General features: G+C 53.3%; 1 protein-coding gene across 9 annotated transcripts; it reads left to right on the forward strand.

Annotated features, from left to right (window-relative positions):
* Positions 1-15,010: 15,010 nt before the first annotated feature.
* ARAP1 (ArfGAP with RhoGAP domain, ankyrin repeat and PH domain 1) lies at positions 15,011-233,695 on the forward strand. 9 transcript variants are annotated; one of them, XM_039515323.1, is made up of 36 exons: positions 15,011-15,025; positions 53,238-53,377; positions 103,096-103,902; positions 139,748-139,896; positions 144,971-145,041; positions 147,105-147,208; positions 160,360-160,524; positions 167,266-167,335; positions 168,290-168,410; positions 169,232-169,437; positions 174,563-174,669; positions 174,788-174,987; positions 176,158-176,243; positions 180,575-180,757; positions 184,917-185,091; positions 190,417-190,551; positions 191,192-191,327; positions 194,628-194,730; positions 195,939-196,134; positions 196,909-196,948; positions 197,590-197,753; positions 198,942-199,154; positions 202,629-202,734; positions 204,621-204,768; positions 205,870-205,956; positions 206,905-206,973; positions 207,666-207,783; positions 212,762-212,875; positions 215,156-215,298; positions 216,960-216,992; positions 220,396-220,478; positions 224,547-224,597; positions 226,145-226,208; positions 227,053-227,208; positions 231,594-231,632; positions 232,539-233,695. In XM_039515323.1, exons 3-35 carry the CDS (start codon positions 103,163-103,165, stop codon positions 231,609-231,611), a joined length of 4,554 nt encoding a protein of 1,517 aa, XP_039371257.1. In that variant the 5' UTR covers positions 15,011-15,025; positions 53,238-53,377; positions 103,096-103,162; the 3' UTR covers positions 231,612-231,632; positions 232,539-233,695. The 9 variants fall into 9 exon arrangements, with proteins under 9 accessions (XP_039371257.1, XP_039371347.1, XP_039371600.1 ...); XM_039515413.1 differs by lacking the exon at positions 15,011-15,025 and adding an exon at positions 52,980-52,994; XM_039515666.1 differs by lacking the exon at positions 15,011-15,025 and having other exon boundaries at positions 53,037-53,377; positions 227,053-227,120.
* Positions 233,696-283,890: the final 50,195 nt, after the last annotated feature.

The following is a 283,890-nucleotide window of genomic DNA, read 5'->3' on the forward strand; positions in this document are numbered from 1 at the left end:
TAACTCTGCTATGTTGTTTGAAGCAAAGATTTTTTTTCCCAGTGCACTGAAGTATTCCTGTCCATTGACCTGATCAACCGCTGTACCTGTCCAGCTCCGAAAGCGCAGGCCCCTAGCAGCAGGAGGCCAATGGAGAGGAGGAGTAAGCTGTAAGAAGTAGTAGGAGTAAGGCGTAAAGGAAGCTGTCACGGGATAAGAGAGAAGGTCCTCTCGTGGATCAGTAACTGGTTAAAAGGCGGGAAACAAAGGGTAGGAATAAATGGTCAACTTTCAGACTGGAGAGAGGTAACTAGCGGTGTCCCTCAGGGGTCTGTTCTGGGACGAGTGCTGTTCAACATAGTCATAAATGATCTGGAAAAAGGGGTACACAGCGAGGTGGTAAAACTTGAAGATGATACAAAATTGCTCAGGATAGTTAAGTCCCAGGCAGACTGTGAAGAGCTACAAAAGGATCTCTCAAAACTGGGTGACTAGGCAACAAAATGGCAGATGAAATTGAATGTTGATAAATGCAAAGTAATGCACATTGGAAAACATAATCCCAACTATACATACAAAATGCTGGGGTCTAAACTAGCTGTTACCACTCAAGAAAGAGATCGTGGAGTCATTGTGGATAGTTCTCTGAAATCATCCATTCAACGTGCAGTGACAGTCAAAAAAGCGAACAGCGTGTTGGGAATCATTAAGAAAGGGATAGATAGAAAGACAGAAAATATCATGTTGCTTCTATATAAATCCATGGTACACTCACTTCTTGAATACTGCGTGCAGATGTGGTCGCCCCATCTCAAAAAAGATATGTAAGCAGAGTCAGGATGGGCTCTGCCCTGACATCTGGTGGTGAATTGTGGGGAGTGTGGAAGGGAATTTCAGGTATTTGCATTGGCACACCCACCCCGTCTGGCTTGGCCCATGGCGGCCTGGGATGTTGTTTTGACAGCTCTGGGATCCCTAGTTTCTTTGATGTTGGGGCGGGAGGAGTGGAGTGTTGTCACCCTGGTTGTGTGGATGAGGAATTGCGGGACTGCTTTGTGACAGAGATGTCTCACCATCAGGTGGGTGGTGCTTGCTAGACAAGGGACATGGGTGCCAAAACCCAGTGAATTGAGAGAGGTTCGGGACTAGTGTACCTGATGGTATGGGCCCCCTTTGAGGGCCTGGAACACCAATTGCACATCCTCCTCTCTCCACTGTTGAAGAGCAGAGCTATTTTTTGAATCCATTAGGAGTTCATCTAGAGGCCGCTGAGCTGAATTCACGTTGCGCCAATGGTGCACCAACACCTGGGGCTCCCCTACTACAAGCTGAAATCACTAAAAGAGCTAAGCTTACTGAGCTGAGATCCTGAGTGCTGTGTTAACTAGTGGGGGAGCCTGAAGATCTATCGCTAAGCGGCTGGCAGAGCGGAGCAGTTTGCGGCACGTTGGAGCAGCCCACGGAACAGTGAGCGGAGCGGTTTGCAGGAGCGGCTCACGGGTCGGCTGGAGGAGCGGCACAGCTGGTGGAGTGGAGCTGGTCGTGGTGAAGGCTGCAGCAGAACTCCACGGAGAGGTGAAGCAGTTGCCCCTGGCCCACGTAAGGTGCCCCTTAACACCCTGTGTACACCCCCCCCACCATTTCCACCCAGGCTGGGGGGCAGGGGGAGAAACTCTGCAGATAAACTTTTGAACTCTGGGGTGGCACTGACCGGAAACAGAGACTTTTGGGTTGTTGGACTTACTTAAGACCCTAAGGGGGAAAGGACAGTGCCAAATGTACTTGGAGGTGGGTTTTTTGCTTATGGTTTGTGTTATAATTCTGTTTGTGGTGTTTCTCCAATGTGATGCCGCATTGTTTCCCTCCTTTATTAAAAGGATTTTGCTACACTCGGACTCCGTGCTTGCGAGTGGGGAAGTATTGCCTCCTAGAGGTGCCCGGGGGGGTGGGGTGGTATGTAATTGTCCCAGGTCACTGGGTGGGGGCTCGAGCCGGTTTTGCATTGTGTTATTGAAATGGAACCCCTGGATACTGAACCCGGCCCTTGTTGCTGCCAACTCAGAGGGGCAGAAGAGTTACAGATATATTGGAATTGGAAAAGGTTCAGAAAAGGGCAACAAAAATGATGAGGGGTCTGGAACGGCTTCCGTATGAAGACAGGTTAATAAGACTGGGACTTTCCAGCTTGGAAAGGAGATAACTAAGGGGGAATATGATTGAGGTTGTCATAAACAGATAGTTAAGGGTTAATGCCTCTTTTACCTGTAAAGGATTAAGTTCACCCAGCCTAGCTGACACCTGACCAGAGGAACCAATGCGGGGACAGGATGTTTCAAAAGGAAGGAGGGAAGTTCCCTTTGTCTTGGTCAGTTTTAGTTTCAGCCGGAGTGGAAAAGATCAAGGAACCAGCCTCTTATCAGAGTAGTAAGTTTTAGAAAAGAATAAATAGGTTTATGTTTATTTTCCTTTGTGACTTTGTCTTTGTGCAATTAGAGGAAGAATCAAACTGGGAATTCTTTTGTATACTAAGTTTTGGCCAGGGGAACATCCTCTATGTTTTAAATCTGTTGTCTGTGAGAGTAGCTGGTATGCTAATCTCTCCCAGAGGTTTTTTTTTCTTTTACCTTTCTTTTCTTTTAATAAAAAGTCTGATTTTTTCCTTGTGTTAGAATCCAAGGGGATTGGATCTGGACTCACCAGGAATTGGTGGGGGAAAGGAGGGCGGATGGTTAAATTCTCCTTGTGTTAAGATCCAAGGAGTTGGATCAGTGTTCACCAGGAAATTGGTGAAAAAGTCTCTCAAGACTACCCAGGGAAGGGAGTTAATACTTGGGAGTGGTGGCAGCAAAACCAGATCTAAGCTGGTAATTCAGTTTAGGGGTTCACATGCAGGTCCTCATATCTGTACTCTAAAGTCCAGAGTGGGACTGAAACCTATGACAGAGGTCTATAAAATCATGACTGGTGCATAGAAAGTGAATAAGGAAGTGTTATTTACTCCTCATAACACAAGAACTAGGGGTCACCAAATGAAATTAATCGGCAGTAGCTTTAAAACAAATACTTTTTATTTCTTCACATAACGCAGAGTTAACCTGTGAAACTCCTTGCCAGAGGAGGTTGTGACGGCCAAGACTAGAACGGGGTTCAAAAAACAACTTGATAAGTTCATGGAGGACCGGTCTATCAATGGCTATTTGCAGGGATGGTGTCCCTGGCCTCTGTTTGCCAGAAGCTGGGAATGGGTAATGGGATGAATCACTTGATGATTCCTTGTTCTGTTCATTCCCTCTGGGGCACCTGGCATTGGACACTGTTGGTAGACAGGATACTGGGCTGGATGGACCTTTGGTCTGACCCAGTATGGCCGTTGTTATGCTCATAGGAGAGGCCCTCTGACCCACAACTGAGCAGTTGTGGTTACGGATTGCTACTTCTAGAGCATTCAGCGGCAAGCTCTGAAACTAATGGGCTAATGCTGGAACTCCTCCATCTCCGCTGCTGTCAAGCCATCACATCTGTTCACTTCAGCACACAGGACACTTGCAAGTCAGAAGAGCCAGTTTTGAATCTTTGGAAGGCTCTCCCGAAAGGCTGGAAGCAGCTCGGTCTGCTCCCACCTCTCCAGGCTGCTCGCAGGTTCACAGTCGATGCTAGGAGGAGAAGGGAGACACTGCTGCTTTCTACGGGCCGGCGCTTGGGGAGGTGTGATGTCTGCTGTTTCAGGCTGGCATCGGCACACTGATACTGCTGGGTGGCGGGGGCTAAGAACCCGTCTTTCCTCAGCCCGGCCAGCATTGCTGCCTTGGGTGAGCTCCAGGACACAGCCGGTGAGCTCCAGTTACCGGATAAACCTCCTTCCTCTCTCCGTGGGGCAGGAAAGAGCAGTCCTACGAGCCAGCAGGGTGCAGTGCATGAGAGCCGAGAGAGGCTGAGGTTCTCAGCCTGGGGGGGAGGGATAGCTCAGTGGCTTGAGGTCCCTTCTAACCCTGATACTCTATGTCTGTTAGAGCGGAAGCTGGACGGGGAAGCAAAGGAGGTGCAGATAGAGTTCAGTTCTGGGCACCAGGTTGGCAGAGAAGAGCCCTGAGGATGATCACGGGCATGCAGGCCTGGCTTGGGAGAGGAGCCTGGCTGAGCCTGGCCCTACAAAGGCTGAGAGGGGATCTGATGGCTCCACCCAGGAGGGAGAACGGTTGAAGCCAAAGGACAGTGCTGGCACAAGAACAACCGGGGATGAACAGGGTGTTAGGGAATGGAGGTTGGAAGGCAGGAGGTTTCTAGCTAGCCGGGGAGGGAGGTTTGGGACCAGCCACCCAACAGAAGCAGGGTGTGTGTGGGGGAGGGGATGATTAATTTTGACTGGATTATAGGACAGAGGCACCTGTGAGAGCAGGGCCTGGACTCTGAGCCAGAAGATCCCTTCCAGGCCTGCCAGCTTGTGGTGAGAGTTATTTATAAGCCTTAGCCCTGTTGGGGGGTGAATTCACAGCACAGTTTGCGGGGGCTCTGAGCTGGGTTTTAGCCTTCCCCTGCCATGCACACGTGCGCACCTCTGAGCTGAGCGCGGAGGTGTGTGAAGCCCTGACCCAAGTGGGAGTGGGGAGTCTGGACGCTGCTTTCATTCAGGCTGGAACTCGCCTGCTTTGCAGGAAGGACGCGGGCAAAATCATTTGAGTGCTGACTGCCCTCCGATGCCGCCCAACAATTCCCTCCCCAAGGAGAGACCGGTTCCACACTGGCCTGGGAAAGCATCTCAGCGCCAGGGACCATGGACCATGTAGGGAAGACAGTCAGGTGGGGGGCAGGGCTTTGCGAGGGCGATGCTCGCACCTGGGCTAGGCTATGCTGGGAACTTAGCCCAAGGGTGTCTCTCCTGCCCATAGATCGGAGTTCCCTGGCCCAACAGAGGGTAGTGACACGAACCCCTCCGCCCCCCGTGTGTTACAGCATTTTGGAATGGGGCAGCCCTTTCCCAGAATCCCTTAATGCTCTAGTGCAGACCCTACTTCTCACCACCGACCCGAACAGCTGCAAGTCTGGGCACCCACCCTGGAACAACACCCCACCAGCTGTGCATGTGCGTATGTGCATGAGGTATAGGCGTGAATATGGACTTCCCTGATGACTCTTAATTACTGAATCTCTTCATTTTACTGGGGGATTGTTTCCCCTCTGTCCCGGAAGAATTGCTTCCCTAGGTACCAGAGTAGCAGCCGTGTTAGTCTGTGTCCGCAAAAAGAACAGGAGCACTTGTGGCACCTTAGGGCTAGTCTACACTTACCGTCCGGGTCGATGCGGTGAGTTCGACTTCTCATAGTTCGAACTATCGCGTCTGATCTAGACGCGATAGTTTGAACTCCGGAAGCGCCGCAGTTGACTCTGGTACTCCACCACTTCAAACGGCGGTGGTGGAGTCGACGGGGGAGCTGCAGAGTTCGACCCCGCCGCGTCTGGACGGGTGAGTAGTTCGAATGAGGGTACTTCGAATTCAGCTACGCTATTCACGTAGCTGAATTTGCATACCCTAATTCGAACCCCCTTTGTAGTGTAGACCAGGCCTTAGAGACTAACAAATGTATTTCAGCATAAGCTTTCGTGGGCTACAGCCCACTTCATCAGCTGCATAGACTGGAACACACAGACAGGAGATATTTATACATACGGAGAACATGAAAAGGTGGGAGTAGCCATGCCAACTGTAAGAGGCCAATCAGTTGAGATGAGCTATCATCAGCAGGAGAAAAAAAACTTTTGAAGTGAAAATACTCGAGATGACCCATAGAAGGTGTGAGGATACTTAACATGGGGAAATAGATTCAATTAGTGTAATGACCCAACCATTCCCAGTCTCTGTTCAAATGTAAGTTAATTGTATCTAATTTGCATATTAATTCAAGTTCAGCAGTCTCTCTTTGGAGTCTGTTTTTGAAGTTTTTTTTGTTGTAAAATTGCCACCTTCAAGTCTGTCACTGAGTGGTTAGAGAGGCTGAAGTGTTCTCCCACTGGGTTTTGAATGTTACGATTCCTGATGTCAGATTTGTGTCCATTTATTCTTTTGTGTAGAGACTGTCCGGTTTGGCCAATGTACATGGCAGAGGGGCATTGCTGGCACATGATGGCATATATCACGTTGGTAGATGTGCAGGTGAACGAGCCCCTGATGGCGTGTCTGATGTGATTAGGTCCTATGATGTGTGTAGGTTGGTTTCAAATGTCCCAAATAATGAGGCTTCTATTCTTTCCCTTGAGATACTATTCCCCACCCAGTTAGAGCTCACTGACAGCCATTGCCTTCTGCTCATTGTGTCATGCTTCATGCACCCTCCTAGGAGCAGATTTGTCTCTTTCCCCTTTACTAGTACATAGCCCCTCTGTAACTATATCGTTCTTGTTTTCAGACCTTTCCCTATCAACAAGGAAGTGGCTCAGACACCAGCAAAGAATGAGACATTACCCAGCAGCCCCTAGGGAGGTTCGGAATGAGGGTAGGAAGCAAGAGCCTGAGAGGTAGCGGAGAGGCAACGGGATGACTGGAGTAAAGTGTTTTGATACAGTGACTCTCAGAGCGCAGCCCGGCTTGGCCGTGAGCCCTGGTGATAGACAAGTCATTGAAGCAGCCCCAAGGGTGTTGAGAAATCTCGGGGCACTGAGTTACAGGGAAGGTTTCTGGTGCCCTTAGAGAAATTGGCAGGTCAAAGCTCTGTCCTGTCCAGATTTCAATGTCCAGGCGCTGGTACTGTTGTTTCTCTTTGGAAGTTTATTCCACACACTGAAATAGCTTAATTTCATCCTAACAGTGAGATATCTGTTCCACCTACTTATAACCAACTGGGTCTCCCTGTCCCCTGTCATGCTATTATCCACCACCCCCAAAACGTTGCCTCTTGGAGCCCCATTCTTCCAGTGATCTCCCATGAGCCCTGTTCCTCTTGGGTCACTCATCCAAATGAAAACTGGCCTCACTTTTCCCATCTGGTTTAGGGCCATGCACCAAGACAAGCTCATCCACCATGCTCAACCATGTCCAGGTCCTGGCCATTCTCACTGTAAGTACCCGTATTCCATTAGTAGCTAACGTATGGATATCACCTGTAACACACAGGAAGGTGGGGTCTGAGCTCCTCTGCTTTGATCCAAGTGGGGCCTTATGACAAAGAGGTTTGAGAGCCACTGGTCTCGCCCCATCTCCTCAACCAGGTCTGTACATTGTCCTCAGGGGCAGCTGGACCCGTGGCTCTGGAATCTTGTAGGGCTGACGAGGGTTCCCTGGTCCCAGAGCAGTTGTAGGGAAATACTCTCTGGTCCCTACGATTTTTGGACATTGACACCATGTCATGGACTCCATAAAGGGGGGAGAATTTCACCCTAAAGACAAGGCGCGATGGCTGTTGAAAACACAACCTGAACCCATGGCATCTCTGGGGCAGCAGTGAGGGCTGGGGGCTAAGTGGTATTTGTTCCTAGTAAGATAAAATCATGGATGAATTGCTAAGGAGGAGTACAGAATAGAACAAGCATGTAAAGGAAAAAATGAGTGATACTTAGCAAGGGACATAAAAGGCACTAAGAGCTTTTTAAAAATACATTAGGAGCACGAGGAAGATGAAGGAAAGTGCAGGTCCTCTACTTAGCAGGGAAGGAGAGCTAATAATTGATGACCACAAGATGGCTCAGGTGTTCAATGCATATTTTGCTTCAGTCTTCACTAATTAAGTTAATGGTGACCAGATGCTCAGCACAGTTAATATTAACAACAAGGGCGAAGGAACCAAGCCAAAATAGGGAAGGACCAGATTAAAGAATATTTAGATACACTAGATGTATTCATGGCGGCAAGGCCTGATGAAATTCACCCTAGTGTAGTTATGGAACTAGCGGAAGCAATCTCAAAACTGTTAGCAATTATCCTTGAGAACTCCTGGAGGATGGATGAGGTCCCAAAGGACTGGAGAAAGGTACTAGGTTTGCCCATGTTTAAAAAGGACTCTGGGAATTATAGACAGTCAGCCTAACTTTGATACCTGGAAAGATACTGGAACCAATTATTAAACAAGCAATTTGTAAGCATCTAAAAGATAATAGAATATCAGGATTGGAAGAGACCTCAGGAGGTAGCTAGACCAATCCCCTGCTCAAAGCAGGAACAATTCCCAACTAAATCATCCAAGCCAGGGCTTTGCCAAGCCGGGCCTTAAACACCTCTAAGGAAGGAGATTCCACCACCTCCCTAGGTGCTTCACCACCCTCCTAGTGAAATAGTGTTTCCTAATATCCAACCTAAACTTCCCCCACTGCAACTTGAGACCATTGCTTCTTGTTCTGTCAGTTATAAGGAATAGCCAGCATGGATTTGAAAAGAACAAATCATGCCAAACCCATCTAATTTCTTTCTTTGACAGGGTTACTGGCCTGGTGGATAGAGAAAAGCAGATGTGTGATATATTTTGATTTAAAAAAGCAACAAAGAGTCTGGGGGCACCTTACAGACTAACAGATGTATTCAGGCATAAGCTTTCGGGGGTGAATATGGCTGATGCATGCGTCTGACGAAATGGGTATTCACCCACGAAAGCTTATGCTCCAATACATCTGTTAGTCTCTAAGGTGCAACCGGACTCTTTGTTGCTTTTTACAGATCCAGACTAACACAGCTACCCCTCTGAATGTTGATTTTAGTGAGGCTTTCGACACAGTGACACATGACAGTCCTGTAAGCAACCTAGAGAACTGTGGGAGAATGAAATTACTGTAAGGTGGGTGCACACCTGATTGAAAGACCATAGTCGAAGAATAGTTATCGACGGTTCACTGTCAAACTGAGAGGGTGTATCTAGTGACAGACCCACGGGGCTCAGGCCTCAGTCTGGTACTATTCAAGATCTTCATCAATGACTTAGATAATGGAATGGAGAGGATGCTTATAAAATTTGCACATGATACCAAGCTGGGCGGGGTTGCCAGCACTTTGGAGGACAGGATTAGAGTTCAAAATGACCTTGGAGAATTGGTCAGTCAAACAGATGAAATTGAATAATGACAAGTGCAAAGTGCTACACTTAGGAAGGAAAACTTAAATGCACAACTGCAGCCTGGGGAATAACTGGCTAGGTGGTGGTACTGCTGAAAAGGAGCTGGGGCGTTACAGTAGATCCTGTCAGGGACAGGGCTAGATGGAGGTTGGGTCTAATCTAGTCTGGCTGTTCCTATGCTCCAGCCCAGGGGTGGGCAAACTACGGGCTGCTTCGGGACGGTCAGATGTTTTTATGCAGCTCTTGAGCTCCTGCCGGGGAGCGGGGTTGGGGGCTTGCCCTACTCCGCCCACCCGGTGCTCCCCAGCCCCTGACTCCCTTGACGAGCACCATCCTCTGGTCCCACAAAGCCACATTGTGCAGCCTGAGTTCACCGCGCTGTTCCCGGGATTGGAACCCCGCCCCCAGGCACCAATGCGCCCAATCCCCGCCTGGTCTCCTACGGCCCCACCCCCAAGAGCCTCGAAACCACCCAGGGGCCGCACCCATCCCAGCTAGGGTGCCTCTGCCAGGGGCGGTGCCTGGTCCAGCCGCCTTGGGGTCACTGCTGGCAGGACCCCTAGGAGTCCCCAGCATCACCCTGTACAGCCCCGCCTGCATCACACCTCATGCGTCCTCCCTCCCCCCACCTCAGTAACGTCCCTTATAGAGCCGCCCCATAGAATCCCCCTCCCCCACCCGGCATTCATGGCCTGCCACACAGTTTCCATAGCCCGATGCAGCCCTCAGGCCAAAAAGTTTGCCCCTTCCCCCCAGCTCTAGCCCCAAACCTTCCTGCTGCGTCCCCTGTTCCCCACCAGCCTACCAGGTGCCTTGGTCCTGTTCCATGGCCGGCACTGCCTGCCAAACCAACCCTCCCCGCCCGCCCGTGGTCCCGTCACCCAAACCTCACCCATCTCCCCATAGCGACACCCAGTAAATCCGGCTGGACCCGCTTGGCGGCTTTCTGGAGAGGATTGCGGCAGCACTGGGCAAGGGGAACGCAGCAGGCATCTTACATGGGTGTGCAAAGGTGAGCCCAGTCGTGGCCTTCTCCAGCAAGCGGGTCCCTCTATCCACCCACTGGTGCAGGGCAAAGCGGATGCCAGCGATGGTCAGAGGCTGCATTAGCCACCAGAGGGCGCCCAGGAGTCTCAAACTTAAGCAGCTGTTAATCTAGAAATATTAATGAGTTCTATTGTTTTTCATTAAGGGGTGCTGGTCTCTATCTAGTTCCCAGCAGGCCCTAGCATAGAGCCCCAGACCCCCTTGCTAGTAACTGGCCCCCATGCTGGTGGTCCCAGGCAGGAGGCTGAAGGCAGGATAAATACAAGTGAGCCTGGGAGGAGGTCGCTCTGGATCAGGTCCGTGGCAGGCTGGCACGAGGAAACTGGCTCCCGTAGGAGCAATGATAGCAGCTGGGGCTGTCGATCCAGTACCTGCAGCACCCCCAGTACGTGTGCAGCTGGATCACCGGCCAGATGCGACGGTCGTTCCGCTACCCCACAGGGCTGCGCTCGTGAGCTTGGGTCCAGGCTGCTCCGTGGCAGGGGTTTCTCTCTCGTTGTGGTCAGGGTGTTGCTGCCTCAGTTTCCCTCTCGCTGGTTGGGTAGCATAGCTGTCCACCTCAGCCAAAAGTTCCTCCCCTCCGGGGGTAACACAAATCCAAACTGTGGCCTAGTCTTTTCCCCGGGTCAGTCTTCTCCCCTAGTGGGGGTATAACAGCCTCCGCCCAGCCTCTGCCCCCGGGTGACAGGAGGTGCGTGTGCCCATTAATCTCCCCCCTCTGGAGTAGAGCAGCACCGCCCCCTGCTCGCCCTTCAGAGTCAAGTGGGAGCTCACGCCCTCCCTCCGCTCCAGCCTCGGAGACCTATGTCATGAAGCAGGCCTCAGGCCCCCCGCCCCACCACACTCACTCCCTGCTTCTCTTCCCTCACCTCCTCCGCTCTGCCCACTCCGTGGTTCCCCCTCTCAGGGCTTGGCTCTGTCTGGCTCCCTTGCCAAGCCCTGCCCTGGCCTTAGCTCCAGCCACTTTCCTCTTCTGACTCTGTAGAGGGACCCACAACAGGCCTTCCCTGGCCTCTCCCTGTTCTGAAAGAAGGAGGTGCCTTTTTTTCCCCCCCCATGCACACCCCGCCAAGGCCTGCCCCCCCCCCCCCCCCCCGCCCCATGCACAGCTCTGCCCTCTCAGTGTCCCTCTTCTCCTCACATGTCTCGTTTCTCCTCCCAGCTCCTCTAGGTCTCTGAGGGAATGTCTACAATGCAGTGTGTCCTCAGCGTTCAAACTCAGGCTCAAGCTTAACCCCCCGTCTACACACAAATCACGCTAACCCAGGGTCCCAGCACCCCATGGGGATGGAAAGTCCGAGCTTAAGTCCAGCCGGGATCTGGGCTTCAAGCCCTATTGCTTTGCTGTGTAGACGTAGCCCCCTTGGACTTGTGCTCTGGGAATCCCGCCAAAAGTATCCCATGGGCCGACTTTCTTTGTCTCCTGGACAGTCACGTTTTCCCATACAGCCCCATGAACAAAGGGCGAGAGCGGCCACACTGGGGGTGGGCGCAAGGAAGTCTGGGGTATGGGTGGTTGGACTTGGGCCTGCATAATGCAATGTAGACGCTGGAGCCCCAGGTTAGGTGCAACAAGTCCTAAGCGGGGGTTCCGTGCGAGTGTAGACGGTCAAGGCTTAGGTTAACAAACCTGGGGTCTGCTACCTCTACTTTTCCTAACCCTGGGCTTATGCTGCAGTGTAGATGGACCCTTAGCCAATAACCCCACCCAGCAGGCGTCTCTGAATCTCTGTGGGAGCTACTGTCCAAGGCATTGTTGAGGGGCCAGGACCATGGACCTCTCAACCCTGGGTCAGGCCCTGCAGACTGCAGCCTTCTGGGAGAGGGCCGCTGCCCTTTCCCCACTTGGCCAGTGCCCTAAGGTAGCTTGGCCCCAGCTCTGCCCTTCCTCGGCAAGGCCCAGGGAAGCCATGCTGCCCAGTGGTGGGAACTTCTGGCTGTAGGGATGGGGGAAGGGCCTGAGGGGAGGCAGAGATGTGGAGCCGTTGTGGGGGCTGGGGATGTGAGGGAGGAGAGGCCTGAGGGGATGGGAGTGGCGGGGACTGGAGCTGTGTGAGAGAGGCCTGGGAATTGTGAAGGCTGGAGCTGGGGGGTGGGTGGGAGGACTGGAAACTATGTAAGGGAACCAGGAGGGGAGGGGGATGTGGGTATGTACGTGTGGGAGGCTGGAGGGAGTGTGGGGGGCAGAGCTATGGGTCTGAGGGAGGTGGGACACTGGAGCTGGGCAGGAGGGGCTGGGATATGTCCCCCCGTAAAGCACCTTGAAAAGCCTGAATCACCCTCTGTACGCCCCGCCCCAAGACCAGCCAGGGAGCCCGGGGCGAAAACTCCCTGCTTCCGCCTCCCGCCACCCCTCAGGAGGAGCTGCCAGGGCAGCGTAGCCTCACCAGCCTGCATTTGAACAATAAAAGGGAATTTCCACACACAAGCTTTGTTAAGGGCCAGTTGAAGCTGCTGGTTTCCAACAGAGCTGTTTGCGTCCTGCACCCTTCCCAAGCTGCAGCCTCAAACCCTGGAGCTCCAGGAAAGGCTCAGGTCACGTCTCCACTGCAGAACCCTTCAAAGACTCCTAGGGACTTGTTTTGAGCGTCTGTAATTTGTTGCATAGGAGGCACCTGTTTGCTGAGATGCAATGCGTGCAATTTTAAGAGCTTATGTAATGCCATACCCAGCGCCACGGAATGGGTGCCAAATACCTGTTAGTGTGTACATTCAAAATGCTAATTTGTCCAGTTTGCACTGGAAACAAATCAGTACACCTTCACTCTGAGTGTGAATGCTGCTCCAGCAAACCCCTGCGCAGAGAAGAGGTGGGCTGGAGCACTGGAGTGGGACTCTGGAGATCAGTGCTTTGTTTCTGGCTCTGCCACTGGCCTGTTGAGTCACCTTGGGCAAGTCACTTCACCTTTCTGTGCCTCAGTTTCCCTAGCTGTACAATTGGAACAATGATACTTTTTTTCCTTGTCCAGCAGTTTGAGCTCTATGGATGGTCAAGCTATGTAAGAGCTAGGTGTTATTGTCATTACCCATAATGCATTGGTTGGAAGGCGGCTGTGTGTGGACATGTGGCACATCTCTACACTGGTCTGGATGGACACACGGTTTCAAGTAACTGAATCATTATAACACTGTCTCCACCACGAACTGGGGGCGTGATTCCCCTGCCTGCATGCACAGATCTGTAGTAGCGTGACTATAAATAGACGTGTAGTCACGGTATCCTTGTTGGAGGCCTGGCTGAGCTGTGCCAGGTTCAAACCCACCTGAAACCAGTGGGTACGTACCTGGCACTGCTCAGCCGTGCTGTGGCTACGCTGCTATTTATACATGTGCTAGCTCGAGGAAAGGTAGCACAAGTCCGTGCGCATGAGCGGGGGAAACGCATGCCTCACTCGTAGATGTACGCCATGGTGCGTTTCTCTGTACGTGAGCCGGATAGATTTCAACCTCTGTCCAGACCCAGCCTTGCCCTGTACCACCCACCCCCATCAGGCAAAAATCTGGAGTCAGGCCTAAAAGAAATCATGAGATTTTTAAAAAGTAATAAAGTTGGGATTATTTTATTTACCCACTGGCTTCTGAGCCTTTAGGTCGGGCTGGGGGTCATATTTTCATGCTTTTCTCCACAACCAGGAGGGCCAGGCACTTATTTTTTTGAAAAAGAAAGCTAAGATTCCAGTATAATCACATGAATCCAGGACTCAGGGTTTTAAGAAGGGTTGTAAGAGTTGCCAACCATGCAGTGCCTTACAGTGCCCCCTGGGGCTAGTGAATTCCAGGCTGCAGCTCCCACCATGCCACGTTCACAGGGGAAAGAAATAACATGGCATGTAAATTCAACCAGATAAAAAGCAAATAAAAGGGACGAATTCCACCCCACCCCCCCAATTCTGCAGGAAAAAAAGGCAGCAAAGATAGGTGGAGTGCCTGGACAGGAGAGAGAAATAACACCACTGACAATCATGCTGACCAGCGTTGTCGCATTGTTTCCTTGTACTTCCCCGGCATCACTCTGACTGTATCCGTCCGTTGTCTCTTGTCTGGTACTTAGATTGTAAGCTCCTTGGGGGCAGCACCTCGCACAATGGCCCAGGATGGAGACTCCTAAACACTACGGCAGGGTGGGCATGGGCGCATCCCCAGAACACAGGACATCCTCTGCCTGCACGACCCCGTCCCTGTGGGTGTGATGCACGGAAGGACCCCCGTTTAGAGAGTACCCTTCCATCCCCGCCGGCGTGGCCTTGCAATGCGTGCGAGGTCATGCTGGCGGGGGCGGGGACGCTTGCTCCTCAAAACAAGGGCCTCTGGATGTGATGAATCCAGACAGAACCAGGCCCAGTTTTATATCAGGCCGGACCCAGGGGGAGACAAACCTTACAGGCCCAGGCCCATCTGGCTTAGAACCGGACAGATGGCCTCATGGCACGACATCATACTGTACAGACAGCGCAAGGAGAGCGGAGAGAGACCGGGGTGAGAGATGGGGTGAAGGTAGGGTGACCAGATGTCCCGATTTGATAGGGACAGTCCCGATATTTGGGGACTTATATAGGCTCTTTTCTTATATAGGCTCCTATTACCACCCACCCCCATCCTGATTTTTCACACTTGCTGTCTGGTCCCCCAGGTGCAGGAGAGGGACGCGCAGGATGGCAAGCAAGCGCTAGAGAAAAGGGGGAAGGAGGCGTGGGAGCCAGGAGCAGTGCCATGGCGTGAGGGAGCGGAGGGGAGAGCGGGCACCGGGACAGCAATACAGCCAAGCCGTGGGGCAGATGGGGGAACTGCAGAGCAAAGGTCCCTTTGCTGCAGCAGCTCCCAAGGGGAGGGGAAGGGCTGCTGGTGCGCGCATGCAAATCTGGTTATTTATTTAATTCTGGGAAGGGCTTTCCCCTCCTTCCCCTCCTCCTCCGGGGTGCCCTGCACTGAGCCTCCCTCAGTGAGGAGAAGGAGGCAGCAGCCTGCAGGTCAGTCTCTCTCCATTCTCTGCCTTACGCTCTGCTTTTCTCTACCCTCCTCTCCCCCCAAAAAACTTTCCCCAACACCTCCTCTGTGGCCCTGGAGGATGTGCATTGTCTGGGGGCGGGGGGCCGAGCCGCCTTTGGTTTGCATGAGAGAGAGAGAGAGAGAGGCAGGGAGATGAATCTGCAAAGGCAGCACTTGTTTGCAGAGCACAAACCGTGGCTTTGCAATGGGTTAACCCCCTCCTGCAGCCGGTCCCAGGACTCCTTCCGCCCCCTCCCCACGTGCCACGGGGGGTATGGCTCAGTCACGCTCTTCAGCTCGGCTAAAACTTTGTTTCAGAAACGTACAAGCCTCCCAGGCAGGCTAGAAATGAGGACAGAGTAAACAGCAGCCATGGAGGGCTGCCTGGGCAGAAGCAGCAGCAGCCTTTGGGTGTGAGAGACCCAAGGACAAAGCATGCATTATTCCTTTTTTCCTGACCCCCCCCCTCCTGTCAATTTATTTCTTTCCAGCCATGTTTCGTAATAGGGCTTTAAAAATATGGTTGGGCAGGAGGAGTTTGTTTGCTCAGCGGTTTGGAAGTGGAAAGGGGCTCGCTGCAGAAAGGGTTCGTGCCCAGCTTCTGATCTCACTTCCACGGCTGTGATTCTGGACTGAACCCAGGGAGACGGATGGAGGCCCTCCAGGTTACCCTGTGTCACGCCGAATGGAATTTGGCCCCAGTCTATGGTTATTAATTCCATTTCTAGTCTAACAAATACAAGTTCTGCCCCGGCAGACTGGGCAGCGGTATTGCCTTCCAAGGGTTAAGAAAGGACATACGCTGACCTGTCTGTCGGCTTGTAGAGTTCCCCAGCCATCACCACCCCAGCGTCTGAGTGCCCCCCCAAGTATTTCAGAATAGAAATAAACACAGGTGCAATTGCTCTTCCTTCCCAGCCTGCGGGGGGTAAAGCAGCCCCAGCTCACGGGTCTAGTTTGTGAATTTGTGTCAGGGTGGGGATGCCAAGGCAAAGGGATGAGCTTTCGAGTCAGTTATAAAAAAGGGGAGGCTGTTTATAGAGGGGTCATTCTTGGCTCCTGTGGCTGTGAGTTCCGCAGTCTGGGTCCGGCTCCTGTGAAGGTTCCATGCCCCGCTCTCATGCGCCTGCCCTTCCTGGTTTCTACCGTCTGGGGACTGTCACCGTTGCAGAGGGAGAGCTGATCTCAGCTGGTCAGGGCTTTGAATAGGACGGGGTCATGTAGTGAATGGGGAGCCCAGGTGAAGAGATGAGGTTTGTTTGCTCAGGGGTGATATGATCAGAACGACCTGCATTCTTTAGCAAATGGGTTGCCGTGCTCTGTATCATCTGGGGCTTTCTTAGGGCATTAATTCAGCCTAGATAAAGAGGTCTAGGTATGGACTATCCTAAACTGGATTCACCTGAGCACAGAGCCCTACTGAAATGGGTGCAAGGTGGCTCTGCCACCATGAATCCGACGGCAGGATCGGTTGGGTCTGGGTTCTCTTCTGGTCTGTGTAGGATAGACGCATAGATTTTAAGGTCAGAAGGGACCATCATGGTCGTCTAGTCTGACCTCCTGCACATTGCAGGTCACAGAACCTCGCCCATCCACTCCTGTTCTTTTCCTGCGCTGAGCACCTTGGGTTTGGAGGGGGTTTGGGCAAATGCTTTGGATCTGTCTCTAGAAATAGAGGCACTGACCCTGCAATGAGCAGCATGCACATGGAACCCCTTAACTTATCCAGAACCCCACTGAAGCCACTGCACCGCTGGGGGATCTCCTGTATCTTTCACAAACTGTGTCCAGTGAATTAATATATAATCTCATGGAATAGAATTCACTCATAAAAGAATGTCCCTTCGCCAGCAGAATGCTCCCTGTTCCAGGGACAGTGGTGATAGACACAGTTTTCAATTTAAAAAACCCCTAAAATTACTTTAAACAGTTTAATTCCTGAAGGTGGATCTCATTATCCCCAGTTTACAGATGGGGAAACTGAGGTACAGGGCAATAAGGTGACTTGCCCATGGCCATCCAGCAGGCTAGTGGCAGAGTTAGGAATAGAACCCAAGTTTTTAGTTCCAGTCCTGTGCTTGATTCATGAGGCCACACTACTCTGAAGCAAAGCTAAACTGCAGCCCCTGTAATGAGCAACACATGGACCGATCCCCCGGCATGGAGCACCATAGGGGTCTGCCCACACAGAATTGAGGCCTAGCTCTGGCTATTAATTGGTACTAAATTAAATAATTTGGATGTATACTATACTGAAATAGGCCCCCTCTCCACTGTTCTAGGTGCTTTTACCACAATTAAAAATAGAACCAAATTCAACTGAAAACTGGCAGCTACTCCACAACCACAGCCAAGTAAAAATCAAGCCTAGCGAACACTCCTCTTTCCTGCTCAAGCATCCGCTCCTCTCTCCCCAAGGGCCTGGGTAAATAGATAGGACTTGCACTCTGCTATTTCAGAGCAAGTAGGGGGAGTAGGTTCCAAAGCTGCCAGCATCTCATGGAAAACACCCTGCTGGGGTTCGCAAAGTCCTTTGTCTTGTTGCAAACACTGGGAGATTTTTATGTATGGTTTGTGTGGAGGTGATGATTAGGGGGGTGTTTATAATCAGAAACGCCGCACTAGGCGAGCAGAGAGGATGATGGAGCAGCTTGACTGTCAGTTGTGAGCTGGACGCAGCAGAAAGGCTGATCGAGGCGTGCTGCATGCAATGGAAAGACATCAGCTGGCTGTAGCTGATGTCCACAGATGGGCAGCTCCCATGAACTGGTTTTCACCACTGCAGAAGTGAAATTTGCCTTCACGAGGCCCTGTGGAGCGAGATCTCAGCTGGGTTGTGGGTGCTTTACTTCTCCTTGGGAGGGGTTGCAATGTATTTGTTACACGTCTGCCTGGTCATCTGGTGTGTATCCACCACTGAGCGTTACAACGGTTTAATCTTTTGTTTGTTGCTGGTAGGAAGGAGTGACAGGAAGTATCACTTACTGCCCGTCTAGGAGCTTGGTGTGTCTTGGGAGATTTGGTGCTTTCTTGCTTGTATTTTTTTTGTTCATTTTCCACAGTAGGGCTAGGGAGGGTGTGGCTGTTGTTTCTTAAAGCATCTGTCACTTATTCTAGGGTTTTGTACCACACCTGACACAGTGGGGCTCTGGTCTCAGGCACTAATCTAATAATAAGTATTGCTAAGAATCCAGAATGGCATGGTCTCCTGTAAATAGAAGGAGTAACTGGTGGGTTTCCTTAGGGGAAGTTATGGTAGAAATGGAAGCCCTGTCTGTTGATGGTCCCAAACTGGCTCTGCAGGGCAGTAAGGATCAGTGGAGCATTGTCCGGTGCATAGCCACTACCATCACCTTTGGAAAGTCCCTCGTTTGCACCTTTCAAACCTAGTAGCCATTGGTGTTTGGGAGAAGGAGGGGCGAGTCCTCTCGCAAGGTGGAAGGCGTGGGATCTAATGGCAAGGCACACTCCGGGGTCCTTCGCGTGATCCCCCTGCGTGCTTTATGGCAGAGTCATTGCCAGGCTGTTTGCAGGGGGCACCGCGGTGCACAGTATAGAGTCTGCAATTTCAAGTATTGCATATTAATGCTGGGTTGTCTCTGGGGAGCTGAGCTTCCTCCTGGAAACAGTAAGACTAGGCTGAAGTATCCCTGGAATGTTATTTTGCAGGCAGAGAGGTCACATGAGGGCAGTGGGTCTGGAGACGTCTTTGAGAGCAACAGCTTATGGTGGGTTTGTTTTGGGGGGAGGCTTGTTTCTGTTTAGGGCCTCCAGATCCTGTGCACTGGAGAGCGGGTTGGGCCAGCACCTCCTTTGCTGGGATTGCAGAGCCCTTCAAATGGTCCTGCTGCATTTACCCCATCCTGTGGGCTGCCTGCCTTTGTCTCCATCAGCTGTTTGGACCTTCCTTTTCTGGCTGGCCTGTTGGATTCTCCTCCTTGTTTCCTGGAGACACTATAGGACTTCTGGCTCCGTGGAAGTCGATGGCAAAATGCCCATTGACTGCAGTGGGACCAGGATTTCACCTTATGTATTTTGTGTAGTTTTTATAATGAGTAGATGGGACCTGATAAGGTTTTCCCCTCCGTGAGCCTCTGATCCCATGGTTCCTTCATTTATCAATTGCATAGTTGGTTAGTGTGGGTGGTTGCTAGGGTGACCACCCATCCTGAATTGGGTGGGACAGTCCCGAAATACAGAGTTCAAGTCCCAGTACCGCCTGAATGATTCCCGGACAACATTTGCACTGGATTCCCTGTGACACCGCTCTGTGTCTGCTCGGGGCGGCGCCAGCCTCTTCCCAGTGCGGGGGGGCTGAGCAGGTGGCCTTAGCCCCCTCTCGCCACAAGGTCCTGCCTCTGCTCCCCCCATATAAAATGACGGGGTCTAATTTAGCTGTTACCACTCGAGAGAGAGATCTTGGAGTCCTTGTGGATAGTTCTCTGAAAACATCCACTCCGTGTGCGGCGGCAGTCAAAAAAGCAAACAGAATGTTGGGAATCATTAAGAAAGGGATAGATAGTAAAACAGAAAATATCATGTTGTCTCTATATAAATCCATGGTACGCCCACACCTTGAATACTGCGTGCAGATGTGGTCACCCCATCTCAAAAAAGGACTTGGAAAAGGTTCAGAAAAGGGCAACAAAAATGATGAGGGGTCTGGAACAGCTGCTATATGAGGAGAGATTAATGAGACTGGGACTTTTCAGCTTGGAAAAGAGACGACTAAGGGGGGATATGATAGAGGTTGATAAAATCACGACTGGTGTGGAGAAAGTAAATAAGGAAGTGTTATTTACTCCTCATAACACAAGAACTAGGAGTCACCAACTGAAATTAATAGGCAGCAGGTTTAACACAAACCAAAGGAAGTGTTTCTTCACACAACGCACAGTCGACCACCAGAACTCTTTGCCAGAGGATGTTGTGAAGGCCAAGACTGTAACAGCGTTCAAAAAAGAACTAGATAAATTCATGGAGGCTAGGTCCATCAATGGCTATTAGCCAGGATGGGCAGGGATGGTGTCCCTAGCCTCTGTTTGCCAGAAGCTGGGAATGGGCGACAGGGGATGGATCACTTGATGATTCCCTGTTCTGTTCATTCCCTCTGGGGCACCTGGCACTGGCCACTGTCAGATGACAGGATACTGGGCTAGATGGACCTTTGTTCTGACTCAGCCTGGCCATTCTTATGTTATGTTCCCCTCTTTCCCCCGATTCACGCCCTGGCCAGGCTGGAAGCCAGAGCTGGGTTGTGGTAAGAGCTGCCAGGGAGTCTGGCCCACTGTGGGGAGCTCCAGACCCTCCACCTTCCCTGGGAGGGGTACCAGGGTGCCCAAGGGCAGCCCCTGGCCTGTCCCTGTCCTCTGGGGCATGCTACCCATGGCAGGTGGAGGGTCCGGGGCGCCCCACAGCGGCCTGGACTCCCTGGGCGGCTCTCAACACGGCCTGGCTCCGGCTTGGTCAGGGGGCGGGGCCTCAGGGGAAGAGGAGGGGTAGGGGGCGTGGCTACCGTGGAGGCAGGGCTCCTGCATGTGTCCTGCTTTTGCCTTTGAAAAGATGATCACCCTAGTGGTTGCATGGATTTTGATGCCCTCCTTTCTTGCTGCAGATGTACCTAGAGGTGCACCTTTGGCTAGCAGCTCTGCAGGGGCACTAACCATTGCAGGAGAACCCGTATCGCTAAGGTAGACTAGGGAGGTGAATGCTGCAGAGAGCCTGGAGAAAGAGCAGTGAACTAGACAGAGCCTTGCAGGCCGGGTGTGGAAATGGCTGCATGATGTCATTCCCCCAGGTGAACAAAGCTTGCATTCAACTCCTCCCACTGACATTTCTGCTTGCTCCGCTCACTAGTTAACACCACCTCAGCTGCTCCTAGCACTGCACGGGCAGCACAGACTCCCACATGCATCTCTTTAAAAAGCTGATGTGGGGAAACTACGAGGGAACCAGTTTGTCCAGGAAAGTGTTCCCTGTAAACATGGTGGTGTCTGTATTTCTCCTTCCCTCTTCCATATTATTTAATGGATCTAATGATACTCCTTTACCTATCTCGTTAGACTGCCCTAACACTTGGTAAAGCACCTCCATCCTTTCATGTAGTTATACCTGCTCCTGTGTTTTTTACTTCATACATCTGATGAAGTGGGTTCTAGCCCATGAAAGCTTATGCCCAAATAAATTTGTTAGTCTCTAAGGTGTCACGAGGGCTCCTCGTTTGTTTTGCTGATACAAACTAACACGGCTACCACTGAAACCGAAGGTACTGGTGTCACTCATCCTTGGAGTAGCCTGGTGCTTTGGTATCTGTGTTGTCCATCATGGGTAGAGAAGAGAAAACTCATTTTTAGTGAGGCTTCTGGACGCAGACACAGTTCTCCCTGGCTCCCAGACCGTGTGAACACAACTTGTGGGGACTTGCCTCCTGAAGACCTGGCCTGGGCTATGCAGCTCTCTATAGTGAAGGGCGCTTGCCTGAAACGGGATCCTTGGATTTTGAAGAGTTCTCAGCTCCTTTTGGCTCATCAGTGTCTGTTCTTACTAGAGGAGAACCCGCTGGCTGGGGTGGGGTTCAGTCCAGAGAAGACCGAGGTGTTGCTTTTTGTCTGGGGGAAGCTAGCCCCTGTTCCTAGGAGGCAGCGGTGCCGTTCGCACCTGGTGCAGAGATTGTCCGTTTCTCTTAGCTGTGGCACCCTGCCACTGTGGTTACTGTCTCTGCCACCACCCACTGGGTCACTGCAAACTGACCTACATGGCGTTGCCCTGGAACAGCTCTTGGGAGATAAATGCAGCCTGCCATGCACTTCGCAGGGCTGGCGGCCACGACTGTTACCTCCATGCTCCAGAATGCAATGGTTGACTTCCAGCTCACCTGTGAGTGCTGTGGTTTTTGAGTACTAGACTTCTGAGAGAGGTGTGGCCTGTCACATCAGCTGGTGCACTCCATCTACCAGTCCCTTAATCCTAAACATCTGGGAACCCAAACATCCTCAGCAAGGGAGTCTCTGGAATTTTTTCCCCTATTTGATCTGACATGAACTGTCCTTTAGCACTTGGTGTGAAGTCCACCTGGTGCCCCAGGGTTTCTTCTGATAAGGTCTAGGGATATTGGGTTCCATTTAGCCTAATGATATCCTGCAGCAGCGAGTTCCACAGGTGAATTATGTTTTGTGTAAATTGCAAGGGAAATGGATTACATCAGTAATGTCTGATCTGCAGGGTGAAGTCTATTGAGCTGGTTTAACAGGCTCGGTTTATTTATGAAATCACTTGTCCCTGTGTCCAAAGAGGGTTGAGGTGGAAACATTTTTGTAAAGAATCCTCTCTATAGAGATATTGTAAGTAGAGAATTGACTCCAGAGGCAACCTATCCTAGGTACGTACATGGTCCCCAGCATTGTAGTATCTGAGCACCTTACAGTCTCTAATGTATGTATAGTATCCTCACATGCCCCTTAGAGACAGAGCAGTGCAGTTATCCCCATTGTACAGATGGGGACCTGAGGCACGGAGAGGCTAAGGGACTTGCCCAGGGTCACACACAGGAAACCAGTAGCAGAGCAGGGAATTTAACCCAGAACTTTCAAGTCCTAGGCTAGAGCCCTAACTGCCGGCTCATCTTGCCTCCAAGGATCATGTCTCGTTGAGGGGGATTAGCCCTGTGTGCTTTCTGGCTGACAGGCCTTAAGTGATATGGAAGTAGATTTGTTTTCTCGCTGCAAGTCACTCAGCGCTTTCTGATGCGCTTGAGAAAACAAAAGCAGGCTGCTGCGGCTCCGCATGGGCTGTAAAAGCTGTTGCTGCTGGTACTCGGGTCGCACTGGTTGCTCTTGATAACACACAAATGCCCGGGCTAGGACTGAGAGCTGCTTGAATCTGAAGGAAAGAGGCTGACGACAAGCTGGGACTGGCCCTTCCTCCCCCACCAGCTGATCTTGCTCTTCCTCTCTGCTCCTTGTAATGTGATGGTCTGTTGTCTTATGAATCATGATGAATCAGAGTCTGGTCCCCTGGCCAGAACGGGAGGAGGTCGGAATAGAGCATGTTTGCCATCCCCCTTTTGTGCCAGAGGTTCCTAACAGCCTTTTGCTATAATACCTGCGCTTCTGTTGCTTAATCATCTGGCTCGGACACGTTGGTCCTGTGGAATGAATGTGCAGTGATCCGACTGTCTTGCTGACATTCGTTTTTCTATTCTGCCCCTGGTTACAACTGTACGATTCCGATGGATTTCAGTGGGGACCGAGGGAAGGATTTTGACCCATCTGACACAGGAAACAGGTAGCCGCTGCTTTCCTTGGAGTACACAGGAATTTTGGCACCGGCTGCCATGGGAGTATTTCACCCTAAGGAAATCAGCGATGAAAACCGCCTCCCTAGTCCTGATGCCTGTCTACTGCAGTGTTTTTTTTTTGCACCTTCTTCTGAAGCACCTGGTGCCAACCAGAGTCCAGAGACAGGAGACTGGGTTAGACGGGCCGATTGTTCTGATTCAGTCTGGTACTGCCAAGATTACAGTTCAGATTAAACCAAGAAAAATCTCTGGGCTAACACAAACACAGCTTTGCTCCCCGGGGTCACCAGAAATATCGATGACGTGCCCCCAGGGGACTGCGCAGGGCTCCAGAGTAACCAAGCCTTCCGCAGCGCATTTGCTGTTCCCCTTTTTAATCACTTGTCACTCCGGGAAGTCGTTTGACCTTTTCATTGGCATTTAAAACTGCTGCACGCACCAGAAAAACGCCCGGCGTGTAGCTAATGAAGGGCGCTGCGTGCCCAAGTAGCAGCTCCTGCCTTTCCCGAGCGCTGCGGGATCATGCACTTGACAGGGTATCCTTTGTCGTCCAGCATTGCTGCTCAGCCGAGATTGTTAAATGCCATTCAGGTTGCTTAGTGTGACCTACGGAGGTTGCTGACTCATTGTATCCTGCTGTTGCATTGCTCCAGGGCTGACCCCTTGATGATGGAAGATTTCTCTAGATACTCTGATGTTGAATGCAAAAATAAGCTCCTGCCAAAGCCCTGGGAGGGCATTGCCCGGGCATAGATGCTGGAAGCAGTTTCCATCTTCAAGGAAGGTGCCAAGAAAGCCATTGACCCAACTTAGTGAAGCTTCGAATGGTCTGAAGTGCACAAACTGTTCCTGCCACTCCAGCACTCAGGTGAGCCACGCCGTGCCGCGGCACCGGTGCCCGGTCTGTTGCACACAGAATTGGACTGTTTGCGTGATGAAGCAATTGGCACTGGGAGGCTTGCTTTGAGATGATGGAAGCCGTGACGCTGGCAGGCCAGATGCCCGCGCTTGCCCAGGCTGCAGGCATTCGCTAAGGACTGACAGACTCCTAGCTGGAGACCAGACCGGTTCGCCTGCAAGGCAGTTTTGCTGAGGAAAGGCACTAGTTTTATTAGAATGTATTTAGTACGTTGGAGCCGCATGCATTAATTAATCTCACTTGCAATCCCTGCATTCCAGGCTATACGAAATATGTAAGTTTTGCTTTATGACTTTGAAAATGTTTGCTTTGAACTTGTGAACTCAGGCAGGGGGATCCTTTGTCTCCCCACCCGCACCGACTATCAAAATCAGATGGGCCATCAAGGAACATCGCCATACAAAGGGTTGGTTAATGGCTCTCTGGCACCTGGGAAATGCTGTGTGCCAGGAAGCTTGTCCTGTGGGCTTGGAAGTGAATGCAGGAAATAAAACAAAGCCTCATGGAAACGTTCCATCTTTTTTGGCTGTTTGAACTCTGACAGGGCTGAAACTGAAGCCAGAGATCCCCAGGGGGGCTGCCTCCCGGGTCTGCCCTGAGGGAGGCTTTGAATTGAGAATCACTGCAACTCGTAGGAGTTAGGTGGAAACTCATTAGTGTGGATATGTGTGCTTGCTTTAACCTGTCAACAACACTCTGATTCCTTTTTCCTAGTTAATAAACCCTTAGCTAGTTTATTACAGGATTGGCTACAGGCATTGTAGGGCTCCAGTTGATCGGGGGTAAGCGAAGCAACGTGAAGGTGGTGTGATTTTTGGGGTATGCGACCATTTATCACTAAGGGTATGTCTTCACTAGCAATGGTAAAGCGCTTTCCCAGTGCTGTAAAAAAAGGGAGTAGGTGCACTTCCTACACGGCCACTTTACAGCGCTGAAACTTGCGGTGCTCAGGGGGGTGTTTTTTCACACCCCTGAGCGAGAAGGTTGCAGCGCTGTAAAGTGGCCGTGTAGACAAGGCCTAAGTCCAATTTGTCTGGGTGGCAAGAGAGACTGGAGAGTCTAAGACAGGGGTAGGCAAACTTTTTGGCCTGAGGGCCACATCGGGGTTCTAAAACTGTATGGAGGGCTGGGTAGGGAAGGCTGTGCCTCCTCAAACAGCCTGGCCCCCGCCCCCTCCCACTTCCCATCCCCTGACCGCCCCCTCCCGGGACCCCCCGTCCCAACCTTCCCCCCGGGACTCCCACGCCTATCCAACTCCCCCTGTTCGCTGTTCCTTGACTGCCCTCCCTCCCCAGAACCTCCGCCCCCTCCAACCGCTCCCTTTCTCCTCACTGCCCCCCAGGACCTCCTGCCCCTTATCCAACTGCCCCCCCCCCCGCTCCCTGCCCTCTTACCATGCCGCTCAGAGCAGCAGGACTGGCAGCCGCGCCACCCAGCCAGAGCCAGCCATGCCACCACGCTACATGGCAGGAGCTCTCAGCCCCGCTGCCCAGAGCGCTGGCGGCATGGTGAGCTGAGGCTGCCGGGGAAGAGGGGTAGCAGGGGAGGGGGCCGGGCCCTGTCCGGGAGCTCAAGGGCCGGGCAGGAAGGTCCCGCGGCCCGGATGTGGCCCACGGGCCATAGTTTGCCCACTTTGGGTCTAAGAGGACTGTCTGTGACTCCATGGTAAGCCTGGTAGAGTGACCCAGGAGTTCACATTTGTTACTGGCTTGGTGAAATCTAATTACAGAGCACACCGCCAGTTAGGGGTGCCCGCCCTGGGTTCTGCCAGTCTGCCCTGAGGTCGGCACTCCCGGTCGCGAGCCGCTGCAGACAGCGTGAGAGAAGGGAACAGAGAAGGAGTAAGTATTGGTATTGGAGCAAGTGATGCTGTTTTGTTCCAGTGGCTGCTAATCTCCTCCTGGAGGAAGGGAACATTTCTGGGTCTAGGGAAAGGCCTCTGAAACAAGCCCATCATTATCTGGCTCTGGTCTATGCACTCCGCAGCAGGAAGCTGGAGAGTCGGTGATCTTTAAATAGAACTGGCTGTGAGTCAAGCAGTTATGAAAAGCTGCTAGAACGTCAGAGCTCGGCTTATTTATAGCAAATGAGGAGTTTCCTCCCCCCTGTAAGCAGCTTGTTTGCAGTAACAGTATAAGAAACCCACAGATTGGTATCAGGCAGGGGCAGGGGGCTTGTCTGTAGACAGGGCCGGTGCAAGGATGTTTCGTGCCCTAGGCAAAACTTCCACCTTGCGCCCTCCCCTGTCTCCGATCCCTGCCCTGAGGCGCCTCCCCCCGCGGCAGCTCTCCCCTCTGCCCTGAGGTGCCCCCCTCCCGCCCTGAGCTTAGGCGCTGCAAGCCTGGGAGGCGGGAGAAGTGAAGCAGCCACGGCGCGCTCGGGGAGGAGGCGGGGCAGGGGTGAGCTGGGGCGGGGAGTTCCCCTGCGTGCCGCCCCCCCCTTACTTGCTGCAGGCAGCCCTCCCCACACTCCCCTGCCCCAGCTCCCTCTGCCTAAATGCCGGCGGCGACCGGGGCGGCCGAAGATCTGGCCGCCACGGTCGCTGCCGAAGAAAATGCCACCCCCCAAATCCTAGCACCCGCGGTCGCCTAAATGGTTGCACCGGCCCTGTCCGTAGAAGGTTTCTTCAGGAGAGGACACAAGACTGGGGAACTGTTGTACCCTGCCTGGAGTCCAAGCCTGCACATAGTGTGCAGAGCTCTGAATAATCCCTATTATTTATGGAGATTGCCAGTGAGCTTGGTCGGTCAATCTCTGACATTGGCTGTAATTGTGAGTTAATTTATGTTAACATCTGTCGGGGGGTGGGGGGGGAGAACAGCCCACATCAATGCGACACGTGGAGTAAAGGAAGCCGCCGCATTAGACAGCTGCTAGGTAGAGTTGTATGCAAACGTGATCTAATTGCACCCTGGGCTAGGATCATCATGTGTCTCGCTACCCCTAGGTCAAATTCTGCTCTCGGGCACATCGGTGTAAATCAGGAGTAACTCCGGGGATGTCACGGAAATGACTCCTGTTTACATTAGTGGAAAAGCACAATTTGGCCTACTGGGCCTGATTCTGATCTCACTTGCATTGCATTTACACTGGTGTAACCCTATGGACTAGTATCCTGATTGATACTGGGGGGCATGAGATTAAAATCAGGCCCTGAGACTGCAATAATCTATTGACGTCTTGTGAAAAATGTGAACAACAGAGTGATGTCTGACTTGCCACAGGTGAGAGTGGCAGAATCTGTTTGGTCTATTCGGGTCTGTTGTTATTCTTTACAAACCATGTAAAAGGCGTGTCCCCATTGTCTAAGCCTCTGGGCAAATAAAGACTCACTTCAATACATTCAGCGTTATACTTGCTGTAAAAAGGACATCCCAGATTACAAGTTCTGTGCTCCAATAATATCAGGCAGCAGGGAATTCCACCGGTGACTCACATTTTGTGTAAATTACAAGGGAGATCCTTTTACGTTAGTCATTTGAATCTAATGTTCTAGGTCTCTCATATACAAACATGCATATCTCCCTCTTATTATTCAACATGATTTATAGTAGCATACGTACTTAGCCCGAAAACACTGTTGGGAGCAACCCTGCTGCTCATATTCTTTAATGTACCAGATGAGCATGGACTCTGGGAACAAAAAGTGTTAAGTAGCTTTCCTGGGGCATATCTAGGGGGAGGGGAATGCAAATTTCCCACCTCTGGTTATGCGAGAACCCAGCTTTTTGAAGCTACGCCCTCCAGAGGGAGTCATTGGCTGCTGATCACTTCTGACTTGAGGCCAAGATCAAAGGCCCAAGCTGTATAAAAGAAAGACTGAGCTATTCTCGAGTGTTCTGAATCTGAGACCGTTATGAACATGTAACCCTGGGAAAAGCCCAGTTTGGGGTTTTGAAGGACTGACCCCTCCCAAAGCTCGAGGTTGGAGTTGGGGTGACCTTGGTAAGGTTGTTAGCAGGCGTGTTGGTTATTTTATTGTTTTTAATATGTTTTCTCTATAATGCTTTTACCTCAAGAATAAAGGTGCTTGCTTAGAAGGAGCTGCGTGGGAACTTGTATTTGCTGCTGGCAATTACACAGTTCCTAGCCTCTGGAAAGAAAGCAAAGTGCATATGCTGGCAATCTGTCTTACTGGGGCTTTCACAACATAAGCAGGGAACTGTGCAACTTGGAAAAAACCCAGTTAAGAGGGAGAGAGATTCAAGTCTCTGCCCAAGAGAGGGAATGTCTGGGAGCCAGAAGCCTACGAGTGGGTGTTCTTGGTGGACCACAGCATGGGAACGCAAGTGCAGTTGCCCTGAACCGTGACACATGCATTGGCTGAAAACTGGACTAGATGAAAAGATGTTGCAGAGGAAACAAACACAGGGTGGCGTTTTCACACTTTCTCTCTATTTAAAACTTCCTGAAAGTTCTGAATGTGAATGGTGGCTGTCATAAATATAAAGAGAAGGGGAGCATAAAATCCCTCCTTGGCAGCTGTACTGAATCGCTTTACCCGTAAGGGGTTAAGTAGCTCAAATCACCTAGTTGGCACCTGACCAGAAGGACCAATGAGGAAAGAAGATACTTTCAAATCTGGGGGGGGTAGGGGGGTGGTGTGTGTGAATTTGTTTGTGGCTCTCTTTGTTTGTTTGCTCTCCGGACAGAGAGAGAGACCAGGAAGGTACAACATCTCCTGAAAACATACCTGGAATGATCCATCTAAAACCACAGAAATTGTAAGTAAGGCAAGGAAAGGCATTAGGTTATCTTTTGTTTTGGCTTGTGAATTTTCCTATGCTACAAAGGTAGTTTTATTCCTGTTTTTGTAACTGTGAAGCTGAGTCCAGAGGGGAGTCCTCTGTGGTTTAAATCTTTTTATTACCCTGTACAGTTACCTTCCATCCTGATTTTGCAGGTGCGATTCTTTTACTTTTTTCTTTATAATAAAGTTCTTCTTTTAAGAACCTGGTTGATTTTATAAAAGCAGCAAAGAGTCTTGTGGCACCTTATAGACTAAGAGACGTTTTGGAGCATGCATGAGCTTTCGTGGGTGAATACCCACTTCGTCGGATGCATGTAGTGGAAATCTCCAGGGGCAGGTATATATAAGCAAGCAAGAAGCAGGCTAGAGATAACGAGGTTAGATCAATCAGGGAGGATGAGGCCCTGTTCTAGCAGCTGAGGTGTGAAAACCAAGAGAGGAGAAACTGGTTCTGTAGTTGGCAAGCCATTCACAGTCTTTGTTTCATCCTGAGCTGATGGTGTCAAATTTGCAGATGAACTGAAGCTCAGCAGTTTCTCTTTGAAGTTTGGTCCTGAAGTTTTTTTTGCTGCAGGATGGCCACCTTAAGATCTGCTATGGTTGATTTTAGTATCCTAAAGATAAAGGATCTGGTCTGTACTCACATTGCTAAGGCAATTAGTTGGTATATTATTATTCTCAAGCCTCCCCAGGACAGGGGGTAAAGGGGCTTGGGGAGATATTTTGGGGGCATAGGGATTCCAAGTGACCCTCCCCTGAATTTTTATGTAAATCACTTGGTGGTGGCAGCAATACCGTCCTAGGACAAGGAAAGGAATTTGTGCCTTGGGGAAGTTTTTAACTTAAGCAAGTAGAATATAAGATTAGAGGGTCTTTCATGCAGGTCCCCACATCTGTACCCCAGAGTTCAGAGCTGGGGGGGGGGCGGGAAACCCTGATAGTGGCCATTCCTTGCCTTGTATTGGATGGAGTCAGAATTGCCCTGTTGCCCCTCCGTGCCAGCTGAGTCTCTGTGCTAGGTGCAGGCTGGAATCTGGTCCAAGGCTTATCAACTGTGTTCAGTGATGGGCTCCTTTAACACTAGAGAGGGAGGAGAGTCTTTGGATTAAGGCACTGGACTGGAACTCAGCTCCTGGCTCTACTACAGACTCTGCTGTGCCCATAGGCCAGTCACTTAACCTCTCTGTGCCTCAGTTCCCCATCTGTACAATGGGTATAATCATTGATAGGTTGTAAAGCCGGTGAGGACTACTGGGATCATCCAGCCGGACTGCCTGCTCAAACACAGGCCGTAGAATTTGACCAAGTAATAGCCCATGTCTTGTGGTTGACTCACAGAATCCTAGAAATGTGGGGCTGGAAGGGACCTCGAGAGGTCATGTAGTCCATCTTCCCATGCTGAAGCAGGACCAAGTGAACCTAGACCCGCCCTGACAGGGGTTTGTCCAACCTGTTCTTAAAAACCTCCAATGACGGGGACTCTGCAACCTCCCTTGGAAGCCTATTGCCGAGCTTTAGAGTTGCCTTTAGAGTTAGAAAGTTTTTCCTAATATCTAACCAGAACCTCCCTTTGCTGCACACGAAGCCCATTGCTTCTTGCCCTTTAGCGAGAGCGTGTTTAGAAAGACATCCAGCCTGGATTTTAAAAGCTTCAAGCCATGAAGAATCCACCCCATCCCACATTGTTCCAGTGATTATATCCTGTTACAAATGTGCGCCTTATTCTAGCCAGAATGTAACTAGCTTCAGCGACCGGTCACTGGATCTCGTCGTGCCTTTTTTCTGTTAGCTTCGAGAGCTGGAGCTGTGCAGAGAAAAGACGTTCTGTTTCGTGGAGGATTTGGATAGTGTGAAATTTGGGTTTGTTCCGACTTGGAATGAAACCCCCACATTTTGAAATTCTCTGGGAGAGGGAATTCCTGGGGTCGGCGACTCCTAGGCAGTCTGCCTGGCTGGCTGCCCTGGAACTGCAGATGCTGGAAGCCCTGGAATCTTCTCCGTTTAGACGGTGATCAAGTCACCTCTTAACTTCCCTTGGGGAAGCTAAATAGATGGAGCTTCTTAAGACTTTTCACTGTGGGGCAGGTTTTCCACGCCTGGAATCATTGTGGTAGCTCTTTCCCCAAATTCCTTTTCCCCCCACCCTGTCTTGTCTGTTTAAACTGTAAGCTTTTTGCTGCAGTGACTGTGTCTGTACAGAGCCTCGCACGGGGGGTTCTCGATCTTGGTTGGGACCTTTAGGTGCTACTGTGTTATGCAGAAGTAGCACCAGAAGGGAGCTCAGAGGTCAATTTGCACCTCTGTTAGATGCTCCTGTTCATTTCCTCTGCGCTGTGGGTTAATAACTGTGCTTTCCCTTCATATGCAGAAGACGCCGATCTCGTGGTGTGTGCCTTCTCTTAGCCTCGCTTTTCTTGGCAGGGCTTTCCGCCCTTTGGGGGGCTAGGTTCCTTCCTGTGCGGTGTTCCTGAGCTTATGTGTTTATTTGCTGAGCCTCTCAATCTTACAGGATCTACAGGTGGTAGGTAGTAGTGTTGTCGCTGTGTTGGTCCCAGGATATTAGAGAGACAAGGTGCGGGAGGTAATATCTTTTATTAGATAGATAAAATAATATCTATTTTATCTTCTGTTGGTGAGAGAGAGAAGCTTTTGAGCTTACACCAAGCTCTTGTTCAGGACAGAAAGGTCTTCCCTCCCGCACCTTGTCTCTCTAGGATCTGTGGACACAGACTGGGGATTTGCTGTTGTGTTTCTGGCATTTCCCATCAAAAACAGCTGGGTGTGTTACTGAAGAAATCGTATATTAAACTTCCAGCTTCAGGGTTTAAGACAATCTCTAACTCTTAGAGTTCAGTATGAGACCTAGTGTGTGTGTGTGTGTGTGTGTGTGTGTGTGTGTGTGTGTGTGTGTGTGTGTGGGCAGATAATCCCCCACCTGTTATTGCGAGGTTCTGACACCTTCTTCTAACATATCTGGCATGACCGGGATACTGGGGGAGATGGGCCGCAGAGGTGATTCAGGCTGGCAGTTCCTACGTTCCTAAGATCAAACAACACTGGAAATCTACAACTGGGTGCAGTGGCCCCGGGAGAACTAGGTCGACTCTTTGCCAAATACAAATTGGGCCAACAAAGAATAACGCAAGGAGGCCGAGCCCTAACGATGGCCACAGATGGACTAACGCGGCCAGTTTCAGGGAGGGAGTTACATACATGGGGTACCTGAACTAACACGGGCCTGAGCTCGCCCTGATTTGGGGACCGTGCTGAGGTGTTCACCCCACACTGTCCTGGACAGGGTTAATGAGGCTTCGAAGGGGCCAGTTAACCTAATGGGCTGCACCTGAGGGTGAATCAGGCTTGATAAACAGTCTCTAATTGAGGATGGAGCTCAGCTGAGCAGGAGCAGGCGGGGCTGGTAGAAAGCCAGGAAGCCTGCAGCAGAACAGAGCTGCAGGGTAGAAGCCTGGAGTCGCTGGATGGAGCAGACCTCGGCTACTGGCTCTGGGAGCCTTGGGCTGAAAGGCAGAGTAGAGGGTGGGCCCAGCTTCCCCTACGAGCCACTGACAAAGTGGCATAGGCTGGAATTGGAGGACTGCCGGGAACGATGCCTGGTCCGCCAGTCCAGTGACTTTGATATCCTGGGAGGGGAAAACTGTTGTGACCCGGCCAGATGGCCACGCCATGAAGACGGTGTAGCTGAGTCACAAGAGGGGTCGTAGCATGAACGAGAGACAGAAGGGGGCGTCAGAGCATGTGGAGCTATTCCCCAGACGTCGCCACAAGGAGGCGCCCCAGTGGTGAGTCGAGAGCCCTGTGATAGGGCCGAAGAGGAAGGACCGTCTAGCCGACCTCAGTTGTCTTGGAGGAACATCAAGGGAGTTGTCACTCAAGTACCCCAGACTTTATACTTTCAACAATAGCTTGAATCTGAGCTGGAGGCTTATTGGCACCCACCGCACCACAGAAACTAAATGCACTGGGTGTGTCAGGGCTTGATCCTCCTTCCCCAGGAATCCAGGCCAAATCTCCAACCAGGGCAGCGGAGACAGGCCCATCTGGGTGAGACTTGGCTGGGAAGCCTTGTCCGGCCATTCGGCTGCACACTTCCAGCTCTGTCCGGGCAGGGCACTTCTCTGTGACGAAGGCAGGGAGACCTTTACCCAGTTTGTTTGGTTCTGAGCAGGGCCCAGCTTGTTCCATACGGTGGGGTCCCATGTTGTGGCAATGTGGCCAACCTTGAGGGCTGAAGAGGAGGATGTCTTTTCCTCCCCTGGGTTGGGCAGTGGGGCGGACAGACTGTACCCTGCATTACAATGACTATACTAGCTGGAATCTGCAGTACCGCTTCTCCTGGTCACAGGCCACGGAGCTGTGGGCTGGTCGTGTATCACAAGCCAAGATGGGTCAGCGTTTGCTTGGGCAGGAGACCTCCCAGGAGAACCCACGAGCTGCAGGAAGTGGTGCTGATGACTCACTGGCTGGTGCTGTGCCCTATGAGTCAGTAGTGTAGCAGAATGAGTATGGTAGTGGGCTCCTTTTCTCATCCCTCGCTGTTAAAATATCACATGGTCCCCCTTTTTTTTAAGAATGGAAGCATTTTTTCTGGTGCCCTGGTCATATCTGAACTTGTGCAATTAGATTTCCACCCCCACGCTAGACTGTAGGCACTTCTGGGCTGCAACATTGTCTTATTTTTATGTCTATAAAGTGCCGTATTCCCTGAGGTACACAAATAATAACTAATGATAATCAATCTCCCCCCCTGTAATTTCAATTGGATCTGGTCGTCTTCTTCCCTTCTGAGCTAACTTGTTGTATAGGGTTGCTGTGTGCCGTTAAACTGATGCTGTGTGCCACCCCAGAGGTGGCTGTATTTCAGTGACAGATGAGTGATTCCTCTAGGTAATTTAAAAGATCCTTTAATCCCTACATAAATATAAGGTTTTCTTAGTCAGTAATAAGTCCTTCTTGTAACTGTTGTTACCGAAGCTTAGCGATCTTAGCATGTAGATGTTCAAGGTTATTCTTTTTTATCACAATTCCTTCTGCCGAATAGATGGTTTGATCCCCTGAAGTATCAGCGCATAGGTACTCCATTGTCTGGTGTTCTACAGATACCTGTGATGGACACAACTCTGTTCCTATTCTCTGTGTCTTCTTCTTCACCTCTCTGTGTGTCTCTGCGAGGTTCTTATCTCCCCTGCGTTGCGGCGCGTGGAAGGGTTTCTCCTCCGTGAACAAACTGTGTCCATTTGTTCACAGCCTCTGGCAAACTGCAGCTTCTCTGTTATGTGGGTGAGAGTGTGAAATTGAGCAACGGCTACGCTGGGTGTCTCTGCTGTGTCATGAAAGAAGGGAGGTGTGTTTTACTACATTGGGTCCTTCTCTTCCTTTAGTCCTCGGGGCAGCAAAGAATCTCTTCTCTTCTTTGCTCCCTTTATTTTTGATTAAAGTCTTGACTGGTGTGCCGTAAAAGAAGGCGCTGTGGCAGGGCAACCCACTGGTGAGTGTGTTACAGGGTCCCATCCACAGGGGACATATGAGTTGTTACAATCCCCCACTCTAGCACCTTGACTCCGCTCAAGCTGTGACAGCTCATGTTTTTTGCTCGGAGGTCTCTGGTTCGATCTGTGTGTCGGGGCAAGCAGGAAGGGTAGGGAAAAGGGGTCCAACATACAGTAAAGGGGTGATTGGCCATGTCCTGAAAAAACATTTCAGAGAGAAAATCCTATAAATATCCTGTATCTCTCTGCAGGCGCTGCACGGCTGGGCCATAATCTGCTGTTTTGTTTCCGGTAGGCGTCACAGGAGAGGTGGGTTTGCAGAAGAGAGATGAGTGAAGAGAAGATTGGAAGGGGGTGCCAGCGATCGGATGGCGTGGAAGAAAGTGTAGAGAGGTTTCGGGGGGAAGTGAACCTAAAGGGTGTTGAGACTGGCATCACTGGAGGAGGAAGTCGTCACTCAAAGCATACCTCTGCCTGCTGCCCATCCCGCTAAACAGGACGCTTGCTGTGTGCATAAACCTGTCTGGCTTCTCAGCTTTGCCCTGCATTCTAAGGCTCCGGTCAGGGGGATCAGAGCTCTGTGATGCAGGGTGAAAACAAGTGATTTTTATTGAGCTAGCAGAGGATGAAATGGAAAGATAACGACAGCCTGCGATAGGGCAGGAGAGAGAGGCTGGAACATGACTCTCTGGTTGGCCTCGGTCCCAGTGGGGATACAGCTCCCTCCGGGGGATTTAACTGGAGAGCGTGCAGGTGGCTCGAACGGTCTCTGCCAGGCTTGTGCGCAGAGGCGAGCAGGAAATCACACCTAATCCAGAATGGATCAAGTGTTCATTGGATTTCTGCACAAAGCATCCTAAGCAGGAGAAGCTGAATCTCCAGGCCAGTTACCCTGATAGTGAGAAGAGTCCGTTTCTGGATTCCCCCTACAGGAATACGGGGAGCATGTCTCTCTGGGTGAGGTCTTCTCAGTCCAGTGGGTTACTTTGGAACAGTGCCTGTTACCGAGCTGTTGAATCTAGTAGATTTTTTTTCAATATCGAATGTGCCCTCTGAGTTCATAGCATATCAGAGTCATCTTTCAGCATCATTCGGCCTCTATTAATCAAATCAGATTTCTTTGTGGCTCTCTGACAGCCTCCAAGGATCACACAATTAATTAGCTGAGGACCCGAGTCAGTGTATTCCTATTCAGCAACCATGTACACGTGTGCCTGAAGTGGAGCATGTAGTTAAGTGCACGGGTGGAGTTAAAAATGTGCTAGTACTTTGCTGAACCAAGGCCTACATGCAGGATTAGACGAAATGTTGCGTCAGCGTGGGTTAGAGAAAGGGACGAGGCGCGTGGCTCCTACACACAGCATTCCCGGCTGTCAGAAACGGAGCTTTCAAACGGCATATCCGCATTCCTACAGTGATTCAAAGCAATGACAAGAGTGGCCACTTGACTTAAGGGGATTATGGGACGTTTCTGGAGGCCGATCAGAGCACAGTAATGCAACACCTCATTCACGCTGGCGCCGCGGCGCTCCGGGGGGGCGCAGGAAACGTTATTCCACTCGCCGAGGTGGAGTACCAGCAGCGCTGTAGCTGCGGAGTCAGAGCGCTCTACGTGCCTTGCCAGTGTGGACGGGGAGTGAGCTAGGGCACCCGGAGCTCCTTTATTGCACCGTAACTCGCAAGTGTAGCCAAGCCCTGAGAGCTGCTGTCCCTCATTCACTACCAGGGATCCGGTGTGGGGAATAAGAAGGGGACATCTGTGCAGGGTCACTTCTTGGTCCAGCACTGCCCTTTGGGGCAGATCTTCACAGCCCGCGGCAGCCCGGGGCAGCGAGCCTCCCAGCCCAGGTCGGCAGACTTGGGGTTGGGGGACCGGTGCGGGGGCCTCATGCTACCGTGCTGAAAATAGCTGTGTAGTTGCAGCTCGGGCTCTGAAGCCCACCCTCTCACTTGGCTTCACAGCCCGAGCTGCCATGTCTACACAGCTATTTTTCGCTCGGTAGCCTGAGTCTGTCGCCCCAGGCTCAGCAGGGGGGGGGGGGGGGGGGGGCGGTGTTGATGTTCCCTTAGAGGGCCGATCGTCTAGGGCTCTGACTAGATGACAAAAAGATCCTTTTTTTTCCTGTTCACTGTCGCAAATTCAGAGATTTTTTGCGGACAGTTAAATAATCGAGGCGTTACACTGTGTCAGAGGGGGCGCTGGGGCGGGAGGCGTTTCCCAGTTGCGAAGTCCATTTTTATAAAGCACCTTTCCTGGGTGGTCTGGAGGAGCCGCTTGTTCTCGTTTCGTCAGAGCCTTAGACACATGTGCGTTCATCACATGCAGTCAGTGGCTCGTCACATCGCTTCGTAAATGTCATGCTTGAGGAAAGGCAAAAGACTATCTAAAAATAACCCGGGGCTTCCCGCCCAGATGGGACGGAAGAGAAAGGCTCCCCATGCAGCCACCTCCTCCCAGCAACGCCTAGTTCCTCTAATCACAGCTTTTCTCCTCCCACCTGCTTCCCCCTGCCCCACCCTTGGCAGCGTCTGCGGCGGGCTCGTTCCGAGTGTAACTGATCAGGCCGCGTGATGCAGTCTGAGTTTTGCGTGGTAAGTTCATCAGACCCCGAGGTTCTCAAAGCCGTAGCCAGCGCCAATGGGGTCCCCCTCAGCAGACGGGGGCAGACATCCTATGTTGGCACATGATCGAAGCTCTCACGGCCATGTTCAAAGCACCTGGGCTGAGGAAGCTGTCATGAGACTGAGCGCCAGGGTGCTATGCACTTAATTCTGATCTCTGGCCTGCCCCCATGGTAATCAGTGGGGGTTTTGTCTGCGGGTCCCCGCACTTTAGCTCCAGATCCAAGCAGACAGCTGGTCCCTTCATCTGCAATGGGCCAAGAGACTGGTTTTGGATCTAAACAGCCCCTTAAGCGTTGGGAAGGTTTGGAGCTGGCCACGGTGGCTCAGACCCATGCCTGGCCTTCATGGCTGGACGACGTACACGCATAGGTGCTGACTGCCCCTCTGCCCCGGGGTGCTTGACCCCCCGGCCCTGGCCCTGCCCCTGCCCCGCCCTCGCAGGGCCCCAATTACACCCCCTTCACCCAAGTCCTTGCCCCTGCACCGTCTCTTTACCGCCTCCTCCCCGGAGCGCGCCGCGTCCCCACTCCTCCCCCTCCCTCCCGGAAAGTCCTACAAGCCGCCAAACAGCTGTTAGACGGCTGGCGGGAAGCACTGGGAGGGAGGGGAGAAGGGGGGACGCGGTGTGCTCAGGGGAGGAGGAGGCGAGGAGCGGGTGAGGGCAGGGGGAGCTTGGCTGCCAGTGGGTGCAGAGCACCCGCTAATTTGTCAGCGCCTGTACATACGCGCACAAAGCTGATGTTCGCCCGGGATGTGTGTATGGCAGCTAGTTGGAAGATGATGGGCCATTGAGGAGGAAGATTATTGGAGCCCATTGGTGTGATCCTGCTCTGGGCTGAACGGGACGCAGCTGTGGGGATGGGAAGTCTAAGACGTTGCAATAGTGGGGGTGGCCCAGTGCTGGAGACACCAGGAACGCAGCCCCCCACCCCCCGTGTGCTGTTATAGCTGCTATCTGCTGCCGTCCATCTCGGCTGAGCATTCCTGGGAGATGGTATCAGGCAGCGTATCTGCCTGCGCGAGGCTGCAGAGAGAGCTCCCCCTCTGCTGAGCCACTTACCAAAGCACTTTCAGTTCCCGCTGAGAGGAAAGTGAAATACTCTGTATGTTGCACAGTCCTGACTGGGTGCAGGCTGTTGCAGCTGGACCATGGGGTGAGGGACGCGATTCTGCAGAGCACAGGGAAATGCCAGAGTCTCACCACCCTGCAGCTCGAAATGTAACCCCTGAGTTATCACTGGCTCACTGGATCCGTGTCCCATGGATTCAGCTCCAGCCCTGGCCATCTCTCGCTAATGCCTCAAAAAGGAAATAGCTGGGACTGGCAACCTGTATTCTGTAGTGGCGAGGCATGTTTGGGAGGGGAAGCTGGCACTGGAGAGGCAGCATGGTGTAGTGGGTGGGCCACTGGGGCAGGACCCTTGGGTTCTATTCCCAGATCTGCCACTGGCCTGCTGGGTGACCGTAGGCAAGTCACTTTCCTTGTCTGTGCCTCAGTTTCCCCTCTATTCTATTTTAGATTGTACATTCTTTGGGGCAGGGACTGTCTCTCCAGGGCCGCCCAGAGAATTCAGGGGGCCTAGGGCAAAGAAATTTTGGGGGCCCCTTCTATAAAAAAATTGCAATACTATATTCTCCTGGGGGCCCTTGCGGGGCCCACGGCAAATTGCCCCGCTTGCTCCCCCCCATGGGCGCCCCTGGGAAAAATAAACCTTCCGCATTTTGGCACAAACCCAGTTTTGAGAAAACTTCTTTACAAGGGGTCACTGGTTCTCAGCATCAGCTAGTGCTAAAAGGCACTAAAGCTCATTAAAAGGGTTGGACAAATATTTTCCATCAAAAGTTTTTCTGGATCGAAAACTAGGGGTTTTTAAAAAGCAGAAAAAAATCATGGACAATGTCTGCTTTCCTTCAAAATTTGTTGTGGTTTTTTTAATTGAAAAGCTGAAATTAGTCTGCCAAAACCTGAACATGGTTTGAGGTTTCTGAAGTGTGTGGCCAAATATTTGCTGCTTGCTGTGTTTGATTGTTTAAAGAAACAATAAAAAAATTCTGCTTAAAAAAAAATCCAAACCTTTTGAACCACCTCAGCTTGTAACCAAACACCTGAGCCCATCCAAGCAGAGATTTTTCCAGGTTTCTGATACGCTGCTGGCTTCCTTGACTCATATCTGTCTCCATAACTTTGGGTTCATTTAGGTTAGAACATAAGAACAGCCATACTGGGTCAGACCAAAGGCCATCCTGCCCAGTATCCTGTCTACCGACAATGGCCAATGCCAAGTGCCCCAGAGGGAGTGAACCTATCAGGTAATGATCAAGTGATCTCGCTCCTGCCATCCATCTCCACTCTCTGAGAAACAGAGGCTAGGGACACCATTCCTTACCCATCCTGGCTAATAGCCATTAATGGACTTAATCTCCACGCATTTGTATGTTTCCTAGAGACTGGCTCCATGTGGTCCCTCACAAACTGGAGACGGTTACTGTGGGTATAGTATAGACTATGTACATACTCCACGAACTGAGCATTTGAGCTTGTTCCAGAATCTGGGATGAGCCTAAGTTGTCAAAACTAAAATACTCAAAATAGCACATGCATGTGAATGGACACAGGGTGCTAAAATTAAATTAACCCAGGGGTTCTCAAACTGGAGGTCAGGACCCCTCAGGGGATCACGAGGTTATTACTGGGGGTCGTGAGCTGTCAGCCTCCACCTCAAACCCTGCTTTGCCTCCAGCATTTATAATAGTGTTAAATATATAAAAAAGTGTTTTCAATTTATAAGGGGGGGTTCGCACTCAGAGGTTTGCTATGTGAAAGGGTCACCAGGACAAAAGTTTGAGAACTACTGAATTAACCCCTCTGGAGCCTCAGTGAATGCAGGGGACGGGGGGGTCTCCGTTGGTAGGGTTGGGAAGGAGGTAGGTGGTGTAGGATATTGCTCTTCTCATGTGATCCCTCCCCCCAGTGGCTAATTTGAAATGAAGCTCCCCTCCCCTGACATGAATCTCCCTATGGCACTGAAATTAAATGTAGACTATAACTTGTCATTTGAGAAGTGAAAGGGATGGTAGCCCTAATGGAAAAGCTCACAGCTTGGCTCTTCTGCAAGCCTCAAACTGCTGAATGAGCTTTAGGGTAGGGAAGGCTGTGCCTCCTCAGAGAGCCTGGCTCTGCCCCCTATCTGACCCCCCCCACACTTCCTGGCCCCCCGACTGCCCGCCCCCCTCAGAATCCCTGACCCATCCTGCTCCTTGTCCACTCACCATCCCACAGAGACCCCCCCCTCCACCACCACCACCCTGGGACCCCACCCCTGCTCCCTGTCTGCCCCAACCTCTATCACCCCCTCGCTGAGTCCTGACAGACCCCCGAACGCCCACAATCCAACCCCCCCATTCCCGGTCTCCTGACCGGCCCCTTAGCCAATCCCCCTGGCCCCAGCCTCTTACTCCCGTCTCCCTCCTCACCCGGAGCCTCAGCGCCTCGCTGAACAGCTGCAGCGTGTCTCCAGCGGGGCCTGATCTCCGTCCCGCTCTGAGCCGCGTGGGGAGGGGGCGGGGCTGTGAGCTCACGCCGAGCGGAGGGAGCTGAGCTCAGCCTGGAGCTCGCAGCCCCGTCCCCTGGCCACGCGGCTCTGAGCGGGGCGGGGCTCAGGGGCCCCGGCGGAGACACGCTGCAGCGCTGTCTGAGGACGCCGCTTGATGGGCTAAGGCTCCAGGAGAGGGGCGGAGGCGGGAGCCTCAGCTGTTCTCTTGGGGGCCCCTGCGGAGCCTGGGGCCTGGGGCAAATTGCCCCACTTGCCCCCCCCCGGGCGGCCCTGTGTCTCTCTCTGTGTCTGTACAGCACCCAACAACCAGAGGGGATGGATTATCTGATGGTTCAGGTTCTAACCTTGGACCCAGGAGAGCTGGGTTCTATTTCTGGCTCTGCTGCAGGCCTGCTGGGTGGCCTTGGGCCAGTCACTTAGTCGCTCTGTGCCTCAGTTTCCCCATCTGTACAATGGGGGTAACAGCCCTGCCTCCCACCAGTGGTGTGAAGGGAAATGCATTAGAATGTGAGGCGCTCAGCTGCTAGGGTGATGGGGGAGAGGGGGGTCAGATACGTACACTAGGGTCCTTGGTTCAGTTGGCACCTCTGGGTACTACTGCAGTACAAATCGTCGTCATAATAATTACAGTGCTGCTACCAGGCTCTGCCAACCGTGCAGATAAACAGAGAACTTTGGTCTTTTTAGTGCTGCTCTGCGTCCCACTCCCTGCTGTGGTCAGTAGATTCCTGTAATCAAAACTATTTAATTGCTTTATTTCTTCTAGCGTGTCAGTTCTTAGCTCTCCCTGGGTAACACCAGTCCTGCCATATCTCACTGGATTTGACAGTCCTCTGTCCCTTCGCCTGCTATGATCTCTGCACGTCCCACTGTGTTACCCCCATCCAGCCACTCAGGGCCGGCTTTAGGAAGTGCGGGGCCCGATTCGAATACCCAGCGGTGGTCTGGGTCTTCGGCGGCACTTCGGCGGTGGGTCCTTCACTCGCTCCGGGTCTTCCGCAGCACTGAAGGACCTGCCGCCGAAGACCTGGAGCAAGTGAAGGACCCGCTGCCGAAGACCTGGACTGCCGCTGGGTGAGTAAAAATAAAAAAGTTGGCGCTCTTCTTTAGGGTGCGGGGCCCTCATAGGCATTGGGCCTGATTCGGGGGAATTGGCCTAAAGCTGGCCCTGCAGCCACTGTACCAGCCACTGTGCTTTAAACCACCTCAAAGTACCAGTGCTGCAAGTGCTGACAGATCGTGATGTGGTGAGACAGTGGCAAGAGACAGCAGCAATACAATTTCCTGCCCTATTTTATAAAGGTTTACGCCCAGTGTAGAAAGTGTGTCAAGCGCAGTGGGCCCTGCAAACCCCCCTGGGTGGGAGGAACGTTTCTGAGTACAAAATAAGAAGACTGGAAAGAGATTTGGAAGGTCAGATTGTGTGTGTCAGATACGTTCTCCATCTCCTGAGGACGCACAGGAAACTGTGTTTTCGGTTTGTGCGCTTACCAATGGTTCTGATGATGTCTCAGCTACGTGATGGCATCCGATGTGTGTGTTGTCTTAGTAAGTTGTGTTTTCCTGGAGGTAATGAATAAAACCTATTTTCACAAGACAGCCCGCGTATTAAACTCATGGACAAGTTCTCCCTCTGCCTTCAGCACAACGGGCTTTGTAATGTCCTATTAGGGAAACTCAAGACGCAGCGCGAGAACATCTGGATTTCTAATGCTCAGGATTTTCTTTTACCGACATGCATTTTTAGCTTAAAGTAAACCAGTGAGTGGCATAAGCAGAGAAAAGGAGACGAATTGCCAAACAGATTTCAGTCTTTGGCTTTTGAAGAGTTAATAGCAGCACATTTAGGCACCTAAACGAGGCTCCAAAATCTACCTTTAGGCACCTAAATGGTAGCCTGATTTTCGTAAGTGCTGAGCAGCCGGCAGTTCCCGTTCATAGATGCTAGATACTCAGCGCTTCTGAAAACCAGTCTGTTAAGTGCTCGGTCTGGATTTAGGAGCCTGACTTTATGCAACTCTTTTTAAAACCTTGGCCTGTGTTTCTAATGGCCTTTGTCCTTCTCTGGCCCACCTAATCACAGAGTCCTAGCGCCCGAGAGCCTCACAAATGTTAAAGAATGAATCTGTGCAGTACTGCAGGGAGGTGCCTCCATTTTTCAGCTGGGGAAATTGAGGCACGGAGATTTACATGACTTGCCCAAGAGCACATGGGAGCCAGGAATTGAAACGAGATCTCCTCAAATGTTGTATTTTCAACTCATCTAAAAATAAATTAAAAGGCCATGATTTCTATTTATGATTTAACATTCTTTTTAGTGTATTAAGTGTATCCACTCAATGTGCAGTGGCAGTCAAAAACGCAAACAGGATGTTGGGACTCATTAAGAAAGGAATAGATAATAAGATAGAAAATATCATATTACCTCTCTATAAATCCATGGTACGCCCACATCTTGAATACTGTGTGCAGATGTGGTCGCCCCATCTCAAAGAGATATATTGGAATTGGAAAAGGATCAGAAAAGGGCACAAAAATGATGGAACAGCTTCCATATGAAGAGAGATTAATAAGACTGGGACTTTTCAGCTCTCAGGAAACAAGACGACTAAGCGGGGATATGATAGAGGTCTATAAAATCATGACTGATGTGGAGAAAGTAAATAAGGAATTGTTGTTTACCCCTCATAACACAAGAACTAGGGGTCACCAAATGAAATTAACAGGCAGCAGGTTTAAAACAAACCAAAGGAAGTATTTCTTTACACAACGCACAGTCACCTGTGGAACCCCTGCCAGAGGCTGACATGAAGACCAAACCTATAACAGGGTTCAAAAAAGAACTAGATAAGTTCATGGAGGACAGGTCCATCAATGGCTATTAGCCAGGATGGGCAGGGATGGTGTCCCCAGCCTCTGTTTGCCAGAAGCTGGGAATGGGCAACAGGGGATGGAGCACTTGATGATTCCCTGTTCTGTTCATTCCCTCTGGGGCACCTGGCATTGGCCATGGTCAGAAGACAGGATACTGGGCTAGAGGGTCCTTTGGTCAGACCCAGTGTGGGTGTTTTTATATTCTTTTGTTCTTAAGTGCCAGTGAAAGGGGTCGGATTGACAGTTCTTGAGAGGAAGGTCATCAATAGCCATGGTAGAAGACAGGATGACTGGGGAAACCAGAGGTGGGGATGACTCGGTGGAGTCAACTTTCTGTGCAAAATTACAATCCAGCTCCCTTCTTGTGGGCGTCACTGAAGACGTGAGGTAGGCCTTTGAAGGGGTTCCAGATGGTTTGCCCTGAAAGATAAACTTGCCTCCTTTGTGCTAATGTAACAGGGTGGGCGGGCCGGGGGGGGCAGGAGGAGGGATTTTGAATCTATGTCCCCATTTGTAGGTACACCGCTACCCCGATATAACGCGACCCGATATAACGTGGGTTCACATACAAGGCAGTAAGGCTCTGACACGCTGCTCTGAGCAGCATGTTAAGGGTGCCGGGCCAGGCTGGGACCGAGGGGTTTGATAAGGGGCAGAGGGTCTCGGGGGCGGTCAGAGGCTCCCCCCCAGGGTCTGGGGGGCAGGAGCTGAGAGAGGGCACTTTTGGGGGCTCCACAGTCCCAGAGTGACCCGGGGAATTAGCGGGGGGCAGGGAGCAGCCCGCTCTGCTTCCCTCGCCCCAGCCCCAGCCGTGTCGCTCGGAGGAGGAGGCTTGGGGGAAGGGATCCCCCCGCACTCACCACCAGCGGCGGAAGCGGAGCAGCCTGGCCCCAGCCTGCTCCACTCCGTCAGCTCCCAGCCACGGTGCTCCACTTCCCGCTGCCGGTGAGTGTCGGGGGGCGTCCTTTCCCCAACCTCCCCGCACTCACTGGGGCAGGAAGCGGAGCAGCCCGGCCCCAGCCCGCTCCACTCCGCCAGCTCCCAGCCACGGCGCTCCACTTCCCGCTGCCGGTGAGTGTCGGGGGGCGTCCTTTCCCCAACCTCCCCGCACTCACTGGGGCGGGAAGCGGAGCGCTGGGGCTGGGAGGTGGCAGAGTGGAGCGGGCTGGGGCTGGGCTGCTCCGCTTCCCGCCGCTGCCGGTGAGTGCCTGGGGGTGTGTGGATAGGGGTCGGAGCAGTCAGGGGACAGGGAGTGGGGGGGTTGAGTGGGGTCCTGGGGCTGATTAGGGACGGGGGTCTCTGGAGGGGGGGGTCAGGGAACAAGGAACGGGGGGGCCGAAGCAAGTTTGATATAACACGGTTTCACCTATAACACGGTGAGATTTTTTGTCTCCCGAGGACCGCGTTATATCAGGATAGAGGTGTATATAAAGTCCATTTCTGTATTCCTAACCCATTCAATGTTGTTCACGTCCCTGGATGGGTTTCCATGTTGTGTGGACACTTGTTGCTGTTAGTAAGTGCTTTGCGGTGCTTGGATCCCACTGTGAGCAGTGCTATTTCAAGCCTCAGAGAGACTCTAAAGGAAAGAGATAACTGAGGCCTTGACCACGACTGGTCATTAATAAGTGTCTTGTATTTTTCACAAGAGCAAACGCCTTAGCTGCAGTGTTCTGTCTAGGGGGATAGATTTTTAAGGCCAGAATAGACTGCAATGATCACCTAGTCTGACCTCCTGCAGGGCAAAGGGTAGAGAATTGCCCTGAGCGATCCCTTTCTCGAGCCCAATAACTTGTGGTTGAACTAGACCATATCTTCTAGAAAGAGCCTGATTTTAAGCTTGAGCTGGACTTTAAGATGTCAAGTGATGGAGAATCCGCCCCACCCTTTAGGAAGCTGGGCCAGTAGTTAATTGCCTTCGCTGTTAAAAAAAACTGTCTTCTTTCTAGTTTGAACTTTGCTGACTTCAGTGTTCAGCTTTGGATCTTGCTTTGCCTTTGTACGCTAGATAAAAGAGCCACCTAGCATCAGCTGTCGTCTCCCTGAGTAGATGGAATAGACCATGGTCGAGTCCAATTCCAATTGGATAATTGCCTTCTGCTTCCTTGAATTTCCCCCTTATTTTTCTCCACCTCCTCTCTTAAACTGTTGGGTGTGTGTGGGTAAACAAGTGCTAGTTCCACCCCAGTGATAGCTGCACTTCAGCGGGGCGGGGGTGGAGGGAGGGGAAAGGATTCTCATATATATAAGTTATAGGGATTTCTGTGGTACTGGTCACCATAGCTTGAGTTTGTGCCCTAGTTACCTTCTTGACCGAGGTGTTTATAAACACCTAAGGGAAAGAGAGAAACTGTCAGCAAAGTTTTGAAGCATCGAGTCGGTGAAAGGAGAACCAAGATGCTTAACGGGAAGGAAATGGTCAGACAGGCAATGTAGGTTGGAGCAAATAATTACCATCTGATAACTCACCAGAGGAAAGCGGAGTTTGAGAGATGAAGACACCGGAGTTACAGAAAGGGAAGATTTCAGAGGGGTAGCCACATTAGTCTGCATCAGCAAGAACAACAAGGAGTCCTTGTGGCACCTTAGAGATTTATTTGGAAATGTATTTTGGCATAAGCTTTCGTGGGCTAAAACCCACTTCATCAGATGCATGGAGTGGAAAATACAGTAAGCAGTAAGGGAAGGAGAAGACATGAGCCATCGGTGAGAGAAGCGCCCTGCAGAAGGACTGGATCAGGAGGGCAGTATATGGTGACCTAGCAGGAACTTGCCGATGTGCTGAGGCTAAGGTTCCCAAATGTAGGGGCTGGGCGTGGGAGGCCTGGAAGCTCTGCCAGTGAGAGGCTGTGGCCTCTAGCTGCGGGGTAGGGAGGAGCTGCTCCTCAAGGAGGAGTGGGGCTGGCCTGAAAACAAGAGCTGTGTTTCATGAAAAATTTGGCATTTTGACATTTGTTTCCATTCTGATGTTAAAGCCCCTTGAAAATCTTCTGGAGAGAGGGAGCGAGACCCCATCCCCAGCCCAGAATGGTTCATAGCCCAGGGGGCAGAGCCCTCACTGGGGTTGTGGGAAACCCAGGTTCAAGCCTCTCCTCTGCCTGATTTGGCAGACTCACTGCTCTGCCACCCCGGTGGGGTGGGGCGTGCGCTCCCTCTCGCTTTCACCAGTATTCGGCCGAGGGCAAGCGTGTCCTGGCCCTGTGGGAGGAGGGAAGGCACCAGAGTTGCTGCTTAGAGGAGAGGGAATGTGCTGAAACAGCCTGGCAGCAGATCCTCCAAAAAAACAAAAACCAAATCACTTTGCCCTTGTAGAGCCCCTTCCACCTGCAGGTCTCCAAGCACTTTGCAGACATGAACTAATTAAAGGCTCTCAGTACCCAATGAGTTGTCAGGATTATTACGCTAATTGTACAAATGGGGAAACTGAGGCACAAGGCAGGGCAGCAACTTGCCCAGGGTCACATGTCTGGTCGGTGGCAGAGCTGGGAATTCAACCTTGGTCTTCTGAGTCCCAGCCCTGTGCAACATCCTCCGACCCCCGCCCCCTCCAGGAAAGAGCAAGAGAAAACCATCAAAGTTGGCCTGAAAACTCCAGCTGGGGTTTCCCTCATAGCAGAGGTGCCTGTGGCAGGCTGGGTGATCAACAGGAGACGGCGGGAGAATGTGCTAATTGAGACTTGCTCCTCTGGTGGGTGGGGGGGGAGGTGAACAGAGCGTTTGCATAGCCCACTCTCTCCAATCAAGCCAAAAGTACCACTCAGAAGTCCAGATTTCCTCCCAGCCTTGCACAGAGATGCAGCCTACCCAGCGCCTCCATCCCTGAGCCCGAATGTCAGGATGTGGGAAACCCTGGTGCAGGCCACGCTACGGCACCACTCAGTGTCTCCTTCTGAGGTTTGGTCTCCTGCCTTTGTCTGATGGTAACAGATGTGACCGGAGCACTCTCCTCTCTCTGAATTGGGCCACGGGCCAGGCCCCTTCAAACCGCCCAGTGAAGATGGAGAGCAGTGTTGCGTCTCCAGCCTTCGTTTCACCGCTGTCAACAGAGCGTTTTCACCCTTCAGCAGGGCTCTTGCATGAGCTCGCCGCCGTCCCATCACCATGTCTTGAGCCTCACAGATTGGGCTGAGCTCGTCAAGGACCGACCTTGTTTCTCTGATTCCCGCCTTTGAAATGGCCATTTCTGGGATCTCGCTCCACACGGTTCCTGCCAGCTCTTCCCCTCCCTTTGCTCTGCCTTTTCCTTGGAGAGCCCATCGCCGCAATGGACGCCTTGGCAGGTGCTGGATTCTGGTCTGAGCCAGGGCAGGGCGGGCAATATATTGAATGGGGTCAGTCCATGGGTGGGCAGAGAAAGGAAACGGGGACTGTGGATGAGCAGGGAAAAGGAAGCAGAGAGAAGCCAGGAAGCTTGCCCAGAGCGAGGGGAGTCAGGGGTCTACTGGAAGATGACAAGGAGAGAAAGTATCAGAGGGGTAGCCGTGTTAGTGTGGATCTGTAAAAAGCAACAGAGTCCTGTGGCACCTTAAAGACTAACAGACGTTTTGCAGCATGAGCTTTCGTGGGTGAATACCCACTTCGTCGGATGCATGTAGTGGAAATTTCCAGGGGCAGGTATAAATATGCAGGCAAGAATCAGTCTTGAGATAATGAGGTCAGATCAGTTCAGTCAGGGAGGGTGAGGCCCTCTTCTAGCAGTTGAGGTGTGAACACCAAGGGAGGAGAAACTGCTTTTGTAGTGGGCTAGCCATTCACAGTCTGTGTTTAATCCTGAGCTGATGGTGTCAAATTTGCAGATGAACTGAAGCTCAGCAGTTTCTCTTTGAAGTCTGGTCCTGAAGTTTTTTTGTTGCAGGATGGCCACCTTTACATCTGCTATTGTGTGTCCAGGGAGGTTGAAGTGTTCTCCTACAGGTTTTTGTATATTTCCATTCCTAATATCTGATTTGTGTCCATTTATCCTTTTATGTAGGGACTGTCCAGTTTGGCCGATGTACATAGCAGTGGGGTATTGCTGGCACATGATGGCGTATGTAACATTGGTGGACGTGCAGGTGAATGAACCAGTGATGTTGTAGCTGATCTGGTTAAGTCCTGTGATGGTGTCGCTGGTGTAGATATGTGGGCAGAGTTGGCATCGAGCTTTGTTGCATGGATTGGTTCCTGAGTAAGAGTTGTTATGGTGCAGTGTGTGGTTGCTGGTGAGAATATGCTTCAGGTTGGCGGGTTGTCTGTGGGTGAGGACTGGCCTGCCACCCAAGGCCTGTGAAAGCGAGGGACCATTGTCCAGGATGGGTTGTAGATCACTGATGATGCGTTGGAGGGGTTTTAGCTGAGGACTGTAGGTGATGGCCAGTGGAGTCCTGTTGGTTTGTTTCTTGGGCTTGTCTTGTAGCAGGAGGTTTCTGGGTACACGTCTGGCTCTGTTGATTTGTTTCCTTATTTCCTTGTGCGGATATCGTAGTTTTGAGAATGTTTGGTGAAGACCTTGTAGGTGTTGGTCTCTGTCTGAGGGGTTGGAGTAAATGTGGTTATACCTCAGCGCTCGGCTGTAGATGATGGTTCGTGTGGTGTGTCTGGGGTGGAAGCTGGAGGCATGAAGGTAGACATAGGGGTCGGTGGGTTTTCGGTATAGGGTGGTGTTAACGTGACCATCACTTATTTGTACTGTGGGAAAGGCCAGTTGTCACAGAGGGCAGGTCAGCATACTGCCAGCAGGATGCTTCCCTGGGCCTCTGTGCACAGATACCCAGAGGGGCTCAGCGGTGTGCAGAGAGGAGGGAGCCGGCCGATCTGTGCAGGGGGCGGCCCAGGCAGAAAGGGAAGGTTCCTGAATTTGTTTACAAGAAGCTCTCGGCTGGCCCTCCACTGCAACCGCATCCCCTTTGCTCCGGGGCTGATGGGACGGCATCATTATGGAAATGGAAGTAAAACCTGAGAAGGCGAAGCGTGGACTAGCGCTCAGTGGGAACCAGGTTGTTCTGATCCCTGGACTTCCCTCTCTGGCAGCATCAACTGCCCTGAGATGCCCCCCGACCTGGCACCATCGCTCTTGGTTTCCTCGCTGGGCTCTGGGGCTGGTAGCCCCCACGGGGGCTCAGATGGGCAGCAGTGGTGGCTCTGAGGCCGAAACTGCTCAGGTAAAGAACTGGCCTGTTTCAATCATCCCAGCTAGAGAATCCGCACCACGTCCTCCTCCCGGTGACTGAGAGATTGAAGAGACTGAGATTGTTACCTGGGAAAGGAGACAGATCAATGGGGGGTGATGGAAGGATGTAAAACCCTGGCTGGTCGAGCGAAGGTGGATCAGGAGCGTCTGGTCTCCCCGCCACAGAACACGAGAACAAGGGAACTGTAACAAGGCAGGGCTTCTCCCCAGCTTGCGAAGGGCTCGTTGCCAGGCCCACAGTCTCCTTAGGTTTATTGTCCAAACTTAACCAACCAACCAAAAGCCGTTCCTCAGCTCACCCTTCCTCTCACTGCCTTCCTGCCCACGGGTCTCCTGCTTTCTAGCTCTCTAGGGCAGAGGTTCCTTCTGAGCCCCCCGCTCCCCTCCAACATGCTATATAAACTCCATGGCCCACCCTGCCACAACAGCTTTTTTCAGTAGATTAAGAGCCAGGGCCGGTGTTAGGGGGTAGCAAGCAGAGCAATTGCCCAGGGCCCCATGCCGCAGGGCTCCCCGCAGAGCTCAGTTGCTCAGGCTTCGGCTTCAGCCCTGAGCCCCAGTGAGTCTAACGCTGGCCCTGCTTTCTGGTTTATTTTGGCAGACCCCCTGAAACCTGCTTGCGGCCCCCCAGAGGGCCCCAGACCCTTGGTTGAGAACTGCTGCTCGAGGGCTCCTTTGTAGCCCCCAGTCTACGGCCGCCTGGTTTCAGCTCTGAGAGCCTGCAGGCATCTCCCTCTGCTGCTTTCAGCCTTCCATCCTCTGCAGCCTTCTCTGGCCTCGGCTCTCGCTGGCTCAGGAAGGGCAGCTTGCTAGCCCCTCTGCTGGCTTTCCTGCTAATTCCTCCCTCTTTCCAGAAAGGGCCTGCAGAGAGCTGTCTGCCGCTCTCCCTGGAGGCCGCCTCCAGTCTCCTGACTTCACCTGACTCATCCTCACCAGGGCTTTCCCACTGGGTCCGTTATAGCCTCCGGTGCTGCCAACTCGGGAGCGCCTGCTCTGGCACAGCGGCGCTGGATCTACTTCATGTACTGGGGCCAGCCACCCTGTGACAGGGACGGTCAATGACATTTTAAAAGGTGGCACATTCAAAACCTGATCCAACAAAATATTTTTTTTCCCCCCATGAGACGTACAATCAGACCGTGGAACTCACTGCCACTGGATGTCTTTGAGGTCGAGAACTCAGCAAGGTTCAAAGACTAATGGGACATTGACATGGATATAAAGAATAGAATATCCAGGGTTATCATAATTAGTGACAATAAAGCTGTTGGCAGAGAGATGAACCGTATGCTTCAGGGTTTAAATCAGTCTCTAATTAGTTGTCCTCCTGATCTCTAATAATGGGGTGGGGAGGGGAAGCAGATTATCCCACGACTGCAGCGGTGGGTTTTTAACGCTTCCTGTGGAGTACCTGGTGTTGGCGACTGTCAGAGGCAGGACACTGGGCTAGTTGGGATGTGGATGTAATGCAGTCTGGCCATTGCTACCTCCCTATGTAGCAGTCTCCGTTATGGATGCTTCTACACCTGCCCCCGATGAGATTCCCTTTGAGTCTAACACCAGCTTGGGTAACGTTGTCCTCTTGCCCCGGCTAATGCCCTGTCTCTGGCTGCCGCACACGAGTTCAGGTTACTGTCCCTTTAAGCGGTCTAGGCACAGCACTGCTGCCTCTGTGTCCCTGAGTTCTTTTCAGGCTGTCTCTCTTCTACTGCCTGGGTGCAGGGCCCCCTGGTGCTGCGGCTGCAGCCTGCTTCTCTGCTGGGCTGTCTGCTCCCAGCCCTCTGATTGCTCTGAGAATGGGATCCCAGAAAGCCAACTGCCTTGCTGGCCTGGGAGGGCCCCTTTGAAAGGGTTTTCACCCCTGTCTTCCTCTTGGCCAGCAGAGAGGTGGGCACAGAGTAGTCGCATTAAGTGGGGTACAGTCCGGGCTCAGCAGATGCCACATACTGTCTCTTGCTCTGACGGGGCGGTGTTCTTTCACCTGTGCAGGTTGAAGGTCCCGAAATCTGGAGATGTGATACAAATTACTTATAATCTCCTAACTGCACATTCACTAAATATGTGGTGCCTCCTTAAATTAATTTGGAGTCAGCCGCCTTCGATCTGACATAGGGAGCTTTTATTCTACGTCTAAATTACCAGCATTTAATTATCAATTGGTTTGCACTTGGTTCACTGAGATCTGCCCACAGCACCAAGCACTGCTAATGAATTTGTCCACTGTCGCTGTGTTCAGACATATTTGTTCTATGGTGGTAACAATCTAGGACAAGACAAATGTTCCATCTGTCCTGTAATGTGTCCAGTGTTCTCTGCTTGTGTGTAAAATCTTGCTTGTTTCTAAAAGAAGCATAATTGTGTGGGCAAAAAGCTAAGGGCTGATGTCAGTTTCCAATCCCAACACAAACGTAAGGCAGAATTTTGAATCTTTTTGCGAGTGGCAATTAAAGTTCATTGCAAGAATAAGGCTAAGGTGTTTCTTGAATTATTTCCCCCTTGGAGGACACCAGAAATCCTGAGGAATGGACTCACCCCAGCCAGTGGTTACAAGCAGTATTCAGAAGCACTGCTAAGAGCCAGGGGACATTCGCTGTCATTAAAAGGTGACAAATACAAAAGGAAGTGCCTTTTCACACGGCTGTGTCCGCTGCAGAAAGCCGCTGAGGCTGAGTATGTCGTGAGATTCAGAAAGGGGTTGGATACTTAAGAGCTTTATATCAAGAATATCCAGTTATAATTAATGACAGACAAATATTTTGGCAGGGTTATTAAACTCCATGCTTCAGGATCTAAGCCAATCTCTAACCATTAGAGACCAAGGTGTGACCTACTTGGGATGCGCATTATCCCAATCTTCTGTTGCAGGGTTCTTATTCCTTTCTCAGAAGTGTCTAAGGTCACCGACAACATACTGGACCAGCACCAGATCTACATTACAAAGCTTTGTTGGCCCACCATGTTGGTGAGGGGTATGCAAAAAGACACACGTCCAGTGATACAAATGTACACGCACCGGTCTCAGTTTCTCTCAATTCTTGTTTGGTTGGTTGGTTAAGACGTGAAGCATGTTTGTGAAGAAATGACAAACAGACCCATCACGGCTAAAGAGGAAGGACAGTCCCCGGGTCAGACAGAGTCACTGCCTCTGTGGTCATGTGGAGCAGGAATGACCCGTGTGACTCAGGAGGGGGTTGTGGCTGCCGCTGAGGGTGTCAACACAGTATGTGCTCCGGGGTTGTTAGCCCAGATGCCCCAGGTAGCGTGTGGGAGTGGCTGTGATCTCTGCTCTCTGCCTGGGTTCTCACACTTGTGGGGCTGCGATTGTGGAGGTGGCTGGGTTCCCTCCCTCCCCCTCCTTTAAGATCATCTTAATTATTTTAAACTAGTGGCTGAAGACTCTGGCAGCAGTCAGCCTGCGTTTAAATGGAAGTCATTGCAACATACTCTCGTAAGAGTACAATTGTTAATGTCCTGTATGTCTTTTTTTTTTTTCTGTAAGTTCCCGGTTGCTGTAGCAGCATTTGAGGAAGTCCCTCAGCAAGCAGAACACCCGTAGCTAACCGTGACAGTGGAGGAAGCTAGAGAAGGGGGAATGGAGTGCCGGGCTTCAGAATTCAGATATCACAGCTAAAAAAAAAGGTACTGGATTATTTACTTGTGGGGTTTTTTTGCTTGGATAAAAAGCCTGTTGGGGTGAAGAAGGGAAAGAATTGAGTGTCGGAGCAGTATGTGTTTCTTCATCTTGATTGCCTGGCAGAGTGTAGGGGCTGGAGTGAAGGGTCTGCTTTATTTGTGAGACGGAAACTTGATAAGACAGGCCTTTGATAGGGGATCTTAATAAAACAGCATGCATGGATGGATGATACCACTTTTATTTGCCACTTAGCCTCTGTTCTATCAACTGATCCCATAGCTTCCTGTAGATTCAGCTAATTCGGCCACCGAGAGAAATAGCAGCAGAGGGGCAGAGAAGTAAAAAATCATGAGGCAGGCAGGAAATGTTTGTTACTGAGTAGGATTCAATACATAATAGAGAGATGGAGAACACGCCTGTAAAGGGAAGCTGCATGGGGCAGTGGCTAGAGCGTGGGGCTGGAAGACAGGACACCGGGGTTCTCTTTTGGAGTGATCTTGGTGAAATAGTTCCCCTCTCCTGTGCCTCGGTCTTTCCATCAGTAAAATGGGGATAATGCTGGTGTACACCACAGGGGTGCTGTGAGGCTAAAGAGTGGGGATCAGGCCGCTCCCCCACCATCACAAAACGTTTTAAGATCTATGGATGGATTGTGCTGAGCAGAATTAACCCTGTTTCAGGTGACTCTGGTTGTTTTCTGCTTGGCCTTTCTTTGCCCGATTCAAAGCTAGAAGTTGCAAGCTGGCTGTCATGCTGTGTTCTCCTTTCATTTTGGTGGTTTATCCAGGAGCTGGCTTAAAGCACATTTCAGTTCCTGTTTCTTTTATCTCGTGTTTGTGGTGGAGAGTTGCTGCATCGCTTGATCAAGTTCATCCCTTTCCTTGAGGTGGGCTGCCAGGCCTGTGCTCAGACCCATAGGCTTGCATGTAATGGACGCGCCTCGCCATTTAATCTGTGGCTGGATAATTCCAGGCGGTTCTGAGGGGTCCACGGTGACTTGAGCTAGATTGGCCGTGAAATCAGTGGCACTAGAGTTGAAATCTCTGTGGCAGGTTGCATAGCCACCTTCCATCTCAGCCTCCCGTTCATGTCTGTCTGTCTGTCCCCTTTCTTTGCAATGCCATCTGAACACCAAACCAGCTCTGCAAATGCACCTCAGTTGTGACCTTCCATACCCGTGCTACTCCAGTCCTCCTCTGCTCCTGCTTTGCCAATGCACAGCTCTCCTGCCCTGCCGTAGTCCTAGTTCCTCCGTATGTAGCTCTGCAGAGGCATCTCAACCTGCTTCCACCCACAGTGCACATGCTGGCCCCCCTGACAATAAGAATTCAAGGCCTCTCCCATCACCATGCGTTCAGCTATTTGTCATTGTAACGTGCCAGTCCCCGACGCACTGCCTTGTACTCCAGGGCAGAACTACCCTTTGCATTGTTGGTAGTTCCCATATCACTCTGATTTGCATGAGCGAACTTCGGCCACGTGGGTGCTAATCAGATGCAGCGGGGCGAGGTGAAAGGAGCTGTTAAAGTGCCCGTGTCTTCCTCACAGTACCCTCGAATTCGGCTGTCAGCTCCTGGCGCCTTGCTACCGTGGAGTGCTTGTTGATTAAATAATTACAGACGCAGGCCTGACTCAGTAGCGAGGTGTCAGGAGGGTTGTGTAAGTTACGCAGTGGTATGTGAGTATCAGTCGTCGGGTACTCCCGCCGGGAGCCTGTGGGTATGTATTCCGGTGGCTAGCCCCAGTCACCACCCATGCTATCCCTGCCTATCCTGCTCCTTTTAATGTGCTAGCTCCCAGCTGCAGTGTAAATGGACCCTTTGTGGTCCTAGGTGGGTCCCATTCAGTCTAGAGGAGGTTAAGCCGGTGCCACACCTGTGATGACGGGGTTGGATAAAGGTGTCTGTTGAGCTAATTTGAACTCAGTCTAGAGCTTCTGAAACTTGCCTCTGAATTTGCCCCAGAGCGTGGGGTTAAAAGCTGTGACCCTTGCAGTGCAATCTGTCATGCAGCGTAGCCTGAATCCTACTCTCTTCCAAGTCCCCGGGAAAATACGCAGCAGCAGCAGTGAAACCTGCCTTCAGGAGCCTCTCCAGAGTCTGGCGCTGGTCTCCTAATAGAGGTGGAGCAGAACTGTGATCCACGGGCCGGTGTGGGGAATCCAGCCTGCTGTCCACAAGCTCTTTCAGCTCTGCAGGGCTAGTGAATGCTAGGGGCAGTGGGGTTCCACAGGTGTCACTGAGGGGGGCAGCTACGATGCCGTGCTGTGCTTCCAGGGCTAAAGTGGCTGTAAACCAGCTTTGAGCACTCAAGATTATGGGCTTCTCCGAGGGCCTGTACAGTCCCTGGCATAAATTAGAGCAGGCCCAGGGGTGCTCTAATCTATAGCCGTCTCAGATAGGGCTGCCTGTAGGCTGCTCCGCAGTCAAGAGCAACCCGGAATCTCTGTAGGGGCGTGTGCTATGGAGCTTCTCTAACGTTTCCCCTCCCACCCTGATAGGCTCTGTGTGAAGGGGACATGGTAGGGCCTTTGATGGCAGCCCCACACTGTAGCTGTGCCGGGGAAATTCCCCTCTGAACCTTTGAGCCCAGTTGTGGCCCCTCTTCTCTGCCAGAGAGGTATATAGGGCACGGGGCCTGGGAGAGGCTCTATCCCAGAATTCTTGTTGGTGATGGTGATGTGTGAACCACAAGGAACTCAGCTTGACTTTCAGATCTCGGTTGTAATTTGCATAGATGGTAGTCAGAAAAAGCCCCTTCTTGATGCATGTAAACTGATCAAATCTAATCTGGACTGGTGGAGAGGCGGCAACCGTGGGACCCCAGGAAGGGCTTGTCTGCACGAACATTTAGTTTGCAGCGAGCTGTTAGTGCACTTTCAGTTAGTCCTCTCGGAAACAGGGCTAATCAGAGCACGTTAATGAACTGCTAATGTGCACCAGCAAGAGCCACATGAACAGTTAGTCCATGGCAGGCAAGTGCAGGGTAGATTCACACCCCAACTAATGGTTCGTGCAGACACACTCAAAGCCATTGTATCACAGCAAACAGAAAGTCACACAGTTGTGGATAAACAAATGATATGAATAATAGACAGTCCTGAACCTGCATCACTGAGGGATCAGGAACTAAATGGTTAATAAACCTCCGAGCCCCCTGCAAGGTGGATGATCTGTATCCCGATGAGGAAACCGAGGCACTGAGAAGCCACGTGAAGTCCGCCCAAGGTCCTAGCGTGAGCTAGGCGCAGAGGTGGGGCCAGGGCCAGGCCTATGGTTCTACTCTGACCACGCTGGGCCTGCAGTGCCTTTTGCTGGGGGAAACGTGAGGTATTATTTCTCAGTGACCCAGATCACTCATTTAGCCGGTGCATTGTCTCCCGATCGAAAGGGAGGGTGTCTGTGAGACAGTAATTTTGACTGGTCCCTGTGGGTCACTTTCATGCCTCTCCTGCTGCTGCAGGCTCCTTTTCCTGTCTTACTTAGAAGCTGTGAGATTTTCATGATAGTCTCTTGCCACACACTTCAGTCTGGGTTGCCTAACCTGGGGGAGGAATGCATTTTGTAAGCCGTGGAGGGATTTGTGGCGGCACAATGATCTCCCTGTACGTGCCAAGCCCCACTCCTGTGTACTGGGTGAGCTACACTATGACATGCTCTACTGAGTAATAGCCTTAAAGGGGTTAAAGGACAAAAACACTTTGCCTGCCTAGTGGTTTACAGACACTAAAGAGTTAATCCTCAGAGGATCCCCCTTCTGAGCTGTGTGGTCCTGATTTTACAGGTGGGGAAACTGAGGCACTGAGCGGTTCACATTAACCTGTTCAAACCTTGGGGCAGGGCCTGCCCAGTATGTGGGTAACTAACTATTCCCCCGCCCCTGGGAGGTGGTCGCTGAGCCAAATGGTTTGGTTTGATTTTTCAATGGGTGCATTTTTTTTCTGTGTGATTTAATTTTTTATTAATTTTCATCAAGAACCAAACATTAGAATATACAAAAAGTTAAATGACCTACAGCTTGTCTATGGGACCAAAGACACACGTCAGGATAGCCAATACAATTATGCAATTTGATGTCTTGTCAAAGCTGCATGCCCAGACAATGCAAAATCAGACTGTTGCACAGACGTAACACCTTAGGGTGGGGATAACAATACAAAAATAAAGACATACACATAGAGGCAAAAAAGGGAAGGAGGGGACTGGTGGAGGGGGCAGGAAGAGGATGTGAAATCACAGAGAGGTCAGGTGGAGTGGGAGTCTGGCATCGTTTGACCCGTCTCAGCATTCTTTTGCCAAATGTAGCAGGAAACAGAGTCCACATTTTTTCAGATTCATATCCTTGCTCTCTACCTCAGTGAGCTATTCCTTCCTTTGCTGCTAACTCAAACCGGTCTGACTACCTCTGCTCAGGTCTGGGCATTAGCCTACTCCTCCCTTTTTGTCAAATCGTGCACTTGGTAATCAGCGCAGCCCTCAAGCGCCAGTCTTTGCACTGGAGTAAAACCCAGCGTAATAGGTACATAAGCTAGGATATACTTTTCCGCTGAGCGTTGCTTGCTGAAGACGAGCACTATTTTCACTCGTGTCTGTCCACCACTTTCCACGGCTGCCGGCCTGCTGGACTATCGCATAGCACGTGCGTCAGGGCTCCTTTTTCTGTATTACAGGGCCAGCAAACACCAGAGGACAAGGCCTCCATCTGGCACAGCACCGTAGCAGGCATAGCCGAGATTGTGCATTGCCATTGCAGTTAAGGACTGGGATGACTCGCTTTCCCATAGAACTCCAGAATAATAAGAACATAAGAACATAAGAAAGGCCGTACCGGGTCAGACCAAAGGTCCATCTAGCCCAGTATCTGTCTACCGACAGTGGCCAATGCCAGGTGCCCCTGAGAGGAACACAACAGGCAATGATCAATCTCTCTCTCTCCATCTCCATCCTCTCTCCTCAGAGGCAGAGGGACACCATTCTTACCCATCCCCCATATAGCTATAACCAATCCAGTCCCTTTTAAACATTGTTATAGTCCTAGCCTTCACAACCTCCTCTCAGGTAAGAGTTCCAAGTTTGACTGTATGCGCGAAAAAAAAAGAACTTTTTTTTTTTTTTTTTTTAAACCTGCCTATTAATTTTTTTTTGTGACCCCTAGTTCTTGTTATGGGAATAAAAAAATAAAACTTTTTCACTTTCCTTTTCTCACACATCACTCATTTTTTTTATACTATCATCATGTCCCCTTAGTCTTCTTTTTTCACTGAGAAGAGTCCTAGCTTTTTTCTTCTTTCCTCATTCTCCTCCCACCCCCCCCCCCATTTTTTTTTTTTTTCTTTTCTCTTTTCTCTAGTTTTTCTTTATTTTTTGAGGTGAGAGAGGAGATCTGTACACAGTATTCAAAGATGCATGGCGTATGGATTTATATAATATAATATATATAGTCTCAGTCTTATTCCTCTCTCCCTTTTAATTTTTCCCTACATCCTGTTTGCTTTTTTTTTTTTTGCTGCTTTACACCGTGACATCTTCAGAGAACTATCCACTCCATACATCCAAGATCTTTTTCCCTGACTCGTTGTTAAAATTATGTTGCCCCATCATGTAGTATGTGTTTTATTTTTATTTTTCCAATATTTTTTACTTTTATATTTTTATTTTTAAATTTTTTTTTTTTTTTTGCCCATTTGTTTTGTTTTTTTTTTGTTTTTTGAAACAACAAGGAGTCCTTGTGGCACCTTAGAGACTAACACATTTATTTGGGCATATGCTTTCGTGGGCTAGAACCCACTTCATCCGATGCATGGAGTGGAAAATACACGAGCAGGTATAAATACATGAAAAGATGGGAGCTGCCTTACCAAGTGTGAGGTCATGGCTACCAGACTAATAGCGTCCCTCTTTGCTAGTAGAGTGCCCTCAGGCAGCTGGACCAAACTGATATGTTAGCAAGTGTTTTAATTGTATGTATTGCCGCTCTGCGGAGGGCAGCAGGTCGTATTGTTGCTTTTGTGTTAGAAAAGAGACAAAGCCTTCATCCCCGACTAATTGGGAAATCTGTATGATGCCCTTGCTTAGCCAGTTCTTCCAAATTATAATTTTTTTCCCAGTTTTCAAATCTGGATGACCCCAGGTAGCTGCTTTTGCATGACAGTGAGGATAAAATGGGATAAAATGGTCCAGACCTTTTGGTCAGCCACTGCTGACAGCACCTTATTTTTCTCTATGGGACAAAAAGAGCCACCAAATCCACAGGGGGAATTGGATGCATTAGAATCATAGAATATCAGGGTTGGAAGGGACCTCAGGAGGTATCTAGTCCAACCCCCTGCTCAAAGCAGGACCAACCCCAACTAAATCATGGCTTTGTCAAGCCAGGCTTTAAAAACAAGTAAGGATGGAGATTCTACCACCTCCCTAGGTAACCCATTCCAGTGCTTCACCACCCTCCTAGTGAAATAGTGTTTCCTAATATCCAACCTAGACCTCCCCCACTGCAACTTGAGACCATTACTCCTCGTTCTGTCATCTGCCACCACTGAGAACAGCCGAGCACCATCCTCTTTGGAACCTCCCTTCAGGTAGTTGAAAGCAGCTATCAAATCTCCCCTCATTCTTCTCTTCTGCAGACTAAACAATCCCAGTTCCCTCAGCCTCTCCTCATCAGTCATGTGCTCCAGCCCCTTAAGCATTTTTGTTGCCCTCCGCTGGACTCTTTCCAATTTTTCCACATCCTTCTTGTAGTGTGGGGCCCAAAACTGGACGCAATACTCCAGATGAGGCCTCACCAAAGTCGAATAGAGGGGAATGATCACGTCCCTCGATCTGCTGGCAATGCCCCTACTTATACAGCCCAAAATGCCGTTAGCCTTCTTGGCAACAAGGGCACACTGCTGACTCCTATCCAGCTTCTTGTCCACTGTAGTCCCCAGGTCCTTAATACCCATTAATTTCCTCCCAGGTGGGCATGAGGGTGTTAGCATGCCAGGACCAATTTGACATCTGTGACATGATAAAAGCTTAATACAGTAGTAGTTTTGTAGACTGGGAGCCCAACCCCACCTGCCCTTGGCTATACAGGGAGCTGGAGTTTTTTAAATTAGAGTCATGGATGTTGACCAGGGCCCCAAAGAAAGGCTCTAATAATGTTGATACATTTTCTAAAATGAAATGGAGGGATATATACCGGTAGGCTGCTTTAGAATATATAGGCGCCTAGGCAGAATATTCATTTGCATTGTCTTAACCCTTAAATGTGTGTTTGTACTTTTATACCTAGGTACTTTTAATTGCATCATTTTGGCTGTGGGAATTCCATTGAGGAAAAAGCTCCACTACATGACACCCGGGAGATTTCCCATAGTTACAATTTTTCCCAATTGATTTTGTAACCGGTTATTGCTCCAAATTTTTGAATTAGTGATAGGAGGGCTGGAATAGAGGTTCCTCATTTGGATATATACAAAAGGGTATCGTCTGCATATAACATCAATTTATACACAATGGAACCACATTGTACGCCTCAGATATCTGGGTGAGCTCATACAGCTATTGCCAGGAGCTCAAGGGCTGAAGGTCTCTAAGGTCATGTTGTTGGTTGTGGTCTGAGAGGTTGGGTGAGAATATAACAGTTGGATCCAGGAACTAAATGTGGGTCCAAATCCACATTTTTGTAGGGTCTAAAACACCTACTTTCAGTCCACTCTATCAAAAGCCTTTTCTGCATGTCAGGCTAATATGACTTGTCGTTTGGGGCCATCGTATTTCACTGCTATCGTATCAATGAGTTGTCGAAGGTTATCAGAGCCATGCTGGCCACCGACAAACCCAACTTGCTTTGGGTGTACGACAGAACCTTTTCCAGTCTCGTCGCAAGAACTTTTGCCAACGTTTTGATGTCCCTATTAATAAGTGAAACTGGCCTCTAATTGGAACACAGTGTGGCATCTCTTCCTGGTTGAGGAATAATTGATGTTAGGGCTTCCCTCAGCATAAGGGAAAAGGTGCCTTCTAGGAGTGACTCATTAAACAGTTTAAGCATTTTGTCAGATAGGAGGTCAAGGAGGCGCCTATAGAATTTAGCAGGGAAGCCATCTGGCCTAGGGGCTGTCCCCACTTTCATATTCTTAGTCACCTCAATTAAATCATCCTCCATGGCATGCGTCAAGGTTTCCATAGTGGGCAACAGAAATTTGCAGTCATGTAGTATTTCGGAAGAATTGATCTAAAGCATCTGCAGAGGGGTTTGTGTCCAATTTGTACAGATCTTTATGGAAATTAAAGGACTCTATTGTTATCTTTAGCTGAAGGGCATAATTTACTACGATTGTCATAGATGGCCATGATTCTACATGGAGAGGTCTCTTGTACATGAGCAGTATGCCCAGTGGCAGTGCTAGACCCTTAGATGTAGCCACAGCTCTGAGTATGCCAGCAGCTTGCCAGCTGTTTCCTAGAAGTCCTGCTTGAGTGGGATGAATTCAGCTCTAAAGCGAAGATTTAAATCTCTGTCTACATGGCTGTTTCTCACCTGGATCTGTTGCTATTTGAAGAGTACCAGGGGCATGATCAGAGATAGCAGTTGCATTAATGGAGGAGTCAATTGCAGAATTAACCAAGTCCCTGAACAGCAAAAAGAAATCTACGTGGGAATAGGCCCCATGTACCAGAGAAAAGTAGGAATAGTCCCTCCCCATTGGAGGTATAAATGCCAGCTATCACATAATCCCAGATCTTTAAAGTGCAACTCCAGAGCCATTCCAGTTTGGCTGGCTTATGATCCTGAGGCTGAGTTAGATTTGTCCACAAAAGGGCAAGCACCTCACTTAAATCCTCAGCAGTCACAGGACAGATATAACTTAGGCCTGGTCTAGACTGGGGGGTGGAGGGGGAGGGTGTCGATGTAAGATATGCAACTTCAGCTATGAGAATAGCGTAGCTGAAGTCAACGTATCTTAGATCGATTTACCTCCCATCCTCACGGTGCGGGATCAACGGCCGCGGCTCCTCCGTCAACTCCGCTACTGCTGCTCGCCCTGAGTTCCGGAGTCGACGGGGAGCGCATTTGGGGGTTGATTTATCATGTCTAGACGAGACGCGATAAATTGATTCCCAATAGATCGATCACTACCCGCCGATCCAGCAGGTAGTGTGGATGTACCCTTAGTAAAAAACCTATGAAAGGTTTCAGTGTCTCCAGTAAAAGCACTACAGCTGCCTTTGCTTTCTTTAATGATGGTGACACCTTTTTTCTTTTAACTGGAATGTTGAGGCTCTTTACGTTCCAGGAGATAAACTGAAGATTCAGGGCCAGTTGGCTGTGTTAAGAATTATTTTTGTTTATGTAGCCTTACAAAGGAAGGTGGTGGAATGTTTGGCTCCTTTGCTCTGTTGCTGTGGTTCCCAAACTTTTCTTCCAAGGACCCTTTATGCATCTGACTGAATTTCCTGGACCCCTTCCATTTTTTATACCTAAGTTTCATGTTGTTATTCTATTAGTTAGGTTGGCTTATTATTGAAAAAAAAAAGTATTGTTGTATTAAAATAAGTCTCACAAAGGAACCAAAAGTAAACAGTCTGCAATGGTTACAAGTTATCTTGTCACCCTTATTTTCACTTTAACTAAAAGATATAGTCCTGAATGGGCAAGTACCGGTACTACCGCAACACTCCCAAAATGGCGTCCTCCAGGCGGCAAAAGTGCTGGAATGTTGCGTTCTGGCCCCACTGCAGTACTCCTCTGGGGTGGTTGCCTGCATAGCTCACAGCAAACCCCACTTTAGGAACCACTGCTGTTACATCCCATCCCCACTCTCTGCACAGAAACCCACAAGCAGGCGCAGCCTGTGGCTGAAATGTCTCAGACACTTCTTCCACAGATTTTGGATTGCTTTGCCAGATGCTTGCCACTTGCCTGGCTTCCTAGGAATGGGGAGGAGAGGGCTGCGGAGAGGGGGAAGGAAGAGCACAAAAGACAAATTAAAACAAAACCTAAAATCACAGAACGTACATACAGTAGAACAGGGCCGTCCTTAGGATTTATGGGGCCCTATGCAGTATTATTAAACTGGTTCCCCTATGACTGATGGGAGCCCGGGCTTGCATGTGTATTTTAGATAAGGTGGGTCTTTTGAAGGATTTATTTAAAAAACTATATGTCTGAAGATCCAAGCATTTAAGGCTAAAGATGAATACTCAGATTGTGCATCTAAAAATCTATGCAAGGATTTTTTAGAGATCTGATTTTATAATCTTCAGCAACACATTAATGAAATATTTTTAAGGCAAAATTTTAAACTAAGGTCCTGTAGACTAATATGTTTGAGTAAATATTACAGTCATGCACAACTGGTTTTGTCAGTAAATTCAGAAACTGACAGTATATACCAGATTGGCGAATGCCTTTTAAATGGCTTCATTACCATTTAAAAGAACAGAAGCACTTGTGGCACCTTAGAGACTAACAAATTTATTTGAGCATAAGCTTTCGTGGGCTACAGCCCACTTCATCGGATGCATAGAATGGAACCTAGAGTGAGGAGATCTAGATACATACAGAGAAGGTGGCAGTTGCCCAACCAACTCTAAGAGGCTAGCTAATTAAGATGAACTGTTGTCAGCAGGAGAAAAAAAACATTTGTAGTGATAATCAAGATGGCCCTTTTCAGACAGTTTGACAAGAAGGTGTAAGGATACTTAACATGGGGAAATAGATTCAATGTGTATAATGGCTCAGCCATTCCCAGTCTCTATTTAAGCCTAAGGTGATTGTATCTAGTTTGCATATCAATTTAAGTTCAGCAGTTTCTCGTTGGAGTCTGTTTTTGAAGATTTTCTGTTGCAAAATCTGTTACAGATTTAAAGGTGGCAGCCGGGCTCCCACCCCCGGTCCCACTCAGCATCCACTGCTGGCCTGGGGTTCCTTCCCCCACGCTGGCAGTGGGATGAGACCCCAGCTGGCAGGAACTGGTGGTGGAAACCCCAGAGTGGCGTGCTGCCACTCTGGGGTTCCAGCTGCTGGCCCCTTGCCAGCCAGGGTCGTCCCCCCCCACAGCCCCACTCAGCACCCGCTGCTGGCCTGGGGGAAGGAACCCCAGACTGGCAGCGGGCTGAGACCCCGGCTGGCAGGAGCCAGTGGCTGAAACCCCAGAGTGGGGCTGGCGGAGACACTCAGCCCACCCCTGAAACCCCAGAGCTGGGCAGGCTGACCCGCTCAGCCCGTTGCTGCTCTGGGGTTCCAGCTGCTGGCCGCTTGCCAGCCGGGGTCCCCCACTGCAGCCCCACTCACCTTGCTTCCAGTGCAGGCCCCCTGCCAGACAGGGTCCAGGCTTCTGGCCCTGCTCAGCCGTACCAGCCACCAGCTCCACTCACCTCAGCTGCCAATTTGGGGTTCCAGCCGCTGACCTCCTGCCAGCCGGTTATCAGCTGATAACTCAGAACCCTGTGTGCAGCTTAAAGTATCCAAATACGTGCCAGACATTGGAAAACTCAGCAAGGAAAAGCCAGGGCAAGGATCACACTAAACTAATAAGATCTGCATTTTAATTTAATTTTAAATAAAGCTTCTGAACAGGGCCGGCTCCAGGCACTAGCTTATCAAGCAGGTGCTTGGGGCGGCAACTCCAGAGCCGGGCGGCACTTTCAGGTATTCGGCGGCAATTCGGCGGAGGGTCCCTCACTCCCGCTCGGAGCGAAGGACCTCCCGCTGAATTGCTGCAGATCGCAATCGTGGCTTTTTTTTTTTTTTTTTGGCTGATTGGGGTGGCAAAACCCCTGGAGCCGGCCCTGCTTCTGGAACATTTTGAAAACCTTGTTTACTTTACATATAACAGTAGTTTGGTTATATATTATAGACTTATAGAGAGACCTTCTAAAAACGTTAAAATGTATTACCGGCACACGAAGCCTTAAATTAGAGTGTATACATGAAGACTCGGCACACCACTGCTGAAAGGTTGCTGAATAACAAGCAAACTTCGTACCAGGCATAGTAGATCACCATGAAATGGCAACAATCATCAAACACTTAACACTAGAAACAAAATGAAACCAACATTCTGAAGGGGGCAGGCTGGGCCAGCAGCTCTGCCAATATCCATTATTTAAATTATTATTGGTTATCAGGCATCCTGTGTTTCCCATACAGTGAAGTAGTGCCGTATATACTCGTTCATTGGCCTGTTCGTTTATAAGCCGACCCCCCAAGATGGTTAGGTAAAAATAGCAAAAACTGTATGACCCTTTCACAAGCCGACCCTATATTTCAGGGGTTGGCAAACTTTGGCTCCCGGCCTATCAGGATAAGCTGCTGGCGGGTCAGGACGTTTTGTTTACTTGGCGCGTCTGCAGGCATGGAGCCCCTCAGCTCCCAGTGTCCGCGGTTTGCTGTTCCCAGCCAATGCGCTCCCATTGGCTGGGAACAGCAAACCGCGGACACTGGGAGCTGAGGGGCTCTGTGCCTGCAGACACGCCAAGTAAACAAAACGACAATGTATTAGATATTCAACTCAATGATTCCAAAGAGTTTAAAATCATCAAATTTTGGTATAGACCCATTTATAAGCGGACCCCCGCTCTTTGATGTGTCACTTTTTTACCAAAAATATTCGACTTATGAACGAGTATATACGGTAACTACATTCTAAGGAGATGGAAAGGGAGCACACACTCTGCAAACATACTATTTCTTAACTGGGTATGTCAAGGATATGCCTGTGTATTACTCCCTAATTTGCAATCTTTTCAGTATGCCAAACCAGCCAGAGTTGTGGTAATACAGCTTGGTGCATTGAGTGAGACATTGTATGTGCTGGGGTTTACTTTCCCAGGGCCACTTGTCCCCGTCCCGTTTCAATTTCTAATCGAACATTGTTTCCCTTCCCCATATTAAATAAACATTTAGCGCATGGGAGGGAATCTCACTGCTGCCACATATGGTAAATGACTGCACCAAAGAACACCCCCAACCAATCCAATTGAACAATTGCCTCTTCCTCATTGACTTCAGACTTCACGTCCTTGGGGTTTGGACTCATAGAAGGTGTTCGGGTGAGGGAAGAGGCTGAAGAAGTTGAAGGGGGATTCAGAGCGATGTGGGGATGGCACAGCAAGGGGAAAGAGATTGGGGAGCGCGGGGGTGGGGAAAAGGAAGGCAGGGGATGTGGGGGAAAGGGGCCAGCAGGGGCAGGCTGAGAGGAAGGAAGTAGGAGGTGTCAGGGAGGGCAGAAATCACTGGTCACCTAACTCAGCAACCCACACTGGACTTCTCCTCTGCTCCGTCGGTCCACGGGGAGTGCAGCTCCGTTGCTCAGCTCCTGTGAAGCATACAGGGAGCAGAGCCGCTTCTCACCCTGCTGGAACATGGGATGTCAAGCTGCCGGGCTTTGAGGCTCCTCTGCGCCTGGGTGGAGAGCCCTCGCACCTATCTTCCACCGATGAGATTCTCCTTTCTGTTTGATTCACCCATCCTGTCTGTGCTGGCAGAGAGGAGGCGACAGTCAGCTGTATTGTGGGCTCGATATCTCCTGTGTCAGCAGCCACCCTCTCCAGCAGGGCCATCCTAGGGCCATCAGCTGCAGCCATCTTGTTTGGGAGGAGTGGGGGGTATGGCTCTGCTCTCTTTGTTTTTCAGCTACTTGTAGAGCTCCCAGTGGACAAATCTTTGCCTGCTGACATTGTGGAGATTTGGGGGAACCTGTTCCTTTATTGGGGGCTGGTCAGGGGCCCTGGTCTCTGGAGGGAAATGGAGATTAGCGGGTGGCTCTGGAGCTCAAGGGATCTGCTTCTTTGTGCCACGCAACTCACAGCCCAATGGGGGCTTTTAAAAAACCATGAAGACCATGACACAGGCTAATAAAAACTGTGTCATGGTCTACTCTGCCCCTGAGGAAGTGGTTAAGGAGATGCCCGGTCCTCCTTGGATGTTGGAACGACCCCGGTTTGTTTTTTCGCTGCAGTGCCAACTGTCTCTCGATGCAGATTTTCTTTTTGGAATTTTCTTTGACTTCTTCTTTTGGGCTAAATTGTTAACATTTGAAGAGTGAAAACAGCTAGGCTCTGGTGAATGATTTCCCTCTCTGCTGCCTACTGCTGTGTTTTGGCTGATTGTAAAATTACTGTGAGCGTGCAGTAGCTGGCACGTCCTCAGCAAAGAAGCCAAGGACGGACCAGCAGAAGCTCCAATAAGAACTCTGTGGTCCCAAATGAAGGGATCTGTCCAGTGCTTAATTTGTAATTAAAGAGGTGCCGGGGCTCAAGCAATGTTTTTACTTTCATAACTGACATGGGAAGCTCAGAGATGGCGGGGCCCTGAACTGCCAGGCCCAGAGGTGCCCGGGCCATGAACTGCCAGGCCCAGAGGTGCCGGGGCTCAGAACTGCCAGGCCCAAAGGTGCCGGGGATAGGAACTGCCAGACCCAGAGGTGCCGGGGCTCGGAACGGCCAGGCCCGGAGGTGCCGGGGCCATGAACGGCCAGGCCCGGAGGTGCCGGGGCCATGAACGGCCAGGCCCGGAGGTGCCGGGGCTCGGAACCGCCAGGCCCGGAGAGGCCGGGGCTCTGAACCGCCAGGCCCAAAGGTGTCGGGGATAGGGACTGCCAGGCCCAAAGGTGCCGGGGATAGGGACTGCCAGGCCCGGAGGTGCCGGGGCTCTGAACTGCCAGGCCCGGAGAGGCCGGGGCTCTGAACTGCCAGGCCCAAAGGTGCCGGGGATAGGGACTGCCAGGCCCAAAGGTGCCGGGGATAGGGACTGCCAGGCCCAGAGGTGCCGGGACTCAGAACTGCCAGGCCTGGAGGGGCCAGGGCTCTGAACTGCCAGGCCCAGAGGTGACGGGGCTATGAGCTGCCAGGCTCGGAGGTGCCAGGGCTCAGCCCTGGCAAGCCCTGGCACAAATTAGGTCCTGGATGTGTCTGGAGCATGAGAGGGGACCTGCTTCTCTCCTCCCCCGTCTCTTTCAAGAAGGTGAGGCTCCGATGCAGGGAACAAGGTGTGTGTGGGGGCTATCAGTGCCTCCCTGAGTTTGCTCACCCATAGTGTGTGGGATTTGCAAGCGAGAGAGGCAGCCAAACCTGATGCCCTGCCCCTCTGATCAGCAGTTGGGGTGCTTTGGGGAGGTAGTGGGAATTTGTACATCAGCTCCTGCCTCTCCCATTAGGGGGCTGGTCAGTTCTGGGGCTGATTCCTTGTGGTGGGAAGCGGGTAGAAATGAGTGGTGGTATTATCTGCTGAATGCCAACAGTTAGCTTGGCGCCACAGAGAAATAAACGCTCCTTGTCCTAGGAACGTACAGTCAACATGCCTGAGCCAAAGCCCGTTGACTTCAGTAGGCATACTTCTGTTGATGACGGTGGGCTTCAGAGCTGTCTGTAATCACACAATATAACCTGGACGTTGGTGACTAGAAGATGCTGTTAACAAAAGATGTTCTCAGGTTTTTTGGTTGGAAGGATAGTGAAGGACAGTTAATCTTTCTCACCCCAGAAGTGGCTGCATTTCAGTGAACATAAAAAGAGCCATACTGGATCAGACCAATGGTCCAGCTAGCCCAGTACCCTGTCTCCTGACCATGGCTGGTGCCAGGTGCTTAAGAGGGAATGAACAGAACACACAGTTTCGAGTGATCCATCCCCTGTTGGCCAGTCCCAGCTTCTGGCAGTCACAGGTTTAGGTGGTGGATAAGGAGCCCTTTGTAATCTGTTTATCAGGTCAGTAAAGTTTGCAAACTGCTTTGAGATAAAAGGTGCTCTCTGAATGCAAGATATTAACACCAGGGTGCTGCTGGGTCCTGTTGTGCTGCAGAGCCCTCCAGCAATGATAGGGTAACAAAATAAGAATTTCGGGTGTCCCAAATCTTAAAAACATCCCCGCTCCTGTTTGGTAATGAGCCCCGGGACCCCTTAGCATGACTTGAGAGATTAGTGACTGGGAAGATGCAATAGGAGCTGTTGATTTCTGCTTATCACTTAACTCCATTTGAAGTGAGGCTGTGGGAATGTTCTGAAGTTTCTTACATACGTGATGTCATTGCTTCACCAGCTGTGCTGTAATTGAACCAGCTATCGGTGCACAAGAACTCAGCATACAAGATCTGTGATTGGCTTAGTGTAAAGCACAAGCGTTTGGTCTGGATAACTTACATGGATCTTGAAGCGTTTCTAGTTCTCCTTCCGGGTCTGTTCATTCTTGGTTGATGCAGGGTTATTTCTATAGTGGCTTCTATAAGGTTTTCCCCAAAATGAAGAGGGTAACGTGGGAGTGAAAGTTTGTCCAAGTTATTAGCAAAATGAGAAGAGTGGCTTCATTTTTCGAGCAGGCATGTTGGTTTAGATGTTCCTCAGACTTGGTGCCCTGTTGACTCAGAGGGACCAATCCCGAACTCTCTGACTTCAATGGGGGCAGAATTGGGCCCAATATGAGCATGACCCTTGCAGTTGTATACTCCAGCCAGAATCCGTTTACAGATGGCATTCCTTCCCCTAACACTTGGCTTCTTAAGTCTCTTCATTGTGGTTACAGAGCACATTGCAAACAGAGAGGGGTGTTCTCATCACCATAATGAGAAGATTTTTGTCCCACTCCCTAATTTAATTGATCTGTTCAGAATCTGCTCACTGCAGAAGGGACCAATGTATGGACCGCTGAAGTGAGAAAACACCCGCCCTTCCTACAGGAAATCAAGTATCTGCTCCTTTCTCCAAACACAGTCACGGGAGCTCTTCCTACCAAGTTCATCCAGCTTAATTGACTCCTGGAACATGGGCACTTTCATGTCGCAACAGACAGAGGCCAACGTCAGATGCTTCAGAGGAAGTAGTCCAGTCTCCATAATTCCCTAACTAATCAATACTGTGCCATGGAGGAAAATTTCTTCCCATTCCATGTGGTGATTGCTCTATGTGTGAGGATCTATGGAGTTCGCAATTACATAGTGGCTCATTTTTATTCTAGCTGGCAGATGTATACTCTGATTATATGAACAGCTCATGCTCTTTAAAAATCTCACCAAGCTGTTGGCTTCATTCATATCCTGCGGCAGCAAGTTTCACCGGTTAATTCTATGTTGCATAAAACTGTGTTGTTTTAGATTTGCATTGTTGGTCAAAATAAATAGACCTTATGGGATATGGCTGCAGAACATTGGGTTAGGATGAAAATAAGTGAAAGAGCCTTGAAGTCAGTTGCTTGGATTGTACATTGATGATTCTTTGCAAACTGGAAGGAATTCAGTGGGAATCTTTTGACAAAAGAGGGAGCTGTAAACTGGGGTGTGTCTTTGGTGCCCGGAGAGCTGAGTGTATTTGTGTGTAAAAGAGAAGGGAGTAGAGATATCATGGAAAAACCCATGATTCATTCACTGGCTCAAACACAGCTCTACTGGATTGCTGGAGTGCCATGGGTTTCCTCTGTCGGTGCATGAGAAGGAGCGAGATTATTATAATGAGCAGGCACAGCTAGTGAAATGGGCTACATAACTAATTTTGGGAATAGCAGGGTCTCTGTCCCAGCAGATTCTGGTGTAAGAGCTGCCACAATTTTCTGTTTGTTCTCCACGACACACAACTGCATCACAGTGATGTTGTGTCATGACATCTCACTGTGACTGGGATGGGCAAACTGCTTTGGGTAAAATCAATGACTACCGGAACCTTCAGCCAAACCTCCAGCTGGCCTTTTGCTGAGGTGTGAAAAAGTTTGTTTAATTTCTGCTTTTTCCCTGTCCTGTGACTCTACTTGGTTCCATGAGGAGCCAAAGCAGAAGCTCCAGATGACAGCGCCAGAGAGCATTCTCACAGTATCTCTAACCAGGATGGATACACATGCGGTGCACAGATTTGTGAGAGCTTATGTTGAACCAGTACAACATCCCGGAGACAGCGGGCAGCGTGTTGGTGGAGGTATTGTCTTTTTGATGTGGCATAAAACAGAAGTCCCGACTACTGTGCCCATTAAAGATTTCCTGGCATGAGAGTTAGGGATCTTAACCGGGGGGTTTGTCCGAATTCCATTCTGGTAACCACTTCCTTCTGGCCTACAATTCCCCTTAGCAGTTTCTGCTGTGTATGGAATTCTTCTTCACCTCCTGTCCTATGCTCTTGTGCATAGTTTCCCTTTATGGCAGAGTCTGTCCATCTGTATATCTGTAGGTTCTCTAGATTGCTTAAGCTTCAGGGCACTACCATACTACAAAGAGTAAATAATCTTAAGTAGCTTCTATGTGCCACCCCCAATGCAGGTGAGCGAGTGCCTTTGGACAGGTTTGAAGCGCTTTGGGAGCATACACCCCAGAAGCTAGGATTCCAAAAGGCCGGTTGTATCATCTAGTTTCTACATCTTGGGGTGGTGTAAGCTTGTTCCCTACAGAACATCTTCTAGAGTGTTGTCCAGTCACCTTTTAAATGACTCAAGTGATGGAGCTTCCACCATGTCCAGTGGTCTGAGATCGCTGTTGGGACCTTTTGGGGTGTGAAGCATGCTAGGAGTGGATGTCATACCTTCTCTTCTCAAATCTAGGTGGCTAAAAAGCTGCTTGGAAGAGGCTCTTAGATCCTATGGTGAGGAGCACCATAAACGTGGTTATAAAAGGAATCTAAATTAACCCATTCGGTCGGTAGGCAAAGACTATTCCTCCCTCTATGGGTTTTCAGGAAGGATGAGCTGAACTAGGAAAAGAAAAGAGATGTCCCTTGGTGTTTTAAGGGGAAAGTTGCCATTTGAGAACTTGTCCATAGCAAGTGCCTGTGTTGGGCATTTCGATCGAGTTTGTATTATAAGGAAAAGTGAATTCTGGCTCCTTTTGTCAGTGTTCAGTATGTGCCAGGGTGGATTAGTGGGTAGAGCCAGAAGAACTGGCTTCTGTTCTTCACTCTGGCTGGTCGTGCTTCTAGTGGGCAGAGGACATTAGGAGTCAGGACTCCTGGGTTCTCTTCCTGGCTCTGTCAGTAACAGGCTGTCTGACCTTGGTCAAGTTACAGAACCTCTTTTTTCCTGTCAAAATCAATACACCACAACTTGGGCAAACGCAGATCTCTGGAAAGTTTTATACTTAGTTCCTGAAAAACGTAGTGGGGCCATTGATAGAGTGACCCAGTGTGCAACTTGTGTCACTGCAAATAGTGTGTGTGAAGGCAGGTGTCTCCAAAGAAAGGGCAGTCTGAGGGACTGTCGGTTCTGAGCTCTGTAACTTCCACTTCTGAAATGAGTGACAGACAGGGAAACATGCTCGGGTGCTTGCATGCAAAGTTGGATTTTGTGCTTCCTGCTCCTCCTGGTGAAATCTGCTTGCTTAAGACCCGTTGTTTGTGCTGTTAGTTTCTCGAAGGAAGCGATTGCTGGTTTTTTAAGCTAAATTGGCCACCCTGCGGAAGTAGATAAATTAGGATGGTGCTGTCCTGGGCTCTGTTATGATCGGGAAAGATTTTTTTAGTCACGAAAGTGTCTCTGTGTGTGTGTGTTCATGCACATGCTGTTTTTTTTCTCCAAACTTAAATTAGCTGAGTGTAGCTATTTTTATGCAGCTGCAGCAACAGACCAAGGAAACCAAAAACCCTAGTGTAGGTTAGCATATTTTTTTTTTTTGTTTCTAATTCAGACCCGTCATGGAGCTGTGTGAGCTAACCAATTAATCTTTTCTTAGCACTCTTACTCATGCTATCTGTCACATTCTCTCCCTCTCGTACGCGCACGCGCACACACACACACACAGAGTCACACTCTCTGGGACACGCACAAGGTGCGTCTACACTGCAAAGAAAAATCTGTGGCACTGAGTCTCAGAGCCTGGATCTTGTGGGGCAGGGACTGCAAGACTAAAACCAGCAGCATAGACCTTCGGGCCCCAGCTCTGAAACGCAGTGAGGGGGAAAGGTCCCGGAGCCCAGACTCTGTCTGTTGACCCAGGCTCTGAGACTCAGGGCCATGGGTTTTCCTTAGCGGTGTAGACACACACACACTTTTTTCCGTCCTGTGTGTGGGCGTGGTCAGACATGGCTATACTGTCCTTGTGGCAAGGCCTGAAACTAAGCAAGCGCCTTGATGGGGCTAGGATGACCAGATAGCAAGTGTAAAAAATTGGGACACAGGGTGGGGGGTAATAGGTGCCTATATAAGAAAAAGCCACAAATATCAGGCCTGTCCTTATAAAATTGAGACATCTGATCACCCTAGATGGGGTGCCCAATCTTTGTCCAGCCAAAGAATCTGAGGGTTGCACCAGTCATGTGACAATGCCAAAGAATCACAGAATTTGTTGCTTTCTTCCGATGCTGAACAAGGAACTCTAGTGGATAAGGAAAACTTTATCCTCCCATAAGAGACTCTCTCTCTGCTTTACTGTAGAGCTTCTTCCTAGAGCCTTCTCCAAATCCCCAGGTGCCTTGGGTCCTGCTACAGATTTAAAGAAACTTGGATATGTCTTCTCCTCTCCCCCAGCCCCCTCTTGTCCTCGTATAAACAATCTTTAATGAGGCTGTTTCACAACAGACAATAGATCCAGATGAGCCCAACGTTTCACCTCTTGTCCAGCCGTGATCCGAGAATCGTAGAATTGGAAGGGACTTCCAGGGTTCATGGAGACCAGTCCTCCGCTATCACAGGCTGCCCTGTCATATGAAAAGGGCTCTACCAAATTCACAGCCATGAAAAATGCCTCGTGACCCATGACATCTGGTCTTCCCCCGTGAAATCTAGGGTTTTGTGTGCTTTTACCCTATACTATACAGATTTCACGGGGGAGACCAGCATTTTTCAAATTGGGGGTCTTGACACAAAAGGGAGTTGCAGGGGGGTCACAAGGTTATTTTAGAAAGGTTGGGGTATTGTCACTCTTACTTCTGTGCTGTTTTCAGAGCTGGGCAGCCGGAGAGTGATGACTGCTGGCCAAGGGCCCAGCTCTGCAGGCAGCAGCGCAGAAGTAAGGGTGGCAATACCATACAATGCCATCCTTACTTCTGCACTGCTGCTGGCGGCGGTGCTGCCTTCAGAGCTGGGCTCCCGGACAGCAGCTGCCGCTTTCCAGCTGCCCAGCTCTGAAGGCAGCGCCGCCACCAGCAGCAGCACGGAAGTAAGTGTAGCAGTGCCGTAACCTCCCTTATAATAACCTTGTGACCCCTCCCCACAACTCCTTTATGGGTCTACAATTACACCACCATGAAATTTCAGATTTAAATAGCTGAAATTATGAAATTTACGATTTTTAAAATCCTCTAGTTGTGAAATTGACCAAAATGAACTGTGAATTTGGTAGTGCCCTACATATTAACCTCTTCATAACCTTATCAAGCTCCGTTTTAAAGCTAGTTGGGTTGTTGGCTCCACTGCTGCTATGCGGAGGCTGGTCCAGAACCTCCGTCCTTTGAGAGGTAGAACCATCCTGTCATTCCCAGCCGCCATCTATTCCTGACCCATTTAGCCCTAGTTGTTCTTAGGCTATTCTTCTGGCTGTGCCCAGTTGATACACTTAGATGATCAAATCCCTGAGGCATCGGCTCTTCTTTGGTAAAGGGAGGACTTTTCTCAGCAGGGTCGTCTCTTCGCTATGGCTGGGTATTGTCTCATTGCCGAGAAGTCACAAACTGGAAGTTGGTCCCCAGCTAAATAACTGGGCCACCCAGGTCTTATAAACTTGCGCACGGAAACTGTGCCGTCTGTTTTATGACAAGGTTTGCAGGCTAGGGGGCCTTTTGGATCATCAGCTGGTCCTGGATTCTCAGGTGTAGAGGTGATCTTTATTCCCCTGCCAGTTTTGCCCAGCTTGGAGGTGGTACCCTCTCCCTCGGAAGTCGACCTTCAGCAGCTCTCCGTGCCTTTGTGGCCAATTGGGACTACGAGTGAAGACAACTTAGGGGTGTCAGTACAATAGTGATGTTCTCTGAACTGGGCCTGGGGGGCATTGGCCTTCAGAGAGGGGAGTGTTGAGGACTCCGTGACCTCAGCAGAACTTTTAAACAGCTGAATGTGGCTCTGCAAAACAATGGGGCCATGTTCATCCGGATTCATTTCTGAATTGGCTTCTGTTTTTCTGGGTGCAGTTCAAGGAGTGGATTTTCATCTATAAAGCCCCAGTTTCCCTATCTGTAAAATGGGGATAATACTAAGGTGCCTCATGAGGTGGGAGAGTTAAATTCAGAGCTCGAACTCATCCCTGGTGTAACTCCATTGACATCAGTGGAGTTACACCATGGATTAAATTGCCCCCCTGTGTGTAAACTGCTTTGCACACATTACACAAGAGAAGCGGCAGCATTACTGGTATTTCAGCAAGTGCTGCAAGTGAGTGGCAGGGTCCTCAGAGGGTTAACAGCGGCATAAATCAGTGAAATGTGACTGTGATTGGCAGGCTTTGTGATCTGCCTATTTATAGCAACAGGAAGGTCCTCTCTCTGGAAGGCCGGTACTGCGAAGTGTACCAGGGTCACAGTGCTGGGAATAGTGAACCTCGGGCCGATGTGAAGCAATAACCCAGCTCCAGCTGGGCTGGGGGATGTGGCTGTCACAAGGGATAAATCACGCACGGTTGGGAGGGGCCCGGATGGTGCGGCAGTGCCCTTTGCCACGGGGAAGGATGTTTTTTCCCCAGTAACCTTGGCTCTTGTTGCTCACAAAAACCATTTTGGGCCAGCGAGTTAACGAGCACCGAGGTGCTGGTGGAAGGACCCAGAGCTCTGGAGACTGAAGGCCTCTGCCTACCCACGGCGTAAACTTCCCCCATGCCAGCTGCTGAGTGAACTGCTGGGCTCTGTGCTGCGTGGCGGGTTGCCAGGCACCCTCAAGGAAATGGATGGGCTTTGAGGGGCCTTCTGGGGTATCAATGATAGATTTACCCTCTCGCCCTTCTGCCTTCCCCCCACCAAAATGTAGCCACTGTATCTTGACTGTTCGGATACTTTCTGAAAGTCAGCTCTGGAGGGGGGTGGAGAGGTGGCTTGCCCCCTGCCCCAGATGGAATCGGCTAAGGCAGGGCTAGTCAATTGTTTTTTGTCAAGGTCCAGATTTCTTGGTTAAGATAGAGTCAAGGTCTGGACTCCAGAGAAACACTTTTCACACCACAAATGCCTCCGTTCAACAAACACATACAATGCTGTGTAATGTACCAAGGGCCTATTGCTTATATTGTTAGCATATTAAATGAAAAATAAAACCAAACCACTGCACAACCTAAAAATAACCTCCAAGAAAGATGTAATTTATCTGAGACTTTGGGAAAGTACTTAGATAAAATGTCAAACAGATGCAAATATTAGCATTAAAAACACATTCAGACAATTGTTTCAAGTTTTGAATGAGTTTTGTCACATTTAATTATTGTAATGTAGGCATATCTGCATATAGATAGATAAACGTATTCAAAATTTTTCAGCCTTTTGTGGTTTATTTAACATAAGTATCGGAGTTTGACAGAAAATAGCACTTAGTACACACGAACTCTTTATCTGTTATGATTCAAATCTTTCCAATAACAAATACACACCCACCGACACATGTATTAAGCAAAAGAATCATGAATAATTACTGTGAAATACCTGTTAAAACCGTAGTATCACTACTGAAAATGTAATTTTATACAGCAATACAAATTACTACTACTTCAACTACCTGAAGGGGGGTTCCAAAGAGGATGGAGCTAGGCTGTTCTCAGTGGTGGCAGATGACAGAACAAGGAGCAATGGTCTCAAGTTGCAGTGGGAGAGGTTTAGGTTGGATATTAGGAAACACTATTTCACTAGGAGGGTGGTGAAGCACTGGAATGGGTTACCTAGGGAGGTGGTGGAATCTCCATCCTTAGAGGTTTTTAAGGCCTGAGTTGACAAAGCCTGGCTGGGATGATTTAGTTGGGGTTGGTCCTACGTTGAGCAGGTGATTGGACTAATCTTCTGTGATTCTATACATTCTCTTCCAACCCTAATCTGTGATTCTATACATTTAAAATAAAATATGCGTGAATAATGTATAACCATAGTGCTCGCTATCAGTGGGGAAAGTGACATGACCACTACTGGACAAGGGCCTTGAAGTTTGGAGTGAGTTCAGTCAAGGCAAGACGGAAGCAATTGCAGAGATGATTATCAGTCAGAACAGAGTGATTACGTGATTTAATGTTGTTCATGGTTGAGAATGCTGACTCACACATGTATGTCAAGCTGGACATAGTCAAAATGTTAAATGCCGTCTTCCTGGAGTCCAGCCCAAGGGTTGTCCGGAAGGTTTCAGATGTAGTTTCAATTTGCAAACACCTAGAACAGGCCTGCACAACATACGGCCCGCGGAGCCTCACTGTGCGGCCCGCCAGGGGATTCTAAATCCCCCCCACACGGCGCTCTGCGGGCAGTCCAGAGCCCTTTGAATCCCAGCCGCGGCAGGGAATCAAAGGGCTCTGGGCTGCCTGCAGGAGCAGGGAGCCCAGAGCCGTTTAAATCTCAGCGGGGGCCGGGATTCAAAGGGCTCTGCGCTGCCCGCTGTGGCGGGGAGCCCAGAGCCCTTTAAATCCCAGCCGCTGCCGGGAATCAGAGGGCTCTGGGCTGCCGGCAGCTGCGGGGAGCCCAGAGCCTTTTAAATCCCAGCCGCGGCCGGGAATCAGAGGGCTCTGGGCTGCCGGCAGCCGCAGGGAGCCCAGAGCCCTTTAAATCCCATCCGCGGCCGGGAATCAGAGGGCTCTGGGCTGCCTGCAGCCGCGGGGAGCCCAGAGCCCTTTAAATCCCAGCCACGGCCGGGAATCAGAGGGGTCTGGGCTGCCGGCAGCCACGGGGAGCCCAGAGCCTTTTAAATCTCACCCGCAGCCAGGAGTCAGAGGGCTCTGCGCTGCCCGCAGGGGCAGGGAGACCAGAGCCTTTTAAATCCCAGCGGCTGTGGCTGGGATTTAAAGGGCTCTGGGCTCCCCACGGCTGCCAGCAGCCCAGAGCCCTTTGAATCCCAGCCCCTGGCTGCTGATTGCCCCCTCCCCAGAACCCTGCCCCAACTGCCCCCCAGGACCTCCACCCCCTATCTAAGCACCACTGGTCCTTGTCTCCTGATTACCTCCTCCCGAGACCCCTGCCCCTAACTGCCCCTTGGGACCCCAGCCCCTATCTAAGCCTCCCTTCTCCTTGTTCCCAACTGCCCCCTCCTGAGACCCCCCCACAACTTCCCCCTAGGACCCCACCCCCTACCTGTCCCCTGATAAACCTCCTGGATTCCCATGCCTATCCAATTGCTGCCTGTCCCCTGACTGCCCCTCCGAACCTCTGTCCCATCCAACCCCCTGCTCCCTGTCCCTTGACTTCCCCCCGGGACCCCCAACCCCTTCTCCAACCCCCAAACCGCTTACCGTGCCACTCAGACCAGCGTGTCTGGCTCCGTGCAGCTCCAGACAGTTGCTGCCATGCTCCCCCATGGAGCCCACAGCCCTCTCCCACCCCCAGCACCTGCCTTCCAGATTTGAACACCTCAAAATTCAGGAGTGCTCAAGCTCGGTTTGGGCAGCTTTTACTTCATTTCTCCCAAATCAAATATACTGATCCACTGTAACTTGCTATAGAAAAAGTAGGATAAAATTGAGCAAGAAATGCTTATTAGGACTGGAATTGCTATTTTCAACAGCCATTGTCTTTTTGTTTGTTTGAAAGGAAGACAGTGATATTGCATTGGCAAATTCCCCATAGAAAGAAAGAGTGAAACAAAAGAATAAAAAAGGCACCTCAACTTTTCCTCATTTATGGAGGACAGTCTTATAATATGCATCCAGATATCCTCCAATCACACAAGCTGAAAATTGTTCCACTTTACTGCAGCTCTGTAACCATATGGGAACCAGTCCTGTCTGTGTTTTGTGCACATCCAAAATTCCGGCTGAATGACCCGCCCTGGGAGCGAGTTACCAGTGACCCAGGGCTGGGGTGGCAGGAGGTGGGGGAGGGCACCGGTGGCGGGGAGCCCAGGGCTGGGGCAGCAGCAGGGTGGAGGGAGGACACTGGTGGAGAGGAAAGGGAGAAGCCCAGCGCTAGGGTGGCAGGGGGTGTGGGTGGGGGGAGAGCCCAGGACTGGGGCAGCAGGAGGGTACTGGGGGACCCCAGGGCTGGGAAGGGGGACAACCAAATTTTTTTTTGCTTGGGGCAGCAAAAAACCTAGAGCCGGCCCTGCCGGGTTCCCCCAGCCGCCGGAGCCCCGGGCCCTTTAATTTGACCCTGAGAGCTCCCAGCCACCTCTTCAACTGGGGGGGGCCCTGGTTGATTTAAAATAAAGTATCACCTCCCCACCCCCAACCTTCCTTTTTGGTCCACAGCTGTTTTGGTGGGGCGGCGCTGGGGAAGGAGGGTTTGTTTCTGCAGGGCTGGGCGGCCCTGGGGCGGGGTGTTTCCTCGGGCTGGGAGGTTTCGGCCCTCGGCTGTTTTCTTTGGAGGAATGTGGCCCTCGCCGCTTTACGAGTTGTGCAGGCCTGACCTAGAAGATAAGAAGGTGATAAGAAACAGTCGGCATGGATTGGTCAAGAACAAATCGTGTCAAACCAACCCGATTGCTTTCTTTGACAGGGTAACAAGCCTTGTGGATGGGGGGAAGCAGTAGATGTGGTATATCTTGACTTTAGTAAAGCTTTTGATACTGTCTTGCATGACCTTCTCATAAACAAACTAGGGAAATTGTTACCAGCTTTGCCCATTACTTTGGGGTACGCTCATTTATTAGGGTTACTCTTCTGGAGGGGGGGTCTGTACTTTTATCACTGTACAGCTTGTGTCACTTGTGTTCTCATAGGGAGCTCTACTTCCCCCTGCTGCAAGTCCCTCCCAGTGGAGCTATCCCGCAGGACCTCGGTTCCCCAGGGCTGGGTTCTTCCAGCCCCAGAATCAGACGAATGCGCGCGCACGCACACACACACACATACATATTAACAGAGCGCGTCTGAGAGGACCGGGTTAATCAGCACTCCCAAGCTGACCCCTTACATGTCCCTGGACTCAGCAGGCTGGGTCGAGCAGCACTTCCTAGCTGCCACCTTCATACGCCCCAGGTTCAGCATGTCCCTGTCCCCACTTTGACATTACACTTGTCTGGTAGTAACCCACTTGATGAGCAAACCCCACAGGATTTTTGGGCGCTGCAGGGATCTTTTAGCCTAGGTACGAGGAGCGTTGCTGCAGAGCGAATGAGGAAACCAAAAAACACCCACGGAGGGGCCGTGGGGGAGTGGGAGGGAGGGGAAGTGAGAGAGAGAGAGAGAGAGAGAGAGAGAGAGAAAAGCAACTAGCTTAACCATGAAAGTTATTTATTGCCGGTAATAACCATAGGGGAGCCAAGCAAACAAAACAGTGATGGTGTTAAATCTAACTTAAACTTGATTATAAAAGTCAGGTTTAGAAAACTGTAACTGATCACACAAGGCAGGGTCAGAAGGCTGTACCTAGAGAGAGAGCTGGGTTCTCACCACTCCATGGAGCTCGAATCAATTGGGGGTCCCCGGTGGTGGTGGTAGCTGAGGGTCTGGAGACAGGCAGAGCCCCCAGCATGATCAGTCAGGAGAAGATGAAGTCTCAGTGGAACTGATGCAGATTTTGGATCCAGGCGTCAGAACACTTTCCTGAGCATGGGTAGGGGTTTTGTAGAGAAACAACAATGGTTCAAGGGAGACACTAGATTTGTTTATGTTTAAACAAGGGAGATACCAAAGTTTTGTTCAGGCTAGAGCATGAGAGCTGATCATTCCTGGCTTTGGGCGGTGCTCCTAGGAGGGAGCTCACAATGCAATTAGGGAGCTTCCCTATTTTGGATACCAATAAAGGATTTATTACTAGGACTGGTCTGATAACTGCTGAGCTGGGTGTGTGCAGGCCTGGGCTCATTAACAGCTGGAGCAGAGATCCCCCATCATGCACTGCTTCCCTGCTTTTGTGGTCCCAGAGTTCCATGTGGTTCTTGCCTTGGAATCTCTGTTCTCCATTCTGGATGCTAATGGAGAGGCCTCCTTGTCCCATCTTTGATGCAAATGAGGCTAGGGGAGTTCCCTTAATCCTGTCCCCCTTCTCCCAGGGGTTTAGGTGTGTCTCCCGCTGCCTTTTAATTGCTTTTTGTAAGTCTTTCTTCTGATGCAGATTTGGGGGGTGGGGGGGGGAGGTCTTTTGTGAGTCAGACAGGCTGGGTACTACGCCCTGGTTCCCCAAGAACACAGAGCTGCTAGGTAACAAAATATAACCTAGATGGAACTACTATAAGGCGGGTGCATAACTGGTTGGAAAACTGTTCCCAGAGAGTAGTTATCAGTGGTTTACAGTCATGCTGGAAGGGCATAACCAGTGGGGTCCTGCAGAGATCAGTTCTGGGTCCGATTCTGTTCAATATCTTCATCAGTGATTTACATAATGGCATAGAGAGGACACTTATAAAGTTTGCGGATGATACCAAGCTGGAAGGGGTTGCAAGTGCTTTGGTGGATAGGATTATAATTCAAAATGATCTGGACAAACTGGAGAAATGGTCTGAAGTATATAGGGTGAAATTCAATAAGGATAAATGCAAAGCACTCCACTTAGGAAGGAACAATCAGTTGCACACATACAACATGGGAAATGACTGCCTAGGAAGGAGAACTGCGGAAAGGGATCTGGGGGTCATAGTGGACCACAAGCTAAATATGAGTCAACAGTGTAACTGTTGCAAAAAAAGCAGTTGTCATTCTGGGATGTATTAGCAGGAGTGTTGTAAGCGAGATATGAGAAGTAATTCTTCCGCTCTACTCCGCACTGATTAGGCCTCAACTGGAGTATTGTGTCCAGTTCTGGGCACCACATTTCAGGAAGGATGTGGACAAATTGGAATAAGTCCAGAGAAGAGCAACAAAAATGATTAAAGGTCTAGAGAACATGACGTATGAGGGAAGATTGAAAACATTGGGTTTTTTTAGTCTGGAAAAGAGAAGACTGAGATGGGACATAACAGTTTTCAAGTACATAAAAGGTTGTTACAAGGAGAAGAGAGAGAAATTGTTCTATTTAACAGTTGAGGATAGGACAAGAAGCAATGGGCTTAAATGGCAGCAAGGGAGGTTTAGGTTGGACTAAGCTTGATACATTTATGGAGGGGATGGTATTTGCCTAATTTTGGCAATTAATTCGTCTTTGACTACTAGCGGTAAATATGCCCAATGACTTGTGATGGGGTGGGATCTGAGTTACTACAGAGAATTCTTTCCTGGGTGTCTGGCTGATGAGTCTTGCCCACATGCTCAGGGTTTAGCTAATCGCCATATTTGGGGTCGGAAAGGAATTTTCCTCCAGGGCAGATTGGCAGAAGCGCTGGGTTTTTTTTGCCTTCCTCTGCAGCATGGGGCACGGGTCACTTGCTGGAAGGTTCTCTGCACCTTGAAGTCTTTAAACCAGGGGTCCCCAATGCGGTGCCCGTGGGTGCCAGGGCGCCTGCGGGGGCATCTAAATGCTCCCGCGTACTGGCTGGCAGTCGAGCATCTGCCGAAATGCCGCCGAAATTCGGTGGCATTTTGGCGGAGATGCCTCTTGATGACACCGCTTGCTGCCAACAGGCAGCGTCATTCAGAGGCGTCGCTGCCAAAATGCCGCCGAATTTCGGCGGCATTTCGGCAGATGCTCGATCGCCGCCACGGTCCTTCGTCTGGTGCCTGCTAGACGAAAAAGGTTGGGGACCACTGCTTTAAACTATGATTTGAGGACTTCAGTGGCTAAGGCACAGGTTTAATACAGGAGTGGGTGGGTGAGATTCTGTGGCCTGCATTGTGCAGGAGGTCAGACTAGATGATCATAATGGTCCCTTCTGACCTTAAAGTCTATGATTCTATGATTAGGAAAAACTTCCTTACTGTCAGGGTGGTTAATCACTGGAATAAATTGCCTAGGGAGGTTGTGGAATCTCCATCATTGGGGATTTTTAAGGTTAGACAAACACCTGTCAGGGATGGTCTAGATCAGGGGTCAGCAACATTCAGAAGTGGTGCACCGAGTCTTAATTTATTCACTCTAATCTTTAGAAGATCTCTTTCTATAGTCTATAATATATAACTAAACTATTGTTGTATGTAAAGTAAATACGTTTTTAAAATGTTTAAGAAACTTCATTTAAAATTAAATTAAAATGCAGAGCCCTCCAGACCGGTGGCCAGGACCCAGGCAGTGTAAGTGCCACTGAAAATCAGCTCGCGTGCCGCCTTTGGCACGCATGCCATAGGTTGCCTACCCCTGGTCTAGATAATACTTAGTCCTGCCATGAGTACAGGGTCTGGACTAGATGACCTTTTGAGGTCCTTTCCATTTCTATGATTCAATGTGCTGCACCTTAAGCACTTCATCCGCTTGTAAATCAGTAAGCTCCAGCTGTAGTTTTGCTTATTCAACATCTGGAAAGGATGCTTTTGCTTGATCACACCAAGTGCCATTTGCTTGTACCACAAATTGATTCCTTACAAACATGAAGATGTCTTTACACTTGCAACTTCTTGGAACCTGTGCTGGAAGTTTTGAAGAAGCGATGATGCCATCTGACTCACATTTGCAGTGTCCCGACAGTTTAGCAGTGTTAGGAAAGGCAGCATCCCCCCCCAGTTTCCAAATCACTTTTGAAGAGTCTCAGTTTGTTTTCAAATGAAGTGACACTACTGTGGAGATCCACTACAGTGCGATTTTGCCCCTGCAGCTTTAAGTTGAAATCATTTAAGTGGCCTGTTAAATCAATAAGGAAACGCCAGGATGCTCATGCTTGTGGCATCCCTCAAAAATGCATGTAGCTCCTCTGCCTTTTCCCCTGGAATATTATGTGGATTTTCTTCCACATGAACTCGAATTTCCCACAGATTTCGTAGTATTTGCCCTCTGCTCAGCCAGCGGCTGCCGGCGGGGCTGAAGGGGTGCAGGGAGGAAGAGGAGAAGAGGGAGAGGCACAAGAGCTCTCTCTCCTTGTCCCAAGCGTGGAGGGAAGGGAAGAGCAGGGCTGCCACAAGCCACTAAACTCTTTCCTCTCTCCTGCGATAATGGGGCCTGCTGAGGGGCAGAGACAGGGCCATCCCTAGGGAGGTCCAGGGCCCGGGACAAATCAGCTTCCCCGCTAGTCTCCTTGCTGGCTGCACGGCGCGCCTGCCCGCCGCTCACCTCGTCACCCCCACCCTTGTCCGCTCGCCCGCCCACCTGCCTCCTCACCCCGCTCCTGCCTGCCGCTCGCCTCCTCACCTCCACCCCGTCCACTCGCCCGCCCACCTGCCTCCTCACCCCGCTCCTGCCCGCCGCTCGCCTCGTCACCTCCACCCCTGTCCGCTCGCCTGCCCACCTGCCTCCTCACCCCGCTCCTGCCCGCTGCTCACCTCGTCACCTTCACCCCGTCCGCTCGCCCGCCCACCTGCCTCCTCACCCCGCTCCTGCCCGCCGCTCACCTCGTCACCTCCACCCCTGTCCGCTCGCCCGCCCACCTGCCTCCTCACCCCGCTCCTGCCCGCTGCTCACCTCGTCACCTTCACCCCTGTCCGCTCGCCCGCCCACCTGCCTCCTCACCCCGCTCCTGCCCGCCGCTCACCTTGTCACCTCCACCCCTGTCCGCTCGCCTGCCCACCTGCCTCCTCACCCCGCTCCTGCCCGCCGCTCACCTCGTCACCTCCACCCCTGTCCGCTCGCCCGCCCACCTGCCTCCTCACCCCGCTCCTGCCCGCCGCTTGCCTCCCCGCTCGCCGCCTCACCCCGCCTGTCCGCCCGCCTCCTCACCAGAATATCGGGAGAAATGGCATCCCAATCGTACATCGGTCGGGACGCAGGACAAAGGGCTATATTTCGGGACAGTCCCGATTTTATCAAAGTGCGGGGCCCCCCAAAGCTCGGGGCCTGGGGTGGTCGCCCCGATGTGCCCTACCCAAGGGATGGCTCTGGGCAGAGAGCACCGCCTGCTTCCTGCGGCCGCCCTGATTGGCAGCAAGGGAAAAAACAGCCAATCAGAAGAGGTTTCTCCAAGACAGACAGGGAATATGCAGCCTCGGCCGTTGTGGACATTTTAATTGCAGGGTCTGTGCCCCGGGGGTGCCATTTTAGATTTTGATTGGGGTGGTGGGTAGCATTCCAGGGGTTACTTGGCTGTCAGCCCCAGGCAGCCGGGCTCCTGCTGTCACGGATTACATTCAGGTGCGCCAGATTGGAGCTCGATAAATGTTTGGGAACCTCCCCCCCCCCTCCCCCCCGAGTCTCCTGCTGCGCTGAAGCGCTAGTTCCTGAGGGCCTGCTCAGTCACAGCGCGGCTCAGACCTGGTGTCCCAGCGGGCCTCAGGCAGGATGAAGCCAGGAGTCCCATGCGCTTTCCAGTGGGGTTGCCCTGAGTCACCGTCCCTCAGGCTGGGCTGAAGCCCTGAGTCCTGGTGGAGCTGAGGCTTGGAGTCCCAGCGCATCTCCAGTGGGGCAGGAAGCAGGAAGCGCTTCGGGACTGAAGCACCCACCTGCAGGGCTGAAGCCCTGAGCCCCCATGAGCCCTGTGGGCCGCTGAAAAGGCTCTCGTGGTCCGGATTTGGACCGCGGGCCGCCTATAGATTACCCCCGGGCTTAGGGTCTGAAGCATGCAGACTCGGACCCTTTGAAATAAAAGCTTGGAGCACCTGTAGCCACGGAAGATCTACTTTCGCAAGCAGGTGGCGTGCTAACCCCCTGTGTCCTGGCCAAGCTCCAGTTCTGTCTGTCTCACTGCCTTATTGCAATTATTATTATCTGTTTGTATTACTGTAATGCCTAGGAGCCGCTGCCCTGGCCAAGACCCCATGGCGCTAGGTGCTGTGCAAACCCAGAATAAAAAGACAGTCCTAAAGCACTTACAATCAAGGTATAATACGCAGATGGATACAGAGATATGGAGAATACAAGGGAACAATAGCCAGTATTGGTCACCACGGTCGGCTGTGGTCTCTGCAGACCAGCAACCTAGCTCTTGTCACGTTTTCTGTCGATGTCCAGGAAAAAGAGAGTTGTAAGGAGAGATCTGAAGGAATGTAATGAGTTAGTTGGGGAGTCCCTGCCAAGCATGAGGGGACAGCAAGAGCGAGAGCGGCAAGGTGTGTATTTGAAAACGTAACCCGTGGGCAATGGAGGCTGACATCTGGAGTGGACCTGTCCATGCCGAATGAGAGAAGCAGGGTGGGAATAGGCTGTAAAAGGGCCTTGACAGAGAAGACAAGCGACTTACATTTGATACGATAGAGACGGGGCAGCCTGTGGAGGGATGCAAAGTGACGGGCTAGGACAATGAACTTTGCAGCAGCCTTCTGACTGGCTAGGAGCAGGGCAAGAGTGCATTTGTCAAAGCCAGAGAGAAGGACGCTGAAGTGATCAAGACGCATGATGATGAGAGCTGGGATGAGCGTTTTAGCTGCACGGATGGATAGGAAAGGCCGAATCTTAGAAAGAATCTGCAAGATTTAGACTTAGCCAGGAGGTGAGGACCTGGGTATGAGTTGCAGATGACGCCCAGGTTATGGGTCTGAGTGACAAGGATGGGGTGGTGTTGTCCGCGGTTCTAGACAAAGGAAGCGGCAGAGAGGGCTTGGGGCGGAGGGAAGATTCAGAGCTCCGTTTTAGCCAGGTTGAGTGTGAGCTGGTGGCTAACCTCCACGAGGAGACATTAGAGAAATGGGTCAAGATTCTAGTTTGGACAGAAGCAGATGGCTCTGGAGTTGGGAGGTAGATCTGAGTCGTCGGCACAGAGACGGTGCTTGAATTTGGTTTTGCGGATAAGTGACCCTGGCAGATTCAGTGGCCGGATTCATCTTGCTCACTGCCTTAACTGAACAGTTGTGTAGAGATATTGTTAAGCAGCTGCCGTCTTCCATCCCAGAGGTGGCTGTATTTCAGTGGTGGGTGATGTGATCCTTGTTTGTTGTTTGCATGACCGTTTGTTTGTAAAGCCAGGGGGGATCCTTTGGAATGGAATGGGAGCTGTCTGGGATGTATTTGCGTGTCAGGGATTGGGGCTGTCGGGGATGTATTTGCGTGTCGGGGAGCGGAGCTGTCGGGGATGTATTTGCGTGTCGGGTTGGGGAGCTGTCGGGGATGTATTTGTGTGCTGGGGAGGGGAGCTGTCGGGGATGTATTTGCGTGTCGGGGAGGGGAGCTGTCTGGGATGTATTTGCGTGTCGGGGATTGGGGCTGTCGGGGATGTATTTGCGTGTCGGGGATTGGGGCTGTCGGGGATGTATTTGCGTGTCGGGGAGGGGAGCTGTCTGGGATGTATTTGTGTGTCAGGGATTGGGGCTGTTGGGGATGTATTTGCGTGTCAGGTTGGGGAGCTGTCTGGGATGTATTTGCATGTCGTGTCTATCCCAAGCTGTAGGGGCTGTGTATCAGGGCCGCCCAGAGGATTCCGGGGGTCCGGGGTCTTCGGCGGCAGGGGCCCCCACTTCGGCGGTAAGTCGGTGGCGGGGGGTCCTTCCATTCCGGGACCCTGCCACCAAAGTGCCCCAAAGACTCACGGCGGGGACTCCCTGCCGCCGAATTACCGCCGAAGCAGGACCTGCTGCCGAAGTGCAGCCCCCACCGCGGGTCTGCGGGGCACTTCGGCGGCGGGTCCCGGAACGGAAGGCCCCGCCCTCCCCTCCCCCCCGCTGCCCAATTACCGCCGAAGATCCAGCTGCACTCCAGCAGCAGGTCCCGCTTTGGCGGTAATTCGGCGGGGGGGGAGGGTGTCCTTCTATCCCAGAGAGGAAGGCCCCCCTGCCAGCGAAGACTGGGAGCGAAGAAGCTCCGGGGGCCCAGGCCCCGCGAGAGTTTTCCGGGGCCCCCGGAGCGAGTGAAGGACCCCGCTCCAGGGGCCCCGAAAACTCTCGTGGGGGCCCCTGCTGGGCCCGGGGCAAATTGCCCCACTTGCCCCCGCCTCTGGGCGGCCCTGCTGTGTATGGGTAAAGTAAGTCATGTGTTTAATATTTTAAAAAGCCATCCACTAACCACTAGGTCATTAATAACTGTGAGCCTGTCCTCCGCTGGGCCACGCTGCTCTTATGTAACATGCCTTCTCCCCTCCCTTCAGTGGGGAGCTCTCCGGGACAGGGTTTGTGTCTCCCTCAGGGACATGCCTAGCACACATTGGGTGCTCATTCAATCTGAAAATGGTAGTAACAGTTACTGCAGGTGGACATGGCTGTGTCACAGATCCTAGCAAGTCCCCCTTGTGGCTATTCACTAGGCCTGCTGTCAGGGGAATCCAAGCCTGTTTCACTGGATCCCCCAGATACTGTAAGCCCCTGGCCTGAACAGAGTCCAGCCACTGCCCCAACTCTGGGGCCCCCAGGTGCACTCATGTGGTGCAGATCTTCAATCTGCCATCCTCTTTTCAGAGTGTTAAAAACCTTTCAGCCCCGTGTCAGGTGACACCCTTGCCATCTTCCCCACATGCGCACAAACTCCTGCCAGGTGACTTTGTTGCCAGGGCGACCTCTCCCCTGAGCAGCCAGTTCCCCTAGGTAGAAACTGGTCTATTGGCTAGAGCAGTGGTTCCCAAACTTTAACAACCCGCGAACCCTTTTCACGAAAATATCAAATTTCGCAAACCCCCTCCTAAAAATTAATATTTCCAGGGATTTTCTCCTTTACCTGAGCGTAAAGTATAGAAGCAGTGATCTTGGAAATAATTTGGTTTTTTTATGACACTCTTATTACACACTATTTATTATTACATTATTAATTTGATTACATTATGAGAACGGCAACACTCTTCCAAGGTTCACTTTTGTAGCTCATATCACTTTGATTAAGCCTCCCACATGTTTCCTCAAGGAGTACCAGATGTGAAACAGCACAAAGGCATTTAAGAAGCCAACTCAAATAAAGAGTTCCTCCCACAAGCATTTAGGGGCTTGAGCAGTCCAGGAAAACAACGCATGACTACAACAAAGCTTAAACTTGTTCTGCCAGGAAGTCATGGTCACGGGGCTCGGGCTGGCAGACCCCGGCACCCAGGGTCCCTAGGGACGGCTCTGTCCGCCATTACTGAATTTTTTTCTGAGAATCCCCTGATATATTTTGTGAACCCCCAAGGGTTCATGAGCCCCAGTTTGGGAACCATTGGGCTAGAGCGATTACATTTCAATGAAAGAGCATGTAACTTCAACAGCCAGTCTCTGGAATCTCAACCCAGTGTGGAGGCAAACAGGCTGCAGAGAACAAGAGCGAATGGCTGCACATTCAGAGTGGGGCTTGCAGCCTGGCCTGCATGCACAGAGTTTATGAATGCTGTGTGAGATTGTGAATTGGACAGACACATTCCCAAATTGCTGCAGACTGGCAGGAGGACTTTGCCTCTGTGAATCAGGACACTGACTGCATAGTGTCGATCCATGTAATGGCTTTGCTCTCCAGCCCCTGAGGCAGTAGGTGGCGATTTTAACGTATTTTGCTTGTCAGATATTGGACAAAGTGGTGCTGTCCGTGGACCCTGGCTGTGGGGATGGGTTCACTGGCTGTAACAGATCCAGGTAAGGGAAATAAGGACTTGTTTAGCTGATGGCTAGTGCCTGAAATTGTGATGGCTCAGCCTTGCTATTTGCTCTTTTATCCTGTCGGCCAGAATGTCCCAACCCTGGAATTACTCCTCTAAGGCAGGTTTCAGGGGTAGCCGTGTTAGTCTGTATCAGCAAAAAGAACGAGGAGTCCACGTTAGAGAATAACACATTCATTTGGGCATAAGCTTCTGGGCGTTTTAGCGTTTTAGCGCACAAAAGCTTATGCCCAAATAAATGTGTTATTCTCTAAGGCCTGGTCTACACTAGGGGCGGGTGTCGATGTAAGATACGCAACTTCAGTTACGGGAATACTGTAGCTGAAGTCGAAGTATCTTATTCCGACTTACCTCCTGTCCTCACGGCGCAGGATCGACGTCCGCGGCTCCACCATCGACTCTGCTACCGCCACTTGCTCCGGTGGAGTTCCGGAGTCGACGGGGAGCGTGTTCGGGGATCGATATATCACGTCTAGATGAGATGTGATATATCGATCCCCGATAAATCGATCACTACCCGCCTGGACGTTCCCTAAGGTGCCACAAGTACTCCTCCCTCTAAGGCAGTGGTTCTCAACCAGGAGTATGGGTACCCCTGGGGGTATGCAGGGGTTTTCCAGGGGGTACATCAGCTCATCTAGATATTTGCCTAGTTTTACAACAGGCTACATAAAAAGCACTAGCGAAGTCAGTACAAACTCAAATTTCCTACAGACAATGACTTGTTTATGTGGCTCTGTAGACTGTACACGGAAATGGAAGTACAATATTTACATTCCAATTGATTTATTTTATGATTATATGGTAAAAATGAGACTGTCAGCAATTGTTCAGGAATAGTGGGATGTGACACTTCTGTATTTTGAGGTCTGATTTTGTAAGCAAGTAGATTTTAAGTGAGGTGAAACCTGAGGGCTACGCAAGACAAATCAGACTCCTGAAAGGGGTACAGTTGTCTGGAAAGGTTGAGAGCTGCTGCTATAAGGAACTGGAAACTGTGAGGCTCCCCCCATGCATTGTTCCATCCAGGGTTCACAGGATCAGAGATTCTGCCTCCAAAATCAGTGGATCACCTTTCACCCATAGAGGCAGGGTCTGGTGGTGCCTCCCCTTCCTGTGTGCTGTGGTTCTGTGGATGGGTATCTGCAAATTCCAGCCTATGCAGAGGAGAGACAGATGCATGTCACACTGAGCAGAGCCTCCGAGAACTTTCACTTTGCTGTGAACCGCAGCGGGGATCTGAGCCAAGCTTCAGTGTCGGTAGGGGAGAGGAACAAGGCAGGAAACCCGCAGAGGAGTGTGGGAGGGGGGTTGCCCTCTCCTGGGTAGAGAGCTCAGCCGCTGCCCAAGTTGGCAGAGGAACACACTTGCAAAGGAGAGGGGACACGGGGTCTGAACTCGGCTGAGGCAGACGGAGGTGAACGCCTGCGCTGGGAGGTTTGTATTCCCCCGTACTCGGCACTGCCCCTGGTGGAAGCTCCAGCTGCTGTTTGTTCCTTGGCTTTGCACTCTCAGAAACGAGGCCCTTCCCCCAGGAAACTGCCTGCCTTTGAGCTCTGGCAAGTGGGTCCCCCGGGAGAGGTACTAGGTGAGGGCCATCAGGGTGGTGCTCAGGCCTGCTGCAGTCTCCCAGCATGCACCTCCAGTGCCAGCTAGCTCCTGGGATCTGTTGGCGAAAGGAGCCAGGAAAAGCTGCCCTCAGCTTGCAGCAGTCCTACTAGTTGCAGAGCAGCTGGCTTGCAAAGGTGTTCTCTGGCTGACACAGCTCGACTCAAGAGGCTTCTGCTTTGCATAGGGAGGCTAAAGCACGAAAAGGGGAAAAGAGAAACATCTCCCCCCTGATATCACAGCTGGCTTTGTCACTCCACCCTGACCACCGCCAAGATCTGATGTCAATGCATATTGCCGCCGTGGTGCAACATGCTGTCTGATTGAGGAAGTCTCATGCCATCCAGAGACCCTGTGAGGAAAACAGCCTGTGGTGGGTGCCGTGGCTGCAGGAGGGGCAGGGCCGTCTGTGACTCACTGCAGAGAAAAGGACACAAGACGTGACAGTGGAGCAAGGATGAGCCCTTTGGTCTGGTGATGGGTGTGTCTGATGTCTCAAGGGCTGGGGAAGCAGCAGTATCTAGTGAGAAAGTGTATCACGGCTTGAATGTCTAGGAGGGAATTTTTAAACACGATTCAGATCTGTGTGTTTTTCTCAAAAGCCTGTTCTTATAAGCAATACCAAGAGTTAAAAACTGCCATTGAACTGTACAGATTTACCAACAGGGTAATCTTTGGTGTCCAAGAGAAAAAAGGTAATTCCTCAGAGCCTTGGGATTGTTACACTGGATTACACTAATGACACTAATTACACTGGTCCAATATGGTGGCCAGTTCCCACTCAACACCCGTCAGTGAGCAGTTGCCTTACACCTCAGAGCATGAGGTTTTATAATCCTTATAAAATGTTATCTAAGCAGGCAAAACTGGTGGTTGTTCCTGTAAATGTCTAATCCTTGTTTTGAATCCTGCTAACTTCTTGGCCTCAGAATATCTTGTTGCAAGGAGTTCCACAGGCTAGTTATACATTGTGTTTAAAAGAGTATTTCCTTTGGTCAGTTTTAACTTTACCTTTTGATTTCACTGGATGTAGCTTTGCTCTCGTGTGTGAAGAAAAGTGAGCAGGAGCATTTAACTGGCAGTCTGCAGCAGTTGTCATTTCTGTGTCCATCTTTCATGTCCCCTTTTAACCATCTCCTCTCTAAATATGTACTCTGAGCAGAGGAGGAATAACTGTAGTTATCTCAGACGCCACCATATGGTAACACTAACCACTACCCCGTCAACTCTGACTGTCTTGGGGCTGGGATATTGTATTGGAGCTGTCTGGTACTCTGTTATTGGTTAGTTATTTTGGTCAGACCCTGTAGTCGGAAGATCTCAGAGCATTTTATAAACAGTGATCCTCACTCCTGTGAGGTCTGTTTGACTCTCCCTACTTTACAGATGGGGAAACTGAGGCACAGAGTGGCCTATTCACCGTTAGAGCCAGGAATAGAACTCAGGTGTCCTGACTCCCAGTTCTGCAGGCTGAGCACTAGATCACTCTCCCTTTATCTTGCAAATACCATATCCCCTTTTCCTTGGTACATTTGCCACTGCTGGGTCTTTGCCTGCTCGACACCTGCTGTCGTTTCCAGACAAAGGAGAGCATGTCACCCATAGGGAGAGACACACAACACCCACCTCTATAGGAAGATTACAACGTTCCATTGCTGCTGGTGACCTAGATACTATAGGCTCTGTAGCTCATTCCTAACAACCAATGTGCCACCAATGGCACAGATCTTTTACAGTGAGGGTGATTAACCATTGGAACAAAATGCCGAGGGGCAGGGTGGATTCTCCATCGCTGGCGATCTTCTGATTAAGACTAGTTGCCTTTGTGGAAGAGAGGCTTTAACCAAACACAGGTTTGCTTTAGTCAAACACAAATTATTGGCCTCAGTGCAGAGGTAACAAGGTGAAATTCTCCGGCCTGTGTCAGACTAGATTAGGGTTTCTCAGCCTACGGGTCGGGACCCAAAACTGGGTCACCAAAATGTTTTAAAGGGTCAAGTGGCAGCTCCTGCGGCTCCTGTCCCACAGGACTGGCTGGGCTCATCTCCCTGCTCCAGGCACTGTGACCTCTGGGGTCCCCGCACCACTCAGGTTTGGCCCTGCCGACATGATGACGGGAGCCTGGGGAGGCCGTAGTTGAGTGAGTGGCCCTGCAACCCCAGGAGCCAGGTTTGGTCCAGTCACGGGGGCGGGGCCAAACCTGAGCCGCTGCAACCCCGGAGGTTGGAACACTTGGAGCGGAGAGCCAAGCCCAGCCAGCCCCTCGGCACAGGAGCTGCAGGAGCCGCCACTGGGGGGTGAGTGCTGGGCAGGACCCGACCTCTGCAAGGCGCAGGATCCGACTGAAACCGCCCCAGGGCAGCGCCGTATCCAGGACTGGTAAATACGCTCGCGCGCCCTAGGCGCTAAAGTGCCTAGTTCGGGATCTGCCCCAGAGCCTCCACCCCCAGACTGTTTACTGGGTCACGACAGGCCGTAAATGTTTACAAAGGGGTCCTGAGCCCACAAAGGCTGAGAACGGCTGGTCGAGATGATCTAATGGGCCTTCGGGCCTGAAACACTCTGAATCTGTCAACCTCCCCAGTAATCTTTGAAAAGTAGCTGACAGTCAAGCTCTGAGGATGGAAAGGGCTTGGACTGGGACTTGTAAGACTTCAATGGAGTTAAGATTTCATCACCTCCACAAACAGCCCCTGGAGTTTATCTCTTGATAACTTGCTAAGCTTGCTAAGCCAATCCCTCCTTGCTCCCTCTGGTGGTAGAACACCCTCCTGCTGCTTGCTAATCCGGCAGCAGCCTTCGGGGCAAAATGGGTGCAAGATCCCGGGGTCTCACTTTGGGCTGCCAGATTGTGAAAGCACCAGCCATTGGGTAACTTTATTGTCTCCTTTTTATGGACTGCAGAAATCTCTGTGACTCTTGAATGGGTTGTTTGCTGGTCTCGCTAGAAGCTGGATAGATCTATATAGATCAGACTAACACAGCTATATAACACCTCTGATATATAGATCTGGTGCATGGCAGGAGCAGGAGAATAATCCATCAATTGCTAATCAGTATAAATAATATCACAGCAGTCAATGGATCTTTTTCTCACTGATTGAGGCCTCTTTCTCTTTTAAAAGTTCACAGGAGTAGCTTTGAGCCCTCATTGGGATTAAACTGGATCCTTTGCTGAATGAATCTCAGCCATCCAACAGCAGATTCATCTTGCTTCCTCCTTTGGCCTGTCAAGTTGGAAAAAAAAGGGTGTATTTATTTGAAAAGCCTTTTGTCTGCAAATCAAAATCTGTTGGCTGGTTTAGTGCATGTGTTCACATATATCTCTAATAGCTGGCCACATGGAGGATAAGAACCTGCTACTTCTCACAGCTGATGGAGTCACTCTCTTAGCTTGATTATTAGGGGCTTTGGTGCCCAAACTCCTAGGTTCAAACCCCACTGACGGATATATTTGTCTGTATACATGTGATTTGTTGCACAAGCAGACAATTGCCTTAGGATAGGGGGTCTGAGTTTGAGATGCCAGTGGAGCATCCATCGGTGCTGTGTTTATACACTTGCCTTGCAAGTTGGTTATTGAGCTTGGCATGGGACTTAATTTTTCCACCAGAAAAGTAATCCACACCCTGCATTCACTGTGCTTGGTCTTCTCACGGCAATGCTCACCCCTGCATGGCCCTCCATTCCTTTCCCACAAGCAGATGGAGATGATTCCCTTTCCCTGACCCTGCTGCTGTGATCTCCAGATGGCCTAATGGAGAAAAACGTGCTGGTGTGTCAAATCTGCTCAATACCTCCCCTTCCAGCAGAGGCCGCGAGATGTATACCGGGTGTGTAACGATGGTCCATAGTGAAGTGCACTGATTTCCCACTTTCGTCTTCCAGACCTTTCTAGTCTAGCTGCATTAATTACAAGGTGAAATAGTTCCTGGTTGTTTAGTGCCATTGTGTGATGAAGGGTGGATTCCCCTTAGGCCAGCAGTTGTGGCAAAGCTTTCCTGGCCTAATAGGCAACCCTGATGTACTCATAAAAGTTTGATCGACATAGTTATGGTACACCTCAGTGATGTAGCTATGGTGACCTAACCCCCGGTGTAGACATGGGTAGCTCCACAGAAGAGTTCTTCCATCGACCTAGCTATTGTCGCTCGGAGAGCTGGAGTATTGGCAGTGATGGAAAAACTGGAGGAAGCCGTGCATGTCCACTGCGGTGCGACCAGTGCCGTAACTGTGCCGCTGTAGTGTAGACATGACCCACCAACAGTTGGGAGTCAATGGTGTAAGAGAGTTGAGCTCCTAGAATAAACAGGGAGTGGGAACGTGCTGGAAAAATTTCAATCCGTCCTAAATGGAATCCCTCGGGGGAAATCCAGTCCTCCTTTGGCCTTGGAAAAATAAAACTATTATGACGAACAAGCCAAATGACAATGGTTTGTATTTTGAATTCTCCACCCAGGCCTAGCAATGACTCTGCGTTGGGGCTTTTCCTTACTGTGTAGCCTGCTGTGACATTTCAAATTGGTGCCTGTTAGGACCCTGAAGTTAGTAAAAAGAATGAGAAGTACTTAATATATGGAGATATACCTATCTCATAGAGCTGGAAGGGATCCTGAAAGGTCATTGAGTCCAGCCCCCTGCCTTCACTAGCAGGGCCAAGTATTGCTTTTGCCCCAGATCCCTAAGTGGCCCCTCAAGGATTGAGCCCACAACCCTGGTTTAGCAGGCCAATGCTCAAACCACTGAGCTATCCCTCCCCCTTGTGGGCTTCCCCCGATGAAGTGGGTTTTAGCTCATGAAAGCTAATGCCCAAATAAATTTGTTAGTCTCTAAGGTGCCATAAGGACTCCTCGTTCTTTTTGCTGATACAGACTAGCATGGCCACCACCCTGACACCTGATCTTAGTGGCACCCAAACAAAACGAGGAGCGACGTCTTGCAAATCTGTCAGAATGCTGCAACGAAGGCTCCGGGGAGAGTGGAAAGTACCTGGGGAGTCAAAGACTGTCCTGCTTGAAACAGTCCCCCTTTTGAGATTGATTTCTGGGAATCATCCTATTTAATTAAGCGATTTGAACCCTGCTCCATGTAGTCTTAAGTATCTCCACCGCAGTGTTTCTCTCAGACCCCCCCTCTTACCGTTTTCCTGTGTGTGCGAAAGGACTCCTGGCTCTGCTAGATTGATGAACACCAGGCTGTGTTTTGCTGATGTCTCTGACTGTAGCCAGGGGCAACATTAGCCAGTTCACCGTGATCCTGTACCTTTGGTATAAGGACATTTCCCTTTGGTGTCTCTCCTGTTTGTCCAAGTCTTTCCCAGTTCCCAGGCTGCGCCAGGGCTCGTCCCAGACTTCTCCAACCCAGGTGAGGAGGGACGTTAGAGCCCTCCCTGCTGCGGGCTCTGTGAAGATAGAAATACAGACATACTCGGCAGTGGCCTTGCTCTGTCCCCGCTGAAGAGCATGACTTCTGCTCTTTTTGGTTTAATTAGATGCAGCCCTGCTGTGTACTCTGCCCTCTTCCATCTCCCAAGGAGTGGTAGGGTCTCTAGCTGGGAGTGTTATGCCCTTCGGGAGGCTGAGTGGGGGAGTGATATGTTGAAATCATCTTGTGCTTTCCTGCATTCGGCTGGTTCTTCTTTGATACAATCTGGAGTCTCCAGGGTGCTGGTCTAAACACGGAGCCACTCCACTCCACGGTGTAACTGAGAGTGGTCTCTGGTCCCGATTGCTTGCCTTCGCTACCGGAGCTTGTGTAGCTGTGCAAGCTAAGGTAGTCGGTGTGATCAACTCTCATGCTTCAGGGAGTGAGATATTGGCCTATGGGGGAGTCGGTGAGAATGTGTCCTCTCCTGAGGCAGGAAGGTTAGGAGGTTTCAGGTTTCAGCATCTGTTGAAGTGGGAGGTAGCCCATGAAAACTTATGCTCAAACAAATTTGTTAGTCTCTAAGGTGCCACAAGTGCTCCTGTTCTTTTTGCGGATACAGACTAACACGGCTGCTACTCTGAAACCTGTCCGTTTTCTTGCCTCTCTCAGAACCCTGGGTGGATTACAGCCTTGATGGGGCAATAATCTAAGCCAGGATGGCAAATCCCATGTAACAACTTGCTCACGTCCCGCCAGCAGGCGCAGCAGCTGAGAGAATGCGGTGGCTCAATTCTCTTCTTGCTGAGTGTTACATTGATTGACGTCCACGAGTGACGCTGGTACGAGAGGAAGTTCAGCCTCCACCACTCTAACCTCTTCGTCAGATCCCGGAGCGAGCTGTCTAAGGGAACTATTTTTCTCTGCAGAGGCGCTGAGGGTTGGGGTGGATATTCTGTTAACCATCAACCTCAGGCAGCTCAACCTGATAGTGGCATTTCAATCCCTGAGAAACTCCCCCGTTAGTTCCCCTATCTCGGAGGAAAGGGAGGGATAAGAAAGTTACCTACACTTCCTTCCTTCTTCCCTTACACATGCTCTTTCTTACAGTGTGTCGGAGGTGTGGTTTGGACGCTCAAGCTTTGGTTTGAAATATCTTAACTCTCTGCAACTGCAGATTAAAATCTTAGCCGGGTCAGCTCAGACCATCTTCCTTCAGAGATGGTTAATCTGTGTGTTGGAGCAGGAGGCAGCCTTAAGAACCTCACACCTGTCTGCTAAGTGGGGCCGTTAAGGATGCCTTGTTACTCTTAAGAGCAGAAGTTTTGTCCTTGGCTGGAATTTTCCCCTCACTGTTTAGCAGTGTTGTGTTGCACCATGTGGCAGCCACCCCAGAGTTGGCTGCATTTCAGAGGTGCTGAGAACCAGTTAGAACAGACCACCTCCCAGCAGATTAAAGAATGGAGTATGGTTGAGTTTAAACCTTTCCAACATTGGTTGTTTTTCATGAAGCATCAGCAGTGGCTAAAATACAAAGCAGGATTCTTCTCGCCTTGTAAAGCAGCAACATGCTGGGCTGGCTAATGAATCCCATTCATCCTCAGTCACCTCGTTAGCTAGCTGCTGTGCTCCAGACACTAATGAGTCTCCCACCACTCTGACATCATTAGCTGATGGCCCTTCTTCTCTGTATATGATCAGAAAACATAACTTCTCTTCTCCCTCTACACCTTATTTCTGGGCAATCTCATCCGCAAACACAAATTCAAAACCCATTCCTCTGCTGTCAGCCCACAGATCCACCTCTCTGCTCCACGCCTGCCTCCTTCTGTCCAAACTAAAATCCTGGCCTGTCTCTCTGATGTCTCCTCGCTGTGTAGCCATCAGCTCAAGCTAAACATGGCTCAGACAGAGCTCTGAATCTCCTCTCCCCCCCGCCCTTAACCTCCACAAAAAAACCTTCCAGCTACCTCCTTTCTCAAGTGCTGTGGACACCACCACCTGGGCCTTGCACGTTTCTCCAGGTCCTCACCTCCTGGCAATGTCTAAATCTTGCAGCTTCTTTCTGTAAACATTTCTAAGATATGGCCTTTCCCAGCTAGAACGCTGATCTAGCCTCTCGTGGTTACTGCCACTTCCTTCTCTCCGGCCTTGACAAATACAACTGTGCTCTGCTTGGATCCATTCCAAATGCTGCTGCATGGGTTGTCTTCCTAGCCTGCCGCTTTGACCATATCACCCGTCCCCTGGCTCCCCCCATCTCTATTGGAGCAAGGCCCACCCTCCCTATCAAGTCCCCTTCGCTATCGAGCTGTTGGGCGGTGCTTCCCCTCAGCCTCCTCTGCCCATTGTTAACATTTCAAATAAGCCCTTTTCTGCCTTCTCCCCTGCTGCCCCTCACACAGGGACAACCCGTAACTTTGGATGGTGGGGAGCACAATATAAAGGTTTGGGAGCGGGATGTGACCGCCTGATGCTTCACCTCTGGCCCCTTTTCCACTCCTCCGGTGCCTTCCACACCTGCTGCAAGCCGGCTCCACCTTCCCTGCATTCCCCTCACAGCTCCTTCCCCGTTTACTTCTCCCATCAGCTCCCCACTGCGGACACGGGCCAGAGCAGGCTCCAGACACCTACTGCCGAGCAGGTAACTGCGGCTGCGGGCGAGGAAGGGATGCGACTCAGAGGGCTTCCCCGCGCCCCCTCTGGCGGAGCTGTGCTGCCAGCCCCGTCTCTCTTCTCCGCTCTGGGCACCCCCTAGCGGGGCTCAGCGAGAGCGGTAGGTGCTGGTGCCTTTCCCAGGCACATCCCTTTTAACTGCGCTCAGCTCGACTCCCACCCTGGCAGAGATCTGGAGAGGCATTTCATGTGACCCCCCCCGCCCCCAACATGTCACCTCTGCCCTCACTCTTGGGAGGAGCACCCTGTCTCCGTTAGCAGAGCTACCTCTTTGTCCTCCTTCAAATCCCTCCACAAAATTCTCCTGCGCCGTGATGCCTACAGAAAAGGGGACAGTGGTCCGCAGGGATCCTAGCAATCCATTTGCCACGGAAAAACCCGGAATTTGCGTTTTTACAGAGAATCTTTAGTTTTTACAGTTCGTGAAAAAATGAAAAACACAGATTCACCATTCACTACATTTTACTGAAAGTACCAGTGCCACTTATTCAATGCGCGCAACCTCCACCTCGCGTGGTTGATTTTGAACATGCTTTAAGTTGACATCGCTAAACATATTCCAACAAACTGCTTCCGGCGTCGAGCAGTTACTCAGCGGCATGGAGGGGTTCGTGTTTTAATGCATCTCAAATTTCACTTCAGCCTCCAGACTGGAGTAAGCAAAGTTATGAAAAGGTGGTGGAAACTTTAAAAACTCCCCCTAACGGCTGTGTGTCTGAGTTTTACAAGGACAAATTTCACGTTGGTGGTAATGGGTTGGTCCGTACCGTATGCAGCAAGGCAGCAGGTTACGTTCAAAGGCAGGCAGTTGTAGAACACCTGGAAAGCGCTAAACATAAACTGAACGAAGAGAAACGAAGATGAGGCTGAAACAGCAGGACCATTGACAACAGTAGAGAAACAATCCCTTGTGACAGGGTCATTCTATTCATTTTATTTTATTCTAACAATGAGTGATGGCAGTGGTAGGTTTCAAACTTGCCTAAACATTGTAAATATATCAATAAAACATTGTGTTCAACTGATACCTGTATAGATTGTGGCTAGGAAAACTAAGATTCAGTGTTTCATTTTAATGGTGGAAAAACACTGAATTTTATGGGTTTTTTTACTGGAGAATTTTTTTTTATTAATCATGGAAAACAAGGAGATCCCTGGTGGTCAGGCATCTGGTGTGCTGAGACCCCCTGCCCATCCTGCAGACTAATAGTGTCTCATTGTTTCCCTGTACTCGCTGCTCTGTCTGGCTATATCCATCTGTTGTCTCTTAGATTATAAGCTCTTGTGGGCAGGGACCATCTCTTAGTTCTGGTACAGTCCCTAGCACCATGGTCCGTGACTGGGGCTCCAAAGTGCTGCGAGAATACAAATAAATAATAATACCAATAATTATTAAGAGATTTGGGGAGATTTCTCTGAACTGTGTGTGTGTCCAGGAACCATCCTAGCAGGGTAGCACCTTGAAGGATGGAAGATCTTTCTCTGGATGGGCTATCCCTCAGCAGACAGCATGATGAGGGTGTGACACTCTGTACCTCGGGAGAACACCTGCACCCCCATGTTCATCTTTATAATCTGATTGTGTGGTATCCAATGCAAAGTTTGTCATGTCGGGTGTCTTCAGAAGGCTCATGATGCACTGAGCATGGTTGTTATAGTGATGTTGTAGGTTGTAATTTCATGTATATAGTTATGAGTCTGAAAATGGGTCTTCATGGCTTATAACAAGCCCAGACACAAACTCTCCAGGAGCAGAGGGGCGGTTCACATCTCATCAGGGCATGTATGGGACAAACCCAGCCCAGCGTCACAGGAACAAAGGACACTGGCCTAGGCAGCACCAAAGGATCTGTTGGACTCTTGAGTGAGTTACCCCCCTTCCTTTGGTCCGTTTGGGACTGCGATGAGGTTGTGCTCACCTGAAGGGGGGGGCAAAGCCAAGAGGGAAGAAAGAACATGATAAAAGGGAGAGACGTTTGCCAAGCTCTCTCTCTCTCTTCAACCTACATCTATAGACACCACCACCAAGTGACTGAAGCGCTGATCAAAGGGGAGAGCTTGGCTGAAGGGCAACCAGCCAGCCTGTGGTGAGAAGCCTCTAAGTTTGTAAGGGCACTGAAAGTGTTATAAGAGCAGCTTAGAATGTGTTTCGTTTTTATTTCATTTGACCAAATCTGGCTTGTTGTGCTTTGATTTATAATCACTTAAAATCTATCTTTTGTAGTTAATAAATTTGTTTGTTTATTCTACCTGAAGCAGTGTGTTTGGTTTGAAGCCTGTCAGGGACTCCCCTTAGGATAACAAGCCTGGTACATATCGATATCTTTGTTAATTGGTTATGCCCAGCGGGCATAACCAGACACTGCAAGATAGAGGTTCCTGGGGTTGTGTCTGGGACCGGAGATATTGGCTAGTCATTCGGTTGCACAATCCAAGCAGCGTCTGGCCAAAAGTGCTCACTCGTGTGCTAGGAGCAGCTTACATGCCAGAGGCTGTGCGTGAACAGCCCGGGAGTGGGGTTCTCACAGCAGTGCAGGGTGAGGCTGGCTCCCAGAGTCGAGGATTGAAGTGATCTAGCAGATCACCCGTCCTGATAACACCAGGGGAACGTCACAGAGGGTTTTCACCACAGTGTTGCTTCTGACCCTGTAACAGCTCTGTGTTCAGCCGAGGCTTTGGCATCGTGAGCAAGGAGCCAGAGTTAAAGGAGTGTCTCTCTGTCAGAGGAGCGTTGGGCCTCGTGAGGACACTGTCTTGACTCTCTGGGCATCAGTGGCACTTGCAACATTGCAACAGTCCCTGCTCTGTTGGTTTCCATCCAGCCCCCACTCTGCTGCTGCTGAATGGGATGTACCTGTCCCTATGTACACAGGGCGGTTGATGTCTGTTGTGCTTGTGCCGGTCCCCAATGTGCCATATTCACCCTCTCCTGCCTCTTTGGTGTGTGCTCCTGATAGGAATATTAGGAGTTAGAGATGGAAGAGCAAGTCTGGGGCACATGGCCCAGCCAGCGTAGGAGTGTTCCTTCCAGCCTAGCTTTTAATATCCTTGTATCTCCCACCACTTCCCTTTGGGGAGACTATTTCAGTTGAACACACTTGGCTCTTCGGGGTGCTTTTTGCTGATACTTAGTCCAAGGTGGGAGCTTCCTCATTTTCCAATCTGCTCTGTGGATTCGTAGGCAACATTCATGTTGGCTTGGGTCTTCTGGGTAAACTAATCGGTGTTAGATGTGGCTTGATTTTCTCAGAGGTACTGGCGCGTGGATGCTGTGCTGATGAGGGCGGTATAAGACCCTGGATAGAATAGAACGGCCTGGTCTGAAAATCGGCTCACTTTGATCTAGACAGTATCATGAAAATATTGGTCTTAGCGTCTCCGGGGCTCAGTTTCCCCCTCTGTAAAATGGGGTAAGAATCTCATGGGATTTCAGTGGGACGCTTTGTGGAACAGCCCAAGGAAGAGTGGCAGGACTGGGCTTCTGTCCCCTTCCTGTTTGATGCTCTGATGCCTGTTCACTTGCAGTGCGACATTGCATTGGTACACGGGAGGTGGGTTGGAGGCTTGGTTCCCCTTCTGCAGCAGCTGTGACCAGCTAACACTTTGCCCAGTACATTCTTAGAGCTCTTTGATTGTTTCCCTCTAGGCACGGATGCCATTTTGAAGCTCACCACGTGGCGGAGAAATGAACTGAGGTGGAGCTCCCCTGTCCCATGATGGAGGAAGGGGCGTCCCTGCCCGTGGCTGAATGGCTCAGAGCCCTTCACCTGGACCAGTACCTGGAGAGCTTTGAGAAGAATGACCTCTGGAAGGTGTCGGACTGCAGGAACCTGACAGATGGGGCGCTGACCCAGATCGGGATCTTGCTGCCGGGCCATCGTAAGCGCATCCTCTTTGGGCTCCAGAAGGCCTTCATGGAGACGCCGCCAGCCACAGAGGGGCCTGTGGTAGCAGCGAGGAGGCCAGTCCCCATGAAACGCAACATTTTCCGGGTCAGCGCGGATGCCGTGACTGCCCAGGCAGAGCCGGAGCTCAAAGGTGACTCGGCCAGGCCAGCCAGCAGGAAGTCTCCTCTTCCCACAGAGATGGAGAACCCTGCTGGCCTCAGCCAGGTGCCCCCACCCATCCCCCCCAGACTGGGGTGTCGCCCTCCCATCAAGTTCTCCTCAGCGTCATCTCCTGTCTCTGCCGAACTGTCCCCCGCTGTCCCCTGTCGCTCCGAACCGCCCTCCTTCACTGACTCTGCCCCTCCGCTGCCTGCTCCTCCGCCAGCCAGAGACAAGCTCTCTCTGGGGCCAGGGGTCCCTGAAGGGAAGTGGAAACCACCGCTGCCCCCTTTGCCACTGAAACGCCACCAGCTGGAGACCAAGCCCCTCTCCCTCAAGGTGCCCCCCCTGCCAAGCCGACCGCCCTTGCTGCCACCAAGGGCTTTGTCCCAGAGGACGGCCACCAGGTAAGGCGAATGGGAGAATCAGAAGGCTGATGACTGTGGAATCGGATGCAGGCTGAGGGGGTCGAGATAGGTGCCTTCACCGAGGGCCGTGTCACCTGGCTCTTCTCAGGTCTCCTGAGCTAAGCCAGGTTAGGCTGGGTCTGTGCTTAGGCGAGGGACCTCCGAGGAAGCCCAGGGGCTGCTGGAACCATTCCTGGCCCCATGCAGAGCTCAGCGCGCTTGTCGCCAGTCTGTTGGAGGAGCTGTGAATCCCAGCTCTGGGTCACCCAGTGCAGCCATGGGCGTGAAGTCCAGGAAGGGTCTGAGGAAGTGCCTGAGCTATGTAGATGCGCCTGCACTTCCCAAACCCATTTTCCTAGAGACGGTGCTTAGAGCCATCGACCCAAATCTTTGCGTGTCCCCTTGAAAATGACTGTAGTGCTAATACTGGGCATCACGCAGCTCAGCGACCTTTTCCACCTTGTGGCACTGGCTGAGGGACTCTTGTCTGGAAGGATGGACAGGATGCTGGGCGCCCCGAAACAGACAGTGGAGGGGAGAGGGAGCTCAATCGCTGGGTGTAGATAGAAAGGGGGTTGTCCTGGGACAGGGCTGGGAGCGGAGCTTTCTCTCCGTAACTGCAGCACGATGTCTTTGCCTAGCGGTGGTCACCGATGTCCCCACGGGGAGCCCACGGAGGCCACCAGATCGGCGTGAGTTACTGCCGGGTGTGCAGTCCTGCTGGTATTTGCCCCATCACACACCGGTCAGCTGCGGCGCTCTGAGCTGGTGCTGGGGAATGTCACTGTAAAGCAGGCTGCTGACTTCAGAGATGAGACTTGGATCCACGGCGGGCGTGTGTGTGTGTGTGTGTGTGTGTGTGTTGAGTATCACAGAAATCATTGATCTCCCTCAGGAGTGGCCCTACCCATTTTGCCGAACACCAGCCGCTGAGCAAAAATAAACCAACCACATCCGGCCAATCAGCAAAGCAAAAAAAAAAAAAAAAAAGCAGGCCGCCAATCAGAGTGGCCAGTTACTTTTGCTCCAATCAGAATGGAGAAAAAAATATTAAAAAGCCGAGTGGCACAGCAGTGTGGCAGCACCTTTGGAAGTTGGGCCCAGGGTGACCGCCCCGCTCGCCTGCCCACCACTAGAGCTGGCCCTGGTTTCTCGTGTGGATGGGTGGCACTGGGTGGTGTTGATTTCGCTTCCCACGAACAGGGTGCGTTTTCTTCTCTCTCCAAACGTTATAAACTTTGTAGGTCTAGTGGTTAGAGCAGAAGACTAGGACTTCTCTGGGTTTGGTGCCCAGGTCTGCCTCTGACTCAGCTGTGGGTACCTGGGCAAGGACCACGTTTTCCAGAGGTGGCCACAGATTTTTGTGTTCCCAGCTTTGGGGGCCAAACCCCATGCCTGTTGTTCAGAGGTCCGAGTGCCCAGCGCTGCCGCAAATCAGGCCCCAGTAGGTCCCAATGTGGGCGCCCCAAATTTGAGGCCACTCTTGAAAGTTTGGGCAATAATTTTTGTGTCCAAATTCCTCACCTCTACACGGGGGATAATAATCCTTCCCCACCACCCGGAGGGAGTGCCCAGGTCTTTGCTTATTATTATTTATTTGTATCATCCTCATACTCGCAGCCTCGTCATGGCCCAGGAGCTCGTTGTGTTCGGCACCGCACAAACACAGAACAAACAGGTGGTTGCTGCTCCAGGAGACAGTCTTGGTCAGCGTGAGAGGCTGTGGTCTCCACACACGCAGACATGAGGCACTAGATAAAGCTCAAAGCATGGTCATTGGTAGTGGTTTAGTAGAGAGAGACGTGGCCTAGTGATCTGTACACAGGACCTGGGAGGAGGGACTCCGGAGGTACAGTCTTTCTAGGAACATGTACAGCTCCTATGACAGGAACGTCTGAGGCTGTTCTGACACTGGCTGCCTCTGTAGCTTGGAGCTAGTCTCGCAACCTCCGTGCCTCAGTTTCCCCCTCTCTGCAAGGGGGATAAAGATCCTTCCCTCTCTAGCGGAGGATAATTGTGCAGTCCTTTGAACACGAACCAGCACTGAACATCATCTCGTTATAGCGACTTTTCCCAGGTTTGTTCCTTCCTGAAAACCCCAGGAAATCTCCCTGGAAGTGGCTCACGGGGGAAGCAGAGATGGCTGCTGGCCTTGGATAGAATGATTGTCTCTGCCTAGCTCAGCAGTATGTGTCTGACATGATACAGCCGTAAAGGTCTTGTCTGTTTTGTTTGGTGTAATGCTGCTCCCTAGTGCTGAATTCGTGCAACTGACGCCTAAGATCTGGGGGATGAAAATGACACAATAGGACTGTTAATAAATGTTCTGCAAACGTTTCCGGTTGATAGTTTTAAATCTTGTAGCGAATTGGAAAGTAAATGCAAAGGGGGAACTGCCTGCAAAATCAAGCTGATTCTTCCAGCAAGAGGAGCTGTCTGTACTCACTAACCTGCATGAGAGGTGCCCAACTTTCCCCTATAAGTTAGCCTCAGAGAGGCATTTCGTATCTATCTAGGTGTCTGTATGGTCCACATCACCAGAGCATGTGAGTGCTGAACAGTCATTGCTAGATTGTACCCTCACAATACCCTGGTAAAGTACTGCCCCTGTGGGGAACTGAAGCACAGGGCGGATTAAGTGACGTGCCTGAAGTCAGGCTCTCTCTCACAGGCAGACAGTCAGGCTTAGCATCAGTTCTTTGGTAGCATTGATCCATGTTTTACTCTTACTTCTAGCGTAAACATCAGAGAGTCCTGAAAATGTTGGACTTTGGATAAGAGGGCATCATCCTGAAAACGCTGAGAAACACTGTTCTGGATCATGTTTCCTCGCCGTCAGCTCGCGTCCCGGTGCCTTTGTGAGATTAGCCACAAACAACGGGGAGACTGGCCATGATCCCACTGACACAAGCACACAAAGCAGCTCCCAGAGCACCGGTAGTGACAAGCCCGTAGGATGTGTAAGATTACCTCCTTCACTGTGAAACGTCACAGTGTGGATTTACTGAGCGAGGGTCTCCAGCAGAGCCGGCTCCAGGCACCAGCTCAGCAAGCAGGTGTTTGGCGTGGCCAAGGGGAAGGGACGGCATGTCGGGCTCTTCAGCGGCAATTCGGCGGCGGGTCTCTCGGTCCCTCTCGGAGGGAAGGACCTGCCGCCGAATTGCCACCGAAGAAGAAAGCAGCGCAGTGGAGCTGCCGCCAATCGTGATCGCGGCCTTTTTTTTTTTTTTCCCCACCACTTGGGGCGGCAAAAACCCTGGAGCCGGCCCTAGTCTCCAGCCTGTATTATGCAGAGAAACTGTTTTCAAAAGTTAATATATTACTAGGAAACTAAAAAAAAATTGTCGACAACTAAAACCCCACAGAGCAGAGATTTGTGGGGAACACCAGGGGGTTGAGAAGGGGAGGAGAAGATGATTGAGGGCCTGTCTGAGCCCTGTTGTGAGCGTGGAAATGGTGCCAGTGAGCAAAGAATTAATACAAGATATGTTAATAGTTCTTATGTGCATAGTCATTGTTTGGTTCTGTCCGTCTAGCTACCCTCACACACACCCGCCTGCCTGTCTGTCACTGTAACATCGGAGCACCTGCCACATCAGTAGAGACGTCCCTGGCGGACTCTGGCTCTTCTCTCTGTTCAGGGTCAAGGCTCTGGCTGGGGTTTTTGGTTTGATTTTTTCCCTACGCTGCGTGGGTGTGTGGGGTACATGGCAGACAGACAAGGAAGGCAGGAGGACACTTAGGGCCAAGTTGTACCATCAGTTACTCACAGGCAGCTCCCCACAGAAGGTTATGGGAGATGGGTATACGCAGCTGATCGCGGAATTTGGCCTTTATGATCAAAATCAGAGCTGGCGCAGGTGGGCACTGGCAGTGAGGGCCAGGGGGAGCAGCAGGTCACACTGAGGCAGGATTTCTTCCATATCTGTCTTGCGGGTTCCTCTAAGATCTTCTTCGAGTGCTTGTTCGTGTCCATTCCAATCAGATGTGTGTGCACTGCGTGCACAGCAGCCGGAAGATTTTTCCCCTAGCAGCATCTGTAGGGTCGGCCTGGGCGCCCCTCTGGACTCGCATCTTCATGGCGCCCAATATAGGGCCCTGCCGACCCGCCGTTCCCTCGGTTCCTTCTTGCTGCCCATGACGTCTAGCTGGAACTTCCCTCGCTCTTGCTTCCGCAAGCGCCTTGAGCCGTGTGCCGTTGTATTTTGTGTATAGTTAGTAGTTTTTGTCTTAAGTTAATAGTAGTAGTAGGCTAAGCTTTCGTTTTGGGAGTTCCCCCCATTTTCCCCCCGCCGCCGGGGCATGCCCTGGTTGCTGGGGTTCAAACCGTGTGAAGTCTGCGGAAAGTTGATACCAAAAAGTGACACTTCTTGTTTGAAGTGCCTTGGCGAGAGTCACCAAAAGGGCAAGTGCCGCATTTCTAAAGGTTTTTGGCCGAGGACCCTTATGGATCGCGAGCAGAGACTCAGGCTTATCCTCACGGAGGCAGCCATCCGCCCGCAATCCGACCGCGGGTCAGGGGAGCCTGTGCCGAGCGCCGCCTCCTCCTCTGTGCGCAGCGTACCGGTGCTGATAGCGTGCAAGTCGGCTCCTAGAAAGGAGACTAAAGACTCCCAGCACCGACACGACACCGAACATAAGACTTCTGGTAGGTGCCAATCTGTATCCCCGGTGCCCTAGAAGAAAGAGAGGCAGGAGAGGGGGCACTCTCCCCTCCTAAGCCTAAGGAGACAGCGGCAGGGAGACCTCAGCCCACCCAGCCCACTTTGGGCCCGGCAGCTCCCAGGGGCTCATTGACTCCTGCCCCACAAGGGGTCCAGTCAAGTCCAGCCCACTACCATTCTCTGAACCGTCATGGCTGGGACATTCAACTCCCCTCCACTCCGGAGACTTTTGAGGCAGCACAGGACCTTATTCGCCTGGCGGCTCCGTCTTCTTCAAGGAGGGACGAGGCACCAGTGTTAGCCAGGCTGCCTATTCCATCAAGGGGCAAGCGGCGATGATGTCACGCTGCTCCCCATCTCCGGCCGCCCACGGGGGGGAACCGCATCAGTCCCCAGAGGCTCAGCACTGCTCTTCGGCACTACCCAGTACTGCTCCTCTGTGGTTTTCCTTCTGGAGTCCGAGGCGGAGTCCTATCGTTCGGAGAGGTCCAGCAGTAGGTGACACTACCCGCCTCCTCCGGCACCGTGGCCACCTCAATGGCAACCACCAATCTAGTGGCCCTTTTGGATGCCCTGGGCTTACCACCAGGCCCAGAGTCTGAACTGGGTGTAGAGATTCAGCTCGTTGTTGATCGTGTTGGCATCTGTCGCCCCTTCGCAGCAACTGGCAACAACTCCTGTGCCCCCGCCTGCCGCTTTGAGCTCCGGCGCCAACGATCTCAGCACCGGCAGCCTTGTCTCCATCGGCACACCAGCCCCACAAGCCCCATGACCCCCTGGGTGCGGAGGGCAGTGACCAGGGCCATGGGCCGGTGTTTTCGTCCTCGTCCTTCCCGAATGAGGCTGTTATGGGCACGTCAATGGCCACAGCCTTGGAGGAGAGTAGGGACCTGCCACAGTGAGGCCCAGAACCTGGGGATCCAGGCAGAGGCGGTGGTAGAGGATGCGGATCCCATGGGGACTTCCTCGCCCCCTCTGAACCCTCGCGTATTGCACTGCCACTTATTAAAACTATAAGTGAAATCACAAAAACATGGCGGCAGACCCTGGCCTCCTGGCCCCCACAGCAAGGAGGAATGAAAGATGCTGTTTTATCCCCTCAAGAGGTACGAGCACTTGTACGTTCACCCTCCACCCGACTCCCTGGTGGTGGATGCTGCGAACCAAAGGGAGCACCAGGGGCTCCAGGGACCCTCTCCTAAAAACCGGGAGGCCAAAAAGCTTGACTTAGTCATGAGGAAAGTCTACTCCACCGGTGGTTTGCAGCTCCGGATGGCAAACCAACAGACCATCATTAGCAGATACTCCTTTAACTCCTGCGGAGCGATGGCCAAGTTTGCCGAGCTGCTGCCGCCAGACTCCTGTTCTGAATTAAGGCCTTGGCGGAGGAAGGCAAACTGTTTTCTAGTGCCGCCTTGCAGGCGGCTCTTGATGGTGCAGATGCGGCCGCCCATACCATGCCTACGGGCGTGGCCACGAGGAGGTCCTCTTGGCTCCAGGTCTCTGGCCTGCCTCACAAAGTCCAACAGACCATCCAGGACCTACCCTGTGGAGGTCAGACGTTGTTTTCTGAAAAGACGGACAGAAGACTGCACAGTTTAAAAGACTCGAGGGCTACCCTCAAGTCCCTGGGTATACACACAATGCAGGCATTTCAGGCCGCAACCTTCTCTGCGGTTTTACCAGCAAAACGGACAAGACGGTTCCCGGAGGAGGAACAGGAGCGACAGGAAGAGGCTGCACCCCAGACCAAGCCTTCTGCGGGCCAGAAGCAGGCCTTGTGAAGGTGTGCACGAGCACAGCTGGCCACAGGCAGGCTGATGAGCGAGCCTGGTGGTTGTTTAGTCAGGCCCGGGGGTTCGGTGGGGAGGGACAGGCTGCAGGGCAGAGCTGTAGAACTCTTGTTTCCGGGCGCTGAGCACCAAGGACAGACGAGCTCTCTGGGGGTTCGTTTTGAACCTGACCCATCGCACACTGGGCCAGTGGAAGCTGGACCAGGGCACCATGCAATCGACACACGTCTTCCTCTCAGCGTAGCGCATTTTGCATTTAGAAACAGACACAGGAGCTGGCATCTGCGGCATTGTTTGTACAAATAGTGTCAAACTCCATGATACGCATCCTCCGGGTGACACCGACCCTGGCATCCTGAACAACTTCACCAACCATGGACCTGGGCGCGTTCTGAAATGCAACCAGCTCTGGGGAGGAGGGTGGCAGCTGATTGGCTCATAGCACCATGGCTGGGGAGAGAGAAATTTTAGCCAAGGATCAGTGGTAGCCTAGCAGTATTTTAATGGGGAGGATTGGGGTTCCAAAAATGTCCCTCTTAGCAGCAATAAACTCTGTGATTCAATAGGATTCTCTTCACTGAAACAAAAACGCTTTCTCATACTCATAACTAAAGAGGGAGGGAACCTGAGGGAGGGAATCCCCCCGGGCCAACAAGCTTATCAAGGTACTTGTTGAGGGGACAATGTATCATGCGTTCCTGAAAAGAGACTCTGCACACGTGGCTGGCGTAGTGCAGGGCTCAGTATGTGTGGGCGACTCGCAGGGTTGCAGGAATCATCCACCTTCCAAAATAATTCCAAGAACCAGCTTGTTGCAACTTGGTCCACGCCAACGTGAAGCCGTGTGCCGGGGGAACTTGGAGCCCCGTGGTTCTAGCACAGAGGAGGGCAAACTACGGCCCACGGGCCACATCCAGCCCACGGGACCCTCCTGCCCGGCCCCTAAGCTCCTGCCCCGGGAGGCTAACCCCGGCCCCTCCCCTGCAGTTCCCCCTCCTCCGCAGCCTCAGCTCGCTCCACCACCAGTACAATGCTCTGGGCGACGGGGGCTGCGAGCTCCTGCGGCAGTGCAGCTGCAGAGCCCGGCCTGACCCGGTCTCTGTGCTGTGCGGTGGCGTGGCTGGCTCCACGATGGCAGCAACATGGCGATGAAGAGCCCAATCCTGCAAGGTGCTGGGGCCCTGCTGAAGTCCGTGGCCATTGAGGTGATCGGCATCTCACAAGATGAGGCCCCAAGACAGCTTTAACAGTTAGGCAGGGCTTTTTCTCTGAGGTGCTTCGCAAACATCAATTAATCCTCCTCACGCCCTGGGAGGCAGGTAAGCCATGTCTGTCTGTTTTGGGGACTGGTTCCCCCCCTTTGTTGCGTTTGCAAATAGCATGTGTATGTGTGATATTGAATGCACACAGGCACTGAGACAGAACTGGCCAGAGCTGGGACATCGAGGGGCTCATTCCTCACTCCAGCGACTACACGTGCTTCCAAAACTGATGTAATACAGCAGTGACCAAGCCCCTGGGTACATCTCCAAGTAAGGGGAGGGGCCCTGATCTTCCTGCAGGAGCTGAGTGCATTCTGGTGATCTGGGTGTTACTTTCTCCGGGTACTTTATTTCCTAATACGGCTACCCGTCTGATACTTATTTCCTATTGTAGCCAGCGATATTCATGTGATTCACATGCTCCGAACCGTCATCCCAGCCCTGTGCCCCAAACACACAGAGACAGAGGGCTCAAGTCTCTTCTGCCGTTGGACCGAGCTTGACCCTTTTTTGCAGAGGTGTAAATGACGGCCCAGGGTAGCAAGGGAGTGGAGAGTCACACCCCCCAGTAGGTGGTGCTGTTCCCTTGATGTCACTAACCAGGTGATGCCCCAGAATGGTGTTGTGCAGCTGGAGGGTCCATCTTTTGGAGGAGGGGTGGAATCGAAGAGCGGGCCCACGCGTGGTTATTAAAGATCCTGTGAAACACTGAACGGCAGCAAGGAACTCCATCCTAGGCCTGGTCTACACTAAGGGCGGGGGTTGAACTAGGGTACGCAAGTTCAGCTACGCGAATAGCGTAGATCGAAGTACCCTAGTTCGACTTACTTACCCGTCCAGACGCGGCGGGGTCAAACTCCGCGGCTCCAAGGTCGACTCCGCCACCGCCATTTGCGGTGGTGGAGTTCCGGAGTCGACCGGAGCGCGCGGGGAGTTCGAACTATCGCGTCTTGATTAGACGCGATAGTTCGAACTCGGAGAAGTCGAACTCACCGCGTCGACCCGCGCGGTGAGTATGGACCTGCCCGTAGTGTCCTGCAAAAATCCCTAATCGGATAGCTACATTCTGCCTACATCAGCTCCCCCTGTGGCTGCGATGGACAAGGTATTCTTCACTTCCTGTCCTAAACCATTTGTATTGGGCCTGCGTGGTGCTAAATAAAGGGTATGAAAATTCCACCCGGCCCCTCATCCGTAGGACACGTTCTCTGGAGTGTGAGGGACCCAAATGATTGAATTCTGCAGAATTGAAGGTTTCGTTTACGACCAAAAAGGAAGTTTCGACCCCTCAGGCTCGTGGGGACAGCTCCGTGCTGCTTATCACCCTCAGCAGTGAAAGTAGCAGGAATCATGCCGGTTTTATAGCCTCCCAGGCAGGGCGTGAAGACAACCCCTGGCCTTTGAGTTATCCACAAGAAGCGAATCTGTGGGATATAGTTACTCCGTTAATCAGTACCTCTGGATTTCCCAGTGCCCCCTGTATGCCCTTCAGCTTGGCCTGGGACTGGCTGTGTTTGCGTGTCATTGTACAGTGTTGAAGAAATAAATACCAATAAGATAGATGGCCCTTTAAATTCAGGCTGGGGGGGCTAGTAATCTAAATTTTGGTCTGTTGTGCTTCTTGGCAGCCATGGTAACCTCCCTTTATGCTGTGTGGTTGGTGGTAAGCAGCCAGCAGCACAGCAGTGCAAGGTCTGGGAGGTGTCACTTTTTGGGGGTGAGAGGAGGAAGTATTAGACCCAGTGAATTCTGGGTGGCGTGTTTTTTTTTTTCTTGCTTTGGTGGGCCTGCTCTTTCAGGAAGTATTGTGCAGCTCAGAGAGAGGCCGTGGGGTGTGTGTGCGCGCCGGAGGACTTTCTGGACAGCCAGTGCCTTGTGTGAAGTTTGCAGAGGGAGTGTGAGTGGGGGCAGGTTTCTTGCAGACTCTCCAGCTGGAAGTATAAAAGCGCATTGTGTTGTGTTTTCCCGGCTGTAACCCAGAGACAGGGATGAGAATCTCACTGCTGCCTTCCCAGGTGAGGACTTGGGTTTGAATTTTGGATGATGAAATGCAGGGTTTGTAAAATTAGCAGCTGAGAGACTGGCTGGTGGGGGTGGGGGAGGTGTATTCTGCATTTCAACAAGCTTTCTTTCCATTTCCTTATCCACACAGTAGTTTCTCTCTCTCTCTCTCTCTCTCTCTCTCTCACTTTCTCTTCATCTTTCTGCCAGTGGGTTGTTTTGCTGATCCTATCTACAGCTATTTTAAATCCTTAGTGGCAGAATAATTGCACAAGGGTTGGGGAAAAGTATCTGTGGAAGCATTAATCTACGTAAGAACCTACTAACAGCCACTCTGGGTCAGACCAATGATCCATCTAGCCCAGTATCCTGTCTCTGACGAAGCAGCAAAGAATCCTGTGGCACCTTATAGACTAACAGACGTTTTGCAGCATGAGCTTTCGTGGGTGAATACCCACTTCGGATGCCATTCACCCACGAAGGCTCATGCTGCAAAACGTCTGTTAGTCTATAAGGTGCCACAGGATTCTTTGCTGCTTCTACAGAACCAGACTAACACGGCTACCCCTCTGATACTTGTCTCTGACGGTGGCCGGTGCTAGATGCTTCAGAGGGAATGAACAGAACAGGGTGATTTTCGAGTGATCCATCCCCTGTCGTCCACTCCCATCTTCTGGCATCCAGAGATTTAGGGACATGCAGAGCCCGGGGTTGTGTCCCTGACTGTCGTAGCTAATAGCCATTGATGGACCAATCCTCTATGAATTTATCTAATTCCATTTTGAACCCACTTATGCTTTTGGTGACGATACTACATTCTACTTATCTACTACAATGTACTGGTTAGAATTTGCCCCCAACAATGTCACTTTGAAGCAACTGGTGACTATGAGAGACAGGAGACTGGGCTAGATGGGCCACTGGGCTGATCCCGTAAGGCTGCGTTCCGGTATTGCTGCCTCCTGGGGAAATGGTAGATTACCGACTGCTTTTAGGTTGCTCTGATATCAGGCATGTTCATTGCTCCTTGTGTGTCCTTGTGTGTCCTTGTGTGTCCGTGGTGTCCTTGCTCCTGGCTGGGGACAGAAAGAGCGGAATTGCTAGGCAGGACCCCTCTGGGTATGACTTACCATCCTGTAAAGGAATTGGGTAACTTCAAAGGTTCCCATCTGTGGAAAGGAATTGATTAAATTCCACAAGTCATCGGTTTCCATGTGTCTCGCCGCCCAAATCACCTTAGATAGCAACAGGGCCTGGTTCTGAGCTGCCATTCAGATCTGTCACTGGCCGGAGAGAACCTCGGCAGGGGAACCGGCAGCACCCATCCCATTGCTCAGGGCTTCCTTTGCCTCAGACAGGTTTGGTTGAGGGGGAGGGATGCTCAGTTGCTTGAGGAAGAGGGGAGGGGTAGCTCAGTGGTTTGAGCATTGGCCTGCTAAACCCAGGGTTGTGAGTTCAATCCTTGAGGGGGCCATTTGGGAATTGGTCCTGCTTTGACCAATGATGATCTCTTGAGGTCCCTTCCAACCCTAATGATCTATGATTCTATGACCCCAAAGTGGCTTAGACTTACTGGGGTCTGGGGATGAAGCCCGAGTACCACTGCCCAGGGCCAAAACCTGAGGGCTTCAGCCCTGAGTGCTGGGGCTCGGGTTACGGGCCCCTTGCCTGGGGCTGAAGCCCTGAGTGCTGGGGCTCGGGTTACGGGCCCCTTGCCTGGGGCTGAAGCCCTGAGTGGCGGGGCTCGGGTTACGGGCCCCCTGCCTGGGGCTGAAGCCCTGAGTGGCGGGGCTCGGGTTACGGGCCCCTTGCCTGGGGCTTCAGCCCTGAGTGGGGGGGCTCAGGTTACAGGCCCCCTGCCTGGGGCTTCAGCCCTGAGTGGGGGGCTTGGGTTACGGGCCCCCTGCCTGGGGCTTCAGCCCTGAGTGGGGGGCTCGGGTTACGGGTCCCCTGCCTGGGGCTTCAGCCCTGAGTGGGGGGCTTGGGTTACAGGCCCCCTGCCTGGGGCTTCAGCCCTGAGTGGCGGGCTCGGGTTACGGGCCCCCTGCCTGGGGCTGAAGCCCTGAGTGGCGGGCTCGGGTTACGGGCCCCCTGCCTGGGGCTGAAGCCCTGAGTGGCGGGCTCGGGTTACGGGCCCCTTGCCTGGGGCTGAAGCCCTGAGTGGGGGGGCTCAGGTTACAGGCCCCCTGCCTGGGGTTGAAGCCCTGAGTGGCGGGGCTCGGGTTACGGGCCCCTTGCCTGGGGCTGAAGCCCTGAGTGGCGGGGCTCGGGTTACGGGCCCCTTGCCTGGGGCTGAAGCCGTGAGTGGGGGGGCTCGGGTTACAGGCCCCCTGCCTGGGGCTTCAGCCCTGAGTGGCGGGGCTCGGGTTACAGGCCCCCTGCCTGGGGCTTCAGCCCTGAGTGGCGGGGCTCGGGTTATGGGCCCCTTGCCTGGGGCTTCAGCCCTGAGTGGGGGGCTCAGGTTACGGGCCCCTTGCCTGGGGCTGAAGCCGTGAGTGGGGGGGCTCAGGTTACAGGCCCCCTGCCTGGGGCTGAAGCCCTGAGTGGCGGGCTCGGGTTACAGGCCCCCTGCCTGGGGCTTCAGCCCTGAGTGGGGGGCTCGGGTTACTGGCCCCTTGCCTGGGGCTTCAGCCCTGAGTGGGGGGCTCGGGTTACTGGCCCCCTGCCTGGGGCTGAAGCCCTGAGTGGGGGGCTCGGGTTACAGGCCCCCTGCCTGGGGCTGAAGCCCTGAGTGGCAGGGTTTGGGTTACAGGCCCCTTGCCTGGGGCTGAAGCCCTGAGTGGCAGGGTTTGGGTTACAGGCCCCTTGCCTGGGGCTGAAGCCCTGAGTGGGGGGCTCGGGTTACAGGCCCCTTGCCTGGGGCTGAAGCCCTGAGTGGGGGGCTCGGGTTACAGGCCCCTTGCCTGGGGCTGAAGCCCTTGCACTTCAGCCTTGGCCCCCCAGGTCCAGAGCGTGGGGCTCAGGCTTTGCCCTCCTGGGGTCATGTAGTAATTTTTGTTGTCAGAAGGGGGTCGTGGTGCAGTGAAGTTTGAGAACCTGTTTTAAGAACATCCGCAGTGTTTCTGGGCTCTTTCCAAGCCGCCCGGTCAGTCTTCTCATGCCATTATCTTCTCTCCTAGCCCGGAGGGAGGCCCGGGGCTGTAAGAAGAGGTTTAACAGGATTCTTGCTCTGAGCAGGGAGGCAGATGTGCGAGAACAAAGGGAGCCCTGTTCGGGGCTGCAGAGCCAGCCAGGCCATGTCTGGGGCCTTTCTGCGCTGGTGCTTTCTCGGCTGCGCTGCCATCGTGGTGCGCTGCTTTCCTGTCCTTGGCTCGATCTGCTTCCTGTGACCTCTGCTGGAGGTGAGCTGACCTGTAATGTCCTCGGTGGTGTCATCGGGTGGCGAAAAGGGGAAGAGGACAAGCATCTGTTCTCCAGGAATTTGCTCCGTCCAGTTACAAATGACTCCAGCTGCCGGTACTGGCTGGTAACATGTGCCAGTGGCGATGGCTGCGCCTGGGCGCTGCGATGGTGGGTGCTTTGGAAATGCATGATGTCGAAGGGCCAGAGCTCCAGCCTGTGCCGAGGGCAGTACGCTGGGCGGCTCTGTGTCTGCTCCACCTGTGCAGGGAGCCCCAAGGAGCTGTGCTTGCCACCCTGACTGGGTGCATTCCTCTACACTTCCCCATGCCCAGTTCCCCCACACCACAGGGGCTGTGTCTGTCTCCAGCAGGCTAAATGTGCATTCCATAGTCAAACTGAATGTGGGAAGGCAGCCAGCAGCTACTTCCCTTTATCAGCCCCATCCTGAGCACAGGACCCTGTGTGTCTCGCCAGAACCAGCCCGGGCCTCGGCAGAGGACAGGTTTTCAGTCCTCCCGGCGACAGCGATGGGCTGCCTAGACTTGTCCCTATCAGGGTGTGACTGAGCAGCAGGAAGCCGGCTTGTTGTCCTGGATTTGCGTCTGATGATCGATGGAGGGATGTTAATGGTAGCGTGGACAGTAGGGTGACCAGACAGCAAATGTGAAAAATTGGGATGGGAGTGGGGGGTAATAGGAGCCTATATAAGAAAAAGACCCCAAAATTGGGACTGTCCCTATAAAATCGGGACATCTGGTCACCCTAGTGGACAGACACCTGTACTTTACAAATGCAGTACCCCAGCTGTAGAGTAACGGCCCAGTCCAGGGGTGGAGCTGGGCCCTGGGCCGGATTTTGATCTCACACCAGTGGAAAACAGGAGTAGGTGAGATCAGAGTCAGGCCCATTATGTGTTTAGAGCAAGGACTCCTGGGACCTATTCCCAGCTGTATCACAGTCTGACTCTGACCTCAGGCCAGTCACTTAACCTTTTATCGCCCTCTTTCCCCCATCTGCAAAATGGGCTTGCTGTTACCTGACCTTAGTAGAGTAACTCCTCCCTTAACACCGTCCCGGTTAACGTTGTTTTGTTGTTACGTTGCTGATCAATCAGAGAACATGCTCGTTTCAAGTTGTGCAGTGCTCCCTTATCACATTGTTTGGCAGCCGCCTGCTTTGTCCACTGCTTGCAGGAAGAGCAGCCCGTTGGAGGTAGTTGGTAGGGGCTTGGAACCAGGGTGGACCGGCAGCCCCCTGTCAGCTCCCCGCTCCCCTAAGTTCCCTGTGCGGCAGTAGCCCAGCATGCTAGCAATTACCGGGCAGTTCAGCTGTCCCTCCCCGCACTGCCGCGTGCTGCTCCTGCCCTCTGCCTTGGAGCTGCTCCTGGGAGCAGGGCCAGCTCCAGGCACCAGCCCAGCAAGCAGGTGCTTGGGGCGGCCAACAGAGAGGGGCGGCACGTCTGGCTCTTCGGCGGCGGGTCCCTCACTCCCTCTTGGAGCGAAGGACCAGCCGCCGAATTGCCACTGAAGCGGCAGCGGTAGACCGGCCGCTGAAGTGCCGCAGATCGCGATCACAGCCTTTTTTTTTTTTTTTGCTGCTTGGGGCGGCAAAAACCCTGGAGCTGGCCCTGCCTGGGAGTACGGTGTCCCAATATTTAGGTGTTTGTCCCACATCCTGACCCATCATTGGTCGGGACGCAATTTGTCCCAAAATTTCACTCCGCTGGCAGCACTGGTTTTTTTTTTTTTTGCTGTGCTGGCAGCACTCAGCTTTTTTTTTTTTTTGCTCCGCTGGTGGACACTCCGCCCCATGTCCCGATATTTTCTTCCTCTCATCTGGTCACCCTACCTGGAAGCCTCCTGCTTGCTGTGTGAGGGGGGGAGGGGAGGAAGAGGGGTGCTGTCAGGGTATCCCCCTCCTCCCGCTCCTGCCCCCTGTTCCTGTACCCCATCTCCACAGAGCAGTGGGAGGACACGACAGGGCTCAGGATGGAGGCAGCGTGCTGGCAGCAGCTGCTGTCTCAACTTGCTGATCTACTTAAAAAGGCAATGTACGTAGAGTGGGGTCAGGGTACTTAGAGGGGCAATGCACATCTCTCTCTCACACACGGTGTGTGTGTGTGTCTTCTCTCTCTCTCTCTCTCTCTCACACACACACACACACACACACACACACACACACACACACACACACACACACACACACACACACACACACACACACACACACACACACACTCTGTGTCTCTGTCTCTCTGCTATGCTATGTCTCCTCCCTCCATTTGTGCTGCCTTGTAGAGTCAGAGGCTACATTAACAACAACGTGTTAACCCTTGAGGGCTCAGCCAAGTGCTAGTTCATCATTTAGCAGTAAGGCATTCCCTGGGAAATATCCCACCCTCTGACTCCACCACCTCAACCAAGCTTCACAACTTCTCAATCATCATTGCTGTGGACAGTATTAAATTGTTTGTTTAAAACTGTGTGTGTGTGTGTGTGTGTGTGTGTGTGTGTGTGTGTGTGTGTGTGTGTGTGTGTGTGTGTGTGTAAAATATAGTCTTTTGTCTGGCAAAATTTTCTTCCCTGGAACCTAACCCCCCCATTTACATTAATTCTTATGGGGAAATTGGATTCACTTAACATCGTTTTGCTTAAAGCAGCATTTTTCGGGAACAGAACTACAACGTTAAGTGAGGAGTTACTGTGGAGTTACCGTGTAGCACCTTTGCGATTAGGAATGAATTAATATCTCGGGAGGCAGGGGGTTATTACACACTTCGTACAGCTGGGGAAGCAGAGAGGAGAGGACTTGCCCAAGCTTGTGGAAGTGCCGCAGACAGGACATAGGGTTCTCAGCCCACTGCAGACAGTATCTTGCATCCGACGAAGTGGGTATTCACCCACGAAAGCTCATGCTGCAAAACGTCTGTTAGTCTATAAGGTGCCACAGGATTCTTTGTTGCTTCTACAGAACCAGACTAACACGGCTACCCCTCTGATACTATCTTTCTAATGTTTCTAACAGGAGGGAGAAGGTGGTTGTAGGAGACTTAATGAATCTGATGTCTGTGAAGTGCCTGGGAAGGAAGATGCTGTGGAAATGCAAAGGGGCATTTATTATTGATAGGCACTGGGCAGGGGCTGAGATCCCATAGGGCCGGTTGCATTGGACGCTGCCTCATTGTGTGTCTCTGGTCTCCTAGGGCTACACACGGGGCGGTGAGTTGTATGGGCCCCTGGTGCCTGGGGTCCAGCAATATTCAGGGCCCTGGGGGCCTGGCTCCACCAGTGTTCAGGGCCGAGTCTCTCCCCCTGCCCTGCCTGCTGCCCCCACGCGCCTCCCACGAGTGTCCCTGGGCAGCAGGCGGCTGCCCCCTGCTGCTGCGCGCTGCACTCCCTTGCCGGTCGCTGCTGGCTCAGGGAGCGGCACCAGTGGCAGGCTGACTGCTGCGCCTGTGGAGGGAGGAGGGGAGGAGGCGCAGTGGCATGGCAGCCCCCCCACCCCCCGCAGGTGACTCCAGGGGACCTCCTGAGCAGCAGCCTGGGGCTTGGGTGAGTGTCATGCCAGAGGGGAGGGGGAGGAGACAAGAGTCCCTCCCACGGAGCTCACTGCTGCCGGTGGGGAGAGGGCTGGGGGGAGTCCTCCTCTCTGGTCCCAGCCCCGGGGCAGCCTGCCTGCTGCACCCCAAAGTTTGAACTCCTCATCCCCGGCCCAGCTCCATCTGAGACCCCGCACCCCCAGCCAGAGCCGTCACCCCCATCACACCCCAACCCTCTGCCGCAGCCCTGAGACCCCTCCTGCACCGGGAACCCCCCATCCCTGGCCCCACCCCACAGCCCCAGCGCCTCCCACGCCCGAAGCCCCTCATCTCCGGCCCCACCCCAGAGCCCATACCCCCAGCTGGAGCCCTCACCCCACACACCCCAACCCGCTGCCCCAGCCCTGAGCTCCCTCCTGCACTGTGAACCCCCCATCCCTGGCCCCACCCCACAGCCCGAGCCCTTCCCACACCCCAACCCCCTCACCCCCAGCCCCATCTCAGAGCCTTCACCCGCAGCCAGAGCCCTCATCCCCCAATACCCCAACCCGCTGCCCCAGCCCTGAGCCCCCTCCTGTACCGTGAACCTCTCATCCCCAGCTGGTTTTTTCACCCTCGTGGTGAGGATGGGCCAATAGATCTTGTGTCCGGGCTTGTAAATGTTCATGATGATTTGGCAAGGCTGCGTACAAGGGCAGCTATGGGGTGATGGTATCAGAGGGGGAGCCGTGTTAGTCTGGGTCTGTAAAAGCAGCAAAGAGTCCTGTGGCACCTTATAGACTAACAGACGTTTTGGAGCATGAGCTTTCGTGGGTGAATACCCACTTCGTCGTATGCATGTAGTCCGACATGCATCCGACGAAGTGGATATTCACCCACGAAAGCTCATGCTCCAGTATGTCTGTTAGTCTATCAGGTGCCACAAGACTCTTTGCTGCTTTTATGGGGTGATGGTCTCTCTCAGTGCTGCCCCTAGAAATCCACTCTGTTTACACATGAGAAGATGTGTTTTCCAGCTTGTCAGTGTCGCAGAATCCTGCCTCCTAGGCTCTCAAGCTGGGTAATTCCTGTCTCATGCCTCAAAACCAGGAATAGACGTCCCGTGTTTGGGATTTCACTGCTGCCGATCCAGGGAGAACAGAATCCCGTTTGCTTTCTCGTGTCTCTGTCGGCTCTGCAGTGCGAAGGGCACCGGCCACTCAGTTGTGCCTGTGCAGATGTGAGTCAGGGCTCAGAGGGAACCGAGGTAGGAAGGGGCAGTTGCTACAGTCACATCTCTGACAATACCCACGCTTTCTAGGCCTGCACTGGTGATTGCAAATGCTTTTTTCTCTGCTCTGTGGTCCCTTGAGAGGAAGTCCATGTGGCTCGCTCCCCAGACTTCATTGTCCCGCAGGCTGCAGCTGATGAGCTGCAGTCCCTGCTCTGTGTTAGCAGGAGCCAGACATCTTCAGTGATTCTTATTGTGATTCTTATAAGTGATTCTTATTGACTTACTGCATTACTGCTCTGCAAAGCGAACCAGTGGAAGGGAGGTGGTGCTAAGAGGGTCCGGATCCTGAGCGACTCAGCGTTTGCCCAGTCCTTACTCGGCCCCAGCTCCCACTTCGCTGGTGTAAGGTCGGCGTAAACAGGCTCTAGCCCTGGGAGAAGAGGTGATCCTTGCACGGTGCCCCGAAGGCCTGGATGTTGGGGCTGTTTTGGATCAAAGGCGAGGAGCCCCTCCTGGAGAAGGTCCAGCCCGCGGCCTCCTCCTTGTAAGCTGTGGAGGATCCGGTTAGAGGAGCGTGGCTGGGCCTGGGGGAAGGAGGTCTCTCAGCAGGCAGGTCCTAGCCCTCCAGAGTGGGCCAAGTACATCCCTGGTGTACATACGTCTGTTGAAGTGAGCTGAGTCACACCAGAGCTGAGTCAGAGAGCACTGTGCGCTGCCTCTCAGATTCACCCCCCATCAGTAGTGTTGCACCCACTTGTACCAGGGACTAATTTGGCCCTGGCACCATTTGTTTAGGGCTTGGTCCTTGGGTCACCTGGTGCCTTGCTCGCCAATAGCCACTCCGGACTCAGTCGGGTGACTGGTGGACAGATCAGCACAAGGGGGGGGGGACGGAAAGGGGCAAAGCCCGATCCCCCGCTCCAGGCATGGTTGGTAAAATGGGGCCCCCAGGCTTGTGGGGCTGCTGCTCCTGCCTTAGAGGCAGCGCCGTGCCCAGCCGGCGGGTCTCCTGCCTCTGCCCATAGAGCAGTGGCTCTCAATCAGGGGTCCTGGGCCCCCTGGCGGTGGTGTGGGGCCCCAGGCAATTGCCCTGCTTGCTACTCCCTAGCGCTGTGGTTCTCAAACTTTTCTAGTAGTGACCCCTCTCACCCAGCAAGCCTCTGAGTGCGACCCCCCCTTCTACATTAAACACACTTCTTATATATTTAACCCCATGATACATGCTGGAGGCAGAGCGGAGTTTGGGGTGGAGGCTGACAGGTCGCAACCCCCCATGTAATAACCTTGTGACCCCCCGAGGGGTCCCGACCCCCAGTTTGAGAACCAGGCTCTAACGTCAGCCCTGGCTTTTGTATGCGGAAAACCAGCTGTTGTGGCACAGGTGGGCTGGGGAGTTTTTATAGCATGTTGGGGGGCCTCAGAAAGAGCTGGCTCTGGGGGTGCTGGGTTGCTGTGGAGCTGGCTCTGGGGGTGCTGGTTGCTGTGGAGCTGGCTCTGGGGGTGCTGGTTGCTGTGGAGCTGGCTCTGGGGGTGCTGGTTGCTGTGGAGCTGGTTCTGGGGGTGCTGGGGTGCTGGGGGTGCTGGGGTGCTGTGGAGCTGGTTCTGGGGGTGCTGGTTGCTGTGGAGCTGGCTCTGGGGGTGCTGGGGTGCTGTGGAGCTGGCTCTGGGGGTGCTGGGGTGCTGTGGAGCTGGCTCTGGGGGTGCTGGGTTGGAGGAGGAGGCATTGTGGTGGTACCCTGGGGAATGGTGTTGCCACTGCCAGGTGTTTCTTACGGTGTTGCCTGCACAGGCCCCACCCAGGAGCCTGATCTGCCCCCTCTGTCTCCTTGCAGTACCCAGTCTGTCTGCTTCTCTTTTTGCAGTGCCTGGGTGCATCGCACCGCCCCTTCCCCCTTCCATCTGTATGCAAGCGTCTCTGCGCCTGGCTGTGTGCTTGTATGCCCCATTAGCAAGGACTTCCCCTCTGCATCCCCAAGTTCGCTGAGCTGAGGCCGGTAGCAATACCAACCCCCTCCCCCCCCCACCCCCCTGCACACTTCACCTCCTGTGAACCTAACCAGACTTCAATGTCAGCTTTCGGAAGCCGAAATGTCGGCGCCCTGATGTCAAAGCATGATTCTGCAGGGCTGACCTTTGCCCTTCTGCTGTGGTTTGCAGACACCTACCTCCCAGTTCTGACCCCTTCCTTCCCCTGGGGCTTGCCGTTGAGCAGCCCACAGAGAAGATGCTTTATCTCGAGTTTGTGGTCATCTACTCCCATCAGCTGCTGAAGGCTGGGGGGTTCAGCAACAAGGAGACTGCATTTCAACAGCTGCAAGTGTTTCACACTCCCCGTGATGGCTAACGGTAGAATTCAGGGCATGGCTGAGGTCCAGCGCCTGCACCTCGGCGGGATTCAGGGAGGCTTTTGAGAGAGGTGAGTTAATGACTGGTGCTAATGCTGCTGGTAGTTGGATATGGACTAAGGCGAGATCCTTAGAACCTGGTCAGAGGGGGCCCACAGGCAGTGCAGGACACAGCTGGCTGACCTGTTGGCCTAAGCTGGGCTGGCCGTGCTGCCTCCACCTGGAGGGAGTATTATGGGTTGGAGGAGGGAAATAATGGATCTGGGGAAGCTGGGCTGGGAAAAAGCCCACTGGGTTGGGAGGAAGAGTCTGTAGGGGAGGGGAGAAGTGTTCGAGAAGGAAGTGTCCCTTTCCCCTAGGAGACCTTGAGGATTGGGTGGTTCTAGGCTCCAGTCAGCTGTGATCCAGTGATGTAGTAACCCGCTGTTTATGAAGCAGGGAGAAGATGAGAATGGGCAAACCTCGGGGGGTTGGTTCAGATAAAGGTTTGGGTTCTTCTCCAAGCCACTCTAAGAATCTGGCCCACAGAACAGCACCTTTCATCTGGGAGTGCGTCACTAACCCTGTACAGACAGCCCCCTGGGAATGCAGCCGCCTCCAGGGTGGAGGGCAGCCACTAGCCAGCCCAGGCACAGTTCAGCAGTGGCTGGAAAAGGGATGTTTTGGCCATGAGCGAGACACTAGCCAGGTGCCTGTGCTTATGTTGCCTTCGGGAGGTTGGCCCCAGTGGCACAGAGTTACTCCATTAGCTCCGGTGGAACAGGCTGGTTCTTTCAGTGCGGAAAGCTCAGGACCATGGTGTTTGTATGCGTATGTGGCCACATTTTGTTATGCAAGGATGCTGGGGCCAACCTCCTAGTCTTACGAAAGGTGCCCTGCATGTCCAGGCAGCACAGCCAGAAGCCCGGGTTGGAAAGTCCCCGCCTGTGGAAAGATCTGTGGAATTCACTGCAGCCACCTCCCAGAGCTGGAGGGCTGGAATGAGCCAGCCAGTCTCTTCAGCTGGGCTTCCATGGAGCGTGGGTATTTTAAACCTGATGCTTAACCAACTACGCCATCCCCCAGGCTTACCTCACTAAACCTTCCTTCCGGGCAGTGGCTGCAGAGTTCACAACAGAACTGGTGATGTTTTTCTCTCTTTGACCTTGGTGGCCTTCAGAGCAGCTGCACCAGAAGAACTAGTCAGCCTGTACTGTGTTTAAAGGAACACAATCACAGAGCATAGACACAGCATCTCAACTGTCTGAGAACTGTTAGCGTCTAGTTAGGAATGCAGCCAGTACAGTTAAATGCTTATCGTTGGTCTGCGATCCCAGCCTGCAGGTGCAGCTATGAAGAGGACAGGCCATTTTAAAAAAAAGTCTGAAAAGTCCTTAAAACCACTTAGAATATAATGCTGAATAAAAATGACATTCCCTGCATTGCAGTTTACCAATTTCTGGATTAAAAGACCAGAGTTTGGAATTTCATCCCTATTAATCTCCTGCCAAAACACCACGGAACCACTTGGCACCAGCCAACTCCACCTCTATTAACAATGACCTGTGGGAAGGATATTATTTTAATTGGGTGTGTGGCCTTTGACATGGTGCTTTTACCAGGTGTTATGTGAAACTCTTAAGTCTAGATCTAGCCTTTTAAGGCAGAAGTTAAGGCGCAATGCTTGTCCCTTGCAAACTAAGGCTATGTCTGCAAACAGCCTGCAGAAGCGAGCCTCCCAGCCCGGCCTGTCAAACTCCGGCTTCCGGGCCTTGCAGTGAAGCTCTAAAAATACCTGTACAGACAGCGCCTTGAAGTTGCGGCGTTGAAGTCTAGGGTGGGGGGTAGGGTGACCAGATGTCCTGATTTTATAGGGACAGTCCCGATTTTTGGGTGTTTTTCTTCTATAGGCTCCTATTACTCTCCACTCCCATCCCGATGTTTCACATTTGCTGTCTGGTCACCCTAGTGGGGGGTGATCTTTGTGAATCCTACACGTGTGGTCTTGTAACGAAGCAACGGTCACTCAATAGGATACATTGTTTGCCTGGGGTAAAAACTCCTTGCCAGCCCCAGCCCGGTGTTCTGCTCCATTCTGCTTGTGGCGCTTGTTCTTGCTCTTCTTGAACCGAACGGGGGTCTGTCAACGGACATGTTGGATCTGGCCCTGGTGGCCAGGGCTGAAGTCAGGGTGAGTTTTGCCATTGATTCAGTGGGCCCAGGCTTTCACCCCAGATTTTCACAAGCGCTCAACACCTATAGTGACACTGATGGGCAGCTGTCCCAAAATCCCAGGTTCCAGCGTGCTTCCAAAACCCAGTACCCAGGGTGCCTTTAATGGGCTGAGCGCTTCTGCTAAGCTGTGGGTGCTGAGTTCGTTAAGAACAGTCTGTAACTAGCAGTGAAGAACTGCTGTAATTAAGCAACTAAACCTGTATGTCCTGGTAAGAAATCTTGGGGTTGCCAGTTGAAAAAGAACAATACCAGGAGGGCAATAATAGCATTTGGTTTGAATTGACTAGGAGGGGATTGTGAATGTCATTACTCGATTGTCATTCAAGCAATACGCCAGTGGCATTGTCTCCCGAGTGAGAATCACATATGAATTGAGTAAAAAACCTGTAGGCCTTTGCCAGTGTTACTGACTTTTCCCAAGGTCAGAGTGTCTGTCCCCGCTGGTACACAGAAGGCAGAACTTACCTAATCATGGGAAGAGGAAGGCAAAGATAGAAACGATGATTTCTCCCTAGCTGCGGAGCAAGTGGAAAGTGTGGTTTAAATTCCTCACTGATGGGATCTTGTTTCTCCCCGTGTCAGGGCTTTGTGGAAGTGCATGGATCGTAGGCTGTTATCAGGATGGGGTGGATGGAGGCCTTCTGTTGAAATGACAGCCACCCTCAAGGAGATAAGGAAGTGGAGAAGTTCGTTTCTGATGAAAGAGGGAGTGAGGAGATAAGCCTGTATCTCAGCTAATGATGACTAAGGGAGAATGTCTCTGTAAATGCAGTTTTAGTTGGCAGTGTAATTTGACAGACTCCATGGCAGCTGGCACTGCTGCACTTCATTGCTTAGACACTGTGGTGAGCTGTGCTTTGGAGGCACATGGACAGGGATCAAGTAGGACTAGGAGGAGCAAAGGAAATTCTGTATGAGCCTCAGGAATGCTTTGGACCAAGGCCTCCCTTAGGGGAGTGGCAGGAATCTCCTGACCTGAACTAGACAAAGGTCTGGAGAGCGCTCTTGCTGGAGTCCTGCTGCAGTAAAAGTTCCCAGAGCCTCCCACCGGAGTCTTTCAGCCTTAGCAGTCCTGAGCACTTTGGCTGCAGTGCTGGTTCATGGCGCTGCAGATGAAGGTTAGGAGCTGTGGGGCGAAGGGAGGGACACTGGGCTAGGAGTCAGGAGACCTGGTGTCTATTCTCAGCTCTGCCATTGGCCTGCTGAGTGACGTTGGGCCAGTCATCTCCCTTCCTTGTGCCTCAGTTTCCTCTCCCACCCTTTGTCTTGTCTGTTTAGACCGGGGGGGGAAACTTTTTGGCCTGAGGGCCACATCGGGTTTCCGAAATTGTATGGAGGGCCTGTTAGGGAGGCTGTGCCTTCCCAAACACCCCCATCTGACCCCACCTGCTTCTTGCTCCCTGATGGCTCCCCCCGGGACTCCTGCCCCATCCACCCCTCCCTGTCCCCTGACCGTCCCCCACCGCCCCATCCTCTCATTCCTGACTGCGCCTCTGGGATCCCTGCCCCATCCAACCACCCCTTCTCCCTGACCACCCCCGGGAACCTCTGCCCTTGACTGCCCCCCGCTGCTCCATCCAACCCCCCCTCCTTCCTGACTGCCTCCCGGGACCCCTGCCCTCATTCAACTCCCCTGTTTCCCGCCCTCTGACTGCCCTGACCTCTATCCACACCTCCACCCCCTGACCACCACCTCGAACTCCTCTGCCCTCTAACCAACTCCCCCGCTCCCTGCCCCCTTACAGCGCTGCCTGGAGCACCGGTGGCTGGCGGTGCTACAGCTGCGCCGCCCAGAACACCCGGACAGGCAGCCGCGCCGCCCAGCAGGAGCCAGCCATGCCACTGCGCAGTTCAGAGCACCGGGTCAGGCCGCGGCCTGGCAAGAGTTCGCAGCCCTGCCGCCCAGAGCATTGCGCCGGTGGCGCAGTGAGCTGAGGCTGCCGGGGAGGGGGCGAGCCTCCCGGGCCAGGAGCTCAGGGGCTGGGCAGGAGGGTCCCGCAGGCCGGATGTGGCCCACGGGCCGTAGTTTGCCCACCTCTGGTTTAGACTGCTGTGTGTGTGTGTGTGTACTGAGCCCCACACAACGGGGTCCTGATCTCAGGTGGGGTCTCTAAGTGCCACTGTCATGTAGCCGAATGTAATAATGCTGCTGCAGTGGGATTGTGTGTAATGCAGAGAGCACTGGACCAATGTGCTCATGTTGTGTGGACGTACAGGCTGTAGCAGAGAGAGAGAGAGCCTGGAGCACTGGGCCTGGTGCGAGACCTGAGGCCGGAACCAGAGGCTGCGAACCAAAGTCAGGCCAAGCATCAAACAGATGTTCACAAGTTCACCGTCTGCCTGGCACATGAACTTGGGAAAGTTGTTGCTAGCGTACTAGGCACTAGATATTTACCTAACTATATTCCGGCTAGTGCAGAGACACCGCAATCTAGTCCAAGATAAGATGGTTTGACAAACAATGAACAGGGATGTTTTGTCCAAGATATCAGGAACCAGGGGAGGTAACAAACAGGTGTAATGAAATACGCACGGTGGTGTGTAAGTTGTGTGTTCTAGTTGTTTGTCTCAGCCTATAAATATCTGGCCTTAACCCTGTGTGTGGCTGAGGGGACAGCAGAGACTCCTGCTGCTGCCTGAGCCCCTTCTTGCCACGGGGCACTCATGTCTTAGCGCACCTGTAACCACGGAGCCAGAGGGCTGGCATTCTAGGGCAATTAGCCTGGCTGAGTGCCTTTGTCACTGAACTGTGCCGGTGGTCATTCTTTATGAGACACAGCAAAGTCTGGTGAATGAGCAGGCTGCCTTATTTGCTGTTAATAATAATAACGTTGGGGCTCCAAGGACTGAGGCAATGACATTCCAGCCTTCAGCACGTGACAGCATGGGGGAGTACCACTGAGGTCTGCTGAACCAGCTAGCTGCACAGAGCTGGACAGCACACGGAGAGAACCCACACATGCAAGCCAACTGGCAACACAGTCCCACACCGTTCTCTTGTGGCTCTCCTTCCTTTCCCCAGATGTAGGGCAGAGCCGTGAGCCTGGAGGGGAGGAACATATGCATCCCCGTGGCCAGGCCCCACACCCGACGGGAAGCGGGCAGCCTTCAGGCCAGCCCAGGATTGCAAAAGCCATTTGAGCCTCATCCTGCTCCCAGTGAAGTCCATGGAAGGTTTGTTGACTAGGGCTCATTATTCAGGAGTCTAGGAATTCGTGACTGCCCTGTGGAAGCCCACGCAGCGCAGAGGAGATCAGCAAAGCACCCAGTCATGTGTCTCACTCCTACACCTCAGTCCCTCCGGTACGGGACACAACAAGCAGAATAGAGGAGGTGTGGGAGGCTAGATCCCAAGGCAGGAGGAAATCCCCATGTCCTCAGCCCCCCAGGCATCTCTGTCTGTGGAATCCCTGAGCTGCAGACGTCACTTCTTCTGTACTGCGGTCGCAGCGGTGGGGGTTGATTGGTTATTGGATGGAGTTAGGTGGCATATGGTATTTGTGTGTTTATTTTGATGTTAGCTGTTGTCTGTCCCAGCGCCCAGGGGCTCGAGGGACACCCTTAGTTAGTTTTGACTGCCAAGGGCTTTGTTTCACATGTAGTGGATGTGGGTGTTACAGACTCCTAGGGCCAGATTTTCCCCTATTTGCGCCCCAAAAACAAGTGGCCAGATTTTCCGAAGAGCTCAGAATGTTGCGTGAACCCAGGGTATGGAGCTCTTGTGAAATCCTGCCCATAAGGGGTCAGGGTGGGAGCAGCTGGGTGCTCAGCACTTGCAATCCTGTCCCATCGAGCGGGACTGATCGCATTACACAGGGGTGTCTCCTAGGGATGCGCTGGGCCCTGGGCTGGGTTCTGAGCAGGTATGGAGCGGGAGAGTGATTATTTCCTTTTAACCTTTAAATCCAGTGCATCCAGTGCTCCAAGTGCCGGGCTGCGAGCCTGGCATTCCTCAGTTCAAATCAGACATTGGCGTGGACTTTCTCTGCACCTCTCGGCAAGCCACTTGATTGCCCCCTGGCCTCAGTTTCCCCCAGTGTTAAAATGGGGATGATGGCGTTGGCAGGGGTCTTGGGAGGGTTAGTTAGCTGGTGTTCATCTGGTGCTTTGAGGATGAGTTGCTAAGATGATTCGTGGAGCTCCCACGCTCTGCAGCTGCCCCCTGCTGCACTCCTCCCTTTCCGTAAGGTTTCTCCTAACACCTAAACAGGAGAGTGGCTGCAGCTGGGAAGGGAAAGATACGTCAGGGGGCTGGGGCTGAGAGCTTGTTTTCTCTTTAATGAGAGACTTGGTGTCCCTTTAGACCCATGTAATTGTGCTTAGACACTGACAGATGCCTTAGAAATTGGTATAATGCTAATGGAGTCTTATGGATGAGAGATAAAATATGTATATATAAAATACAGCAAACCCATGGCCTCCCAGGGCCTGCCCAGTTGTTGTTATGCTGCTTAGCAATAGCATGGATGCAGCGCCAGAGATAGAACCCAGATGTTCCTGCTCCAAAAGTCTAGGCCCTGACCACTTGAGCTAAAGGAGAATCCCCATTAGCCATATAGGGCTATGGCACACATTTGGGCAGTCCTGCTTCAGTCCTGCAAAGAAGGATGGGGGCGTACATACACCCTAGCCTGTCCAGTGCAGTCAGCTCTGCCTTTAACTCACTGCTGGGCTCAGCACCCCCGGATTCACTGAGGCTCTGCTTTGCCAGAGGATGGCAGCGGGCGGGGTCCTGGTGATGCAGAGAGCAGCTCTGTTGCTTTGGGGGTGAGCGCTCATCCCGAACTGCAGGGCAGAGTGCCCACGGGACTCCGCTCTGCCCTCTGCACCAGCTGTCTTGCCAGTCTGTGCGGGCTTGTTTCTATAGAAACCGCTGCTGAGAAATGAGGTCACTCCAACCTAGAGAAAGAGAGAAGTCCGGTCTGATTATTCCCCCAGACCTCCTTCCCCCAACCAAGTAAACAGAGCTACTGAGTCTGCTCTGCTGTATGTGCTGACCCGGGTGTGAACTGGAGAGAGAGGCCGTGCGCCAAGCCCCCGCCCTGGACACCCCAGCACTCTGTGGCAGCTTGGATCTGGAGCCACACTGGGTCGGGCCCCTGTGTGTAGCCCTGACTGAAAGGGATCTAGTCCAAGAGTCTTCCCTAGATAGTGCTGCCTATAGTTAAAGTTGCCCAACTTCCCTATATGAGACTTTGTTTTCAGTTGCTTATAACACTGCCAAACTTTAACTGTTCAGGCTGAAATTTTCTATGCTAGGTGTCTGCCTCAGGGTGAGTATAGTTGGACGTTTCAGCTAAAATTATTCAGCCATTTTGAAGAATGTTACGGGAATATATGTTGTTTTGCCCTTGTTGAAAAAAACCCCTCTTACGAACACTTTGTTGAGAAGCTCAAGTGCCTCTGTGTTTTGGAACAGGGACTTGGCATGTGGCAGGGAGTTTGCCCTGGGGTCAGGGATGTGCCTTTTGCTGTTTCTATGAAAATTCACCCAAATTTGGCCAAGTTTGCAAATGTTTGATAGAGACTTATTAGAGTGGTGTTAAATTCCCCAAAGATTCCATCTGCACCGAGCATGCTCCACCGTCCTCACAGCTCCTGCATGTGACTGGATGATGCGTGTGTCATCTGGCAGAATGATTGAGCATGTGCCAGTCCGGGGGCTGCAGCGGCTGAGCAGGACTTGCCCTGGAGTTGCAGCTCCTGGATGCCAGTGGCTGCTGTGCCAGGCATGGGAACTGAGAGCCTATCTCTCTGATGTTCTCAATGCCCCTGCTGCTGTTCCCAGGCAGCGAGGCAGAGGAGGAGGAAACAGTCACACGGCATGCAGAGGGGTGAGAAATGAGGAGGAATGGGGGTTATAGAGCCAGAGGGTGTCGAGGAGCAGAAGGGGAGCGGGACAGGACCTGATGGGGGCAGCAGAGGAGGCGGGGACAGGAATCAGCTAAGGGGATGGTTGGGAGCAGAGGACAGTAGCTGAGGTGTGGGGTTTGGAGCAGAGGGTTGCAAAGATAGGCTAGGCATACAGGGATAGAAGTGGTCTGTAACCACTAGATCACACTCCCTTCCAGATCCTGGACTTGAACCTGGGAGTTCTGTCCTGAGTCTCCACTTTCCTCGTCTGTCAGCAAATAGCTATGAAACCCTCTTGTGAAATGAGTGTGTCTCACCCTACGTCTAGTGAGTGGTCCACACAGACAATAATAGCCTTCTACTGCTACCACTTAGGGGGCTCTAAAGGCCCAAACCCTGCTGATGACCCCAGTTCTCAGTCAATCCAGCTCCATGTGATGGAATTTCTGTGTTTTCAGGTTTGTTTTTTAAAATTAGGAAATTACACCCAAAAAAACGACATTAAAAGAAAGTTGAGGTTGCAAAGTCAAGCACTCAAAAATGAGGAAATGCCAGAATTAAAGTTGCCAATGTAAAATTAATTTGGCCCCCTTGTGCATATGACAGAGGTCCCCAAACTGTGTGGGGTGTGTGTGTAGGAACATTTGGGGGGGGGCTTGGCAGGGCCCAGGCCACCCCCATGGGGTAGGGAGGGAGTGCCACCCAGCCCTGCTCTGCTCCCAGCTCTGCTCCGGCCTGGCCCTCTGCCAAGGTCCCGGCTCCCAGCCTTGGTCCCTGCAGCGGCTCAGCACCTGGCCCTGGCCTTAGCCCCTGGCTGCAGCTCCATTCCTGGCCCTGCTCCTGGCCCCAGAGCCACCCCAATTTGCAGCCACAGCCTTGGCCACCCTTACCCCTGTCAGCGTCCCCCTCTCCCCTGGAGCTGTGGCCCCGCTCCCGGCCCCGACTCTGGGGGCACACGGCCTGGGTAAGGGGGGACACGACCCCGAAAAGTTTGGGGACCATTGACGTATGCATTGTGATATAGTCGTTAATGACACGATCACATCCTCTTTTTTACACTGGACCCCAGCCTCATTCAGTGCCTGGGATGCGTCTGCACTGGGGCTGAATCAGGGTTGTGTAGTGAGGAGGCTGTCGTCTGTAGGATCCCCACCTCATTCACTGCAGAAGTTTGAAGATGTCCAGTGAACGAGGCAGGGGCTGCAGAAAGAGAAAGGGTGGACCTGTGCCCAAGGAAATTGAATGTTGCCCCGGAGAAGTGGATTCTTTCCCTGCTTCTGTCGGAGCTCCTGCTTGATTTTTTGTGTGAAAAATCTAAATTTTCTTTGCTTTACAAGGTGGGCGGGAACCTGAACTCCACGGCACCACCAGCCTTTTAAAATAAAACTGTACAAAATTAGGACACCTGGATAGGATCTGGTGTCACCAGCTCTAAGAAGGCTCTTACCAGGCACTATGCCAGAATTAGTCAGAAATAATGTGGGAGCATCCAGCCGCTTGCTTGATGCTGGGTAAATCACTTAAACCACAGTGCTCACAGTTGGCCACTAATTGTGTCTTCCTCATTTTCTGGCTTCCCAACCCAAGACACCGGGGAACAGATTTGCAGAAGCACTGAGCACTCATAGCTGCAACTCAGGTCGACGGGAGCTGAGCTCTGGGCATCGAATGTGCCATAAAAATTCTAAGAGAGATGAGCAAAAAGAACAGGAGCACTTGTGGCACCTTAGAGACTAACACATTTATTTGAGCATAAGCTTTCATGGGCTACAGCCCACTTCATCGGAGGCACAGAATGGAACATAGAGTGAGGAGAGCTATGTACATACAGAGAACATGAAAAGCTGGCAGTTGCCCAACCAACTCTAAGAGGCTAATTAATTAAGATGAACTGTTGTCAGCAGGAGAAAAAAAAGCTTTTGTAGCGATAATCAAGATGGCCCATTTCAGACAGTTTGACAAGATACTTAACATGGGGGAAATAGATTCAACGTATGTAATGGCTCAGCCATTCCCAGTCTCTATTTAAGCCTAAATTGATAGTACCAGATAGCAAAAGTTTTTTTTCTCCTGCTGACAACAGTTCATCTTAATTAATTGGCCTCTTAGAGTTGGTTGGGCAACTCCCACCTTTTCATGTTCTCTGTATGTACATAGAGCTCCTCACTCTATGTTCCATTCTGTGCCTCCGATGAAGTGGGCTGTAGCCCATGAAAGCTTATGCTCAAATACATTTGTTAGTCTCTAAGGTGCCACACGTACTCCTGCTCTTTTTGCGGATACAGACTAACACGGCGTGTGAGAAAATCTCTTTTATTGGACCGATTTCTGTCGGTGAGTACTCTGAAAAATCAGGGCCTACGTGTCTCAAATTAGTTGTCGCTGTTGATAATTGCAGCCCTAATCTTTCTGTGCCTCAGCTCCCCATCTATAAAATAGGTATAAGAATATCCCCTGCACAAAGAAAAATTCCTGAATGTCTGTGAAGCGCTCAAACGCTACGGGGAGAGCACCATAGAAACACCCAGCAGGAAATTAATAATTCTGTAGGCCCTGCCGGATTTGGGTGGCATGTGGAAAGCAAGCCTGCGCCACGTATTGAATGAGAAGGATAAAAAGAAATGCTGAATAACTGAAGGAGGGGGCAGTCCTGTGGGAAAAATAGTGTGGGAGCATGGAAATAAAGACCATATCGTAATGCACAAGGGTTGCATGGACAACTTTCCTGCTGGTGTTTCATGACTTCTAAAGGTTTGGCTTTGCAACCTGCATTTTGGATGTAATTAGTACTTATATTACAGTAGCACCTAGAGATGCATTGTGCTGCTAGGCTCTGTACACCATGCTGAGAGACGCTCCCTGCCCTGCTGAAGAGCTTACGGCAGAGGTGGGCAAACTATGGCCCGTGGGCCTGTCCTGCCCAGCCCCGAGCTCCCAGCCAGGGAGGCTAGCCCCCGGCCCCTCCCCCGCAGCCGCAGCACGCCGCAGTGCCAGCGCTCTGGCCCGCCGCTCCTGCCGGGCAGCGCAGGCGGTGTGGCTGGCTCTGGGCTGCAAGCTGCTGCTGCTCTGAGTGGCATGGTAAGGGAGCGGGGAGAGGGGAGGTTGGAGAAGGGGCAGGGGGCAGTCAGGGGACAGGGAGCAGGGGGGGTTGGATGGGTTGGAGGTTCTGAGGGGGGCGGGAGATGGGAGGGGGCAGATAGGGGGCAGCACAGCCTTCCCTAACTGGCCCTCTATACAATTTCAGAAACCCAATGTGGCCCTCAGGCCAAAAAGTTTGCCCGCCCCGGTCTAAGTAGACAACAGTGACAAAGGGTGGGAGAAGGAAGCGTCATTAGCCCCACTTGACTGATGGGGCACTAGGCCCACAGAGGTTAAGTTGCTTGGCCAAAGCCATCCAAGGAACCTGTATGAGTTCTGGGAGTTGCACCTGGATGTTCTAAGTCCCAGGCCAGGGCCTTAACCACCAAGCCATCCTCCTTCCTGGACATGTCATTATCGGCTTGTCCTTTAGGCCGGGCCCTGTGGGGTGCTAGACACTTTCCAGACCTTTGGAAAAGGAGGAGTTCACAGGCACTTCTCCCGGGAGAGATTCCACAGCCGCCTCCGTCTCCGGATTGGGAAGCTTTCCACAAAAACAAAGGAAAACAAACTCAGATCTCCTATTTTTGTGCCCGAGGAAACTTCCCTTCTTTCCTGTCCTTAGAAAATCTTTACCGTAAACATTCTGTGCATTGCCCATCTGGTGGTGCTTGTTTGGGAGGCGGGAAATACGAGAAGTAGTAACGGGGAGGCAGCTGTGGCTGAATTCTAGTTCTAGTTCCCAAGAGGTTTGATGTTCAATGCAACCGAAGAGAAAGTTGCTGGGAAAGAGTGTCTCTGTGGAGATGCCGAGCACCTGTCACCCCAAATGACTTCAGCTTTGCTCTGCAGCTCTGCAGTTTAGGCCACGGATGGCTCTGTCTTTCCACAATATTTTTTGTTCATTAGCCTAAATTGCTCACTACCAATCATAAATCATTGCCCTCATGTAGCAGCTTTCAGCTGAGAATCTCCAAAGATTTGTCAGTTAATTCTCCCCCCAAGGGGTGAGTAAATGGCACTATCCATATTTTGCAGAGGGTGAAGAAGGAAGTACCTTTTCCCATAACACAGGAACCAGGGGTCACCTGATGAAATGAACAGGCAGCAGGTTTAAAACAAACCAAAGGAAGTATTTCTTCACACAACGCACAGCCAACCTGTGGAACTCATTGCCAGGGGACGTTGTGAAGGCCAAAACTATAACTGGGTTCAAAAAAGAACTAGATAAGTTCTTGGAGGACAGGTCCATCAATGGCTATTAGGTAAGATGGTCAGGGATGAAAACCCCATGCTCTGAGTGTCCCCAAGCCTCTGACTTCCAGAAGCTGGGACTGGACAACAGGGAATGGCTCACTCAAAGTTGCCCTGCTCTGTTCATTCCCTCTGAAGCATCTGGCGCCAGACACTGTCAGAAGACAGGATACTGGGCTAGATGTACCATGGGTCTGACCCAGCATGGCCATTCTGATGTTCTTATGTGGAAGCTGAGTCATGGGGAGAAGGTGGCCAACATTTTTGAGTTGGGTGCCTAAAACTAGGCCCCTGAATCCATCTGTAGGCACCTAAATACAAATGGCCTGTTTCTCAGAGGTGCTGGTGCCTGCCATTCCTGCTGATTCCAGTGGGGAGTTGTTGGAGCCGAGCACTTCGGAAAATACAGCCACTGATGTAGGGACCAATGTGTGGATTTGGATGTCTGTCACTAGGCACCTGAGGATGAAAATGCTCACATTCGTGGCTTGCCCGAAGTCCCACAGAATCAGGAAGAGATTCCTGACCCCTGAACTGTAGCCTCCTGGAAGGCCATGCTCCTGTTAAATAGAAGGCAGGAAGAGGTGGTTGCATATTTGGGATCCATTTTAAGAACTTACTGTCTGGACCCGGCACTTAATTTTGCAACCCAGTGGTGTCCTTCCTCTGACACAACGATGAAGCAGTGGCACATCTGTCCTGCCAGGGGGTCAGTACCACACCAGGGTTAGTTTGCTCACCAAGCCAGGTAACTGAGAGGCAGGTAGGGATTCCCTGTGAACCTGGCTATGCAGCTTGTCCAAAATACCCACCAGCTTCCCCAAATCACTGTGCTGGGGTCTAGCTTTCCATTGTTTGCTGTCTCACTGGTAACCATTTTCTGTCTAATTGCTGTTGGTGTAAATGCTGTTAGGACAAGGGGCTCTGTCTCCCTTAGAGCTGGTGGGAAAATTTTAATCAAAACGGTTTTCTGTTGGGAAATGCCGTTTAGCCAAAACCAAATGTTGGGTGAAATCATCCCAAATTTTGCTCTGAAAACAACTGGAAATAAAAGTTTCCACTTTTTTGGAATGAAAACTTTTGATTTTTTGTTAACAAACAAAATGACTGTTTTGAAATGTACTTTATTTGATATAAAAAAAGTTAAAAAAAGAGGGTCAAAACTGAAACAAAACATTGAGAATTTATCATAGCAAAACATTTCAATTGACCCCAAACCAGTTTTTTCCCCCCAGAATTTCATTTTGCAAAAAATTTGGGAATTTTTTGCTTTCTGTCTTGATTCACAAAACAATTTTTCAAAATCTCGATTTGTGTGTGTGTGTGAGAGAGAGAGAGAGAGAGAGAGAAGTCCACTTTTTAACCAGCTGTGGTCTCCTCCAGCAGCTCCACCATTGGCGGTGAGCAGAGGGGTCTCGGGTGCTTGTTGACACAATAGTTGTGTATATCTTTGCGCAGTGCGTGTCCAGCTCGGCTGGGGAGTGGGTGGTGCAGGGTGGACTTTGTGTCAGTACTGAACGACATGCTTGCTCCAGGAAGAGCCCTGGAACATTGCAGGATGGCATATGAGACTGAATATGAGAGCAAAGGTAGGACGCGGCTACAGGACCTCTCATGACAGGGTGACCGGCCTAGTGGATGAGGGTGGGGCAGTAGACGTGATTTATCTGGATTTTAGCAAGGCCTTTGACACAGTCCCACATGACATTCTCATGGGCAAACTAGAGAAATATGGTCTGGATTAAATTACTAAAAGGTGAGTGCACACCTGGATGAAAGACCATATTCACAGAGTCGTTATCAATGATTTGTGAGGGTGTATCTCTGGGGGGAGGTCACACAGGGGTCTGTCCTGAGTCCAGTGCAATTCAATATGTTCATTAATGACATGGTAATGGAATGGAGAGGAAGCTTGTAAAATTTGCATATGATACCAAGCTGGGAGGGGTTGCCGGCACTTGAGAGGACAGGGTTAGAATTCAAAATGACCTTGAACATTAGAGAATTGGTCTGAAATCAAAAAGATGAAATTCAATAAAGACACATGCAAAATACCTCATCTAGGAAGGAAAAATCAAACACATAATTACAAATTGGGGCATAACTGGGTAGGAGGTAGGCCTGCTGAAAAGGATCCGGGAGCTATCCTGAATCAGAAATTGAATGTGAGTCGATAATGTGATGCAGTTACAAAAAGGGCTAAAATCATTCTGGGGTGAATTAACAGGTTTATTGTACGTAAGAGACAGAAGGTAATTGTCCTGCTGTACTTGGCCCTGGAAAAATGTGGACAAATTGGAGAGAGCCCAGAGGAGAGCAACAAAAATGATCAAAGGTTTAGAGAACCTGTTCTAGGAAGAAAGGTTAAAAATCTGGGCATGGTGAGCCTTGAGAAAAGAAGACTGAGGGGGGACCTGGTAACAGTCTTCAGATCTGCTAAGGGCTGTTCTAAAGAGGACAGTGACCCATTGTTCTCTGTGTCCACTGGAGGTAGGATAAGAAGCAATGGGCTTAATCTGCAGCAAGGGAGATTTAGGTCAGAAATCAGGAAAAACTTTCTAACTCTCAGGATAGTTAAGCTCTGGGACGGGCTTCCGGGGAAGGTTGTGGAATCCCCTCACTGGAGGTTTTTAAGACCAGGCTGGACAAACCCGTCAGGGCTGGTCTTGGTTTGCTTGGCCCTGTCTCAGCGCTGGGGGATAGACCTGAAGAGCTCCCGAAGTCCCTCCATTTCTGTGGTAGGACAGCAGGTCAGGTGAACAGGAAGTGCGGATGGCAGTGGCACCTCGTTCTGGGCAGCTCCTTACCCACGCTGTAGTGTTCATGCTGTCGGAGGGCTTTGTGCTGAATGTGGTGTTTGAAGAGCTCTTGGTGGTTCTCCGTCATCGGTGGCGGAGGTTTTTGATGGTGGTTAGCGGTGGGAACAGGGACAATCCCAGCTGTCTACAATTTGGCTGTTAAATATTCTTTTTCCTTGAGGTGCATTGGAAGTCTGTGCTGGGAGGTGACCCGTGGTGATCTCATGGTGATGCCTCCATGGTTTGCTGAGCCCACCTGGGCGCTTGGCTCTTGCACAGTGCAAAGGCCGTGATTCTAATCCCCGTGATCCCAGTGCAAATCCAGTGTCGCTCCTTCCACTTCAGTGGAATGAGTCCAGGTGTCTGCTGGCATCAATGAGATCAGGATCTGGCCCTTGATTTTTAAGGCAGCCATGCAGGGAAGGGAAGGAGGAGGATTCAGGGAAGGCTTGTGTCCGCGTTAACGTGGGATCTTTCTTTTTCTTTGCAGCTTTCCTGATAGAGAGGAATGCCAAGCCCCTGAGCCGGTGCCTATTGTCCCACCTCCTCTGCCTCCTGTCCTTCCCCCTCTGAAACCACAACAAGAGAGCCCCCCGGAACTACCTTCCAGACCAGTCGATCCCTTCCTGCTGGAGTTCGGTGAGTGTGTGTCAGGGTTAACCCGCCCCTTCTCGAGCTTTGCATTAGTGCAGTGAACTGGGCTTCCCTAAATAACCTTTGGGCCTTGTGCTGTTTGTCCCTCCGTCCGTCCATCTCACTCATTGCAGCAGCATCCCAGTTTTGCCTGGGTTGACCCTGGGGATTTTTACGGGCTGCAAGATCAGGTTTTGGGTGCCAGGAATCCCAACAACGTCACGGGACTCGACAATGGCTCTTACACCATGTAGCGATGGTTCTGAAGCAGGCCTCTCCTAGCATCTCTCAGTGCAGCACCAGGGTTTAGTTGGCCTAAAATCACGCGGAGGATTTTATCCCAGAAGATAGGCTAAAAAGAGGGCCAGCAAAACAACGTGTCGTCAGGAGAGCAGACGAGAGGAAAGGGAGTCATTTTTATTAAGTATCATCTGCTAAATTATCCCAGAGCATCCAGCAATTGGATTCAACTTTGCTGTCTGTCTGAGCCTTAAGCATTGCTCCTCACAGCTTCCTTCAGGGGCTTCTGTGACCCAAGAACTAGGTAGTGCCGACTGTTGGAGGGGCACAGAGGGGCTGCTGAGAGTTACAGGAATCCTGGGCCTGGCCTGTATGTTCTAGTTCACGTGTAGGCAACCTATGGTACATGTGCCGAAGGCGGCACGCGAGCTGATTTTCAGTGGCACTCACACTGCCCGGGTCCTGGCCACCGGTCTGGAGGGTCTGCATTTTAATTTAATTTTAAATGAAGCTTCTTAAACATTTTAAAAACCTTATTTACTTTACATACAACAATAGTTTAGTTATATATTATAGACTTATAGAAAGAGACCTTCTAAAAATGTCAAAATGTGTTACTGGCACGCGAAACCTTAAATGAGAGTGATTAAATGAAGACTCGGCACATCACTTCTGAAAGGTTGCCGACCTCTGTTCTAATTCAACAAAGAATGTCATGACGTCTCAGATAAAAGCTGAGGTCACCCTGGTCATCAGTGTCACGGAGAAATGCCAGTAAGGATGTTATGCAAGGAGTTAGGTATCTGTACTGAAAATTGTGTTCCTAAGGTCTGTGCCTGGGGATGGGTCACCAGCAAAGGTGAAAAGCAGGTTTTCTGTAAGGGAAGAAATGTTTATCTATCCGGTTGTTTATGTGTAACTTCAGTATTGTGTCGTTCACAATGGGCTTGCTGCTGCCAGTCTGAACCAAATGCTAGTGAAGGATTGTAAAAACTTCGGAGAGAGACAAGCAATAGGAAAAAGTGAACAGGGGTGGGCGTGTGAGGTGTGGGGGTGGATTCTATTTTAAAGTGCACATCAGATGTTTGCTGTAGTATATTTGGGGGACAAAGAAGACACCTTGTCATCCTTCACCTGGGAAGTAAACAGCCAGCGAGTTGGCTTCATGAAAGAGGAAATCTCAGCCAAACTTGACTGAAAATGCTGGAGAAAACTGTGGTTGAGAGAAGCTTCTTTAGACAGGAGGTAACCTGTTAGTTAAGTTTAGTTTCTAGAAAACGTGTTGTGATTTTGTTTGAGATGAAACAATTTGTTTCCACTGTCCCTACTCACAATCCCTTGAATCTCTGAATAAATGCATTCTGGTTTTCACTCTGCATCTAGCTCAGGGCTGTGGTGTGGAGCAAAGTGCCGGTCCCGGGTTGAATCTGACAAGCTGGCATGTCCTGTTCCTTTGGGAACAGCCGGCCTGGCAGTCCTGTGAGTGTCCAGTGAGAGGGGGCTGGGCACGGCAGGGAACGCTCCGAGGCCGCGGGCGTTGGCATGTGCCATTCATTGCCCGGTACAGAGAGGGCGAGGCCTGCGGGAGCCTGCAGGCAGGGCTTGTGCTGCCAGAGGCTGGTGGTTTCAGGGAGCTGACTCACGGCAGGCACAGGCGAGGTGCCTTTGCACTAAGGGCAAGTGATTGTGAGGTGCCTCACGTCCCTGGGTACCCTGGCGGAGCGTCACAGCTACTGTAGACTAGGAGAGCGGAGCAATTTTCATCCGCAGCTGCTGAGCAAAGCTGGATGAGATAGACAAGCCTGGGGACCAATCAGCAAGAGGCATTGACAGCTTTGCTGCTGCCTTGCATACCTGCCATCCAGGGCTGCCCTACAGACCAGGGTCAGGCCCACAGGTTAACCTGAGCAGAGGGAAAGCTGGAGTGGGAACCAGCAGCAAAGGGGTTAAATCTCAAAGTAAAGGGGAAGAAATACTGCTCATGTCTAGAGCACGGGACTAGAACTCAGGACTGCTGGGTTCTATTCCCTGCTGTGCCACTGACTCACTATGTGGCCTTGGGCAACTCTCTCAACTTCTCTGGGCCTCAGTTTTCTCCTATGTAAAATGGGGGTTGTGATACTTCCCTTCCTCTTTAGGGCCACATCAGCCCTCAGTTCATTAAGCCGAATGAGGCCTAATTAGTTAAACTCTCTGTGAATTAGTTAAGTTCTGACAGAGGCAGTTTAGCTTTTACTGCTTTGGAAACCTTCTGGCACTCGAGAGGAGACAGGTCTCAGCTGTGGGGCCTAGAAAGGGGCTTCTTTATTGAGGCTGCTGGACACACCCAGGTCTTCTGGCTCCCAGACTGACAGACGGAGGAGATGCTGCCCCGTGTGGCTCCCTACAGCCTGGGCTGGACTTAGCAGCCATGGAAGCAATGGCTCAGAATGCTGCATGCTGCAGAGGAAATATGGCAGCCGTTGTAACTGGGTATCGGTGCCTCTTCTGCATTGCCGAAGGAACAACGATGGAGGAAACTGGTCATAGTTCTCTCCTGAAACCTGGTGTCCCAACAAACTCCTGCCCCAGGAGAAGAGGCAGCTGTTTCTCTGTGTGCATATAACTGAGACATTCCATTTCCATATCACCTGTCACCCCAGAGTGCTTTATAGTCTGCCTGTACTGGGATCGCTCACCAAGCACCGAAATGCAGCCACCTCTGGGGTGGGAAGCATCAGCCACTCTGCAATAGCTGCGTGGGTAGCAGCGTAGGATAGCCACGTGAATATGTACCTAGGGCCCCGGGCAGGATTGTGCCTGGGTGACTAGCCTGTGCCAGCGGCCATGCCCCAGCGGCTACCCTGCTGTATTTATCTCTGTCAAAGCTGCAGTCACACCTCACATTGCTCTGTAGACTCAACTGAGGAGGGGTAATTAAGGGGGGGTTCCTCCTATGAAACAGTAAGGGAGGCTGGAGCCACTGCACGCTGCGGAATTTGGCACGTGTGCCTCGCTTGTGCAAAAACAGCCACGGGCTCTTTCAGGACGGCAAGTGGTCAGGGCCTTGTTTTTACAGCTCCTTGGTTCGAATGCTCGAGTCTAAACAGTGCTTCCTGCTTTGGGTGTTCCAACAAAATAACTCAGGGGGCTAGCTCCCAGCCTCGAGCATCCCAAGCTCCCAGGAGAAATTCTCCTCCTTCAGAGGCTGGGGTACTGGGAGACACAAGGCCTGGCTGTTTTACCGAGGGACAGATTTGATACTGTAATAACCTCATATGTAGTTAGCTTTGCCAGAAAGCAGCCACACCTGCCTCTAGAATCCGGGTGACCACATAGCAGTGTTTAATGCTGGCAGTTAGCACCCTGGTTCCTATAGCTCTCGTTCTTTATAAAGGTTAAATAAATGGCCCATTTGTTTTTCTCTCCTAGCTCTTACCTCCCTCCTGTTTCTGAATGGAGCCTTTGATTCATTGCATTGGACGATTAGTGCTGGCACTCAGGGGCTGCACCCACTTGCGATTTCTCCCTGCAGCGCCAGCCCCGTCTTCAACGCTCCATCAAACACTAGCTCAGCATTTTAGCAAAGAAAAAACTCCTTTCAAAATCACTCTAGAAACACAAACTCCTCTGGAGAAAAACAAAAAAAAGGAACCAACAGGATGTACCACTACCCTTTCTCATGGTCTCGTCCTTCCATAACCTTGCCTCCGCGACGGCTGTCTGTCATTCCTCCCCTGTGCTCTGTCTAATTTAGGCTTCAGTCCTGCAGTCCTCAGACAAAATGCCCACAGATTTCAGGTTCCGGCTCTTAGGAGAGGGATTCAAATGATGTGCTAACGGGAGTGTTGGATGTAAGCCACAGGAGGTCAATCTACTCGGCACTGGTGAGGCCCCAGCTGGAGAACTGTGTCCAGTTCTGGGTGCCACACTCTAGGGAGGATGAGGACAAATTGGAGAGAGTCCAGAGGAGATCAGTAAAAATGATCAAAGGTTTAGAAAACCTGAGCTGTGAGGAAAGGTTAAAAATACTGGGCACGTTTAGTTTTGAGAAAAGAAAACTGAGGGGGACCTGAGAACAGTCTTCAACTCTGTTAAGGGCTGTTCTAAAGAGACGGGGATCAGTTGTTCTCCATGTCCACTGAAGGTAGGACAAGAAGCAATGGGCTTAATTTGCAGCAAGGGAGATTTAAGGAAAGCTTTCTAACTCACAGGATAGTGAAGCTCTGGAACAGGCTTCCGAGGGAGGTTGTAGAATCCCCTCACTGGAGGTTTGTAAGACCAGGCTGGAGAAACCCCTGGTCAGGGCTGCTCTGGGTTTATTTGGTCCTGCCTCGGCGCAGGGGGCTGGAAATGGTAACCTCTCGAGGTCCCTCCAGCCCGACACTTCTGTGACCTTGTGATGTGTGCTGTGGGAATCAGAGGGGAAATGAGTGTGGCACTGCCCGGCAGCAAAGAGCAGAGAGTGCTGGATGACAGCTGTTGCAGAGTGTGACCTTCAGAAGCTGTTCACAGAAAGCCTTTTCCCAACCCTAGTGTTGTTCATGGAAGGGTCTCGGCGTGCTTGGCAAAATTAGCCTCATTTTACAGGTGGGGAAATTGGGGCACAGAGAGGAGAAGTGCCATGGGCAGGGTCACCCAGGGGGTGTGTAGCAGAGCCCAAACCACCTGAATCCCACCCAAGTGCCCTCCCACCAGACAATGTTGCCTCTTGCTGTGAGAGCTGTATTGCTGCCTGGCTGGGTGCAGGAGCAGGCAAAGAAAGTGGTTGACAGGAGCACAGCAATCTTGGGGTGCATGCTCCCTGAACCCCCTTTTGAATGAACAATGTTTCTCAGCCTCCCTTTGTGTCTCTTCACAGACGACTCTGATTATGAAGAACCCCCGTGGGAGGAGGAATTGGCAGCTGCTTCAGGAGAAATGAGTGACAAGGTTGGCTCATAATACAGCGCAGAGTGTCTGGGCTTTTCGGCTCTCTCAGTGGGTTGGTCTGTCTGTCTGTCCTGTCTTCCATTTTAAAAGACAAGAAGAGGGAAAACAGCCCCAATGTTGTTTGGAAAGGAGGGGTGGGGTGGAAAAATCAGATGATCCCATTAACTTTATATCGTGGCATTCATTCCAAAGGACCAAGGAGTGTCCAGGGCTCGGATACTCACTGCTGAAATGCAACCAACTCTGACGTGGAACGCAGCAGTTGTTAACAGCACACAGCAACGCTGCACAACACTTTAGGGCAGGAAGCGAAGAACGCTGCATCTAATTGAAACTGTAGCGGGATTTGAGGGAGGCAAATTTGTTAGCCAATTTTGTCTGTGGCACAGGGGATAATGCCTGTCTAACACTCCTGCCACTGACGGGGTGAGTTAGGACTTGAAGGGACTTGGGTTGCTGTTGGGACAGGAGAGCAGAAATGCTGCTTTCAGGGGCGACCCTGGAGAGCACGAGGCCCAGCTCTACCTTTGACTGGCCACCTGAAGCTGATTCATAGAGACACGTTTCAATTCTGTCTGTTCTAATGCCAGCCCCAGGGGCTCTCAAGTTGCAAATCAGAGGCAGTGCTGAGGGGTGCCAGGCTCCCAGAGCTGGTGACAGTAAGAGGAGCCTAAACACCTCTGAGGATCCTTGCCTAGGTTCCTGAATAAGTGCACCCTTGATTCAGTGTGAGCTGCCTCTGGTGTGGTGACCAACAGTTTGTGGTGGGGGTGTGTGGACATCTGTGCTGAGCTGGGCTGCTTGTGTGCATGTGTGTCTGTGTCTATGCATGCTCCTCTCCGCCAGAGAGGAAATGCAGAACTTTTCACCAAAGCCCAACGCAGCAATTTTGATTTCTATAAATGAAGTGCCCACAGCCAACCTCTACCTCCAGCTGCACTTCCCTGTACTGTGAGGGCGGTGCATGCTCTTCTGAGGCTGGGGAGAGGCGTGGGGCGGGGCAGAAAAGCTAGGACGTTGGAGGCGGGCCATCAGTTACAGGCACTGGCCTTTCCTCTCTGGGAGCTTGGGTTCAGGAATGATGTGCTGTGAGTTTGGTCTCCAGCTAGATCCATCTCCTCCTGTAATCACAGTCTAGCACGACTGGCTGCCTCTGTCTGAGAGAGGCCCAGGGCCGGAATAGCAGGGGGCGCTGCAAGTCGGGATTGGTGAGTATTGGCAAAGCTGCGTGGGGACCCAGGACTGGCGTAGCAAAGGGGCTGCAAGTCAGGAGTGAGGGGCATCCGCAGAGCTGTGTGGGAGAAGCTTGTATATCCTCTGCCTCTAGCAGGCCTGGCTTTTTCTGAGCCCCAGATTCACGCCAATGAAGGAAGTAAACCTGAGTCACTCCCGGAGGCAACGTGTGAACCCATGGTGTGCACTGTCTCACTCTGTGAGTGGATCCTGGCCGCGCCGAGGACGTTCCCCACATTGTGTGTCTGAGGAGCTGGCTGGGAGGGGTGTGTCTGTGCAAATGTGCTGGGGTGGGGTGGGGTTTGTGCTCACAATGGCCCCGTCTCCTCCCTATCCCTCCCCCTTTGGGCTGGGTAGTCCCTCAGAGGATTCAGCCTCACCCATCAGCTGGACTTCTGGCATTTGCCAGAGCTGGTCAGTTTCTCTTTGCTGCTCTGCTCTGACACGTGGTGCGTCTACACTGCCATTGCGGGGCGTGAGCGCAGCGCGTGTAGACGTACTTGAGCTCGCGTTACTTTAGCCAACTCACGTACAATGGCAGTAACGCCGCGGCAGCGCAGGCTTCGGCGTGGACACACAAGCCCGCTTGGAGGAACCCAGGGTAATGACGCAGGTGGCAGGCCGGTGCTGCAGCGGTGTTGCTGCGGTTGGGATGTGAGTTAGCGAGATGCTCATGCAAGCGCAGGTCTGTCTGCACGAGCAGCAACGTGGGCAGAGCATGCAGGGGTGCAGGACTGCTTCATCCTGGCCAGCCCCGCTGACAGCAGGGAACTAGAAACAGAAAGGGCTGCTCCGCGTCAACTTCCCTGTCTCTGTCTCTGTCTCTGCAGGACGATGCCGAGACCATGAGGGGGCGGCTGCGCTCGGAGCGCGTCAACAGCCTATTCAGCGAGGACGAGCTCATTGAAGACTATTACGACCAGCCAGCTGCCAAGTAGGGACCCCTCCTCCTGCTCTTGCTCCTCCGTGTCTGCATGTGTTCTTCCCACTTCTGTGCTTCCCCCGCTGTGGTGAATTATGGAGCCAGCGAGGGACCAGTCAGGCGGCTGACAGCAGCCTCGGAAGGGAGGCAGTGCCCAGCATTACGCATGCAGGCCCTAGGAGATCTAGCCTGGGCCGGCAGATCCTTGGCTCCTTAAAAGCATCTCATTTCTCACGAGAGCTTGTTATCCGCATTACTTTGGGCCAGACGCTGCTCTGAGTGACGCTGGTGTAAATCCGGAGCCACTCCTGTGAAGGGAGTGGCGCAACTCTGGATTTACCCCGGCGTCGCTGAGAGCAGGATCTGGCCCTTTGCATTTGATTTTACCCAAAGGACCCGGCCTGGCTTCGGCCTGTCCTACCGCAGGGATCGCCATGGCGCCCACCGCTGTGCGGGCCTCTGCAGACTCCCCTAACCCTGAGCAGCTCAGAGCCAGTCACCCTCTCCTCTCCACACATCCCTCCCTCCCAGGCAGGCTCAGGCTGCTGGCCGCCCATTCAGCAGATCTGACCACAGGGGCAGCAGAAGCCCTGGCCGGTGTTCGAAGGGAGCCTCCCTGCACCCTGAAACCTGCAAACAGCTAAGTGCTGCCTGCTGTGTGCTGTTCTCTTGTCCTGCCTCCCTTCCCAGGCCTGGCCCCGGGGGGGCTAGCAAACTGGAGAGGCCTGGATGGTCGGGCTGCCTCCTTGTGGAGTCTCTGCTGTGTGTGGCCTGCAGCAGAGAGGTGGGGGCGAGGATTGGGCTCGGCCTGCGAGGGTGCTGGGCACGGCAGGAGAAGGGGAGGGTGTGCAAGTCTCCGGTGATGGTGGGAGGAGATCGAGTGTAGGAACCCTGAGAGCGGATGGGAGCCGGAAGGAGCGGGAGGGGGAAGCCTGTTGCAGCGCTGGGATCTTTTCTAGAGGTGTCTCTGCTAGTGCTGAGACCAGCCAAGAGAGACCAAAACAGCTTGCTTGTCCTTGCTCCCGAACTTGTTAGCAATCCTGTTCTCTTTAATTTGGTTCCATTTAATTCACTTTGGAAATGAATTCAGCTAAACTGAATTAAAGTCACTTTAATTCAGAGTAAGAGCACCCGCACAAGGATTTAATGCTGTTTAACCAATCCGCTTTAAATTCACACCTTTAGTTAATTTGAATTAACTTTCCTGAGGCCACATCTACACTACAAACGTATGCTGACTCAAGATACGTCAGCATACAGCCACTGCAGTCAGTACATTGTTTGTGAGTGTGCATACTTGGCTCCTTGTTTCACTGGAGTATGTACTTACTCTGAGTGCTTGTATCGATGCAGAGTGTGGTGCACCATGGGTAGGTATCCCACTTGCAGCTTGCCACCATCCAGCGCTCTGTATTTTGGGAAGTTTTGACAATGCATGATGGGATTGAAATGAGTTGCACAGTGGTGACTGGGAGCATGGGGTCACGGAGTCCCCGGGCGATGCTCTGGAACTGCTCCCCACAAAGCCAGTCAGGACTCTGGGGAGCCTCCTCTCCCTTGGAGCATTCAGCATATGCCCCTCTGTGTGCTTCCCACAGCGAGCCCACCCCAGCGGGGTCCTGGGGAAGCCAGAGGGTCCTGCATCCCCACTTCGCAGTCAGACGTGACTCTTAGCCAGCCAGTAAAACAGATTTATTTAGATGACAGAAACACAGTCCAAAACACGTCTTACCGGTACAGACAACAGGACCCCCTTTAGTTAGGTCCATCTGGGGCCCCCAGGGAGGTCTCAGCCACATTGGGAAGCCGAAGCCCCGTCGGGGCACCCCTCTCCATTTCCCAGCCAGCTTCAAACTGAAAACTCCCTCCCCCCCCCCCCCCAGCCTCTTACTCAGCCTCCCCCCGGCTCCTCCCACAGCCTTTGTGTCCTTTGTTCAGTGTCCCAGGCAGAGGTGTCTCCTGGCCTTCAACCCCCGTCCTGGGTTCTCAGGTTACATGCTCAGGTGTGCTCCCTTCCCCAAGGCAGACTGTCCCAGTACTTCCCAGGTCAGCATTCACATAACACAGCAAGAACATTCCCACTTCCTCGCACATGGGGTCAACTTCCCAGTTTGCAACTGTCCCCAACCCATAATGGCATCTGTGGCCCATAATTTTTGCACCTTTCTGCAAAACCCCACAAACCCGCACAGCCCTTCTTGCTGTCTGCCATCTCTGACAGAAGCAAGGAGCCTGCAGAGCTCTGCACTATCGTCATGAGCGTTGCAAGCGCGGAGCGCACGATCCTGGAGAGTGTATAGCGCTGCAAGAAGAACCAAACGAGTGGGGAACGTGACGATTTCTTGGACCGCAGATGGCTGTGGCACATAACGAGAATCAATTCAAGCTTGTTGGGGGTGTTCCTGGAGCAGCTGCAGGTGGTGGAGCGCTGCTTCCGGGTCTGAGAAACAGGCCCTGACTGGTGGGATCTCATTGTAATGCGGGTTTGGGATGACAAGCAGTGCCTGCTGAACTTTCAGATGTGCAAAGCTACGTTCATGGATCTCTGTGCCAAGCTTGCCCCCGCCCACTAGCGCAGGGGCACCAAAATAAGAGCTGCATTGACAGCGGAGAAGCGAGTGGTGATTGCACGGTGGGAACTTGCAATACCAGGGTGCTACTAGTCAGTCAGGAATCAATTTGGAGTTGGGAAATCCACCGTGGGGACCGTTGTCATGCAAGTGTGCAGGGCCATTATATGCCTCCTGCCACGCAGGACTCTGACTCTGGACGATGTGCAGGACGTAGTGGATGGCCTTGCACCTAAGGATCCTGAACTGTGGTGGAGCGATAGAGGGCACGCATATTCCTATTTTGGGACCAGACCACCTTGCCACTGACTAGATGAACAGAAAGGGCTACTTTTCCGTGCTTATGCTTCCCTGGTAGATCACCAGGGAAGCTTCACTGATGTCAGTGACGATCAGGAAAGGTGTGTGGCGCTCGCATTTTTCGGAACACAGGCCTGTTCAGAAAGCTACAAGCAGGGGCTTTCTTTCCCATCCGGTGGATTACCACTGGGAATGTTGAAAAGTCAGTGGTGATCTTGGGGGACCCAGCTTACTCCTTGCTCTTTTGGCTTATGAAGCTGTACACCGGCCACCTCGATAGCACCAAGGAATGATTCAGCTACCGGCTCAACAGGTGCAGAAAGACAGTCAAATGTGCTTTTGGTTGTTTGAAGGGTCACTGGTGTTGTTTAATCACAAGATTGGACCTCAGTGAGAAAAAGATCCCAATGGTTCTAGCTGCCCGCTGTGTCCTGCACAATATCTGTGAAGCAAAGTGGGAAAAGTTTCCATCAGGGTAGAGGTGGAGCAGCTGTCTGCTGACTTTGAACAGCCAGATACAAGGGCTATTAGAAGAGCGCAGTGTGGAGCTATGTGGCTCAGGGAGGCTTTGAAAGACCATTTTCACAGTGAGCCAGAGCAGTGTGTGTTGTAGTAGTGTGTTCTGCCTGGCCCTGCCTGACAGGAATCCTACAGCGATTGCTGTATATGTAGGAATAGAACATTGTCAGTGCACCTGTTAATTTTGTTTGTGAATGATCCTATGAGTTGTGCAGAGCACTCGGAAGCATTTGTTGTAAACTAATAAAGATGAATTATGTTCCAAAGAATGGAATTTTATTCTGTAACAAAATCAGTGCAAAAAAAGGACAATTTTAAAACAAATACATTAAAAACTTAATAAAATAAGAGAACAGAACTTACGAAGGGGAAACCATGGCCTTCACAGGTCAGTGTATCTGAAGCTGTGATTGTCTTTAATGTCCTCCCTGACATGTCCTTTGTAATGTGCTTGTTGCAAGAAAAAAGCCATGAACAAGAGGCACCTCTCTACATAGCATTCGTACCTACAAAAGACCTTCGACACAGTTAGTAGGAATGGTCTATACAAGATCCTGTTGAAAACTGGCTGTCCACAAAGAGTGCTTTCCCTATGTAAGGAGTTCCAGGAGGGAATAAAGGCAACTATCCAGTATGAAAATGAACCATCATCTGATTTTAGCATTGATACTGGCATGAAGCAAGGCTGCGTCTTAGTGCCAACCAGCTTTGGCATCTTCTTCTCTATTCTTCTTAAGTACGCTTTTGGAAATGATCTAATACTAATTGAATTGAGGATGGATGGCAGCTTGTTCAACATCAGATGATTCCAGAGCAGAAGGCATGTCACCCAGGTTGCTATTCGGGATCTTCTCTTTGCAGATGATGCTGCGTTCATCTCTAACTCACCTGATGACTTGCAGATCATGATGAATAAGTTCTCTGAGGCATGTATCAAGTTTGGCCTGGGAATCAGTATCAAGAAACCAGTTGTTGTGTCACAGGGCACCAACATCCCACCTAAAATCTACATCAGTAATGAAGCTCTGGATAACGTGGATCGCTTCGGCTATCTTGGCTCAACTCTAACCAGCAAACTTAGCCTGGATAGAGAAATTGATGCCAGAATCTGCAAAGCCTCTGTCACCTTTGGCAAACTTACCTCACATGTCTGGAACAACAAGCTGCTGGCCCTGAATATCATGCTTGTGGCCTTGGTACCCTCCCTTATGGCTGTGAAAACTGGGTCACAGGAGTGGAAAATGAACAGCTTCTAGTCTCAGAAAAATCCTTGGAGTCACTTGGGACCAATGGATCATCAATAATGAGATTCCAGAGAGAACCAGCCTACAGTCTATGCAGACTACGCTGGGCGCTCGCAGGCTTCGCTGGCTGAGACGCATGGAATGGGTCTCTACAAGCCTCAAGATCGTCTGCTGAAGGCAGTGCTGTCTGGCCAACTCAAGACCTGCCTGCGATGCAGAGGAAGGCCAAAGCTCTGGTACAGCAACCAGGTCAGGTAAGGTCTCAAGAAATTCAGCATCCCCTTGACAACCGGGAGAGCCCTGCTAACAGCCGCTCCATCTGGAGAAGCCGTGTCAAGGCTGGTGCAGTCATCGCAGAGAGCCATCAGGAAGCAGTGTGCTCCAAGCTCCATCTGACGAGTGGACCTGTAGCCACGGTGGGAGGGTTTGCTGCTCGTGCATTTGGCTCTTCTCCCACACCTCTGTCAAGTGCCATTGACGGACTGGCTTTGTCGTGTTTCCTTTCGTCTGTCAAGATGTTGGATGGCCGCATAAGGCAGGGGTAGTGCACCGACCCCTGAGGCCGTGTGAATGTGGAGGGAGGTCCCGATATTGAGTTCTCAACAGGCTGCAGAGGGAGGTGAGCCTGGGACTGTTGAACCTGCAGGTCCACCAGAGTCTGCAGCATCTGTGTGTGCTGCCTGAGAAGCCCCATTACGTCTTGGTGCCTCTCACTCTCCGTTTCCTACTGGGACTCCCGGGCCTTTTTCCTCTCCACTCTCCCCTTCTCCAGGCTGTCCGCCGTGTTCATCCTCCAGGCCCTGTGCTCGCGGTCCGATGCAGCGCTGGCTTGTAGGGTCTCATTGAACATGTCATCCTGAGTCCTCTTCTTTCTCCTCCTCATCTGGCTCGGGCGTTCCACGGGTGTGGAGGGGCAGACCCTGAAGGCCGCAATGGCAGCAGCTGAAGATAAAACACACAGAGGTATCATTGTCAGCATGATCACTACAGAAAATGAAACTTAAGATGCCAAACTCACTCCCCTAAAGTTTTAAGCACTGCATTCTCACTTCTGCTTGGGATTTCCAGTCACAGCACGAGCCCTGGTGAGCACGGCCCACCAGAGACTGGGGAAATGAGGAGGGAATTGCTCGGTTGCATGATTGCAGCGGTATTGGGAAATAGCACTGAATACTGGCACCATTTCCCTCAGGAATTGGTGGTTTCAGCTGATACCTCACTCCTGAAGGCCACAAAGGCAGAGAGAGCACAGCTGATTCTTTCCTGGGTTTCTGGCTGGTGAGTCTTGCCCACATGCTCAGGGTTTAGCCGATCGCCATATTTGGGGTCGGGAAGGAATTTTCCTCCAGGGCAGATTGGCAGAGGCCCTGGGGGGCTTTCACCTTCCTCTGCAGTGAGAGGCACGGGTCACTTGCTGGAGGATTCTCTGCACCTTGAAGTCTTTAAACCACGATTTGAGGACTTCAATAGCTCAGACATAGGTTAGGGGTTTATTACAGGAGTGGGTGGGTGAGATTCTGTGGCCTGCGTTGTGCAGGAGGTCAGACTAGATGATCATAATGGTCCCTTCTGACCTTAAAGTCTATGAGTCTATGACTCTCTGATGCTGCCACCCCAGAGCCGCTCAGGCCTGTGTGCTGCTAGTCTGTGCACAGCAATGGTGCCTGCTGAAGTTATCGCTGGGCCTCGTGGGAAATTATCCAACCCTGGAGGAAGAAATAAGGCAGCCCTCCCTAGAAACCTTCAGCAGAGGATTGCAGAGTACCTCCATGGACGTTTCATTGAGCTCCCTCAAGAGGATTCAAGGGAGATCCCTGTGCACATAAAGAAACAGCTGTGCATGGCCCCCCCAAGTCCAGAGGGGAATGAAAAGCAGATAGCAACTCTGCCTCTCTTGGTTGTACCACTAACTCTCCAAGCACAAGGAAATTAATAAGTCAGAAGATGTGTTCTGCTGCTTTTGGGGGGAGGGGCTCTCCCTGGAATTGAAAATTTATCTACACACGTACCCCTGCATCGGGCTCGCCCGTGCTTGACTATGGGGACTGGCTGGACTGCGGCGGAGTCAAAAACAGGCCCTGGCTCCCTGGTGGCTGGATCCCGCAGTCGCCTGTCCCCCATACTCCTCTTCCCCTTCCTCGCCCACCACTTCCTCCTCCTTGCTGTTCATGGCACAGGCCTCCGGCTTGGGCTCCTCGGAGGTGTCAGCGTGGCAGGTCTGCAGCTCAGCACCAGATCGATTGTTGGCCTTCTGGTCTGCCTGCCGCAGCTCCTTGGCTTTCACGGGGCACTGCAGCTGGGCCCTGTTCCACCCCTTCTCCTGCATCCCCCGAGCAATCTGCTCATCGATGTCGACGTTTCTATGGCTGGTTCGCAGCTGCGCCTGCACAGCCTCCTCTCCACACGGGCCCAGGAGATCCAGTATCTCCTGTCCACTCCCAGCAGGAGTGCGTCTGCAGCTGGCCAGCGGCACTCAACAGTGGAGAACTGCTAGGTGTGCTCGCCAAACCGGGCCGCCAGGAGAAGGAAAAGGGCGGAGAGCTTCCGGTTTCCGTGACCCCTGGGCAGCGGAGTCCACAATGGTGACCAGAGCGGTCAGCGCTGGGCATTGTGGGACAGCTGCTGGAGGACAGTTAGGGTCAACATAAGGAATGCAGTATCTACGCATGCACTGCATTGAGCTAAGTGCATCCACTGGGACTCTACGCTGCTCAGCGAGGTGGTGTTACTATGGCAGTGTAACAGGGCGCTTATGTCAGTGGGATACTAACTGAAGTGTAGACACGCACGACTAGGCTGACATAAGCTGCCTTGTGTCAATCTGACTTTGTCGTGTAGACCAGGCCTGAGTTTCCCTGTGTAAAGAAGCCCTAGGACACACTGGCTTCTATGTTGGCCCCCGAAGTCTTACTAGACCTGGGTCAATACTGCAAAAAAGCCGTCTCTGCCATGGAAAGCTTCTTGTTTGTGTGCTGCTAACCTGCTCCCGAGTGAATGGGGCTCACAGGAGGCCTGCACAGGGGGGAAAGCGTCGTGTATCTGTATGGGCCTGAATGCTAACGCCGGATGGGTGCGGGTAGCCATCCTATGCTGTGTGTCCACATTGTGCCAGGCAACTCGACCCCGGTAAACAATCAGTGTCTGTTGTCTAACCCCCTCCCTTTCCTTGGGGGGGGGGGAGCTCAGGGGTTAGGGTGCTCGCCAGAGACCTAGGTTCAATCCCCTGATCTGTCCCCAAGTGCTCTGCAGAGGAGCAATGTGGCTTGTCTTAGGCCACGCCGCTGGCCAGTGACGGGAATAGAACTCAGCTCTCCTGCATCTACTGTCCTGTCCGCTAGGCTTCACTGCCGCTCTCCCATCCGCACACTGAAAACCACGGCCAACGGAGAACGTTGCTTAGTTATATGCCGTGAGCAGGGGGAATCACTAAGAGGAGTAAAATAATTTCCCATCGCCCAAGTAATGTGTGGTCTTAATGAGCAACTGAGAGCAATTTCACATAATGAAAGACCAATTCCTTTATTCGCCAGATTCATTTAGCTGGGAAACAATTTCTGGGTGTTCTCTGTAATTATAGATACTTTGTGTCACTTTGGCTAAGCTTCTACAGAGAAGGAAATAATTCCCCCGAGTAAAACCTGGTGGGGTGTCTGTCCATGTGTCCCACGTCCATCTAGACACGAGCCTGAGCTGCGCGGTTTGGATCTGGATTGAGACGTCCGGATTCAGGTTGCTGGGCCGCTCCATTAAAGGGAGAGGGCGTGATGCAAAGCCCCACTGACGTCAGTGGGAATCTGTCCCTCGACTTCCCAGGCCTTTGGATCAGGCCCCTCGTAGCTAGTTGTGATGCTGGGCTTTGGGTGTACGCGTCTCTGGAGCTCAGTGGTGTGTGACACTCAAGGGTGTGGGGGAAGGAGGAGGGAGGCAAGTTGATGTGTTTGTGGGAGGCATCTGACTAATGCCCCCGCCCCCTCCGCACTAGCTGTGTGGAGCGTGTCGTTGACTGGACCTTGAGTCTTGGAAGGATCCGTATTCTCCAGTCAGTTCGTTTTGCTGAACTTCCCAAACTAGGTTACACAGCTTTAAAGCAGTGAAGGAAGCACTGCCGCTCTCTGCCTGCCTGTGCTAATGCCCCCAGCCCGCCCTGTGCCATTGCTGTCGGGGGACACACATGGGGGTGGGGTGCGGGGGGCTGCAGCCTGCTGGAGACTAGCTGCTCTCTAGTTCTATCAGCACAAAGGCCACTGCAGAGGGGCACTAGCCCACACGCCAGTGGCAGATTGGCAATGGGTGAAGGAGATGTTTGTGGCCAGCTCACTGATTCAGGCCCATGCCCAGACAGTGCTCAAGGGCTGTTGGGTGGTCCAGGCCTGCGGGAACCATTAGGCCCTACTGGTCAGGCGCCGGGCGAGGGGGGAGCTTGCTCAGGCAGCCAGCTGGCAGCCAGCCGGTCTCCCGCACTGCAGGATCACACTGCCAGGGAGCCAGTTAACGCTGGTGACTGGACACTAAAAATCCGGTTACCACGGGAACCCGTGCCAGCCGTGGGTGTAGTTTGGGCAGGCATTGCCCCCCCTTAGCACTCCCCAAACCCGATTTCTCTGGAGCTCTGCTTAGCTGTCAGGGAGGGAAGAGGCTCCCTCTGTCCCTCTCCTTTGCTGAGGCTGGCAGGCAGCTCCAGGACGCTGCCTCCTGGGTCCTAGTGCCTGTGACCGTCATCCTGTGTGTGTGCTGGGTCCCGTTTCTGGACAACTGGTGAGTGCCTGTGTGGGGGCAGGGCAAGGGGCTGGCAGGGGGAAGGGGCAGTATTGTTAGACCCACAACAGAGGGGTTTTTATGAGATGGGGAGCAATCCACTTTGTAGCAGGCTATGATAGACTAGCTGGATGGGCAAAAGGCAGGTTCTGTCCATTTGCTGGTTCTCTAGCAGTTCAATCCATCATAAAAGGGCCTCACATTTGATTTCTTTCGAGTTTCATTCCAAAAACTTAAAGCTAAATCAACCTGAAGTTTGTCCTCATTTTTCTGCCCCAACTCAAACTAACTTCTTCCCCGAGTGGAAAACGTTGGGTAAGCGTGGCATGTGATTGGAGACGGGAATGAGAACACAGGCCAATTCCTGCTGACTATCACCACTCTGTAGCCTTATTGACTTCAGGGAGAACAGATTTTTGCACAAGAATAGATTTTGGTCCCTTCTGCCTTTTCACAGGTGGTATAAGCAGAATCTCATTCACTTTCCTCCCCTAAACTTGAAGGGAAAAAAATAAGTAAGGTCTGCTTGATTTACACATGCAAACAAACCAGGAAGCTCTCCCTACATTCTACACCAGCCATAAACAAACACCAGCCCTGAGGTAACAAGGGTGTCACTACAGCAGTTTTGGTTGGACTGTTCTTTTGAAAGATCCTGAATGGTTCTTTTAAGATGCTGATTTTCAGTGCAGTCTATTTGTTCAGGGGAGCAGAGAACACAACAGGGAATAGCTCTGTTTTGTCAACTCCTAGTCATTCAGAAGCTGAAAGGCTTTAGATTAAGTTTGTTTAATGTTTGCACAATGATTCTGAAGAGCTGAGGTAGTACAGAAGTGCTAAATATTATGACTGGGAAACCATCTAAAGAGCTGTGTCATAGAATCATAGAAGATTACGGTTGGAAGGGACCTCAGGAGGTATCTAGTCCAACCCTCTGCTCAAAGCAGGACCAACAGCAACTAAATCATTGTCACTTCTAGCTGTTACCTTTTTCTTACAGAAAGCTTAAAACAAACAAATGCAAACCGTAGGGGCTGGTGCACACAGAACTTATGCTTTAAAAACCTCATGTCAGAGCTGCTGATCACACATTCTAGAACAGACAATACTTAGTCCTGCCATGGGTGCAGGGGACCGGACTAGATGACCTCTCGAGGTCCCTTCCAGTCCTACGATTCTATTCTGTGATTCGAATTGTGGCAGAGCTTGGTAACAGAATGGCCTGATGTGGTGAATCACTGGCGATTAACTACACAAACTGGATATCATCCCCCAACTTATATTTGGGTTCAATGTCAAAACAGTAAGTCTTTGTCCTCAGCTAGTGCAACACTGGGAGGCAGCTTTCAGAGCAAAACAGCCTAAAATACAATGCCACCCAATGTAATTTCCCCACTCCTACTTCCTCTACTTCTGTGGATTTTACACCTGAGTGGTTTTCTTTTACATAACAAGAGCTGGCTGCCTCCCAGACTGCAGCCAGAGCGAGATAGGCTGTGTGGTGTAGAGGCCATAGCTTGGGGGAAACATCTGCAGGGCTCTGCTTTGCATGTGGAGAGATGAAGGTAGAAGCACAAGGTGGGAAGAGGTGAGCAGGATGGGGACTGTTGCAGGGTTCACCCTCATACAGACGAACACCCCACTACTTAGGAGGAAGGCGGCCTATGAGAAGGTCAGCGTAGCGTCCCTCCTGCTACCTCTTACTCAGAAGTATCTGTTTGAAAAATTGAGTCTCGTGAGAATAGAATAAACGTGGTCATTTTACCTAATTAAATAATATGTAAATGTGTATGGAGAGAAATGTTTGATGACTTCATCATTTTGTTTGCAATACGTCATTCGTACTTCGGCCTTTCCCTCCCGTTAGCCGTAGGCCCCTCAGCACCTTCATCCGGCCCTGCCTCTAGGGCAGGAACTTCCAAACCAACCGCAGCGGCTGTCCCCTCGGCGGTAGCCTCAGCAACAGATCAAGACCTGAATGGTCCCGGGAGAGCACGTACCCCTTCTGGGCAGTGTGAGGGCACTTTGGGGGCAGGGAGTGATTTTTTTCCCCTACCGCTGCCTGTGTCCTGTGGATAAGCAGAGCGTTTCAGGGTCCAGTGCAAGTGGACGTCATGGCTCAGTTCCCTTACTGGGCTGTCAGGAACACTGCTCGGGGTGGGGGGCTTTGGAGAGCCGAGAAGGCCCATAGAGCTGTATGCGATTGCCATTTTTCTATCAAAGTCTCGGGCGGAGAGAGGGGAGAAATAGGCTGGTTTTGGGCTTGTCTCGGGTGACAGGCTGCTGTCACTTTGATTTGCAGACCCCTCTCCTGGTAATTAATCATCAGCCCCAACCATATCTGGGGCTGGAGCACCCATGGGAAAAAAATGATGGGTGCAGCCCCCCTATCAGCTCCTCTCCCTCCCCCTCCAGCGCCTGCTGTGGATCAGCTGTTCAGCAGTGTGCAGGAGGTGCTGGGGGCGAGGAGTGAGGGCGGGAGGCATTCGGGAGGGGGCGGAATGGGGCAAGAAGAGGCAGGGCAGGGGCGGGAAAAGCAGAGTGGGGCCTTGGGGGAAGGGGTGGAGTGCAGGCAGGGCCTGGGGCAGAGTGGGGGCAGAGCACCCTCCATCCCCGGAAAGGACAAAATCAGTGCCGGCTCCAGACCCCAGTGGTGGTGATGTGCCTCGGCTGTAGTGGAGCACATGGTTAGATTCCAGCAGAAGACCAGAAGCTGCCTCAGCCACTCTGGGGGAGCGACCTGGGCGGGGAGAGGTGAGCAGCTTGTTTGCTGTAGTCGTGAAGAGGGACCTCAGGGAGATGGGCTGTGGCAGGGTGGAAGGGAGATGAGGTTTGTGGTCTCCACCGCAGACGCCGGACGAACCCACAGGGTTCTCCTTCCTTCCCTCTCCGTGAGGTCTGTTGTGGTGGCTCCAATGGCTCCCAGATGTTCTCTGCAAATCCTCCCTGTGCTCCTGTCCTCGCTTTAGAGAGCGGGCCTGGCTCTGTGTACCAGCAGCCAATGAGGTGACAGAGGTACATCAGGGATGGATTTGGTCCCTGCTTGATCCCTCGTGTGTCTGGGCTCACTCGCCCCTGGCCTCAAGCTGACTCCTTTGCTGCACCCACTACTGGATAGGAGGAGCCACACCCCAGAGACTTCTCCGCTGAGAGATCCTTTGGTGCCCAACCAGCCCCAGTTCTCCTTGGAAAGTGTGAAATTCCAGCCCCCTCGCGCATTACTTACCCTGCCTGCGGCTGCTGTTCCTTGGGCTTGGCTTATCCAGGAGGGGGAGCCTGGTGACTCTTGTTTCAGATTTATGTCGCAGTAGTGTAGAGACCCCATTCGGGATCGGGGCCCCCACTGCGTGGGTCATTGTACAACTCCTGCACACACACTAAGTCCTATCCCTGCCCCCAGCCAGCACCGCAGCTCAGGGTAATGCGTTATCCCAAGGACAAGGAATGCGGGCAAAGTCTGTGCGCGACAAACAGGCTTTTTTGCATTTCGGAAGAGGGGTGATCGCTGGAGCAAGAGTGTGAAGTGCTCTGCTTGCACCTGGCTTCAGCCAGCCCTGCCCATTACGGGGAAGGAGGGTTCTTCTATATCCCCTCAGACACTGATCCTGGGGCTGCGGGTCTGGAGAGGAGCTAGGCAAACCCGGAGGGCGGAGGGTGGCGGGCAAGTCACAGCTGGGGACCCTTTTGACCAGTGGGGTGCAGACCTTCTGCTCTGTTAGCTGCCTGGTTAATGGGCCGCTCCTAACCGCATCTCCCGCTTTGCTCCTGCCCTCAGCGACAGCAGCTGTTGGAATGACTATGGCTTGAGCACCCTGCAGTCCAGTGGCACCGTTTCCCGCAGCTCCAGCATGCACAGCGGCAGCACGGAGGGGTTGGACGCCTCCGCCCAGCTCTTACCCATCATCAAAGCCGGGTGGCTGGACAAGAACCCTCCCCAAGGGTGAGTAACGCTCCGAAGGGCGCAGCCTGGGAGACTGACACTGGAGCAGGGGATTGGTGATGTCGAGCAGAACTGGGTCCCCCCCGAGTTTGGCCTGTCAATGCCTAGAGAGGAAGGTTCCCCCCATCCCCCGAGCCATCCCCTCATTTCTGGCGTTGGTCACTGACATGGGCTGAATGAGAGAAATCTTCCTGTTCAGCTATTGATTTCATCACTGCACCCCCGCCTGACCTCCCTTTAGTCCTATCGATTGCGTTAGGCTTGAGGAGCCGTCAGGCCAAGAGCAACCCGCAGGGTCACACGCAACCTCCGGCCGCCCTTGTCTGTCTCTCTGAAGGGCAGCAGCACCCGGAGACCCAGCATGCCACGCCCCACCTTGCTGTCCGAGCCCTTCCTCGAGACGGAGGGGTCTGCAGTCTGAGCAAGTGGCAGCGTTAAAGAGGAAGGCAGCTGCAGCCTGTGCCCAGAGACAAACTTAAGTGCAGCCCTGAGACTCCTGGCAAGTTGCCACTCGGGTCCTGCCTTGTTTTGACAAAGCCTTTGCCCTGGGCTACAGTTCTGCTTTGTCCATTTCCTCCTCGCGCCGTTGAGGGCTTTGATTTACCCTGTGCTGTGGAGATGCTCGTGTTTCCCTGTTGAACGCCAGGCCTCGGAGACTGCTGAGCTTTCACCAATGGCTGGCGGATTGCACTTCCTCCCTGTTACCCAACAGCCATGCCTGGGTTGGCTTATTAATGGGAAGGGAAATCGCACTGCTCCTGTAAGTCAGCTGGTCACCCCGGGCAGGGGAGCAGCCTCTGGGCTAGTCTTAAAGGGCCCATGCTCCTAAATTAGGGCATGTCTGTACTAGAGAGCTTCCAGCGGAGGAGCTGTACCGAGGCAGCTGTGCGACTGGAAGATCGTTCGTGTAGCCGCTCTGTGGGATGTGGGGTTTTTTCACACCCCTGAGCAACGTAAGTTTTGCTGACATAAGTGGCAGTGTAGACATGGCCTTAGAAGATTCTCCATGGGAGAGGGAGGGTTTTTTGTTGTTTGCAGTGTTGTAGCTGTGTCGGTCCCGGGATTTTAGCAGGACAAGGTGGGGTGAGGTGATGTCTTTTATTGGATCAACTTGTCTTGGTGAAAGGGACAAGCTTTCGAACTACACAGAGCTCTTCTTCAGGTCTGGGAAGGAACTCGGGGTGTCACAGCTACGTACAAGGTGGGACAGGTTGATTAACATAAAGAGTTAACGCATATGCTAAGGCAGTGGTTCTCAACCAGAGTATGCATACCACTGGGGGTACGCAGAGGTCTTCCAGGGGGTACATCAGCTCATCTAGATATTTGCCTAGTGTTACAACAGGCTACAGAAAAAGCCCTAGTGAAGTCACTACAATGACTTGTTTATACGGCTCTATAGACTATACACTGAAATGTAAGTACAGTATTTATAAAAGCAGCAATGAATCCTGTGGCACCTTATAGACTAACAGACGTTTTGGAGCATGAGCTTTCGTGGGTGTTGCATCCGACGAAGTGGGTATTCCCCCACGAAAGCTCATGCTTCAAAACGTCTGTTAGTCTATAAGGTGCCACAGGATTCTTTGCTGCTTTTACAGATCCAGACTAACACGGCTCCCCCTCTGATACTTTACAGTATTTATATTCCAGTTGATTTATTCTATAATTATATGGCAAAAATGAGAAAAAATAAGCAATTGTGCAGTACTAGTGCGCTGTGACACTTCGTATTTTGATGTCTGATTTTGTGAGCAAGTGGTTTTTAAATGAGGTGAAACTTGCGGGTACGCAGGACAAATCAGAGGGGTACAGTCCTCTGGGAAGGTTGAGAGCCCCTGTTCTAAGGGCCCATTCAAGGTGAAGTGGCTTATTAACATAGGACTGCAGTCAGGGGCCATCGGCAGACTTTCTGTTGTGTTTGCTCGGCTGAGGGCTTATCTACACTTGAAATGCTGCAGCTGCGTAGCCAGAGCTGGGCTGCTGACTGGGTGTAGGTAATCCCCCTCCCCGAGAGACAGTAGCCAGGTGACAGAAGAATTTTTCCATCAACCTAGGGCTGTCTATACAGGGACTTAGGTCAGCTGCACCGCTGAGGGGTGGAGATTTTTCACCACCTTGAGCAACGTAGTTAAGCCATTATAATGTTTTAGTGTAGACCAGGCCCTAGTAACTCGCCTGGGGTGTGTGTTTTGGGACTCCGGATTTTTCCTGAGGAGGAGAAAGGTGTGTGTGTGTGTGTTCCCATATTAATGATTGATCTAGCCATAGCTATTGTGAGATCAGTAGCTATTGTGAGATCAGACCCCATGAGGTAAATATTTTTCTGCCGTGACAGAGCAGTGGGAAGCCCGGAGCTGCCGGGTTGATTCAGAGCATGCTCTGTCTAGCCAGTCTCCTGCTTCTGATGGTGCCAGTTGTTTCATAGGAAGGTGCACGAAAGCCCATTACAGACAACACCCAGAGGGGACGGTGGGTCCTGGCTCCCTGATTCTCATGGAGCATGTGCACCTGGAGCCGGTGAGAGAAGCCCTGGGGTTGCTCTAACTTGTGCCAGCTCTCCAAGGGACTGACTACAGCTGAGAATAGATTGCCAAGTCTTTTGTCCCATTCCTAACCCCAGCATGCTGCCCCACCTTGGGGCAAGACTGGGTGTGTTGTAGGGACCGGCTAGGGCTACACTGGCTCTGTGTCCATTGAGAATGTCCCTGTGTTGGGGAGAGTCTCAGCCGGCCCGATGTGGCTGCTCTCCTGCACCATTGTACCACCTGAGAGACCCAAAGGAACAAAGGAGTGTAGAGAATCTCACCCAGGCAGTGTGATTTCAGCCTGGACCCTGAAGCGAACGGGGAGCTGGTGGAGCAGTCGGAGGATGGGGGGTGCGGGTGCTGTACGTTTCAGGGCTCAGGCCGTGGCAGCCTGCACACGCTGAAGTCTGGAGAGATCGGGGGACAGTGGTGGTTCAGGGATGATGTCATGGGAGGGATTTCAATGGAGTCAGAGCAGGGCTGTATGCAGGCTCTGCTGTGTACCGGACGCACGGAGAGATCGCTGTATGTTTGGCTTTCAAGGGATGGTTGATTTATTAGCCACTCCCCTCCCCCAATAAAGCTTCTTGTTCAAAGGTCTCCTGCTGGTGGTGGAACTGTTGTGGCAGCCTGTTCCCTCCCTGTCTTTCCTGAGCCCACAGAGCCTAGGCCCCTGCCTTATGGCTAGTGTCTTTTAAGGGTGGCTTATGCACCCTAATACACGTATCAATCTTCCTTTAATTATTCCTGAGAAACTAGTTGTGATTGCACAGTGCTGTGAGCCAGACCTGAGCTGACAGAGAGCCGGCTAGTGAAACTGACCAGAAAGAGACCGCGAAACTCACCAGCCGAGAATCTCTGCCCATATGGCCTGAGATACAGAGAGTGAACGAACGGCCTCGCAAAGCAGCCCGGGTGACGGGATATGGTGGGGTTAACGACGGGGAGAGCAGGCTTTTACAGTGTACGTGTGTGGGATTATGGGGCCTGGCCTCGCTAACTGGGAGTGACGGCACCACATTGAGGGCTGCTCCGTGCCCAGGCAGGTTCGGGAACGGGAGAGGGGAGTTCTCGTTGTCCATGTGACACTGAGGATGCACAGATATCTCTTGGCAGGGCTGGGCCAGGGGAAAGCACTGTCTGAGCAAAGGCAGTAAGAGGGAATCGGGGAATGGGGAGGGATGGTGGAAACATCCCCTAGAGCAGGGATACAGTAATTCCTCACTTCATGTCATCCCGGTTAACGTTGTTTCCTTGTTACGTTGCTGATCAATTAGGGAACATGCTCGTTTAAAGCTGCGCAATGCTCCCTTATAATGTCGTTTGGCAGCCGCCTGCTTTGTCCACTGCTTGCAGGAAGAGCAGCCCGTTGGAGGTAGCTGGTGGGGGCTTGGAACCAGGGTGGGCCGGCAGCCCCCCTGTCAGCTCCCCGCTCCCCTAAGTTCCCTGTTTAGCAGCCGCCCAGCAGGCTAGCAATTACCAGGCAATTCAGCTGTCCCTCCCCCCACTGCCGTGTGCTGCTCCTGCCCTCTGCCTTGGAGCTGCTCCTGGGAGCCTCTTGCTTGCTGTGCAGGGGGTGGGGGGAAGGGGGGCTAAGGTCAGGGTGTCCCCCTTCCCCCGCTCCTGCACCCCGCTTACCCCATCTCTGTAGGGGGGGGGCACGACAGGGCTCAGGATGGAGGCAGCGTGCTGGCAGCAGCTGCTGTCTCAATTTGCTGATCTACTTAAAAAGGCAATGTACGTAGAGTGGGGTCAGCTTACTTAAAGGGGCAATGCGTGTCTCTCTCTCACACACAGTGTGTGTCTCTGTCTCTCTCTGCCAAGCTGTGTCTCCTCCCTCCATTCATGCTGCCTTGTAGAGTGTGAGGCTACATTAACAACAACGTGTTAACCCTTGAGGGCTCAGCCGAGTACTAGTTGATCATTTAGCAGTAAGGCATTCCCTGGGAAATATCCCACCCTCTGACTCCACCACCTCAACCAAGCTTCACAATCATCATTGCTGTGGACAGTATTAAATTGTTTGTTTAAAACTTATACTATCTATCTATCTATCTATCTATCTATCTATCTATCTATCTATCTATCTATCTATCTATCTATCTAAAATAGTCTTTTGTCTGGTGAAAAAAATGTCCCTGGAACCTAACCTCCCACCCATTTACATTCATTCTTATGGGGAAATTGGATTCGCTTAACATCGTTTTGCTTAAAGTCGCATTTTTCAGGAACAGAACTACAACGTTAAGCGAGGAGTTACTGTACTCAGAGCTCAGTGGTTCAGGAGCCAAATTAGCGATCAGCATTACCCAAAACAGTCATGTGAATTCATTGTTTCATTTACTCTAGTACTATATAGTCGGATTTAAGCAATATGGTGGGACATATGTAGTGTATATATCTCTCTATATTATTCTCACAGCGAGCTGATTGGCCAAGTACTATTTTATCAAGCACAGTGGGCTAATGACATAGTAAAAGCATCCTGATTGGTTAATAACGTTGATTGGTTAATAATTCAATCACGCCATGTTCTACTATCGTGTGCCGCAAAGAGCCGCAGGAGCAAGGGCCCCGGAGCCTTTGTAGAAGTGGGTGGGGGTGGGGGCAAGACCAAAGTGGTGGCGGAATTCAAATAATTCTTAAATCTCCCGCAGAGTGCAGCTGTCACCTAAATAGCCAGAATACACAGTGTAGCCACATTGTAGCATTGAAGGTATAATTATAGTACAGACAGATTTAAAAAAAAATAAGACAACTTTAGTTCTCAACATTGCTGGGGGGAGGAGGAGATTTCCAGCCCATTCCCATCCCGAACTCTCAGGATCCGCAGCAGCACCCTTTTCACACACACCTCCCTCCCGCCCCGCTTGGCCTGGGTCCTGGCCCCAGGGACTGCTTTGTCCCTTAGGCCTGGTCTACACTGGGTGGGGGGGTTCGAACTAAGGTACGCAAGTTCAGCTATGCGAATAGCGTAGCTGAACTCGAACTACCTTAGTTCGAACTACTTACCCATCCTCACGCTGCGGGATCGATGTCCGCAGCTCCCCCGTCGACGGCGGTGGCGGAATTCCGGAGTTGACGGGAGCGCGTTCGGAGTTTGATATATCATGTCTAGATGAGACGCGATATATCGAACTCTGAGAAGTCGATCGCCACCCGCCAACCCGGGCGGGTAGTATGGACGTACCCTTAGGCTTTGTGCCCAAGGCAGCAGCCACGTGTGGCGCTGCTCCTCCTGCAGGGGGCGCCCTCTCCTGCTGAGCATCCTCTGGCCAGCTGCTGAAACCCCTGCAGTCAGGTTCGCACCGCGCTTCCTTAGGGCTTAACCCCTTCCTGCCTGCGCTACAGCCGGAGGGACAGGAGGCGGCTGGACTATGTTAGTGGCCAGCAGCGGCCTGGAGGCTTTAGCCACCTGGAGGCATTGTGCGGGCGGGAGGGGATTGGAGCTTCTTCCAACCATGGGGGGAGAAGAGATGAGCTCTGACGGAAGCTCATCCCTCCCCCCCTCCACCCTCCCAGTGCCGAAAGGCTGCTGCTGGCCACATTCTGGGGAGCACGTGACCCCACGTGCCCCACCCACGTGTCGCCTTTGTGATCATGTCTTTCCCACAGCACATATGGAAAAAATGTGGGGAGGGAGGCATGGGTCCCTGGCCTCCCCTGGTTCCCCAGTGCACGGGAGACACATTGAAGAGCCGCTTGCAGCTCCCAAGCCTCAGTCTGAGTGTCGCTGCCCTATAGAGAAAATCCAGGCTGCGTGTCTGCTCGTCCCAGGAACCTCCTCACACGGGGGGCACCTCCCCACCCCTGCACTGATCCACATGGCTGCTGCTCAGACCTCCTGCATACCCCTTCTCGGGTGTGGCCTGCTGCTTGCGAGATACCGGCCTGTGTTTAAACAGCTAGGCAGGGGGCAGGTGGGCTGGGGTCTAGGCTATCAAGCAGGAAAAGCATGTGTGTGTCTGTCCGATGCGTCTCTGTTGGACTGTATCCATCTAGCCCGTCCTTCCTGTGCCGTCCAGCTTGCTATGGTGCAAGTCCTTTGGGGCAGATTAGCTCCGAAGCAGAAATACCCTGGTGCGTGTTTCTCAAGCGTACATGCTCTTACCTCCTTGAGCTTGGCTCGCTAAGGAGAAGTCAGGAGCCCCTGCATTCCCCGCTGGCACTGCTAGCTCGCCAAGGCTAACCAGCTGCTCCCATCCCGTTACAGCTCATACATCTACCAGAAGCGCTGGGTGAAGCTAGATGCCGACTACCTCCGCTATTTTGACAGCGAAAAGGTGAGTGGGGAGGCAGATTGGGCCAGTGGGTAGGGAGGGAGCTAGCCTGGCCCTTGAGAGCTCTGAGTTCAATGCCCTGCTCTGTCACAGACTTTCTGTGTGACCGTGAGCCAGTCACTTAGCCTTTCCGGGCCTCGGTTCCCCGTCTGTACAATGGGAATACCAGCCCCGCCCTGCCGCGTGGAGGAGAAATGCATTAAAGGTTGTGCGGTCTCAGATACTGCAGTCGTGAGGCTGTGTAGGTACCTAATCTAGATGGCTTGTCTTTGAAATCTGCCACCCAGGGTGGGACTGACGTGTAGTTTGGAGCTTCCCCCAGGGATGGGGACGAGCTCTTCTGTGTTCGGGTTCCCCTCTGCTTTCCAGAAACCAGTACAGAGTGACAATAACTTGCATCGCACAGTTGGGCTGTGAACTAGAGCTCCCAAGCTAAGCAGCACTAGGTGTGGTCAGGAGGTGGAAGGGAGCCCCCCCCCCGCAGATGCAGGGTGATGGAAAGAGTAGCGTTGACGCTGCAGACGGTGGCCTTCTTGCCTCTGAGTCAGTCCAGGATTGGCACAGCCTTTCAGACGAGGGATTTTCATCTGCTTGTAGTCATGGACGGTTCCACTTACTGCCAGAGTTGGTGTGGAATGCAGCCACCTCTGGGGTGGAAAGCAGTAGAAGTTTTTAACAGCGCACAGGAATGCTGGGCGCTGCTTTAGTACAGAGAGTGGGTAAGGATGCTGTGTCCAAGAGAGACTGAGGTTAATAGAATGGGGCTGACCCCTCTGCTGGAGCGATGGTGCCGTGGGGTCTCTCCTGATTGTGGGTAGAGCTGATGGTGGCATGTCCTGACAGTGATGGGGCTCTCAGCCTCAGGTAGTGCTAGCACATGGGTGGTTCCTTGGGTCTGTTACCCGCCTGCTGCGTCGGTGGGGGTGTGGTTTTGACTTGTGTGACTCTCTGCTGCAGGACACATACTCCAAGCGCTTCATTCCGGTGACCTCAATAGCCCGCGTGGCCAGCATCGGGGACCAGAAATTCGAGGTGATCACTAACAACAGGACCTTCGCCTTCCGGGCTGAGAGCGATGGTGAGTGGCACGGGTTTCTCCAGGGCTGGCACGTGCAGGGTGGGGGGAAGGAAGCGGAGAATAGGGAAGCAGCTCTTCCTGTTTCTCCTGCCTGCTCTGGGGAGCTGTTCAGTAGCTGAACCCGCTACGCTGGTGACGGGTAGGAGATGTGGGCACTCTCAGTCCCTCTGTTCCCTTGCACATTGCTCAGGCTGGTGTTCCCAGGGACAGGCGGTTCCCCCCAGCCCTGTGGGGAGACCATTCCACAGCCTGGTGGACCCCACTGGCAGGAGAGGGTTCCCAGGAGTCAGCTGTCATTTCCCTTTACTCACTCCGCTCCCATTGCTCCTGGTTACTGCCCACTCACCCCTCTGCCTCCCACCTCAGTAATCCCTCTCCCTCCTGACGATCACACCCCAAGGATGGCACCATGCCCTCCGTTAGCTGAGCTTTGGCTCCGGCTTCTTCCAGCAAGTCACTCTCGGTCCAGACCAACATCCAAAGCAGCTAAGAGCTTTGGGGGCAGTGACCGAATTTCCCGCTCTTTCCCCCTGCCTGGCCCCCCAGAAGAGCTGTTGGGGGGGGGAGGGAGCTTCCTGCTGAGCGGTGAGGAGCACTGGAGGGGCACTCCCTGCCCGGCGGGTTGAGGCCACTGCTCAGGAAAGGGCCGAGCTGGAAATCCACGCTCTTGCGCCCCAGCGCCGCCCCCCCCAGGTGTCCCCAGTGAGCAGGGACGGGACTCTGCCCACTCTGCCCAACGTGCGCACCAGCTTTGGAGCTCTTCCTCGGGCCTGATGGCAGGCCCGGCTCCCCGCTGACCCCGAGCCCTCTCTGCCCTGCAGCGGATCGTAACGAGTGGATGAGGACCCTCCAGCAGATGGTGGACGAGCGGAAGTTCAAGGGCTTGAACAGGATATCCCTGTTCCAGCCGCCCACCGGCTCCTTGGACTCGGTGGACAAGTGCGGGCTGCTGGAGCTGCGGGGCTTTAAGAACAAGCTGTATGTGGTGGTGGCTGGAGATAAGGTTTTCCTGTACAAGAACGCCGAGGTGTGTATCCACGGAGGCTGTCTCCTTCCAGGGGTATTGAAATGCAACAGCTCAGCCCCCTGCCAAGGGACGGGGGGTGGGGTCACGGCCCAACTCGAATTGCTTCTCACGCCCTTCTCTCTCCTCCCCCCTCTTCCTTCATGCCATCCCCACTTCACTCCTTGCCTGCTCCCGCCCTCCTCCCCTGAGTCCACTCCCTCTGGGCCCTTTCCCTTGGTCTTCCCATGGGGCTGCCAAGAGAGTTTGTGAGCAAGGTTATTATGAGCCGTAGGAGCGGAAGCAGCTAGCGCCCGACGCTGGGTCCCCATTGTGCTGGGAGCTGCACATTCACAGGCTCCAACGCGACGCGCTCGAACTGGACAAGGCAGGCAAAGTGCGTGGGGGGATGGGCGGCTCATTTTACACATGGGCAGTGGAGGCAGCGGGTAGATGAAGGGTTGTGCTCGAGGTCCCGCAGGGAGTCAGGGCAGAGCAGGAAATGAACCCGGCTCTCCGGTCCAGCCCTTTGACCCCTGTAGTCCCATCCGTCCTCCACAGAGGTGTTGGGAAGTGGGGATCAGACCAGGAGTTTAGTCCCACAGCGCAGAGAGGTGTTACCAGCTTTGCCCGTTACTTCGGGGTAGGCTCATTTATTTGGGTGACTCCTCAGGAGGGGAGCGGGGGGTCTGTAATTCTGTCACTGTTCTGCTTGTGTCACTTGTGTTCTCGTACGAAGCTCTACTTCCCCCTGCTGCAAGTCCCTCCCCATGGAGTTACCCTGCAGGACCTCGGTTCCCCAGGGCTGGGTTCCTCCAGCCCCAGAATCAGACGAACACACACATTAACAGAGCGTGTCTGAGAGGACCAGGTTAATCAGCACGCCCAAGCTGACCCCTTATATGTCCCTGGACTCAGTAGGCTGGGTCGAACAGCACCTCCAAGCTGTCACCCTCATATGCCACATGCACTGCACTGGAATAGAGCACGCCCGAGCAGGCTGGGTCGAGCAGCACTTCCTAGCTGCCACCCTCATATGCCACATGCACTGCACTGGAATAGAGCACGCCCGAGCAGGCTGGGTCGAGCAGCACTTCCTAGCTGCCACCCTCATATGTCCCAGGTTCAGTAACTTTCATGTTACAATTGTCTGGTAGTGACCCACTTGATGAGCAAACCCCACAGGATTTTTGGGCGCTGCAGGGATCTTTTAGCCTAGGTTGCTGCAGAGCGAATGAGGAAACCAAAAAACACCTACAAGGAGGATGCGGGTGGGGGGAGAGAAGCAACCAGCTTAACCATGAAAGTTATTTATTGCCGGTAATAACCATAGGGGAGCCAAGCAAACAAAACAGTGATAATATTAAATCTCACTTAAACTTGATTATAAAATTCAGGTTTAGAAAACTGTGACTGATCACACAAGGCAGGGTCAGAAGGCTGTACCTAGAGCGAGAGCTGGGTTCTCACCACTCCATGGAGCTCGAATCAATTGGGGGTCCCCGGTGGTGGTGGTAGCTGTGGGTCCGGAGTGCTGGAGACAGGCAGAGCCCCCAGCATGATCAGTCAGGAGAAGATGAAGTCTCAGTGGAACTGATGCAGATTTTGGATCCAGGCATCAGAACACTTTCCTGAGCATGGGTAGGGGTTTTTGTAGAGAAACAACAATGGTTCAAGGGAGACACTAGATTCGTTTATGTTTAAACAAGGCAGATACCAAAGTTGTTTTGTTCAGGCTAGAGCATGGGAGCTGATCATTCCTGGCTTTGGGCGGTGTTCCTAGGAGGGAGCTCACAATGCAATTAGGGAGCTTCCCTATTTTGGATACCAATAAAGGATTTATTACTAGAACTGGTCTGGTAACTGCTGAGCTGGGTGTGTGCAGGCCTGGGCTCATTAACAGCTGGAGCAGAGATCCCCCATCATGCACTGCTTCCCTGCTTTTCTGGTCCCAGAGTTCCATGTGGTTCTTGCCTTGGAATCTCTGTTCTCCATTCTGGATGCTAATGGAGAGGCCTCCTTGTCCCATCTTTGATGCAAATGAGGCTAGGGGAGTTCTCTTAATCCTGTCCCCCTTCTCCCAGGGGTTTAGGTGTGTCTCCCACTGCCTTTTCATTGCTTTTTGTAAGTCTTTCTTCTGATCAGTTTTGACTCAAGCAGAGGCTGGGGGGTAAAAAAGGTCTTTTGTGAGTCTGACAGGCTGGGTACTGCGCCCTGGTTCCCCAAGAACACAGAGCTGCTAGGTAACAGAGGGGCACAGGACCCCGGTGCGAGTTGTGCTGGAGGTGAGAGTGCGAAGCGGTGCCCCCCTGATGTGCCCTAGCCTTGCGTCCCTCCGCCCTGTCTCACCAGGAGGGGAGAGTTGTCTGCAACACGACTTGAAGGAACTCTGCAGACTGTGGTCTCTTTAAGCCCTGGCACAGACTTTTCTCCTACAAAGACCTCGCATGCCGCTCCTGAAAAGTGGACACGGCTTCATGGCACAGACCTCACCATCTGGGTCTGTCCAGTGCAACGAGATCCCAGGGTTTAATGTCTGTCTTAGAATCATAGAACTGGAAGGGACCTCGAGAGGTCGTCTAGTCCAGTCCCCTGCACTGAGGCAGGGTTAGTATTATCTAGAGAACCCCTGACAAGTGTTTGTCTAACCTGCTGTTAAAAATCTCCAATGACGGAGATTCCACAACCTCCCTAGGCAATTTATTCCAGTGCTAAACCACCCTGACAGGAAGTTTTTCCTAATCTCCCACCTAAACCTCCCTTGCTGCAATTTAAGCCCATTGCTTCTTGTCCTATCCTCAGAGGTTAAGGAGAACAATTTTCCCTCTTTCTTCTTGTAACAACCTTTTACGTTATCATGTCCCCCTCGTCCCCAGTCTCATCTCAAGACTAAACAAACCCCAATTTTTTTTCAATCGTCCCTCATAGGTCATGTTTTCTAGGCCTTTAATCATTTTTGTTGCTCTTCTCTGGACTTTCTCCAATTTGCCCACATCTTTCCTGAAATGTGGCGCCCAGAACTGGACACAATACTCCAGCTTAGGCCTAATCAGCGCGGAGTAGAGCGGAAGAATGACTTCTCATGTCGTGCTGACAACACTCCTGCTAATACATCCCAGAATGATGTTTGCTTTCTTGCAACAGTGTTACACTATTCACTCATATTCATCTTGCGTGCTTTCAGGTTGGCCTTCAAGGTGTCTTTATATCTGAGGATGGGTCATTCCTTAGAGCAGCAGCAAAGAATCCTGTGGCACCTTATAGACTAACAGATGTTTTGCAGCATGAGCTTTCGTGGGTGAATACCCACTTCTTCAGATGCAAGTGCCACAGGATTCTTTGCTGCTTTTACAGATCCAGACTAACACGGCTACCCCTCTGATCCTTAGAGCAGGTTCCCATGCTCAGCTGACCGTAGAACACCGCTTTCGGTATATGGGAAACCTCCATGCGGCCCAGGGGTCCGACCCAGCGAAGTTGAGACCTAATGAGCATACTCCGGAAGCCGGAGATTGGACATCTCTCAAGGACTTCATGCTTAGTTCTGTGGCAAACACACCATTAAAAATCCTTTGTAACCTCTAATTCAAGATACAGGGAAGAAGAACAAACAGTTAAAGCATTTGAAGTGCAAAATATTAAGGAGCTTTTCTTTTAACCACAGCATTGTTCCCTTGCCCTTGAGCTGCAAAAAGTTTCTAGACGGAAAACTTCCTTGTTTGTCAGTCTTCTGATATGGTATCAAAGATGGTAATAGCTGTTCTTGTGGGGGGAAAGAGCCGAAGTCAGCTGAGATGGGCTGGAAGTGCTGGTGCTAAAGTCCAGTTCTGTCTCCTAAGACAAGAGAAACACACAAAAGGGGAGAGAAAAAGAGCAGCAAAGAGAGAAAATGCATCTGTCTCTGGGACTGACTTATTTGCAGCCTCAGCGCTGGAAGGACGCAGGCCCAGCACATGGTCTTGGTCTTATCACCCACCTGGCAAACTCGAACCAGCGTCGGGCTGCGAACAGCACTGCTTTTATCTGCCTCATTCTGGTCACAGGCTAGCAGCTGTGTCGCAAAATACACTCTTGGCTGGCTGCGCCCAGCTCTGATCAGACACATTGAAAAGGAGAGGGATAGGAAAGAGAAGAGATAAGGGGCGGAAGGAAAAGGACACACGGGGGGCAGGGATGGGGGTGTGTTACAAAGTCTCACATCCCAGGAGGTGTTTGCTATTCAGCGGCGCCAGCGGACGTGGTGATGTCAGCTGGTCCCTCTCTCGGCCCAGTGTGGTCAGGACATCTCTTGGGATCAGGACAACAAAGGCGGCCCCATGGTGTTGTGATGGATCCTGGGGTCCCAGGAGATGGTGGGAGTGGCAGCCATGATGGTAAAGCTCACTCCAGTGATCGTTGGCAGACAGCTGCTAATTTGCCCCCCAACATCTTTTCCTTTTCAGAACCCCAGAAGGGAGCAATGGGTGAAACGGCCCATCCCCTCGTTATATCATACACCGATTCGGCCTCGTTTCCCACACACCAAGTTTGATCCACTGATTTCCGGGCCCGCGCTGCTCTGCTTTGGTCCACTGATTTCTGGGCCCGCGCTGCTCTGCTTTGGTCCATTGATTACCGATCCCGCGCTGCTCTGCTTTGGTCCATTGATTTCCGGGCCCGCGCTGCTCTGCTTTGGTCCATTGATTTCTGGGCCCGCGCTGCTCTGGTTTGCCAGGTGTAATCTTAACCCAGTGCTTGAGTTATACCTGGAGGCCTTTATTGTGTGGTCTCATTGGCTCCGTCTGGCTCCCTTTGGCACCTGATCCCATCGCCGTTTGTTGGTACAGGTCATTGTAACCCTTCAGAAACTTTCCTGTGCTTTGCCCCAGTTGAGCTCCCAGTGAGGCTGCCTGTGCAGGCCGGTTACCACGACGCGCCTCCGGGGCTCGAGGGCCCCAGCGGCGACCATGGCACTGCCAGCACTGGGTGCGATAGGGCTGGTATTGGCAGCTGCAGGCTGGGTGCCCAGGGCTGGAGTTTGTGCGCTGCCCCCTTCTCACTTGGCGACTTCGCTCCCACATGCAGAACAGCCGTAGGTGCCTCTGGACTGACCTTGTGGGTCCCATACTATTGGTTTTTAACCCTTTCCTGGCTGTTCTTGCCCTGTCAGGATTATCGACAGGGGATCGGAATCACCTACATTGAGATGAATGTGGGGAATGTGAAGGACGTGGACAGAAGAGGATTTGATCTGACGACGCCTTACAGGATCTTCAGGTGAGGGGGGGTTGGTCTAGGTGCCGTGCCCCATGGGTGCTGGTCCCTCCCCTGCCGTACAGCACGGGGCTCCCCCCGGCCAACCCATTCCCCCAAACGGCTCTCTGGTGTCTTTCAGCTTCTCGGCAGACTCGGACCAGGAGAAGGACGAGTGGGTGGAGGCCATGCAGCAGTCCATCGCCGAGGCCCTCTCCAACTCGGAGGTCGCGGAGAAGATCTGGTCGGTGGAGGCAAACCAGTTCTGCGCAGACTGCGGGTCGCCCAAACCCGACTGGGCCTCCGTCAACCTTTGTGTCGTCATCTGCAAGAGATGCGCAGGTAGGGGCCGAGACCGGGGGGCGCGAGCCGGGGGGATGGTGATGGGCCAGGGAGCTTAGAGCGTGGTGCACCCCTGGCTTCAGCAAGGGGACCGGGCTTTGCCGCTTCCTCCGTCACCCCGGACTGGGCCCCTCCGTCTCGCCCTCCTCAGGAATTGCCTAGACGGGTGCCTGTCTCAGCCATTTCGGAGGCAGGGTCAGGAACCCCCCTAGTGGACACTTGTGGAATTGCCTCTTCCAGGGGGGAGATTCTTCCTAACTCAGAAACAGGGACCTCAGAGTCCTTCTGACGCAGGATCCGTGCAGGGGCCGCTTCAGCCGGGTCCAGACGAGGCTGCTCATCGCCTAAGCACACGTTCCGCTCCGGGGGGGGCTCCAAAGCCACGGCGGGACTTCACTGAGCAGCCCGGCAGCCGCAGCGGAGCCCTGAGGGGCCCTTTCAGGAGTGTCTGTCGTTAAGCGTGTCCAGGCGTCTAAGTTTTGCCAGCCTAGCTGGGTTGGCCAGGAATGTGAAACAAATCACCCGCCCCTCACCGACACAGCTGTGCCGGCAGCTCCCCCGGTGGAGACACAGCTCTGCTGGCAGACGAGTGCTTGTGATGGCTTCACTAATGTCCTTCAGGGAGCTGGCGGAGCTCTGCCAGCCGAACTCCTTTTGCCGGCATGCGCTGCCGCTCCACTAGGGGGCTCTGCCGGCAAAGCCGTACAGGAGTAGCTTGACCAGCAGAGGCCCTGTAGTGTAGACAAGCCCTGAGCGGACGGTATTAGTCCCGTTCCCAGCGGCCAAGGCAATGGGCTGGAGATGACCCAGCAATGCAGATCTTGTTCCGACTCTACTAGCTGTGATTCTTTGGCGGTTGTGTGCAGCACAAAACCGCCACGGGTTGGAAAAACCAGGGAGACTGAAGTGTTCTCCTGTCTAGAGCGACAGGGTAAAGTGGAGGCATGAAGGAGGGGGGATGCTTACCTGGCACTGAGCAGGATAACCTCGCCGTAGCTGATACCGTTATCCCCTTCTGCAGATGGGGAAACTGAGGCAGAGAGGCTACAGCACTAACCCGGGGCCACCGAGCAGAGCCACTGCTTGGCTGCCGGAGTTCCTGGCTCTCAGACCATGAGGCCGTGCTGCTGTCCCTAATGAGATGTTTGCTTTTGTTTGTCTGACCCACAGGAGAACATCGGGGGCTGGGGCCAAGCATCACCAAAGTGCGGAGCCTGAAGATGGACAGAAAGGTGTGGACAGAGGAGCTGATCGAGGTATCGGTGCAGATTCCCATTGGCTGGCTGCTGGAAAGGGGGCACTTTCGTAGCCATCTGTGAAATCGAGCCCTTATTTGATACTCAGACACTTGCAGGGCCTGTGGCAAGCGGTACAGAGCCAGAATGACTGGGTACCTGCTTCTGGGAAGTTCAAAACTGCCAGTCAAACCCATGCGGGCTGATTCTGAGCACCCCTTGGTATCTGTATTCCCTGACGGACGCTGCTGTGACGTAGAATCGCCAGCTTTGCTTCTGTAGCGTCCACCCTCTGGAAACATTCCCTATTGCTCCCATGGATCTGGAAATAAACCTGCCCCGATGCCGCCATTCAGGGTGCGAGCATGTCCGGGACCAGGAGCCCGAATGTGCCTGGCTGCAGATAGCCGAGCTGGCGGATCAGTCGCTGCCGAGGAGCTCAGGAGCGGGGCAAAGGGACGTAAGGCGTTAATAGCGCCCCTGCACAGCTTTGTTTTGAAGGAGGAGAGGCCGAGCTGTCAGAAACAGCTGCACTGAGAGCAGTGGGAAAGCCGCTGATCCAGGCACGGTGACTGCAGCTGGAGTAACCGGAGCCCGGAGGGCGGGAGAGGCTGTGTTTTGTTCCTGCAGAAATACCGAGGAGATGTTCTCAAGCAGCAAAGCCGGCTCAGGAGGTGACGAGTGGGCGAAAGAGGCCGTCCCCTCTTAGGGTCCGGTTTGGAACTGGCTGAGGCTGGCCAGCGTCTCAGGGTACGTCTCCACCGGATCAGAGGTGTGACGGCTGCCTGCGTGGACGTTCCTGAGCTAGCTTTGCTGGAGCTTGAGGCACACGCAGTGAAGCCGTGGCAGTGCAGGCTAGCCGTTGGACTAAGGGTCCCCTGCGCTGCTGCTGCTTCACTGCTGTTGGTACCTGCTAGCGGGGGGGTGTGTTCGCATGCTGCTGTCACACCTCCCTGCGGTGGAGACAGACCCTTAGCGCTGTCACTGCCCGTGCGGCTGCCTGAGCTAATAGATTGCTGGCTCTCAGACGGGCTCCTGGTGATCAGAGTAGGACAGGATTCTCGCCGGGAAGGAGTCTTGATGTTCCCTGCTTCTTCGCAGCCGCTCCCACAGAGCCAGGCTTGGGTGGGACTGCGGGGAGTGAGTTTCTTCATATGCGAAGAGCGAATGGAGGCTGCCGTCTCGAGCAGCGCTGATTGTGAATCGAGTGCAGCGCAAGTAGGAAGAACAAAACCAAGGTCGGCAGGAGAGAGCGCAGTGTGCATATGCATCTCCTCTGACAATCTGCACAGAGCAGGACACAACATGGCTGCCTCTTGCTCTCGGCAGGCAGCCTTGTGCTTGGCGAGTTCAGGAAGGGATTCCTGCACCTCCCCCTTGAATCAGATTCAGGCCACCCCATCGCTGTGTTCCCTGCAAACCCTAGACTCAGAGACTTTAAGGCCAGAAAGACCCACAGTGATCATCTAGTCTGACCTTCTGCACATCGCAGGCCACAGAACCTCACCCATCCCACCTGCACTAGACCCAAAGCCTCTGGCGAGTTACTGACATCCTCCGACCCTCTCCGCATACTAGAAAGGACCGTACACATCCAGCACATGGATCTGGCAGTGGGGTCTGACTGTGCACTCAAAGCAGGCGGCAGTGTGGAGAGAGCTGGCAGGGGGACGCAGACACCTGTCGATACCTAACGCCTGGATGGTCTCAATAAACATTCCCTGACACGAACAGAGCCAGCGCTGCATTCTGAGAGCACCGGCACCCAAGATGCCCCCGGCTGCCTCTTGCGTCTCCACCTGATCTGGTGCAGGGGCCATTTCGCTTCCCCATCCACTCCCCCACCGCGGTGACGTTGGCCCGCCGAGGGGGTGACGGCTGACTGTGTCGCAGGGAGCTGCCCATTTGGGAAGCCGTGTTAGCCACAAGGGAGGGCCTGGCTCTGCAAAGCCCTGCATAGCCTGGGCCCTGGCTGTCTGCGAGAGCGCCCTACGGTCAGCCAGCACGCCTGCGCCAACAGCCTCTGATCGAGGTTCTGGGGCAGGTCGTGTGTCTCCTCTCGTCCTCCCCGTCGCTGCCCCTGTGACCTGGCAGGGCGATCTCCACTTGGGGATCCCGCCTTGGCCGGAGACGGCTGCCGGCTCTTGACATTTGGACCTAGTGTCTGCTCGTGGGAGGTAGGTCACTGGCTGCACAGGCCTCAGCACGGCTCTGCCTCCATCACACACCGCAGGGACTGTCCCCGCTTTGGCTGTTCTGAGGCGAAACCAGACAGTCGGCCTGCCTGAGTCATCCCCATCAGGAGCCCGGCGCTCCCAGCCCCAGGCAGGCTGCTCCTCCTCGCCGTCCAGTCAGACTCAGGGCCCCGCACCAGGGAGCAGCCAGGCAGGGACTGAGCCTTCCCCGCCCTTCTCCAGGACAATGGGATCTGGAAGCAAAGCGCGGCATGCTGGGAGATTCATCTGCTTCCAGGGTGGCCAAAGCTGTTTGCAGCTCGGCCCGTGTCCACCCAGAGCCTGGCTGTGTCCGGCCTCTGCGTTCCAGACACCTCTCCCCTGCCCCGGTGTCAGCTCCTGCCTGCGCCTGCTTCCCACGGCCGCATCCTGAAAGTGCTTCCAGCTGCTCTCCCTCGCTGTGGGCGGCAGGTTTCTGCTCTTCCCGCTCTAAGGCTCCGTTAACCCCCAACGGTCCCCGCCATGTGACGTGCAGAGAAATCAGCTGACAGCAAAATGGGGATGTTCCCCCCATAGATCTCACCCCCCTCCATACTTCCCCAGCTCCCTCTCCCCCCCAGGGGGGGACCAGGACCCTCCACCACTGTCAGTTCCTTCTTAGACCTTCTCCTGACTTTCTAGTCCCTCCCCTGTCCCCGCTCTGATACTTGCTCTCGCCTTGGGAAGTGTTTAGCTGTGGTGATGATGGCGTTTTCTGTGCACTGCCCCTTTGAATTACAAAGGGCTCTGTTCACTGCCGAGTCAGGCAGCCATTTTGTGTCCAGGGCAGTGCAGACAGTCAGACACACACACGCTGCACTCTCTCCTGGAATCTGCATTGTTGTTCTTCCTTGTGTTCTCCACCAACAGTAAAAGCAGTGCCCTTGGCCTGCGCTCAGGAGCAACCCTACAATAACAAACCAGTATGTGAAGCCCTGTGCTTGTGAACGACCCTACAATAACAAACCAGCAGATACAGCCCAGCACTTGTGAACGACCCTACAATAACAAACCAGCACATGCAGCCCAGCACTTGTGAACGACCCTACAATAACAAACCAGCACATGCAGCCCAGCACTTGTGAGCGACCCCACAATAACAAACCAGCACGTGCAGCCAGCTCTTGTGACCAACCCTACAATAACAAACCAGCATGTGAAGCCCTGTCCTTGTGAACGACCCTACAATAACAAACCAGTGCAGGAGGAAGAACATCAGTAAGGAAACGTGTGATTCTCAACGTGCAGAGGCTGCTCCGGGTGAAAATGAGGAGCAATCGCTTTAAAACGTCAGTGTCCTTTTTGTAACCTGCAGCTGGAGCCGACAAGCCTCCGTGCGGCTCCACAGATGTTATTCTGCGGCAGGAAAGGGGGCGGGGGATTGGCTGCCCTGCCAGACCATAGGCTCAGAGGCTGAGCGGTGTTCTCTGGACTGGGGTCCATAGGAGAGGTGTGTTTGGGCCAGCCAGGGCCCTCGGGGCGGGGAACAATCCCAGTCTGGCTGAGGGGGCGGGAGAGATGAACGAACAGGCCGACGGTTAGCTGGTCTCTGTGTCTGTCTGCAGACACCACGCAATGGGCGATTTCACATGTGAACAGCAAACGGGGCTCCCACCTCCGTGCTGGGGCATTCAGTTACCAGCTCTCTCTCCCCCACCCCCGGGTCTTATACTGCTGCCCCTCCCCGTGGTATCTGATCTCCGATTCATAGGTTGGTACACCACAGAGCCAGAAGGGGCCGCTGAGATCACGTCGTCTGATCTCCTGTTGAATCCAGGCCGTAGGAGTTCCTGGGATTCAACCTTTGTCTCTTTGTTCCATGCGCACCAGGCCCCTAGCCCAACCTTCCCCACTCAGCCCACCCCTTGGGAAACGCCTCAGGGAACACACGGGCTTTGCACGTGGCCTGCGGGTGAGCCCATTGGGCTGTTGGACTGAGCGTTAATGACGGGCAGGTTGGCGCTGTTCTCCCCCTTTGACCACACCCAGAGCTGCGCTAGGCACCGGCCCCACACGGTTTGTCTCGCGTCCAGCGGAGATCCATGAGGGATGTGGAAAGGGCAAAGGGGAGGCGGTGGCACTGGCACAGAGGTGCCAGCCTGTGCCGCTCACTCTGCCGTCACTGTTTTGTATCCCCAGCTGTTCTGCCAGGTTGGGAACTGCGTGGCGAACCAGTTCTGGGCAGCCAACGTGCCCCCCAGCGAGGCCATCCACGTGGCGAGCGGGAGCCAGGAGCGGAGACGCTTCCTCATAGCCAAGTACAAGGAGGGGAAGTATCGGCGCTACCACCCACTCTTCGGGAACCAGGAGGAGCTCAACAAGGTTGGTGCCTAGTGGTTTCGAGATCACATTCAGGGGAAGGACCGGTCTGCAGGCCTCTGTCCCGGCAAGGGGTCTCCATCGCCTGGAGACGGTGAGCGGGCGGGGCCTTCTCCACCCAGGGCCTGCGTGCTATAGAGCCTCCTTCAACACTGGATTTTCCTCCTCGCCTTCCACAGAGGCAGCACGGCCTAGTGGGAGGGGCTCAGGCCTGGGAGCAGGTTTAAAACAAATAAAAGGAAGTTCTTCTTCACGCAGCGCACAGTCAACTTGTGGAACTCCTTACCTGAGGAGGTTGTGAAGGCTAGGACTGTAACAGCGTTTAAAAGGGAACTGGATAAATTCATGGTGGCTAAGTCCATAAATGGCTATTAGCCAGGATGGGTAAGAATGGTGTCCCTAGCCTCTGTTCGTCAGAGGATGGAGATGGATGGCAGGGGAGAGATCACTTGATCATTGCCTGTTAGGTTCACTCCCTCTGGGGCACCTGGCATTGGCCACTGTTGGTAGACAGGATACTGGGCTAGATGGACCTTTGGTCTGACCCGGTACGGCCGTTCTTATGTTCTTATGTTGTTATGATCTACTAAGGGTGGTTCTGCCTGACTCGCTCTGGGAGCTTTGCCCAGTAGCCAAAGCCCCCAAAAGTTCACAAATGAGCCACCAATGGTGACACTGATTTTCAGAGGGGCCAGGTACCCACAGCTCCAGTCGATAGCACGAGGAGCTGTGGGAGCGAGGCAGTGGCCCGAGTGGTGAGTCTCACGTCTGACCTCCTCTGTCCCTAAAATCTATGAATCTATGAAATCAGCTCCAAGGTCTTGCAGGTTGATCCCCAGAAGAGGCTGCCTGGCTCCCTGCTTCAGTTTCCCCCATCTGTGAAATGGGCATGCTCCTGTCTGACCGACAAGTGCTCAGTGTTATTGTCTGTGACGTGTGTGTTGTATACAGGGGAGGTGTGATGCACAGGGAAGGGGATGGCTCAGGTCGGGCTCTGTGGGGTGGTCAGGTAGTTTGCCTGGTGCTTGGTTAAATGTTGGTTTTCAATAAATAGATGTTAAACTGACGCCTGGCCTGCTCTTAGCCTAAAGATCCCAGGTCTCGACCTGGGAGGCTAATCCAATTGTTCTGGCCAAATTCCAGTTAAGAAATAACATCCTGTCTCCCTGAAATTCCCTCTGCAGTGTCTCAGGTATGGTTGTAACATGTCATGAAACGTTGCTGTGTGCTGTTCAGTAGCTGCTGTATGCCACCCCAGAGGTGACTGCATTTCAGACCTGGATGAAGTGTTCCAGTGTACAGTCTGTAGCTTGCTTTGTGGCAAATGGGCTCTGTATAATTGCCAGTTCTTTTCCTCAGCACCTGCAGTGCCCACTGAGATCTTGATCAAAGTGTGTGGGGTAAACAAACGCTTTAAGTTCTCACGTTGCAGTGACCGTGTGGGGCAGTCAGAAGGCTCCTTGCACGGCAATGGAATCCAGGCCAGGACTTAGGTGAGGCCGCGCAGACTGTGTCTGGGAGTTAGAGAGCTCTGGAGAACCACAGGGTCTGTCTGTGTCCAGCAGCCTTAGTACCGAATTCAATGTATAATGTTCCCTGCAGACCCTGGCTGGCTTTTGGAGGAGAGCTGGCACAAATGCCTTCCTTTTCTCTGTCCCAGAGATGGCAGCTTGTGCCTTCCAGTTCAGGCGGAGACTCCTGCTCTGAACAGCACTCAGAGTCTCTTCTCTCTCCCCCTGGCTTTCTGCAGGGGATTCGGTCCCTGGCTGCATCCCCACTCTGCAGATAGGGGGGCCGCTTAGTCCTGAGATCCCAGGTCCTCCCCGGGCCGTGGCCAGTTGGGAGGGAGATGGCTGGAGCTTTGCTTTTTCTTGGAGCTGGAAAGAAAGGAGAAGGCACAAGCTAAAAATAATCCGCTCGGCAAATCCAGCAGGATACCGCAGGAGGAGCTGGGTGGATGGCGTGATCAGAACATCGGGGGCTGGAGTCTTGGCTCACCCCCTCCCACCCGGACCTCTGGCATCATCCCCGGCCCATCGTCTGGGCAGGGATGGTGTCCCTGGCCTCTGCTTGCCAGGAGCTGGGACAGGACGACAGGGGATGGATCAGTGGTGATGACCTGTTCTGTTCATTCCCCTGGGGGAACCTGTCAGTGGCCACTGTCGGCTAGATGGACCTTGGTCTGACCCAGTCTGGCCGCTCTTACGTTCTCGTGTCACCCAGGCCCGTTCTCCCTGAGCATAATGCTGCATTTGCTTTCTGCCCATGATCCTATCCACGGGGCCAGTGTCTCCCCTCGTAATGCTGGGGATAGACCATGCCTGAGGCTCCTCCAGGCCAGCCATCCACTCCTGTGCCCCACCAGCCCCCATCCCTGGACCTCGGATCCTGTTCATTCATGCCCCACACGCAGGCCGCTGGCAAGGCTGGTCTCACTGCTGCGGCAGGGATGCACTAGCAGTATTTGCCCCAGGTGCGTATTGGCCTTGGCTGCAGCCTGTAGGGAGAGAGGCTGGGAACCAAATGTCAAGACCATCCAGGGACCTGGCGGTTTCATTCATCTCTTAGCCCAGTACAAAGGTCTGACAGGACAGACTGAAACTTGCATCTGGCCTAGATCCCGTCCTCCCTGAGGGCTAGTGGCTTTGTTCGGCCTGAAAAGAACTGGTCTTGACTAAACAACAACTCGAGGGCTGGGTCTCCCGCAGGCACCTTTGCCATGCTCACTGTGTGTGTGCGGCTAGGAACCGCATGGGGACCCTGGTCTATTCCAGGTGTTGACAGTCCCTGAACACCAAATGGCTTTCGAGCCCCCAGCTCATTACAAGTTCCTCTTGCAAAGCTGGCCGAGCTTGTAAGCGTTGCAGGGCAGGGGGCAGGAGTGGTCGGCCCAAGTGTAATACCTCTCTCCGCCCCGCACCATGGGTGGACAGCGGGTTTTGAACCAGGGCGCTTTAGCACTGAAGTAGGCTTGAGCTAAAGGAGTAGCTCCTCTAGCAGTAGTAGGCTGTTATCCTCTAGTGGCTCAGTCACTAGGGGGCAATATGATTCACGCATTGTGCTGCCTACTTGTGTTGCTTAATTCCTGTTATTGGCCGCTCACACCAAGTGAGTGAAGTCTACTGGGACTCAAAATCACTGCTTCGGAAGGGTCATTAGCACCCTAGTCCGGACCTCTGCCGCTTGAGCAAGAGGAATAACTTCTTTGGCTGGTAGCGGTAGTAAGCAGTTATCCTCTAAAGAACCAGCCACCAGAGGGGGATGCACTGTTACCCTGGGGTCCCCTAAATGACCTCCCTAAACACTGCAGCATAGCAGACCAACCCCTGTGATACTGTTCTAAAGGAATTCTTTCAGGGCAGGCTATTTCCCGGGGGCTCCATCAGGGAACTGAAATATTTTAAATGAGCAAATTTCAGAGAGCTATGTTGAGCGTCCCTTTAAGAGACACCTTGAAGCCCTCACTGGTAACAGCTGGTGACAGACATGGCACCAAGCGGGAAAGCGGATTTTTTTTCCATGCTCCAGGCAAAGTTGGGGGGATGGTGGGAGGAGCATAATTCACTTTTGAACTCTTTCTTTTTTCCTTTTGCTTCACACCCGTGGTGAGGATTACATGGGAGCAGCGACTGGGCTGCAGAACAACAGAAACCCGGCTGGCCGTATCAGATTGCAAGCCGCTTTCCCTCCTGGGCTTTGTATTTTTGTTTGCTTAGGAAGTCCAGTCCCCGCCCTAAGCCTCTCTTGGCTGGCTGGGAGTCGAGAGGCGCTCTGGAATTCCACATGTGGGCTTGCTTGTTTTCTCCCTATACAGAGGCCGTCCCACCCTCTCGCTGTATGACTTCACCCAGGGCTCCGTAAAGGAGGGATTAAAACCAAGGCTGCTCCAAACTTTCTCCCCCAGTTCAAGCCCCTTTCCCTTCCCCGGCTGGCCTGGAAGCCAGCTCTCAGCTGCAGCAATCAGCAGCCCTTGCCAGCGGCGCTTTCTGCCTCTGTCGATATTTTGTTTCCAGACTCTTTTGCTGAGCTCAGCTCGGAGCCCCCCCAGCCTGCCCCGCTCTGGGTTTTAGCTGGTGAGGGGGCTTTGTCATTCTCTGCTGATGCTCTGCCGTGTCTCCAGCGGCGACTGGACTCATCTGTTGCTTTCCTTGATCTGTTGCAGGCCCTGTGCGCTACGGTGACGACCAGCGACCTGGCTGAAACTCAGTCCTTGGTGTTCTGCGGGGCGGAGGTGAGCTGCTTCTCCGGGGACCCCGACTTCCCGAACCCCATCGCCTTAGCCGAGCAGGCTGGACAGAAGCTGCAGATGGAATTCCTGCTTCATAACAAAAACTCAGGTAAGAGGAGCAGGTGGGACCGGGCAGAGCCCCCAAGCCGGGGCTGTGAGCAGGATGGAGGTCTGGGAATGCTGCTGCTAAGCTTGCCTTGCCTGAGAGAGATGGGTGGGCTGGGCTAGTGGTTAGAGCATCAGACGCAGGCTCTGTTCTCTGCTCCGTTACTGACTGGTTCAAGGTCACACACCAAGTCACTTCGCGTCGTTTCTCTCGTCGGTGAATTAGGGCTGGGTACGCTCACCTACCTCGCTAATGAGGCTTGGTTTGCAACGTGTGCCAAGTGCTTTGAGATCCTCCGTGCTACAGAGGAGGGGCCGAATGTGGATAGCGCAGTTGCAAGAACTCTTAAGAGATCCTACGTGCGTTTGAAGCATTAGCTTGGAGCATGCTAGGTCCCTGGCAGAGCTATTTGAAACTGGGCGGTGTCGGTTCACATGAGCCAGGGCTTTGGTTCTGTAGGTCCCATGTGAACCCAGAACTGCCCTCGCCCCGTCCCTGGGCCTGCTCTGAACTCTCCCCTGCCTCCTCTTGGGCTGACTCAGAGCTGAACCTCCTGGCCCCAGTGTGGCTCAGGTTTCAGCCCCAAAGGACCAACTTTGGCACAAACACAGTCTTTGGCGTGTAGCTGAAATTAGGCTAGTTCTGGTCAGGCTTCCAGGAAAGTTTCTCCCACCATTCTGGAGAAAGTGTGAGGGGTGTATGAGCACAGGCAATGGGTATGAATGAGGAGGGGGCTGGTATGGGTGTACGTTGGCGTCAGCTGTAACACACATTTAAACCTGTGTTTAAAAAGCCCTTCTTACCCAGAGAAAATGTAGCGAACAGCCCAGCTGCTAAGGCACCAGGAGCGGCAGCTTCTCTCCCACCATTCTCATGGGCTGGTTGGAATCTGCCTGGAGCTTCTTTCCGTGCTGTCCTAGCATGCCTCAGCAATCTAGGGCAGCGTCTGATGGGAGGGAGGCCTGTGGAGCCGGAGCCTGCAGTCCCTCCCCTGGGGGTCTGAAAAGTGATGTTCTCTCCCCTGCTTGGCCCTGCGCTCCATCAGTATGAGATGAGAAGGAGGCAGGCTTGATTCGGCTCTTCGCTGCAGAGGCGTAAATCAGGAGCGACTGCTGAAGTAGGAAGGAAAGGCAAGTTGGGTGGTGGTAGGAGCTGCTGGTTCCTATTCTGCCTGGTTGCACTCCGCCTGTTCTCAGCCACACAGTCACCGGGAGACCCAGTGTGGAGCTCCGCCCTCCAGCCCATTGCTGGGACCTCTCCAGATGCCAGCACCCCCAGCGTCTGGTCCCGTGAAAGGCGATGCAAAGCTCCTGCCGACTGCCATGGCCCGCGCCGCGCTGTTCAGGCCCAGCTGGTTCTGCTAGAGGGCTCTGACCGTGCTGCTGGTTCTTGGACGCCTGTGCGTTCAGAGCAGCAGGGTGATGGAGTGCCAGCGGCAAAGGGTTGTCTGCTGTCATGTGACCACGCGTTAAGGCGACAGACCCAGGTGTTTTCAGGTGCTCGGGCAGATGGCTGGGGGAAGCGTGACCCATCAGCTGCCCGGTATTCACCAAAGCGGTGCTCTGCCCTGGGCTGCTCTGCATTTCCAGTGTGGGTTTCCGCCCCTGGCAGTGCTTTGCTGGGGTCTGACCTGTGTGGCACTGAGCACCCGAGCTCCCAGCTGACTTCCTGCTCAGCGTGGCTCATTGCTTTGCAGCATTTGACCCTTCATGAGTGCGTCAAGCCACATACGAGCAGATCCTGGCCTCCAGGGGAAGATCCACGGTGTGCGTTCAGTAGAATCCCTCCCCACCCTGCATCGCCACAAACATTTCCCCACCGGCCGTGGCCCTGCAGCGCTCGATGTTAGATCCCGGCACGCTAGCGCTAGGGCACAACGGCCCGTCTGCAAACAAGCCCAGGGTTTGGTTCACTTCCGGCCCATCTCTCACCTGCAGCTCTGGTTCCATAGGACAAAATCCTCAAGTCAGTCAAAGGGCGTCTCATTCTAAAGGCTTCCTCCTGGTTCTGTTATATCCCTGGAAAACTCCCATCGACTCCGATAGGGACCCAGACTTTGCAGAGGGGAAGAAGGAGAGGAAATGTCCATCATCCGGGATACAACGCCTGGGAGCACAATGTGGGCCAGTCGATCTCTGCTGTTGATCTCTAGTCTAATCTATAGACAGCTCGCTCATGACCGTAATGTCTGGGTGACCTATAAACCTCTTGAAGTTGTTGGATTTATGGGGGGGTGGAGGGAGGAGAGGGGGAGAAATCTGGCCCAGCAAGTTTAGAAATGTCAGCACAAAAGGACATCCAGCCGGTGGGAGCCCTCTCCAGCCTGTGCACGATGAATCAGAGACATTTGAGAGCTCTTAGGTCAAATAGTCCCTCTCCTGGGGCCATCCCAGGCGTGCTTCCTGCTGTTTGCCTGCAGTCCAGTGCGCTGAGTCGGTTTTGCAGAGTACATTTCTGGCAAGGACATAAGGGCCCTGTCTATGAGGGATGGGCAAATCAGGCTGGAGAATGTGCAGTCCAGGCTCAAAACTCGCACAGAGCAAGAGCCCGAACGCTGATGTCTCCCCCGTCGATCATTTGTACTGCTGGGTTCCCAGTGAGGCCAAAAACATAAGGGCTGAAATACCACAGGAGGGGCTGTTCGCCGGGTATTTTCAGCCAGACCCGAAAGGGAGAGAAGCAGAGAGCTCTCGACAAAGCTGCTATGCCCAGATTGCCAGCTGGCAGAGTCAAAGGGTTCAGATAAGCATCTCTGCTGTAAACAATCCTGGGCAGGGACCTCGCTTCCACACCACCCTATCCAGCCCCTGCTCCCTGTGGAACAGCAGTAACCCCAGGGGTTGCACCTTACCACCACAGACCTCTGAGCACTGCACCAAGGGGCCTGAGCATTGCCACCGAGGGGGAACCAGAGCCCCGGAGCCAGGAAGCGTCCACGGCAGTGCTGGGAACAGAACCAAGATCAGCTTTTAAAGCAGGCCCGTCCTTTGGCCACCTGCAGGATTTTGTCCCTGCCCTTGAGGGCCAGGACCTCATCTTCCGCTGTGGTTTGGGAAGCCCTGAGCACTCCGTCGGCGTTGAAGAAATACTTGTTAGAGAGAACGACCTTCTGCCCTGATTCCTGAGCACCTGCCCTGTGAGGAGCTCAGCGCGCTCCACTGACGTGGGTGATTTCAGCTTGACTGGTGTCTCTGCGAGGAAAGGAAGGAATATCGTCTCTGGTTTACAGATGGGGAAACCGAGGCACAGAGTGGCGCCGTGACTAACGCAAGGTGTCTGTGGCGGAGCCGGGACTAGAGCCCAGCTCCCCTAGCCCCAAGACCATCCACCTGACTAGGAGAGTCTTTTTTTTTTTCCCTGCCCCCCCCCCCCCCCATCAAGGTTAGCAGTGAATTCAGCACTAGTGCCGTGCCCCCGGGCTGGCGTCGCAGGGTGTGAGGATGTGGCTTTTGTCTCCCCACCGGCCCGGCTGTTGGTTTATGTTAGATAAACCAGGCCCTGTCTGTGTCCGGTTTGCGTAGCTCAGGAATCCCTTCCCCTGACTTGCTGGTCACGAAGCAGCACAACAGAGCTGTCAGCTCGGGGAGACGAGCTCCGGCTGATTGCGCCGGCTCCTTCCGTTTAACAGAGCGACGACAAGGGACTGTAACAACAGCGTCTCCCCGGCCAGTCCCAGGGCCATTGTTATGGGGCTCTGTGACAGCCTGGTGGTGGGCCATTTCCGATGCCCTGCTGCAATCCTCACACAATCCGCCTGCCCCTGCCATTGCCCTGAATGTGCCCTGCCACACTGGCACCATCCCAGCCCCCCAAACAGAGCACCAGGCCTGCCTCCGGGGCTCACACGCCCAAGGAGGGGACCTCTATGCCAGGATCTCTTCTCCGGGCCCAAGCAGCGGAGTAGGAGAGGTACCACTGCAGTGGTGCTGCCTGGGGAGGTTAATTTACTGCCCCTTGTACCTGGTCATGAACCGTTCCCTACATTCAGTCTAGCAGTTCTACCGCTGGAGCCTTCGGCCCGGCCCCCCCCCGCAGCCCCGCTTCTTAGCACCAGGCTGGGGGGAGAGATGAGCCTCGCTGCGCGCTCTGAAGGGAGCAAGAGCCTGCCTAAACGCGACCATCAGCGGGAACAGGGCCCCGGCCCCGGCTCTGCGCTGAGATCACCCGGCCTCCAGCCACAGCAAGTCTGTGCCTGGCCTCAGTCAGCCTCCACTCGCCCATTTAACCCCCTGCCCACCTGGCTGAGGGCTGGCGTCCCCCGTTCCTGGGCATTGCTCCTCGTAAGGATGTAAAGAGCAGCTGGGCGGGGTGACGCTGGAGGGCAGCTCAGCGAGGGGCGCAGGAAGTGCCCCGTGTACCCGTGGGAGGTGGCAGCAGGAGGGGACGGGCGCTGAGCGGTAGGTGGTGAGAGGGCAGCCGGAGGAGCCGTGAGGTGGCACGAAGCCCAGAGCTCCCAGGAGAGGCCTGTGTCGGCCGTTGCTAAGAGCACCAGCTGCAGCACGCAGGGCAGTCGAAAACTCGGAATAACGTGCAGACGCTGCTCCCTGCAGAGCACCTGATCTCCTACCCCCTTCGCCCTGCACAGCACGTCGCGTCTCAGCGTCCTGTCAGCCCCCAGGGGAGACAGGAGGGCCGTCTCCCCTATAGCTGGCTCCCCTCCGGCTGCCCTGCTGGGATAAGCCATTGCCGCTCAGCCGCTCTGCTTCTTTCTGGGGTGCTGGCTTATCGGGACAGCCTAGGCAGAGGAGGCTGTGGGTGTGACTGAGGTCTCTTTGTTGGCAGGTGAGGGGTTAACACGTCTCACTCAGGCAGGACGGGCCGCTCAGAGGACTGGGGGTTGGATATGGTGTCTGAGCTCTGTCCCCCCTGAGGGCTGTAGGGTCTGAAAGCTGACAAGCTGCTGGCTGTTGGGCAGCCTGCGCTGTTGGTTTCAGCCCAGCTCTGAGGGTGCACGTAACAGCTGTTTGTGGTCTCAGCAGAGAGACTGAACCCCTCTCTCATCCCTAGCGCGGGTCCCTCCGGGCCAGACCGAGTCCTGCAGGCAGCGCCGGCACCATGACAGCTAGCACCAGGCCTGCTCTAAGAGTGGTCTCTGGGGCTGCCCAGGGGGTACTATAGAAAAGTGGCAGAAAGCAGCTTCTAGCCTGTGGCCAAATGGCTGTTGTCATAGGAAGCTGGTAGGTTGCCCTGACCGCCTCAGGGTTGCTGTTTGCCCTGGGCTGCCAATGCCAGAGTGATGCTTGGCTCCTAGCCAGCGAGAGTTCAAATCCCCCGTCCGCTGGGCGCGGCATGCACCCAATGGGCCCTTAATGCCGTTTGTGACTGCAGAGATCCCGCGGGTGGAAGCGGGGAGCAGCGAGGAGAAGCACTACTCGGTGATCCTGCCGTCCGTCACTCACAACGGCTTCCTCTACAAGACGCCCTCCATGGCCAAGCTGGTGCATGAACGGAAATCCCGGGAAGGTAGGGGCTTCGGTGGTTACCTGCCGGGGAGAGGAGGCGGGCAGGGTTGGGGCAGCATCGTGCGGCGTGGTGCAGCGCAGGGCCCGTTGCTGTCTGAGGTGGCACTGTCCTTCTGCCAGGCTACAGCAGCTGGTTCTGTGGCAAGTGTCTCTTACAGAACAAAGACCCAGCCCTGTGCTGCAGAGAGTAGAAAACCCCAAGACAGAGACAGTCACACCCGGGGTGGCTTTGGTGATGGGGTGTGACCCGGGCCGTGTAGGGTGTCAGATGTCTCTGTAGATGCCTAGCATAAGTGGTGGCAGCTCTTGACTTCGGTAAACGCTGCGGCGCCAGCCCAGCTGTGGGAGCTGGAGTCCTGCCTGCACGTCATTAACAGAGTTGTTTGTGAGCTCCAATGTGCAAACCCAGTGCCAGGACCAGGGGTGGCCCAGAGGGCAGAATTTGGCTGACAGACCCTTTGCTGGCAGTGCGGAGGTGTGGGAAGGGAAGAGCCCAGCCTGGCTCTTGGATCCCCGGGGAAACCTGCCGGCCTGGCCATTGGACAATCCATTTTTTTTGCTTGGAAACTGAGTGGGTTTTGTCTGGGGTCCGTAAGCCACAGTTAACGCCGCGCGGCCCCTTTAACTCCTGTCCCCCATAGAATTCAGCCGCCGCTGGTGCACCCTCAACGACAGCATCTTCAGCTACTACGAGAACGACCGCAACGCCGTGCCTAACGGCGAGATCAAGATGGAGGAGATCGTGTGCCTGGTGAACAACCCGCCTGACACCCACGGGTAAGGATCTGCCCACCCCGCATGGCCCCAGGGGGCCCCAGCCCGCAGAAGCACTCTACAGGGAATGGGAACGTAATGACCCCTCTCTGGCGAAGGCTGGAGCAGCAACAATACCGAGGCCAGTGAGTGCTAATGAGGTTGGGAGGGCCCATGGTCGCCGTCCAGCCATTTCTAGAGCTGTGCGCGTAACAAGTGAGTTGGAACTCTCAGTGTCTGGGCACGGCTCTGCTGATGACGTGCTCTGGACACGTTACTTAAACCTTTGTCTGATTTTCCCCATTAGTAGAATGGGACTCAGACCTACCTACCTTTGCGGGGATCATTTGCTGCGTGAGTTGGCTGCATCGCGACAGGAATTCCTCGCAGCAGCATTAAATCTACTTCGCCTTGGGTCTCAGAAGGGTCCTTCCAGTCCCTGAGGAATTTGTCCCCTGTCCCTGGATGTGAAAGTAGCAACGCTGCCTCCTAGGCGAAAGCAGAGCCTTCTGATAGCCGTTTGTACCCGTAGCAGTGAGAGCGTCTTCCAGGCTGTCAGCTGGCAGCGTGCGATTCCCGGGCGTGGCTTACACGGCAGTTGCCTGATTCTCTCCTCACACTGGTGTAAATATGGAGCGGCATCCCTGAAGTCAGCGGGGTTCTTGAGCTCGGTCCCGTAGCCTGGCGAGGTCCCTTGTGGTCGCTCCGTGGAATGGGGTCACTCACAGCGGCCCTGGAGCCGGTGAGGCAGCTTTGTAGAATCATCGGCATGTCGGCGGGAAGGGACCTCGAGAGGCCATCAAGTGCAGCCCCCTGCACTGAGGCAGGGCCAAGTAAACCCAGAGCAGCCCTGACAGGGGTTTGTCCAGCCTGGTCTTACAAACCTCTGGTGACGGGGATCCCACAACCTCCCTCGGAAGCCTGTTCCAGAGCTGAACTCCCCAGAGAGTTAGAAAGTTTTTCCTAATATGTATCCTAAGCCTGTCATGCTGCAGATTAAGCCCATTGCTTCTAGCCCTATCTTCGGTGGACGTGGAGAACAACTGATCACTGTCCTTCTTTAGAACAGCCCTTAACGTATCTGAGGACTGTTCTTAGGACCCCCTTTTCTCAAGACTAAACATGCCCAGATTTTTTCAACGTTTCCTCCCAGCTCAGGTTTTCTACCTTTGATCATTTCTGTTGCTCTCCTCTGAACTCTTTCCAGTTTGTTCCCATCCTTCCTGAAGCCTGGCACCCAGAACTGGACACAGTTCTCCCGCTGGTAGAGAGGGACAGTTACCTCCTATGTCTTGTACACACTTCTGTTGTTACACCCCAGAATCACATTAGCCTTTTTTGTGGCTGCATCACATTGACGACTCCTGTTCCGTTTGTGACCCACTCTAACCCCCAAGTCCTTTTCAGCAGTACGATCATCTAGCCAGTTATTTGCCACTTTGTGGTAAGGCCTTTGATTTTTCCTTCTTCTGTGAAGTACTTTGCACTCATTTGGATTGAATTTCATCTTGTTGATTTCAGACCAATTCTCCAATTTGTCAAGATCCTTTTGAATTTTTAAACCTGTCCTCCCAAGTGCTGGCAACCCCTCCCAGCTTGGGGTCGTCTGCAGATTTCATAAGCATCCTCTCTACTCCATTATCTAAGTCATTAATGAAAGTATTAGATAATGGGCTGATCCCTGCGGACCCCACTAGATAGACCGTCCCAACTTGACAGCAAACCATTGATAACGACTCTTTGACTACGGTCTTTCAGCCAATTACCGGTATGCACCCACCTTATAGTAATTTCATCTAGAGCACATTTCCCTAGTTTGTTTATGAGACTGTCATGCCGACCTGGGCCAAAAGCCTTACTAAAATCAAGGTATATCATGTCTACTGCTTCCTCCTTATCCACTAGGTCAGTATCCCATCAAAGAAGGAAATTAAGTTGGTTTGGCATGATTTGTTCTTGGCAAAGCCATGCTGTCTATTCCTTATAACCCCATTATCCTCCACATGCTTACACATGGATTGTTTAATAATTTGTTCCAGTGTCTTTCCAGATATTGAAGTTAGGCTGAGTGGTCTATAATTCCCTGGGTCTTCCTTGTTCTCCTTTGTAAAAATAGGTGTTATGTGTACCCCTCCCCAGTCCTCTGGGACCTCACCCAACCTCCAGGAGTTCTCAAAGATAATTGCTAATGATTCCGAGATTGCTTTAGCTAGTTCCGTACGTACCCTAGGATGAATTCCATCAGGTGCTCCTGACTTGAACACATCTAACTTCTCTAAATATTCTTTAACCTGTTCTTTCCCTGGTCCGGCTTGAGTTCCTTCCCCTTGGTTGTCAGTATTGATTGTGTTGAGCATCTGGTCACCGTTAACCTTATTAGTGAAGGCTGAAGCAAAATAGGCATTCAACAGCCATCGTTTTGTCATTAGTTATTAGCTCCTCCTCTCCACTAAGTAATGTCTTTAAAGAACTTCTTCTTGCTGCTGTTTATGTCCTTGCCAGGTCTAACTCGTTTTGTGCCTGAGCTTTTCTGATTCTGGCCCTGCGCCCATGTGCTGTTCTTTTGCACGCCTCCTTAGCAATTTGACCAGGTCTCCACTTTCTGCAGGATTCCTTTTTGATTTTCAGGTCATTAAAGAGCTCCAGATGCAGCCGTATTGGCCTCTCACTATTCTTCCTGTCTTCCCTTTGCATCGGAATAGTTTGCAGTTGTGCCTTTAATATTGTTTCCTTGAGGAACTGCCAGCTCTCCTGGACTCCTTTTCCCCTTCGATTTTCTTCCCATGGGACCTCACCAGTTCTCTAAATTTGTTAAAGTCTCCCTTGTTTGAAGTCCATTGTCCTTATTCTGATGCTCTCACTCCTTGCTTTCCTTAGACTCATGAAATCTGTCATTCCCTGTTGGTCAGAGTCAAGTCTAAAATGGCTGCCCCCCACCCTCGGTTACTTCCTCTGCTGTTGTCCCTGATACATTCCAAGAACTTACTGGAGATTTTGTGTTTGGCCATGTCACTTTCTCAGTCAAGGTCTGGGTGGTTAAACTCCCGCATTGCTACCAGGTCCCGTGGTTTGGATATTTCTATACCAGCCTCCTCCTCCTGTAGCTTCCCAGCAGCTGCCTGGGGCTCTCAGAGCTGCTTTCGCAGTGAAGCCCTTGTTGTGACGAAGGAAACTGGGCCTGGGCCCCATGCAGGGGACTGCAGAGCAGTGCGGGGTAGTTTGGAGTAAAGGTGGAGCTGGGACCGGACAGGGCTCGGGGTTAAATGAAATCCTCAGTGTACGTGTCTCCTTCCTGCCTTCATTCTCGCTCTCTCCCTCGCGCAGGTTTGAGAGCACCTTTGAGGTCTACATCGAATCGGAGAGGCTGTACCTCTTCGGGCTGGATAACCCGGAGGCCATTCGGAAGTGGGTCAAGTCCATAGCCAAGGTAAGGGGCACCCTGGCGCTGAGAAGCGGTGGAGGGAATTTGCTAGGGGTTGAATCCCGGTCTGGATTTGAATGGAGCCTGGTCTCCAGGCAGGGGTGAAAATAACTTAAGGGACTTACCGGTACGCAGGGCCGGGGTCCTGAGCAGGCAGTGGGGTCTCGGGGGGGAAGGGGCGGGCCTTTAAATCCCCACACCCTTTAAATTGCTGCCGCTACCCCAGGGCTCTGGTGGCAATTTAAAGGGCCCAGGGCTCCGGCTGCGGTAGCGGCGGCTGGGAGCCCTGGGACCTTTAAATCACCATCAGAGGCCCAGGGCTCCTGGATGCCGCCGCTACCCCAGGGCTCCAACAGCAGGGCTCTGGCAGCAATTTCAAGGGCCCAGGGCTCTGGCTGTGGCTGGAAACCCAGGGCCCTTTTAAATTGCCCACCTGGGGAAGCTGCCCCCTGCTGGTACAGTCGGCTGTGTACCGGCTCTTACCGGTATGCCGGAGCGGATGGGCTTACTTTCACCTCTGTCTCCAGGACAGTTCCCAAGTGGAGGCCCTGCACAGGGCGCTCCGGCAGGTAACCGGGCATGAGGAGCGAGTCTCGGGACTGGGACGTTATCCTTGCTGCATGGTCCTGTCCTCTCAAATCACTCGAGAGCCCAGTGTGGGGCTTGTTGACTCGGGCCAAATTTGGAAGCAATCTAGAGCTTACTCCCCTGGAGGCCTGGGGAACCAGGTTCAGGGGCTGTGAGCAAGGGCGGCGAGCGAGTCCCAGTCAGGGTAACCCCGCCACTGCAGGAGAGATTCGCTCCCTCTCACTGGGACATGGGGAGCTGAGGGGCCCAGCGAGGAGAATTCCCCAGCACGTAGGGCTGCAGTTTAGGGCTGTGCCGGGGAGGCCTCTCCACAGCACACGCTGCTCCAGAGATTCTGGGGCCACAGCCCCCAGGCCGCCCTGGGGAAGTTGCTCTCAGTTAGAGCAGCCCCGAGGCTGCTCTGATTTATGCCAGGTGCTGCTCCAGCTCTCGGCCGGCCCAGAATCCAGGTGGCAAAAAGGTGGCTATCGCCAGCTTTCCCCTCCCACTGTCATGCACCCCCCCAGGAGGTGCAGCTCCTCGGTGAGCTCTGCGTCCAGCTCCTTGTGCCGTTCACGGCTGGGTAGCTGTAATGACGCACAAGGGCTCACGGCTTCTCTCCTCTCTTCTCCCTGCCCACGCCTCAGTCCTTCATCCACCCCCGAGCGGACGAGCTGCTGAGGCTCGACTTCGAGCGGATCGGACGGCTGCAGTACAAGGGCGGCCTGAACTTGGAGCGGGCCAAGGAGGGCTGGTTCGCCCTCGCCCAGTCCGTCCTCTACGCCTTCTTCGAGGACAGTGACAAGGAGGAGGCTGTGCACCTGAAGAAGCTGCAGGAGCTCTGTATGCACCACACCCCTTCCTGCTTTCCTGCTCTCCGTCCTCCTGGGCCCCTTGCCTTGCTTCTCCATAGAGAGGGGTCTGGTCCCTGGGCCTGACAGGTGTCATCCCCACCCACCCCGCGGCTTGCCCCGTCCTTTCCCCTCGCCACGTTAAAACTCAGTGCTGTGGGTCTGACAGGCCAGAACAATCCATTTAGACAGCACCTGTGATCCTGGAGGGTCTCAGAGCATGTTATGGGCCGGGATCGCTCCCCCAGTGCTGAAATGCAGCCTGCTCTGGGGAGGAACCTGCCAATTGTTCTCCGCTAGTAACACTCCACGATTACACTCCTAAGCGGAGCAGTGAGGGAGAGCACTCCTCTGATAGAATCTAAAGGCAGCAAGGTGGTCGCCCAGGACGGAGAGGTTAATACCCCTTCTGCAAAAGGTGCCCCAAAATCTTTCAGGTGCATATCTCCCATGGCACAATGTCCCCCAACCCAAACTTGGGGCTTGGTTCAGTGCCAACTCCAGGAGGCTAGTGCCACCTGCCGCACCGCTGTCCAGTGTGCCACCCGGAGAGAAGTCTGTTAGTGCCACCTCTCTCAGGGCCCTAGCTCCCTGCAGCACCGCTGTGGGTCTCCTCGTGTCAGCACCTCTGTTGGCAGCTGGTGCTTTGGATGGTGGGTCTTTCACCAGCAGAACCGAGCTCCGACCTCCGCCTAGCCGCAGGATGGGGAAGGCGAGCTTCCCGCACTGGTGCAATCTCACGCCATCTCTGCTTTTCATTTCACAGCCATCCAAGGGGACAGTCTGGTTCTGGTGGAGAGAAGAAGGTAAAAAGTCTGTTTGTGCTTCGTGTAGTGCAGGGCAGAACCGAGGGAGAGACCCTTCGGGTTCGTTAGATCCTGCAGGTTCTTAAAAGTGGCAGGGTTTTAACCGAAAGCCGAAAGGGACTAAAAATAACCAGCGGCACCGGAGATGGGTGGGTGATGAGATGGGGACTTCTCTACGTCCCTTGGGCAAATCAGGCCGTCTTAGCAGAGGCAGGAAGCAACTGCCCCCCGCTATATGCTCAGTGGCCCGTGTGAAACAATCTGGCTGGCCTCAGGCCGTTTCTGCGGGGGCAGGCGTTCGCCACGTCTGACATTGAAGACCTGCCCCTGTTTAACGCTGCCAGCAGAGGGCGCAGAGGTTGCTGTCTCTCCAGGGAGATGGGCAGGGCCAGGCTGAGACGCGTCGCGGTGGGCAGGGCTGTGGGGGGATGTGTGAACACGTGGCTGCCCAGGGCTGTTCACCCAGTACCTTCCACCCATGTGGAATTCACTTTAGTGGGCAGGAACCTCTGAGGCTGGGGTGCAGCAGCCTAGACGCATCAGCTGACGGACTCTCCAGCAAAGCTTACCCCCAGCATGCATAGCAGTCCCGGTTGTTGTTTCCCAGCTAAGGGGCTGTGGGGCCTCATTTCTCTCCCCAGGACGCTGTACATCCAAGGGGATAGGAAGCTGGATTTCTTGGGTTGGGTGGCTGCCATCCAGAAGGCTGCGGGTTGCTCCGGCGACACGTTGTCCGAGCAGCAGCTCACGGAGTCGGACATCCCCGTCATCGTAGACAGATGCATCGATTACATCACGCAGTGCGGTACGTCCGCACCCAGGAGTTCCCTGTCTGTGGGCATGCAGCTGGCCCTCTCCCCCTCGCCTGCATGCTGGGGGCACCTCTGCTTCCAGAGGCAAGCCCCTGGCCCGAGAGATGGTTTGGTGCTGGATGGGCCATTGGGCAGCACCGTTACCCAGCACCTCCCTAACCCATGCTGGCGAAGGCTGGGGTTTTCGCCTTCCTCTGCAGCATGGGGCAGGGGTCACTTGCAGGTTTAAACTAGTGTAAATGGTGGATTCTCTGTAACTCAAAGTCTTTAAACCATGTTTTGAGGATGTCAGTGACTCAGCCAGAGGTTCCAGGTCTATTTCAGGAGCGGGTGGGTGAGGTTCTGTGGCCTGCGATGTGCAGGAGGTCACACTAGATGATCATGATGGTCCCTTCTGGCCTTAATGTCTATGAGTCTGAGTCTATAATGGAACCGTAGTGACAAGTCAGGGGTGCAGACTGTAGCACACCCAGCTCCAGGAGGACAAGGGAAGTGCAGGCAGGTATATTACCACCTGCCTTCTCTCCTTGACCTACTGCAGGATGCATCATTCGCATTAGCAGGCTACCTCCACCCGGCCTGGTGAGGGGGTAGGAAGGCTACTTCTGTGGCTGGTTGCAGTGGTGGCTTCAGGGCATTCGAAGTGTTGTGTTGAGCTCCTCCTTAGTGGCCAGGTCTGAACACCCCTTCTGTAGCTGGCCACCCCATCTCCTGCCGCGTCCCTTCCTCTGCAACCAATTTCCTTCCTTAAACTCCCTCTAGCCGATGCGCGGGCCCCTTCCTGGGCTCTTTCTAGACGTGTCGAGATCAGCAGCGCCACGTCTCAGTGTTTTGATGCAGGATTGATGTGGGCCCAGCCCAAGTGTGGGTCTGAGGCTTAAAGGACGGATTATTACACGGGTTTGTTTCCTTCGCTAAGGGCCGGATCCAGAGCCCCTGGCATGCAGGGGAAAGACTCCCAGGGACTAGACTGGGCTTTAGATCCAGCCCTACGACTCCTACAGAAATTGGTGGAGGTCACCGGGCACATGCTGAGAGAGGGGCATTGCTCTTCCATTCCTTGCAGAGCTCCGCTTGGCTTCCTGTGTCGGGGCAGTGGGAGGGTGGGTGGCCTGTGACGCCCCGGGGGAGAGCTCTTTGCTCTGCACATCGCTGACCTCGAGTGACCTGTCCCGCTCCAGGGCTGACCTCGGAGGGGATTTACAGGAAGAGCGGCCAGAACTCCAAGACCACCAGCCTGCTGGAGATGCTCCGGAAGGACGCGCGCAGGGTCCGGCTCAAGGAAGGGGAGCACCACGTGGACGACGTCTCCAACACGCTGAAGAGGTTCTTCCGAGACCTCGGGGATGGGCTCTTCACCAAAGAGTTCTGCCAGGACTGGCTGAAGGCAGCAGGTAGGGGGCGCTGCTGTCCTCTCCTGGCAGAGCCTTGAATGACAGGAGCTGAGGCTAGGTGATCCAGGGCTCCCTTCTGGCCTTACAGTCCATAAATCTCTGAGACTGACACAAGGGGGCTGCATTGCACGGAGAGCAGTGGCAGCTGGGTGCCCTGGAGCGGGAGGATAATGGGGAGTCCAGGTTGTTAACAGGCTCTGCTTTAGAGAGGAGCGTGTATCCCAAGAGGGGAGACTAATCTGGGATGGGGTTAGATCAAGGGATTGGAAGTCAGGGTCGCTGGTTCCAATCCCAGCTCTGCCATGTGCCTGCTGGGTGACCTTGGGCAAGTGACTGCCCCTCCCTGTGCCTCAGTTTCCCCATCTGTGAAATGGGAGTTATACTATTTACTTCTCCCACACTGGAGTGTATGAAACTTAACTGCTGTTTGTAAAACACTTTGAGAGCCATGGAAGGAAGGCACCAGAGAAGGACAAATCACTGTCACAAATTCTCACTCCTCTGGCTGCACAGCATATCCTCTTAGAGCGTCACGGGGACAGAACTCCCAGCCTCTTGCTCCTAGAGCTCAGCTAATCTCCGTGAGCTGTGAGCTGTACGGGCCTGTGACACACAGTTCAGCAGTTCTGATACCATCCAGTAGGGGGCAGTGTGACATGCACACACCAGCCAGCTCCCTATGGGATTCATATTATGATTGATTATTGCAGGATTAGGCATTTCTGCTACGGGTGGAGCTTAGTTATCTCAGGTCAGTAGCAGACGACTCAGCCAGCCCCTCTGCCTGTGTCGCTCCACCACTGCACAGCAGGATGCTACAGCCCGCTCAGTGGGCTCTGGTCTGAGAGTGCCTGAGAACAACTCCAAGACATTCTCTCCTGGTTTATTTAGCCCGGAGAGCTCGGCTGAGCAGGTGGCTTAGACACACAGCTGAGCTGCAGCAGACTAGTGCCACCTGCTGGCTCCTCCGTGGCACCATCCGGCTGGGAAACAGCATCTGGGCTGCAGATGTTTTGTTTGGAGAACTCTGGGCAGCTTGAGGGCTCTGGTTCCGGGGGTGAGAAGTGGCCAGGCGCAGACAGGGCCATGAATCACAGCAAGAGAGATCTGCAGCCTGCCCTGACTGAGTGGGGAACACGGCACAGGAAGCAGGTCCCCCTGCGGTGGGAGGATCCGAGTCTTCCTGTGGGGCAGGGCTGAGGGGAAACGAGGGGCGCAGGGCTGGACTGAGACGCAGGCGGGTCCCGGATCTCCAGCCTCGCTGGGGTGGGGGGGGAGTGTTTCTCCTCTTGATGGGTTCGCGGCAGGGTAGAGGGACGAGGCGATGCTTCCGCTTGTCCAGCACAGCAGAAAGGACGCTGGAACGTTCACCCTTTACAGCTGGAGCTGCCCAGCAGCACCAGCACCTGGGATGGGTGAATCCAGCTGACAACCAGCTGAGATCTGAGCAGGGAGCTGAGCCGTGTCCCTCCCCTCCCACGCCCCTGCCTGTCCGGGCCGTCCCCTACCCACGCCCTGCCTGTCCGGGCCGTCCCCCACCCACGCCCCTGCCTGTCCGGGCCGTCCCCCGCCCACGCCCCTGCCTGTCCGGGCCGTCCTCCACCCACGCCCCTGCCTGTCCGGGCCGTCCCCTACCCGCGCCCCTGCCTGTCCGGGCCGTCCCCTACCCACGCCCCTGCCTGTCCGGGCCGTCCCCTATCCACGCCCCTGCCTGTCCGGGCCGTTCTCCACCCACGCCCCTGCCTGTCCGGGCCGTCCACCCCCCACGCCCCTGCCTGTCCGGGCTGTCCCCCGCTCACACCCCTGCCTGCCCGGGCCTTCCCCAATCCACGCCCCTGCCTGTCCCGGCCGTCCCCCGCCCACGCCCCTGCCTGTCCTGGCCGTCCCCGCCCCACGCCCCTGCCTGTCCGGGCCGTCCCCTACCCACGCCCCTGCCTGTCCGGGCCGTCCTCCACCCACGCCCCTGCCTGTCCGGGCCGTCCTCCACCCACGCCCCTGCCCGTCCGGGCCGTCCTCCACCCACGCCCCTGCCTGTCCGGGCCGTCCCCTATCCACGCCCCTGCCTGTCCGGGCCGTCCCCCACCCACGCCCCTGCCTGTCCCGGCCGTCCCTACCCACGCCCCTGCCTGTCCGGGCCGTTCTCCACCTCGCCCCTGCCTGTCCGGGCCGTCCTCCACCCGCGCCCTGCCTGTCCGGGCCGTCCCCGCCCACGCCCTGCCTGTCCAGGCCGTCCCCTACCCACGCCCCTGCCTGTCCGGGCCGTTCTCCACCCACGCCCTGCCTGTCCGGGCCGTCCTCCACCCGCGCCCCTGCCTGTCCGGGCCGCCCCTACCCGCCCCTGCCTGTCCGGGCCTTCCCCCACCCACGCCCCTGCCTGTCCGGGCCGTCCCCACCCGCGCCCTGCCTGTCCGGGCCGTCCCCGCCCACGCCCCTGCCTGTCCAGGCCGTCCCCTACCCACGCCCCTGCCTGTCCAGGCCGCCCCACCCACCCCTGCCTGTCCGGGCCGCCTCCACCCCACGCCCCTGCCTGTCCGGGCCGTCCTCCACCCCACGCCCCTGCCTGTCTGGGCCGTCCTCCGCCCGCGCCCCTGCCTGTCCGGGCCGTCCCCCACCCACGCCCCTGCCTGTCCGGGCCGTCCCCTACCCACGCCCCTGCCTGTCCGGGCCGTCCCCTACCCACGCCCCTGCCTGTCCGGGCCGTCCCCCACCCGCGCCCCTGCCTGTCCGGGCCGTACCCCACCCCCGCCCTGCCTGTCCGGGCCGTCCCCTACCCACGCCCCTGCCTGTCCGGGCCATCCTCCACCCGCGCCCCTGCCTGTCCGGGCCGTCCCCCACCCGCGCCCCTGCCTGTCCGGGCCGTCCCCCACCCGCGCCCATGGACAGGTCATTGGCGGAGGCAGCGCAGTCAGGTTTGCACAGTGCGGCTGGCTGGAGGCTAGAAGAAAAGCACGAGACCTGCATCCCTCCAGGACCCAGGAAGGCTGGGTGGGTCCCAGAGCGTCTCCCCCGAGTGTCTTCACCACCTGGCCCCTTGTCTTCCCCAAGTGCTTCTTCCCAGGTGAGGCCACCCCCTCTGCCCAAGTCCACCCCAGCAGGCAGCAATCCTCTGTGTGCCGCAGCACCTCCTCCCTGCACCCAGCACACCCCAGCCCTTCCTCTGAGCCTCCTCCTGGCCGAACAGCAGCTGGGGACGTGTGTCTGGGGGCGGGAAGCCAGGGGATCCCGTGAGGGGAAGCAGCTGGTGGTAGGGGACGGGGCAGGTGAGGGGCAGTCTGGGAAATGGATGGACGGGGGTCAGGCAAGCAGAGGAAGGTCTGGTGAGAGTCCAGCTCAGTTTGTACCATAGATGACCCCCGGCAGGGAAGCCTAGCAGCCAATCCGGCAGCATTTGGCTGGTAGCCTCCTCCCCCAAGCCCACCCGCTCTGCCACCGAGCGGCTCTGCTCACCCTGTGCTCCGCTTCCTTCCCCACCAGCCATTGAAAATGAGGAGGAGAAGATCGGCCAGTACCGCCAACTCCTGAGCAGCCTCCCCATGGTGAACAGAGCCACAGTCAAAGCGCTGATCAACCACCTGTACCGGTAAGCGGGGCGCGGCACGGCTGAGCTCAGCTGCACGGCTCCACTCTGGGCCTGGCCGAGGCCAGTGCTCTCCGGTGGGTGCCGGAGCTGTGTGCCCCGTCCTGCCAGCTGGGCACGCAAGGCTCAGGGTCCACCCAGCCGGAGAGTCACTCCCCAGGCCTCCCTGCTAAGGAAAGAGGCGCTGGGTTTCCCTGCTGGTTCGGGATGCAGCGAGATACGGGTCGTTCTCTCGCTAACAGGCTGTGGAGGGGAAGGGGCTAAAGCCAGGGATTCAGGAGACCTGGGCTTAATCCGCTGCTCTGCCACCAACTCACTGTGTGACCCCAAGCATGTTAGGAGTGAACTTCCGCACGGGGGGTTGTGAGACCCTGCTGTGAAGGAGGCTCCAGATCTGCAGTGTTGTTAGGGTGAAGGCCAGACTCAGGATCCGCAGAGCAGTGTTTGTCTTTCCCAGCGTTCCTGGGACAGGTTCTTCTGCCTCCTCTTCAAAGAGCCATGCACCTTTTATGGCTAATGGGTCCCACCTGCCAGGTCTGCGTAGCCATTTATTTTATTGAACGTTAATTACACTACAGTGGGTTCAGCTCTGGCAGCTACAGTCTCACGTTCAACAGAGTTCCCTCTCTTTGTGCTGGATCTAGAGCCCATAGGCAGGTAACACAGACACTCACAAGAACGTCTCTGTTAGCCGTTGTATTAAAGTTCCCAACAGAGTTCCAAATGTCACAGGCTTGGCACTTCCTAGAGCTAAGTAACGACAGACACGCTCACATCCTCCTAGATGGGGTTCGAGTCCGTTGGCCCTCTCAGGGGCTGATCATCAATACAGGCATGGTTCCTGCTGGAGGTGTCCCCTGGGAAGCTCAGTTTTTCAGCTCTGGGCACCCTCTTTTATACTGTGATTCTGGCTATCCCTACACTCGGCGCGTGTACCTGGAAGTGTCCACCCTCTCTTTCTTACTGGTCTGTGTCCCCTAGAAACACAAGGGACCCCCTATAGGCTGGGCAGGTTCTCTTCACATTTACATACCTCCTTTATTTTGTGGGAGACAATATTTGCTGTTACAGCATTTTATCATTTAAATTTAATCTTCCGGCTAAACTTTCACAGTATTACCAGCTGGTACCTCTTTTCCCATCATCTTCCGGGTTATTTCTCGGTCATTGACTCATGTCAGCATTTCTTGTCTCCAAGGCCTAAAATAGCTGAGCTAAAATCTTGCAGGCTGCAGCCTAAAGGTTTTTGCATTTCAGCCTGTCTGACTCATGTCTAGTACAAGGTTCCTCTAACTACTGATCAGTCTTGTACTTCTGTAATCCTGCAAATGCCCTCTCATTAACATACAATGAATATGTATGATATAAGATGTTGATTAATCATAACATCACACAGTAGGTGGATAATAAACTAAAATCATTGGCTGCGTCTGGCTGGCTCTGTCAGGAAGCACAGCGCGTTCCCTTCCACCAGCTGGAGAGAGAAACTCCTTTCTACCCGCTCCTTGGTAGTTCTGTTCCCAGCTGCCCACCGGCCCTGCCAGGAGCCAGAGCAGAATTCAAACTGACTCCTTTGACCCAGCAGCGTCCCTGAGCCGTTCACCCAGCGGCTGGGGTTTGCCCTAGGTCAGAGGTGGAGCAGGGTATGTCTGGCCGAGAGGGTCCCCACCACTAGGGAGCCGAGCTTGGGCCCAGACCTAATAAGGCGTTTAGGTGCCTAGCTCCCACCGAGATCAGTAGAGCACTGCACACAGCAACCCATGGAGGGTTCCCCCCCAGAAACGGACACCCCGACTGTCCTGGCGAGATCTGAGAGGGCCATTGGGGCAGGGCGGGGAGGCATCTGGAGCTCCAGGAGGAGCTGTCCTTAATGTGCTGGCTTTCCGCAGGGTCCAGTACTTCTCCGAGATGAACCAGATGAACACACACAACCTGGCAATCGTCTTTGGGCCGACGCTCTTCCAGACGGACGGGAAGGACTACAAGGCGGGCCGCGTGGTGGAGGATCTCATCAGCCGCTACGTGGTCATATTTAGCGTAAGTAGTGTTCAGAAGCCCCACTCCTCAGCGGAGCGAAGGCTTCCAGGCCTAGAGCCTTCCCTACGTACACTCGGCTCCCGGGCACCTATAGAAAACGTGGCCTCCTTCGCCCAGCCAGAATGAGCGTTCGCACTGTTGTCCATTGTAACGTGGTCTCTAGCTATTCACACTCTTCTGTGGAGCAGTGTGGTCTGGTGGGCAGAATGTTAGACAGCAAATCAGGAGACCTGGCTTCTACTGCCAGCTCTGCTACCTTGGGCAAGCTCCTTCCCCTCCCCGTGCCTCAGTTTCCCCATCGTACCGATGATACTAACCTCCTTTGTGAAGTGCTTTGAGGTCCATGGATGTTAAGCGCTCGGCGTGATTACTGTTACTGTGGCCCTTCGCGCCCATTGTTTTACCCTGGGAGCTTCCTCCACAAGGAAGTTTTTCCCTTTGTCATCTTTCTGATCTCCAGCCTCTCTTTCCACCCGCCACTCAGCACCTGGCTCCGGGCATACGATTCTCAGCAATGCACTAGCCATCAGATCGTATAAAGCACCCTCTGCAGATAAAGCCCAGCCACTGGGAGAAGGGTGACTTTGGAGAGGACTGGCTGGATTTGGGGGATCCATGAGGGGAAGGTGGCTGTGTCTGAGCCATGCTAGAGAAGTCAAGTTTTCTTGGAGGCAAGTGGAGGGTGGGATTGCGTCTCACAGATCAAGGAGAGACACTGACGACACAGAGGGGCCGGCTGTACTGCTGTCGGGGGTGTGAATGCAGCACGTACGGACGTACCTGAGGTAGCATGAATAACAATAGCAGTGAAGCCGTGACGGCTTCAAGGACATCAGGGCGGGTGGGGAGAAGCACGGGAAGCCCTGTTAGGAGTTCAGCACCATTTGGCAGAGGCACTTGAGTGCCTTTCCTTGGCCAGTGGAGCTGGGCAGGTGGGTGACTCCCGACCAGCACAGCTCAGTGACGGGCAGGGGGCCAGGGACTGATGGGGGAGGCCCGTGTCCTCCCCAGAGCTGGGCCCCATGTGAAGCTGTCCATCTGGCCTTTCTGCTGCCGGGCTGCGGAGGGTTTGATTGCTCTGGCCTTCTCTCCTCTCGGCAGGTGGACGAACAAGAGATGAGGAAACAGCAGGACGAGATCCAAGCCATCATCAAGATGCGGATAGCCGGCTCCTCCAGTGGAACCCAGGTAGCCGGCCCGTTCGCCCGCTGGTGGAGGAGGGGCAGGTCTCACCTGCACACGCTCGCTCAGTTCTGAGACTTCTCTTCGGAGATCCACTGGGAAACGAAGATCTCAGGAACTCCGAAGGGGCCAGGCAGACACAGCTAGTCTCCTCCACCAGCTAACCTGGGAGGGTCGCTCTCCGCCTTAGCGGTCTGGCTGTAGGGGCTGCTTCCAGTTCTGACACACATGGTTTCATGGCGCTGTGTGCGCTGAGGCTGCCCATTCGCCCCTCCCAAGAGCAAATCCCCTTTTTCCATCGCTCCCAGAATCCTAGGCGGTAGAAGGGGGCAGCTTGTTAGGTCCCAGCTAGCTGACGCCACTTCCTGTTACCCTTTGGAAGCTGAAATAGAAACATTTTCAGCTATTTCCCCCTCCCATTCAGCAGCCTCTGGGTCTGTCCTCAGCATCCCTGAATAGACCACTGCTGTACCACCACAAAGCCAGCTAGAAATGCTCCATGTTCCTGCTGATGGCTTCTCGCGGCTCCAGTCACTGCTACTGCTGACCAGCAGGGGGCGCTCAGGTGGACGCCGTCTATTCTAGTGGGAACACAGCAAAACTCGTTGTGCTGAATTGCTTGAGAATAGGGGGTGGAAACAGGGTCAGCTGCCTGCTGAGCAGTGGCCTGATTAAATCACATGACCCACCGATCACATGACCTTCCTTTTGCCCACCTATGGAGTTAAGTGTGTCACAGGGAGGGCTTGGGACCCTTCTCCCCTTAAAGGGCCAGCCACCCTGTGACGGGGGGTTATTCGGCGAATAATGTAGGGCATTGAGGGGGATCGCTGCACCCAGATTAACTCTGGGGTGTGGCCGGCCAGGCCGGGAGGGGATTCACACTCACCAGTGTTGGTGCTCCTCTGTAAACAGGAACCTGCTGGTAAAAGCCCCTTTCTTGTTTCCTTCCAGCAAGCTGGGGACTTCATCTGCACAGTGTATCTGGAGGAGAAGAAGACGGAAGCAGAGCAGCACATCAAGGTGAGGCGAGGGCAGGGGCGGTGGGAAGGGAAGGAGGCCGTCGCTGTGCGTGCTTCGGACAGGCCTGCGCGGAGTCTCCGCCAGAAGCCGTGTCATGCGCTGTGCACCCCAAGGAAGGGGAAGTGGAGGGATACACCTGGTGGTGGCACGCGATGCTCCCTTCACTCTGATCCAAAGGGCTGGGGCTTCACAGTGCCGCTTGGGGGACAGTCAGGGTGGCGCCGTTGCTCCAGACAGCCGGAATGAAATGGGGCAACCGATTGCATCCTGACTGCCCTCTGAGCCCCAGCGCTGGGCTTGCCCTGGCAGGCGGGTGCGGGGGTTTCCACCTCCACCCCAGGGCGCATGTGACTCTGAGCCCAGGGGATCAGGGGAGTCTAAGCCAGAGGAGCCTGCTAGGGATGCTGTGCACATGCCAGTGTGGGGCAGTGCAGAGTGGATTTTCAATCTGGTCCCTTCAACTGCAGAGCTAGAGCCTTCCTCTGACTGCCCTGACAGAAGGCGCAGCCCTGGCAAACCGCGTCCGAGGGCTGCCCGCTAGCCACAGAATGAACAGAAAGGTCTGTGGCGCCTGGTCAGGAGGGCTGGTAGCCCACTGGATGCTCGGGCTTGCACTGAGAGGTCGGGGGGATCTGGAAACATGGCCTGCTATGACGCAGACACGAGAGAGGCTTCTTTCTTCCTCGCCTCAGATCCCAGCCACCATGACGGCAGAAGAGCTGACCTTCGAGATCTTGGACCGGAGGAAAATCGAGACGAAGGAGAAGGAGTACTGGAGCTGCTTCGAAGTGAATGAGAGGGAGGAAGCAGGTCGGTGTCTGGGCGGGAGAGAGGGTTACTCCGAGAATGCTAACCTGCCAGGTGTAGAGCGGGCAGGGCATTGGGTCCGGGGGCCGGATGGACAACCTCTGACAGCTCTGGCCAGCAGACTAGAGCAGAGCATCGGGAGAGTCTTGGCTCTGGCATTGTGACCTCGCAAGTCACTTAGATCGAACATAAAGGTGAGCGTCAAGCACTTAGTTAGGAAGGAAAAATCAAACACACAACTACAAAGTGGGGAATAACTGGCCAGGCGGTCGTACTGCTGACAAGGATCTGGGGGTCAGAGTAGATCACAAATTGAATGTGAGTCAACAATGTGATGCCGTGGTGAAAAAGGCTAATATTCGAGGGTGTGTTAACAGGAGCGGTGTATGTAAGACATGGGAGGTAAATGTCCTGCTCTACTCAGCACTGGTGAGGCCTCAGCTGGAGAACTGTGTCCAGTTCCGGGTGCCACACTTTAGGAAGGATGTGGACAAATTGGGAAGAGCCCAGAAGAGAGTAACAAAAATGATCAAACCCGAGCTGAGGAAAGGTTAATGAACTGGGCATGTTTAGCCTTGAGAAAAGAAGACTGAGGGGGGACCTGATAAGTCAGGGGTGGGCAAACTTTTTGGCCTGAGGGCCACGTCGGGTTTCCGAAATTGTATGGAGGGCCGGTTAGGGGAGGCTGTGCCTCCCCAAACAGCCAGGTGTGGTCCGACCCCCCCACTTCTCACCTCCTGACAGCCTCCCCCAGGACTCCTATCCCATCCAACCCCCTGCTCCCCAACGGCCCCCCCGGGACTCCTGCCCCATCCAACCTGGAGCATGGTGTGGACTGCACCCTCAACAAGTCTGCAGATGACACTAAACTGGGAGGAGTGGTAGATACGCTGGAGGGTAGGGATAGGATACAGAGGGACCTAGACAAATTAGACGATTGGGCCAAAAGAAACCTGATGAGGTTCAACAAGGACAAGTGCAGAGTCCTGCACTTAGGACGGAAGAATCCCATTCACTGTTACAGACTAGGGACTGAATGGCTGGGCAGCAGTTCTGCAGAAAAGCACCTAAGGGTTACAGTGGATGAGAAGCTGGATATGAGTCAACAGTGTGCCCTTGATGCCAAGAAGGCTAATGGCATTTTGGGCTGTATAAGTAGGGGCATTGCCAGCAGATCGAGGGATGTGATCATTCCCCTCTATTCAGAATTGGTGAGGCCTCATCTGGAGTACTGTGTCCAGTTTTGGGCTCCACACTACAAGAAGGATGTGGAAAAATTGGAAAGAGTCCAGCGGAGGATAACAAAAATGATTAGGGGGCTGGAGCACATGACTTGTGAGGAGAGGCTGAGGGAACTGGGATTGTTTAGTCTGCAGAAGAGAAGAATGAGGGGGTATTTGATAGCTGCTTTCAACTACCTGAAAGGGGGTTCCAAAGAGGATAGATCTAGACTGTTCTCAGTGGTGGCAGCTGACAGAACAAGGAGCAATGGTCTCAAGTTGCAGTGGGGAAGGTTTAGGTTGGATATTAGGAAACACTAGGTGAAGCACTGGAATGGGTTACGTAGGGAGGTGGTGGAATCTCCTTCCTTAGAGGTTTTTAAGGTCAGGCTTGACAAAGCCCTGGCTGGGATGATTTAGTTGGGGATTGGTCCTGCTTTGAGCAGGGGGTTGGACTAGATGACCTCTGGAGCTTCCTTCCAACCCTGAGATTCTATATTCTAATCCCCCCTGTTCCCCGACGGCCCCCCCAGGACCCCTGCCCCATCCACCCCTCCCTGTCCTCTGATCGTCCCCAGACCTACCACCCCTGACTGCCCCCTCCATTCAATTCCCCTGTTCCCCACCCTCTGACTGCCCCGACCTCTATCCCAACCCCTGACCATCCCCCTGAACTCCCCTGCCCTCTATCCAACCCCCCCCCCCCCGCTCCCTGCCCCCTTACTGTGCTGCCTGGAGCACCGGTGACTGGCAGCGCTACAGCCGTGCCATCCAGAGCAGCAGGACAGGCAGCCGCGCTGCTCAGCAGGAGCCAGCCATGCCACCGCCAGCACAGAGCACTGGGTCAGGCCTGGCTTTGCAGCTGGGCTGCCCCAGGAGCTCGCAGCCCCACCGCCCAGAGCATTGCACCGGCGGCGAGCTGAGGCTGCGGGGAAGGGGGAACAATGGGGGAGGGGCTGGGGCTAGTCTCCCAGGCCAGGAGCTCAGGGGCCGGGCAGGAGGGTCCCGCGGGCCGGATGTGGCCTGCAGGCCATAGTTTGCCCACCTCTGTGATAAGACTTCAACTACATGAAGGGCTGTTACAGAGAGGACAATGGTCAGTTGTTCTCCGTGAGGGTAATACAGAAGTAATGGGGTTGCTCTGCAGCCAGGGGGATTCAGGTGAGGGATTAGGAAAACCTTTCTAACTCTCAGGGGAGTGAAGCTCTACAGCAGGGAGCTTGTGGAACTTTGAACGGAGGTTGTGGGATCCCCGTCACTGGTGGGTTTTAAGAACAGGCTGGACAAACGCCTGTCAGGGCCGGTTTATGTTGACTTGGTCCTGCCACAGTGCAGGCGGCTGGACTAAATGACCTCGAGGTCTCTTCCCGCCCTCCATTTCTGTGATTTCCAGAGCAGCCACTGAGTTTACATGGGTCGGTTTCTAGGTGCCTGTCCTGACATTTGGGGCTTGAATTTGCAGAGGTGCTGCAAACCAGGTGCTGGGGGCCAGATCTTTAAAGGTGCTTAGGCACCTACCGATGCAGATAAGCATCAAGCACTTTAAAAAAACCCACTAGGTGCCTCTCGGCATTTTGAGGCTTCTCAATACCTTTGAATATCTGGCCCTAGGTGTCCAGCTGGGCTCCCCAGCTGTGTGGCACCCAAAATCAATAGCCACTTTGAAGTTAGGCCTCCCCTCACTGTGCCCTCAGTTTCCTTTAAACAGGGAGGGTTATAGCTACTCACCTTTGGAAAGTTCTTTGAGATCCTTGGATGAAAGGCCCCACGTTAATACTAAGTAGCAGCAGAGGGCCGAATCCTGCAAAGAGCTGAACACCCAGGAAGTCAGTGGAAGCAGTGGGTGCTCTGCAGCTACTCAGGACCTCTCCGGATTTTGCCCGGCCATGCTTTGAAAATCCCAGCGGCAGGAAAGGCCTTACACGAGCAGTGTTTCCCGAACTCCAGACGGCTGAGATGCCTTCAGGAAGGGGAAACCGCCTGCACCCATTCGGCTGGGCCATGTGTCATTAAAGGCCGATCTGTCTGCAGTAACAACTCCCCTTTGCCTCCCCGCAGGGCATGGGGTGAGCTCACCTCACGCTGTGGCCGGTGCTGACATACGCTGTTGTTTCTCCTTTAAAAGCTCAGTCTTGCTTCCACTGAAGTCACCGGCAATACAATCAGTGAGGCCAGTGGGGGCAGGATTGGAGCCATGATGGGGAAGTCGCTTGTACAGATTTGAAGGCCCGAAGGGATCATTATGATCATCTAGCCCTCTTTGGGCACGTCTTCACTTGAGTCCACTCGGGTTCTAACTCGGGGTTTGACCCTGACCACCTCCTGTCTACACACACAGCCGTCTCACCTGAGCTTAGTGGTGCTTTCAGCCCGGGCTAGCAGGTGCACCCTTGGGTACAGGTTAAAACCCAGGTGTCTTTCACTCGGCCTGGTAACCTACCCACTTTACAGAGGACACAGGCTGAATCTCTGCAGTGCTGATAGTCCTCCAAAACCTTCCCACGATTCCCCCCATGTACCCAGGACAGACAAGTCCTCCCACAATTCCCTGGGAGAGAACCATAGTGTGGCTCAGCGTCTGCGGCACGAAGAACCCGGGATCATTCCCCCTGGTGACACACAAGGGAAGACAGAATAACGTGGGTGAGGCTTTGCAGGGGGGTTCTCACCCCCAGGCAAGGCTGACCCAGGTGCCAATCCCGAGTGAGCTCTGCAGCAAAGACAGCCCTTTTGGCACCCAGCTCTGATCCGTGGCCTTTCATCCGTTGATCTCCAAGCTCCTGACAAAAACGGGAGTATCATTAACCCTGTTTGCCCTCTGATGGCAGCAGCCCCCAGAAGCTGCACTGGCTATGGTCTGCAAGTACCTCTTTTTCTCCTTGTCTGCCTTCCCCGTCCCCTCCAAGCGGCAGCACAGTGCCAAGGAGCTGTGTCAGAGAGCTGGGCTCTCCACAGCGGAGTGGGACAGGAGAACTCATTAGGAAGGTGATTGTCCTGCTCAAAAGTTGTTTGTTAATTGATTGGACTAGTTAATTCACCCTGCACCATGCTTACTATTGATTTCCCATCAGTAGTATAATGGTGTGGCCTACTCCCTAGTATTTTTCTGGTTCCCTGGCTGTATTTTTTTACTGTGGCTGATATGTGATTCTGTCAGATCGCACAAGCTAAGCAGGATCTGGCCTGGCCAGTGTGTGTATGGGAGACCTGTAACAAACATTTTGGCGCTGCATGACATGGCACAGATGTTTTTCCTCTGAATCTGTATTGAAGCAGTTACCCAGCATTGTGCTAGGGGGCGCTACGCTGATGATGAGGCAGAAAGCCGAGGGACTGAGCTCTGTGGTCATTAAAAGCCCCCAGGCGCTCTTTGCCAGAGAAGATGCATGAGGCCTTGGTGTCCAGCCTGAAGCCTCGCAGTCTGCTTCTCTAACTCCACCTTGCAGCCTCAGCTGGAAAGGATCTCATTCACTGCCTCTCCTAAGCGGTTGGGTAGTGTTGCTATAGGCTGTTGAACAGCCGCCCACATTCCACCCCAGAGGTGGCTGCATTCTGGTGGTGGGGGAAGAGATGCTTGGGTATAGTTGGTAAAGCACTTGAAGAGGCTCTTTACATGTAAAACGATGATCCTCCCCCAAGGGGCGTTTACTTGGCTCACAGAGTTGAGTTAAAACATGCAGCTTCGGTCACTGTCAACATGGTCACGGAGTGGGGAAGCCAGATGGGGGCATTAATACACCTGTTCCTCCTTCCCCGTGCAGAGCGGCCCTTGCACTACTCTGAGAAAGTCCTGCCTATCTTGCACAGCCTGGGGACGGACAGCTACCTGGTGGTGAAGAAGCAGCTGTCCATGGAGAACATGCTTATCTATCTAGGTAGGTGGTTGCAGGGGTGTGTCGGAGATGTACCTCAGTGTGGACGGGATCCAGGCCGCTCAGGGTTCTCGCACTTCTTAGTCTTCATTGTCCAAAAGAGAGAGCGAGCTGGCTGGTCTGATCCGCGCGGCACAGAGACACGTGCCCTGCGGGAGGTGCAGTGCGATATCCTCCAGACATGGAGCCCTGGAATTGCATGAGTAGAATCCTGCACCCAGATGTTCCTGGGTCTGTCTAGGGTTCTGCGCTCTTCCTTTGACAGTACTGGGTTGTGCTAGGAGGCTCCAGGCAGCAAACCTACGGCTGGGGAGCAGGAGGGAGGGAAAAAGGAAAGACCTAGGAACGTGCGCACGCCAGCCGGTGCCAACCAATGGCAGGGAGGAGCTTTTCAGCCCGACAGATGGGCTCAATCCAGACCCAGTCGGAGCTGATCCTGCGAACAGAGGGCAAAGAGACATGACATCAGCGTCTTTCCCCAGCACCTGCCCTCCTTCTCACTCACCCTGCAACTCAGACGGGAAGCCCGTTTATTATCAAGCCCTGCCCTGGTCAGTTTCTGCACAGATCATTTGCCATGTCTCTGCCCAGCTGGGGCAGTGGGGCTCTCTCCCGCAGCCCTGCCCCCTGGACCAGGGGATGGCAAATGTGGCCTGACCCTGCAGCTTCCGTTGGTGGTTCCTCAAAGAAAGAGGAGACTCCTTTGCAGAGAGAGCCTGGGACGCAAGGGAGCAGGGTTAGAAACCCTCAAAGGGAGGCCTGCAGTGCCCCAGAGAGAGAGAGACAAAGTTGTTAGGGGGCTTATTCCTTCACCCTCTCACTTCCCTGGTCCTTCTCACATGAACAGAGAGCAACAATACCCGAAGTCCGAAGGTACAAACAATTCGATGTTTACTGGGGGGAGCTTCCAGCAAGCGCGATTCCAGTTTCCTTCCTCAGTGTCCCCCTTCCCAGCTCTGACACTACAGAGCCTTGCCTGTGTCCCTGTTCCCATTCCCCGCCCCTTAGCAAAACATGATTCCAATTCCCCCGCTCCCAGTCCCTGGTCCTATTCACCCCCTTACTTCCTGTTGACTGCAGACTATATAGTAAAACTGGAGTTCTGCTTAGCTATACCTTAACCAACCATTTGACTGAAATTTAACTAACCAATCCTAACACATTGTAACATGGTTATTTAACCAATTCTATCCCACCACCTTCATTGGCTTACATCCAGCAAAATGAATTATACAGCAGACAGACACAATTACAGAACCAGACAGAGATTATACAGACAAACAACAGGGAAGTGGAGACTACAGTCAGGGCCGGCTTTAGGAAGTGTGGGGCCCGATTCAAATACCCGGTGGTGGTCTGGGTCTTCAGTGGCACTTCGGCGGCAGATCCTTCACTCGCTCTGGGTCTTCTGTGGCACTGAAGGACCCGCCACCGAAATGCCGCCGAAGACCCGGAGCGAGTGACGGACCCGCCGCCGAAGTGCCGCTGAAAGCCCAGACCGCTGCCGGGTGAGTAAAAATTAAAAAGTTAGTCGCTCTTCTTTAGGGCGCGGGGCCCGAATCAGGGGAATCGGCCTAAAGCCGACCCTGTGATAGAACAATACAGAAATGAGGATTTCACACCCCAGCTATTGACAAGTGAGTTCTTGCCAGACAGGCTGCTGTCAAACTAAGTTTCCTTTTACATCTTCTAGGCTCGTCCCTTTCTCTGGAGGCGATGGAATATCAGGACAGGATTGTGTTCCTAACAACCCAATAGCACCTTATTTCAGTGTGACTAGTTTGGAATGTGAGGATGTGACCACACACCTCCCAGCTTATGGCTGCCTCTGCTGCTTAGCCGAAGGCCTTAGCTTAGGAACAGGGCCTCAGACTGTCACAGTAAGAGAAGCCCTTACACACACAGACAGTGATTTTGATTCTTTCTTTTATACCTCTATAACTAGCTAAGTGATAAGAATACACCTAAATTCTTAAAAAGTATAGGCCTTTGCAGACAGGCTTGAATATCAATATCCTAACAAGAGTGCGAGTGTGTCTGTGTCCGCGCCTTTCCTTGAGGCCACCGCTCCCAGTGGAAACCCTCATTTGCCAATTATGGGCCCAGTAGGGCAGGCTCTGGGATCTCTCGTCTCACCCCACTGCACTATGCATTGTCTGCCAGCTAGAGGCGGGGTGGGAATTACCCTCCGTCTGGTGCTGCGCGGGCTGCAGCCCGTGTCCCCCTGCCGCCGTGTGGTTAACCCCTCGCGGCCCGGCCCTGACAGCGCTGTGCTCTCCCCAGCCAGCAGAGTGAGCGACAGCAAGCACGGCATGATGAAGTTCCGGGAGGAGAGGAACCTGCTGGGGCTCGGGCTGAGCACGGGCTTCCACGACCGATACTTCATCCTGAACAACAGCTGCCTGAGGCTCTACAAGGAAGTGCGGGTGAGCTCCCTGGGTTGCCACACTCACCTCCCAGCTCCCGTCCCGGCACACCATCCTTTCCCAGGCCTCCTGGCCAGCAGCGCCCCCTACTGACCAAAGCCCACCTGCGCGAGCATCCTTTTTTCTGGCTCCACTCCCCCTCTGTCATCGCCTCTCCTTACCGGTAGCTGTAAGCTCTCGCTGGGCGGTGGGGGGGGACTCTTCCTCGGGGCGACGCTGTGCTCAGTGGCACTCGACTGCAGGCGTTTCAGTTGGTTTCGTTTCCAGGGTACGCAGGCGAGGTATTTCCAGCAGCCATAGGGACGTATCAATGCCTGTGTGCAAGGCACTGGTGAGACCTCATCTGGAATCCTGGGTGCAGTTCTGGTCACCCATGGTCGAGAGAGGAATGTAAAAGGGAGCAGGTGCAGAGAAGAGCTGTGAGGATGATCAGGGGAGCGGAGGGCCTGTCTTAGGGAGGAGACTGGAAGGGCTTGCCTGGCTTTGCCTGGCAAAATGCAGGCTGAGTGGGGATCGGATTGCTCCGTAAATACACCAGGGAGGGAGAAGAGCTATTGAAATGAAAGGATGTTGGCACAGGAACGAATGGGGATGAACTGGGCATGAGTAAATGTCGTCTGGAAGTGAGAAGAAGGTTTCTGACCATCCGAGGAGGGAGGTTTTGGAACAGCTGCCCCGTAGGAGCAGTGGCGCCAACAACCCAGCTAGTTTTAAGATGGAGCTTGTTAAGTTGATGACCGGGATTATATGACAGAGTTGCCTGTGATAGCCGGGACAGGACTCGGTGACCCAGGAGGTCATACCAGTCCTATGTTCCTATACAGCAAACTGCCTAGTATGTGTGTGCACCACTTCCCTCTACTGGATGGAATCAGAACTGCTTCACTGTGTCTCATGGGTCCTCTACTGCTAGCAGCTAATGGGGAGTGTCCTTTGGCTCAAGTGCAAAGGCCCTGTGCTTTCGGATTCATTATAACACATTGGAGGCTTATTTACTTCTCATTCTCAAGTCCCAATCATAGCAGCAGAGATGAAATGAAGAGTAAGCATCTGTTTACACTGTGCAGTTTCTGTGAAGACAGCACCAAACTCTGTTATAGCCATGTTGTCAAACTGTGTTAGCCTGGGGACTGTGACATGTCACCATAGCGGGGTCACAGTAATACTTCACATTGGTATCCGGCTTTTCACATGTTGCAGTCCAAGCGCTGTGATCCCCATTTCAAAGATGGGGAAACTGAGGCACAGAGCGATGGCGTGACTTGTCAAGAGCCACACGGTGGGTCCCTGGAAGAATCAGGATTAGAACCCCAGTGTCCTGACACCCAGCTCTAGGCTCACTCCACTCGCTGCTTACAACCCAGTGTGGTCCTGCCCTTTCAGTCTCTGGGCCTTCCTGACCACGTATCACACCCTTTGTGGCCAAGTGCCCAAATCCCCATGCCCCACTGCACAGATCCTTGCAGCTTCCGTGCCCCGCTCCATGGGAAGCGAGATGCAGATCCCCATTGGCTTTACAAGCCCCCTGTTTTGTGGCTGTGGTGGGGTAGAATAGGGGATTACCCAGAGGGTGGCACTTCACCCCCCAGAACACACACACCTCTCCCCGGTCTGTGGCTGATCCTCTGTGTCTGGTTTAACCCCGATCCTTTATTAAACAGAGCTTGAAGCAGCGGATGCCTGCCGTGGAAACCGTGAGTAGAGAAGTGTGCTGTGTGACAGCTGAGCGGGATGATCGGGGGGCTTTGATTTGCTCTCTTGCCTTACAAGGTTGCCCTGGGTCAAACCCAAATCCGGTCGCTAAACACATTCAGGGGTGTGTTTGCGTGAGACACACGAGCACGTGGTTTTCCTTATCCGAAAAAAAAATTGATTCACACCATCACAAAGGGAAATCATGGAAAAAATACGGCAGTATTGTGTAACAGTGATACAAACCAATAGATCTCCTGCTAGTGCCTTGGGCTGTTCCTGTAGAATACCACAGTGGTTTTTTAGGGTGTGATCCAGCCCCCGCTGAGTTCAGTGGTCTCTCGTAAGCGATGCAAATGTCTTGCCTGCTGTGTGTGGATGCCCCCCCCCACACACACCGCACGCACACCCCTCCACCCTCAGAGCTGTGTTCCCAAAGACACCTGACATGCCCTGTAACTAGCGGCTGTAATGAGAGAGTTCAGGCGTGAGTTGCCATGGCGAGGGAAGTTACACCAGCAACCTTAGGGAACGGGCAAAGACAATGGGCTCCATGAAAATCCCCGAAGCAGCAGAGCCTGTGAAAGCAGGGTGACTTATTGCCAACGTGAAATCAGGCCTAATCTTCCCAGGCTCAGAGCCAGAGTCAGGGCTCTGATGCTGGTCCAGGCATCTACCCGAGGGCAGGATTTGGCCTGACCCTGTTACCAATCACCCTTTCCCAAGTTTGCTGAAAGTCCCCCGTATCTCTTACCACAGTATCTGAGCACCTCACAACACCCCTGGGAGGCAGAGCAGGGCTGTTACCCCTCTTGTGCAGGGGGGAAACTGAGGCACAGAGGCTAAATGACTTGCCCAAGGTCACACAGGAAGTTAGGGTGATGTGGAATATTGAAAGAGGAGGCTTTGACCAGATTGTCACCACCCGGTGATGGAGGGGGCTCTACAGCCAGCGAAGCTGCTGCCATGTGGGCACAATTTTGGACCCCTTGTATGTGCAGGGGTGGCTGAAATATTAAAGTGCCTGTTCCGCTCAATAATTCGTGAGCTTGCCGGGACTGCAAACACTCGTGTAATCCACCCCCAGCGCTCATTTGGCCATCAGGGAAAAGGTATTGTTCCCAAGGTTAACGAGGGAGGTCTAATAGTCCCTCTGAGGAGTGCATCTGGCTGCAGTGCCGTTCTGTGGTAGCAGACGTTCCCAGGCAGGAGGGCGTGAAAGGATGATGAATGGGAGTTAGACGGTTTTTCACCGCTTGCCTGTCCCGGGGCTGGCGGGGGACGGGGACTGAGGGACAGTGGATAACTAGAACCATAGAAATGATGGTGAAACAAGGATATATTTGGTCATTCAGCGCATTTCCCATCTAGTGCAGGAGTGTTCCCCACCATGTGCCTTTCGGGCCTTTGTCCAGTCCCGTGTCAATGTCCTGTGCGATGGGGCTTCTCTCCCTTCCCTTGGTGAAGCTATTCTGCCGTCGAGCTAGCTCGCCAATGGGGGGGGGGGCAGCATTCAGAGGACGGTTCTATCCCATCACTCCTAGTTACACACACGCGTCTCCCTCGATCGGACGCTCGCAGGCACTGCTGGGTGACGGGTCAAGGCTGATCTTTCCTGCGTGTAATCACACCATGACCCGGGGCGCTTTTGTAAGTGGCTTAGTGTGAGATCAATGGTTTTCTAATTACAATTCGCCTTTTCTGTGTGTGCAACCTGCCTGCGACTTGACTGTGTGAACTGCTCCCTTTGGGTCTTGTACATATGAATATAACCGGCCATATTCATATGCGGCCTAAGCAGGACCAGGCCTAAGCCTGGAGACTGCCCCAGCATATCTCAGAACCAGCCCTAGCAAATAGGAACCATGGGCCCAACCTGCCAAGCCCTGGACGGTTCGAGAGCCCAGAGATCAGGTCCGGGAGTTTGGTTTGACAAAATTCAGATCCAAACCCAACCTTCCCCAGAGTGGAACAAAGCAGACATGGGGTATATGTGCGTGCCGCACAGGTAGTGTGTGATGTATCGCTGAACTCCTGTGACCCACGGCATGAGCTGACCTGAAAGTGGCTCTTTTGTAGGTAACACGTCTGTAACATACCATTCCACACCTGGAACGCGGTCCCGCCTTCCCCATAGGCAGAGCTGCAGTTTGGGTTTGAGCCATTCCAGGCCAGCACGCCTAGGTCTCGATCCAGGCTTGTTGGTGGGTGTTTGTGGACTGAACCAGGGCCAGATGTACGGGAGGACTGGCCTGGAGGTGAAGGCAGTAACTCCATTAGCATGGAGTGAGGAGCAGGCGAGTGGGGCCGGCTGGTGGAGGGAGGCGTTTGGATTCTGGGGCGTGGCTGGGGCTCTTCTCCAGCAGCCAGGGTCATGTCTCTCTGTCCCACCCCACCTCTCACCCCAGCTCCTTCCTCTCAAAGGGGCCGTGACACTGCATAGTGCTGCTCTCACCTGCGTCCTCCACCCCTCTCTCCTTCAGCCTGCGTCCGTAGAGATGTTTACATGGGAACGGGAGCTTTGTGGATTACAGCTCCATCTGCTGTCTGCTGTTGGACCTCACGGTCTGTAGGGATTGTTGTGATGTCACAGACAGGTTGGGGGCAGGCAGCAGGCGCAGCTGGGCCCGTTCTGTTTGTATGCACCTAGCCCCAGCATTAAACACACGTCCATGTCTGTGCTCGGGGGATCCCAGCCCCAAGCCCTGGCTTCTGGGGCCAGGCAGAGCAGGAGTGCACATACGGTGGCTTGCGGGGCAGTGTGAACAAGACCCTAATGCGGGTCAGCCCACCCCCAACCAGCAGTAGGGGTTGTGTACACACATCTGAGGACAGGATTTGGTTCAGCAAAGTCGGTGAGTGGCAGAGCTCCAACCCTACTGTCTGCGCAAGACACACACCCCATGCTCCCATTCCTTCCTGCCATTCACCTTTGTACTTCAGAACAAAACATAAGGAGCTGCCTCCTGTTCTTTTCTGAGCAAGACCTTCTGTGTCATCCCCACCTCCTCTTTACTTAACCCTTTGATACCCTGAGGCTGGAGCTAATAGGACCCACCTGGTCTGGTTGCTGGGTGAATCAGGAGAGCAGCACTGCAACATCTGCTGGCCCTTGGTGCTCTGTTGCAGGCTGGTCTCTAAGAAGGCCTTATATTCATGTTTGTCTTTCCCAGAAGGGTATTTCTGTTGTTGGAGGAAGAAAACCCTTCCTCTTTTTGTGTGTTGCTTTGGCATCATTCAGAGTTCTGCTCACACTGGAGCGGAACTCACCAGAATGGACCGTCCCCTGCAATCACAACTGGAAGGCTGATCCAGATTGTATACGTCCGCACCGTGGCAGAGGGTTCACTGTCGATGTTGGGATGTTTCTCTCTCTGACTCCCTCTTCTCCTTCTGTCTCCCCAGAGCCACAGGCCGGAGAAAGAGTGGCCAGTCAAGAATCTGAAAGTCTACCTGGGAATTAAGAAGAAACTTCGCCCTCCGTCCTGGTGAGCAATGGGTCGGAGTCTGAACAGCGGCACTTCTCGTGGGTCCTGGGCTCAGCCTTGCCAACAGGAAGCCATGAGGCCACCACAGCAACGCAATGAGCAAAGTCTAGTAGATAAGAGCAGAGAGATGGGGAGCTGGGAGCTCTGGGTTCAACTCCTGGATCTGCCAGCGAATAGCTGGGTGACCTCGGGTGAATCACGTCTCCACTCTGTGCCTCGGTTTCCCCATTTGTGAAAGAGGGGTGCAGCTGACTGAGATTGTGAGGCTTCATTCATGAATGTTCTGAGCACTGCGCCTGGTGCCATGAGGATCCTGAACGGAGCCTCTGGGCACGACCTCAGTACAGTAATAACCAACTGGAATGGAGTGCTGCTATCGTCTCTTCCGTCAGGATCCATTCCAGTTATTTACTGCTGTACTGCAGTCATGCCGAGGACCCCGTTCAGGATCCAGGCTCCATTGCAGTTACTGATAAGCAGCTGTTGACTTCTATGGAGGTGACGGTCATCCTAGGCCAATAGCACTGTCTCCGTTTCACAGAAGGGGAAACTGAGGCACAAAGCCGGAAAGTGGAATTGCCCCCAGGCCGTGCAGTGGCAGAACCAGGAGGGCTGAGCTTTCAGTCCACTCGGGCTCTACTGACCCACAGCACTGTCACGCTAAAGCCAAGCTGCAGCGCTAGGAGCCATCTGCTGCGTGGATAACAGTGCTGTGGTTTCCCTGCTGTGAACACCGTGTTAGCGGCTGCACCTTGCAGGTGGAGCAGAGCCGCGTGCCAGGAGGTGGCCAGTAGAGAACCAGAGGTGCGTAAAACCCCTGGGAGGCGCCTTTGCCCCGGGCTGCACAAGACTCAGCCGTCTCGCTGTTGTGCTGTAAGCGCCGAGGTTTGCTGCTCTTCTCTGCTGTTCCCACGGGCACATGAAAGCTGGGAACGAAGCCCAGGTGCGTCGTCAGTGCTGCAGGCATCAGGGCTGCCTCCAGCAAAGGAACCGCGTGCCGTCCCGGTCGCTGGGGCGGCCCCTGTTCTCTGGCTTCTGGCCACCAGGTGGCAGAGCAGCCTAGCAAGCCACAGTCGTCTTCCTCTGGCGCCTCAGGCTGTGTCTGGGACACAGGGCTCCTCTCCATCCCTTCTCCGACATCCCCAGGCCCCCCAGAGCCCCAGCCTGCCAAGGGATTAGCACGTCCTGGGAGGAAAACCTGCTCTCAGCAGCACTGGGAACAACGTCGTGCTGGCCGGCCCCTTCCACGCCTTCTGCCCTGGTTCCATGCCAGCCTAACGGTCCCTGTGCCCCGCTCTGCGTGGCGGGTCGCTGGGAGGTGGCGGGTCTACGCCCGCCCACAGCTAAAATCTCCCCCCCTCAGCCAAGGGGAAGGAGTCGCTGACCCCAGGCCACAAGTAAATACTGGGGACAACAAATGACAAAACACGGGCGGGAATGAAGGTTAAAGGTTTAAAATCTGAGCTCCAAAGGGGGAAACGGAGCCGAGACCCCCCGACAGCGCCCCCCGCTCCGCGGAGGAGTCAGCGGGCTCCGTCCAGAGGCACGGTCAGAGACGGGACCGGAAATAGGGACCCCCAGTCGCCGAGCAACCCCCCCACTCCCACGTGCAGCTTCGTCCTGCTGGGATGGGCCACGGCCATCTTGGTCAGCACTAGGAGGAGGTTGACAAGGAGGCCAGGGGTGGGGTGTGCCTGGATCAGAAAGTGGGGAAAAGTGCAGCCGGAGCCTCAGTAAGAGGTTCTGGCACAGCTGCAGCCTGACGCCCTCGACGTAGAGGTGCGCCAGGGTCTTCCTCTCACTGCGAGGGGCGCAGGGATCGGGGGAGTAAGTGAGCCACGCCAGGTGCACGCACATGCTGATAGCTCTGTGGAGGAGCTGCCAGCTGATAACCCTGCTGGGCCGTGGAACCAGAGTGGAGAACAGGCTCCCCCCACCCGGGTTTCTCACCCTCCGCAGCTGGCAGCAGGCCCTGGCGCTTGGTGCCAAAGTGGGCAGGAGACGATGGCATGAAGCACGAGCAGACACAGATGTTTCCTCGGTGCAGTTTGGAGACAGATCCAGCCAGCCTACTCAGGCGGTGTGTTGGAGATGGGACACTAGCTGGGGAGGGCTCGGAGTTACTCCAGAGAAGTCTTTCTTAGGGGTCTGGCTGGTGGGTCTCCCCCACATGCTCAAGGTCTAACTGATCCCCCTGTTTGGGGTCAGGAGGGAATTCCCCTCCCCCCAGTCATATTGGCAGAGACTCTTGTGGGTTTTCGCCTTCCTCTGCAGCCTGGGGCACGGGTCACTTGCAGGTTTAAACTAGTGTCAGTGGTGGATTCTCTGTAACTCGAAGTCTTTAAACCATGATTAGAGGATGTCAGTGCCTCAGCCAGAGACTAAGGGTCTGTCACAGGAGCGGGTGGGTGAGGTTCTGTGGCCTGCGATGTGCAGGAGGTCAGAGCAGATGATCATGACCCTTGTACTGTTAAAGTTTAGGAGTTGGGCAGGCTTGCCGGGCAATGGCCCAGGGACAAGTTGCAGAGAGCAGCATTACCCTCCAGGCTGGAATCTGACTAAGGCAGCCCAGCTCTTGTACAAAGCAGCTGGGGGTGAAGCATTGCCCCGTGGGTTCAGTGCTGCCTCGGAGGAAAGGCAGGAGCATCAGCACTGTCAGACGCCCTTCCAAGTACTGATCTGGCTGGCCCCTGCTTAGCTTGGGAGACGTGACAACAGCACCGCTGGAGGTGGTAAGGCTGCAGCTGCAGCTTGAGATGCATCTTTGGAGGTCTGCAGGTGCAGACGTTCTTCCAGTTTTTTATTCCCTAGGGCGGCAAGGGAAGAGGCAGGAGCTATGAAATAGACCGCCAGGGCTGGGGAACGCAAAGCACCAGGGGAGGAATGCCCAGAGCACAGCATGACAGTGTGACACTGTTATTCAGTACACCACACTGGGGGTTAGACGGCACAGGTCAGGCAGGCCTGCTGCGGGGGGCTCAGCCCCAAGGCTGGGTCTGAACTGGGAGCAATTCGGTCGGGTAAGAGAGAGCAGGGAGTGGGCTGGAGACTTGAGGGGCCACGGCTGTGGTTCACCTCCAGCTAGCTCCATTGTTCAGGTTCTGGCAGGGCTAGGCTCTTGCCTTGGGGTGGGTGGGGTTTGGGTTGGCCCTGGTGCCAGGCCTTACTAAAAATGGGCCCGATCCCGAGAGATCCTGAGAGCCAGTAATGTTGGGGCCTGATCCCAAATGCCTAAAGATCCTGGTTTTCACGCTGGCACAAATCAGATTTGTGACGCAGACCAATCCCATCCATCCCATTCAAACATGAGCCAGAATCAGTCTCTCCTTGCTGCAAACAAACCCAGGCTTGAAAGGAAACCAGAGTGTCGCCTCTTGGGGGAACATGCCAGGGATACATAAGCAGGGAGCACTGCAGGGTCCCGGCTCTCTCTAGAGACAGCCCTGCCTCCTGCTCCCATGGGAAGCTGGGAGCTCCCAGGGCTGTGGAGCTGGCATCTTTGCCAGAGCTCCACTCATGCCTGGAAGGTCACGACGTTGATTTGGACATCACTGTCTCACTGGCTGGTTGAGACAGCTGTGCTTGGGGGCAGCTTGTGGGTTGGACCCTGGCATAAAACTGGGATGAAACAGGGCTAATGTCTTTTGCTGTACTGGCCTACCCTGCTGTGTAACGTTGCATTGTGCTGTTAAACATCCCCCACCCCAGATGTGGCTGCATTTAATCGACAGGCAAACTTGGGATCAAATGCACCACAAAATGGTGAGAGAGGATGATTTTATGGCACGTGGCAGCCTTCCGCCCTTTGCGGAGAGTCCCTCTCATTGCCGGAGGCTGCCAGCAATAGACTGAAGTGCCATCTGGCCTCTCCAAAAGCAAAGAGCATGGAGGAAAGTGCCTGCCGGTGGTGACAAACCACAACAGTTTGCCACGGTAACGCAGAGAGGCTTGTGGTTGCTGGGATACCAGGTTTGCTCTATTGGAAAACTTATTAACCTAAAGCTCGCGGAGCTGATTGGGAGAGGAAACCTTGGAATTCAGCGTTCTGTGCTCTTCTCTCCCTGGCAGCTGGGGATTCACGGTGTTCTATGAAAACGAGAAGCATGAAAAGCAGCAGTGGTAAGGAGCTGTGGCGGGCCGGGGGGGCTTTGCTGGAGGAGAGCTGTTCGTTAAGCTTAGCCAGGCCCAGACCCTGATCCGCTGGAGTTCAGGCAGTCAGGGATGGAGGCAGAACCGTGCTCACGTACCAGAGGGGTTCAGGGACTTCCCTGCCGCAGGAGACTTGGGGAGGAGGAGTCGTTTCTGCACAGAAATGTCCCTGGCCAGGATCTGGCTGCATGGCCTGGTTCAGTTATTATTGAAACAAATTCATCGCCAGCCCAGATCTCGCCGTGCCAGACTGTAGCTACTTAAAACCCCCATCTGTGAGCTCTTGTCCTTGGAGCTAAATGAGACTCTCTATTGACAGGGGTCTCTGACATACAGTCCAGCAATTCTGAGTCCATCCAGGACAGAGGAGTGGGCTCTCTGTCACCTGCTCCCCCAGCCTCTTCAGCATAATTTTATTTAAAGGAGACACTATCCATTTCTTCAACCATCTGTCCCTCTAGGTCAGCGGGTCTCAAATTTTTGTACTGGTGACCCCTTTCACACAGCAAGCCTCTGAGTGTGACCCCCCCCCCATAAATATAAACACGTTTTTATATATTTATCACCATTATAAATGCTGGAGGCAGAGCGGGGTTTGGGGTGGAGGCTGACAGCTCTCAACACCCCCATGTAATAACCTCGCGACCCCCTGAGGGGTCCCGAGCCCCAGTTTGAGAACCCGGCTCTAGATTCCCGCCCTCTGGCTCTGCCTGTCTAGCTGCCGTCCCAGTCTAATTATCTAGAGCTCGGAAGCAGCTTTCATCATCCGACACTCCCGATGTTCTCTGGTCACTAATGATGATATCAGGAACAGATCACTCGACACAGCTGTATTTCTTAACCACAGTGATACCATGTACGTCCACAGCCTGACAGCCAGGACCCCATCCTGAGAGATGCTGAGAGCCCAGTAACGTTGGGGCTGATCCCAAATGCCTAAAGAGCCTGGTTTTCACACTGGCACAAAGGCCGGATCAGACTCAAACCAATCTGATCCATCAGGTTCAAACAAATCAGATTCATGAGCCAGAATCAATCTCCCTGCTGCAAACAAACCCACGCTTGAAAGGAAACCTGAGGGCAGCCTCTCGGGGGAACATACCACTGATACATAAGCAGGGAGCCCTGCAGGGTCACGGCTCTCTCTAGAGATGGCCCTGCCTCTGGCTACACCAGCAGATCCAACCCCACTGGTCACAAGTGCCACGGCTGGACCCAGGGCAGCCGGCAGCCCCTGTGCTGTCTGTGCCCTGCACTGGGCAGGAGCCGTCGGCTGCTGCCTGGAATAGCAGCCACTGAGGCAGCTCTGATTGTGAGCAAGTGAGCCGGCCTGTAGGGCCAGTCGTGTTTCACATCTGCTGTGGGATTTCTGCCGCAGGTGGCTTGCAAGTAACTGCATTCCCTACGCTGGATGCAGGCAGGCTGGGTGGGAGGCAGCGGAGGGGGCTCGTCTCGCTGCTCACATCATCTCCAGCCAGATGCACCCACCCTGACCTCCCCTTTGATCTCCTCCCCAGGTACCTGTGCTGCGATACCCAGATGGAGCTGCGGGAGTGGTTCGCATCCTTCCTCTATGTACAGGTACCACCTGAGCAGCAGGCGGCCCCTCAGCATGCCTTGCCATCCTTCAGGGTGGGAGGGGCCTTTCCGCATGGCTCGGATACACCCCCTGCCATGTGGGGGGTCTGCCGGCCTCACAGGGCAGTCTCATTTCACAGCCCACACAGCCAGCTCACCGTCTCCCCCAGCCAGCCCAAGAAGGATGGTCTGGTGGCCAGAAGACTCGCTTGAGGCGTGGGAGAGCAGGGTTCAATTCTCCCCCGCCTTCCCCGCAACATCCTGGATGACCCAGGGCAACTCACAGCCTTTCCAGGCCTCAGTTGCCCCATCTGTATAATGGGGACACAGGGGTGGAAGGGAATAAACATAGTGATGGGGGCCAGATAAGTACGGCAGGTAGGTAGCTGAGCAGGTGTGTTGGAGAGGGGCAGAGTTGGTCATTGACTGGCTGGCTCAAAGATCCCCTTGAACAGGCTGTAAAGCCTTTGGCTACTAGATTCCCCACTCCGGACCTGGCCCTGCTCAGTGGTGAAGTCTCTGATCTCTGTTCAGAGCCGGATGCGAAATGCTTCGGTGGCTCTTAGTCCAGCTCCTTACGGACAAGCGCTGGCGCAGCATTGCAATGGGCTCTGGTTGCTCTCCGGGCTGAGCAGAGGCCAAGGACTGAGTGGAACTTGGGGGTCAGAGTTGAGGCACGTTGGCCGGACAGCATGGAGGGCCTCGGGTGCCGCGCTGCGTCTGAACTAGAGAGCACTCAGTGAGGCCCCGTTCACTGGCTCACTGAGATCCTAGGCTTGTGCCAGCAGCGCTGGCCACGTCCCTGCCCCATCTGCTCACTCGCCACATGTCTGCTCTCCCTCCCCAGAACGGCGGGAATGTGTGGCCCTCCGAATCCTCCAAGGTGCGGGCGTCGCGGACGCAGCAGGACTCCAGGTTGGGTAACATCTCGCTCATCCCTCTGCGGGGCAATGAGAATGAGATGAGGAACAGTGTGGCTGCTTTTGCTGCTGATCCGCTAACTGTGAGTGACAACCAATCGGCGCTGGGTTTCACGGTGCAGGGAGCGGCATCCCGCTGGCTCGTAGCATCACGCCTGCCGGGCGGGTGGGACGGGGACAGGATCCCCACGCGTGAGATCAGAAGGCGAGAGCTGGGTGGGGTTGGCGAATGCTGTTAGTCTGGCTCTCGATCCTTTTCCGGGCTGGGTCCTCGTCATTAACTCAGAGCAAACACAGCCAGGAGGGCAGTGCTGGGGAACTGGCCCCAGCAGGCCTCGGGAGCCATTATCCAAAGGTCGGCAGGGAGGTACCTGCAGGCGTGATGCAGCGACAGGGGATGCAGCTCGGCAGATGATTTCTCCTGGTAACTGGGGTTGCTGCTTTGAAATTCCTTCTCAGTTACAAATCAGCTCCCCCCGGCCCTCTCCTGGCCCTGTCCTGGCTCTGGACTCTGTCCACACGCAACGGCAGCACGGGGGAGAGGCTACTGCAGACTGTGATTTCTCTACTGCGTCTTCCACAAAAGTGGAAACCTCTCAGATTCGCTTGAGCAACAAGGCCCGAACCAGCAGTCGGCGACTCAGATAAGGACGAGCTGGGCGTGGGGGGTTAGCAAAGAGCTGCTCTTTATCTGGTCGCCAACGGACTGATCCTGGGGGGCCTTATTGCTGTTATAAACCTGACCAGAAGCTTTTCTCCTGGCCCCGGAAAGCAGGACAGCTGGGTCTGAGGAATGCGGCTGGTGGCCAGAGGGAAGCCACTGGCAGCTAGCAGCGTTCATCCCGGCCAGCTCCTCCTCCATGGCTTGGGGACTGGGCGATGCTTTCCAGCTACCAGCCCGGGTTGGTAGGGACTGGACCTCGGTACTGCTCAGTGGCTTGGTGTTAAATGAGCACGGTGGGTCTCACGCCAGTTCCTAATGGACCGGTGTCTGCGTGGGAAAACCCACCACTCCAAGGGGTGGGGGCCATGACATGAGCCGGCGGGTCTCAGCCCAACGGCTAGAGACAGGCCTTCCTACACAAACCCCGGCTTCACAGGGGGCCACTAGCAGGCCTCGCTGCAGGGAAGCCAGGGACTGAACGGGCCTCTCTAGAGGGGCCAGGGCAGGGCAGGGTCGTGGCACATCGGCCAGGCGTCCGGGGGGAAGCTTGCCCCACCGCTGCCCGGGGTGTATCTCCGCTGTGGGTCAGGAAGGGACCAACACTTCCCAGCACTGAATTCACGATGTCCGTGTTTAAATGTCTGTTTGCTGGGGAGATCCAGCCCCCCGGGCCCTGCCTTCCCTCAGGTTTATAATGACAGCTGCGGTGGGACAGGATCCCCAGCGTGGCTCTGTGCAATGGGATGCATCTGGCTTTTTGCTTGGCAGAGGGGGCGGGGAGAGATGCCCTCCAGCTCCCCACCCGGGGGCACGATCGGACGCTGCTTCGTGTTTGCTTCCCCTCTTCTGCTCTTGCTCGGTACAAGAGTTTGAGGCTAACCCTGAAGCTGGCGGCCGTTTCCCGTCTCTGGATGTGTCCGGAGGCCGAACTGCGTACAGTGGGTGCAGCACGCCAGGGAAAGGGCAGAGGGTGCGGGAGCAGCATTCGGTGCGAGTCCTGGCCAGGCCGCCACCAGCCTCAAGGGTGGGGAGCGTAAGGGCCCTGTGGGGCTTAGGCAGCCCAGATCCCCCCCGTCAGCAGGCAGCGTCGCGGGGAAGCCCCTGGGAGCTGCAGCTTCTCAGGAGATTCCCCAAATTAACGATCCTCTGCCCTTGTGCACATCAGTGAATTCACCCTCACCAAACCCAGGGGAGGTGGGCCGGCATCATTAGCCCTATTTGACAGATGGGGAAACTGAGGCACAGAGTGTTTAGGTGACTTTCCCGGGGGGGCACAGATCCGTGGCAGGAATAAAACACATGACTCAGGCTCCCAAGCTCTAACCACTAAGCTAAACTGTGTGCGGGTGCGGTGTAATTTCTAAAAGGATGGGGCTCCCTTGTATAACCCCTCCAGCATGCTCAAGAAATCTCTCCGTAGCGTAGCAAGGCTTTGAGGTGCTGAGTACACTGAACCAGGGTCCATTTGCCTAGAGCTGTTGTCCACTTGTCCGTTGTGCGCCCCCTCTGAGCGCCTGGTGCTTTAAGCAGGGAAGGGCTTGAGCTGGCCGACGGAGAAACGAGTCCGTCTCCAACCCCCTTGCTCTGAAAACTGGGGACGAACGGAGTCGTGAAAGGGGGGCGTGATGGGGCGGCGGGTGGGAAAGCTGCTGAGTCCCGAGGAAAAGTGCTGAGTCTTTGAAGAGTAACTGGTGACGTGCCGGCAATGTTCTCTCCCCTCCTGTTTCTGAGATCAACCGCAGGGTGCCGGGGCGCTGTACCCGAGCACGTCCCTCTGGCTGCAAGCCGGGGCTCAGGAGCGCATGGGCAGACGAGTGTGCGTGCTGGGACAGGCAGAGCTGGGCCACGGCCCTGCCTCCTTCCTGCCCCTCTCGGTGTGATTTTGCTTCCCAGAGGGAGCAAGGAGCCGCTGCTCAGGCTGGACAGTGTGTGGATGAGGCGAGTTGCATTCCCACCGCTGGGCAAGGGCTGATCCCAACCTGGCCCCTTGATGCTATGGACGGTCTCTCGATGCATGATGCACTTTCACCGCAAGCCCCTGCCTCCCCATCCAAAGCTGCTCGGACCTATTAGAATCTGTCGTCGGGTGAGACTGTTTGTCCCCCAGCTGATCTGAGGGGTCAGGATTAGAGACGGCATCTTCCCCCTTCCTCTGGTGCTTTTGTGCCAGCCCCCCGGCAGCAGGTCTGGCTCAGCAGCCATGGGACAGTTCAGCTTGGCTGATGTTTGTACCACGGCTCCAAGCATTTGCCAGGCTATTAAACCTAGTGCCTCTTTGTTCCTCTGACGCAAAGGTTGCCACATTTTCCGGCAGCTGCCGCTGCTGGGGTTGTTACTTGTGCAGCTGTGTGGATAATACAGGCCGTTTTCCCATGGATGTGTTTGCGGCACATCTTGTGATCACTGCTCTCAGGCGTGCGAGCGAGGCAGGACGGTCGTGCGGTTCAGGTGCTGGACAAAGATCTGGGTTCAAGTCCCAGCTCTGCCACAGACTGACCTTGGTCAAGTCACTGCATCTCTCCGTGCTCGCGCTCCCCATGTGGCTAAACAGGGATAACAGTTACCATGTAGGGGGGTTGTGGGGTGCTCAGACACTGTGGCAGTCTGGGCTGAAACGTTTGATGGGCGCACCATGCTCGCAGGAAGGGATTTAAAAAGTCACACTCGCAAGTCTTTGTGCAGGATGCACTTAGGTTCTCCTCCAGACAATATCACGTGATATTTTTTGTTTTGGACCAATCCCAAAGCTGCACAGTTTGCATTTCCAGTATCCCGGCTCAGACTGGAGTAAAGAAAAGTCCGTTTGAGTGTGGGGCCGACGCAACGTGTGAGCGGGAAACTGCTAATAACGATTCCCTGTGACTCAGGCCTGGGTTGTAGCGATTCGCTGTTTCGCCCAAGGCAAATAGTGTGTGTCTTTTCCGAGCCAGGGCCTTGTGGCCATGAGGTGTGATCATCGGCTTCCCGTGTACCCTGTTTTCTGCAGGAGGATGGGGCATCGCCCCAAGCCCTTGGGGTTTGCAGCACAGAGCTTGCTACTCCTGGGGAGGGTGGATGCTGGAGAAATGGACATGTCCCCAGACAGACAGGACTACGATACAGTGACTCTGGTTCTAAGGGAGCACCCTGGTGAGGTTTATGCCTGCGCCATCCCCGAGGGGGGGTGAACAGCGTGAGGTGCTTTGTCCATAATGCGGGAGCAGCCTGGCTAAGGGACAGGTCGCCAGCTCCTGCCACTGTGTTTCTATGAGCACGTGATGTGCCGGGTGCCTCTAAAAGAGACAGAGGTGCCCGCAGGGCTGCCCCTGAGGTTCGTGGGTTTGCAGGATTCAGCCGGATCTGGAAATCTCACTGCACAAGGCCTGGCGCGACGCCATCATCCCTGGTCACGCTGGCTGATGCGGTGGTGCTCAGTAGGCCATGGGGGCGGAGGGGGTTGAGACCGGCAGCTGAGTCCTCCCGGTTCCAGCGCTGAGCTCCCATCTCAGGCAAGTCATTTAACCTCAGCTCCTGCCCCTGCGTCCTGGAGTGAAAGATGCTCGGAGAGACCCAGATAGTGGCCACTCTCGGCTACATGGGGCAGTGAAGGTCACCCCTTTGCCCTCTCCCAGGCAGGCAGCTAATGGATACGGGTACAAACTGAGCCGGAGTTAACCCTTTGTTCCCCAGGGAGCAGCCCAGTCACCTTCACCTAATTACCCACAATTTTTCCAAGCCGAGGCTCTTCCAGCTACTTAGCGCCACCAACGATACATGTCGGAGAAGGAAAACTAACCCCTTCCTCCTTATTTTCTCTCTCTCCAGCTTCTTCGAAACGTATGAGCCGGAGGCCTAACACGTCAGGTAATTTCACGCATTCCTGCTTGTTTGCGGTGCTCTGCGTCATGGTGTGTGCCGGGGAGACCTTCCCCCAGCTCCCAGGACCCAGTGGCAGCTCGATGGCCAGACTTAGCCCAGAGCCGCCTTCTTCTTCTGAGCAGAGCTACAGCTCACAGCGAGTGCCTGGGCAGATCCCACACCCTGGCCCGCTCCATCTCCCCCGAAGCGGCCGCTGCTCAGATCAGGAGGTCACGTGACAAGCTGGGGTCTGTGTAATACAGATCGGGGAGTCTCCAGTTTCCATCTCGATCCCGGCTGCCCCTTGCCAGGCTCTCGGTGGGGTTCAGACCAGGAGGTCTGGATCTAAAAGGCATGTCCCGGTGCTGCCTGATCTGTGAGCCGACCTGCAGGGTCAGAGAGCTGCACTGGGCAAGTGTGGGTAACGCCAGCAAGCCGGAACCTGCACAGTGCACAGGGGTGGAGACGACATCTCCTGCCGGGCTGGTCCTCAGCACTTCTGAAGACCTGCCCGAGTCTATTTGGGGACTTGGGGAGGGTCTCGGGGCCTAACTATGGGCACCCACACTTTGGCCTGCGTGGCTTGCTCAAAACCACTCAAGGGAAGCAGAGTCAGAGCCAGGAGAAGGACCCAGGAGCTGACCTAGACTCCCAGCCCCCTCCTGAATCCCCACAACTGTGCCAGCCTCCCCTTAACGACGTAGCGGGCCCATCTCCAACGGGGGGGGGGGGGGGGCGCAAAGCACTGCCCCGGGCCATGCGGGGTGGAGAAAGCAGCCCAGAGAGCGTGAGACGTGCGTGGGGAGGGACTGCAGGAGCCAGCGGGGCAGGAAAGCGCCCGGAGGAGCCGTTCGGCTGGCCAGCGCTCTCTCCCTGGGAGTCAGCCTGGCGTCTCTCTCTTTTGGTCCCCAGGTCCGTTTGCGAGAGGGGGGAGGCAGCCGGAGAGCCCAGGAGCGCACAAGTGACGTCACGTTGTCCCTGCTCACCCAGTGGGGTCTGCGCCGAGACCGGGGGGCTCTCTGAACGCGTGCCAGCCCCTGGACCCAATCACCTCTTTCTACGGCAACGCCGCCAGCAGCCGCAAAACAATAAGCAACCGTGTTTGATTTAAGGAAAATGAATCCATTGGCAACCAGCGAGGGACCCCGGAGCTGCTTCTAAAGGGTTAATTAGTCAAGCAAACACCGTCTCATCAGTCGTCTCACCGGCTGTCAGTGCCACGACCAGCCGAACCCCAGAGACGGGGCAGGGGCTGTGCTGGGGCGGGTTGTTCTGGACCCATCGCTTCACCTGGGAGTGTCTTTCTCCCCCATCACCAGCTGCTTCTTGCTTCTTCTTGGGTCCTGAATGAAAACTGGAAGGGTGCAGGCTGGGCTGGTGCCGGCTGCTGCTCCGGGAGGGGTTAGGGGCTGGGGGAACTCTTGCTTTCTTTAAAATCTCTCTCTCTATTTGAAACCACAAGCCACGGAAAGGCGGCAAGGACCGTCCAGCCAGTCCAGGCAGAGACGTTCCCGCGCGGGTGCTTCTGCTGGTGGAAGCATTAATCCTTCCCGAGGAGGAGCGGCGGGCGAACCCCGGCCGTTCTGTATCACTACGTTGGAGAAGGGCTGCAGACGACCCACAGGGGGAGCGGATCCATCTCTGCTGCTGGCCCCTCCGAGGCACACGCCGCGTCGCTCCTTCTGCCAGGCTGTCCGATCCCATGGCCACATGGGCCGTTCGGGCGAAAGCCTCGCGAGCAGGGCGTTAGAGCGGGGAGAGGCCAGCGCCCAGCCATGGGCATGTGCAGATGGCTGAGTGGAGCCACAGCTGGGACACGTGGCTTGAGGGGCCCTGGTGGAAGCAGCAAGAGACTGGGGCGGGGGGGGGGCGGGGGGGATGGGACTCTGGACCAGCCTGAAGTTGAGCTTGGCGTGGGGCCGTTTGTCCTGGGTGTCTGTTGCCTCGTGGTGTATAGGAAACTGCAAACTGTGTCTGCTGCAGTGGCTGCGGGCAGGGAGCGGGGCCAGCGCTGCCCTGGTCAACAGCGTCTTTGGTTATTGTTAATATTAAATGCCTGGGGAAGTCAGTGTGATGGTGTCCCCATGATTCTGGGCTGCAGGGCAAAGGGAGGGGCTGGCAGCTTGAATGCATCAGGCCAATGTCGGGGATGGCCTGTTACCCCTGGGCTGCAAGCTGAGGTAAAGGGGCGATGAACCGTGGTCTTGGGGCTGCAGGCCGAGCTGGGGGAGCTGGGGCGGGGGGAGGGGCAGTTGCTTCCGCTAGAGGTGAAGATGGAGGAGCATGAGCCCATTGTTTTCGGGCCCCAGGCCAAGAAGGAGAAGCAGTGGCCCTCTTCATCGGGACTATAAGTCTGGACAGAGAGAGAGAGGCCAGTTTCTGTCGCCGTCAGTGTTCAAAAGTGGGTGCTCAGAGAGCTGAGCCATCTGTCGCTAAGGCACGTATCAGGCAAGCCAGAGGGTTCTCCAGTTGACTAGCTACGTGGAAGAATTCCTCTGTTTAATAGCCTCCCTTTTCTTTAAAAGCCTAGGAGATTCTAGACAAAAAACCAAAACAAATTATGTTAAAAGAACATTACATCTACATGGTCAAGCACCCAAAAGCCAGGAAATGTCAAAAGTAAGGTTATCCAGGCAACCTTAACTCTGCCCCCTTGAACATGTGTTTAATGATGTGATCACATGCCATTTTCTCTGCAAACCCTCTGCCCCATTCCTTGTTAGGTGAATGAGGCAGGGACCACGCAGTGAACAGCTGTCTCGTTTGCTGCATGCCAGGCAGCTTGTGCCCTGAATGAGGCAGGTGCTGCGGGAAACCAGTATGTGATCCTGTAATTAAAGAGTGTATTGTAACCCCATACCCAAGGGGAAGAGTTAAGGTTATGTAGCAATTTGTAACCACGTAACCTTAACGTCTTTTTGGTATGGAATAGAGTAGTAATATTCTGCCTACATATAGCACCGTTCGGCAGGGGATGGCAGAGCACTTTACCCTTTGTAAACCTGGCCTCCTGCATCCGACGAAGTGGGGATTCACCCACGAAAGCTCATGCTCCAAAACGTCTGTTAGTCTGTAAGGTGCCACAGGACTCCTTGCTCCTTTGTAATGTTGCTCTTTCGATCAGGGCTTGAGCACTCTGAAGAGCAGCTCGGATGCAATGCCGTGGAAACCTGAAGTTAGAATGAAGCGCGGCCATTTATTTATCCTGTTAACCTGGACCAAGGCAAGGGGGCCATGGGGATAATAAACGTTTTGCACGTCCTTAGCCTCTTTTGCCCAAGGATCTGTAAGCACTAGAAGAGCCCCAGTGTAAGGGTTAGGTCTGGGGGGTTCAGATCACGTTTCACTCCCCCTCACACACTCAAACGTAGCCAGCCTCAGGACTGGACACAGCTGCTGTTTAACATCCGCGTCGCACTCCACGTCAGGCCAGGAAGTGAAGACGAATGCCATATCCTGCTGAAGCTACAGGGGGAATTTAAGGAGGCCAGTTGGAATGGTCCAAGTAGAAATAGGCCCAGGAGCCTGGTGTTAACACCCCCTACTCTTGGGGAAAGTACCAGGCAAGCTGTGGCCAGTGCTGGAACCTAGTTTCTTGCCTAAAGAAGCTGAGAGACCAAGGTGACGGGTTGCTCAGAAACAGCATGTCCCGTTAGCTAGGGAATTCCATCCCATCCTGGTGAAGGATGACCTGGCCTCAGTTTTTCAGGCCTTCCTCCCCTCTCCTCTGGTTTACAGCAATACGATACACCTGGGCACGAAGCCTTCAGGGTTTAGGAAACTTCAGCTAATACAGAACATTGCAGCATGTCTCCTTAGCAACACGGGCTACCGCAAGCACATCAGACCTGTCCTCCGCTTCCCACAGAACACTGAATCCAGGTGCAAGGTCCTTATTTTCAGAGCAGTCAATGGCCTCAGCCCAGGGTGTCTATTAGAGCCTGTGGCTCCAGGAGGAGGACTGGTGTGGAGCACTTCGCTCCTCTGACAGTAGAACTTGCCACCATTATCTGTGCAGGAGACAGAACTTTGTCAGGGGTTGGTCCCAGACTGCGGAGTGAACTCCCCCAGGAACTAAAGACCATCGTAGACCTCCTCACCTTCCACCCCCAGGGCAATAGGAGCTTGTCCAATCAGCCTTCTCGAACAGAGAGAGATGGTGGAGGGTGCCACTTGGCCCTGGCAGCAATTGGAGCAGCTGAGGAGCTGCTCTAACTTACACTCGTGGTGCAAGGTCCATAAGAAGACAGGACACCAGTGCTCCATGGGTCTTGCCACCTCTCAGGATTTGGCCATAGGATTGTAGGAAACAGCTGCAACCATGCATAGGTCTAAGTTACCATACCAGGGCTGGAGCAGTTAGTCATCAATGATGCTGAGGTGTCCAGTGAATCTCGTTTGTTGGCTAACTGGAGTTTTTCGAACCAGTTGTCAGGTTGGTTCCCATTCCCCAAACTGCTCCTTGAAATGTGCGTCTGAAGCAGACACTGTCTGTGCAGCTGGCTCAGCAAAGCCAACATGAATAGCAGATGATTAACAAGGAATGAATGCTAGGAGTAACTGAGTCCCCCAGGGGCTGAGAGAGGGAGAGAAAGAGACCCACTCAGGCTGCAGAGAGACAGACACCAGAGCCAAAAGCTGTTCTGGTTGGAGATCCAAGAAGCTGGAAGCAGCTCACTACTCTGCTTGGCGAAAGATTGAGACCCATGTTTATGCCTTGTGGGCATAAAATGGACTGAAGTTGGGGCCCATACGTGCTGCTTGGGGTTTCACACTCTGTGTTGTATGCGTTGTGGATGGGAAAAGTCCAGCTATTGAAGGGAGATGGTCAGGCACCAGATTTTCCATTCTGTAGATTTTTTTTTTTTAAATTTCTGTTCCTAAATGGTACAAGACTAAAAAACATGGACATGTTCCGCAATATGAAATTTCAGGGGAATAATTTTAGGTCAATTTGAAACATTTCGTTCCAACTTCAACTTTTTCAATTTGCTACGACGTCAAAGATAAAATAAAGAAATGGAAAGTTGTTTCCAAAGGAGATTCGGAGCAACTGGCCGTTGGGTTTTGGTTTGGTTTTCCTGAAATGAAATTTTGAAATCAACGTGTTTCCGCAAAACGTTTTGCTTTTGACAAAGCAGCATGGAAAAATGTCCTGTTGGAAAATTCCTGGCTACTGTTGGGTCTGTCTCTACTCTTGGGATGAATCTGGCTGTCCTGTAAGCACGTGCCTGGTCCCTAGCGCCTGCATGGCGATGCTGGACCCTGTCATGTTGTTTTCAGGCCCTTGTCTTTAACCCGTCACACTCTGAGGAGCCCTAACATGAGTCTCATTCGCCGACTGCCTCCTCTCCTCTTTGTAAAGAGCCCCCATGTGCCCCACCTTCTGGGAGAACCAGCTGCCAGAGAATGACACTCTCCCCATCGTTCTTCAGCTTAGCCCCTGCTAGACATGATCACAGTCTGAGTATCCACATGGGGAACAAATATTTAATAACAGGCTCGGTCTGGCAGAGAAAGGTCTGACACGAGCCAATGGCTGGAAGTTGAAGCTAGATACATTCAGACTGGAAATGAGGCATAAATGTTTAGCTGTGAGAGTAATTAGCCACTGGAACAAATTGCCAAGGGTCATGGTGGATTTTCCATCACTGACTATTTTTAAATCAAAACTGGCCGGCTGTGTAAAAGCTCTGCTCTAGGGATTATTGTGGGCAGGTCTCTGGCCTGTGTGACACAGGAGGTCAGACTGGACCATCACATGGGTCCCTTCTGGCCTTGGAAGCTGTGAATGTAGAAGGGGACGTCCATTCCCCACAGGCCGACGGAGCCGCTAAGGCAGGTCAGTAATTCCAGTCAGGGTGGGTGGGACGGAGGTGCAGGAGGAGTCAGGGGCAGAGTCAGAATTAGCACTCAGGAGCCTCGCGGCCCATAGCCCTGTGCACAGACTGGTAGCCTCTTCCTAGAAGGGGCTCACAGAATGAAGCCAAGGCCGTGCCACCCTGTGCAGGGCCGCGGAGACTGCAGGCCTGGGGCTGCTGAATAGATGACAGGCCGGTTGGCCATATGTGTGTCCTGCCTCCCGGGACTGGCAACTACAACCAGAGAATAAAGGTGCCAGGACACTGGGTAGAGCGCTGCCCTGCCTCCTGCTGGGAGGCTAAACACGTGAGCGGCGGGGGTGGTCTCAGAGATCAGGCGAGTGAGAGCTATATAAGTAGATGACCTCATGTCATTGCCCCCAGTTGTGCCCTGCACCTTGGCACACGCAGAGTTAACAGCATCACCGGGTCGGTGAGATTCCTGGCCTCGGAGGAGAAGAGCTGTTTTTGTTCTCTAAAAGCCAGAGCTATTTTAAAGAGGCAGCCGTCATCCCGTAAGTGAAGACGCTGGCGATGGTAGCTTCCGCTGCTAATGGAAGAGCTCTCCTGCATGTGTTCTAGGCCCCAGGCCCCATTAGTGTCACTCAGCCATTCTTCTTCCATTAGCAGGTGGGAAGGCAGAGCTGGAATTGGTTGTGTGTCGGGAACAGCGTGAGCACTGTGTGTGCCACAGAAGATGGAAGGCAAGATAGCTGCTTTCACATTTACTTTAGGAAGGAGTCTGAAGAATTACTCCTCCTCTATGGCTTTCCACACAGTTGCCGTCTAACCCCCACCCTCCAAGCCCCCTTTGGCATGGGGGATGGAATGCATGCCCATCTGCTCTAGAGCCAGTGGAGCTAAAGGAAAATCCCTCTTAGCGGTCAACAGAAGTAGTAGGTCTTTTATCTACTGCTGGCCTCAGTGGAGCGTGTACCCTGGAGGTTTTACCTAAGCAAGGCAGCATCTAGAGATACCCGGTGTACGTGTTAGCTAGTGCAACACAATATGTATCGTGGAGAGGTGGTAGCATTAAGGAATTAGACAAGGCTGCTGCCTAGCTGTGACGTACGTCCCTGGGGTGCAACCTGGAACAGGGGTACCGCTGAGCCTTCTGGCATACCACTCTGGGCTCCCTCTCACATTGTGAGGCTGTGACAAGCTGCAAGCCTCTCCAGGTCTTGCACTTCCACAGCCAGGGACACACCCAGCTGCAGTGACACAAATGCTTTTGCTAGCCACTCATGAACCAACAATAGGTTTCATCCAGTTCCCTCCCAGCCTAAGACCCCAGAGATGTACTATCCGACTGGTGTAAGTTATTATCCGGTCCTCTCCTCCCTCAACGTGGAGAGGACAATGGACCAGCCCCCGTTCCTGAGCAGATCTCCCTTTGCACTTCAAACCACACACTGTATTAGGTAAAAAACATAAAACAGATTTATTAATGACAGAAAGATAGATTTTAAGTGATTGTAAGTCATACCGTACAGATCAAAGTTGGCTACCTAAAAAATAAAACAAAATTGCAATCTAAGTTCTATACACTACACAGGATTTGAAGTAAGCAGCATCTCACCCTGATGATACAAACGGTCACTAATCTGCCACACACAGGCTGGGATTCTCTATTTCCTGCCTGGGACCACCTCCCCGGTTCAGTCTTTGCTCCTGAGGTGTCTCCAGGTGTTGAGTTGTGGGGAGAGTGAGGCCAAGTGACGATGTTGCTTCCCCCTTTTATAGTTTCTTCCATGTGGAGGGAACTTCATTGTCCCAAACAAAGCCCCCAGCACAGTTAGTGGAAAAGTACAGGTACAATATGGAGTCCAGAGTCACATGAGCTAGTCACAGGCCCTCACATGCTTCGATGAGTCATAGCAGCCATTAGCCATATATTGGCTAGAACGTTCACAGGAAAGTCCATCAGGTGGGGATAAGCTTCTTCTATTGTGTTAATTGGCCATGACCTTGAATGGTTCATCCACAATGTGCTGGCTAGACTGGATGTAAACTACCTTGTGGGTGTCACCCCAGGAGCAAACACAATTGAAATATTGGCACATAGTCAATATTCATAACTTCAGAGACAATGACAGCATGCACAATCCAACAGGATATTGATGTTCAACAGACCAAGACTTTTAGAATGATACCTTACAAGGCAGACTTTGCACAAAACATATAATGATACCACCAGGGTTCATATGGGGGTGCCGGGGTGTTGCTTTGGGGTACCGAATGTCACACCAGCCATTTGAGAAACATCACAAACTGGCTGTAGAGGAGGAGGGATAAGAGTTTATTTCCCATCTGTACCTAAGAGCAAAGGGATGTTGATTCTGGAGTGTCTCTCTACTCAATGGTTTTAGCGTTGTGAGAAATACTCCAAAACTGGTGGTAATCCTCCTCTCTGAGCCTGGAAACGCGGAATCCCAAACAGCCGGGCTTATCAGTGCCCCAGGTGTGTGGAGTGTCCATTGACTTCGATGAGCATGCCACAAGGACGGTGAAACCAGCCACATCCCTCCTTACCCTCTCTCAGACCCACCTTCAAACAATTACTCCTCTGTTCCTGGCACAGGCCTTTCAACCCTGCCAGCGGCTAGAAAAATGCTGAATTTTCCCAGGTGGCTGGTATGTTTCATTGCTTGGAGCTAAGCCTGGGGAAGCCAGAAACTAGAGAGCCAGGCCTATGAGCCCGTAGTGTGAGATACATGGGAAGTCCCAGTGGAGGTCTTCCCCAGAGATCCTCTACAGCCAAGTAACCCAAGACGTGTCAGCACAGGGGCCTGAGATGGCTCCTGCACAGATGTACAGATGTGTCAAGTGGAGATGTGTACTCAGGAAGGGAATGGCCATCTCTCAGCAGAGCAGGCATGAGAACTTCGGGCTAATATCCTTTGCCTGCCAACACAGTGCTCTGCTGTCCTCACCAAGGAGGAGAGAAGAAGAGCCCCATGACCCCTGACTGAGTTGGCTTCTTCCTGGGCTTCATGGACGTGCTCTCAGAGCGAGCGCCAGCTGATCTTTGCCTGCATGTTCCGGGCCAGGTGAGATCCTCAGGTGTGTGGATACTGCAGAGATGGTTGCATTAGCAATGTCAGGTAGATGAGTGGTCCCAGCTGAGTGCTGTTGAGTTTTCTGTGTGTGAATGCTAGACAGCTTTACTAGATTAGATGTATTTCGAAAGTCCGTCTCTCTTGCTCCCACCCAAAGCAATCTGTCCAGAAAGCCGCACAGACCTCCCCCATCAAATACCACCATTTTGCATTGCCATGTCCCCATCTATCTCCCTGGCCTCCCATTCTCCTGCAGCTGTGTCAGTGCTGTCATCTTTCTATCTAGTCCTATATCTACGTTCCTCAGCCTGCTATCTCAGTGCCTCCCAGGTCCCCTCCCCCTCTGTCCTCTGCCCTGTTGGAGGTTGATCCTTTCCTGTCTCTCTCTCCATCTCTGATTCTCTCAGCTCTTTTCCACAGCCCACTGTTGATCTGTTCCCTGTGAGGGCACTCAGTTCGGAGAGAGCCATTGTGTGTCTCCTTTTCCCCTCTCACTCTAGGCTTTGCATCGCTGCAACCGCTGGGCGTTGCGAGACTGTTCTGTTGAGAGCAGCGCTGTCTTTGCTGTTGAGTAGCCAGGGTTTCGTGAGCATGACTCTCATAAGCAAGAATACACAAAGTGCCTCCCACTTGAGTTTTCAAGTCATTGTGCTTTCCAAATACCAGCCATACCGGCATGGAAATACAGTGAAACCCTGCTATAACACGATGATTGGGGTCCAAAAAATTCGATTGCGCTAAATGCGGGGTCGCGGGATAGCGGGGTTTACCATTTCAAGCTGGTCACTTTCAAGCCAGTCGATTTCTCTTGGGCAGAAAACTACTTTCATCTGTGAACTGCCCATAATAGTAACTGAAAGGCTGCAGCTCCAGCAGCGGGGGCTCTCAGCCATGCAGCGAGAGAGGGAAACATTTGGGGAGAGCAGGGGAGACGTGCAAAGGGCTGGGGAGGAGAATGGCTCTTCTCACCAAACGGGTAAGCGGGGGTAGGCGGGAAGAGGCAGTGGGGAAGGCACATTCCAGTTTTTGTTGTTTTTTTCCTTCGGGGGCACTCCAGCCTCTTTTTTTTGTTGTTGTTGTGCTTCAGCGGCACTCTGGCGGTTTTTTTTCTTTTTTTTGGCCTGGGGCGGCCGGAGCCACCTTACAATCGCGTTAGAGCTGAATTCGCGTTATTGCGGGGCACATTATAGCAGGGTTTCCCTGTAAATCTGTGCTAAAAATGTCAAGGCAAATCTCTGTGGGGGGAAGGATTTGTTTGCGGAAACTCATTTTCAGCATCAACCAGATTGGGCAGAAGAGTCTGGGGTCAGAGATTGTGTGTGATAGGCCAAAACATGTCCCCACGTGACATAACACTGAATCTGACCTGGGGATTGGTCCTGCTTTGAGCAGGGGGTTGGACTAGATACCTCCTGAGGTCCCTTCCAACCCTGACGTTCTATGGTTCTATGACCTGGAGAGCTGATGAATCAATCTCTTCACTGAAACTGTAGCTTGATGACTATTAATTGTCAAGCCAACGTTTGGGAGCGGGGAGTGGCTTATGCACAGATATAATGGGTGTTACGTTATGTTTCTCTCCTGTTGTATCAGAGAGCGCCATCTTTGTCCCCATGTGTGTTCTCTCCACTTCCCTTTTCCCATCCCTGGCCTCTTCCCCAATCCCTTCTGCCTTCCATGTACCCGCACGCCAGCTCCTTCTCCAACTCTTCTCACCAGGCCCTTCCCTCTTTCTCGAGCCCTCGTCAGCCCTTTGTTCATTGCTGGGCCATCACCCCTTGTCCTGATCTCCCCCAGCTGGTTCTCCAGCCACCCAACTTCCTCCCTCCTCTCCTTCCACTTCTTTTGGCCACCACTGCCGGGAGGCTGGTGCATTTCAGTTCTGGACTGCTCTCAACTGAGTCCATCTCCTGCGTTCCCAGCTTCACCCCCCTCCTTCACTGTGTCGGTCCTCGGTGCTCCACATCTGTAGGGCACCCCACAAGCAAAGGAACAGCTTGCCCACTGGGCAGGGCTGATGGGGCTTAACAGCTGGGCCCACCTTTCTGTCTCCCTAGGGTTTTATAGTCACAGGTCACACTGGTATCTGAGTGCCCCCCTGCAGGACAAGTGAACACAAACATCTGTCTCTCATCCAGCCCTGCTGGTAGGAACAAGCTTAAAGACTCTTGTTGCTGGGACGGCTCTGTATTGTGGGTGGGAGGATGCTGAGGGGCCCAGACATTTAGCCCTGGGTGCAGCATGGCTGGTGGTCATAGAATCATAGAACTTAAGATCAGAAGGGACCATTATGATCATCTAGTCTGACCTCCCGCAAGATGCAGGCCACAAAAGCTGACCCACCCACTCCTGAAATAATTCTCTCCCTTGACTCAGCTGTTGAAGTCCCCAAATCCTGATTTAAAGACTTCAAGTAGCAGATAATCCTCCAGCAAGCGACCCCTGCCCCATGCTGCAGAGGAAGGCGAAAAACCTCCAGGGCCACTGCCAATCTACCCTGGAGGAAAATTCCTTCCCGACCCCAAATATGGCGATCAGCTGAACCCCGAGCATGCGGGCAAGACTCTCCAGCCAGACACTCAGGAAAAAGACTTTCAATATCCCAACATTGACCCTCGGTACTAATTACCAGTGGTCGCACGTTATTGACCTATTGACTAAATCACGTTATCCTATCAAACCATTCCCTCCATAAACTTATCTAGCTTAATCTTAAAGCCAGAGAGGTCCTTCGCCCCCACTGTTTCCCTCGGTAGGCTGTTCCAGAATTTCACTCCCCTGATGGTTAGAAACCTTCGTCTAATTTCAAGCCTAAACTTCCCGACTGCCAATTTATATCCATTTGTTCTCGTGTCCACATTAGCACTGAGCTGAAATAATTCCTCTCCCTCCCTGGTATTTATCCCTCTGATATATTTAAAGAGAGCAATCATATCTCCTCTCAACCTTCTTTTGGTTAAGGAAAACAAACCGAGCTCCTCAAGTCTCCTTTCATACGACAGGCTTTCCATTCCTTGGATCATTCTAGTGGCCCTTCTTTGTACCCATTCCAGTTTGAATTCATCCTTCTTAAACATGGGAGACCAAAACTGCACACAGTACTCCAAATGAGGTCTCACCAACGTGTATAACGGGACTAGCACCTCCTTATCTCTACTAGAAATACCTCGCCTAATGCATCCCAAGACCGCATTAGCTTTTTTAACGGCCACATCACATTGCCGACTCATAGTCATCCTGCGATCAACCAGGACTCCGAGGTCCTTCTCCTCTTCCGTTACTTCCAACTGGTGCGTCCCCAGCTTATAACTAAAATTTCATCAGCCACTTTTGCTGGATGCTGCAGACGTTAAGGCCGGCACAGACCGCTGGGATCAGACAGTCTGACCTCCTGCCTAGCACAAGCGGGAGGATTTCAACCAGTCACTGCTGCTCCAGCCCAATGCTGTGAGGTTTTACCAGAGCAGGTTGCGGTCATGACACCTGGAGTTTACAGACACATGGCTCACTGTGGCCAGGTCAGTGTCTGCCAGGAGCAGCGTCATCTCCTGGCCAGACACAGGTGGAAACATCTGTCCTTTGCCACCACATCGATTCGGGTATCTAATCACATTGCCCAGCACCAAGGCTGTGGACAGATCTAACACCCAGAGCACGGCACCTTCAACCAGCAAGGGGCAGCTTTAACTCCAGTGCATGGAACCGCTTTGATTTTCCTAATGCGAGAGAGTGCAGCTGGGTAAGGGACCATCTAACGTTTGAGTTCGGGTCACGGCAGTAGGCAGCTAGATCCCCCTACTCAGATCAGCCTGTGGCCATCACAGATCCATCCTGGCAGACAAGCTGATGGGCGCAGGATGGAGGGGTAGATATAGATCTGTAAAGCTGGGATTCCTATAAATGCTCCTTCCTTTAATGGGGCCTGCTGAACGGTAGCAGGTTCCCCTGGTAACACCACCAAGGTTACCATAGCAGTGTCTTGGCTACAGATTAAATAACCCCCCCGTGGGATTCTTAGAAAAAAGGAAATGGAATAAATTGCCCATGATCCGTAAGGGGGGGTGCCATGAGCTGCTGCCACACCCCAGGGGGCGTAGATGGGGGTCTTGTCACACTGGCCGTGCAGCACGCACACACACCTGTGCACTTGTGCATAGGCAAGCGCGTGCACAGTGCACAATTCTCACGATCCCCTGACTTTTAATTGGATAATTTTCATGCTGGTGCCCTGTTTTCCTTTCCAATTTGTTCCTCCATGTGACTCAGCTTAACCCTTCCCCTGCTGGAGCCCCTGCTGTGCTGCCGTTGTCTATGATTGTTCCATCAGGGGACATCTCGGTTGTCCCTGGCGTGGTCAGCAGCACCAATCCCTCCCTCCCACTTTCTCCATCCCCAGCTAGACCTACCCAATCTGCCCACCCCTCCAGTTCCCTGGCCCCAGCTGGAGCTGAGAGGCTCATGCTTCCCCCAGCATCCATCCCACCTCCAGTTCCCTCTCCCCAGCCACAGCAACTCAGCATCTCTCCCTGCCCCATCCACCATCCCTGCTCCATCTCCCCAGAACCACCAGAGCCAGGGATGAGTGTTCCCTGCTGTGAGGAAGTCGGAATGTTCTTAATGTTTTCTCTGAATATTGTGTGGGTGCCTCAGTTTCCCCGATGCCTTTCTTAAGTATCTAGGTGGGGGGATAAGGGGGTGTGGTTGTTGCAGAGCCCTAGAGGGCCAGTGTGATGCTGTCTGCCCAGAGAATGGCCGACACCCTGTCTCCTGGCAACTGATGGCCTGGGCCCCTCCCCTGCAAGTGCCAACTGAAGGTGTTGGAGAGCAAAGAGATCAGGTGACCTCCTGGCCCAGAAAAGAGACAAAGGCCAGAGGAGGGGCTGGAGAGTTTCAGTTTGGAGCTGGCTGGGGAAAGAGAGGGAGGCCCAGAGCTGGGGTCTGGCCTCCCTGCCCCCCAAGATGGACCTGCCTGAGGGGTCCTGTTTCCTATAACTACAAGCTCTGTTTTGGACCGTGTTCCTGTCATCTAAGAAACCCTCTGTGTTACTGGCGGGCTGAGAGTCACGTCTGGCTGCGGAGTTGGGGTGCAGGGCCCTCTGGCTTCCCCGGGAGCCCCGCCTGCGCGGAGTCGCTAGGGGACGCGCACGGGGGGACGGGGACGCTGAATGCTCCAAGGAGAGACCCAGGAAGGTCGAAGCTGTGGCAGCTGCTTGCCCTGGAGAGGCTCCCCCAGAGGCGGAGGAGGCTCCCCCAGAGTCCTGCCTGGCTTCGTATGGAGTCGTTCCAGAGCATCGCCCGGTGACTCCGTGACCACCTGCTATGGAGGGGCCCCGCAGCATTGCAGCAGGGATCCCAGGCCCGCGTAGCCCCTGTGTGTGGGGTGGGGCTCTCTGGCTCTAACTCGGATGGTGCCAGGGACTGCCTGAACCCGCGCCGGCTGGGGATGTGCCAGGCGAGCCAGGGGCTTCCCCCAAGCATCTGACTCCCTGCAGCGGGGCCTGTTTCTTCTGCGCCTCGGGGGCTCCAGTCTCTCCTTCTTCACTCTCAGCTACACAGCGTGGCTGGTACTTGCCAGGCCCAACCCCACAGCAGCCTCGGCACAGAGATAATTGGCTGGGCCGGAGATGGATCAGGTGTGGGGGTTCTGGGCAGGGAATTGGGGGGTGGGAGGGAGTTCGGGTGGGGAGGGGTTCTGACCTGGGGCAGGGAGCTGGGGGTGGGAGGAGTTCGGGTGCGGGAGGGGTTCTGACCTGGGGCAGGGAGTTGGGGGGTGGGAGGTGGGGTGGGGGAGGGGGTTCTGACCTGGGGCAGGGAGGTGGGGGGTGGGAGGGAGTTCGGGGGGGGGAGGGGTTCTGACCTGGGGCAGGGAGTTGGGGGTGGGAGTTTGGGTGGGGAGGGGTTCTGACCTGGGGCAGGGAGCTGGGAGGGGCAGGGAGTTGTGGGGTGGGAGGGAGTTCGGGTGGGGAGGGGTTCTGACCTGGGGCAGGGAGCTGGGGGTGGGAGGGAGTTTGGCTGGGGAGGGTTCTGACCTGGGGCAGGGAGCTGTGGGGTCGGAGGGAGGTCGGGTGGGGAGGGGTTCTGACCTGGGGCAGGAGCTGGGGGTGGGAGGGAGGTCGGGTGGGGAGGGGTTCTGACCTGGGGCAGGGTGTTGGGGAGTGGCAGGGAGGTCGGGTGGGGAGGGTTCTGACCTGGGGCAGGAGTTGGGGGGTGGGAGGGAGTTTGGGTGGGGGAGGGGTTCTGACCTGGGGCAGGGAGCTGGGGGGTGGGAGGGAGTTCGGGTGGGGGAGGGGTTCTGACCTGGGGCAGGGTGTTGGGGAGTGGCAGGGAGGTCGGGTGGGGAGGGTTCTGACCTGGGGCAGGGAGTTGGGGGGTGGGAGGGAGTTTGGGTGGGGGAGGGGTTCTGACCTGGGGCAGGGAGCTGGGGGGTGGGAGGGAGGGAGTTTGGGGTGCAGGCACTTACACCAGGCGGCTCCTGGTTGGTGGGGCAGCAGGGCTAAGACTGGCTCCCTGCCTGCCCTGGCTTCGTGTGGCTCCTGGAAGTGGCCGGCATGGCCCACCCCCGGGCAGAGAGGCCAGGGGGCTCGGGGTGGGGCAGCGCACGGAGCCCCTGTGGCCACCCCTGCACCCAGGAGCGGGCCGGTTCCGGGAGGTGCACAGAGCCAGGGCAGGCAGGGAGCCGGCCGTAGCCCTGCTGTGCTGCTGACCGGACTCTTAGCAGCCCGGTCAGCAGTGCTGACTGGAGCCACCAGGGTCCCTTTTCGTTCAGGCGTCCCGCTCGAAAACCTGGCAGCCCTAAGCAGGGTGCACGGCTGCTTCAGGGGAAGATGCAATAACCCCCGGGGGACACTGCTGGAAGGACCTCGAGTTAGCGGCTGGTTTTGGGCGCTGAAATGTTAATCCTTATGGGGCGACCATGCTAAGTCCATCGTTGTGTGGGGTGTGGCTGTGGCTGTCCCAGGCGATTAGTGAGACAAGGTCAGGGAGGAAGTGTCTTTTCTTGGACCAATGTCCGTTGGCGAGAGAGAGAGAGAAGCTTTCGAGCCATGCAGAGCCCTCCTTCGGCTCCGGGGATGGGCCAATGGAAGCTATGAGGCTCCCCCACCCTCCCCTTCTCATGCTTAGGCCAGCAGTGTGGAGGCATTGTACAAACCCCAAGCAGTACAGGGGCTTTATGACCCCAAGCTTCCTGCAGATCGTCTGCAACGAAGCCGGTGCTCTGCATGAGCTATTGTCACCAGAGGCAGCTGCTGGCAGCTCAAGGCCACGGAGCTGAGAACAAACCACAGGCACAAAACCCCTCGTTCACCAACAGAAGATGGGCCAATGGAAGCTATGAGGCTCACAAAGCAGGACTCCAGGGGAGGGGCGAAAGCTGCAGAGCGAGGGTGCAGCACACGCGAGAGGCCTGTTCCATTCTCTGACTACTCCAATTGTACGGTTTGCTGGCCAGGGTGGAAGATCATTTTCATTTCATCCCCCCACAGCAACCCCCAGCAGCAGCACGGCAGGAAAACCCACCCGCAGGACGGCGCCTGGGGTGGTGGTGGCCGTGACCCACCCCCTAGGGCCGTCCCCTGAACCAGGCAATGAGGTGTCCTGCAAGCGTGCTAGCTCCCCATTCTTTCACAGTTACCGCTGTGTGCATTGCAGTGGTACCTAGAGGTCCCAGCTGAGCTAGTGCCAGCCCCTGGCCCGAAGAGTTTACACTCTAGCGAGCCAAAGGAAGGATTATGCCCATTTTACAGCTGAGGAAATGACTTGCCTCTGGCAGAGCTGGAAAATGGAACCAGATCCCCTGAGTGCTGCTCGCATGCCGTAACCACTAGCCCAGCCTGCCTCTCGGCTTAGCCTACTTGCATCAGGAGAAAGGGCAGCCTCACTTTATGGAAAGCATTGCCCAGTGGTTAGGGTGCTAGTCTAGGACTTGGGTGCCTCAGGTTCAATTCCTGGCTTGGCCACACACTTCCTATGTGACGCTGGGCAAGTCACTTGTCTCCCTGTGCCTCAGTTTCCCCATCGGTACAATGGGGTTAACAGCCCTGCCTCAGAGCACCGTGTGAGGATCCCTACATTAAAGATCACATGGTGCTCAGAAATGGGAGTACCGTAGCTAGAGTCCACTCTTTGATCAGTGCGCTGGCAGGGATACTCAGACCTCAGTGCTTCAGGAGACAAATTAGCAATCAGCATTACCCAAAAGAGGCCCAGGCGGGTGCATGCCTTGTTTCATTTACTGTAGTGCTATAGATTCTTATTTAAACAGCGTGACGGGAAGTATTTCGTTTAGAAATCTAGATATTATTCTCCCAGAAAAATGACTGGCCAAGTACTGTTATTTTACTAATCGCAGTTGGTGGTTAATAACCTAGTAAAAGCATCCCGATTGGTTAATACCGTCGCTTGGTTAATAACGCGATCACACCGTGTTTTAATATCATGTGCTGCAAAGAGCTGTGGGGGCCGCATTAAAGAGCCAATTGCCAGCCTCCGGCTGCGTATCACTGCCTATGGGCGTGTATTTGAATCCTGTCCTCGGTCACTGTGTACAACACCCCCCCAACACCCCCGCCTCCCGTGGGTACACGTCACGGAATGAGGCATTTTGCTCCGAAGCGAATGTAGGTCCTGGCCAGATGGGGGATCCCTGATTTTCGGCCAGGCACCAGTCCAAGCCGCGGCCAGTCGTGAGTTCCAGGGGGCAGCTTCCCCTGGGCTCAGGAAAGCCAGCGGCCTGGCTGCTCTGCTCCAGGGCTTTGTGGGTAACGAGGGGTCGGAGCAGCTGCCTGGGTGGGTGAAATAGAGCAGATCAAGGGTTGGTCACGTGCTTTGTGGCCTGCCTGGTGGATACTAGTCCAGAGTTACGGCTTCAGTTACGCCTGGGTCACAAGTCCGGGCCCCTCTTATCTCAGGCAACCGCGGTGCAGCATCCTGCGTGGAAACATGGAAGCCCAGAATTGTGCACAGTATCCCGAAGGTCTCCCCAGGGCCTTGGCCAACGGCTCTAATACGGCCCTGTCGCCACTGGACATGCCTTGCTTGATCTATCGGCCTGTTTTCACGGCCATAGCACATCTTGCCATTTCTCCGGGGAGCAGGGGCGACCACCAGAGGGGGCGGTCACACGTTCCCCTTGTGCGCTGCCCCCATCCACCACTGCTCTCTGCTGGAGGGACTCGGGATTGCACGGCTATGTCCCTCAAAGCCCCCTCCTGCCAATAGTTGATGGTGACGCGCAAGTGGGGTAGACACCCGCTGCTGGAGAAATCTGTTGCCATCAGGTTGCTCAAGACATCTCACATCATCCCAACTGGAAACCTCTCCCTGGCACCCTCACCAGCGGCTGCTGTGCCCGTCACCATGTCTTTGCCAGATGCTGTGGGGGATCCAGAACCAACCTTGCTGAAACTGGCCAGCAGGTGGCACTGGAAGAGCAGGCAAATGGGGTTTATTTCCTCCCTGATCTTCCCAAGTGCACGTTGCATTGCCAAGGGTTCCCCTCAGCCCGGTATGTCCGGCTGCCCCGTTCCCCTCCGCACTAGTGCTTCGGAGGAGCCAACCGGTCCCTGCGGCCTGGACAGGGAGCACCCTGCTCAGTAGCTATTGCTCAGTCGTAGAGGGAAGGAAAGCTGGGCTGCAGGGCAGGGTCTAACAGCCTCGCTGGGGGAAAGGATGGCGTGACTGAGAGCCATGTTCAGTGAAGAGGTCACTTGGCCTCTTTCTGTGCCTCAGTTTCCCAGCTGCACAATGGGGTGAACTCTGTGCTGCCTGCCGGGGCATGTGAGGATAAATACATGACAGATTGCGAGGTGCTCAGACATGGGGGGGTCCAGGTGCGACTCAGTGCTAGAGATGGACATGCTGTAATGGTTTGCACATCTACAGCTCTCGTATTAGCCCCATTTTATCCATGGGGAAACTGAGGCACAGAGTGAGGCAAAGGGATTTGGCCAAGCCCACACAGCGAGAGTGGTGGCCTCTAGCCATGTGCTCTAACCACTGGCCCAAGCTGCCTTCCAATCTAGTGCCAGTCACCACAGTGGCTGAGTGCACAAAAACATTTCTCCTCCCACTTCCTAAGTGAGGTAGGTGGGCCATTTTCCCATGGGGGAAACTGAGGCACAAAGAGTAATTTACCTAAGGGCAGAGCGACTGTGGGCAAGCCAGGGTTTGGGCCCAGGTCTCCTGCTACCTAACTCAAGTCCTTAACCACAAACCCCGCTCAGCTCCCCCTGCATTGTTTGTTTGGCTGATAGGTCCTGAGGCAAACACCAGCTGTGGCCACGTCTCTGGTGGTTTCTGCCAAAGGCGCTGCAGCAGCATGACGTATATCGACTTCAGAATTGGGCCTGTGTGGGCCTGTCTGACGCTGCGTGATGGGCACGGGACGGCGATGAATTCCCCCAGCGCGCAGGCAGTGGCCAGGAACGGGCACGGATGTGCGGCAGCATTTTCCTCTGCCCATAAATAACATGACACCTGCCTCCGCTTGGGGCGATGCGCCTGGCGATGGGCATTGGCGGGTGGGCGAGGTTGATGGGGCTGCCAGGGAAGCGCGAGGAGAGGCCCCAGGCATGTGGCTAATGTATCTCAGCCTTTCCTGTCAGCGCCTTCTGCTGGTCTGGCCCTGGAGCCGCCTTCCTAGTCCAGGCATGGCCGCCTCCACGGCGCTGCCAAGCCATCCTGCCCCTGCACATGCCCTGCCGTGTGTGCCACTCTGCCAGGGCTGCTCTGTGCTGACCTGCAGCCCCTGACCCTTGCTGGTCCAGGCCTAGCCATGCCAATGCCCCTCAGTGCAGCTTTGCCAACCTGCTGCCATCTCTGCTCTGCTCCTTCGCCAGCGTAGCACAGGCGTGACCTGCCCTGCACCCCTGCAGCTGGCTGCTGCGTGGCTAGACCAATGCACACTACAGCTGATGTGCTGTACCCCAGAGGTGGCTGCATCTCAACGACTTCAGGCCGTACGCTCTGGGCTCATTTGAGTCGAACCGCAGCATATAAAGGTGCAGTCTCAGGCCAGATCCTCAGCTGGTGTAAAGAGGCTGGGGAGTCAATTAACACCCGCTGGGGCTCTGGTCTGTTACTCTCAGCTTGACTGTGCTCTTTGCACCAGGCAGCCCCCCACAGTCCCCAGGCGTGGGGGGGAACCAGCCTTCCTCCTCCTCCGCCCTTGGCCACCCTTAGCTCAACTGGCCTTATCAACGTGCACTGTGAGCAGCCACGCTTCCCTGCTGACCTTTCGGCTGCTCTATTTATAGGGACGTTTCCAGGCGAGAGACCTTCAGCTCAGCAGCTTTGAAGGCAGCGCTCGCCGCGGGGGGCTCTGGGGCAGGCGCGGAGCTGCCAGTTTTGGAGGCGGGGGGGGGGGGGGAGATCTCAGGAGCGTCCCCAGAGCATGGCGCAGGCCTCGGAGGCAAAGACAGGGAGTGGCAGAAAGCCGGGCGGCTGGCTGGAGAGCTGGCGCCTTTTATTTCACACTTGTGTGAGAGACTCGAGTGCAGCCGCGTCCCTGCTGTCAGTCGTTGGGTGAGCTGGACCCCCTGCTCTGCGGAAGCCATTTCAGGTTCATCTGAACCACAGCTGCCCTCACACTAGTGAGGACAACGCCAATGGCAACTGATCCTCATGTTTCAGGGCCCAGCTACCAACAGCCAAGGTCAGGAAGAAACATTCCCCAGCTGTACAGGAGCGCACAAGCAGGGGACTTATGATGGACTGAAATCCTTCCTCTGAAGCAGCGGGCATTGACTGCTGCTGTAGACAAGGCGCCAGAGTAAATGGGCCATTGGCTTGTTCCGGCAGGGCCGGGCTGGAGAATTAAATCTGGAATGTAAATTACCTTCCCTCAACGTCCAGGGAGCGCAGGATTTACCCCTTTGTAACAGCGATCAATGAGACCCCTTCCCCTCCTCCCCCCGAGGGTCATCTGCTTTCACGGCTCTGCCTCATGTGTCAGATGCTGCTGCACAGTGACTTCCAGTTCTGATGTGTCCCATCCATTCTGGCACAGCCCCGTGGCTGGGCTCACAACTGGGCCCAGGTACGCTTGGAAGCTTCCTGACAAACCTGAGCTGAGTTTCCCGGGAAATCGGCCGTGTCTTGGGTTCCGTTGCAAACGTTGGTGCAGAGCCGTGGTTGACGGCCCTCAAGCATCACAATATTAGACCAAGGCACTGTCAGGAGAGTGCCGGGAGCTCCAGGAGAGCTCCTAGCAGCAGGCACTTTAACTAAGGAGACATGACCCTCACGCTCGGGATCATGGGTTTACTGAAAGATTGAGAGAGGATGCCTGGTTTACGTTATATACAAAAGCTAATGCCTTGAGAACATTGCCAGGTCATTAGTGCTGACGGCTGCTGCGGCTCTGTGATTGCGATTGAACTGGTGCCACAAAGATACAGACACTAGGGCCTGTCAGCGGGGATGGAACCTGGGACCTTCCGTAGTAAAAACTCATCTGGGAAATCCTCTGTTAGATGAGAGGGATCAGCAGGCTCTCACTGTAACCGTGGGGCCAGCCACCTGGGGGAGACACAAGCACACAGTTCCCAGGGGGAAATTCTGATGGGGCAAAACCCCCCCTGTAATAGCCACAGGCTTCAATGCCAGAGCCGTTCATCGGAGCACGGTGAGCCGTGGTCTCCTAGCTACCGGGACAACCCCTGGGCACCTTGATCTTCCAGATGGAGCCTGACCAAACCACCCCCCGTAAATCAGTCCTGGCTGCAGGAGCCACGTTGCTCCTGGGTGGTGCGCCAGGGGCTGTGCTTGGAGCAGAGGCTGTGCTGGGCCCCATCAGTCACCCCACATGTTGGGCCGTGGGGTCTTTCGCTGGGAGCGGCGTGGGGCCAGGTGATGGACGGTGAGCTCCGTACATGTTCCCAGCGCAGGAGGCAGCTCCCTTCCCATGGAGAGCCAGCACCCAGGCCACTCAGACATGGCACCTTCCTGAGAACTGCAGCAGCCCCGGTCACTGCAGCCCCCTGTGCCCTGCTATGCCACTGCTGGGGCCCCACACAGCTCTGCTGATGGCCTTCGCCCCCTGTTATAATCTCCTGGATCCTCGCACAGCCCTGCCCAGTGCTACCCTAGCCCCGTTCTTCCCCCACAGCCTTGCTGCCAATCCAGCTAAATTCTGCACCTGGCCCGGGGCTTCCCCTTACAGCCCTGCTGGTGCCCCTCAATCCCGACCCGCAGCCCCCTGCTACCCCACCCCTGGGATCCCCTCGCACAGCACTGCTGGTGCCCCTCAATCCCGACCCGCAGCCCCCTGCTATCCCACCCCTGGGCTCCCCTCGCACAGCCCTGCTGGTGCCCCTCAATCCCGACCCGCAGCCCCCTGCTACCCCACCTCTGGGATCCCCTCGCACAGCTCTGCTGGTGCCCCTCAATCCCGACCCGCAGCCCCCTGCTACCCCACCTCTGGGCTCCCCTCCCACAGCCCTGCTGGTGCCCCTCAATCCCGACCCGCAGCCCCCTGCTATCCCACCTCTGGGCTCCCCTCGCACAGCTCTGCTGGTGCCCCTCAATCCCGACCCGCAGCCCCCTGCTATCCCACCCCTGGGCTCCCCTCGCACAGCCCTGCTGGTGCCCCTCAATCCCAACCCGCAGCCCCCTGCTACCCCACCTCTGGGATCCCATCGCACAGCCCTGCTGGTGCCCCTCAATCCCGACCCGCAGCCCCCTGCTATCCCACCTCTGGGCTCCTCGCACAGCTCTGCTGGTGCCCCTCAATCCCGACCCGCAGCCCCTGCTATCCCACCCCTGGGATCCCCTCACAGCCCTGCTGGTGCCCCTCAATCCCGACCCGCAGCCCCTGCTACCCCACCCTGGGATCCCCTCGCACAGCTCTGCTGGTGCCCCTCAATTCCGACCCGCAGCCCCTGCTATCCCACCCTGGGATCCTCGCACAGCCCTGCTGGTGCCCCTCAATCCCGACCGCAGCCCCTGCTACCCACACCTGGGATCCCCTCGCACAACTCTGCTGGTGCCCCTCAATCCCGACCCGCAGCCCCTGCTACCCCACACCTGGGATCCCCTCGCACAACTCTGCTGGTGCCCTCAATCCCCCTCAATCCCGACCCGCAGCCCCCTGCTACCCCACCCCTGGGATCCCCTCGCACAGCCCTGCTGGTGCCCCTCAATCCCGACCCGCAGCCCCCTGCTACCCCACCCCTGGGATCCCCTCGCACAGCCCTGCTGGTGCCCCTCAATCACAGCCCTGCCAGTGCCCCTCAATCCCGACCAGCAGCAACCTGCTACCCCACCTCTGGGATCCCCTCGCACAGCCCTGCTGGTGCCCCTCAATCCCGACCCGCAGCCCCCTGCTACCCCACCGCTGGGCTCCCCTCGCACAGCTCTGCTGGTGCCCCTCAATCCCGACCCGCAGCCCCCTGCTATCCCACCTCTGGGCTCCCCTCGCACAGCCCTGCTGGTGCCCCTCAATCCCGACCCGCAGCCCCCTGCTACCCCACCTCTGGGATCCCCTCGCACAGCCCTGCTGGTGCCCCTCAATCCCGACCCGCAGCCCCCTGCTACCCCACCTCTGGGCTCCCCTCGCACAGCCCTGCTGGTGCCCCTCAATCCCGACCCGCAGCCCCCTGCTACCCCACACCTGGGATCCCCTCGCACAACTCTGCTGGTGCCCCTCAATCCCGACCCGCAGGCCCCTGCTACCCCACCCCTGGGATCCCCTCGCCCCGCCCGGCCGGTGCCCCGCCATCCCGACCCACAGCCCCCTGTTGTCCCAGCCCTGGGCTCCCCCTCACAGCCCTGGGGGTGCCCCTCAATCCCGACCCGGAGCCCCCTGCTAGCACACGTCTGGGATCCTCTGGCTCATCCCTGCTGGTGCCCCTCAATCCCGACCCGCAGCCCCCTGCTACCCCACCTCTGGGATCCCCTCGCACAGCCCTGCTGGTGCCCCTCAATCCCGACCCGCAGCCCCCTGCTACCCCACCCCTGGGATCCCCTCGCACAACTCTGCTGGTGCCCCTCAATCCCGACCCGCAGCCCCCTGCTACCCCACACCTGGGATCCCCTCGCACAGCCCTGCTGGTGCCCCTCAATCCCGACCCGCAGCCCCCTGCTATCCCACCCCTGGGCTCCCCTCGCACAGCTCTGCTGGTGCCCCTCAATCCCGACCCGCAGCCCCCTGCTACCCCACCCCTGGGCTCCCCTCGCACAGCTCTGCTGGTGCCCCTCAATCCCGACCCGCAGCCCCCTGCTATCCCGCCTCTGGGCTCCCCTCGCACAGCCCTGCTGGTGCCCCTCAATCCCGACCCGCAGCCCCCTGCTAACCCGCCTCTGGGCTCCCCTCGCACAGCCCTGCCGGTGCCCCTCAATCCCGACCCGCAGCCCCCTGCTATCCCACCCCTGGGATCCCCTCGCACAGCCCTGCCGGTGCCCCTCAATCCCGACCCGCAGCCCCCTGCTATCCCACCCCTGGGATCCCCTCGCACAGCCCTGCTGGTGCCCCTCAATCCCGACCCGCAGCCCCCTGCTATCCCACCCCTGGGCTCCCCTCGCACCGCCCTGCTGGTGCCCCTCAATCCCGACCCGCAGCCCCCTGCTACCCCACCCCTGGGCTCCCCTCGCACAGCTCTGCTGGTGCCCCTCAATCCCGACCCGCAGCCCCCTGCTATCCCACCTCTGGGATCCCCTCGCACAGCCCTGCTGGTGCCCCTCAATCCCGACCCGCAGCCCCCTGCTACCCCACCCCTGGGCTCCCCTCGCACAGCCCTGCCGGTGCCCCTCAATCCCGACCCGCAGCCCCCTGCTACCCCACCTCTGGGCTCCCCTCGCACAGCCCTGCTGGTGCCCCTCAATCCCGACCCGCAGCCCCCTGCTATCCCGTCTCTGGGCTCCCCTCACACAGCTCTGCTGGTGCCCCTCAATCCCGACCCGCAGCCCCCTGCTACCCCACCTCTGGGCTCCCCTCGCACAGCTCTGCCAGTGCCCCTCAATCCCAACCCACAGCCCCCTCTAGCCCAGCCCTGGGCTCCCCACGCACAGCCCTGCCGGCCCTCAAACAGCCCTGCTGGTGCCCCTCAATCCCAACCCACAGCCCCCTCTAGCCCAGCCCTGGGCTCCCCTCGCACAGCTCTGCCAGTGCCCCTCAATCCCAACCCACAGCCCCCTCTAGCCCAGCCCTGGGCTCCCCACGCACAGCTCTGCCAACGCATCTCAGGGCTTCTTTTTTTAAAGGTCTATTAAACATTTATGAAGAAACACAAAAGGAAATGGGAAGGAAGCACATGGTGGAAGGTCTCAGAGGGGTTATCTTCCCAGATATGGAGACAGCTGGGAGACTAGATATTTGAAATTTAAGGCTCATTATCCTTTTCCTCATGTTGTAGGGCAAAGCTGGCCTGATTCTGAGCTCGTGCTGGTTTTACACCAGCAAAACGCGACGGATTTCTAAGGAGCCGCTCCCAGTTCCCACCGCGGTGAGGGAGAGCTGAATCCGGACCAGGAGCGCAGCCGTCTGGCCTGGAAGGAGACGTGCACAGAAGAGGGGAGTGACTCTCACTTTGGGCCTCTCATCTATCCCGGGGACTTACGTGGCCCCTGGCACTGGTATCGTCCCCTCTCACAATACTTAATGTCTTTAACCCTCTAGCAGCTCCTTAGCCCCATTGTACAGATGAGGAACTGAGGCATTATGTGACTGACCCAGGGTCACCCAGGGACTCTGTAGAGCAGGGCCTTGAAGCCTCAGCTCCTGAGCCCCAGAGCGGCCCCCCAACCTTGGGCTATTCTGTAACTCCTTTACACAGGCCCTGCCATCCGAGTCAATGGGAGCCCTCTCCCTGGGGTGAATTATACACCGATGCCGAGGACCAACCTGTCACATTATTGACTTGAACTGGGACCATATAGAACATGGTTGCAACCAAGGCCCTGCAGTGTCACCGAATCTCGTATAAAGGGGGTGAAATGAGGTGTCTAAGACCAGGTTCTGGTTTGCTGGTTGTGATTATACTGTCTCTATGTAACCCCCAAGGAGATTACACACATTCCTGGAGCTCTGTCTGCTGGCAGCTCAGGGACGAGGAGCCAAGGCAAACTCAGAGTCTGCCTGGCAACGAACAGGGAGTGGAGAGGCTGCTCCCAGGGAGTTCAGGAGAGGAGAGAAGCCATTTTGAGGAGAGGCTGGAGCCAGCCAGGGCCAGGGCCGGACTGGCTGTGGGGGGGGGCTGGTGAGTCACAGGCCTGCAAGCAGGGTTCCCCCTGAGAACTGGCCTCTAGGGACCTGACCGCAGATCCCTCAGCTGGATTTTCCTTCCCCACGGATGATTCCCAATTGTTACGTTTGCTGAGAAATTTCCCCAGCCGGGCTGGGTTCACCTCCAGCTCCCCTGGTGAGACCAGTCCCCACATGGTCAGCACTGCTAGTCCAGGGCTGCTGCCTGCGGAGTGTGTGACTGGAGGCTGGGCGAGGAGGCGACAGTTTGGATGTTAGGGTAGTTGTATAACCTACACCTTGAGCCCTGCGCCCCTTTGTGGTGAGGGGAGATCCTGGGACCGACGCAGCCTGACTCCTGCCTGAGGAGGATCCCTGACCGCAGACAGCAGCCCCTGGAATCGTCCAGCGTCATCTTCAACCCTGAAGGTCATTCATGGAGTTCGTGAGGGCACCGGCTTTAGTTAGTTAGTCAGGGAATTTGTGTTGGGGACCCTCTACTCCCTGAACTGTGTCCTCAAGCCAGGGAGTGAGGGTTGGAGGATTTTATAACCTGCTGCTTATTACACCTGTGGAGGGGTTCACCACCTCCTCCCACTTGTGGGTCCTTTGGGCTGTGCTGAACCCAGTCAGCCACACGGCTAAACCTCTGCAGAGAATTGTATAGGTCATCGAGGGCCCCAGCAAGGTACGCGTACGAACGGGACACTAATTGTACACTGGTTACATCAAGTCACGGGTATTCTCAGTGTGGGCACCGGTGTTTCCCCTGTTATGTTGTATTTGTTGCCTGTTTAATATAATTATTGTGTTGAATATATTTTTATGTGTTGAGTTATCTCTTGGAAGTCTCCAACTATCTGGCAGGTAAATGGGATTCCTCTGGAGTTAGGATTTTCCGCCCAAGCTGCCCTGGTGACCCTGCCAGGAAGGAGTGAAGGGGGTGGAGGCACCGCCAAGTAATTTCATAGCAAAAAAGAAAAAAGATTCACCCTGCTGAGTGGGTGGCGGGATCCCAAAGAGCCCAGCCCTGCCCATCAGAACCTGTCAGCGGATGGCCATTAAAGGCGGTCACCAGGTGGAGAGGGGCGCTACATATATGTGTGTATCAACTTTGCAGTTGAAGTTATGAATATTGGCTCTAGACTGTCTGTATTTCAAACTTGTGCCCTGCTTCTGGGTGACACCCCAGACAAGCTGGTGTTAGCTCTGCCTAGCCTGCTTGATGGCCCATTAAGAACCATCAGCTACACAATTGACCCATTGAGAGGAGGCAGACACGCCTTGTAACTCAGCAAAGTGCAGGGACTGGCCCATGTGACTCCAGGCTCCATTTTGCTGTAATTTTCCACAGTGAAGACAAAGAGGTTCTTACACCTGGAAAAGCCTATATAAGGCTGATGCCTCATCTCCATCTGGTCTTCAATCCTGCTTCTGACCTCTGGAGGGACTTTGCTACAGACAGAAGCTTTACACAAGGGACTGAATGACCCATCCCAGCTGGGGATGTTCCAGAGACTTGATTTGAACCGGCAGTTTATTCTATCACTGCTACAAGCCTGAACCAAGAGCTTTGCCATCACTGTATGTAATTGATTCCATTTAACCAAGTCTAGTTCTCATCTCTATCTTTTTCCTTTTATGAATAAACCTTTAGATTTTAGATTCTAAAGGATTGGCAACAGCGTGATTTGTGGGTAAGATCTGATTTGTAGATTGACCTGGGTCTGGGGCTTGATTCTTTGGGATCGAGAGAACCTTTCTCTTTTATTGGGGTGTTGGTTTTCATAACCATTCATCCCCAGGACGGGTGGCACTGGTGGTGATACTGGGAGACTGGAGTGTCTAAGGAAATTGCTTGTGTGACTTGTGGTTAGCCAGTGGGGTGAGACCAAAGTCCTCTTTGTCTGGCTGGTTTGGTTTGCCTTAGAGGTGGAAAACCCCCCAGCCTTGGGCTGTGACTGCCCTGCTTTAAGCGATTTGTCCTGAATTGGCACTTTCAGTTGGGTCCCGCCAGAAGTTACACAACCTAAGGGAGCTTGGTGTTGTTTAGACCTTGCGCTGGGGTGAGCTTCAGCCCCACGGAGAGATCTCGCAGGCTCAGCTGCTTCGCTTGGGGAGTGGTCAAAGGGATGTGCCCCTGCAGCCCAGGTGTTAGGAACACACCGTGTTTGTAGCACACAGACACTGGCCCGCTCAGCTCGCGGGCACTGGCTGCTGAATGGGGCGGCCACTCAGAACATCAGCCTGGCAGTGGGGAGAGCCCAGCACCTGCTGCAAACCCAGGCCTCCACCCCTGGGCAGCGGCATGATGCAGTTGAGGGCCTAGGACACACAGTCTGCAGCCAGTTCAGTTCAATGCTGCGCACGCTGGCACGGGAAAGACAGACAGTGCTCCGAGAGCCAGAGCCTTAGCGGGTGGCCAGCAGCGTAGCTCCGGTGAACGCCCTGGCTTGGCGCTGACTGACACCAGCTGGGGCTACCGAAGGCCGGTGTAAATCAGGCTCGCATACCGCAATGGGCGCATGAGCGGACTGGACTATCTGCCTGCGAGCTGCTCTGGGACGACATCCCATAAGATAAGACTCAGGAGCACCGGGGGAGCTTTTCTTCCCGCCGCACTCCGGGGCTGACTGTCCCCAGCCGTGTGGGCTGTGACAGCCCGGAGAACGTTCCCGCTGTCACCTAAACCCCTTCCAGCATCCGCAGGGTCACCGGGCCGCTTTCTCCTCTTGCTCTGAGGGGGGCCCCACCCCACCCCACCCACGGCACTGCTGAGGGTCACTCCAGCGTTACACCCAGGGGAGTGAGCAGGGAACCAAGCACACTGCTGGCTGCGCCCCGGCTTTCTCTGCTGGAGGCTGGGGAAAATTCTCTCCTCCAGGCTTTTTTCAGCCATGCCGCTGGCGTAGTGGGTTCTGCCAGCTGGGAACCTCTCCCAGCAGCGCGGAAACGCCGTCAGCCTCCAGTGTGGTTGCAGTGAGTTTAATCTATGTAATAAGCTCCCAGGCTTGTCACCTGTTCTCACGCCGAAGCCTGGAACGTCTGTTGAGCCTGTGTGAAGGGATGGAAACAGGCTATAGGCGCGGCTGAGAGCTCTTTTTGTTCAGCGAAGCTCCAGGTTGAATCATCGCTGGGTTTCCCAGGCTGTTACCGGCCACGTTTTACGTTCACAGACAGTTTAACTTTACAAATTACACCCATGCGCTAGCAAGACAAGACGAACGGTGGAAGAAAGGCAGGATCACTGCCCCTGTTTTATAGGGAGGAAACGGAGGCATGGATTGATTAATACGTTTCTGCCCCCTGTCTTGGCTGTTTAAACTCTTCAGGGCACGGACTGTCTCTTTGTGTGTGTGGGGGGGGGGGGTAGGAGGTGTCCTTAATCTCAGTTGGGGCTGCTGGCTGCTGCTGTAATATAATCAATGATCTTGTGCTTGCAGGGAGTTGGGCTGGGTGAAGAGACAGGACTGGCCCATCATTAGCTGCTATGGGTCTGTTGTCCTTCCATCATGGTGGCTTTGTCATCATTTGCACCCGTGCAAAGTGCTCATGGCACACTGCCGTTCTGAACCAGCGTGAGCTAGTGGGTAGTGCATGGAGCCAAAGAACCTGGGGGCAAGTCCCGGCTCTGCCACTGACTGCCTGTGTAACTGCTGTTAAGTCACGTCACCTCCCCGTGCCTCAGTTTCCCCTCCCACCCTTTGTCTTGGCCATTTATACTGTTAGCTCTTTGGGGCTGGGGCTGGCCTGATGTGTATGTGCAGCGCCTGACACAATGGAATGCTGATCTCAGCTGGAGCCTCTGGCTGCTGGAGTGATATGAATAATGCTCTGATCGTGTTTCACAGCCATTTTGCGCATGTGTAACTGACAACACAAGGTCGGAGGCCTGGGGCATGGGGATTAATGACTAAACGCTCTTGGATTCAGTGCGAGCAGACGAGAACCTTCCTCTTGGAATCAAGATCGGTTGAAAAGGGCAGCGCAACTGGAGAATTGCCAATCACAAAAAGAGGGTGTATTTTTTGCCCAAATATGGTCTTTTTTTAAAAATGACAATTGAGGGTGAAAAGTTTCAACACTTACAACGGTTTCTGCTTTACACATTATGTTCTGAGATATTTTTAACAGAAAATTGTATTGAAAAATTGGTCCAGACATTTTTCTTTGATCAAAACTGTAGTTGGCAGTTGAAACAAATGCAGTTATCGGTACACAGAGCTGATCTCGCCAAAAAGTCCCCTGAAATGTCACGAATACTAGAAAATTCATCCATTTCAACAAGGACCTCTCGATCGCCTATCTGATCTCCTCTATATCACACGCCATTACGTTTCCTCCCGTTACCCCTGTGCTGGACCCCAAAACTTGTGTTTGGCTTAAGCATGTTTTCCAGAAAGGCGGCCAGTCTTGCCTTGAAGACATCAAAAGATGGAGAAGCTCTCGCTGCCCTTGGTCATTTGTTCCAACAGTCAGTCACCTTCACTGCTGGAAACGTGTGCCTTATTTCATGTTTGAATGTGTCCAGGTTCTGATGCCAGCCGCTGGGGCCTGTTGGGCCTTTCTCCGCTAGAGTCATTTTTAGAAATTAATCTTCAGCCAGTCCTACTGGAGAAAGATTTGTCTGGATTTTATAACGCCCCCCCCACCCCCCAAATTGGTGTGGATGTCAAGATGTTTCAGGGCTGTGGGATGGGTCAGGTCTCTGTGCCGGGGAAACAAGGAATTCAGCTCAGGCAGCCTTGCGTTCCGTTTGAGTTCACAGCGTGCGGCACCCAATTGAAAGTTAATTTGCACCAGCGTAACTTCTTTCAATGGCGTTGCCCCGGGCGCTTGGTTCCTAACGCTTGTTGCTGAGCTCTGAAATCCACCTGGTACAAGATTCAGCCTGCAAATCAACCGAGAGCAGCTTCTGACCTAGCAAACGTGGCCAGGAATGAAAAGCAGATGACAATGCCCCTGCTTAATTCGGTATTTCCAATTTTCTTCTCTTGATTGGGCTCTTCGTTTTTAATTTGATTTCCGTGCTTTCTGTTTATTTCGCTGGATACCAGGGCAGCTGAGCTGGCGTCTGATTTATTGTGTCTTTCCCCTCCCTCCCAGGATATGCCCCAACCAATTTATCGCTGATGACAGAAAACAAGGGCATTAATAACAATCCAGGGAGAAATGGCTTTCACGTGTCAATTTCAGCAGCCATCTCTGTCCCCGGCTATGATGTGGGGGTCCCTGCTTGGGATGGGGGCTTCTCACTCTCCTTCTCTGTAGAGGTTTGTCCTTGCAAAGATTTGATCCTGTCCAGCACAAACACAGAGCATGAGGTTAGAGAGTGCTGGGCAGGGGGTGGAGGAGACCTTGCGTCTGTATTATGGAGAGCTCCGCTGCTAAGCCAGGCCCGGAGGTGCCGGGGCTCTGAACTGCCAGGCCCGGAGGTGCCGGGGCTCTGAACTGCCAGGCCCGGAGGTGCCGGGGCCATGAACTGCCAGGCCCGGAGGTGCCGGGGCTGTGAACTGCCAGGCCTAGAGGTGCCGGGCTCTGAACTGCCAGGCCCAGAGTTGCCGGCTCTGACCTGCCAGGCCCGGAGGTGCCGGGTCCCTGAACTGCCGGGCCCGCAGGTGCCGGGGCTCTGAACTGCTAGGTCCCAGGGTGCCGGGGCTCTGAACTGCCGGGCCCGGAGGTGCCGGGGCTCTGAACTGCCAGGCCCGGAGGTGCCGGGGCTCTGAACTGCTAGGCCCGGAGGTGCCGGGGCCGTGAACTGCCAGGCCCAGAGGTGCCGGGGCCGTGAACTGCCAGGCCTAGAGGTGCCGGGGCCGTGAACTGCCAGGCCCAGAGTTGCCGGCTCTGAGCTGCCAGGCCCGGAGGTGCCGGGGCCCTGAACAGCCGGGCCCAGGGTGCCAGGGCTCTGAACTACTAGGTCCCAGGGTGCCGGGGCTCTGAACTGCCGGGCCCGGAGGTGCCGGGGCTCTGAACTGCCAGGCCCGGAGGTGCCGGGGCTCTGAACTGCCGGGCCCGGAGGTGCCGGGGCTCTGAACTGCCGGGCCCGGAGGTGCCGGGTCCCTGAACTGCCGGGCCCGGAGGTGCCGGGGCTCTGAACTGCCAGGCCCAGAGGTGCCGGGGCTCTGAACTGCTAGGTCCCAGGGTGCCGGGGCTCTGAACTGCCGGGCCCGGAGGTGCCGGGGCTCAGAACTGCCAGGCCCGGAGGTGCCGGGGCTCTGAACTGCCGGGCCCGGAGGTGCCGGGGCTCTGAGCTGCCGGGCCCGGAGGTGCCGGGGCTCTGAACTGCCGGGCCCGGAGGTGCCGGGGACGTGAACTGCCAGGCCCAGAGGTGCCGGCTCTGAGCTGCCAGGCCCGGAGGTGCCGGGGCTCTGAACTGCCGGGCCCGGAGGTGCCGGGGCTCTGAACTGCCGGGCCCGGAGGTGCCGGGGCTCTGAACTGCCAGGTCCGGAGGTGCCGGGGCTCTGAACTGCTAGGTCCCAGGGTGCCGGGCCGTGTTTCCATATTAAACGTCTCTCAGGGAGGTCACACCACACTTGATTAGTTCTGTGGCGTGTGCAACCCGGGAAAGCAGATCAGATGATCCCAGCAGTCCCTGCTGGTCATGGAATCCATGAATCTATTTCACAGTTAGAAGAAAATTCTGGCTACCTTTTCCCATAGCCCCCCGACCTCCCCCTCTGCCTCCTCCCTTCTCGCTGCAGAGACTGCAGGCGGAGCCCTGGCGAGTCGCCCCCTCCTCGAAAAGGGCTTGGGGATGAGTCATGAGTGGGAGCCGTGCTGCCAATCAGTCTAGCAACCAGGGAAACCTGACAAGGGCCTTGGATTTGCCTAGGAAGCGCTGGAAATTTAATCAGCGAGAGCTTAGCAACGAGGGGAGATTTCATAGCCAAGGAAAATGAATCAGGGCTGCTCGAGATGGGAGAGGCAATACACTGGGTCACCCCAGGCGGGCGTGGTCCCTACAGCCGGCTTTCGAGAGGGCTGCGGTTCAGATCCGTTTGCTGGGCTGGAGCAAGGCTGTAAAACGAGCCGGGGTTCCCATGAATGGAGACTTGGCAAACTGCTCCCTCTTGCTTTCCTAGCTTCCCCCTGTGCCTGCCCACCGGTCCCTACCTGCCTGGCAGTCTCCCGGGAGATCCCGTGCTCCCCCGGGGCCCTGCTTCCTCAGCTCAGACGTGGTCTGTAGCATTAGAGGTGTGGGCGGGCTGATAAACATCCATATCAGCTGTTCTCGGGCCACGGCCGGGTTCTGACTGCGGCCACGGTGCCCTGGCCCACGTCGCCTTATCGGCTGATTTCACTGCGCTGCAGGGCATAGGACTCGCTAATCCAGCCAACCAGTTCAGCTGTTCCCAGCCCCAGGGCAGAGCCCTTCAGTGCCAACCCACGCCCTGTGAGGCCACGACCTCCGGCCACATCATTGATTCCCTTGCACCATTCCAGGAGCCAGGTACGTTCAGCACCATCGCTTCTCCAGCCCACAACTGGCGAGGCTTTCAGTGACATGTCGCTTCAGACACGCCGATTCTGGCCTGAAGAATGGGAAAGAACCGGGTACCACCAGCGTGCCCCGGGGTGCAGAATACCAAGACCAGGTGTCTGAGCACCCTCCCATCCCATTGCAGGAGCATGTCTTCCTGAAAGATCTCTCCATCCAAGAATCACTGGGTGAATGATCTGGCCGGGGCTATGCAGGAAGCCAGACTGGATGACCAGGGGTCCCCTTCTGGTCTTCCTAACTAGGAACCTTTCTGTGCATTCCCTGCGGCAAGGGGGCTAGGGGTGGGTATTTGGGGATGGGAGTTAGGGTCACAGGATTGGAAAGGACCTGCTGGGCCATTGAGCCCAATAAAAATGGTACCAAATGATGGGGCCTAAATGAGCTGTTCCCACTCAAGAAAGGTGTTGGAGTCATTGTGGACACTTCTCTGAAAACACCCACTCAGTGCGCAGCGGCAGTTAAAAAAGCAAACAGAATGTTAGGAACCGTTAGGAAAGGGATAGATAATAAGACAGAAAATACCATAATGCCTCTATATAAATCCATGGTACGCCTACACCTTGAATACTGTGTGCAGATCTGGTCACCCCATCTCAAAACAGATATATTAGAACTGGAAAAGGTGCAGAGAAGGGCAACCAAAATGAATAGGGGGATGGAACGGCTGCCGTTTGAGGAGAGATTAAGACTGGGGCTTTTCAGCTGGGAAAAGAGACGACTAAAAGGGGATATGATAGAGGTCTATAAAATCATGACTGGTGTGGAGAAAGTGAATAAGGAAGTGTTATTTAATCCTTCTCATAACACAAGAACTAGGGGTCACCAAATGAAATGAATCGGCAGCAGGTTTAAAACAAACCAAGGGAAGTATTTCTTCACACAACACACAGTCAACCTGTGGAACTCATTGCCAGGGGATGTTGTGAAGGCCAAAACCATAACGGGGATCAAAAAAGAACTAGATAAGTTCATGGAGGATCGGTCCATCACTGGCTATTAGCCAAGATGGTCCGGGATGCAACCCCATGCTCTGAGCGTCCTTAGCCTATGCTTGCCAAAAGCTGGAAGTGGATTGACAGGGAGCTGATCACTTGACAATTGCCCTGTTCTGTTCATTCCCTCTGAAGCACCTGGCATTGGCCACTGCCAGATGACAGGACGCTGGGCTAGCTGGCCCATTGATCTGACCCAGTCTGGCCATTCTTATGGGCTTATGCCCCCTGCGAAAACTGACAGGTGCCACCCACAGCGTGCGACCCATGACCCCATGGAAGCACCGCCTCCCAAGTCCGGGCTGGCTGCCATGTGTAGGCAAGGACCCCAGGGACAAACAAACGCGGTTAAAGCACTAACTGGCTGTTAATCAAAGCTAAAGCGATTCCAAGCAGGCAGCCAGGAAGGGAAGGGGGCTGAGCCCAGAAAAGAAAAGACTTTGATCATCCGTGTCAGCCGGCCACTCCAGGAAAGGGAAAGAACCCAGCGTTTAGCGCCAATCAATACACACACAGCCCTATTATTTAATTACCGCAGGCAGGTGGAACGGCGCCTTCGTGAACCGCTGCCACTCTCTTGACATGTCTACGCAATTAGTGGAGCCCACCCAGCCAGCATGTAAGGCGTGAGTGTGGCTAGAATAATGAAGTCTGAGTCCTCCGGATGCCTTCACTGGCCAACGTACCAGGGACGGGGATGGTCAAAAATGGCGTGCCCGAAGAACCCAAATAAGTCAAAGCTGGGGGACGCAGCTGCTCTCAGTCGCTGTTTCCACTTACTGGGGAGTTTGGTCCATCCCCTTCTGGCTTAGAGAACCGCGAGTTCATCAGGGCAATGGGATGGATCCTGGCCTCGAGCCTATGGTATTGTATAGGAACAGGGTAGGGGCACTTTAACTCCTTGGTGACCCTCCGGCAGTGCTCACTGTGTTCTGTGTTTCAAAAGCCAGCCAGAGAAGCAGTGTGTCTGGAGCTAGGCCTGGGGTGTTGGGGTGTCGTTACAAAATGTGGGATCTGGGACCCAGCTGAGCCCTGGGGGGTTTCTCGTTGTGTAATGAGCAAAAGACGCATGGAGCAGGATAGGACCAGAAAGCTCCTCCGTCGCTTGTTCTCAACGCCCAACAGAGTCCAACTACCGTCCTCTTCTTCCCTGATCCTCGGGCCTTTGTTGCCCAGCTGAATCCTGATCAGCCACCGCCCTCCTCTAGTTCCTTTCCCCCCGGATCTCTCTGGCCTCCACACCTGGCTGATTCACTCCCGCGCCAGAGCCATCTCTGACTGCGGATCAGCTGCCATGTTCCCCTAGCGCCGTCTTCCTCTCAGGTCCCTGCAAAGTGCCTGAGTGACTCCCCGTCCTGGCATTCTGGGCTGTCCGAGTAGGAGATCCCGCCGTTCAGAGTCACAGCCACCCCCTCACAAATGTCTCCAGCAGGTGCCCCCTGCCCGAGTGCTCAGGACTGGGCAGTACTTGGCAGCACACTGCAGCTTTGGGGGGCAGGCATGGGTCAGAGCGGCGGGTCTGGGGTCAGCGTCTCTGCCCACTTCTCAACCCTCCCTCTTTGTCCAGCGCGTTCCTCGTTCACGCACGCCTCACCCATTTCAGCTTGGTGCAGCGTGGTTAATGGCTGTGGCAGATGCTGGATAGGCAGCGCTGGTGTCGCTGGTGTGGGATGGTGAAGCTAAGGCCATTGGTCTGGATTTCTAAACCCGTTACTGTAGTAGGAAGAGATCCTGAGACATAAGCCCTTGTATCAGAGGCCTGGTATGAGGCAGGACCTGCTCACAGAATCTGGTGAGAACAGGGCGGATATTGCAAAAATACACATTCCTAAGACGTGCTAGGCACAGAGAACTTGCGCAAACACATCCCAAGATCAAGTGTTACCAGAACATCCCGATATCAAGGATGGTACAAAAACATTCCTCAAGGATAACAGGAACACACTGACCCTCCTGAAAGATAAGGTCAGGATGACAGTAGATAATAGAAATGTTTTGATCGAACCAACATGTACAAGGTGATGAGTGAAAACTAGCCACGGCCGGGGGAAGTAACTATGTCAGAGAGGCAGTACTAACTAGTTTGTCTTGGGGTATAAAGATGTATCTCAGAGGGCGTATCTTTGTCTGGCCTAGGGAGGAACGGAAAGTCCCGCCGTTCACTGAACCGGTTCATTGTTATGCGCATACATGTATTAGTGGGCCAGTAAAGTCTGCGGGATACTAGTACTGTGCTTTGTTGACAATAAACCTAGCCGGGTGCCTTCGTCCCTTAACAGATCTTGTGGTCATTGGATGGTTTGCTCGAGGTCTGCCATGCCAGCTGTCTGCGCAGGGCTGGGGCAGCACAGAAAAGAAACACACACACACACACACACACAGCCAAACATCTATCAACATCTAACCACAGTGGTGACCCATGACCACTGATCTGGTGAGTAAGCGTGCTGTCCTCTGTAGGAATCACGATCTAACATGACAGAAAACCACGAGCTAGGGAACTCCCTAGGCAGAGACACACAGCACAGCACCACACATACCACCCGTAGTGTGGGCTACACACAGAGACACAGCACACACCCACACCCACACAACCCCTAGTGTGGGTTCCCCACATAGCACATGCCCATGCGCGCACACAGCCTCTAGCGTGGGCTACACACAGCACACACCCTCCACACACAACCCCTAGCATGGGTAACCTCCCCACATACACAAAACCCCTAGTGTGGGTTACCTCAACCCCGGGTGGGTCCACCCCCCAGAAGCCCTGCATATCTGCCCCCTTGTGCGGGGTCCACACACTCACTAGTTAGAAAAAGTCGCCCTGCGCCGTTCGACCCAGACAAAGCTTTCGGGGCGATTTGTCTCTAGGGCTTTGGGCTGGCCCATTCCAGTGAGCCATCTCCCGTGTGCTCACATTGCCGCCCGGCACTGTGGTGTCCGAGCTGGGGCACTGTTGTGAAAGTCCCTCCCTCGGGTTTGGGGTTGCTTGCTTCGGGCTTCGTCTCAACCCCGGACACCCCCAGACACCCCCAAAGCCAGGCTGATGGACTCAAGCTGTGGTTGAGCTGCTCAGGGCGACAGCCCCCTGGCTCCCAGCATAACCCTTCTGCTTCTGCTTTGATAAACGCATCAGCTGTTACCCTCTGATAAGGGCTTGTCAATGCAGAGACCCCATCCCTGCAGTGCTGCAGTGAAGACGGGAGAGGTTCTCATAAGAACATAACATAAGAATGGCCATAGTGGGTCAGACCAAAGATCCATCCAGCCCAGTATCTGTCTACCGACAGTGGCCAATGCCAGGTGCCCCAGAGGGAGTGAACCTAACAGGCAATGATCAAGTGATCTCTCTCCTGCCATCCATCTCCATCCTCTGACGAACAGAGGCTAGGGACACCATTCTTACCCATTCTGGCTAATAGCCATTTATGGACTTAGCCACCATGAATTTATCCAATCCCCTTTTAAACATTGTTATAGTCCTAGCCTTCACAACCTCCTCAGGTAAGGAGTTCCACAAGTTGACTGTGCGCTGCGTGAAGAAGAACTTCCTTTTATTTGTTTTAAACCTGCTGCCTATTAATTTCATTTGGTGACCCCTAGTTCTTGTATTATGGGAACCAGTAAATAACTTTTCCTTATTCACCTTCTCCACACCACTCATGATTTTATATACCTCTATCATATCCCCCCTTAGTCTCCTCTTTTCCAAGCTGAAAAGTCCTAGCCTCTTTAATCTCTCCTTGTATGGGACCCATTCCAAACCCCTAATCATTTTAGTTGCCCTTCTCTGAACTTTTCTAGTGCCAGTATATCTTTTTTGAGATGAGGAGACCACATCTGTACGCAGTATTCAAGATGTGGGCGTACCATGGATTTCTCCCCTTCAGCATCAGCATTGTCTGCCTGCCCCGGCCTTCCAGGAAATAAATACGCCTGCAGAGGCAGCCACTGGGGGCTGGTGGCACCGATGGGCTTAGCATCTCTATAGGCTGCTGTGCGTTTAATGTGCCAGCTGCTCTCTGCTTCCCAGCCAGGTCGATGGGCGAGGGGGAAGGCGCTGATGTCTGTGGGGGATGCTTTGTCACTCGCGGCACCATCTGCTCCTCTGAGCCCAGCCTACATGTTTATACATTTGAGGATGCTATTGCAGGGCAACCGGCTGCATCAGCTCTTTGCTGCTTCTTAGCTTGCTCTCCATCCAAGTGCCAAGCCCGCCCGCCCCTGTGGAGCTCACGGCTGTATGCACATGGGGAGCCATGGCTCAGGGCATCCAGAGAGCTGCATGGTCAGATTTGAACGCTGGTACCATCTACACTGAGTTTCATGTTGAGTGGGCGGAGCTTATTATATGGGCGGAGCTTGGAAGAGCATCACCATCTCCCTGTCCCAGTTTGACCTCTGCTTTGTACCATCAGGGCCCATTGAGGTCAGAGGGGGTGTCCTCCTTGGAAGGGGGCTATCAAAATGGGCCTGACTGGCCCTCTGCTTGGCTGTCTCCCCAGAGGGGCCAACTTGGCCCTGGAGACTGATCTCTCCTTTCACTGGTGGCCCTGTCGGAGAGGGTCGGGTCGGCCTTGCAGGGCTCTTGAGCTACGCCCCCACTGGCCAGCCAGCAGCACCCTAAGCCCTGTTCAAACAGATCCTCGGGGGTCTATGTGTTCCACTCGTAGCCCGGGATGCTACGGCCTGTCTGACTCCAGCCGAGAATGACTTGCTCACGTGTCTCTCTGGTTCCTGGCTCCTGGGTCCATGGAGGGGGAGGTCAACCGTGGAGCCTTATAAAGAGGTATTGGCAGGGGGGAATCACTCTTAAGAGGGAGAGGATGCAGAGGGGGTGTGCAGAGGTGTGGAGGGGGAGGGGGGCGCAGAGACCGGGGTACCCTCCCCCCAAGTTTGCCTACGCCCAGAGCACCAGAAACTGTAGGACCAAGTTCGATGCAGACATGGGGGGCGGGCGGGGGAATAACTGACAGTTCAGCGCTGCCTGTCGCTCAGCAGTTGCAGTTTCCAGGGTTTCATTAGCACCGTTCTTCATGTTCACATCCATTGTTCACAATCCCTTCCATTCGGGTTCAACCCAACCTCAAGGCGAAATGCCCCAAAGCCGCTGAGTTTGGCTTGGTTTCGCTCGGTTCGGCTGCCATGACCTTGCTGGAACTGGTCCCTGTGATGTCAGGGGCCCTGGGCAAAGCCCGGGTGGATGGATTTACACCCCCCGTTCTCTCTCGGTGTGTGTACATACAGAGGCAGAGGTGAGCTCTGTGTGATACATTGCACAGACGAGCGATCAGTCGCACAGGCGTGTAATAAGCAAACCTATCACATCCCTGTGCATTTTAGCACATGCCCATGTGACCGCATCACCTTGCCACCAATCCATTTCCCCTGGGGCTCCTTTTGACCTGCCTAACCCCTCACCAGCTTTAGTTTAAAAACCAAACAAACCCAGTCTGGAATGGAAACGTCTCTAGCAAGCTCCAGCGCTGGATTTTCAGGGTATCAAAATGCCATGGCTGGCTTCAAAGCTCAGTGTTACCCTCGAATCCCTGCTGGAGCTGGGAGATTGATCTCATGCATGGGGAGAACCGCAGGGAGTTAGTGGCTAGGCCGGGGGAATATGAGGATCCTTTTGATGCCAGGCGCTAGAGAACTACTGTCTTGTCGGCATTAATACTTTTGTTCATTGATTAAATGGACTAAGTAAATGCCAAGAAATATCCATTAATTTTCAAGGTAATGTAAAGCAAACACAAGTAATTGTATTACTTAGTACCAGCCACTAAAAATGACAGAGGGATCCACTGAAATCTTGCCGCAAGCTTCAGTGGGTTTTGGGTCAAGGCCCAGGCATTGTTTTCTCGTTGAACAGACTGTTAGCTCAAAGGGAAGGCAGCGCTGTCTAGTGGTTAGAGCAGAGGAACAGACAGTCAAGTCTCCCCAAGCCCATTGCCAGCTCTGCTGCTGGCTTTCTGTATTGGTAAGTGGTTGTCCTGCTCTGTGCCTCCATTTCCCCACTGGTAAAAGGGGGGTTAATCATACGGCTCTCCCCTCACTGAGGGGCTCTGAGGCTGAATTGAGTTTGCACAGTGCTTTGAGATCCACGGATGGGTGGAGCTGTAATGGTAAGGAAACAAATAGGCTGCTAAGATACAAAACGTAATTGAACGTAACTCCTAACCGGGGACTTAGAGGCTGTTCCTAGCTCTGCCACTGCCCTGCTGGGTGACCTTGGGTGAGTCACTTTCCTCACCCCGGGCTTCAGTTTCCCCATCCTGACCATGGGAATGACAATCCTTATCCATCTCCTAGGGGCACCATGGGGTTCTAAATTCACTGATGTTGCCAGGGTGCTTGGAGACCCGGCAGGTGGGGAGGAACAGGCTGTATTATGATAGCCTGGACTGTGACCTGTAGGGAAGGAGCTTGGAATGGCCTCACATGACCCAACAGCTCCTTCCTCTCTCTGAGCACTATGAGCCTATGCAAGCAGCTGTTGCGTTAATGAGCCCTGCACGCACAGCATGCGGCAGCCGTGCTGGCAGTGCCTCCCCACGGAAGGTTAGCACCGGGGTTCCCCACCCCGCAGCCTGATTATTCCAGTTTAATTTGCTCATCAGCACAGATGCTCCCCTGTTCTGCACTTCATCCTCTTCAAAGAGCGAGCAGGACAGCCGGCCCTTTGCTCGGCGCTGCCGTCCCTCGCCTTTAATCATGCCAGCAGCCAGCGATCCCCCTCCACGTCCTTGCAGCCCGCTTCCCCCTGCAATTAGACCAACCGAAAGGAACACTGGGTCAGGGATCGAGCTCCTAATGCTGGATGCAGGCTCCAGCCGCGAGAGCTTTAATGATAAGCTGCTGGCTGAGGGGGTCACGGTGTCCTGAAATCATAACTCATCTGCGGTGATTGCCCTGCTAATAGCCTGCTCTGCAGAATCAGAGAGGTACAGGTTTTAGCCACCGGCTCCCTCCTTGCCCATGTTTTGGATGGATTGATCCAATGTTTTAAAGCTGATCTTCATTCTAGCAAAGGGTGGGGGATTCTGCCCCGCACCCTGAAAGCAAGTGTAACGCCAACAGACCTCGGTCGTCGGCCGGCGGGATTGAACCGCGGACCTCTAGAGCTTAGTGCATGAGCCTCTACTGCATGAGGTAAAAGCCAACTGGCTGTTAGTTAAGGCTGTAGCAAACTCATTTTATCTCTAAGTGGTCTTGGTGCCACTAGATGGGACAGCACCCCGCACCCAGGAGGTGTGTGGGTTACACAGGGCGAGATGCTGCTATTTGGGAATTGGAGTTCAGCTGAGCCTTTTCCTCATGTTTAAGCAAGAGGGCTTTATTCAACCACCCTCGCCCACAAACAAATCGCTGGGCTTCCCTGTTTGGTGTCACTGTGTTGGTGGATTCCTCTTGGACTGAGTTACAATGCCATTTCCCTAGAACTTCCCATCCCCAAAGCGAATTAATCCTCAGTCCTTCTCTTTCGCTGGTAGGGAATCGTCATTGGTGTCCTTGTCCAGGTGGGGAGGCACACACTGATGTCACTCACCTGGGCCTGGATAAATCAGATATGGTGCCGTGGCTGCTGATGGCTTTATTTTTATTTTTTTTGACGGTGCTGAGGGCAATGTGGAGGTTGATTTTCAGTTTTATATGGCACCTGGCTGCCCAAAGCAATGCCTCTTATCCTTGTAAATCTCTGGAGAAATAAAGAGATCTAGCAATTTTCATGGGAAAACTGGCATCTCCAGCTTCTAGGAGATCCAGTCCATTTTTGTCAGATTATCAGTAGCCCCGTGAGGTGTGGGGGCTATTGAAATCCACAACGCGGATGGACGGGGGTTGGTCAAGGTGGGGTGGTCCAGGCTTCATCAGGAGGTTTGTAAACAGTTGCACCTTCAAACGGACCGACCCTTACAACGTCCCAGTGAGGTGCAGTAATTGACCAGGCCTCTGGATCAGCTTTCATCTAAACGGCTCTGCCACATTGCCCATCGCGGTTGTAAGTTGCAAGGTTACTGTCCGCCAACCGGCGAGGAAAGAGCTGACTGGCATTTCCTGGAGATGAATGACACTGACCTCCCAACAGGCTATGAGGGCTTTACTGGTACCGAGTGCTGGGAAGCTGATGGCCCCTCGCCATTGAGTCGAAGAATGGAAAGTGAAGAACCAGCAAGCGTTGCTCCGGGATCACTGGAGCCAGGATCTGGATGGTCCAGATTTGGTCTGTTATTTGCTGCTTCAGTTACAGGATGAGACTGGAGCAGCACTGTGTCCCCACCCATACTCTGGCCTAAATCAGTAGCTGCAGTGAAGTCAATGGACTGGGCTACACTAGGTTAGAACAGAAGAGAATCAGACCCCCTGGATTTGCTGTGACAATCAAGTGGCGTGAGACTGAGCTGGACTGAAAAAAAGAAGCAGCAAATATGAACACTTGGTAAGTGCCCCCCAGTGACCATGACAGCAGGGATGACAAACGCCATAGTAACCAAGTGCAGTACCTGCTCCCCCTTATAATAATGATACATAATTAAATATAATTAACAGTCCCCTATCTGGCTATGATGCTCTCAGCTCAGAGAAGGTGTTGAAATTAGGTCTCTAATATCCTCCAGTACTATAAGATAGTCTCTCTCTCTCTTATGGCGGAACTGGAGGAGCTGAGAGAGGCAGAGAGGTATGTTGATGAGGCTTTCCGGGACACTGTAGAATTGTCCCACCTCCGCTTAGACAGCACCTGTGCTGTTGAGGAGGAAGAAGGGCCCAGGGAAGTAGAGCAGTCAATGGGAGCAGAGGGAAACCTTCCCGTAGTTGGGACCCTCCTTCCAGATGGTGCTGGGGTTGCCTCTCGCACTGAGGTTGCCTCTCCGGGGGAGGGAACTCCAGTTTCTAGGAAAAGGCAGGTGTTAGTAATGGGAGATTCGATTATTAGAAATATAGATAGCTGGGTCTGTGATGACCGGGAGAACCGTATGGTGACTTGCCTGCCTGGTGCGAAGGTTGCGGATCTCTCGAGGCATCTAGATAGACTTATGTGTAGTGCTGGGGAGGAGCCAGTGGTCGTGGTACATGTAGGTACCAATGACATAGGGAAGGGTAGGAGAGATGTCCTGGAAGCCAAATTTAGGCTGCTAGGGAAGAGACTGAAATCCAGGACCTCTATGGTGGCATTTTCAGAAATGCTCCCGGTTCCACGGCCGGGTAGGCAGGCAGAGCTTCAGAGTCTCAATGCGTGGATGAGACGATGGTGTAGAGAGGAGGGGTTCACGTTCATTAGGAACTGGGGAAACTTCTGGGATGGGAGGAGCCTATACAGGAGAGATGGGATCCACCTAAACCAAAGTGGAACCAGACTGCTGGCGCTAAACATTAAAAAGGTTGTAGAGCAGTTTTTAAACTAGGTGATGGGGGAAAGCCGACTGCTGCAGAGAAGCGTGTGGATCGGACACAGACTTCTCTTAGGGGAGAGTCTGATGATAGAGAATCTCCAGGTTATAGTCAGGAGCAGAGGAATGAGAAATATAATGTAAGGGCGGATCAGATGATGAACAGTCACATAAAAAAGAATCTGGCACATCAGAAAAAGGCAGGCTAATAAACAGGGACAAGTTTTTAAAGTGCTTGTACACAAATGCCAGAAGTCTAAATAATAAGATGGGTGAACTAGAGTGCCTTGTGATAAAGGAGGATATTGATATAATAGGCATCACAGAAACCTGGTGGACTGAGAGCAATCAATGGGACACAATCATTCCGGTACAAAATATATAGGAAGGACAGAACAGGCCGTGCAGGGGGAGGAGTGGCACTATATGTTAAAGAAAGTGTAGATTCAAATGAAGTAAAAATCTTAAGCGAATCCACAGGTTCCATAGAGTCTCTATGGATAGAAATTTCATGCTCTAGTAAAAATATAACATTAGGGATCTATTATCGACCACCTGACCAGGACAGTAATAGTGATGATGAAATGCTAAGGGAAATTAGAGAGGCTATCAAAATTAAGAACCCAATAATAGTGGGGGATTTCAATTATCCCCATATTGACTGGGAACATTTCACTTCAGGACGAAATGCAGAGATAAAATTTCTCGATACTTTAAATGACTGCTTCATGGAGCAGCTGATACGGGAACCCACAAGGGCGGCGACTCTAGATTTAATCCTGAGTGAGCGCAGGAGCTGGTCCAAGAGGTAACTATAGCAGGACCGCTTGGAAATAGTGACCATAATACAATAGCATTCAACATCCCTGTGGTGGGAAGAACATCCCAACTGCCCAACACTGTGGCCTTTAATTTCAAAAGGGGGAACTATACAAAAATGAGGGGGTTAGTTAGACAAAAGTTAAAAGGTACAGTGACTAAAGTGAAATCCCTGCAAGTTGCGTGGGCCCTTTTTAAAGACACCATAATAGAGGCCCAACTTCAATGTATACCCCAAATTAAGAAAAACTGTAAAAGAACTAAAAAAGAGCCACCGTGGCTTAACCACCATGTAAAAGAAGCAGTGAAAGATAAAAGACTTCCTTTAAAAAGTGGAAGTCAAATCCTAGTGAGGCAAATAGAAAGGAGCACAAACGCTGCCAACTTAAGTGCAAGAGTGTAATAAGAAAAGCCAAAGAGGAGTTTGAAGAACGGCTAGCCAAAAACTCCAAAGGTAATAACAAAATGTTTTTTAAGTACATCAGAAGCAGGAAGCCTGCTAAACAACCAGTGGGGCCCCTTGACGATGAAAATACAAAAGGAGCGCTTAAAGACGATAAAGTCATTGCGGAGAAACTAAATGGATTCTTTGCCTCAGTCTTCACGGCTGAGGATGTTAGAGATTCCCAAACCTGAGCTGGCTTTTGTAGGTGACAAATCTGAGGAACTGTCACAGATTGAAGTATCAGTAGAGGAGGTTTTGGAATTAATTGATAAACTCAACATTAACAAGTCACGGGACCAGATGGCATTCACCCAAGAGTTCTGAAAGAACTCAAATGTGAAGTTATGAACTATTAACTAAGGTTTGTAACCTGTCCTTTAAATCGCTTCGTACCCAATGACTGGAAGTTAGCTAATGTAACGCCAATATTTAAAAAGGGCTCTAGGGGTGATCCATTACAGACCGGTAAGTCTAACGTCGGTACCGGGCAAATTAGTTGAAACAATAGTAAAGAATAAAATTGTCAGACACATAGAAAAACATAAACTCTTGAGCAATAGTCAACATGGTTTCTGTAAAGGAAATCGTGTCTTACTAATCTATTAGAGTTCTTTGAAGGTCAACAAACATGTGGACAAGGGGATCCGTGGACATAGTGTACTTAGATTTCCAGAAAGCCTTTGACAAGGTCCTCACCAAAGGCTCTTACGTAAATTAAGCTGTCATGGGATAAAAGGAAAGGTCCTTTCATGGATTGAGAACTGGTTAAAGGACAGGGAACAAAGGGTAGGAATTAATGGTAAATTCTCAGAATGGAGAGGGGTAACTAGTGGTGTTCCCCAAGGGTCAGTCCTAGGACCAATCCTATTCAATTTATTCATAAATGATCTGGAGAAAGGGGTAAACAGTGAGGTGGCAAAGTTTGCAGATGATACTAAACTACTCAAGATAGTTAAGACCAAAGCAGATTGTGAAGAACTTCAAAAAGATCTCACAAAACTAAGTGATTGGGCAACAAAATGGCAAATGAAATTTAATGTGGATAAATGTAAAGTAATGCACATTGGAAAAAATAACCCCAACTATACATACAACATGATGGGGGCTAATTTAGCTACAACGAGACAGGAAAAAGATCTTGGAGTCATCGTGGATAGTTCTCTGAAGATGTCCACGCAGTGTGCAGAGGCGGTCAAAAAAGCAAACAGGATGTTAGGAATCATTAAAAAGGGGATAGAGAATAAGACTGAGAATATATTATTGCCCTTATATAAATCCATGGTACGCCCACATCTTGAATACTGTGTACAGATGTGGTCTCCTCACCTCAAAAAAGATATTCTAGCACTAGAAAAGGTTCAGAAAAGAGCAACTAAAATGATTAGGGGTTTAGAGAAGGTCCCATATGAGGAAAGATTAAAGAGGCTAGGACTCTTCAGTTTGGAAAAGAGAAGACTAAGGGGGGACATGATAGAGGTATATAAAATCATGAGTGATGTTGAGAAAGTGGATAAGGAAAAGTTATTTACTTATTCCCATAATACAAGAACTAGGGGTCACCAAATGAAATTAATAGGCAGCAGGTTTAAAACAAATAAAAGGAAGTTCTTCTTCACGCAGCGCACAGTCAACTTGTGGAACTCCTTACCTGAGGAGGTTGTGAGGGCTAGGACTATAACAATGTTTAAAAGGGGACTGGATAAATTCATGGTGGCTAAGTCCATAAATGGCTATTAGCCAGGATGGGTAAGATTGGTGTCCCTAGCCTCTGTTCGTCAGAGGATGGAGATGGATGGCAGGAGAGAGATCATTTGATCATTGCCTGTTAGGTTCACTCCCTCAGGGGCACCTGGCATTGGCCACTGTTGGTAGACAGATACTGGGCTGGATGGACCTTTGGTCTGACCTGGTACGGCCTTTCTTATGTTCTTATGTTCTTATGATCAGAGTAAAACCCAAACCAAGCTTCTCCTTAAAGTTCCTACCCAGTCTGAGCCCACTGACTACGATATTTGGGTGTCCGTATACCCCTTCGTGTGCCGAGTTACAGAAACCATTTAACAGCCATGGCTATGCACAAAGCATAAAGAAACTCCTAATTACATGGCCTGAAACACTTCTTGGAACTGCTTTGAAGCAAGCGATCATTATGCACATTAAACCTGTCAGTGGGTAGCCACATTTTCAATTTCCCCCATTTCCCCCATAGGAGGCGCCAGAGAGCTTTTGTTCCCCACAAGCCTTTGAGTATTGGGGCTGACCTCATTATATGGTCCCCTCTACAGTGTCTTTCATCTGGGGATCTTCAAAGTGGTTAAACCTCGCCAGCCTGAAGGTAGGTGTTATGACCTCTATTTTACAGCTGGGGAAACTGAGGCTGGGAGAGGGAACCTGGATAAACAACCTGATCCAAGTAATGGCCTAGTGACTAGAGCACTGGGCCAGGACTCGGAAGACCTGGGTGCTAGTCCTGGCTCTGCCACTGGCATGCTGAGTGACCATAGGAAAGTCAAGTCCCCCCTCTGTGCCTCAGTTTCCCCATCTGTAAAATGGCGATAATGATACCGGCCACCTGTGGTAAAGCATTTTGAAATCTATGGGTGAAAAAAGTGAGGGACTGTAAGGATCACACACCTGAATGAAACACCATAGACTGGGCTGGCCTGAGTGTAAAAACGGCACCAGTGAACTAAGGACTTCTCTGTGCACAATAACATTGCAATCAGCTGCTTGCAATGGTGCTGGAGTCAGTGCAGTGCCCTCGGGGGGTTTGATCTGCAGCTAGTGATGGGGCCGAATGGCGAGGTCTCTTTATTCAGGCAATACTGCACCATGTTCCCAGCGATAAATAACGACACACCTAAAGCTTGCTTGCTTCCCTGGGTGTTCCATGTGTAGCTACCCATAAATATCCAGGGGAAACAAAATAGGGATATTTTTTTAAAAGTGATAGATTCCTAGATGCCAAGGCCAGAAGGGACCATTGTGATCAGCTAGTCTGACCTCCTGTATAACACAGGCCAGAGAATGTCCCCAGTATAATCCCTAGAGCAGAGGTTTTAGAAAAAACAGCCAGCCTGGATTTAAAAATGGTCAGTGATAGAGAATCTACCACAACCCTTGGTAAATTGTTCCGGTGGTTAATTACTCTCACTGTTCAAAATGTGCACCTTATTTCCAGCCTGAATTTCTCTAGCTTCAACTTCCAGCCATTGGAGCCGGATAGACCTTTGTCCGATAAATTGAAGAGCCCATTAGTAAATATTTGTTCTCCATGTAGATACTGATAGACAGTAATTGAGTCACCCCTTAGTCTTCTCTTTGTTAAGCTAAATAGATTGAGCTATTTGAGACTATCACTAGAAGGCAGGTTTCCTAATCCTTTAATCATTCTCATGGCTCTTCTGTGAACCCTCTCCAATGTATCAACATCTTTCTTGAATGGTGGGCATCAGAACTGGACACGGGATTCCAGCAGCAGTCACACCAGTGCCAAATATAGAGGTGAAATAACCTGTTTACTCGTACTTGAGATTCCCTGTTTATGCACCCCAGGATCGCATTTGCTCATATTCAGCTGATTATCCACAACAAACCCTCAAATCTTGTTCAGACTCACAGCTTCCCAGGATAGAGTCCCTCAGTCTGTAAGTATGGCCGGCGTGTTTTGTTCCTAGATGTAGACAGTTACATTTAGCCGTATTAAAACTCACAATGTTTGCTTGCACCCAGTGTACTAAGTGATACTGGTCACTCTGACTCAGTGATTTGTTCTCTTCTGATTTTATGTTTTCTTCCAGGTCATTGATAAAAATGTTGACTAGCATAGGGGCAAGAACCTGCTGGACCCCACTAGAAGCACACCTGCTTGATGATGATTCCTTATTTACAATTACATTTTGAGACCTATCAGTTAGCCAGTTTTTAAGCCATTTAATATGTGCATCTTAATTTTATAGCAATCTAGTTTTTTAATCAAAATATTGCGTGGTATCCAGTCAAACGCCTTACAGAAGCCTAGGTATATTATGGCAACACTATATTACCTTTATCAACTAAACTTGTAAACTCATCAGAAAAAGATATCATGTTAGTTTGACAGGATCTGTTTTCCAAAACCCCATGTTGATTTGTATTAATTACATTGTGCTCCTTTAATTCTTTATTAATTGAGTACCATTATTTTGCCCAGGATCAAAGGTAGGCTGACAGATCCATAAGTACCTGGATCATCCTGTTCACACATTTAAAACTTGGCACAACATTAGCTGTCTTCCAGTGTTCGGGAACTTCCCCAGTGTTCCAAGACTTTTGAAAAATCAACATTAATGGTCCAGCAAACTCCTCAGCCAACTCATTTCAAACTCTTGGATGCAAGTTATCTGAACTTGCTGATTTCAAATTGTCTAACTTTTGTAGCTTCTGTTTAACATCCTCCAGGGATACTAGTGGAATGGAAAGAGTGTTATCATCATCATATGATGAGACTGTATCAACTTATTTCCCCCCAAATATAGCACAGAAATATTTAATAATATTTATTATTTCTAATATGTATTTATTTATTTATAATACTCTGCCTTTTCTGTATTATAGAATCATAGAAATGTAGATCTGAAAGGGACCTTGATAGTCCGGTCTCAGCATAGGGGATTGGAGTAGATGACCTAAGTATTAACTAGTCCATCCCTGACAGGTTTGTCCAACCTGCTCTTAAAAACCTTGCTCCCACATAAGGAAGCTGGGGGTTCACTCTCCTTCAGCCCATGGGGTGTTGCTCCCCTTGGCACATGACAATACAGGGTGCTGGGGAGCGGGAGAATCAGGCCCAAAGATTAACATTCCCCTCCCGAGTATCCCTGCAGCCCCAGTATGCCAGCCAGGATGGCGTCAAGGAGCCGTAGGACAGGCCAGGGAACTCCCCAAGGCAGGACATCTGTAGGGACACAGGACTGTTCTGAGGCTGGGCGGGGCATAGGAGGGAGGGGGTGTGGCCAAGGCAGACTTGTGCTCTCCAGGGGAGGGATAGCTCAGTGGTTTGAGCATTGGCCTGCTAAACCCAGGGCTGTGAGTTCAATCCTTGAGGGACCATTTAGGAAACTGGGGTAAAAATCTGTCTGGGGATTTGCTCTGCTTTGAGCAGGGGGTTGGACTAGATACCTCCTGAGGTCCCTTCCAACCCTCTTATTCTAAGTCTGCACTCCAGGGGCTGTGGAAGGAGGGGTGCTAGCCAGGTGCTGCCCCAGCTCCCATGGCCTCCCCTCACCCCCTAAAAAAGGAGGCTCAAATCACCCCTCCTCCACCCGGGTGTTGAATCTGCCTTTAAACACCTGCCAGAGAAGGGCCATGTTAAAGTTACAAATTGCCAGCAGCCTGGGGGTTTGGTGCTCAGCTGAGCTAATGGCTACCTTAGCCCCCTTCAATCACGTTCATCCATGGGAAAAAATATATACATACCCCAGGTGAAGCTGCTATCCTCCCCCTGCAACATGGTAATAAACTCAGCAGATTACTAGCTACCGCGATTTAATAGACGCACAGCCGCACTCTGGCAGACTTTAAAACAGTCATTATTTCATCAGCAGCCCCATTAAACTGTCATGTGCTTGTGCAGCTGCTTTTCCCATCACAGCTTATTCTTACAGGCACCGATGCTACAGAGTGAAGGCATGAAGCACCATGCCACCTACGCCACTCCCCCAGAACTGGCGCGAGCGTGTCACTCTGCGTCTGGGGTTCTGTTCTGGCGGGATGCACCAAGCTACTGTCTGATTGGATCGTTTGCAGCAGGATTCCTCAGGCTGATGTCCTATGGGGACTTGGACAAGTCACCTCCCTCCAACACACACACACACACACACAAACACCCTGCCTCAGTTTCCCCATCTGTAAAATGGGGATAACACTGACCTACCTGGAGTAATAAGCTTAGGACTATTACGGTAGCACTCCAGCCACTCCTAAAGCTGTATAGAGAGGTAGCGAAGTCGCCCCTGACAGCAAGGAAAAAGAAGCGGCAGTTGCCCTGAATTATTAGCAGTCTAGGGTATATGACACACTGTCAAACAGTTCCGAATCTGTCCTGTAGAGAGCAGCAGTGCCCTTGTGCATTCACCCCATTTATGATGCTATTTGGCAGCGTGCCACGGTGGCTTCCCAGGCACCGTTCACTCCCTTGCCTCGCCCCCATCACATTCTTGCAGAGACCATCTGGAGCTGCAGCTCAATGTGGAGTCAGGTGCTTCTCTGCCCAGAGCTGAGCAGAACCTTATGTTTCTCTGCAAAGCAGTATTTGTACAGCACCTATCGCATGGGGGCCAGGCCCAAGGCTGGGGCTCCCAGGTGCTACGGACAAGCAAATAATAAATAATCGTAATGAAGGCGTGCTCCGTCCTGAGTCCAAACCTGGCAAAGTGTTGGAGGAGGGGACGCTGGGCGCTTGGGAGGCAGAATGCCATGGAGCCTCCTTGCCCCAGTACGGTCACTCCTGAGCCTCTCTGCTAACCAAACTGGAGGGGGTCAGGGAATCCATACAGTAGTATGCAGCTCATGACTCTTTACTGGGGCTAGGCGTGACACCGGGCCAGAAAGGGTTAAGTAACTTGCAGGCTAAATGACCCAAATTCAGCCTTTAAAAGACATATTAGAGAAGTATATAAATGGAGTAGGGCTATTCCTTATAAATAGCAACATAGCCACATTCAATCGATTAGAGCTTTGAAAGGCAAACCTGTATTGTTAGCGAATTAGAGAGAATACTAATTGTATGTGTTTACTTATATCTCGTTAGATGTTAGCCATGTAAACAGATGGTGCCTGTCTGTTACTACACCTGTTGATTCAGAGATCAAAAGGGAATATTAACATTTAGATGAACCCTGAATATAATAATGCCATTGTCTATATGTCTCTTGGAAGGTCATAGTAAACTTTCTATGAACTGCTTAGTGGATAATTACTTTATGCTGCTGTATGCAACTAGTTACCTGCGTATACATAGGAAATAGGTAATTCTA

This window comes from Mauremys reevesii, linkage group 1, assembly GCF_016161935.1.
Source record: "Mauremys reevesii isolate NIE-2019 linkage group 1, ASM1616193v1, whole genome shotgun sequence".
In the NCBI taxonomy this organism is placed as follows: Eukaryota; Metazoa; Chordata; order Testudines; family Geoemydidae; genus Mauremys; species Mauremys reevesii.

What these genes read in the sequence shown, in the direction of transcription:
- ARAP1 (XM_039515323.1), top strand. Translation starts at nt 103,163, where the DNA reads ATGATGGAGGAAGGGGCGTCCCTGCCCGTGGCTGAATGGCTCAGAGCC. An exon ending in TCCTGTACAAGAACGCCGAG is followed by an intron (nt 169,438 to 174,562) that starts GTGTGTATCCAC and finishes TTGCCCTGTCAG; the next exon opens with GATTATCGACAGGGGATCGG. An exon ending in AAGCATGAAAAGCAGCAGTG is followed by an intron (nt 224,598 to 226,144) that starts GTAAGGAGCTGT and finishes TCTCCTCCCCAG; the next exon opens with GTACCTGTGCTGCGATACCC.